At 39.0% G+C, this 288,358-nt stretch overlaps 4 protein-coding genes and 5 pseudogenes across 10 annotated transcripts; 5 read left to right on the top strand and 4 right to left on the bottom strand.

Moving 5' to 3' along the window:
• Positions 1-13,373: 13,373 nt before the first annotated feature.
• Positions 13,374-14,341, top strand: LOC107507420 (annotated as a pseudogene).
• Positions 14,342-35,176: 20,835 nt separating this feature from the next.
• On the top strand, positions 35,177-35,295 carry LOC118607551 (annotated as a pseudogene).
• Positions 35,296-95,673: 60,378 nt separating this feature from the next.
• On the bottom strand, positions 95,674-128,614 carry LOC107507440 (CGRP receptor component). Of its 4 annotated transcripts, none has more exons than XM_016138534.2 (6): positions 128,501-128,614; positions 120,851-120,887; positions 119,224-119,322; positions 113,852-113,946; positions 102,360-102,417; positions 95,674-97,383 (listed from the first exon to the last, which is right to left on the bottom strand). In XM_016138534.2, exons 1-6 carry the CDS (start codon positions 128,506-128,508, stop codon positions 97,234-97,236), a joined length of 447 nt encoding a protein of 148 aa, XP_015994020.1. In that variant the 5' UTR covers positions 128,509-128,614; the 3' UTR covers positions 95,674-97,233. The 4 variants fall into 4 exon arrangements, with proteins under 4 accessions (XP_015994020.1, XP_015994022.1, XP_015994023.1 ...); XM_016138536.2 differs by lacking the exon at positions 128,501-128,614 and adding an exon at positions 128,280-128,494; XM_016138537.2 differs by lacking the exons at positions 113,852-113,946; positions 119,224-119,322; positions 120,851-120,887 and having other exon boundaries at positions 128,501-128,608.
• LOC107507441 lies at positions 111,355-111,744 on the top strand (annotated as a pseudogene).
• Positions 128,615-143,300: 14,686 nt separating the features above from the next.
• On the top strand, positions 143,301-152,650 carry ASL (argininosuccinate lyase). Of its 2 annotated transcripts, XM_016138539.2 has the most exons (17): positions 143,301-143,424; positions 143,607-143,661; positions 146,617-146,811; positions 147,203-147,286; positions 147,585-147,641; positions 147,786-147,883; positions 149,044-149,121; positions 149,194-149,271; positions 149,662-149,714; positions 150,032-150,094; positions 150,276-150,390; positions 150,517-150,601; positions 150,712-150,771; positions 151,030-151,113; positions 151,998-152,078; positions 152,235-152,341; positions 152,448-152,645. In XM_016138539.2, the coding sequence occupies exons 2-17, from the start codon at positions 143,650-143,652 to the stop codon at positions 152,590-152,592; spliced, it is 1,395 nt and encodes a 464-aa protein (XP_015994025.2). In that variant the 5' UTR covers positions 143,301-143,424; positions 143,607-143,649; the 3' UTR covers positions 152,593-152,645. The 2 variants fall into 2 exon arrangements, with proteins under 2 accessions (XP_015994025.2, XP_036081514.1); XM_036225621.1 differs by lacking the exon at positions 146,617-146,811 and having other exon boundaries at positions 152,448-152,650.
• Positions 152,651-161,008: 8,358 nt separating this feature from the next.
• Positions 161,009-162,881, bottom strand: LOC107507421 (annotated as a pseudogene).
• Positions 162,882-163,025: 144 nt separating this feature from the next.
• Positions 163,026-176,490, top strand: GUSB (glucuronidase beta). 3 transcript variants are annotated; one of them, XM_016138542.2, is made up of 12 exons: positions 163,026-163,328; positions 164,775-164,960; positions 165,283-165,464; positions 165,603-165,745; positions 166,207-166,394; positions 166,772-166,924; positions 167,146-167,324; positions 167,407-167,553; positions 169,719-169,803; positions 171,685-171,861; positions 174,371-174,506; positions 176,110-176,490. In XM_016138542.2, exons 1-12 carry the CDS (start codon positions 163,119-163,121, stop codon positions 176,277-176,279), a joined length of 1,956 nt encoding a protein of 651 aa, XP_015994028.1. In that variant the 5' UTR covers positions 163,026-163,118; the 3' UTR covers positions 176,280-176,490. The 3 variants fall into 3 exon arrangements, with proteins under 3 accessions (XP_015994028.1, XP_036081513.1, XP_015994030.1); XM_036225620.1 differs by lacking the exon at positions 163,026-163,328 and adding an exon at positions 163,471-163,662; XM_016138544.2 differs by lacking the exons at positions 163,026-163,328; positions 165,283-165,464; positions 165,603-165,745 and having other exon boundaries at positions 164,894-164,960.
• Positions 176,491-182,975: 6,485 nt separating this feature from the next.
• Positions 182,976-249,609, bottom strand: VKORC1L1 (vitamin K epoxide reductase complex subunit 1 like 1). Its single transcript, XM_016138545.2, has 3 exons — positions 249,333-249,609; positions 189,635-189,744; positions 182,976-186,720 (listed from the first exon to the last, which is right to left on the bottom strand). Exons 1-3 carry the CDS (start codon positions 249,524-249,526, stop codon positions 186,494-186,496), a joined length of 531 nt encoding a protein of 176 aa, XP_015994031.1. The 5' UTR covers positions 249,527-249,609; the 3' UTR covers positions 182,976-186,493.
• On the bottom strand, positions 192,676-195,663 carry LOC107507445 (annotated as a pseudogene).
• Positions 249,610-288,358: the final 38,749 nt, after the last annotated feature.

Here is a 288,358-nt window from a genome sequence, read left to right as displayed (position 1 = left end):
AGAAATTTTTTCCTTCCTCACAGAACTAATAAGGAAAAAGACTCAAAAATATACTCTTAAGTGAAGAAAACAAAGTTAAAAACAACATGCATAATAAGCTCATTGTGTTTTTAAGTACGCATACATGTACACACATGCTTGTGGTTTTCAGAGACTATCTCAAGAAAGATGCACAGTAAACTGACAACAGTGGTTGTTTCTGAGAGGGAAACTGAGGGACTTGGGCACAGGAGTAGAAAAGAGATTTATTTTTCACTGTATACTCTTTGGAACTTTATGCCATATGCTTGGATTACCTATTCAAAATGAAAAAATAAATAGATAAATTCATAACTTTTTAGAAAAGGAACTTTCTCCTGGAAAACTCACTGTTTAAGCCTGTATGGACGTCTAGTTCACATAACATTCCTATTTCTCTGTGTAATTTAATAAGCCTCAGATTGAGTACGTATATTCTGAACACTTCACATCTATTATTTCCTCTCAACCTTACCTTTTCTAGGTGATAGTTCAGACTCAGATAACCTTATCTGAGAGCATAGACAGCTTTGCCCCCTGACCAATATGAAATTCTAAAGGCTGTTTTTCAAACAGCCTGGACAAAACCAGCAGGCCCAAGAAGGGAAAGTGGACAATTGCTGACACCCTATTGAGAGCCCAGAAGTCGCTGCCCTCCAAGCCAGCCTTTGCACAGCTTCTGCCTCAGGGATTCATCTCCCAGGAAGAAGGCCCACCCAAAGGTAAATGAGGACCCCTTACCACGGTAATCTCGCCCCCTGGAAGTAAAATCTTTGTGCAACACACCTAGGAACATTCCGACTTTGAGGAGAATTGAAGAGGCAGCACAGCACTTTTATTTCTTGAGGGTAGGGGCAGGTGTGGCCTTTGATTTGGCTTATGGAAGGACAAAAGTTGCAGATCTTCCTTCATGGCATTTCCATTCTTGAATCTGGCATATAGAGAGGATAGTGCAGAGGTGGGAGATGGGATTGGGGCCCTCAGAAATGGAAAATTGGGGAAGAGAACAATGCAAGTTCATACTTTTTTATTCTCTACCCTAGCCCAAAAGAGTTGGAAATGAGGGTCAGGAATAAGGGTTTTGGACACAGAAAAAGGAGAGGACAGGCTACCTTTGCAATGCAAATGCAGAAGCCAAGATCTTTTAGAGAGCACAAACATGGCTGTGGGAGGAAGTGAGGACAAAGGTAGTTCTTAAGGGTAAAGGCAGAAATGGTGATGACAGAAGATGATTTGTCTGCCTCCCCTCCATCTTGTTCCAAGCACAGGTGCTAACTGAATGAATGGATGGGTGAATGAATGGATTAGTAAAAGCTGCAGCTATCAATGAAGGCCAACAGGGCAAAGCAGAGAGGGACACAGGGAAGAGAATAAGAGGGAATTCCAGAGCCAAAGTTCCTTCATGGGGAATTGAGGGTGAACTTTCATTTGACTTAAAGTGACCCAAAAGCCCTGGCTGACTTGAGATAAGATAAAACACTTACCTGCAAAAAGCAACAAAGAACCAATGAGCTGCAGGAGACAACTTCACAATTCTCTTGAAACTTGTGGGATAGTGGGATTTGAGACAAAAAGAAAATGGTGATACAACTTAAAGAAAAAGAAAAAAAAATGAGCATGCCTCCTCACTTTCCTCACCCCTAGATCCAGGAAAACTGGCTAGGTCAGGCCCTTAGCCACATCATCATTTTAAAATGAGAATCCAGCCCAGCCTATGAGCAGGCATTTTCCAAATGGCTACACAGAATTTCTTTACCTTCCAAAAATACCTCTTCATGCGACTCCTGCCAGGGAGGGAGGGCCACATGCCCAGACTGTTACCAACCAATTGGGCTTCCTGAGCCCAAGAGCTGCCACCCGCATGCTCTGCAGACCCCTGCTACAGGAAATGCCCACTGCTCCATGGGTAAAGCCAGCCAGACAGCTACTGGTACTGAGCCAAAGACGAGGAACAAAGCATGCTCTAGTTCCATGTATGACAAGAGATCAAATAACTTCCAGGAGTGTTTTCTAAACCTAGCTATGCCTATAAACCACCTGTACAGCTTTGTAAAATAAATGCCAGGCTTCTTGTTAGTTTTATGAAGCAGAAGCTCTGGGAAACAGGGATGGGAGTAGTGACTAGGAGGTAGCACAACAGGGACTTCAGAGAGGCTATTTCGTGATATTCTGTTTCCTGACCTGGGAATTACCTGATTTGTTCATTTTGTGAAAATTCATCACACTATTCACACTCTCTTATACAATGATCCAATGAAGAAAATTTAACATTGATAAACTACTATCTAATATAGTCTATATTCAAATTTCCCCAGTTGTACCAATTATGTCCTTTACAGCTATTTATTCCTTTGAATCTGTATGTTGCATTTAGTTGTTATATCATTTCACTTCAGTCTATTTTAATCTGGAATAGTTTCTCAATCTTTGTTTTTCTTTCTTGAGAGACACTAGTTATTTGTAAAATAACCTTCAACTTGAATTTGTCTTCTGTCTAAGGTAATACATTTGGAGGGCTGTAATGTCCCAGAAGTGATGTTGTGCCTTTCTCAGTATATCACAGCAGGAGGCACACAAAATCAGTTTGTCCCATTATTGATGATGTTAATTTTGATCATCTGCTTAAGGCAGTGTTCACCAGTTTTCTTCACTGTGAAGTGACCATTTTTCCATTTGTAAACTTATAAGTAATCTGTTGAAATTACTTATTATTTCAGAGACTGTGGCAATATCATATTCCCTTTCTGATAATGATTCTTGCCTGGCCCTGCTTTGCTTGCCAGTCATTTGAGGGAAGTAGAGCTGTCCTGCACCTAGAGGCTGAGGTGCTAGAGATCACAGAGCCAGGTAGGGCAGAAAATGAAAAGCAACTGGCACAGAAAACTGTGCAGAGAGCAGGGAAGGCCACCTGAATGCTATGCAGGGAGCTCAACTCCCTGCATAGCATTCAAGCTGTAGCTCACTGAGTTGTGGGTGGTAGGTATCCAATGCCCCTTTCAGTGCCACCAGGCACCCCAGGGCTTGCCCTTCTCCCAATCAATCATGCTTTGGAGAAGGACCGTTTTTCAGGAAACAAGACTGTTCTTACCTCCCTATTTCCCTGCGGCCCCAGATGATCCAAGGGGGAGGGGAGTACCCCAGAGGCATTATTTCCAGAATATTTCCAGAGGTCTAGCAAATCTGAAAGGTTCTAAAACAGTGGGCCAGGACGGGCTCTCCTAGTCAGGCTTTCCCATACACCTCCTTCCTGGTTACTCTGCTCCTTGCAAATATTTGCTTTGCCGTTGGACACAACCCTGGGCTGGCAGTCAAGGTGGAATGGAGAAGGTGCATACCCACAGGACACATACAGCCCTGGACAAATTGGCCATGAGCTCTTGAATGACTGACAAAGAGTATATTAGTTTCCTGTGGCTGCCATAAAAAATTACCACAAACCAGGTAGCTTAACCCAACAGGAATTTATTCTCTTATTGTTCTGTAGGTCAGAAATCAGAAATTGAAGTGTCAGCAGAGCAATGCTCCTCCTGCAGTTTCAAGAAAGGGAAAATTCTTTCTTGCCTCTACCATCTTCTTCTGGCATTTCTTGGTTTCCTTGGCTGCATTCTCCAATTTCTGCCTCTGGGGTCGTATTGCCTCCTCCTCTCTCTTGTAAGGAAATCTGTCGTTGAATTTCTAGCAGGATCCTGGGAACATCAAGATAATCCAGAATGATCTCACAGTGAGATCCTTAACTTAATCACATCTTCGAAGACCCTTTTTCCAAATAAGGTTACATTTATAGGTTCTGGAGGTTAGCAGATATTTTGGGGGAATCACCATTCAACCCACTACAGAAAGTATCCATGTGCTGTCTTCCCTTCTGTACAAATCTTAATTTTCCACATGTTTCTCTAAATGAATCCTATATTGGTAGTTAGAAGTCATTAAAGTAGTCCCTGATAGTTGTTTTGGCCTTAACCAAATATTTTTGTCTTCCCCACCATACACACACAAAATATAACTACACACAGGGATTTACACATTGTATACAGGCACTTGTACAGATAATATGCATGTATGCAGTATGCATTCATTCAACACATTTATTGAATGCCTACCATGGGCCAGGCCCTGTGTAGTCACTGGAAACACAACAGTACTGCCTGTCATCCTGACTGTTTTGTAACTACTAATTTGTACTTAATACCTTCACCTTTTTCACCCAGCATCCCCAACCTCTTCCCATCTGGCAATCACCTCTATTTATTAGACAGAAGTTTAATCATGAAACACTGGTCATGAAATAACATTATTTGATTTTTAAAAAGCAATTTTTAAATATGATGAGGATCTGGAGTTGTAAGATAATTTTGTGCAAATATTTCCAAATGTTGAAAAAAACTGACCTTTTATTAGTTTGGAGAATGTGAGTAACATATTTAAATATTTTTCTGTAACTCTTTCATCATATTTAAACATAGCAGTGTACAGGGATGCTATAACACCAGGATACTGAAAATCATTGCTGAACTCACCAATGTGATATTGTAATATAATACGAAATACATGTATTTAGACTTTGTTCTAGGATCCTGGCACAGAACTCCTAAACTGCTTGTCTTGTCCTGAAGGATAAGGGTAAGAGGAGCATCTTTTGTTATTCATAATAAGCTGCTTTCGACCACACAAGTTTAAGTTAATGAGCACTTAGCTTTGGATTGGAAGTTGGTTGTCAAAAGAACCAACCACCTCATCAGAGAGTTGGAACTTTTAGCCCCATTTCTCAAACTCTGGACTGAGTGATCCTCAATTGCTAAGGGTTTAATCAATCGTATCTATGTAATAGAATCTCCATAAAACCTTAAATAAATGAATTTGGAGAGCTTCCAGATTAGTGAACACATTTCCGTGCCGGAAGGGTGACATACCCCAAACTACATGGGGACAGGAGCTTGGGATCCTTCCAGGCCTCCCATTTCACCTGGCTGTTTATTTTGTATACTTTTTAATGTCCTTTATAGGTAAAGTGTTTCTATGAGTTCTGTGGACCCCAGGAAGAAAGATTCATTTGATGTGAATTCCAAGAAGGAATTTATCTGCTGAGATGAACTTCCCGTGATCAACCAAGGCCCAAATTTTATAAATAATAAGTGCCTAGAAGCCGTTCGCTGACAGAGGCTTCTCACTTCAGACTGACCAATGGACTAAGACCTGCTCTGTTCAATCAGAACTGGTGCAGAATGACCAGTCAGGACACATAATGCTGATCAATCAGGACTGTGTAATTCAGACCAACCAGAACTGCACTAATCTGGATACCTATTTACATAAAATAGACCTAATTGGGAACCTAGGCAGGAACTTCCTCTATAAATTGTCTTGGCAGAGCACAATTTAGGTTGTTAGCTGCATCTGTATCTCCTGGGCTGCAGCTCTTTTTGCTCAACTAAATGCTTTTTTATTCTTTATTACAGTCTAAAATCAATTTTGGTTTATAGTTCTGTGATCTGCTTTAGCAAATTATCTAACCTGAGCAGGGAGTTGCAAGTATGGAAGGCCCAGACTTGCAAGTGGTATCTTAAATGGGAGTCAGTCTTGTGGGAGGGACTGAGCCCTTAATCTGCGGAGTCAGCATTAACTCCAGGCAGTTAGTGTCAGAACTGAATTAAATTACAGGATGTGCAATGGGTGTCTGCAGAGAATTGAAGAATGTTTGGTGTGGAAATCCCACACTTTTGGTGTCAGAAGTGTGGTAAGTAGAGAAATTGTTTTCATTTAGGTAGGGTAACACATAATATGTCTTTAACAAATGTTTCTTGAATAAATCCTTGATATTTTAGGCAATTACCCCATCTGCCTTAAAGCTAATGAGCAAGTTTCCTTGTTCTGCCAGTGAACTAATAGCTGCTATATTGCCAAACAGGCATTTCTTGACTAAAAACTGTGTAGCATTCTGCTAGTTTTTCTTTCATCTCATAGACCAGAGCTTCCAATATAGGCCAGTATTTTGGCTATTACTAGCCCTTTACATTTTCATATAAATTTAGAATCAGCTTGTCAAGATTGTTAAGAAACATTGAGATTTTGATAAGCATATGAATAATCTATAAATCAATGCGGGGAGAATTAATCTTTATAATATTGTTTTCCAATCCATGAACATGGTATATTTCTCCAGACTTATACGTAGATTAGTGAATAAAAAAGAAGGCATCATAATAGTAGGATTGTTGGTTCAGTGGACCGCCATAGGAATGACTGACTGTCACTACTCACCCTCTAGTTACTGCCCCTCTTTCTTATTTCCTGCTTTCAAGCTGCCAGGTTATCTCATGTGACTTTGTCCCCTGACCACATCTGATTGGTTGAAGGGAAGACCCCAGCTAATCTAATGAGAGCCTTGTCATGGATTTTTGGACCAGAGGCTGAAAAAGAATTGAAACAGGCTCTTTGGGTGTCAGAGGTTGTTAGAATGTAAAATTTAGGAGCTTTTCCGTAACCATGTCTCAGATCACATGAACTAAAGGGTTGGAAGCAAGCACAATGCTTAGAAAAAGGGGTAAAGCTCAGAGACGCTGTTGGTGTTTGAGTCTCTAGCTCCATATAATTTTTTTGAGTCCTAAGTGTATTCTTGCTCATGGATTTCAAAAGACCCATTATTTAAGAGATCCATGGGTTCCAAGAGTCTACTTTTCCTTATAATAAATCCAACTTTAGGCTTAAACTAGTTTGAATTGGGTTTCTATCGCAACCAAGAGTCCTAACTAATGCAGGTGAGTAGACTTAAACCAACATTCTCAAATATATGTCAGGTAAGCCGGCCTGGGCATATGACTGTAATAGGCTCATAGTTTGAATTGCACTCCATTGGTGTCCCTAGACAGAGCAGCTGGCAAACAACTTTTGTTCCCTTTCTCTGCAGGAATTTTAGCACCTTTGCTTGGGATAGATAATCTAAAGTGGTCTCCTTTAACCTCTTTTTTTTTTTTTTATGCAGGATTTATCTAATGTAATACTTGTCTAACTTTTATGTTTGGATTCCAAACTTTGAATTTAATTACCATATTTGTCATTAAGATTAACCAGATGATCACTCTAAGGCTGTTGTAGACATAACTGGCAAAAGCTGCATATGTCAAGAGCTCCCCAAAATAAGATGCAAACCCAAGATGAAACTTCGAGAGAAATACTAAAAATCTTCACTACTTCTGTCTCTCTTCATAATGACCCTATAAACATGAGGCATAGGGTGTTACAGTGATAGGAGGGTAAAATTCTGAATTTGGGGAAGATTGGGGGGAATACTGTGATGCAGGTAAAGGATTTTCCTATATAGATACAAACAGTCCTCAACTTTGCTAAATTCAAGTATCGAACAATCTATACTTTCATATATTTCACACACTATACACTGAAAAACCTAATGCACTTTTCGTGTGTTTGCATGTTTTTCAGTTTTTTTCTTGTAATTGATGTCTAGTTTCATACCGTTGTGATCCAGGGAGATTCTTGATATGATTTCAATCCTCTTAAAGATATTGAGACTTGTTTTGTGGCCTCATATGTGGTCTATCTTGGAAAATGTTTCATGTGCACTTGAAAAGAATGTACTGCTGCTTTGGGGTAAAATGTTCTAAAAATATCAATTAAATCTGTCTAGTCTAATATCTTATTTAAGGCCTCTGTTTCCTTGTAGATTTTCTGTCTGGATGATCTAGCCATTGATGTCAATGGGCTATTAAAGTCCCCAACTATACCTGTATTACTATAATCTCTCTCTTTATGTCAGTAAATATTTGCTTTATATATCTAGGTATTTACATATTTACAAGGGTTATATCCTCTCGTTGGATTGATCTCTTTATCTTTATGGAAGATAAAAGTGTCCCTTTTTGTCTCTTATGTTAAAGTCTATTTTGTCTGATATAAGTATTGCTATCTCAGCTTTTTTGTTTGTTTCTATTTGCATAACATATCTTTTTCTTTCCTTTACTTTCACAATGTACTTTTCAAAGGCCCAATTTAAACTTTTAACTCTCAGCCAACTCAGGATGATTTCAGACTAACTTAATGGAGGTGCTGTGTAGCTGCCAACAGTTCCACTTCGGTAATCATCAGTTGTCATCATTATCGGTATAGCAATTGATGTCATTACTTAAATATTTAGTTAAACAGAAAATATACAAATGAAGGTCATTATCAGTGATGAGAAACAAAGGTCTCATAAACTTAACCTAGTTGAGACAAAAGTGGAAATGATTAGCTAGGCCCAAATTGGTGAATCTTTAGCTTTAAGTTAGATGTTCATCACACTGAAACTAGTTAATTGTGCATTTCTGTACGGAGGGAAAAAAATCAACTTATGTAGGACAATAAAGGACCCTGTAGACTCTAAGAAAGTGCATTCTTTTGGACAGAGTCTGAAATGTTATATGCCTGCTCCCATGGCCCTGAGATCCTAATGAAGCCAGCCAAGTTTCCTGAGATTCTACATGGCAGGCTGCTCTTGGCCTTTTCTATGTTACCCTGACAACACCAAGAATGTCCTAGTCACTATACTTTAACAGGTTTTTAAAAGTTTTATTATGTTTCAAGCTTTCTAAATCAAGTTTATTTTACTCTGTAATATAGATATCTCTACAACTATCTATATCTAGATGATGATAGAGATGATGATGATAGGTGATAGATGATGATAGATAGATAGATAATAGATACATAGATATTCAGTAGGACTTATAAAACCCTCCAGTCAGTGGTGTCCGAGTCTGATTCTCCAAGGGAAAAAGGATCCAGACCTCAAGGTCTGAGAGTGGGAATTCTAGAATTTCTGAACTAATAAGTTAGAATAGCTTAGGAATGTGCTGTCTGTTGGGGACTAGCCACATAAGGACACATTTTAATCATTAATGCTGATACAGGCCAGATTGCTTTCCAAGAAACCCTACCCTGTCACTTTTTCCAGCCATTCTTGTTTGAGGACACAGAGGAAATTAAGCAAGCTTGTGTATTCTTGAAAGGAAAGCTCTCTGAGTTTTGTGGCCAGAGTTTCAGCAAGAATGTGTGCAATAACAGAAAGAACAGCTCCAGGCAAGAGAAAGGGATTTGGCCACTGGCCACTTCCAGTAAGCATACTCCTCCAGGTTTGGAAGCCACAGAATAGAAACCACCTCCAGAATCCAAATATGACCCCATTTCCCCTGTGCTCCTGAAATATGGCCAGGGCTCACTTCTTATCCAATTACTAGATCTCAAGAGATTTTGCAATTTGAATAATTGATCTGGTATGAGGCAGCTAAGTACCCAGTACTATTAGATCCAGAGTTTTTAAATTAAGTTACTTTAAGGTCAATAAACAAATATAATATTCATTTCCAAACAAAATAAGGAACCGAGATTCTCAGCTATTGCACTAGGATGATGAAGTTTGCCGCTTGCTTACTTGTAAGGAAAGGAAATGAGTTGGGAGCTCTCTGTCCTGCTTTCTCCTCCCAGTCTGGGTTAACATTCCAGGAACACAACTCACCTCTGAAGAACAAAACTATTCAGAGGCTTAACTTTTCTAGAGCTGAGATCTTTCCATTTTACTCAACAGTACAATACTCCATGGTGGAGATTGAGGTCTCTCATCCTCTATCATCAGATTTGGGTCAGGAAGACAGAAGGACTGCGGTATTTAAAGGAAGAGTTTAATACAGGAAATTAAGTGCTTATAAAACCACTGAACATGCTGGAGGAACAAGGGTCAAGGATGCCTCCTCCAGCTCTGAGGAACGCTACTAACTTTCAGAGATTCAGAAATTTGCTAGAACCACAAGAATTCATCACCAATGATCCCAACTGCCTGCAGCAAGATTAGTAATTCACAGGGGAACACATGAAAATCTCTGCAAAGCCTCACATCTACTGAAGGCCCTTCTGCTGAAGAAGTAGTTACATAGCCTTTGTCCCTCTTCTGCCTACAAAGCTCTCATGAGTGGTGGAATCTAAACTGGGACAGAGGTTTCTAGGAAAAAAAAGACTTCCAGGCTTATAGACCCTGAGATACAGGAAAGAGTGAAGAAGGGAGCCATGGTGCTAAGTTGTCAACAGAAATTCTGCACACAGTCTTTAGTCTTCTTTTATCGTAGCCCAGAATTTCTCTCTCATTCCTTCTTTCTTTTTGATTCCCACTTCAATTCACTCAAAGGAATTCCTAATCCTGATAGGGTACCAGACCAAGATTACTTTACAATTTAAATTACTCCTCACATTCTTTCTTTCTCCCCCAACCCCATCTCTTTCCCTCTCTCCCTCTCCCCATCTAGTTAGCTTCACTTTGTACTCCATAGGGTTCTGTAAATAGTAATATAAATGGAGCCACTTTAAAATGAAGCACACTTGCCATGCTAGAGGAACTGCCTTGCACATTTTATACCTCAAACCTTGGACTGTTAAAATAGGGAAAAATAAACTTTGAACTAGGCCTAAGCAACATTGTGTCCAAAAAGAAACTGGTTGCAAAGATAACAAAAAGCAGTAGTTATGACTACAAACTGAAAATTTAAAACATTGTTTAGAATTACCATCACTGTACTATGTTATCTGTACCAATAGACATGCCTTCCATCTATTGATGTAATTGTTCCCCTTCTCTTTCTCATAAATACTCATTGCTTTTATTTCTTAATTGAAACACTGTTTGGGCTTCTGCCTGAATCAGTGTGTCCTGAATAGGTATTCTTATTGATCCCAAATAAATGCTGTTTGCCTCTCACTTTTCAAAAAGACTTTTTATTTGGGGGTTATAGGTTGTAAGCACCATCCACTTTACCATTCCTTTGCCATCCTCTGCTGTCTATATAGTTGCTAACAGTCTGGGCTTTGGAGTCAGACCTGGATTCAAAGGACTCTGCTACTACCTGCTGTGTACATTTACATCACCTCTCTAGGCTTCAGTTTCTTCATCCATAAAATAATATGATAATAGCAACACTTCCTGGTAAGGTTTAATAAATTATGCCTGTAAAGTGCTTAGCACAGGCTCATGAAAAGCACTTAATATGTGGTAGTTATTCTTCATATATAAATTTAACACATGTTATTATGCCAAGAATTAGGGATCCAGTGTTAAACAAGATTCCTGCCATGGTGGAGTTTAAATTCTAATGCAAGATATAGAAAAATACACATCTAATTATTTAATTATTTAAATGTAATTTCCTTAAGTGAGACAATGGAGAAGCAGAGTGCTATAAGATCGTCTAAAGAGTGGGGAATGGAACCTGGTCGAGGGCCCAGCATCACAGCTGGTCAGAATTACATAGCTTCATGTTCAACTATGGAATAAGCTCAGGTCTCCAACTGCAACATCAAGAGATCTGGCTGCCCTTTCTCTCACCCCATCCTGCTTCACACCAAAGGATTCTCCTATGAGCACAGTTCCCCAGCCTTGAAGCTTGAATTGAAAGAGTCCATCCAAAGCTCTGGGGGAAGCCAAAGCCCTAGCACATAAGAGCTTTGAGCAAAAGTTTCTTCAAGGGGATGGACACTGAAGATAAGAACTGGACTAGATGCTATCTGCGGCCTTCTGCAGATCTAACAACCTGGGATGGGGGGCAGGGGAGGTAAGAAAAAGACCACTCAAATTTTATTGCACTTCCCAGCTTCACTCTTCTAGAAGATTCAGCCGCTGGAAAGCAACCAGACTTCCAGCTGTAAATCAGTTTCAGGAGTTCTTGCTTTCTTCCCTCTCTTCCTCCCTCTCTCGCTTCCTCCCTCCTTTCCTCCCTTCTAACTTTATTTTTTCCACTGATAAAAAAAATACATACTTATCACAAACAGTTCCTCTTGGCCTTATTAATGTAGTTTTAAAAAATCATAAATAAAAACATATTTGAGGTAGATTCTTGCTGTAAAGTCCTCTAGTTTGTTCATGCCTCTCTCTATCCAAGCTATTGTCTTATGTTCTCTCATACTGACTCTGGGCTTGGTCATCCTGACTTGTATTGACCAATGGAACATTAGTGAATGTGAGGCAAGCAGAGGCTTGAGAAGTGCTCGCCCCTTGATGCTTTTGTTTGCTGCTCTTTGGAACCACAAAACTACTATGAGAAGAAGCCTGGGCTAGCCTTTGGAAGATGAGAGATCACATGGAACAGGGATGAACTGTCCCAGACGAGGCTCCCTTACACCAATTAGCCTGGCAACAACCAGACGTGTGAGTGAGGCTATCTCAGACTATCCAGACCAAACCACAAAATATCTAGACACACGAAAAAGGAAAATAATAAGTGCTTATTGCTACCTGACTAAATTTGGAGTTGTTCACTATGTGTTAAAAGCTGACTCATACACTAATTTATATAAAACCCTGTGACCTATTTTTTGCAGTTGGTATTTTAATATAAGCACTTTATCATATGATTGTAAGTCCTCATGAACATCTGTTTTTAACAGCCACATAATAATCCCATGAGGAATATGTATATATTACAAAATTATGGCCCTGTTGTTTGACAGTTAGAATATTTTTTAACAATTTTGGCACTCATAATATTGATGGGATGGCTATCTTTATGCTTAAAGACTTTTCCTTTATTTTAGATTATTTTCTAAGAATGTGTCCTCTGGAGCAGAATCATAGAGTCAAAGTGAAAGGTCTTTTATTTTATTTATCTTCCAACTATGAAAATTTAAACAAATAAAACATTAAAGAGAAAAATGAAATGCATCCTATGTACCGGCAATCCGCTTCGACGATTATCATATTTTGCCATTCTTGTTTCATGTATCTGTTCCCCACCCCTATTTTTCCTGAAGTATTTTAATCTATTGTTTAATCTACACATTTTAAATATGTATTTCAACTAAAAACAAAACAAAACATAAGCACAATTCCATTATTACACCTAACAGCGTGAACAATAATACATTCATATCTGCCAAAATTTGATCCATATTAATTTTCCCTGATCGTCTAATTTGTTTAGATCAGGATGCAGAGAAATTTTGGGCTGGTGCATGTATTAACTTATTGCTCTTATAAATTTCCTGTAAATTGAATTGGGTTGATTGCACCCTTACAATTACATTTAACATTTCTCTAGCTTCCATGTTTCCTGACAGTCCAGACTATGCCTGATTAAATTAATGTGTGTGTGTGTGTGTGTGTGTGTGTGTGTGTGTGTGTGTGTGAGAGAGAGAGAGAGAGAGAGAGAGAGATTTTTTTTTTTTTTTGCCGGGAGAGGGGCAAGAATATTTCATTGGAGGTGATATGTTTCTTATTATGTCACATCAAAAGATTCAGACCATCCGTTAAAATAGCACCCTTTTCACCAGCAGTGCCCTTGGGGACATCCGGACCCCTCCGGACAGCATGCAGGTGACAGGTTATGGCAGGGCCTCCTGAGCACACTGGGCTCAGGGCGGGAAGGCTTGGGCTGGAAGCTCTGCAGGGGACACCGTGGGCAGACCCGGGTGAGGATGGCAACCCTGCCCAGAAGCCGCTTAACATCCTGCTGCAAAACCTGTGCTGCTGGTTCCTTAGCAAGAGCAAAATTGATACAGCCAAGCAGTTCTAGTATGCTGTGCGTGTTATTGGCAGCAGCTTTGATCCAACTGTTGACAGATGAATTTCTAGTAGCCGAAAAAAACAAGAAAGAACTTAATCAACAGAGAAGAAAAGAAGATATTGTATTGTTTACAGAACTCCACAGAAAACTTCATTCACAGGGAGTTTTGAAAATGAATGGTCAATTCTCTACCTCTTGCTAAGTCTTAGTGAAAATCCATGTAAGCAGTCAAACAAGGTCTCTAGCTAAGCCATGTCATTTGCTCAAGCATTACCAAGAGATGCTCACCCAGTTCTATGCTATTACGCCAGATCTCAGACTCTCCCATTACAACCAGGATCGCAGAACCCAGTCTGCACAGAGCTCTGGCAGTATGGAAAAGAGTGGCAACAACAGTTAAAGCATGTATGCTCTCAACGGCCCGATGCCTACACCACAATCTCTTTCTCTGGGACAGTCTCAACAAGTTCTAAGATTGGGAGACTATCTTCAACAGCAGTTGGGGGTCACAACTTACACAGACTTTAACTGAAAACCAGCCTTCTTTATAGACCACTACCTCAAAAGGTATTCCTAACACTGTTTCTCATAACAAGAAAAGGCCAAGAAGAGAAGGGGGTGCATGTAGTACTGTGGAAGTTAGTAGGGCAGCCCTTGTCAGAGACATTTTGTATGTATTCCAGGACATATTTGACAAAAACATCAAGAAGAGCAACACTGGAAACTGTTACAAAGTAAAGGGAAAGACAAATCTAAACAAACCTTTGAGGGATGCTGTAGCAGTTTGACCCTGCTTGGCCAACTCAAAGACTCTGGCTAACATCAGTTTTCTCATAGCTTGCCAACTGATCAACATTCTTCCTTATATCTGTAGCTATATAGGAATGATAAGACTGTATAAAAATGCCTGTTATGTTACAATCAGAGCTCAGCCTTTGGATAAGAATCCTCTGAGCTGGTGCTGGCATCAGTAAATGCTGTTTCCTGCTTATAGCCTCAGTGTCCTGTCTCTCAGTTCAAGAATGTCCCGACCCGCGGGACAGTCAACAGGGACCCTAAGACAGAACGGGGAGGGGAGGGAGACAAGACGACGCAAAGAATGGAGACAAGACAGGCTTTCTGATCAAGTCTCGTTTATTAAGGCTCGCTGCAGGCTTATATAGGGCGTGATTGGGTGATGTTGCGTTAGCGGGGCTGATTGGCCAGAGGCATTCAGGATATACTGTGTAACACAAAGGGGCCGGGCGAAAAGACCCGCGAAAAGTCCCTTCGGCGGCAAGCGAGGCAGATACATCCAGGAGGCTTACGTGGCCTTGGCGGGAAGCCCTGCTGAGCAGCCATTTTTGGCCTGGCAGCCATCTTAGTCAAAACAGCCCCCGACACAAGGATACTGCAATATTTCTAGGGGCTCGTACAGGATGCAGAGATGGCAGTTTTTAACCTCCCTTATCTTCGGGGTCTAGCCCTCAGGATGCTGGGAGAAGTGAACTTCACCTGATGTGCCAGCAGACTTATTGTCTGTGGTGGAGGACAACTCTTCCAGTGGACCAGGGTGGCTGCTCCAAGAGCACAATGGAACCCAAAGAGGCGCAGGAACCAGCCCTGGAGCACTGCCCAACTGAGTGGTAAGGACCTGGGTCTCAGGAACAGCCTGTCCTTTAGAGGACAGAGGGGAGTCTGATCAACTCCCAAGGTCACTCAATTACTCTACATTTGTTAGAGGAAACTGTGACCTCTCAAGTACATAGAGCAGAGAGTGGAGTGTGTTTACTATGTGATTGCGTGAGACTGAGATGTGACCTTGCTCCAAAGCAAGACTTGAACCCCTATCTATGAACCTCATACGGCTCAAGGTGGTGTCACTTGGTCTCTGTGAGGAGTCTACTCCAGTGATCCAAACGGGGGTTTATACCAACCCACCAATAGCTAAGAGGCGCCTGAAAGATCCCTGTGAGGGGAGCGGCCAGAGCTGGAGGTGGGTCAAGTGAATCTCTGAGTGCATGTGTGACACCGACCATGGGTGGAAGAATGGGTAGACAACAGAATAAACAAACACCTTTATATTGTATGCTTAATAATTTCAAAAAGGGTTATTCAAAAAATTATGGAATTAAACTCACCCCACAGAAACTCTGCACCCTTTGTGAGAGTGAGTGACTGGCCCTCTTTTGGCGTTGGGTGGCCAGCAGAGAGAGCACTTGATAAGGAAGTCATTGCAAAGGTTTCTCAAGTCATCACCGGTCAACCTGGCTGCCCAGACCAATTCCCTTATATCGATTTTTGGGAGGCAATACTTCGCACCCGAACCCCTTGGTTGAGAGTTTGCCTAGAAGAGAACTATACGGTCTTCCTAGCCCAAGCCTTGGAGCCCTCCCAAGGTCAATTGAAGAAAAAGAAGCCTATATTACCAGCACTAGGCCAGACTGAGCTCCATTCTTCTAGGCCACCAGGAGCCTATGGTCCAAATGATAGTCAGGGGACCGACATATTGACTTTATGGTTGACACTGGAGCTGAACACTCAGTTGTAACTTGGCCTGTGGGCCCGCTTTCTCAAAAACAATCTACCATTATGGGAGCAACCAGGAAACAAATCCGTTGCCCCTTCCTGCAGCTCCGTCGGTGCAACCTAAGAGGACAAGAAGTCTTCCTCAAATTCCTATATCTGCCTAACTGCCCCATGGCACTGATGGGATGAGAACTTTTAGGAAAACTACAGGCTCAAATTACCTTTGACACATGTGGCCAACCAGCCTTAACCTTGGGGAGGCCAGAAGCAAGGATCATGTCATTTGTGGTTCCACAAGAAGAAGAGTGGAGACACTGTAGTCTCATAGAAGGATTCCAGCAGAGACTCAAGCTCCCCTTCAAGGTGTCCAGAGTGTGGGCCAAAAACAACCCTTCAGGAATGGCCCAACACATTCCTTTAGTGGTGGTAGAGTTAAAACCAGGAGCTGAGTCAACTTGCCAAAAAGAGTATTTCATCCCCCTTTAGGCACAAATGAGGATCTGAAAACATTTAGAGAGACTTATGAAGTATGGAATTCTTCATCCCTGCCAATCACCCTGGAATATGTTTCTCCTGTCAGTTCAGAAGCCAGAGACCAATGAATACTGGCCGGTCCAAGATATATGAGCAGTCAATCAGGCAACTGTCACCTTGTACCCTGTCATCCCCAACCCATATACCCTTGTAGGCCTCATCTCCACTAAGGAAGCTTATTTCACCTGTCTAGACCTCAAGGATTCCTTCTTCTGCATTCACCTGGCTCCTCAGAGTCAACCAATCTTTGTTTTCCAATGGGAAAGCCCCGAAAGTAGAGACAAGGGCCAGTTAATATGGACACAGCTGCTTCAGGGGTTCAAGAACTCCCTGACCATCTTTGGGACAGTTCTAGCCTCAGATTTAAAGGCCTTCCCAGCAAATCAACACAGCTGTACATTACTCTAGTATGTAGATGACCACCTCTTAGCAGGAATGACATATGAGGAATGCATGGAAGGAACACATCTACTCAATCTCCTCTGGGAAGCAGGTTACAGGTCTCTAAAAGGAAGGCTCAAATCTGCCAAGATAGAGTCAAATACATCAGCTTCCACCTGTCGTAGAGACAATGCCAACTCGGCCCCAAAAGGAAACAAATGATCTGCTCAATTCCCATCACTACCACCTCATAACAAGTCCATGAATTCCTTGTAGCAGCTGGCTTCTGCAGAATCTGGATACCTAATTTCTCCATCCTGGCCAAACTCCTCAATGAAGCCATGAAATGGGGAGAACAGGAGTGCCTACTCTGGGAATCTACATAACAGAAGGTCTTTAAAGAAATCAAATGGGCACTCACTAATACCCCAAACTAGGACTCCCAGACTTAACCAAATGTGTCTTTCTGTACGTACATGGGTGTCACAGTAGCGGTCTTAACCCAACTGCTAGAACCCTGTGGCTTATATCTCCGGATAGTTTGACTCTGTCACCCAGGGCTGGACACCCTGCTTATGAGCATTCACAGCTATGGTCTTCCTTGTGGTCAGAGGCCAACAAACTTACTATAGGGAAAGAACTGACAGTTCGAGTACCACATTCAGTAATAACATTACTGGAGTACAAAGGACAATGTTTGCTAACTAATGCTTGGGTGGTCAGATCCCAAGGAATGTTATGCAAGAATCCACACATCCACCTAGAACCTTGTACCCTTCATACCTAGTCAAACCATGAACCCAGCCACTTTGCTATCCGTTGGACCTGGCCAGCCAGACCAAGATCGCATTGGAATCATGGATGAAGTGACCCGACTTGACAGACCAGCGCCTCAAGGCCCCTGATGTGGAATACTACACTGATGGTAGCAATTTTGTGAGCAGAAGAGAACACCTTGCAGGATATGCTGTGGTGACCCTACATTCCACCACTGAGGCAAAACCTCTGCCTAGGAGAACCTCAGCACAGAAGGCAGAGCTCATCACTTTGACTAGTGTCCTTCAGCTGGCAGCAGGAGTGTGTGCTAACATATACATTGACTCTAAGTATGCCTTTACCATCCTCCATATACTTGGAGACCTGTACAAAGAGAAGGGTCTAATCAATTCAGGGAGAAAAGACAAAATATGGAAAGGAAATTCTAGAACTCTTAGATGCCATGTGGGCCCCGAGAAAGTAGCAGTCATGCACAACAGAGGACATCCAAAAAGGGACACCTTAACAGCCTGAGGCAACCACAGGGCAGACCATGTCGCCAAAGTGTCAGCGGCCGAGGAAATGGCCAGCCCTACAGCTCTAACTGCTTCCTTGTTTCCCAGTCCCTTAGCCAAATGGGACCCCAAGTACTCGCCTCAAGAAGAAGCCTGGCTCAAGACTGAAGAGGGCAGCTTCCTCTCTGGTAGATAGTGGAAGTTCAAGGACAGGCAAATTGCAGTCCCTGGGACCCTAGCCCCAGCTTTTATCAAGCATTTTTACCAAAGTACTCACCTTGGTAGCACTGACCTAAAAACCACTCTGAGCTGGTACTGCTATGTCTCCTGGCTCTCTAGCATCTTCTGAGCAGTGTGTGAACAGTGCGAAGTCTGCGCCCGCAATAACCCCAGCCAAGGGCAGTGTGCCCCACTGAGGGTCCAAAATGTTGGTGGAACCCCTTTTGAGGAACTCAAAGTAGACTTCACTAAAATGCCTCGATCACGAAGCCTCAAGTATCTCTTGGTCCTTGTATGCACCTATTTTAGTTGGGTAGAGGCTTATCCCACCCAGACTGAAAATGCCCAAGACTTAGCCAGACTACTCCTCCAAGAAATTGTTCCTCGACTTGGCCTACTAATTATCATTGACTCGGATATCATTGACAGGCTAGCAGAAATAATAAAGTTACTAGCCAAGAATTTAAACATTAAATGGAAATTGCATGCCTCCTATCAACCACAGAGTTCAGAACAAGTGGAACGCATGAACAGGACCCTTAAGACTTTGTTGGAAAAACTATGTTAGGAGACACATCTACATAGGGACAAAGTCCTCCCCATAGCACTATTAAGAATCATGTCAACCTTGACCAAGAGGACTAGATTCTCCCCCTACGAGCTCCTGTATGACCGGCCCTCACCCCTCATCAAAAGGACTATGAGTAGACCTCAAGGAAATAAGTGAACTGACTCTAAGACAATAGCTTCAGACACTAGGGACCACCTTCCAGACTCTCAACCAATAGGTTAGGAAAAGGCTTCCTGTCAGTTTAACCACGGAAGTTCATTCCTTTAAGCCAGGAGACTCTGTCTGGGTAAAAGAGTAGAAAATTCAACCCCTATAACCCCTGTGGAGAAGCCTCTTTACTGTCATTTTTTCTACCCCCGCTGCAGTTAAGGTTGCTGAAATAATGCCCTGGGTACATCACAGACTTAAACATGCAGCTGCAGAGTGGGAATGTGTTCCAGACTCTTCTGAGCTCCTCAAGGCAACCCTCTAGAAGAAAACACTGACTGTGCAACAGACTAAGGGTAAGATGTCGGCCCTGCTTTGGTCACATTGGAAACTGACTAATCTATGTGTGGCAAAAGCCTGAGGGCAACATCTCATCAGGATGGCACCCCTAAAGACTCTTTCCTTCTCCTCCTACTCCACCACATGTGTGGCGCCAGTTTCTCTACTTCTTCTTTTCCTTGTACCCATTTCATAGAAGGGTACAGGATAGGGTCCAACATTGCCACTGGCTTCATTTCCATAACCAGCCTACCCAAAGGGTGTGCCCTAAATGCCACACTCGGCACTCATTGAGTATTCCAATATTGGATGGGGTACATAAAGGTTAAATCTGAGAGTGGCCAATCCAGCCAAGCCTGAAAAATTAGAGAAAACTTGGGCATGTTGGTGATGGACCTCAAGCAGGGGGAAAGGTACATAATCCTGTAGAGAGCCTAATAGTCTGAAAAATTATCCAATGGCTGCACAATTCAACCACACCTAATTCTACCCTGCCTCCTAGGCCCCAAAGCCCACAAATGTATGATCAGCTAAAGGCCACCTTGGGCCAAAACCCAGGGAAGAACGACTTTGTTGACCTAGCTGAGAGGATAGCTGATGAACTTGGTATCACTAAATGCTGGGTTTGTAGAGGAGTACACAAGTGAACATTGGCCCTGGAAGGGAACTAGCCTAGATGTCTTTTACTTCCTCCAGTGGAACCACATGGGGGCTTACCACAAAGAGGGTTGACCCCAGAACTGGATCCTCTCCTCAGAAGTGGTAGGGGAAGAATGTCTTGGCCAGCTGGGTCCAGGATACACTCAGTGGGTTGAGGAAACTCCATGTAAAAGAATGCTATTTTTAAATCACACAGACCTAGTGGCCCAAGGCTCCTTACTGGTATTGGGCCAATAATACTGCAGCTAACTCTTCCCTGTGCCACTCTCTCAACCAAAATTCAACTATCACAAACTATACTATAGAGAATGGCACAGTCCCTAACCTGTTCCTCACCATCCCAGCTACTGGCACAATCTGAGAAAACCTCAATTCCAAAAGCCCCCAAAGCTGGAAAGTGCCCAATAGGCTCTTCTGGATTTGTGGAAATGAGCTTATTATATTCAACTCCCGACAAACTGGAAAGGAAGTTGCACTGTTGGGAGCATTCAGCCTGGCTTCTTCCTTCTACCTGACCAAGGAGGAAATGAGCTAGGTGTTTTCCTATATCAAGATTTAAAGGCCAGAAATAAGAGATCACTTAAAATAAGGGGACAACAAACATAGGGGGAAGATAAGTGGCCACCCCACCATATTATCCAATACTATGGCTCCGCAACTTGGGCCCAAGATGGAAGCTGGTGTTACCGGACCCCTATATACATGCTTAACTGGATCATTAGATTACAAGCAGTTCTTGATATCATAACCAATGACACTGCAACTGCCTTAGAGCCTCTAGCCAGGCAATAATCCCAGATGTGGTCGACTATCTACCAAAACTGCCTAGCCTTAAATTATCTATTAGCAGAAGGAAGAATGTGTGGAATGTTGCCTCAAAATAGATGACAATAGCAAAGCTGTGACTGATAATATTAGGAAAATAGGTCATGTACCCATCCAAAGTTGGAAAGGATGGGACCCTAGTAACCTCTTTGCAGGCTGGTTCTCCACTGTTGGTGGTTTTAAGACCTTAGTTGGAATAGTACCCCTCCTCCTCTGGACCTGCTTCTTCCTCCTATGCCTTTTGCCTCTTGTTATCTGGTCCACCACCTCCCTCATAGAGAATAGAAAGAAAAACTTCAAGAAAAGTCCTCATGCTATGGAGGTACCAGCCTCTAAATAAAAAATTAGAAGAAGGAGATGATACTCTCTGACCCAGTCTTGGGTTCAAGCATCAAAGAGGGGTAATATTGGAAGCCTGATCCTGCCTGGCTATTTCTTGCTTGAACTTGTTTGTTCCTGACTGCCCCCCACCCCGGACCTCAAGGGCTCTGGCTAACATCAGTTTTCTCATAGCTTACCAACCAATCGACATTCTTCATTATATCTGTAGCTATATAGGAATGACAAGACTATATAAAACTGCCTGTTATGTTATAATCAGGGCTCAGCCTTTGGATAAGAATCTGCTGAGCTGGTGTCAGCATCAATAAATGCTGCTTCCTGCTTAATTTGAATGTCACACATATTTTGTACAGTGTTTTGAAAGCCAATTTTCTCATTGATCAGCAGAGCTGTATTTCGTTAGCAGAAAATTATCCCAATTTTAATAGTCTGAAATTTAGTAAAGTCGAATAACTTATCCAAATTTACTAGCAATAGCAAGTTGACAGCAAAGCTGGGACTAGGTCTCCTAAATCTTTGTCCAGTTTTCTTTGGAGAACAATATTACATGGTATGTTGATTTGCATGATTACTGTATAAACTAAACTTACTTTGATTAATTATGGCACTAACAATTTTAGTGGAATAAGTTATTTGTCTATGTACCTATTGAAATAGTTGTTAGTTTATCTATAATGCAACATGTGTTCCAAAAAAAAAAATCACTGTACTATGCAAAATCAGAGTCTAAATCACAAGACTTCTGACAAAAAGTAAAGTGAAAGGGGACCAGACTCAAAAACCTTGTAAGATTGACGTCAGAAACATGATGGAGTGACAGATGTCCCCAGATCTCACCCCTTGAAATAAAGATAAGCTAAACATTAAAACTCAACAAAAACACCTAAACTACACACCAGCATGTCTGCGTGTGGTATCTGCACTAAGAGCTACCACAAGTCAGAATACTGGGTGTCGGGTGGTGGACTGGGAGAAACAAAGGAGCTACCTCTCACAGCTGGAGCTCCCTGTAGGAGAAGGGGGAAGGGAGAAGGTACTGTGGGTTCCCTGGACAGTCCTGCCTGGGAGAGCTGTGAGCTTCATGCAGCCTGTGACAGTGCCCAGGGTTCAGGGCAGAAAGCAGGCAAGTGGGAACAACAGAGAAGGGGGGACAGCAGAAAAGCTACAGTTGATTTTTAGCAGTCTTGGTTGCAAAGCCGAGGCTGAGCCACAGCCCCCAACTCCCAACCCAGAAGGACCCACCCCCCTTATACACTCCAAGACCAAACACCACGGAGCCCCAGAAGAATCTGAGCAAATGCTACTGAAACTGTCACTAACACAGACAGGGACTGAGACTGAGAGTAGTGAGAGTGATTAAAAATCTACAAAAAAAATAAAGAGATTATTAAGGCTTTATATAAAGCAGGGATCCAAGAAACTTAGATGACACCTATGGGAAACTAAGAGAAAAATGCCTTCTTTGCAACAGGCTATAGATACCTTTATATAATAAATCTTCTTTCTAGGAAAAAAAAAAAAAGGAAAAATCTCTCCATTAATGTCCAAACAAAGAAATAGTCCATAAACACCATGAACCACCAAGGTGACAAGGCATCTCAGAAAGAAAGAGAAAAATCTACAGAAAATAACCTTACAGACATAGAAACATATGATTTAAATGACAGAGAATTCAAGATGATACTTCTGAAAAATATCAGCGAGATCCAAAACAAATCATATCGACAATTTCAGGAACTGAAGAACACCTAAATGAGCAGAATGAGTTTTTTCACAAGGAGAAGAACTGAATAGAACTCCTGGAGATAAAAACACACACTGCAAGAGTTGAAAAATGAAATAGCAAGCTTGGGAAATAGAGTCGACCAAGTGGAAGAAAGGATTGGTGATATCGGAAACAGAAATCTAGAAATAAATCAGAATGAAGAAGAGAGAAACCAAAGAATGAAATATAAAGAAAGAGAAATACAATAACCAGCTGATGCCAACAAGAGAGGAAACATAAGAATAATGGGCATTATCGAAGGGGGGGAGGGAAGCAGGGATTAGAAAGCATTTTCAGACAAATAATTGACGAGAATTTCCCAAATCTAAGGAATGAGCTGGAGCTTGGCATTCAAGTCAACAGAACATCCAATTATCTCAACTCAAAAGGCCTTCATCAAGATACATTATATTAAAATTATCAAAAATCAATGACAAAAAATTCTCAGGGCAGCCAGGGAAAAGAAGATGATAACATATAAAGGAAAACCCATTAGAATATTCTCAGACTTCTCAGGGCAAACCTTACAAGCCAGAAAGGAGTGGAATCAAATATTTAAACTATTAAGTAAAAGAAACTACCAGCCTAGAATAATGTATCCAGCAAAGCTCTCTCTTAGGTATGAAAGAGAAATTAAGACTCTTCCAGACATACAAAAATTGAGGGAATTTTCCACTATGAGGCCTGCATTACAAGATATACTGAAAGGGGTCAGCGCACCTAAAACAAATTGACAAAAACAAAAAACAAAAAACAAGACCTAATTACAAGTAAGGTGACTAGAAGACTGTTGAAGCAGAGGAGTGCAACCCTTACTAAGAACAGGACATTATAACTTAAATAATGAGAGAATTGCTATAGTAAGATAGTAATGAATGTTTAGCATACATAGGGACAAATTGAGACAACAATGACTGAAAGGGGAGGATTCGAAGATCCAGATTTACAGATGGGAATGGAGATAAGGTATGCACAAAATAAAATGGATGACTGTATATATGTAACTATCCTTTACATATTTGAAATGATAATCACACACAGAAGATCCAGAACTGAAGTATATAACATAAAACAAAAAGAACCAGAGGGAAAACCCACAAAAGCCAACCAAAATAAAGAAAACAGAAACACATAGACAAAGAAGCAATGGAGACACTGAGCTACCAGAAAACAAAAGATAAAATGGCTAAGAGAATACCTCATATTTCACTAATCAACCTAAATATAAACAGTCTAAACTCACCAATAAAAAGTTGCAAATGGATAGAAAAACAAAACTCAACTGTGTGCTGCCTCCAGAAGACACATCTCAGTTCCAAAGACAAATATAGACTCAGCGTGAAAGGGTGGAAAATGATATTTCAAGCAAAAGCAGGAGTAGTAGTACTAATATTGGATGAAATAATCTTCAAAAAAAAAAAGGTGAGGAAAGACACTTCATAATGATAAAGAGAATCATTCACCAAAAAGACATAACAATTATTAATATCTATGCTCCCAATCAGGGAGGACGAAATATATAAAGCAATTAATAAGAGAACTAAATGGAGGAAACAGACCAAAGCACTATTGTAGTATGGACTCTAAATACCCCACTGTTGGATATGGACAGATCATCCAAACGGAAAATCAATAAGGAAATAACATCCTTAATTGACACATTACACTAACGGGACATAATTGACATTTACAGAGTCTTTCATCCCAAAACAGCTGCTTATACATTCTTCTCTAGTGCACATGGAACATTCTCAAGAACATACTGGGCCACAGAGATAGCCTCAACAAATATAAGAGGGTTGAGATCATACCAACCATATTCTCTGATCATAATGCTTTGAAACTAGAGATTACCTGCAAAAAGAAATCAGGAAGAACCACAAATACATGGACATTAAACAACATGCTACTGAAGAAAAACTGGGTCAGAGAAGAAATAAAAAGAGAGATAAAGAGATACATAGAAATGAATGATAATGATAGTACAACATATCAAAACTTTTGGGACACGGCAAAAGTGGCCATAAGAGGAAAATTCATATCCTCCAAAAATAAGAATGAGCCCAAATAAACAACGTAACACTTCATCTTAAAAAAAAAACTAGAAAAGGAGAACAAATGAAGCCTGAAGTCGGCAGAAGGAAAGAAATCATCAAAATTAGAGCAGAAATGTATACAACGTAAAACAATAACAACAAAATGATAGAAAAAATAAATGCAACAAAGACCTGGTTCTTTGAGTAGATTAATAAAAATGACAAACACATGGCTAGACTCACTTAAAGAAAAAAGAGAAAGGACACAAATAAACAAAATCAAGGATAAAATAGAGGAAATTATGACAGACATTGCAAAAATACAAAGGATCATACAAAAATACTATGAAAAAGGAGGTAACACCAAATTGAATAACCTAGAAGAAATGGACCAGTACTTCGAAAAATACGATCTTCCTAGACTGAACCAAGAAGAACTAGAAAATCTAAGTAGACCGATCAGCAATATGGAAATTGAAACAATCATCAAAAACCTACCAAAAAGTAAAAATCCAGGACCAAATCGCTTCACCAGTGAATTCTACCAAACATTAAAGAAAGATTTAATACCTATTCTCCTTAATCTCTTCCAAAAAACCAAAGAGGAGGCAATACTTCCCAACTCATTTCATGAGGCCGATATTACCCTGATACCAAAACCTGGTAAGGATAACGCAGAAAAAGAAAACTGCAGATTAATATCTCTCATGAACACAGATGCAAAAATCTTAAATAAGATACTAGCGAACCAAATACAGCAACACATTAAAAAGATTATACACCACGATCAAGCGGGCTTCATCCCAGGGGCACAAGGATGGTTCAATATACACAAATCGATTAATGTGCATATAAGCAAATTAAAAAATAAGAATTATGTGATCATATCAATAGATGCAGAAAAAGCCTCCAACAAGATCCAGAATCCATGTATGATCAAAACACTTCACAAAATTGGTATAGAAGGAAAGTACCTTAACATAATAAAGGCCATCTATGACAAACCCTCAACCAACATTATACTTAATGGTGAAAAACTGAAAACCTTCCCTCTAAGATCAGGAACAAGGCAAGGCTGTCCACTATTGCCACTGTTATTCAATATGACGTTGGAGGTCCCGGCGAGTGCACTCAGGCAAGGGAAAGAAACAAAAAGCATCCAAATAGGAAATGACGAAGTCAAACTGTCACTATTTGTGGACGACATGATTCTCTCTATAGAAAACCCTAAAGAGTCCGTAAGAACACTACTAGAAACAATAAGCAAATACAGTAAAGTTTCTGGATACAAAATCAACGTTCAAAAATCCATAGTGTTCCCACACTCCAATAATGAAGGGTCAGAAAAAGAAGTGGAAAAAGGAATTCCTTTTGCAATTGCAACAAAAAGAATAAAATATCTAGGAATAAATCCAATGAAATATGTGAAGGACCTATATAATAAAAACTACAAGACTCTATCAAAAGGAAATCAAAGAAGTTACAATGAAATGGAAAAATATTCCGTGTTCTTGAATTGGAAGAGTTGACATAGTTAAAATGACCATATTACCTAAAGTTTTATACAGATTTAATGCAATCCCCATCAAAAGCCCTTAGGCATTTTTTAAAGAAATAGAACAAAAAAATCATCAGATTTGTATGGAAGCACAAAAGACCCTGAATTGCCAAAGCCATCCTGAGAAAAAAGAACGAGGCTGAAGGCATCCTTCTGCCTGACTTCAAATTATACTACAAAGTGACAGTTATCAAAAGGGCATGGTATTGGCAGCAAAACAGATACATGGACCAGAGGAACAAAATTGAGAGTCCAGAAGTAAACTTATATTTATATGGGCAAATAACTTTCAACAACAACAAAAAAAGCCAAAAATCATACAGTGGAGAAAGAAAAGCCTCTTCAATAAATGGTGTTGGGAAAACTGGAAAGCCACCAGCAAAAAAAAAAATGAAACTAGACTGTTGTCTATTACCACACACCAAAATTAACTCAAAATAGATTAAGGACCTGAATATAAGACCCAAAACAATAAAATGCATAGAAGAGAACATCGGAACTAAACTCAAGGACCTTGGACTTAAAGAGGATTTTATGAATTTGACCTCAAAGGCAAGGGAAGTAAAAGCAAAAGTAAATGAATGGGACTACATCAAACTAAAAGGCCTCTGCTCAGCAAAAGAAACCGTCAACAAGGTAAAGAGACAACCATCTGAATGGGGAAATATATTTGCAAGCAATGCCTCTGAGAAGGGCCTAATATCCGAAATATGTAAAGAACTCACACAACTCAATAACAACAAAAAAACAAATGACCCAATCAAAAAATGGGCAGGGAACCCAAACAGATACTTCTCCCTAGAGGGCATACAAATGGCCAACAAACATTTGAAAAGATACTCTACATCGCTAGCTATTAGGGAAATGCAAATCAAAACCACAATGAGATACTGCCTCACAGCTGTTAGAATAGCTATAATCAACAGGACAAGTAATAAAAAATCTTGGAGACAATGAGGAGAAAAAAGAATCCTCATACACTGCTGGTGGGACTGCAAATTGGTACAGCCACTGTGGAAAACAGTATGAAGGTTCCTCAAAAAACTAAGAATTGATCTACCATATGATCCAGCCATCCCTCTACTGGTTTTCTATACAGAATGAGTCTTGCCTTGGCCTTCACTCCAACAATGTCTCCCTGTAAGTCCCTGGTGCACCCTGCACTGAGCCAAAAGGGCACTGGTGCTCAGAATGAGCAGATCCGTCACCGCTCACGGACACTGCCCCTTTAAGAAGCATCCACCACTGCTGCAGCTTCTGTCTCACTAAGCCGCTTGAGACTGGGCAGCCCCTAGTCCTTGCCCAGTCCTACTTTCTGCCATTGCAGAGTGCTTTCTTGTATTTCTTCGTAGTTGTACAGTTTGTTCATCCCAGGCAATTTTTCCTTGCTACTGCTCCTTGTTTCCATCACAACTTTGATTTAGTTGTCAGAGGGATGAACAGAGCCTCTATCATCTATGCCATTTTTGTCCTTAATTTTCTTTTTCTAATTAATTAGTAATTTATGGGGACATGCTTTAAGATTATATAAATATCTTCTCATCAGACGTTCACTTACTAGTTTAAGCTTTTATTGATGATTCTCAAATCAATGGCTACTATTTTTGAGCACCAACCATGTTCTAGCTACTATGCAAGGTGCTTAACATATATTAACCCTATGTCACAGATTAGGAAACTGAAGCTGAAAAGCTAATACAATGGCACAAGGACTCACAGCTAGCAACAATGGAAATGGGAGTAGACTCCAGGACCATCTGCTCCAAATTCACATGCTAGAGCTTGGGAATCAAGTGTTAGCTGGACAATTTGGACTCTAAGTATCAGGTCTTTTGAGCATGGCTGTTTCTGATGTTCTTTCCTTGTGCTTCCCAAACACTCCCTGATCTGAAGAGGGAGTACAGCAGGCAGACTTCAGGGCTGTGGGCTGTGACATACTGGGTGTGTTCTGCAATCAGAAGGCAATTTCCCAAATAGAGTATCAGCTACTCAGACTGATCCCCTGTTTGCAGCATCATGCATCACTATGTATCTGCAATGCCCTGAAGATACGGCTGGGTCAATAGCTGGCTTCACAGAACCAAGAACCCTGAGCTGTCTTTTCACAGGGCAGGGGTGGAATGTCTTGGTAATCTGGCAAGTTCTGGGTTAAACATCCCTTCTTCCCTTTTGTGGGGCCTTAGCTGAGAGAACCAGAACATAGGCAGGGTGGGGTCCAAGGGAAGGGAGCCAGAGCCCTGAGTCATAGGGAAACCAAGGAGTCAGGGCCAGGACAAGGCACACGGAGCCAGAAAACCTGGAGGAAAGTTATGGTCTGAATGCTGGGAGGAGAGAGAAGTCACTAGATGCAGATGAGACCATATGAAGGAATCGCAGTCAGGACTGGAGCCAAGATCAAGCTTCAGCAGGTCAAGATTACATGGGGCTGTTATAGAAGATCCCAAACCTGTTCTGAAGATCTATAGAGCTGGAGGTTTGTTCTCCAGGGCTGATAGTGGCCTAAGCCTGGTAGATGTGCCCAGGCTGAGGATGCACAAAGCTAGGAGTGTCCATTAGTTGTGGGTGTCCTCCTGGATCAGGCTTCATGGTGGACATTCATCTTTTCAGTTACAATTGGACATCTCTAAGAGACCCCTCAGGCTTATACTCACTTCAGCTACATCGGGGTTCAGCCTCTGCATCCTACCAGCTGGAGTCACCTAACCCTGCTCCTCATCTGCTGTGATTACTTAGGCCTCAACCCTCTCTTTGGATGAAAACTATATACTTTAAGACTTTACTCTCAGAGACTTTCCATATAGTGGCTTTTTTTTTCTTTAAATATCTGGAAATAATTTCAAACTTACAAAAAGTTGCAAAAATAAAAGCAGTACAATATAAAAATACACACTTTTTCCTCTGAACTATCTTAAAGTGAGTTAAGCACTTCACTGTATAAGTATTGCTGCTTTTTTCTCCTTTGCAACTGATAAGCAGTATGGAACACCATGTAAATATTGTGTTCTTTCTCAAAATTGCCTCCCAAATTTAGCATCCTCTGATGATTCTTGCCTAAGCCAATCTTTACCATGATGGTTGTAAAATAGTGATTTACTAACTCCAGCTCTCCTTCTACATTTTCCATTCTGCTCTCAGTACTCTCCTGTGAACAAGAGACCTTCTTTTTTTCCCATTTATGTATTTATGGACTCATGGTATGGAATCATGAATTCCTATTTTTTTCTATGATTTCTAATTTAAAACTTAATTATTTTGGTGTTCAGATTGTCTCAGATTTGCTAGTAGGAACTCCTTTGACCTATCTTTTGTCCTTGTGACATAGTTTTTGTTTTGTTTTGTTTTGTTTTAACATTTTCTTACTTTCTGGTATAACAAGGGATTCCAAGGATATCTTATACCAGCCCTCAACCCAGTTATTCTAAGGAGGCTGATTCCTTTCAGTGGTGAAGGTATTAGAGATCAGGTTTGGATAATTGCTACCGAAGTGTCTTTGCTTCTTGGCTCTTTCAATGGACAGAAGCTAGAAAATATATGCATGAATACACACATGTACATGTGCATATACATTTTCATATTCATAATTATATATGTGTGACATATACATATTTTAGAAATCATGAATTTACACTGATACCGCCTCACAGGGAGGTATGAGTTCCATATTTGCATGCCCCTTCTTCCTCAGTGAGAATCCTGACTTCTAATTACATTAACACATTCGCTCAATTGTATATTACATCTAAAAGGGTTTATTATATCTAAAATGGTTTCTGAATTGCTTTGCTCACACCGTTACAAACAGCAGACCTACTAAAAAGAGTTCAGGTTTTGTCTGTGATGCTTCTCCCTTCTCACCACACTCTCTGCCCACAACAGAGGATATGTAGTTAGATACTGTGTTAAAATTATTCGAATTAGTTCTTTTTTTTTCTTTCAGTGCGGTTATGGTAATAATTTGAAATACATTTGGTTTCATTGTTTCAGTTTGCTTTCATTTTTCATTCTTATTGATTTAATTTTATTTTTGAATATGTGAAATATTGCCATGCTTTTAAAAATCAAACTATACAAAAAGATGTGCTCAGAGAAATATCACTTTGATGTGTTCCCCTCCACCCCCTGTAGGTAACTAACTTAATTTTCTGATTTATCCTTCTTGTGTTTTATTGTGATGTTTAGCAGTTATAATATGTACATTTCCTTGTTTCCCTTCTTTCTAATGCAAAAGTTAGCATACTATCCATGTATGGAATAATGAGAAATATATTTGATCTTTGTCCTTGGTTCCTGGCGCAGAGCCCCTAGAAACTCTTGAAATTTCCTGAGTGATAGAAGTGTCTTTAGTTACTCATAAGGAGCCCCTTTTCGAGCAAGTGATTAGAGAGTTGGAACTTTCAGCCCCACACACTGACCTCTTGAACAAAGAGATTTGATCAGCGTGCCAGTTAGTGAATGTATCCACATGCCAGAAGGGTGGTGCACTCCAGTCCATGGGAACAGACGTTCCTGTGCTTAGAACCCTCTGGACCTCTCTCTCATCTGGCTTTTCATCTGTATCCTTTATGGTATTCTTTATAATAAACTAGTAAACATAAATGTTTCTCTGAGTTCTATGAACTACTCTAGCAAATTAATCAAACCGGAGGACGGGATCATGGGAACCTCCAATTTATAACCAGTGGGTCAGAAATGATGGTAACAATCTGATTTTGTGATTAGTTTCTGAAGTGGGGGGCAGCATGTGGGACTAAGCCCTTAAAACCTGTGGGGTTTGATGCTATCTCTAGGTAGTTAGTGTCAGAATTGAGTTAAATTGTAGGACACCAAGCCAGTGTCACAGAATCATTTGATGTGGGAAAAAGTACCACATATTTGAACTGTAGAAGTATGTGGAGTTTTATGTTTAGTATAAAGAAAAACAATAGAGTTTTTCTTTACCAAACACTTCTGCAATTTAATTTTTTCACTAATCTTTTGGAAATCCATGTCAGTGCCATAGAAATCACCTTCATTCTTTTTACTCTATTACCTCCACTGTATATACCATAGTTTAGACACCCAGTCTCCTCTGCTTGGACATTTATGTAGTTTCCAGTGTTTTGCAGTTAAAAATACAATAAAAAATATTGCAATGAAGCACACCCAAGCTGCTTCCAGTGTTTTTTTTTTTTTTCCATACAAACAGCCTGTCTTGGCTCCTGCTGCAGATTTTCTGTAATCATTCAAACAGGCAGCCAAACAGGCAGCATCTGGCTTCAATGTGCCCCATACCTCTTGCTGAGAAGCCCCAAGCCTGACACGAGTGGCAGCTAGCCTCAGTTCACAGCTTGGCCTCTCCTAGAAACCTCCAAGTTCAGTAGAAGAGGCAACCATCTGCATATCACTTTGTATCTCATATCAAGTGGCCCCAGGCAGGGCATAGGCAGTGGCTTATAACAGAGCCATTCCTAAGAGGTCCTTGAACCAACACATCTGAAGGCTAGTTTCAGATCACACAAGAGTACCACCCAACCACCTACACAAAAGACACACCCAAAGGGCAGACTGGGCAGGCACCATAGCCCTGCTAAAGCAAATCCTGATTCATAGGGTCAGCCCCTTGCACAACAGATCCTCCACTGTAATCACCAACCAGTCCTCACAAACAATCCCTCTCACTGATGTGCAAAGAGCAACCAAGGCTCAACTACAACAGAAGAGGACACATAATCCACAAAAGAGACACTCTTATAGCATCCAGCTCAGGTGACCAGGGAGACTGCACCACTGAGACCAATAAGACACCTACTCATACTGTCACCCTACCAAAACTGGGAGATGTAGCAGATGTATGAAATACATAGAAACAAACACAGGGAGGCAGCCAAAATAGGGGACAAAGAAACATATCCCAAAAGAAAGAACAGGAGAAAACTCCAGGAAAAAATAACTAAACAAAATGGAGGTAAGCAATTTACCAGGTACAGAATTCAAAATATTAGTTTTAAGGATGCTTAATGAACTTAGAATAAATAAAACGAATAGGATGAAGAATAGTTCAAGTTGGCGAGAACTTCAACAAAGAGAGTAAACATAAAAAGGTATATAGAAACAACAAAAAAGTCAGAAATGAAAAATACTATAAGTGAATGAAAAATACACTAGAAGGAATCAATAATAGATTAGAAGCAGCAGAGGATCAAATCAGCAATTTGAAAGACAAGGTAGTAGATAACACCCAATCAGACAGCAAAATAAGTAAGTAAGTAAGTAAGTAAGTAAGTAAGTAAGTAAAATTTTAAAAAGGGAAGACAGAGACCTCTGGGACAACATCAAACATAACAATATTTGCATCAGAGAGTACCAGAAGGAGAAGACAGAAAGCACTATTGAAGATATAATGACAGAAAACTTCCCTAATCTGGTGAAGAAAATAGACATACAAGCCCAGGAGGTGCAGAAAGTCCCAAACAAGATGAAACCAAAGAGGTCCACACCAAGACACAACATTATTAAAATGTAAAAGTTAAATATAAAGAGAGAATATTAAAAGCAGCAAGAGAAAAGCAGTCAGTTACTGACAAAGGCACCCCCATAGGACTATCAGCTGATATCTCAAAAGAAACTTTGCAGGCCAGGAGAGATTGGCAGGAAGTTCATGAAAAGTTGATGAAAAGCAAGGACCTACAAAGTTGATGAAAAGCAAGGACCTATAACCAAGATTACACAGCAAAGCTATTATTTAGATTTGAAGGACAGATAAAGAACTTCCCAGTTAAGGAAAAGCTTAAATAGTTCATCACTACCAAATCAGTATTACGAGAAATGTTAAAAGGACTTTTTTAAGAAGAAAAAAATCAAAAATATGAATAATAAAATAGTAATAACTACATATCTAGCAACAATTAGTTTATATGTAAATGGATTAATGGCTTTGATCGAAAGACATAGGGTAGCTGAATGAATAAGAACTCTTACATGAATAAGAACAAAACTCTTACATATGCTGCCTACGAGAGACTCAGTTCAGACTGAAAGACACACAAAGACTAAAAGTAAAGGGATGAAAAACAGAAACAAAAAAGCTGGAATAGCAATATTTATATCAGACAAAATAGACTTTAAAACAAAGGCTATAACAAGAGACAAAGAAAGACTCAGTAACGTGACTTCTGGGTATTTATTTGAAGAAACCTAAAACACTACTTTGAAGGGACATGTGAATCCATATGTTTTTTGCATCATTATTTAAAAGAGCCAAGATATGGAGGCAACTTGGGTCTCCATCAGTGGATGAATTGACAAAGAAAAGGTGGTAGATATATACAATGGAATATTACTTAGTCATAAAAAAAGAATGAAATCTTGCCATCTGCAACTACATAGATGGACTTAGAGGGTATTATGCCGAGTTGAGTGAGTCAGACAGTGAAAGACAAATGTCATATGTGGAATCTAGAGAATAGGATAAACAAACAACGAAAACCAGCTCGTAGATACGGAGAGCATTTTGATGGTTGTCAGATTGGGGGAAGTATGGTTGAAGTGGGGAGGGGATTAAGAGGTACAAATTGGTAGTTGCAAAATAATCTTGGAGATGTAGAGTATAGCATGGGGAATACAGTCAGTAGTATTGTAGTAACTATGTATGGTGGCAGATGAGTACTGGATTTATCGGAGTGATTGCTTTGTAAGTTATAGAAATGTCTAATCACTATATTGTACATCTGAAATTAATACAATATTGTATGTCAACAGTAATTGAAAAAATAAAAATATATAAAAATATTTCAATGAATAACCTCTTGTCAAATGACAAAACAAAACAGTTTAGTAATGAGTTTGATGTCCTCTGTTCAAGGGAAAATAATCCATGGACTGGTGGTGTACTGAACCTCACAAAGGGTGCAGCATTGTTCCTGGAGGGATTTGGGTCAAAAGTAAGTTTTATAGAGTGTTTGAAGAGGCAACACAGAAAGAGTGCATGACTAGTTAGGAGATCAGGGATCTCCCTATCTATAAGGTCTGCATGTCTTATTTTCTAGAGCAAGGCAAACTAGCTAACACTTAAGTGAAGGGTTGTAATTGGTATATGTTAAGTTTCCTTGACAAATATTTCCTGTAAGTGCAACTTAGGTTTAGATTTGTGACATAAGCCTGGCTTCTGAAGTGGCCTCCATTTTGTTCATCCCGATGTACAAATTAACTTTATCATAATTATGCATATCTATTTTTTTATTATTGATGGTATATCTTCAGAACAAATTCTTAGAAGTGGGTCTACTGATACAAAGAGTGTACTTTTTTATTGCTGTGTAACAAGTTACCACAAACTTAGTTGCTTAAAATAACAAACATTCAGCAGCTCACAGTCTCATAAATAAGAAGTCTGGGTGGGCTTGACTGTGGTTCTTCACTCAAAATTTCACAAGTTCAAAATCAAGATGTTGGCTGAACTCTTACCTGAAGGCTCTAGAAAGAAATGATTTTCAATGGCCATGCTACCCTGAACAAGCCTGATCCATTCTGATCTCGGAAGCTAAGCAGGATTGGGCCTGGTTAGTACTTGGATGGGAGATTGCCTAGGAAGACCAGGTGCTGTAGGCATAAAAAAATTAAAAAATAAGAGATTGTAAACTGACAAGGTCCTTGCAACCTGTGAGGTCAACCAAGTGTTGCCTCATCTATAATAATAATAATAATAATAATAATAATAATAATAAATATATATATAATGAAATGCAGTGTTAGAATTCAATTTCAAGGACTGAGGTCCCCATTTTGTTGTGGGCTCTCAGCTTCCACTGGCTGTTACCGTTCCTTGTCACATGGCCCCCTTCTGTCTTCAAACCAGCCACAATGTGTTAAATCATTCTCTCTTAGAATCTCTCTGACTTCTGTAAAAGATCAAACAAAGATGGACACTAGTTAAAGTGGTAAGGACAGATTTTAATCAGTAACAGCTATTGCAGTAGGAAAAAGAGTCCAATGTGAACTGAAATCAACTTAGGTTTGAACAGAGATGACTGGATGTTTTAAAGGGAGAATAAGGTGGAGTGATAGGAAGGGAGGTGGATAAACAGGGGTTCAAGTAGAGTCATGTAAGTGAAAAATTGCAAAAGGTCAGTTTGTGTAAATGCCATTTGGCCAGCTGTGTTTGCTAGCTGGCAATTATTGAGGTTATTAGGACTCTTCTTCCAGAGAGACTGGGAGACAGAGTCCCAAATCTCGGGTATTGGCTGGAAGAAAGAGTAATTTCTTTTGGTGGCCATGAACTTTCTCAGGCAGGTACTTTAAATAGGGCTAAGCTCAGATGGGAAAAATGATGTGTGACAGAGGCTTTTATCTCTTTTGGGACCACATCAAGGTTGTGACAAAAAAAGTCTCCTGGGATCCAGATGAACAGAAACACTACAACTAGGGAGAGAAATAATTAATCAAACTGCAATGGTAGAAGATAGGAAGGGGTAAAGATGCAAGGCTGCCAGATCCAGAGTGGCTGAGTGGGACAGAGGCTGTGACACTGGCAGCTGCAGATACCTCTTAAAGGGATACCTGAAGGAAAACAAGAAGTTGAAGAGCTATTTGAAGAAATAATGATGGAAAACTTCCCTACTCTTGTGAAGGAAATAGAAATACAACCCCAGGAAGCTCAGAGAGTCCCAAGAAAGAGGAACCTAAAGCGGCCCACACCAAGACACATCATAATTAAAATGTCAAAGGTTAAATGCAAAGAGAGAATCTTAAAAGAAGCAAGAGAAGAGCAGTTAGTTACCTACAAGGGAACACCCATAAGACTGGTGGCTGATTTCCCAAAAGAAACTATGCAGGACAGACAGGCTTGGCACAAAATATTCAACATGATAAAAATGCAAGATCTACAACCAAGAATACTTTATCCAGCAAAGCTATCATTTAAAGTTGAGGGACAAATAAAGAAATTCCCAGACAAAAATAAGTTTAATTTATCAACACCAAGCCAGTATTATAGGAAATGTTGAAGGGACTTCTTTAAAAAGAAAAAAACCATGTATCAAAAACAGGAATAAAGAATGGTAATAACTACATATCTATCAACAAGTATCTCAAAAGGAAAAGAATTAAGTGCTCCAATCAAAAGATAAAATGGCTGAATGGATGAGAAAAAAAGACCCCTGCATATGCTTCTTATGAGAAACTCATTTCAGATTAAAAGAAACACACAGACTAAAAGGAAGAGGATGGAAAAAGATATTGCCTTGATGTACCTGAAGGGTATTGTGTTGAATGAAATGGGTCAGGTAGAGAAAGGCAAATGTTTCATGATTTCACGTACATGAGGAATCTAAAGAACAAAATCAACAACAACAGCAACAACAACAAAAAGCTGAAATAAACTCGTAGATACAGAAAATATTTAGAGAAATGGGAAGGGGGTTGGAAGAACAAAAAAAAGGCAAAGGGATTAAGAGGTACAAATGGATAGCTGTAGAATAGAAGTGGAGATATAGGGTGTAGCATGGGGAAGATGGTTAATAATGTTGTAATAAATATGTAAGGGGCAAGAAGGGTACTAGATTTAGTGGGGTGATCACTTTTGGAGTTATGTGGCTCTCTGATCACTATGCTATACAAATGAAACTGGTATATTATTGTATGCCAACTATAATTGAAAAAAATCTCATTGACTTGTACAGTGCAAATATGAGAACCTACTTGTCTATTATATTTCAATAAATCCAGAAAAGAAAAGACAGGGTACTCTAGGCTTAAACAATAAGAAGAGAATTGCTGTTGCAAGATAGTAATGAATGTTCAGCATACAAAGGGACAAATTGAGACAATAAATACAAGCAACTAATTGTCTATTATATTTCAATAAAGCCAGGAAAAAAAAGATAAATAGGAAAAGGGGACTAAGTGCATTCTATGGATGTGGCCCTGAGCTCTGAGAAATTATGTTAGTATTTGTTCAAGTCTTTATAGGCCAAAATTAATTCCTAGTTGAGAAAAGGCTTAGGGTAGTGTGGCTAGTGTTTGGCCAAGGAGAGAATTTTTTCACTTCTTTTATTGAACAAAGAAACTCTGCTTTTAAATGACTTATGTGATTAGGTTAGGCCCACATTGATAATGTCCCTTTTGCCATATAACATAACATAATCATGGGAGTAACATCAGGGGGCTAAGGTTATAAGTTAAAATTCCCAGCACTCTTAGCAACTGTCCTGACCAGCCCGGGATAAGAGGTCTGAACTGTTTGAAGATCTCAGCAATGACAAGGCTAACTCGGCCTCTTAGTTACCATGAGTGGGAAGAGGTTTAGTGTCCAACTGGAACTTTCTTGGCGTTTGCAGCATGGGAACAATAATGGAGGCTACACACAATGTCTTAGAGAATGAGGGTTAAGGGTATCCCCATGAGTTATCTTGAGTAAAGGACAACTGCAGTAGGGCTAGTTCGTGTGGCTGAGAATTAAGTGCTCCAATCTGAATTCTGTCTATACTTGTGTGCAAGAAACATACACCTACCTTACATGCCCTTTAATACTTGCTGTGGTTTCAACCTCCTTTGAGTGACTTGGCCCTTGCTTTGGAAAGACATGCCAGTGTGAGCGGCTGGTAGGAACACAAGCTCCGGGTCAGATTAATCCAGCCTCTGCCATTTTGTAGCCGTGGAACCTTGAAACTACTTAACTTCTTTGTGCCTTGATTTATTTCTTTATCAACAAAATGTGAATAATAATAGTAGTTACCTCCAGGGATAGCTGGGGGTATCAAATAAAATCATGTTTATAGAGTGCTAATGAATTCCTGGCACATAGTAAGAGCTCAACAAATGTGAGCTGTCTGAGTTTATCACTATGTCTTGCTCATTTCTGGCTCTGTACTCCAAGTTATTGGCTTTCCTATGGTCCCTAGTGTTAGTCTCTGAATTCTCTCAGCATAATGGTTCTTGGTTCCCAAGTATCCTGTGCTGGGGCTTGCCCTACTCTCACATCTGCTAAGGGTAGAAGCCTAAAAAGAAAGTATCTTGTATATCAGACATCTGCTTCAAGATACCCAAATAAGAAGCAACATTTTACCCTTTAGGAGCCTTGCAGGACACTGTCTTTATGTTGTTGATCTCAGTTCTAAATGTAGATCTCAAGAAAAGGGATCTCTTCTAGTTATTTGTTATTATATAACGAGGTACTTCAAAACTTGGTGGCTTAAAATAACCATTTTATTTTGATCAGTCAGGAGAGAGCTTGGTTGGGTGGCCCATTTCCAATCCATGCTGGGGCAGCTGGGGCTAGAGGATCAACCTGCAAGATAGCATCTTCATTCTTGTGTGGAGTAGCTTCATATGCTCTCATCCTCCAGGGCTTTTAGGATGCTTGGGCTTCTCACAGCATGGCTGTCAGACTTCTCGCATGGCAACCAGCTTACTCCAAAGTAAGCATTCCAAAAGGCCCAGGTGGAAGCTGCAAGGCCTCTTATGAACTACACTCAAAGTTTGAGAATATTATTTCTGCTTCATTCTTTTAGACAAATGAGTCTACAAAGCCAGATCTGAGTCTAAGGGAGGAGAATTAGATTCTACTTTTTAAGGACAGGAGTAGCCAAGAATGTGTGCAATCTTTAATCAACCATAGCATCCGATGGGTGGAAGCTAAATCCCACCTGGAACCCTGCTGCAGTGAGATCTGGGAAATACAGTTTTAAGATTTCCACAGCAATGGGGCACTGGAAGGAAGGTGAGCCAATCAATCTGCTGTATCTATGACAGGCTCTCAGCATTGTCAAGTTCTATGATGAAATTCTATAACCAGCTTCCCTTTGTCCTTGGTGCCAGCATCCTTGAATCAAAATGGAAATTGGGAGCAGCCAGTCCCTCAATCTAGACTATCCTCTAGGTCAAGGCTTTAAAAAAATTTTTTGACTGAAGCTCACAATAAAAAATACAACATATATCAGCATATGGACATATATATGTAATTGAAATAAAAGTTTCATGAAACAATCCTAATCTTTACCATATGTTATATTCTTTTATAATTTTCTCTTCTATTGAATTCTATTGTATTGTATTCTATTTTTTTTAACAAAAATGCTGATTGTGTGTTCACTAAGTTAATTTCATAACTCACCAAATGAGTTATTATTCATAGTTTGAAAAGCACTGCTGGAGACTTGTGTCTCTATATTTAAATAGGGAATTAAAAATTGAAGAGAAAAAGTGAGTCAATAAGAAAAAAATTATATAAGAACAAAAAAATAAAATGTTTCCTCAAAGTAAATTTACTTAATTCCACAAAAGTATAGTAAAGAATATCATTGTTTTACAATTACTTGTTTTCTTTCCTATAAAGTGGTTATACATGCCATCACTGCTAAATCTTCCTTTGTGAGGCTTGGCCATGTGACTTCTTTGGCCTTTGGCATGTGAGCAAGCGTGGCTCATATCATTTCCAAGCAGAAACTTTAAATGAAATTGCATGGTTTGGCTTGATCTCTGGTAATTCTGCCCTCCGCTATGAGAACAGTATGTTCAGATAGGTCTGTTCTTTGGCCTGAGTCCCAGAGTGAGAAAATACACAGTGCCGAAGTGCAGCCTATCCTCAGCTCTTACGTAACACAAGAAATAAATATTTGTTATTATAAGCCGCTGAGATGTAGGGTTGTTTGTTACTGCAGCAAAGCTGACTAATGTAGAAGCAGCACTTGAAAAGCAAACAAACAAAAAACCAAAGCACTTCTTTGAACATTTAAAGAGTACAGAAATATATAAGGCAAAACACAATGTTCCACTTCACCAACTCCCTGCTCCTCTGGGAGTTATCATTTATAACATTTTGGTGCATATCCTTTCAGAGAAGAAAATTTTTTAAATGACTATTTTATAACTTTAATGCTATAAAATTAGTACATATTTTTTCATAAATAAAGCTTTTTAAAACACAACCAACCAAGTCTATTGTTTACATATTGCTTATTCCTGCTGTCACATTAACAGCAGAGTTGAGTTTTGTTACAGGGACTATAATGCCTAACATATTTACTATCTGGCTCTTCACAGAAAATGTTTGCTAACTCTTGATCTAGGTCTACTAAATGTTAACATTTGGTATTTTGCCACTTTTGTTTTATTTCCCTCTCTTTTACATATGGATTTAAAAATAAACTTCTTAAAATAAAAATATCATGGCACTTTATATATATTTCAACATGTATCTCTGAAGAATAAACCACATTATAAGTATCAAACCCAGAGCATTTAACGATAATACAATTCTATTAGCTAATAATCAGATGACCCCAAAATTGTCCTGAAAATGTCCTCCATAGCCTTTTCCATCTCAATTCAGCAAGTAATTGAAAATTTTACAATGCATTTAGTTATCATGTCTTTTTAGTTGCCTTTAATCTAGAAAGGTTTCTTGTCTTTTTGGACTCTCATAATATGAAACATATTTTTGAAATATCCAAAGTAGCTGTTCTGCAGATGTCCTCTCAATTTGGATTTATTTGTGTTTTGCCCCTCAGAGTTAGATTCAAATTAATCATTTTTGGCAAAAATTCTACATAGGTGGTATTGTGTTCTGTATTAGGAGGCTCATGATATCACTTTGCCCAATTATTTGTGATATTTTGTCATTTGTTTATGTGATATCTGCCGAATTCTTTGCTGGAAAGGTCATTTTCCCCTTTGTACTTAATAAGTGATCTATGGAGAAATTCTTTGAGCTATATGAATAACATATTCTCCAACAATCTTTGCCCTGTGGTTTTAGGCTCCACCGATGATTCTTTTCTGGATCAGTTGTTGTTATGCAGGATGTAAGCGGACATTAATATTTTTTAAATGGTTCCTAAGTGATATCAAAGTACAGCCAGGGTTAGGAATCAGTAGACCAGTGCTTCTCAATTAGTGTTTACAAAACCCCTGCGGACCTTGTTAAAATGCAAATTTGGATTCTGCAGGATTGAGATGAAGCTGAGATTGAGCATTTCTAAAAAGTTCCCAGGTAATGCAGGTGCTACTGGTCTGCATAGACCACACTTTAAGTATCAAGGGTCAGCCTAGACTCCAGACAACACCTATGGTTCATTCTACATATAATACCTTTCTTCCTTAATTTAGTTTTACCTAGTGTATCAATCAAGATGCTCAGTTACAAACATCAGAACATACTCTAGCTAGTCTGCACAGAAAAGGAATTAATCAAATGGGCATTGGGAAATGCTCAGAACCCCTTGCAGCTGAGCTTCCAAGACAGTGCCCAGACCACATTGCAGAACTGATCTAAGGAGGGAACCAGTCTTCACACTGCCAGGCACTGAGTCCGTCTGCACTGATGCCAAGGATGCAAACCAACTGTGCCCACTGCTGCGATCAGTACTAATGCCACATGTGTGCCTGCAACTCAAACGCACAGCTATTGCCAGCCTCCAAACCTGGATGTCTGTTGTTACCCTCACCAGCAAACGGACTCCACATAGAGTCCACTATCTCACTCTGTATATTTCTAAACTAAAATTTTTCACAAGTATGTTGGATTGCTGGAGCCTCAGTCACATGCCTATTCCTTAGCTGCAAGAAAATTTGGGAAATCATATTTTCCAGCTTCTCTCTTCAGGGATGGGGAAGGGGCAGGATTTATAAGGCAGAAAATGTTCCAAAAATAAAACAACACAACTCCAAAGCCTGACGAATGTCTAATACACAATTCTTTGAAAGAATAAATGTAATAACTGCTGAAAAATCTATGAAGAATAAGAGTAATAATAGAGAACATCCCTCTTATATGGAAAATATATATATAATTTTGGGGAAAAAAGGACCCAAGCCTCACACTTTACATAAAAATTAAGAACAAATAGATTAAAGAGTTAAATTGATTTTTTTAACCTATTAAAATTCTAGAATACAATAGAGAAAAAATAGTTATCAAATTTTATGGTAGAAAGAAATATTCTAAATTTAATAATATTGGAATAACTCACAAATAAAAAAATAAATAGCTTCACTTTTATAAAACATAGAACTTATATACTTAAATAAAATCAAACAATCAACAGGGGAAAATGTACAATAAATGCAACAGGCACAAGAGTAATACTTTATTATATAAACATTTACACAAATTAATTTGAGAAACTGATGAGAACCAATAGGTAAATAAGTAAAGGATATTACTAGACAATTAACCAGCAGGCAAATACAAATCACTAATGACATATCGAAATATTCAATCACATTAGGAATGAGAGGAAAAAAGCAATTCAGCACACGGATATCATGTTTAAAAAATCTATTGATAGAAATAAAAACAAATCCATAGATATAGGGAACAAACTGATGGTGGCCAGGAGAGAGGGGGATGAAGGTTGAGTGGAAAAAGAGAAAGGGATTAGGAAATACAGACTTCCAGTTATAAGTCACAGGAATGTAATGTACAGCATAGGGAATAGAGTCAATAATATCATAATAACTATGTACAATGACATATGCTTACTAGACATTGTGATGATCACTCTGTAAGGTATATAAATTTTGAATCACTAAGATGTACACCTGAAACTAATATAATAGTCTAGTCAGCTAAGATTAAAAAAAAGATTCAAAACAAAGAAATCTATTGGTAGATTGATATGAAATTTTAACAAGAATATCCAGTGTTGAGAAGAAGGAAGTAAATGGATAGTTTCACATATTGCTTATATGAAGTAACCTTATCAGGGGCAAAAGAGGACACAATTTGGGAATTCAAATTATAAGGAGTGCAATAGAATGAAACATATCAAGAACATAGTAATCTAAGCATTCATAGTACTGTAATACAAAAAAAAAAGGTCATCTTTTGAAGTTTTTCTAGTATGCTAAATCATACTGAAGATTGGTAAAGGAAGGAAAGAATTAAGTGTTTATCCCTGCTTTCCTTATCAACTATATTTTAGGATCCTCAAATGGTCAATGAAAGTTCTCCTTTTAAAAGAATGACAGCAAAAAGAATTGTAGAATAGAAAAATTACTATTTGCAATCCCCTAATAAAATAATAAATTTAGTCAGTGATCATTTATGGCTGTTGAAAGCATTAGATGAACTGTTGATGGGAACTTTATAATGAATAAAGCAGGCCAACAGCTTCTAAACCCACTGATCAATCTTAACATCATGCAAGGAACGAACAGATGGTCTGAGCCCTACTTTTGTAAAAAATGTTTATTTTAATAATGTTCATAAGGTTTAAAACTACAAAGAACATGATCCACATCAATAATAGAGTTGCTAAATAAAATATTCACACAGTGAAATAATATGCAATAATAAAGTACAACTATAATACTGTCATGGAAGGAGCTACAAGACATTAACTTGCACAATACATATGCACACATAGAATGCCATTTATATGTTTCAAAAGCACCCACAAAGCAATACCATATATAATTGGTTCTGCTATCATGCTTGTTTTTTTTTTAAGATTTTTATTAAAATATAGCTAACATCCAATATTGTATAAGTTTCAGGTGTAGTCATGCTTGTTTTTAAAACAACCTGTTATGGCACATCTCATAATTAGGAAAACAATTTGAGCATAACACAAATTTAATGATTGCATAAGTACAATTTCAACCATGAAAAACGAGGTGAAAACAGCAACCAAGCCATATGAGATTCCACAACTTGCATACACAGACACAGCTCAAACCCACCAGCTACGTTAATCCATTCTGTGTGTCAGCAGCCACAACCTTCTGTTCCATTTTAGACAAGTCTCCTTTGATCCATGTTCACAAGCCAATTAATTTTTTTATGGTGACATTGGTTAACAAAATCCAATAAGTTTCAGCTGTACATTTTAAAAGTAGGACATATATATAATTGCACTGTGTGTTTGCCTCCCATATTTAGGTTTCTTTCTGTCACCACATATTTGACCCCCTTTAGCCTGTGTACCACCTCCCTCTCCCCCACCCCCCACCCTCAGGTAACCACTAGTCTATTGTCCATATCCATGAGTCTCTGTTTGTTTCATTGTTCATTTGTTGCTTTTAGATTTATATCTCACATATAAGTGATATCATGTGATTTTCAACTTTTTCTGTCTGGCTTATTTCGCTTAGCATGATCATCTCAAGATCCATCCAAGTTGTTGCAAACGGCAGTATTTCATCTCTTCTTACAGCTGAGTAATATTCCATTGTATATATGTACCACAGCTTCTTTATCAAATCATCTATTGTAGGACACTTCAGTTGCTTCCATGTCCTGTCCACCATGAATATTGCGGCTATGAACATGAGTGTGCAAATATCTTTATAGATATGAGTTTTCAAGTCTTTAGGGTAAATACTCAGTAGAAGGATTCCGGATAATATGGTAGATCAATTCTTAGTTTTTTGAGGAACCTTCATACTGTTTTCCACAGTGGCTGTACCAATTTGCAGTCCCACCAGCAGTGTATGAGGATTCTTTTTTCTCCTCATTGTCTCCAAGATTTTTTATTACTTGTCCTGTTGATTATAGCTATTCTAACAGCTGTGAGGCAGTATCTCATTGTGGTTTTGATTTGCATTTCCCTAATAGCTAGCGATGTAGAGTATCTTTTCAAATGTTTGTTGGCCATTTGTATGCCCTCTAGGGAGAAGTATCTGTTTGGGTTCCCTGCCCATTTTTTGATTGGGTCATTTGTTTTTTTGTTGTTATTGAGTTGTGTGAGTTCTTTACATATTTCGGATATTAGGCCCTTCTCAGAGGCATTGCTTGCAAATATATTTCCCCATTCAGATGGTTGTCTCTTTACCTTGTTGACGGTTTCTTTTGCTGAGCAGAGGCCTTTTAGTTTGATGTAGTCCCATTCATTTACTTTTGCTTTTACTTCCCTTGCCTTTGAGGTCAAATTCATAAAATCCTCTTTAAGTCCAAGGTCCTTGAGTTTAGTTCCGATGTTCTCTTCTATGCATTTTATTGTTTTGGGTCTTATATTCAGGTCCTTAATCTATTTTGAGTTAATTTTGGTGTGTGGTGATAGACAACAGTCTAGTTTCATTTTTTTTTTTTTTTGCTGGTGGCTTTCCAGTTTTCCCAACACCATTTATTGAAGAGGCTTTTCTTTCTCCACTGTATGTTTTTTGGCTTTTTTTGTTGTTGTTGAAAGTTATTTGCCCAAATAAATACAAGTTTACTTCTGGACTCTCAATTTTGTTCCTCTGGTCCATGTATCTGTTTTGCTGCCAATACCATGCCCTTTTGATAACTGTCACTTTGTAGTATAATTTGAAGTCAGGCAGAAGGATGCCTTCAGCCTCGTTCTTTTTTCTCAGGATGGCTTTGGCAATTCAGGGTCTTTTGTGCTTCCATACAAATCTGATGATTTTTTTGTTCTATTTCTTTAAAAAATGCCTAAGGGCTTTTGATGGGGATTGCATTAAATCTGTATAAAACTTTAGGTAATATGGTCATTTTAACTATGTCAACTCTTCCAATTCAAGAACACGGAATATTTTTCCATTTCATTGTAACTTCTTTGATTTCCTTTTGATAGAGTCTTGTAGTTTTTATTATATAGGTCCTTCACATATTTCATTGGATTTATTCCTAGATATTTTATTCTTTTTGTTGCAATTGCAAAAGGAATTCCTTTTTCCACTTCTTTTTCTGACCCTTCATTATTGGAGTGTGGGAACACTATGGATTTTTGAACGTTGATTTTGTATCCAGAAACTTTACTGTATTTGCTTATTGTTTCTAGTAGTGTTCTTACGGACTCTTTAGGGTTTTCTATAGAGAGAATCATGTCGTCCACAAATAGTGACAGTTTGACTTCGTCATTTCCTATTTGGATGCTTTTTGTTTCTTTCCCTTGCCTGAGTGCACTCGCCGGGACCTCCAACGTCATATTGAATAACAGTGGCAATAGTGGACAGCCTTGCCTTGTTCCTGATCTTAGAGGGAAGATTTTTCGTTTTTCACCATTAAGTATAATGTTGGTTGAGGGTTTGTCATAGATGGCCTTTATTATGTTAAGGTACTTTCCTTCTATACCAATTTTGTGAAGTGTTTTGATCATAAATGGATTCTGGATCTTGTTGGAGGCTTTTTCTGCATCTATTGATATGATCACATAATTCTTATTTTTTAATTTGCTTATATGCACATTAATCGATTTGTGTATATTGAACCATCCTTGTGCCCCTGGGATGAAGCCCGCTTGATCGTGGTGTATAATCTTTTTAATGTGTTGCTGTATTTGGTTCGCTAGTATCTTATTTAAGATTTTTGCATCTGTGTTCATGAGAGATATTAATCTGCAGTTTTCTTTTTCTGCGTTATCCTTACCAGGTTTTGGTATCAGGGTAATATCGGCCTCATGAAATGAGTTGGGAAGTATTGCCTCCTCTTTGGTTTTTTGGAAGAGATTAAGGAGAATAGGTATTAAATCTTTCTTTAATGTTTGGTAGAATTCACTGGTGAAGCGATTTGGTCCTGGATTTTTACTTTTTGGTAGGTTTTTGATGATTGTTTCAATTTCCATATTGCTGATCGGTCTACTTAGATTTTCTAGTTCTTCTTGGTTCAGTCTAGGAAGATCGTATTTTTCGAAGTACTGGTCCATTTCTTCTAGGTTATTCAATTTGGTGTTACCTCCTTTTTCATAGTATTTTTGTATGATCCTTTGTATTTTTGCAATGTCTGTCATAATTTCCTCTATTTTATCCTTGATTTTGTTTATTTGTGTCCTTTCTCTTTTTTCTTTAAGTGAGTCTAGCCATGTGTTTGTCATTTTTATTAATCTACTCAAAGAACCAGGTCTTTGTTGCATTTATTTTTTCTATCATTTTGTTGTTATTGTTTTACGTTGTATACATTTCTGCTCTAATTTTGATGATTTCTTTCCTTCTGCCGACTTCAGGCTTCATTTGTTCTCCTTTTCTAGTTTTTTTTTTAAGATGAAGTGTTACGTTGTTTATTTGGGCTCATTCTTATTTTTGGAGGATATGAATTTTCCTCTTATGGCCACTTTTGCCGTGTCCCAAAAGTTTTGATATGTTGTACTATCATTATCATTCATTTCTATGTATCTCTTTATCTCTCTTTTTATTTCTTCTCTGACCCAGTTTTTCTTCAGTAGCATGTTGTTTAATGTCCATGTATTTGTGGTTCTTCCTGATTTCTTTTTGCAGGTAATCTCTAGTTTCAAAGCATTATGATCAGAGAATATGGTTGGTATGATCTCAACCCTCTTATATTTGTTGAGGCTATCTCTGTGGCCCAGTATGTTCTTGAGAATGTTCCATGTGCACTAGAGAAGAATGTATAAGCAGCTGTTTTGGGATGAAAGACTCTGTAAATGTCAATTATGTCCCGTTAGTGTAATGTGTCAATTAAGGATGTTATTTCCTTATTGATTTTCCGTTTGGATGATCTGTCCATATCCAACAGTGGGGTATTTAGAGTCCATACTACAATAGTGCTTTGGTCTGTTTCCTCCATTTAGTTCTCTTATTAATTGCTTTATATATTTCGTCCTCCCTGATTGGGAGCATAGATATTAATAATTGTTATGTCTTTTTGGTGAATGATTCTCTTTATCATTATGAAGTGTCTTTCCTCACCTTTTTTTTTTTTGAAGATTATTTCATCCAATATTAGTACTACTACTCCTGCTTTTGCTTGAAATATCATTTTCCACCCTTTCACGCTGAGTCTATATTTGTCTTTGGAACTGAGATGTGTCTTCTGGAGGCAGCACACAGTTGAGTTTTGTCTTTCTGGTGCATGATTCTTCTTAACATTATGTGTGTCCCTCAGTATCTTTCTTTACCATTTTTATTTTGAAGTCTATTTCATCTAATATTAGTACTGCTACTCTCGCTTTTCTCTGAATGCCATTTGCTCTGATTTTGTTTATTTGGGCTCATTCTTTTTTGGAGGAGATAGGCCTGTAATGATATGAAATTTCCCCTTATGACTGCTTTCACTGTGTCTCAATGTTTTGTTATGTTGTGCTATCATTTGATTTGTTTCGATATATCGCTTGATCTCTGTTTTTATTTCTTCTCTGACCCAGTTATTCTTCAGTAGCATGTTGTTTAATCTCCATGTATTTGTGGTTCTCCCTGCTTTCTTTTTACAGATGATCTCCAGCTTCAAAGCTTTATGATCAGAGAATATGTTTGATATAATTTCAACCCTTTTATATTTGTTGAAGTTATCTCTGTGTCCCAGTATGTGGTCAATTCTTGAGAATATTCCATGTACACAAGAGAAGAATGTATAAGCAGCTGTTTGGGGATGAAAGGCTCTGTAAATGTCAATTATGTCCAGTTGGTCTAATGTATCATTTAACAATGTTATTTCCTTATTGATTTTCTGTTTGGATGACCTGTTCATATTTGACATTGAGATATTTAGGTCCCCTGCCATGACAGTGTTTGGTCTGTTTCTCCCTTTAGTTCTGTTAGAAATTGCTTAATATATTTCGGGACTCCCTGATTAGGAGCATAGATATTAATAAGTGTTATGTCTTCTTGGTGTACAATTCCCTTTACCATTATGAAATGTCCCTCATTATCTTTCTTTACCCTTTTTATTTTGAAGTCTATTTCATTTGATATTAGTACCACTACTCCTGCTTTTCTCTGAATGTCATTTGCTTGAAATATCATTTTCCACCCTTTCACTTTAACTCTATATTTGTCTTTGGAATGATATGTGTCCTGGAGGGAGCATATGGTTGAGCTTTGATTTTTGATCCATTCTACAGCTCTGTGCTTTTTTATTGGTGAGTTCAGTCCATTTACATTGAGGTCTTCTTATAGTCATTTTATCTTTTGCTCTCTGGTAGCTCAGTGTTTCCATTGCTTCCTTATCCATGTGTTTCTGTTTTCTTTATTTTGGTTGGCTTTTGTGGGTTTTGCCTCTGGTTCTTTTTTTTCATCATATGTATTTCAGTTCTGTATCTTTGGTGTGTGGTTACCATTATGAATATGTTAAGGATAGTTATATATATACAGTTGTCTATTTAATTCTGCATGCACCTTTCTCCATTCCTATTTGTGAATTTGGATCTTTGAATCCTCCCCTTTTCAGTCATTGTTGTCTCAATTTGTCCCTATGTATGCTGAACGTTCATTACTATCTTTATAACAATTCGCTTCTTATTATTTAAGCTATAATGCCCTGCTCTTAATAAGGGTTGCACTCCTTCTATTTGCCTGATAGTCACTTTACTCCTAATTATGCATTCTTGTTGTTGCTGTTATTTTGTTTTAGGTGAGTTGACCCCTTTTAGTATTTCCTATAGTGCAGGCCTTGTAGTGAAGAATTCCCTTACTTTTTCTACATCTGGAAAGGTCTTGATTTCTCCTTCATATCTAAAGGAGAGCTTAGCTGGGTACATTATTTATGGCTGGTAGTTCCTTTCACTTAATAGTTTGAATATTTGGTTCTATTCCTTTCTGGCTTGTAAGGTCTGTCCTGAGAATTCTGATGATAATCTAATGTGTTTCCTTCATACGTTACTATTTTCCTCTCCCTGGTTTCCTTGAGAATTCTTTCTTTGTCATTGATTTTTGATAACTTTAATACAACGTGTCTTGGTGAAGGTCTTTTTGGGTTGAGATAACTGAGCATTCTGTTGACTTCTTGAATTTCGAGCTCCAGCTCATTCCTTAGATTTGGGAAATTCTTATTCACTATTTGTCTGAAAATGCTTTCTAGTCCTTGTTCCTTTTCCTAGCCTTCAGTAATGCTCATTATTCTTATGTTTCCTCTCTTGATGGTATCAGCTAGTTCTTGTATTTCTCTTTCATTATTTTCATTCTTTGGTTTCTCTCTTCTTCATTCTGATTTATTTCTAGATTTCAGTCTTTGATGTCACTAATCCTTTCCTCTATTTGGTGGACTCTATTTCCCTTGCTTACTATTTCATTTTTCAATTCTCGTAGTGTGTTCTTCTTCTCCAGAATATCTATTCTGTTCTTCTTGAGGGTTTCGATCTTCTTACTCTGGTCATCTAGTTCTTTTTTTTTAATTCCTGAAATTTTTGATATGATTTGTTTTTGATCTCATTGAGTTTTTCAGAAGTACCATCCTGAATTCTCTGTCATTGAAGTTGCATATTTCTATGTCTGTAAGCTTATTTACTGGAGATTTTTCTCTTTCTTTCTAAGATGCCTTGTCACCTTGGATGTTCATGGTGTTTAATGGACTATTTCTCCGCCTTGGCATTAATGGAAGTGTATTCTGTTGTTTTTCCAGAAAGAAGATTTATTAAATAAAGGTCTCTCTTTAGCCTGCTGCAAAGAAGGTGCTCTTCTTTTGGCTTCCAGTAGGTGGCAGCTAAGCCTCCTGGATCCCTAGCAGGTTCAGTAGAGTTTACTCGGATTCCCCTGGGGCTCTGTGGTGATCTGTTGGAGGGTATGGGGGGAAGGGTCCTCTGGTTTGAGGGTTGGGGACTGCTGCTCAGCCTCAGTTTTACAACCACAGCTGGCAAAAATCAGCTGTTGTTCCTCCATGGTCTGCCCTGCTGCTCTACTTTCTGCCCTGATTACTGGGCTCTCTGGTCAGCTGGGTACAAGCCTCAGCACTTCCAGGCAGGGTTGTTCAGGAAAGTCCCTGCGCCTTCACCCACCCCTTCCTCCTACAGGTAGCTGCGAGAGGCAGCGCTTTTATTATTCCCAGTCCAATGCCTGACACCCGGGGTTTTGACCTGTAGTAGCTCTTATGCGCAGATCCCATGCTCAGAGGTGCCTGTGTGAAGTTTGTTTTTGTTGCTGTTGTTGGTCAGCTTTAGATGTTCAGCTTTAGATGTTCAGCTTATTGTTGTTTCAAGGGGAGAGATCTAGGGATGTCTTTTGTCTGCCATGTTTCCTCCAAATCTGCTCAATGAACTTTTGAGAAGTGTAGAGAACTCCAACAAAAAGATTAAAAACAAAAATGGAATTGGAAATTATAAAAGGAGACCAGTCTGAAATGGAGAACACATGATCTGAAATGAGAAGTATATTAAATGGAATAAACAGAGAAACAAACAAAGTGAATAAAGAAGAAGATCAAATGACCTATCTAGATGATGGAAAAGCCAATCAGGACACTCAATCAGAATGGCAAGACAAGAGATGCCAAGAATATAAAAATAATTTAAGGAGCATATGGGACACTATTAAGGCTCCAAATATTCATCTGATCGGCATAACTGAAGAAAATCAAGATGTTGAACAGCTGTTTAAAGAAATAATGATGGAAAACATCTGTAAATTGGTGAAGGAAATGGACATAAAACCTCAGGAAGCTCAGAGAATTTCAAAAATCAGGGATCTAAAGAGACCCACACCAAGACACATCATAAGTAAAATGCCAAAGGTTAAATACAAAGAAAGAATATTAAAAGCAGCAAGAGAAAAGCAGATAGTTACCTACAAGGGAGAACCCATAAGACTGGCAGCTGATTTCTCAAAAAGAAATGATGCAGGACAGAAGGCCTTGGCACAAAATATTCAACGTGATGAAAACCCAGGATCTACAACCAAGAATTCTTTATCCAGCAAAGCTATCATTTAGAGTTGAAGGACAAGTAAAGAGCTTCCCAGACAAACATGAGCTAAAGGAATTTATCAACACCAAGCCAGTATTACAGGAAATGTTGGAGGAACTTCTTTAAGAAGAAATAACATGTATTAAAAAACAGGAATAAAGAATGGTAACAGCTACGTTCCTATCAATAAGTATCTCACATGGAAAAGAAGTAAGTGCTCCAACCAAAAGATAGAGTGGCTGAAAGGATCGGAAAACAAGACCTCTACATAAGAAAAGAAAGGCAATGGAAAGATATTGCTTTGATGGACCTAGAAGGTATTTATGTCAGACAGAGAAAGATAAATGCAAATGATTTCACATATATGCAGAACCTAAGGAAGAAAAAGAACAAACTAATCAAAAAAAAGACTCACAAATATGGAGGACAATTTGGTGTCGGACAGGAGGGAGGTGAGTTTGAGGGGCTATGAGAATGGGGTGAAGCGTTAAAAAAGTACAAATTAGTAGCTGATGGATGGTCAGGGAGATGTGGAGCACGGCATAGGGAATGCAGTTAGTATTAATATATTGGCTAGGTGGAGGGTCAGGGGAGGGAGAGAGCAATTGAGGGGATCATTTTATGAACTATATAGATGTCTAACCAATGTACTGTATACTTGAAACTAGTTAAAATAAATAAATTTTTTAAAAATCTAAGAATTAATCTACCATGTGATCCAGCAGTCCCTCCAAAGACTTGGAAACATATATCCAAAAGATATTTACACATTGATGTTCATAGCAGCATTATTCACGGTGGCCAAGACATGGAAGCAACTGAAGTGTCCTCCGATAGATAATTGGATAAGGAAGCTTTGTTACATATATAAAATGGAATATTACTCAGCCAGAAGAAGAGATGAAATACTGACATTTGCGACAAAATAGATGGGCCTTGAGACCTTGAGATAATCATGCTAAGTGAAATAAGCCAGACTGAAAAAGTTGAAAACCACATGATAGTGCTTATATGTGGGATGTAAATCTAAGAGTAGCAAACCACATGACAAACAAACAGACTCATGGACATGGACAGTAGACTAGTGGTTATCAGGTGATGGGGAGGTAGGAGGGAGGTAGATAAGGTAAAAGAGGTCAGATATGTGGTAATGGAAAGAACACTATGGGCGGTGAACATATAATGCAATATATATGTGAGTTACTGTTGAATTGTACATTTGAAACTTATTGGATTTAGTTAACCAATGACACCATAATAAAAAAAAAGTAATAAAAACTTACTATAAACTACAATAATTAAAACAGTGTGTTACTGGAGGCAGGGGGAGAGTGAAGTGAGTAAAGGGGATATGATAGCTGAAGGAAACTGGACTTTGGGTGCTAAACACACAATAGAATATGGAGATCTCAACTGATAATGTACACCTGAAAATTATATAATTGTATCAACCAATGTTACCCCAATAAACGTAATAAAAAATAGACACAAATATAAAAAAAATAAAATAGTATGTTATTGGCATAAAGACATATATTCTTTCCAATAGGATAGAATAGAAAGTCCAGAAATAAACCCTTACATATGTGATCCAGTCATTTTTGACAAGGGTGCCATGATATTCAATGGGGAAAGACAGTCTAAAACAAATACAGCTGGAAAAACTGGATATCCACATGCAAAAGACAGAATGTGGACCCTTTCCTTACACCAAATACAAAATTAACTCAAAATGGAATAAAGACCTAATTGTAAGAGCTAAAATAGTAAAACATAGGGGGAAAACTGCATGACATTGAATTGGGTAATGATTTCTTGGATATGCATATGTAATGAAAGGAAAAAATAGATAAATTTGCCATCATCAAAATTTAAAACTTTCATGCACCAAAAGACACTATCGAAAGAATGAAAAGACAACCTACAGTATGGGAGAAAATATTTGCAAATTATACATTAATTGCTTATTGTACATTAATAAGCAATTAATATCCAGAATGTATAAACAGCTTTTACATCTCAACAAGAAAAAAACTACCTAATGAAAAAATGGACAAAGGATTTTGAATAGACATTTATCCAAAGAATGTAAATGTTCCATAAGCTTGGGAAAAGATGCTGAATATCACTAGTCATTAGGGAAATGCAAATCAAAACCACTATGAGATCCATACACATTAGGGCAGCTGTTATAAAATGAAACAGAAAGTAACAAGTGTTAGGATGTGGAGAAGTTAGAATCCTTGTACATTGCTTGTGGGAAAATAAACTGATACATTCCCTGCGGAAAATAATAAGGTAGGTCTTCGAAGGTTTAAACATAGAGTTATCATATGATCCAGCAATTCCACTTCCAGGTATATACCCCACATAATAGAAATGAAGATCTCAGGTATTTGTATACCCATGTTCAGAGCAGTATAATTTGCAATAACCAGAAAAGTAGAAACAAACAATCCAAATGTTTATCAACAGATGGTGTGTGTGTGTGTGTGTGTGTGTGTGTACACATACATGCAATAGAATATTACTCATTCTTAAAAAGAATGATATTCTGACAGATGCTACATTATTGAAACTTGAATGATGATAAGTGAAATACTTATATAAGATACTTAGAACAGTCAAATTCATAGAGGCAGAAATTAGAATGGTGGGTGCCAGATGCTAGGCAGAGAAAGAAATGGGGAGTTACTACTTCATGGGTACAGAATTTCAGTTTGGGAAGATGAGAAATGAAGATGATGGTGGTGATGGTTATACAACAGTGTGAATGTACTTACTACCACTGAACTATACACTTAAAAATGGTTAAAATGGTAAATTATGTTATGTATATTTTATTCCCCCGCCACCACCAAATTTAGAAAACCAGGGTGTAGAACGCAGAAGTAGTAGATACATTAACAGGAATACTGATGTAGTTAAAATTAAACATCATTCTGGCTCTGAGTCTCCTGGAACTGAGAAAAAAGTTACTCATCACAGTGCCAAGAACATGTTGATTAGTTCTAATAGGGTAGTGGAAATTATTGCATTGGTTTAAATTGTGGCAACTGAAATTCTGAACTTTATATCTACATAATTAGATCATTACAGTAGAAAGTTAAATATTGAATAAAAAATATATAACTAAAATTCAGAGATTGTGATTTTTTGTTGTTAATAAAGGAAACAAGGACTTATAGCCTCTAGAACTGTGAGACAATATATTTCTGTTGTTTAATTTAAATAATAATAATAATAATAATGAAAATAGAAGCATTTAACCCTAGTACTCTAGATCATTCACAATTTGGCTTCCAGTACAATCTCCAACTTTAATTAGTCTCATGCACAACCCTCCATTCCAGCCAAATGGGTTCACTCACTCATTCATTTGAATTCATTCAAATTTTTATTGAGTGTCTACTATGTAAGATGTAGGGCCAGGCAATGGGGATATGATGTGACTCTGTCATCCAGTGTCCCTGCCTTCAGAAGATCTATGTTCTAGGGGGAGAGATGCTAAATGACCAATTTCACAGTTCGTTATTTAATTACAACTTTAGTTAGAAATGGGAACGAGCTAAGAGAGCATATGACAAAGGAACTGACCTAGTCTGGGAAAATCAGGAAAGGTTCTCTGAGAAAGTAATGAATAAAATAATGTTAGTAAATAGAATAATATTCCTTTAAGATATTTTCATGTTTTCCCATCTCTATGTTTTTGTGTATATTGTGCCATCTTCTTGTACTATACATCCCTTCTTTGGGTATCCAAATTCTAACTAAAGATTTGGCTCATATCCTCCCTTCTCCAAAAAGCCTTTCTTGATCATCTCCTGCTGAAGATCTCTCCTCACTATCAATAAACTAGACAAGTTTGTTGGTTATTAGCTACAAGCTGTGCATAGCCTTGTGATGTTTTTACAATTCTCATCTTGCCCTGTTCCATAAATCTAGAAGTCACCCTTGATTTCAGCCTCCATTCAATTCATTAACAAATCACTTTGGTTTAGTTCTATGCAGAATTTTCTGACAGAGCAATGATTGGAGGACTTGGTTTAAATAATCTGAACACTTTTTATTTTAAAATAAAACATGGATACAAAAATCTCTCACATAAAACAAATTACAGGAGATGGATTATAAAGAGAATTTATACTATGATTCGTAGCTTAATGAATTATGTGGAGAATATCCTTATAACCACCACTCATGTCAAGAAATAGAACTACCCAGCAATACAACTTTTGAATATTTATCCAAAAAAAAAACCCCACTAATTGGAAAAGGTATATACACCCCTATATTCACTGTAGTGTTATTTACCATAGCCAAGATATGGAAGCAAGCTAGGTGTCCATTGACAGATGAATGAATAAAGAATATGTGTACAAATATATACATATATATAAAGGAATATTACTCAACAATAAAAAGGAATGAAATCTTGCTATTTATGACAACATGGAATCTAGAGGGTATCATGCTGAGTGAAATAAGTCAGACAGAGAAAGACTAATTCTGTATGATTTTACTTATACATGGAATCTAAAAATAAAATAAAATAAATGAACAAACAAAACAAAAACAGACCCAGAAATAGAGAACAAATTGATAGTTGCCAAAGAGGAGGGAAGTGGGTAAAAAGGGGGAAAAAGTCAAGTAGGAAAGAAAAAATAAAGAAAATAATAACATGCTCCAAGGCAGGAGTATTAAGTCACAAATTTATATTTCTAACACTTTAAAAAGCTGTAAGATTTTTATTAGATCATAGTTTGAAAACTTGTCAGCTGGAAATCATTATTGAGTTTTCAGTACTGTATTCTAATACAGAAATGTTCTCTAGGTAAGATAGATCTAGGCTGACTTCATACCTATTAAATCCTAGTACATGATAGTTTATTAAAATGAGAGTGCGTAGTTAGCCTTTGTCATGTCATTAACTAATTAATTATTATGAAAAAAATTTAGAATTTTATAGCACAGTATAAATACTGTTCCTAAAGAGAAAGAAAAATAAAACTTTGCCAGCCACTCTAGAAACTCTGTTTTTGCCCTGTTCCACTTGTAGTCACCCATAATCCTGACTTTTATGGTAACCATTTCTTTTGGTTTCTTTTTACTTTTATTACTTAAGTGTGTATCCCTTACCATAATAGTTCACCTTTCAAGGAGCTGGCTCTTAGGCCTTCAAGAAAGACATTCCTGGCATGAAAAACTGGCAAGAAGTCCATTTAACTTTTAAAGAGATTTACACGCATCTCAGAGGAGAAAGTATTCGTTATTTTAAATTTTCTAAAGGAAAGCCTGGTCAGAAGGAAGGACAGGGAAAAGTTCTCTTTTCCTTTAAACACCAAGGAAATTAAAAAAAAATTTTTTTTTCAATTTTTATTCACTCTTATATCCAGGAATAAAGTTCATGAAGGGCAGGCAAAATAAACATTTGATTCTTTCTCTTTATTTACCTACTTTCAAGATAATGAATTGACTCCTAATCATCCTCCAAAGGTGACCAATAAGTTTTGTTTGTTTAAGTACCATTATTAATTCATACACTTAACCCATTACTGATTAGTTTCAATCTATGCAATTAAATCCTTAGTGCAGTTCAAATTGTCCTCTGGCCAGTGGGAGCATCTTCAAAGTTAGCTCCTGTGTCCTTTCAACATAATTGTAGGAGTCTTTGAGAGCTACTTTGCGATCTGGTATGAGGAGAGTTCCAGGTCATTTTGTACCCTTCTTACCCTGAAATCATCCATTTCTTCAAAAAGCCTGATTTCAAGACCACATCTGTATTGCTACTGATTGATCATGGTTTCTAGGCCTTTTCAATCAACAGAGCTAGATTATATATGTACACACAAATGCATACATATATAAATATACATGTATACGTATGTGTACATTTTTAAAGATAAAGGTACAGCTTGAATTCTTTTTGATGCTACTTCCACTTAAACTCTTCTCCATGATAGAATTAAACTATCTCATATTTTTTTGCTTTATCCCACATTACCTATACGAAAGTCTCAGAATAGTAATTAGTAAAACATACAACCATTACTCTTCCTCTTTTAATCTTTATTTAGTCTTACTTCTACAACTGACTCTCTGTCTCTCTCTCTCTGTCTCTCTCTCTGTCTCTCTCTCTGTCTCTCTCTCTGTCTCTCTCTCTGTCTCTCTCTCTCTCTCTCTCTCTCTCTCTCTCTCTCTCTCTCTCTCTCTCTCTCTCTCTCTCTCTCTCTATATATATATATATATATATATATATATAAAATGCTCCTTACTATACCTTATATTCATATCTCTCTAGTTTGGGTTCTGTTATGTTCCTATCTCACATTTTGGTTTTATGAAGCTTGTTCTTGAGTAGATTTTTCAGTAGGAGCTCATGGAAACAATATTTCCTGAGCTCTTGCATATTAATAATAGTATATGCTCTTTATATTTGAAAGTCAGTTTTGCTGGATATAAAGTCCTTGGGTCACAATATCTTTTCCTTGAATATCTTAAATATATTACTCTATTTTCTTCTGGCATCAAGCATTGATGTTAAAAAGTGACAATATCCTTGTTTTGTTTCTCTTATAAGCCACTTGCTTTTTTGGCCTAGATGCCCAAAGGACACTTTTTCTCCTAGAAATCTAGTAAACTTACTAGACTATGTCTTAGCAGTGGTTGTATGGCTCAAGTATTCTTGGGCACATGGTATGTTATAGTTTCAAATATTTTTTTTTCTTAAACTTAGGAACATTTTCTTGATTTTTTTATTTTACATATTTTCTTGATTTTATACAATTTTATATTGATATATATCTTGATTTTTAATATATTTCCTTTTTTCTTTCTTTCTTTTTTTAAACACCTACAGCACTGGGTGTTCCTAGATGGTCTCCCATCCAAATACTAAGCAGGCTGGACCCTGCTTAGCTTCCGAGATCTGACAAAATTGGGCGTGTTCAGGTTGGCATGGCCATAGACTAATATATTTTATTGATTTTTAAAAATATTCTTTTTACTTGCTTCAGTTCTCCAGAGATTTCTATATTCTGTATTGGCTCTTCTTTGCCTATCTTTTGTATTTGTCATTTTCATTGAAATCATTTTTGTCTCTTCTATGAATTCTTTACCATTAAATTTCTCCTTCCCTATTTCCCTAAAGACATTTTTATTGTGTTTATTTGCTCTTGTGTTTCTTCTAATTTAGTCTTTGTGTTTTTTTTCTTTTATTACTAATTCTTTACTCATTTCTGAGTTTTTCTAATTTCATTTACTGTTGTTCTTTAATGTTTTGAATGATTTTTTAGCTGATTTTAAAATAGGTTATATAATTTGATCTGTTTTGTGGGCATATATTTCTGGTGTGCTATGATTATCTTATAGAATTATTACTCTGCTTTTTTTTCTAATAATAACTGTATATGAGATTGACCTCGACAATTTTCTGCCATTTATTTTTATGTGAAATTAGTTTTCTGGAATTTTTAGAAGAAATTGTGTGGTTCAGGGTGATTTTTTTTTAACTTCACAGAGCTCCCTCTTTTGCTCTTTTCATATAATGTTCAAAAATATGGTAGCTTACAGACTCTGTTCCCTTCCACATTTTATTTAATTAAGGATTGGCCAAGTTTGCTTGTTTTTGTAAATAAAGTTTTAATGGGAAACAGCATAGACTATTCATTTACAGATTATTCATGGCTACTCTCAGGTCAAATCAGCAAAGCTGAGGAACTGCAATTATTCCATAGCTTACAAACCAAAAATATTTACTGCCTAACCCTGTAAGACCCCTGATTTGGACCTTTTTTTTCTTTGTCTCTATTGTCTCTGTTCTGCTCAATTTTGATTTTACTCCCAGAAGCATCTTCTCAGTGTGGGGCACTGTTGTAGAAGCAAGCTCCTACGGTCAGTTTGGAGAGTTCACAGGAAACCATACAGTTTCAGACCTTAGCATCTCTTGCTCACGTTTTAAAAATTGTAGTAAAATATACATAACATAAAATTTGTATTTTTGCCGGAGCCCGCTGGCAGAGATCGAACGGCATCTAAAGGAGGAGGGTGAAGCCTCAGAAAAAAGAAGATAGGAAAGCGCTTCGGGAGGGCATACAGTCACTACTGTAGCCTCGAGTTTATTTAGCGCAGCCTTTATATAAGTTTTTGGATACAATAGCAAAGCACAGAGTACAATAGCAAAGCACAATGTACATTACCATAGGAATGCTGATATTTACATAAGTTCCTATATATCCTTCCCTCAGGATACAAACATCCTTTTCTGGGCTGTAAAACATTCCACTATCTTAAGAGGATTTCTTTAGGAGGCAAACCTCTCCTCCAGGGTCAGTAACGTTTTAACTCCACACCCTGCTTCCTAGAACCATTGTTTAAGCAGTCTCAGCAGTTGCTTCATGGCTATCAGCTACGTGACTTCTTCAGTGTCTCATAATGTCTCCCGACATATTTTAATCATTTTAAGATTAACAATTCAGTGGCATTATGTGTATTCATGATGATATGCAACCATCATTACTATATATTTCCAGAACATTTTTATGATTTCAAACTGGAATTCGTACCCATTAAACAATTATTCCCCCTTTCCTCCCACCCCTTATCTCCTTGATAACCTCTACTCTACTTTCTGTCTCTATGAATTTACCTCTTTGAGGTACCTCATGTAAGTAGAATCATTCAATATTTGTTTTTCAGTGTCTGCCTTATTACACTAACCACAATGCTTTCAAGATAGTCCAAATTATAGCATTATCAGAATTTCATTTTATTTTTATGGCTAAATAATATTCTATTGTATGTATATACTACATTTTGTTGATCTATTCAACTGTTGATGGACATTTGGGTTGTTTCCATGTTTTGGCTACTGTGAACATTGTACTACGAACATTGGTATACAAAAAGCTGTTCGAGTACCTGCTTTCAATTATTTTGAGTATATATCTGGGAGTGGAATTGCTGGATTATATGTTAATTCTATTTTTAACTTTTTGAGGAACTGCCACAGTGGCTTTTCCATTTTTCCACAGTGGTTACATCATTTTGTATTCCTACCAGTAATGCATGTGGGTTCCAATTTCTCTACATCTTCGTCAACATTTGATTTTTGTTGTTTTGTTTTGTTTTTGTTTTAATAATAGTGTTGTGAGAAACGCCTGCAGTCCTAGTGGGATCTCTGGTGCTTGGAGCAACACGGTCATCAGAAGCAGATGTGGACTTGCAGACAAGGATGCATTGCAGGGAGGGCGCACACGCCTGACCTATTCTGGGACTTCTTGCTTTAGGGACAAGAATTACACAGTGACAGGAACTAGAAAAGATATTTAAGAGGAGATAGCTGAGAACACAGAGGTGGCTTTGAGGCTGAATCTGGGAGTTAGCTGTAGCTTGTATCCAGCTAGTATCCGTTGACCTTAGAGTAACAATTACTTAACTACAAAGGCAGCATTATTGTGGAGCTTAACAAAAAGCCATGGAGACAGGGATGGGGGATGCTAGCGTTGCCATTCATCCCCTCTCCCTTATCCATGTTAGTAAAAGCATTTCCACACTCCGACGCTTTTTCCTAACCATCTCCTCAACATAATAGCCATTCTAATGAGTGTGAGGTAGTATCTCCTTGTGATTTTGATTTACATGTTCCTAATGATTAATGATGAGCATCTTTTCATGTGCTTATTGAGCATTTGTACCTTCTTTAGAGAAATGTCTATTCGATTCCTTTGAACTGCATTTTGTTGTTGTTCAGTTACAAGAATTCATTTCCTTCTATATCAGACATATGACTTGCAAGTATTTATTACCATTTGTGTGTTGTCTTTTCACTCTATTGTCTCTAATTCTTTTTATTTTTTCTTTTTTTATTTTTTAAATTTTAACTAGTTTCAAGTATACAGTACATTGGTTAGACATCTATATAGTTCATAAAATGATCCCCTCAATTGCTCTCTCCCTCCCCTGACCCTCCACCTAGCCAATATATTAATACTAACTGCATTCCCTATGCCGTGCTCCACATCTCCCTGACCATCCATCAGCTACTAATTTGTACTTTTTTAACGCTTCACCCCATTCTCATAGCCCCTCAAACTCACCTCCCTCCTGTCCGACACCAAATTGTCCTCCATATTTGTGAGTCTTTTTTTTGATTAGTTTGTTCTTTTTCTTCCTTAGGTTCTGCATATATGTGAAATCATTTGCATTTATCTTTCTCTGTCTGACATAAATACCTTCTAGGTCCATCAAAGCAATATCTTTCCATTGCCTTTCTTTTCTTATGTAGAGGTCTTGTTTTCCGATCCTTTCAGCCACTCTATCTTTTGGTTGGAGCACTTACTTCTTTTCCATGTGAGATACTTATTGATAGGAACGTAGCTGTTACCATTCTTTATTCCTGTTTTTTAATACATGTTATTTCTTCTTAAAGAAGTTCCTCCAACATTTCCTGTAATACTGGCTTGGTGTTGATAAATTCCTTTAGCTCATGTTTGTCTGGGAAGCTCTTTACTTGTCCTTCAACTCTAAATGATAGCTTTGCTGGATAAAGAATTCTTGGTTGTAGATCCTGGGTTTTCATCACGTTGAATATTTTGTGCCAAGGCCTTCTGTCCTGCATCATTTCTTTTTGAGAAATCAGCTGCCAGTCTTATGGGTTCTCCCTTGTAGGTAACTATCTGCTTTTCTCTTGCTGCTTCAGCTCATGTATTTGCCTTTACTAGAGATCTTTATATCTTCCTATGACTTTGAGTTATTATTTAGAGTCCTTTCATTTCAACCTGAAGAGCTTCCTTTAGTATTTCTGGTATGGCAAGACTTGGGTAATGAACTCCCTCAGCTTGTTTATCTAGGAAAGTCTTAATTTCTCTTCCATTAAAAATATTTTTAATTATGGAAAAAATATAAAATTTATCTTAACCATTTTTAAATTCACTAGTGTTAAATATATCCACGCTGTTGTGAAACCAATCTCCAGAACTCTTTCCTCTTGAAAAACTAAAATTCGATACCCATTAAAAAACACCAACCTATTATCACCTCCCCCAGTCCCAGGCAAAACCATTCTATTTTTGTCTTTATTAACTTGACTATAGTCTAGGTATCTTATGTAATTAGGACCACATTTATTTGTCCTTTTGTGACTAATTTCAGTTAACATATCAAGTTTCATCTATGTTGTAGCATGTGTCAGATTTTCCTTCCTTTTTAAGGCCGAATAATATTCCTATGTATGTATAGACCACATTTTCTTTGTCCATTTATCTGTGATGGACGCTTGGGTTGCTTCTACCTTTTGGGTTTGTAACTAATGGTGTTATGAACATGGGTGCACAAATATGTCTCTGAGACCCTGCTTTCAATTCTTTGGGTATATACAAGAAATGAAAGTGCTAGATAATGTAGTAATTCTGTTTACTTTTTCAAGGATCTATCCTGTTTTCCATATGCTGTACTATTTTACATTTCCATCAACAGTGCACAAGCGTTCAAATTTCTCCACATCTTCACTAATATTTATTTTGTTTTTCTACATTAGTTTGTTTTATTTTATAGTAGTCATCCAAACAGGTTGACTAAAAGTGAAGTGGTTCTCTCACTTTTGAAGGAAAGTTTTGCCAGGTATAGAATTCTCAGTTGATAGTTTTTTTTGTTTGTTTGTTTTTTATGCACTTTAAATACATCATCTCATTCCCTTTTGGCCTCTAAGGTTTCTATTGAGAAATTCACTTATAATCTTATTGAGGATCCCTTGTATGTGACAAGTCATCTTTCTCTTGATGCTTTCAAGATTCCATCTTGACTTTCTATAGTTTGATTATAAAGTGTCTTGGTATGGGTGTTTTTGTTTTGTGGAGTCTACTTTTTAGTCTTGGTGTAGGTATATATTTGTACACATTTGGGGTTTTTGGAGTTTAAACTTCTTTTATCTGTAGATTCATGTATTTCTTCAGATTTAGATGGTTTTTACCATTATTTCTTCAAACAATCTCTTCCTCTTTCTCTCTCCTCTGGCGCTCCCATATGCACATATTGGTATGTCATAAGTCCCTTAGGATGTTTGTTATTCATTAGTTTTTTGTGTTGCACTTCTAACAAGGTAATTTCAAATGTATCACCTTAAAGTTTGCCCATTCTTTCTTCCGCCTAATTGAATCTGTTGTTAAACCCCCATAGTGAAATTCTGAATTCAGTTATTTTCTTTTTCAGCTCCAGAATTTCGGTTTCAGTCTTTTTTATAATTTCTGTTATTCTTCTCTCATCTTATTCATATATCTCTTTCCTGGTTTCCTTTAGTTCTTTGTCAATTTTCCTTCAACTGAGTATATTTCAGACAGTTGTTTTAAAGTCTTTATCTAGTAAATCTGATGCTTATGTTTCTTCAGGGAATGTTCCTGCCACTATATTTTCTTCCTTTGAATGAGTCAGGTTTTCCTGCTCTCTGTGACATTTTGTTGAAAATTGGGCAGTTGAAAAAACAGCTACCTCTCCCAGTCTTTACAGACTGGGCTGTGACAGTGAAGTGTTTACTAATTAATAGGACATGTTCTGAGCCTTGTGATCAGCTGAAGGAGAAAGCCAGTTCTTAGGTGTTTTCTTAGCATATTATCTCTCATCTAGATCTGTGTACCTTTTTTGATTCTCCTCTATATGTGCTGCTTTTATGTTTTAATTTTCCAGAGTCTCATGCCAGTTTCTCATTAGGGCCTTAGATAGTCGATTGTATGTCTCCATTCATAATGTCTTGCCCCAGGTATATGTGGATCTTAGTCTCTCTATAGATTTTATGAGTAGTTTCTGTCACTTTCTCATTTTCCCCTGCAGAGCTCCAATTAGGGCAAACAGAAACTAGTCCTTCAGGTAGCCCCCAGACAAGTTAGAACATTGATAATAAGGTTTGCTTTGCTCCCACCAGTTTGAAGGAGGAAACTGAGAAATGGACTGCTGCCTCCTCCAGATCAAGATTACATAGAGGTGGGGGAACAAAAGTGAACAAAAATTTTATTAAATTTCACTTGGTTACTGTATAACTCTTTTCCAGTGCTCCCACAAACTTATTGCCACAAACCTTCCAAAAAATAAACAACAACACAAAAACAAGCTTTTGGTTGTTTTCAATGTCTCTGTGGGGTAACAAGAACATGGAACTTCTTGGCCCTCCATTTTTCTGATGTCACTATAGAATTTTTATTCTTGATAGCCTAGGAAGATTTTCACATTCTGAGCTGAGGATATGATGTAAAGAAGAAGTATTTTAGGGATATTAAATACAGGCAGGGTATACAATGGGTCAAAGAGAAAACAGTGGAGGCATTAATTAACCTATCTTACACACCATATAAAACTTGAGGTTTGACTTTACAGCTCAAGTATCCGCATTAAATCTGGCATATATATACCCAACAAACCTTTGTTGAACAAGACACCCAAAATTATAATAGTCGTGATTAAACACAGAGTCCTCAAGGCATCCCCACACTCCCTCCATGAGAGTTCTGCATTATACTACTAAGTAGGATCTTCACCTGGATTGGGTATGGCACATCTCGAAGCATTCATGGAAAGAGCCCAGATGTCCTGAAAGTAAGCCACACTGAGAACCTTATGAGGAATGTTATTGGTGGATAGTAAACCCTCTTCTTCCTGTTCTAGAACCATCTAAACAAGGGGTCGGCAACTTACAGCCTAACGCCTGAGTTTTATTTTTACTGGAACATTCACACTCATCTATTTATATATTTTCCATGGCTGCTTTTATGCTGGAACAACAGAATTATATAGTTGTTGCAGTAATTTATGACCTGCAAAACCTAAAATATTATCTGGTCCTTGAGAGAAAGTTTGCTGACCCCTCTTCTAAACAATACAGTGAGGTCCGAAGGGGCTAGAGGCAGCAATGGATTTAACATAATATTTAATAAGGGTCTAAGATGACAGATAACTCAGCAGTCCACAAAACCTGACTGATGAAACTTAGTCACTTCTTTTTCATGGACAGAATATTTGGGGCAAAATAGATTTCAACAAATGGTGCTAGGACAAATGTATATCCACATGCAAAAGAATAAATGTGGACCCCTTCCTTCCACCATATACAAAATTAACTCAAAGTGTACTGAAGACTTAAATGTCTAAAATGCTTAGGAGTTACCTATAAGTAAAAACAATCTTGGCTTAGGCAATAGATTCTGTGATATGATACCCAAAATAGAATCAACCAAAAACGAAAAACAAGAAAAAAAGATATGCTGGTCTTCATCAGAACTAAAAACTTATGTGCTTCAAGAAGGTGAAAAGACAATCCCAAAAATGAGAGAAAAATAATTGTATATCGTTTATTTGCTAAGGGTCTACTATCCAGAGTATATAAAGAAATCTTACAATTCAACAGTAAAGACAAACGACCCAATTAAAAATGGGCAGAGGGTGGTCCAAGATGCAGCAAACAGTGAGCTCACCTTCTCCCATGAGCATACATACATAGGGAGAATTATTCCTGCGAGACAAATAAGGGCTGAATGAACAGCTTCTGAACAACTAACGAGAAAAAAAATCAATAGAAAATCTTGGGAAACTGCAGGAGCTCTTTAGGAGCTGTGGGAACTCTCTGGGCTGAAGGAGCCCGTGAGTACCATTGTTTACATTTCCCTCCACTCAGGTAAGGTAGGAGGTAGCTCTATCTGGCAACTTTGGAGTACCTGCAAGACCACTGCAGTGTGTTCCTAGCTACACTGTCTGAAGCCTTCGCCTCTGAACAAAGAGAGCAAGCAGGAATGACAGTGCATCACCACAAGTGCCTGGCTTCTTTGACAGGGAGCCTCTCCAGTTCCAAGAGCCATTTCCTTAGACACCATAAGCACCTGCCCAGCTCAAGCCAGCTTCTCAAAATTACCCAGCACATAAAGCCTACAGAGAGGATGCTTCTTCACAAAATCACTTTCTCTACAATAAACAAGAGAAAGTTGGGGAGCCACAGGAGCACTCTGGGGACTCTTAGATTTCTCCAGGATGGAAATGGCCAGGGAGTGCCATTTTTTACATCCCCCTTGTAACACAGGAGCCCTAGTTCTGGAACTTAGACCTGGGTTTGGATATTCTGGGAAAACTGCCAGGAGGACCAGAGGAGTGAGAAATGCCATTTACTACTCACGAGCAGGGAAGCTTCAGCAGGTTGAAGCCGCAGAAAGAAAAACTGCTGCTGACCAATTGCAAAGAGAATTTTTTATGCCCACAAGCAGAGGGAGGGGTTATCTCATTGGGGGAGCAGCTGTCTTCTCAAACAGATAGAAGCAAGATGTGCTGCTTGGCTGCAGGAGTGGGTAACATCCATGGGAGCAGCAGAAAACGTTCTTGGGAGCAGGCACTGCTGAAAGCTCTTTCTGTACTGCCTTGCGTGGCTGCTGGCCAGGCAGCTGTCAGTCTTCTGAGTATGTGAAGGGGTTATGTATGCTCTGAGTTAACCCAACTATTGAGTTAACTCCACCCCAACATAGTTGCACCACCTCACGTTCTTTGTGTCAGTTTTTCTGGACAGGGAGTCCCTGGGTGGTTAGAGCATTTGCATATTGCATCCACATATCACAAATACAATAAAGACTACACCCAACTTTAACAGTATACATAAGCCAAGCAGTCCTGTTACCAGGTAATGGCCCTAAGAGTCCAAGGAGGGCCACCAAGTGGTTAAGGAGTTTGCTCCAAGTGCTGCAACATGTGAGGCTACAATTCCTTTTACAAATCCCCCAGTCTCTTGATCATTCCTCAATCATGAGTGAAGAGAGGTGGCAACCTAAAAAGGGGCAGAGTTTGGGGATTAGAGAAATGAAACTGTCCTACATTCAATTGAATGTATTGTTGGTTTTTGATTTAATATGAATACAAAGTAGCCTTCTGCATGATTCTATTTATTTGGGTCTCAGCTTCCTACAGGTGTTACTGTAGGTTTAGTTTAGCAGGTTGTATTAGCTATTGTGTAGATGCCTCCCATGTCTACAAAACCAAGAGAAAAATAAAGGTTAATAATCAGAGGAAATTATAATCTAGCTTCTGAGTTTTAAGGCTATCAGTAAAGATTTCTAGATATAAGGCTGGAAGCACCTCCCACAACTTGAAATGTCCCTGATGATCTCCTCAGACACCAAGGCAAACTCTTTGCATGGCCAACATAACACCAGTCACCGAGACTGTTCAAACATGAGCCATTGTGGCAATCTCTCAAGTTTTATACCAAGTTGTCCATCTTTAGCTTGCATGGCTTGGAAAAAGCTGTTATATAGTTTTCAATAATTCCTAGTTAAAAGATGGGAGAAAAATTACAAACCGAAACATGTTCAAAGAGCCACGGACAGATGTTGGAAGAAACTAGAAGAATTCAGGACCCATTTCAAATTTACAAATAGAAAATAAAAACCTAAAAGACAATGAATTGCATAAGAATCTAACATTTACGTAGGTATATTCCAATTTTTATCAAAATGTTTTTTGTTCCCTCTACAACTACCCCTATTTTTACCAAAGATCACCAAATTAAGACTGAGTCATTTGTGAAGTAAGTTGTTTCAATAAATTTGGCCAGTCCAGCCAGAATATTAATTAACCAGACAGGCACATTTAATTCTCTTTGCTAGAATTTTACAAAGAATCTTCAACTTAAAAGGCCTCACAAGGTCAGAAATGCCAAGGCAAGGACTTGCCCTCAGAGGATGCCTGCAATACCTATAAGTTTCAGGTGAGTTCCTCTCTTCTTGAAATCTCCAAAATACCTTGAGGTTCCTGCACCTGCCAAGAAATGACATTCTTTATTCACATGGGAAGGCTGCTGGGAACCATGAGAGCAAAGTACCAGCCACTATTTCCAAAGGTTTTTACTGGCTTCCATAAGTCAATCTTAATTCCTTAACCTGTTTGGTTATAACCTAGTCTGCATTTCTCTCAAATATAACATTCTGGTCAAAGGCTTGGTAATAAAAACCAGTTTCCAATCATGTCCCATTATAAAGAGAATAGATTCTTATTGAACTTATGCAAATAATCGCATTGCCATGAAAGTGTTTGGATTCTGGAGGGGTGAGTAGGGAGGGAAAAAAACACAGTCCAATTCTGCATAATTATTAGCAAAACTTAGTTCTTACTACTATGGAGATTCAATTTCCTTAAGAAGCCAACGGCTGATTAAGACTATATAAAATGCAAAAAAAATATTCTGATAAAACATTGAATCTTTGTTTTCTTCATGCAGAAACTTCTTCCATAATATCAGCAGACCAATAGTCCCAGAAACTGTATTATTTAGCAGAGGGAGAAATCACAACTCTGATTTTGTATTCGCTTGCTTTTGACATTTAAATTTATTTCCAGTCTTGTTTAGCTTAACCATATATAAAGTTTCCTCTTTCAAGATTTCTCTTCATGGACATTCTGCAACTTTCTTTATCCCTTTAGTTTGCCATTTCTTACTCATCTAGAAATAATCAACTTTAGGACATACTACTTTCTTTCAATCTACTTTAAGATAAATCTCTGTACCTTATACCTTCTGTTAAACATATAGACTTCCCTTTCAATCATAATATGAACTCTTGACTCTCAGAGACCTCGATTTCTAATGGCAGTTAGAAAGTAAGCAACATCCTTTAGATTGGCAAATTTATGAATAAATTTTGCAACCTCTAGAAGTATTTCATTTTCCCTTTATAGTTCTACAGAGGCTGGGAAAAGGCAGTGGCAGCATAAGTGAGGTTAGCATTCCATCATCAGTATAATGATACAATTGTATGGTGGAAGGTTTAGCCCAGACAGGCAAATCCTTAGCCACAAAACCATGGGGCTATGGAGATACCTCATCAGTAGGACAGTGAAGGTCAATGGTGTTGTCCTTCCCAAGTAAAGATGAATCGATCATCACTGTCTGGGTGAATATTTTGGACATGTCCTGGTCCCGCAAAAAGTCATCCAGGCAAGGAGTGAAAGGTGTCCTTCACTTGAGGTCCATTCCAAGGTGTGGACAATTGCTCGCTTGCTGAGCAAGGGTTGGAATTTCTGCTCTGGTTTAAGCTGCTGCCACAGGGTTACCAGTACTGTATTGGATGCTTATCGGTCTTTCTTGGGTAAAACCTGGCCCTTATCAGATCCATCCATAGTTGCCTTGGGGTCACTTTTACCAGGCCATCCTTACCTTCTACCTACACACTCACAATTGATTCTCCCCTGGACTCATCAGGCTCCCTGTTTCTGCCTGGCTAGTTCAATGTCCCCCAAATGAGCAACAGCCTGTGCTGCTGCCTGAATTGTCCTCCCCACTAGGCTGGACAAGACAGGCACTGAAGTATCATAATAGGCCAGCAGGGCTGTCTGGATGATCCAGTCCCACATACTTGAGTAAATAGCACCACGTCAGGGCCCTCAAATGGTTCGATGTAAAATAGCATGTAGCATTCTCATCTCCCTAAGTAACTGCAGTTCCAACATGGACATCCAACGTAGCTGGACCATCGGAAAATCACCTTCATTTGGCCAAACCACACAGCAACCCGCCATGAGCCAATTCAGCAATGACGTATTTTCTGCCTATTTGATTGCCTCATGTATGTGTGGCACAAAGAAGGGTGTTTGACAGAGGCCATCCAGGTCAATCATCCCCAGTTAGTATTATGCCATCTGCACTGGTGTTCTAGAGGCAAAGTAGTCACCCTGTGATGGACTCCAATCCTTTTTGGCAGAATTTGGCAGCCAGCTCTACTAATTCCGCTGATGTATATGGCCAGGTAGAGGTATGCAGATGTTTAAGGGGAAGAGGCAGGTTCCTTGGATTTTGCCCCTTAGGGTGTTCTAAAAGACTTGTCACCTCAAACGACATGGACCCAGAGGCCCACCCCTGGTATTCCTCTCAGCAGACCTCCACCAGGCATGTTCTCCCCCTCACTAGAGTCTTTAATTTCTTAACTATTACTGGGCAGGCCCGAGACACACATGTGGCTTCCTCTGGGAGGGATAACTCTATTTCCTCATCTGACTCAGATCACTTTCTACTGTGGGATCCCACTTACTGGGATTCCGTTCAGACTGTGCAATTACTACCTGTATGTGAGCTCACGTTAGCTCTCACCCCAAACTTTTATAAAATAGCAGACTACATCCTGCAGTTGTTCACTAGTCTGTTCTGTCATCCCAGAATGTCCTTGCTATTGGCCTGCATGACTCTCAGGTCTCTGCCTAGCCTTACTTCCTCTTTGACTTTCTTCACCCTTTCCTCAGCCTGCAACCTGTTAAGGCAGTAGCCTCACGCAGCGCCTAAAGGAGGGGCCAGCCGACTGTGGCTGCAATAGCCTACAGCTCCTTCTTTTTTAAAGAACACAATTCCATTTTCAGTAAAACTTGTAAGAGGCCCATAGACATGTCGGGGTGTCCTGCCATTCCCTTGGTGGGCCCACCAAATCTAAAAGGCTTGCTAACTCAAACAACATGGACCCAGAGACCCACACAGGGATTCCTCCCAGCAACCTCCATCATGCACATTCTCCCCCTCACTCAAGATTGACTCAACCAGGGTACTTTCTTGGAATATCTTGCTGACTGCACCAATTTTAACACAGGAACACCAGGTCTGGAATGTGCACGTGGGTTTGGAAAAACCACCAGGAGGACTAGAGGGGTGAAAAATGCAATTTATTACTCATGAGGCAGGGAAGCTTCAGCAGCGACAAGTCAGAACTACAGAAACTAAAACTGCTGCTGACCAAGTGCAAGCCAGTTTTTGTGTGTGTGTGTGCTCACAAGCATAGGGAGGGGTTATCTCATTGGGGGAGCAGCTGCCTTCTCAGATGGATGGGAGCGAGTTGTGCTGCTTGGTTAGAGGAGCAGATAACATCCATGGGAGCAGGCACTGCTGAAAGCTCTTTGTGCACTGCCTTCCCTGGCTGCTGTTCTGAGTTAACCCTATGCCCCTACACCTGCACTGGGTGGAAAGGGGCCCTATCCAGCTGCTGCAGCCTACCTGCAAGGTTGCTACTGTGCTTTCCCAAACATACCATCTGAGCCCATTTGGCCCTGAACAAAGGATCGATAGGGTATAACTATACATACTTGGCTTCCCCACCTGCAGCCACTCTGGCTTCACAGGCTAGTGTGTGGAACACCCTAGGCACCTGCTGAGTTCCAACAGCCCACCAAAAACACCTGGCAAACATAACTTACCCAGAAGCTACTTCTACATAAGGCAATGTTTTCAAGACTGGAAGACAAAGCAATTTTGTCTAATTGATATAAGCAAGCACAGAAAGCCAAACAAAATGAAAAGATAGAAGAATAACTCTCAAAAGGAACAAAAATCTCGGGAGGTGGGGTGGGAAACACCTTAAGGAAATGATGATAAATAATCGGCCTGTAAAGAATTAAAAGAAACAGTCATGAGGATGGTCACCAAACTTGAGACTAGTATAGAGAAACTTAGGAAGAAATTAATCAAACAGTTAGAAAGTACAACAGAGAAACAATCAGACCTGAAGAATATAGTAACTAAAATGAAAAACATGTTAGAAAAATCAACATCAAATCAGCTAATACAGAAGAACAATAAGTGACCTGGAAGACAGACTAGTAGATAACAACAATTCAGAACAATAAAAAAAAGAGAGAATTTTAAAAAACAAGGATAGTTTAAGGGATCTCTGGGATAAAAGCAAACACTAAAACATTTGCATTATAGAGATTCCAGAAGACAGAGAAACAGAAACTTAATTTAAATAATGGCTAAAAACTTTTCTAACCTGGGAGAGGAAACACACATCCAGGTCCAGAAAACACAAAGAATTCCAAAGAAGATAATCCAAAGAAACTCACACCAACAGGTACTGTATTTGAAATGGCAAAAGATCTTGAAAGACACATGGTGAAAACAACAAAATACATACAAAGGAAACCTAATAAGGCTATCAGCTATCAATAGCAAAGAAGAGAGCGTTGGGAAATCTCTAAAGTGCTAAAAAAAAAAAAAAAAGCTAAAATCTATCATAATTTACTCACCAAGGTTATCATTAAGAATTGAAGGAGAGATAAATAGTCTTCCAGACCAGGAAAAACTAAAGGAATTCATCACCATTAAGATAGCTTTATAAGAAATGTTAAGGGGTCTTCCTTAAGCAGCAAAGGAAATGCCTGAACCAGAAATAAGAATATAAGAAAGGAAAAAATCTCATGGGTAAAGACAAATATTTAATATAGCAAATCAGAAATTTAAAAACTAGGGATTTGGAGAAACACAGAGTGAGAGACATCCCCAAATCTCTACCCTTGAAACAACAATAAGCTGAACATCTAAACTTCAACAAAAAACACCCAAACTGCACACCAGCAAATCTGAGTATGAGATCTGCACATATGAGCTACCTCAATTCAGAACACTAGGTGTCAGGTAGTAGACTGGGACAAACAAAGAAGTTGCCTCTTGCAGCTAGAGCTCCCTGAAAGAAGAGGCAGGGAGGGGAGAAGGTGCAGCAATTTCCCCAAACAGCCCTGTCTGGGAGAGCTGTGGGCTCCACGTGGCCAGCGGCAGGGCCCGATCATCATGGCAGAAAGCAGAGAAATGGGGACGGCAGAAAAACAAAAGCTTATTTTTACCAGCCGCAGTTGCATAATTGCAGGTGAGCTGCATCCTCCATCCCCCAATGCAGAGGGCCCCTCCCCATATATCCTCCAACACAGAAAACCTAAGAGCCCCAGGGGACCTGAAAACGCTGCCAAAACTGTCACTAACACTGACAGGAACTGAGACTGATTGTAGCGAGAATGATTACACATATACAAGAAAAAAAAAGACATTAGTAATGCTTTATATAATGCAAGGATCCAACATGCTTAGAGCCCATCTACTGGAAACCCTTATATAATAAATCATCTTTCTGAGAAAAAAGCAGATTATATTTCCATTAATCCCCAGGCAGAGAAATAGTCCATTAAACACCATGAAAAATCAAAGTGACAAGGCATCTCAGAAAGAAAGAGAAAAATCTCCAGAAAATAAGCTTAAAGACATAGAAATATGCAACTTCAATGACAGAGAATTCAGGATAGTACTTCTGAAAAAATTCAGAAATGAATCATATCAATAATTTTAAGAATGGAAAAAAACAACTAGATAAGCAGAATGAGTTTTTTAGCAAGGAGATTGAAGCCCTCATAAAGAAAAAACTAAAACTCCTGGAGATAAAAAACAACAACAACAACAACAACAACAAAAACACTGCAAGAGTTGAAAAATGAAATAGCAAGCTTGGGAAATAGAGTTTACCAAATGGAGAAAAGGATTAGTGATATTGAAGACTGAAATCTAGAAATAAATAAGAAGGAAGAAGAGAGAAACTGAAGAATAAAAAAATAATAAAAGAAATACAAGAGCTACCTGATACCATCGGGAGAGGAAACATAAGAATAATGGGCATTCTCGAAGGGGAGGAAAAGGAGACGGAACTAGAAAGCATTTTCAGACAAATAGTGGACGAAAATGTCCCAAATGTAAGGAATGGAGCTTAGAATTCAAAAAGTCCACAGAACAACCAATTATCTCAACCCAAAAAGGCCTTCACCAAGACACATTATATTAAAGATATCAAAAATCGACAACAAAGAAAGAATTCTCAGGGCAGCCAGGGAAATGAACACAGTAACCTATAAAAGAAAACCCATTAGATTATTGTCAGACTTCTCAGCACAAACCTTACAAGCAAGAAAGGAGTGGAATCAAATGTTCAAACTATTAATAAAAAAAAACTACCAGCCAAGAATAATGTATCCAGCAAAGCTCTCCTTTAGATATGAAGGAGAAATAAAGACCTTTCTAGACATACAAAAAATGAGGGAATTCTCCACTACGAGGCATGCATTACAGGAAATACTGAAAGGGGTCAGTACACTTACCTAAAAAAAATGACAAAAAAAAAATTAGGAGTAAGGTAACTAGCAAGCAGATGGAAGCAGAGGAGTGCAACCCTTAGTAAGAACAAGTCCTTGAAAGCTTAAACAATATGAAAAGATTTGCTATAACAAAATATTAATGAATGTTCAGCATACATAGGGACAGATTGAGACAACAATGAATGAAAAGAGAATTTAAAGATCCAAATTCGCAAAGGGGAATGGAGATAAGGTATACAATAAAATAAACAACTGTTCATATATACACACACATACATATATACATGTATACATACGTATATATATGTATAAATATCCTTTATATATTTGTAATGGTAACCACAAGCTAAAGATTCAGAACTGAAGTATATAACATAAAACAAGAAAAACCAGGGGCACAACCCACAAAAGCCAACCAAAATAAAACACATAGACAAAGAAGCAATGGAAACACCAAGCTAACAGAAGGCAAAAGATAAAATGGCTATAAGAAGACCTCATATTTCAATAATCACCCTAAATGTAAATGGACTGAACTCACAAATAAAAAGTGGTGGAGTTGCAGAATGGATCAAAAAACAAAACTCAACCATATGCTGCCTCCAGGAGACACATCTCAGTTCCAAAAACAAATTTAGAGTCAAAGTGAAAGGGTGGAATATGATATCTCAAGCAAATGGCATTCAGAGAAAAGCAGGAGTAGTGTGGTACTAATATCGGATGAAATAGATTTCAAAACAAAAAAAGGAAAGAAAGATACTGAGAGACACTTCATAATGATAAAGGGAATCATGCACCAAGAAGACATAACACTTATTAATTCTATGCTCCCAATCAGGGAGCCTCGAAACATGCAAAGCAATTACTTAGAGAACTAAAGGGAGAAAGAGACCAAAAGACCATCATAGCAGGGGACCTATATACACCACTGTTGAATATGGACAGATCACCCAAACGGAAAATCAATAAGGAAATAACAACTTTAACTGACACATTAGACCAAATGGACATAATTGACATTTACAGAGCCTTTCATTGCAAAACAGCTGCTTACATTCTTCTCTAGTGCACATGGAACATTTGCAAGAAAGGACCACATACTGGGGCACAGAGATAGCTTCGACAAATCTAAGAGGGCTGAAATAGTACCAGCCATATTCTCTGATCATAATGCTTAGAAACTAGAGATCAACTGTGAAAAGAAAGCAAGAAGAACCACAAATACATGGACATTAAACAACATGCTACTGAAGAATAACTAGGTCAGGGAAGATATAAAAAGAGAGATAAAGAGATACATAGAAATGAATGATAATGATAGTAAAACATATCAAAACTTTTGGGACACGGCAAAAGTGGCCATAAGAGGAAAATTCATATCCTCCAAAAATAAGAACGAGCCCAAATAAACAACGTAACACTTCATCTTTAAAAAACTAGAAAAGGAAGAACAAATACAGCCTAAAGTCAGCAGAAGGAAAGAAATCATCAAAATTAGAGCAGAAATAAATGAATTGAAAACAAAATAAAACAGCAAACAATAGAAAAATGAAACAAAGACCTGGTTCTTGAGGTTACTCAAATTAACAAACCCCTGCTAGACTCACTAAAGAAAAAAGAAAGAACACAAACAAAATGAATCAGGGATGAAAGAAGAAAAATTACAAAGGACACCTCAGAAATACAGAGTAACATGTAAGAATACTATGAAAAAAAGTATATATAACACCAAATTGAATAACCTAGAAGAAAGAGACCAAACCGAATAACCTTCCTAGACTGAATCAAGAACTGGAAAATCTAAATAGACCGATCAGGAGTATGGAAATTGAAACAATTACCAAAAACCTACCAAAAAGTAAAAGTCCAGGACCAAATGGCTTCACCAATGAATTCTACCGAACATTCAAGGAAGATTTAATACCTATTTTCCTCAAACTCTTTCAAAAAAATGAAGAGGTGGCAATATTTCCCAACTCATATTATGAGACCAATATTACCCTGATACCAAAACTTGGTAAAGATAACACACAAAAAAGAAAACTACAGACCGATATCTCTCAGTTCATGAGATAATTCTCATGAACACAGATGTGAAAATCCTAAATAAGACACTAGCGAACTGAATACAGCAACATATTACAAAGATTATATACCATGATCGAGTGGGCTTCATCCCAGGGACACAGAGATGGTTCAACATATGCAAATCGATTAATGAGATACACTACATAAACAAATGAAAAAATAAGAATTATTCCATATCAATAGATGCAGAAAAAGCCTTTGACAAAATACAGCATCCATTTGTGATCCAAATACTTCATAAAATCAGTATAGAAGGAAAGCATCTTAACATGCTAAAGACCATATATGACAAACCCTCAGCCAACATTATACTTAATGATAAAAACTAAAAATCTTTTCTCTAAGATCAGGAACAAGGCAAGGCTGTCCACTATCACCACTGTTATTCAGTATAACACTGGAGGTCCTAGCGAGGCAAGAAAAATAAATAAAAGGCATCTAAATAAGAAACAAAGAAGTCAAATTGTTACTATTTTGTGGATGACAGAAAACCCTAAAGACTCCACAAGAACACTACTAGAAACAATAAGCAAATACAGTAAAGATTCTGGATACAAAATCAACATTCAAAAAGCCATAGTGTTTCTATACTCTAACAATGATATGTCAGAAAAAGAAGTTAAAAAAATAATTCCTTTTGCAATTGCAACAAAAATAATAAAACACCTAGGAATAAATTTAACAAAACATGTGAAGGACGTATGTAATAAAAACTGCAAGACTTATTAAAAGAAATGGAAAGATATTCTGTGTTCTTGGACTGGAAGAATCAACATAGTTAAAATGACCATATTACCTAAAGCTTTATACAGATTTAATGCAATCCCCATCAAAATCCCTTAGGTATTTTTTTAAAGAAATAAAACAAAAAATCATCAGATTTGTATGGAAGCACAAAAGACCTCAATTTGCCAAAGCCATCCTGAGAAAAAAGAATGAGGCTGGAGGCATCACTCTGCCCCACACTACAAAACAACAGTAATCAAAATGGCATGATATTGGCAGCAAAATATGGACCGGTGGAATAGAACTGAGAGTCTAGAAGTAAACCCATTATTATACGGGCAAATAATTTTTGACAAAAAGCCAAAAACATACAGTGGAGAAAGAAAAGCCTCTTCAATAAATGGTGCTGGGAAAACTGGAAAGCCACCACCAAAATTTACTCAAAATGAATTAAGGACCTGCATATAAGACCTGAAACAATAAAACGTATAGAAGAAAACACAGGGACTAAACTCAAGGACATTGTGCTTAAAGAGGATTTTATAAATTTGACCTCAAAGGCAAAGGAAGTAAAAGCTAAAATCAATTAATGGGGCTACATCAAACTAAAAAGCTTTTCTTCAGCTAAAGAAACGGTCTACAAGGTAAAGAGACAACCATCCGAATCAGAAAATGTATTTGTAAGCAATGCCTCCACTAAGGGCCTAATATCCAAAATATATAAAGAACTCATACAACTTAATAAAAAGAAAGCAAAAAATCCAGTCAAAAAATGGGCAAAGGACCTGAACAGTTCTCCAAGAAGTCATACAAATAGCCGCCAAACATATGGAAAGATCTTCAACATTGCTAATAATCAGGGAAATGCAAATCAAAACCACAATGAGATACCATCTCACACCTGTTAGAATGGCTATAATCAACAGGACAAATAATAACAAATGTTGGAGAGGATACAGAGAGAAAGGAACCCTTATACACTGCTGGTGGGACTGAAAATTGGTACAGCCGCTATGGAAAACAGCATGGAGGTTCCTCAAAAAACTAAGAATTGATCTACCGTATGATCCAGCAATCCCTATACTGGGTATTTACCCCAAAGACTTGAAAACTCATATCCAAAAAGATATTTGCACATTGATGTTCATAGCAGCATTATTCACAGTGGCCAGGACATGGAAGTGACCGAAGTGCCCTAAGATAGATGATTGGCTAAAGAAGCTGTGGTACATATGTACAATGGAATATTACTCAGCCATAAGAAGAAATGAAATACTGCCATTTGCGACAACATGGAATGACCTTGTGAGATAATCATGCTAAGCGAAATAAGCCAGACAGAAAAAGTTGAAAACCACGTGATATCACTTATATGTGGGATATAAACCTAAATGTAACAAATGAACAGGACAAACAGAGACTCATGGATATGGACAACAGACTAGTAGTTACCAGAGAGTAGGAGGTAAGGGGGAGGGGGAAAGTAGATAGGGTAAAAGGGATAAAGTATGTGGTCACAAAAAGAGATCTAACTATGGGAGGTGAACACACAATATGAAAATATATATGCCTTACTGTTAAAGGGTACAAATGAAACTTATTGGATTTAATTAACCAATGTCACCATAAAAAAATAAATTTAAAAAATTTCATTAAAATTTAAAAAAAACTATCTGTGAAGGTCGAAAGAAAAAGTATCAAATGCAACAGAAACTACTTTAAATACGTAGGAGATATATAACAAAAAAAAATCTAAAACATGACATCGATAAAATAAATCATAGAAGGGGAAGTAAAAATGTAGTCTTTATAGACTATATTTGAACCTAAATGAATATCAGCTTAAAATAGACTGCTACAATTTACAAACCTCATGGTAAGCACAAACCGAAAACCTGTGAAAGATATACAAAGAACAGAGAAAGGAACACAAATAAAATACTAAAGAAAACCAGGAAACCACAAGGGAAAGTTTAAGAGAAAAAGGAATAGAACTATAAAAGCAACCAAAAAACAATTAACAAAATGGCAATAAACATATAGTTATCAATAATTACTTTAAATGTAAATGGATTAAATGCTCAAATCAAAAGACACGGGGTGGATAAATGGATTAAAAAACATGACCCATCCATATGCTGTTTACAAGAGATTCACTTCAAATATAAAGACACATACAGACTGAAAGTTAAGTTATGGAAAAAACTATTCTAGACAAATAAAAACAAAAATAAAGATGGGTTAGCCATACTTGTTTCAGACAAAACAGACTTTAAAACAAACAAACAAACAAAAAGGATACTACCTAATTATAAAGGGGTAAATCCAAGAAGAAGATGTCAATGTAAGAACGTCCACACTTGTAGAGAATTTATTTGAACCAAACTGAGGATACACCTGGAAGCTAGATTTCAACAGCATGAGATAAATACTTCAGAGATTAACAGTTTGCAGTTTTATGCATTTGAGATTACACATATATATATATATATCTCATATATGATATACATATATATATTGTATTGTGGAACACATATTTTTTTCAAGTGCACATAGAACATTCTCCAGAATTGATCAAGCAATAGGGCACAAAACAAGCCTCAATAAGTTCAAGACTGAAATCCTATCAATTATCCTTTCCCTCTACAATGGTCTGAAACTAGAAATCAACTACAGAAGGGAGAAAACTGGAAAAACCATAAATATGTGTAGACTAAACAACATGCTACTAAACGATCAAACAAGAAATCAAAAAACTATTTTGAAACAAATGAAAACAAGTTTTGAAAATTTATGAGATGCAGCAAAAGCACTTCTATTCTAAAAGGAACGTTCAGAGTTATACAGGACTATATCAAAAAAACAAGAAAAATCCCAAATACGATCTAATTCTATATCTAATGGAACTAGAAAAACAAGAACAAAACCCAAAGTAAACAGAAGAAATAGTTAAGAACGGAGTGAAAATAAACAAAATAGATATTTAAAAAATAGGAAAAAAATCAATAAAACTAAGAGGTATTGCTTTGAAAGGAAAAAAATTGACAAAACTTTAGTCAAACTCACCAAAAAAAAAAAAAAAGTTCAAAGAAATAATGTTGTAGCTGCCAGCCCCCGAAAGACACACAGATCACCGGAACTCAGTCAATTATAGGAACCACTCTTTATTCAGCCAGCTGGGGCTGCCAGGGGTACGCAGACCCCAAATTAAGCAGCCCCAAAATGTAGAGGTACAGGGTTTTTAAGCTCAAAATCTCATTCTTCATTCTGTCTAAACACAAAGGTCTATCTTTCTTCTATTCACTACCTGTAAACTCACAGGTCTGGTGTGTAAGCGGGGGTACAGAAGCAGAAAGCTTGTTTAGAATGTTATGTTCCTATAACAAAGACCTACGTGCCCATAGCAATAGTCAAACAGTAATTTCCAGTAAGAGTCAATTTTTCAGCCACCACATTCTCCAGAATATGCTTATAGCCTCTATTCTGTAATAGTAAAAGACTTATAGAATTAACTCTTTTTCTTATATATGTAAACAAGAAATTAAGGAAACATGGGCCAAAAGTTAACAAGAGGAGGAGGATGATTAAGGATCCAGCTACAGCAGATAAAAAGAGTTGTTAGCCACGGTGACCAATTGAACATCCTATGAAACCAGTTATTTGATTCCTGTCTCTGTCTTTTTCTGGCATCTAAAGTTTTCTGTACTAGTTGTAAGCTTTCTCTAATTACTCTAGAGTTATTGGCATAGAAACAATAGGTTTTACCTAGAGCCATACATAATCCATCTTGTTCTAAGAATAATAAATTTAAACCTCTTTTATTCTGAAGGACTACTTCTGCTAGTGAATTGATTTGAAATTCTAGCCTGCTGATGGTCAGTTAAGTTTAGGGGAGTTCCTACCCCGACATAGTAAGGGGGTTTTGGGTTTAGGCACAACCAGCAATCTTGTCCTATGTCTGGTTCTGGTTGTGGTTAGTCTAATGCCTAGGCTAAAGAGGAAAAGAGGAAGAAACAGAGGGTTATATTTACGTACGTTTGAGTCTTAGTCCTAAGGGCCCATCTTCCTGAGCTGTCCATTCTCATGCTGCCTTCACATGGGAGTGATGAATCTATGATGGGATGCTGTCTACTTTAACTGCAGTGGGAGTCATCAGGTAGACAGTGAAGGGTCCTTTCCATTTGGGTTCTAGTCCTTTGGAAGTGAACTTCCCGATCCACACAGAGTTCCCAGGCTGAAACTGATGGGGAAGTCCATCCACCGGAGCTGAGTGGACAGCACGAAACCAGGACCAAATCTCCTTTGTTACACTTTGAAAGGCCTGTAAAGACTCAAGTAAGACAAGGTTACACAGTTCTCCCTTTTTTTCTTTTTTTCCATCTTTTATTCTAAGTACTAAAGGTGGGGGTCTTCCAAAGAAAATTTTAAACGGGGTGAATCTATTAATATACAGAGTACACCTGGCTCAGAAAAGAGCAAAGGGGAGAAGTTTTACCCAGGTCCTTCCAGTTTCTAATCTTAACTTGACTAATGTCTCTTTTAGGGTCTGATTCATTTACTCTACTTGGCCCAAACTTTGGGGCTGGTAGGCGCAGTGGAGTTTCCATCGCAAATTTAGGTAGCTAGCCAATTGCTGTGATACCTTTTGCTACGATGGCTGCCCCGTCATCTGACCCTAAAGTTCTGGGGAGACCAAATCAAGGGAGGATTTCTTGTAGTAGTTTCTTAGTAACTACTAAGGCAGTCTCTTTCCTGGTAGGGAAGGCCTCTACCCATCCTGAAAAGGTGTAAAAACAAGTAAATATTTGTAGCCCCCCTCAGTCGGGGTTACCTCAGTGAAATCAACTTCCCAGTGGTCCCCCAGATAAGTTCCTCTTTCTCTATGCCTAGGTTCTTCTATCTTCCTCTTCTTTGAATTAACTTGGGCACAAGCCGGGCATCGTGAGGCAATCCCCTCTGTGGTTCTTCTCCCTTCTGGAGCATCTTAGTCTGCCCTAGGTGTGTGGTCTAGTGTAGCTGGTGGAGGAGAATCCTTTCAAGGGCCTGTGAGAGCTCGATTTTTCCATCTGGGGTCAGCCACCAACCCTGTTGGTTCCTAGTGGCTCCCTTATCTTGAAACAGAGACAGTTCTGGACAAGGGACAACAGTCAGTAGATGTGGTGGGGGCCCCACTGGCCTTGTGGCCACTGCTCTTGCCTTTGCATCTGTTCGTTGGTTTCCCTCAGCCTCAGGACTATTTCCTTTTTTGATGCCCTTTACAAAGAACAATAGCCAGAGCCTTAGGCATCCAAATGGCTTCAAGTCAGGCTAAGATCTCTTCCTTGTTCTTAATGTCCTTTCTAGCTGAAGTCAGAAGCTCTCTTTCCTTGTAGATGGCTCCATGTGCACGTGCAGTGGCAAAGGTGTATCGGCTGTCAATGTATATTGTGACTGTCTTATCCTTTCCCCATCTTAGTGCCTCAGTGAAGGCGATGAGTTCTGCCTTTTGAGCAGAAGTCCTATGGGGAAAAGCTTGTGACCAGATAGTGCCAGTTAGAGTTACGATCCCTGCCCCAATATACCTCCTTCCTTCTTGTATGAAGCTGCTCCCGTCCGTGAACAGAACTTCTTCGGCCTCAGACAGAGGGGAGTCTTTGAGGTCTGGCCACAAGGAATACACAGCATCTGTGAAATCTGTGCAGTCATAAATGGGGGTCTCAGGGTCTGAGTCTGGCAACAGATTAACTGGGTTGATGAGAATAGCTCTGAATTTTAGCCATACGTTTGGGGTTATCTGGTGCCTCCCTGTTGTTGAACACCTTCTGGGCTATCTCGACAAGTTGAGAAAGGTTCATCCTTGCAAAACCTTCTAATTTTTCGGATATTAGGGGCTGCCTGAGTAGCAAAGGCTATATTAATTTCCTGCTGGTTCTCAGGGGCCTCAGGATTAATGGGGGTGTATACCCAGTATGCCTCATTCAAGAGACACTCCAAGGGATTCCTGAGGTTCCTCCCTGTATAACTTCAGTTACCTTAGAAAGGTTAGTTGGCTGGAGAGCAGCCATCCTAATTCCCCCAATTAGAATCTGGTGGTACCGATCTAATGACACTCTCACTGCCTGAGAATTGTGTCCCCAGTCTGGGTGGGTGGAAGGAAATTCCTCCTCAATCTGTTCCCCTGCTTCCTTAACTCTCCTCCCTCCCACAGCTATCTTTTGTGTTTCAATCCAAATGCGTCTGGTTTGCGTTCTTCTGAGGGGTCAAGGGGGTAATTAAAAGCTGTTGGCAATTGTTCCAGGTGGGGCAGTGAGTCTGAAAGACACTCTCTAAGAGTTCCATTAATGCCTGAGGTTTCTCAGAGAAAGGTGTATTCTGTGCCTTCCAGTTGTACAGGGCACTAGTCGAGAAAGGCACATTAAACCATAAAGGGCCTGTTTGTGTGATGCCCCTGGGATGGTGCTTCTCACAAGGGGAGAACAGCTGGGGTGATGGTGTTGGCTGGTGCCCTGCCCGGAGCGGGAGCAGGAGGCCCATAGGGGTTACCTGTCTGCGTTTGAGGAGGAGAGGCAGTACTATTTGGCCTCAGTTGTCCTGAATTATAGGGGAAAGGTCTCTGTCCTCGGGTGGAGATTGGAGGACTGAGGGACTGGGATGTCTTTGAGATTCAGTTGCTGCATATTTCGGGGTGCCCACAACTAAAACCTGCACCCCTAGAGAAAGGACACACCAGTAGAGCCAAGGAGGGGGGTTCTGAACAAGGTTTAACCACTGATCAATGTAGGGAAACTGGTCAGGATGTCCCAGGTCTCCCATGACAACCTTCCAAACATTCCTCACCAAACCCTTGTCAAAACAGCCCTCCGGAGGCCAGTTTACATCAAATGATAGCCACTCGACTTTACAAAATGTCCTTAGTCTGCCTGGAGTAAACTTTGTCATAGTCAGCTCCCTCTACAAAACCCTTCTTTGAAATATCGCAGGAGACACCCCAAGGGTGTCTTCTGTGAACTCAGGCTTCCCACCATCGCTTGCGCAGAAAACACAAAACACACACTTAGACAAGAACAATCACTGAGGTGTAGACAGACCCAGAGAAGTCCGCCACCTACAACCTAGACAGGACCAGACACGATAAACAGAACCCGACAACAGGGCACAGGAGGCGGCGTCCCGTGGCCTGGTCACGGTCTGGGAGATATGACTGCGTCCAGTCTCTCCATGGACCCCCAATGACCAGTCAACAGAACCAGGAAGGTACCTTTTATCCAGACGCCGAGGCCTCAGAGATTCCAGATTCCTGTCGGGACCAGGAATAAAGAGTGTGTCCTAAAAGTTGCGTCCTTGACGATTGTGTTAACCCCATCACAGCATTCAAGGGCCCTGGAATGTCTCAGGTTGGCCACCCCTTTGAAGCCGTAACAGAGACAGCAACTGCTTCGGAGGCCGGTCTGGTCTTAGATCCCATGGCCACTCCCCAAGATCTCACTGGGACCTCCAAATGTTGTAGCTGCCAGCCCTCGAAAGACACACGGACCACCAGAACTCAATGAGTTATAGGAAACACTCTTTATTCAGCCAGCTGGGACTCCCAGGGGTACGCAGACCCCAAATTAAGCAGCCCCAAAATGTAGAGGTACAGGGTTTTTAAGCGCAAAATCTCATTCTTCATTCTGTCTAAACACAAAGGTCTTTCTTCTTATTCACTACCTGTCAACTCACAGGTCAGGTGTGTAAGCGGGGGTACAGAAGCAGAAAGCTTATTTAGAATGTTATGTTCCTATAATCAAAGGCCTACGTGCCCATAGCAATAGTCAAACAGTAATTTCCAGTAAGAGTCAATTTTTCAGCCACCACAATAAGACCATAAATGAAAGAAGTTACAAGCAACATCACAGAAATACCTAGGAATAAATTTAACCATGGAGCTGAAAGATCTGTACTCTGAATATTGTAAGATACTGAAGAAAGAAAATGAAGAGGACACGAATAAATGAAAGGGTATATTGAGCACCCACCTGAGCAATGAAGATGCCAACAACCTTCAACTCACCTGCACTTCATTATACCATCATTATAATATGATGAATATGCCCAGAAGTTCATTAATATCATTATAACAGACTGAATTCAGGGAACAAACATGTGCAGAAAGTAAAATGATGAATCACTGAGTCCTTTCAATCTTAGTTGTCAATTAAGGAAGCCCACTCAAAGTAACTACCCACAGGAAAAAGGGATTAAAAACCCTTAGGTCTGTGTTGTTAGGCCTTTTGAGCCAAGCATCTCTTGCTCAGGCCTGCATCCACTCCTGGAAGTGTATTTCCTTTCTAGTAAAACTTTTCTTCTGTATTTTGGTGTCTTGCTCAATTCTTTGTTCGAGACATCAAGAACCTGGACAACACGTTGGGAGAGGATCCCTACTCTCCAGTAACAGAACCACAACAAATAATCCTAAAATTTATATGGAACTACAAAAGGCCATGAATGGCCAAAGCAATTCTGAGGGGAAAAATTGGAATTATCACACTACATGACATCAAACTATACTACAAAGCTATATGACTCAAAATGACATAAAAACAGACACACAGATTAATGGAACAGAATAAAGAGCCCAGAAATAAACCTACACTTATATGGTTATTTAATCTATGACAAAGGAGCAAGAATATACAATGGGGTAAAGGCAGTCTACCCAATAAATGGTACTGGGAAAACTGAAAAGATACATGTGAAAAAACGAAACTGGACCACCTATATACAAGAATAAAATCAAAATGGCTTAAAGACTTAAATGTAAGACCTGAAACCATAAAATTCCTAGAAAAAAACAAAGGCAGTAAACATTTTATCACTCTTAGTAGTATCTTTTTTGGATAAAGTCTTCCTGGGTAAGGGAAATAAAAGAAAAAAATAAGTAAATGAGATGACATAAAACAAAAGAGATTTTGCACAGTGAAAGAAGCCATCAACAAAATGAAAGGATAACCTACTGAATGGGAGAAGATATTCACCAATGATAAATCTGATGAGGGGTTAAATATGAAATACTTAACCAAAATATGAAAGGAACACATATAACTTAACATCGTAAAAAACAAGCAATTCAATATGGGCAGAGGACCTAAATAGACATTTTTCCAAGAGGACATACAGATCGCCAACAGCCATGTTAAAAGATGCTCAATGTCACACTAATCAGCAGGGAAATGCAAATTAAAACCACAATGAGATATCACATCTGTCAACAGCTATCATCAATAAATCAACAAATAACAAGTGCTGGTAAGGATGTAGAGAAAAGGGAACCCTGGTACACTGTCGGTGGGATTATAAATTAGTATAGCAACTATGTAAAACAGTATGGAGATTCCTCCAAAAATTAAAAACAGAGCTGCCATACATTCCAGCAATTCCACTTCTGTGTATTTATCTGAAGAAATCAAAAACATTAATTTGAAAAGAGATATGCATTCCTAGGTTTATTGCAGCATTACTAGTAATAGCCAAGATATGGAAGCAACTTAGATATCTATTGATAGATGAATGAATAAAGAATATGTTGTATAATGGAACATTATATAGCAATAAGAATGAAATCTTGCTATTTGTGACAACACGGATGGACAGGGGGTTATGCTAAGTAAAATAAGTCAGAGAAAAGCAAGTACATGATTCACTTATAGGTGGAATCTAAACAAATAAACAAAACGAAATAGGAACAGACACATAGATATGTAGAGGCAGCTGATGATTGCCAAGAAAAGCAGGGTGGGTGGGTGGCTGTGTTTGGGTGTGTGTGTGTGTGTGTGTGTGTGTGAGAGAGAGAGAGAGAGACATAAACTTTAAAAAAATGGGAGAGGGATAAAAAATAATACACTGACATCAAGAGAAAAAAGTGAATTGCAAAGAAACAAACAAAACTTCAGATTCCTGAAAGGCTGAATGTATAATAATCAAAAAATACATTTTAAAAGATATTTTAAAAATAAAAATTTCTATTAAAAAGTATCTCTGGATTCTAAGAATACCAAAGGAAAAAAATGCAAAAAATAGAACTAAGCAGGAGGACTGATAGTACATGACTTCGAGATCATACAAAAGCTACAATAATCAAGAGTATGACATTAGTAGATTGACAAAGGCAAAAGCAACTGAATGGAGGAAGGAGTCTTTTTCAATGAATGGTGCTGGAGGAACTGGATAGTCACATGCAAAAAAAAAAAAAAAAAAAAACCAAAAACATGAATGTAGACACAGACCTTGTACCTTTTGCAAAAATTAACTCAAAATGATCTAAATGTAAAATGCAAAACTATAAAACTCCAAAAGATAACATGGGAGAAAATCTAGGTGACCCTGGGCTTCATGATGAATTTTTAGATATAACATCAAAAGCATGATCCGTGAAAAAAAAATATAGATTAGACTTTATGAAAATTAAAAACTCTGTTGTGCAAAAGACACTATTAAGAGAATGAAAAGATAAGCCACAGACTGGGAGAAAATATTTGCAAAACACATTATCTGACAAAAGACTTGTATCTAAAACATATTTCTTAAAGCTCTTAAATCTCTAATAAAATATTACTCAACTATAAAAATAACTCTTAAATCTCAACAAAAAGAAAAAAACTAATTTAAAAATGGGCAAAAGACCTGGACACTTCATCAAAAAAGATATAAGATGGTATATAAGCATACGAAAAGATGTTGAACATCATATGTCTTTAGGGAAGTGCAAAATCAAACAGCAATGTGATACTACTATACACCTATTAGAATGACCAAAATTCAAAACTCTTAAACCAACCAAATTCTGGTGACCATATGGAACAAAGGAACTCTCACTCATTGCTGGTGGGGATGCAAAATGGTACATACACTTTGTAAGACAATTTGGCATTTCTTAGAAAAACAAACATACTCTTCTCAAGTGCACATGGAACATTTTCAAGGACAGACCACATGTTAGGACACAGATCAAGTCTCAATAAATTTAAGACTGATATCATATCAACTGTCTTCTCTGGTCACAATGGTATGAAACTAGATATCAACTGAAGGAAAAAAACTGGAAAAAACACAAACACATGGAGGTTAAATAATATGCTACTAAACAATGAATGGGTTATTAATGAGGTCAGGGAAAAAATCAAAAGATACCTAGAGACAAATAAAAAGTGAAAACAACTCAAAATTTATGGGACACAGCAAAAGCAGTCCTAAGAAGCTTGCCTCAAGAAACAAGAAAAAGCTCAAATAAACAATCTAACCTTACAATTAAAAGAACTAGAAAAAGAACAGCAAACAAAGCCCGAAGTGAATAGAAGGAAATAATAAAGAAATAATAGACATCGGAGCAGAAATAAATAAGAGTCTAGAAAAATAATACAAAAGATTAATGAAACCAAGAGCTGTTTCTTTGAAAGGAGAAACAAAATTGGCAAACCCTTAGCAAGACTCAAAGAAAAAAGAGAGAGGGCTCAAATAAATAAATAAAATGAGAAATGAAAGAGGAAAATAGTCACAGACTCCACAGAAATACAATAGATCATAAGAAAATACAATAAGCTATTATATGCCAACAAATTGGACAATCTGGAAGAATGGACACATTCCTAGAAACATACAATCTCTTAAGACTGAGTGAAGAAGAAACAGAAAATCTGAACTATCACCAATGAAATAAAATCAGTAATCAAAAACTTCCCAAAAAACAAAAGTCCTGGACCAGATGGCTTCATAGGCAAATTTTACCAAACGTTCAAAAAAAATTATCATCTATTCTTCTCAAACTATTCAAAAATATTCAAAACAATGAAGGTTCCCTAACTCCTTTATTGAGGCCACCATCACCTTGACTCCAAAACCAGATAGAAGACATTATAAAAATAGAAAACTATAGGCTGATATCTCTTATGAACACTGATGGTAAAATCCTTAATAAAATGTTAGCAAACCGAGCTTAGCATACACCATGATCAAATTGGATTTATTCCTGAGATGCAAGTTTGGTACAATATCCACAAATCAATTAATGTGACACGCCACATTAATGAAAAGATAAAAATCATATGATCATATCAATAGATGCAGAAAAAGCAATAGACAAAATCCAGCATCCATTTATGATAAAAACTCTCAGCAAAGTGGGAATAGAAGGAAGATACCTCAACATAATAAAAGCCATATATGACAAACATACAGCTAACATCATACTCAATGGGGAAGGCTAAAAGCATTTTCCTTAAGATCAGAAACAAGACAAAGGTACCTACTTTCACCACTCCTCTTCAACATTGTACTGGAAGTTTTTGCCACAGCAATAACATAAGAAATAAATAAAAGGCATCAGAATTGGAAAGGAAGAAGTAAAACTCTCATTATTTGCCAATGACATACATGATACTATATACAGAGAACCCTAAAGATTCCATCAAAAAACTTAGAACTGATTGATGAATTCAGTAAAGTAGCAGGTTTCAAAATAAATATTCAGAAGTCAGTGGCATTTTTATACATCATTGATGAATTTTCAGAAAGGGAAATTAAGAAAACAGTCCCATTTAAAATTGCATCGAAAACTATAAAATACCTGGGAATCAAATTAACCAAGAAGGTAAATGACCTGTTTTCATAAAATTATAAGTCATTGAAAAAAGAAATTGAAGAAGATACAAATAAATGGAAGCATATACTGGGTTCATGGGTAAGAAGAATCAAAATCGTTAAAATGGCCATACTACCCAAAGAAATCTATAGATTCAATGCAAAACCTATCAAAATACCAATTGCATTTTTCAGAGAGAAAGAACAGATAATCCTAAAATATATATGGAGCCATAAAAAAAAAAACAACGAATAGTCATGGCAATTTTGAGAAAGAAAAACAAAGTTAGAGGTATCACACTACCTTATATCAAACTATACTACAAGGCTACAGTAATCAAAACAGCATGGTACTGGCATAAAAACAGATACACTGATCAATGGAATAGAATAGAGAGCCCAGAAATAAATCCATGCCTATATGCTCAGTTAATATATGACAAAGGAGGTAAGAATATACAATGGGGTAAGGACAGTCTCTTCAATAATTGGTGTTGGGAAAATTGGACAGAAACATGCAAAAATAAGAAGGTGGACTACCTTCTTACAACACATACAAGAATAGACTCAAAATATATTAAAGACTTAAATGTGAGACCTGAAACCATAAAACTTCTAGAAGAAAATATAGGCAGTAAACTCTGACACTACTAACAGGAATTTCTTTTTCAGATATACGTCCTCAGTAAGGGAAACAAAAGAAAAAACAAACAAATGGGACTACATCAAACTAAAAAGTTTTTGTATAGCAAAGGAAACCGCCAAAAAAATGAAAGATAAACGAATGTTTGGGAGAAGATATTCGCTAATGATAAATCTGATAAGGGGTTAATATCCAAAATATATAAAGAACTTATACAACTCAACAACAAAAAAAACAAACAATCCAATTAAAAAATGGGCAGAAGACCTGAACAGATACTTCTTCAAAGAGGAAATACAAATGACTAACAGACATATAAAAAGATGCTCAAGGTCACTAACCATCAAAGTAATGCAGATTAAAACCACAATGAGATATCACTTTGCACCTGTCAGAATGGCTACCATCAATAAATCAAAAAACGACAAGTGTTGACAAGGATGCAGAGAAAAGGGAATGCAAATTGGTACAGCTGCTATGGAAAACAGTATGGAGGTTTCTCAAAAAATTAAAAATGGATATATCTTTTGACCCAGCAATTCCACCTCTGGGTATTTATCCAAAGAAAACCAAAACAATAATTCGTAAAGATCTATGCACCCCAATATTCATGGCAGCACAATTTACAATAGCTAAGATATGGAAGCAACCTAAATGACCATCAACAGACAATTTGATTAAGAAATTATGGTTCATATATATAATGGAATATTACTCAGCCATTAAAAAAAATGAAATCCTACCATTTGCAATGACATGGATGGACCTACAGGTTATTAAGCTGAGTGAAATAAGTCAGACAGAGAAAGATAAATACCATATGATTTCATGTATATGTAGAATCCAAGAAACAAAAAGAACTAATCAAAAACAGACTCACAAAAATAGTGGACAATTTGGTGATGGACAGAGGGGATGGGGGCTGGGAAAATGGGGTGAAGGGTACAGAACTACAAATTAGTAGTTGATAGTTGGTCATGGGGATGGGGAGCACGCAAGAGAGCATGCAGTTAGCATTAATATGATGGCTAGGTAGAGAGCCATGGTAGGGAGGGAGCAATTGGGGGGGATCATTTTATGAATTATATAGATGTCTAACCAATGTACTGTATACTTGAAACTAATTTAAATAAATAAATTTTTTTAAAAACCATACTCTTACTATATGATCCAGCTATCACACTCCTTGGCATTTACCCAAGAATTGAAAACTTCTGCCTACACAAAAGCCTTTACACAAATGTTTATAGCAGCTATTTTTTGATAACTGTCAAAACTTGGCAGCAACCAAATGTCCTTCAATAGGTGAATATATAAACAGACTGATGACACAGCCAGACAAAAATTATTATTCAATACCTTAAAAAAAAGAGGTACCATGAAATGAAATATCACGGAGTAAACTTAAACATATATTGCTAAGTGAAAAATCCAAACATACTATATGATTCCAACAACATGATATTCTGAAAATGGCAAAACTGTGGGTACAAACAAAAAATGAGTGGTTGCTAGGAATTCAAAGGACAAGAGGCATGAGTAGGTGGAGCACAAGGTAGTTTTAGGACATTAAAAATATTTTAATGATAATGTAGTGGTAGATACATATATTTGTCAAAACCCATTCTATGTCTTTCTGTGCTTCTAATGTACAACAACAAAGAATGAATCTTAATGTAAACTATGGACTTTTAGTAATAAAGTATCGATATTGGCTCATCAATTTTAACAAATGCACCACACTAATGCGAGATGTTAATAATGGAAGAAACTGTTGGGAAGGATAAAGGAAGCCTAATTTCTGCTTAATTTCTCTGTAAACATAAAACTCCTTAAGAAAAATAAAGTCTATTAATTTTTTAATGCACAATGGATTTCAATAGACATTTCTCCCAAGATATGCAAATGGCCAATAAATATATGAAAAGATGCTTAACATCGGTAGCCATTAGGGAAATACAAATCAAAACCAGAATGATAGCATTTCACAATTACTTGGACGGCTATAATCAAAAAGAGGGACAATAACAACAGATTGGATTTCATCATGCATTGCTTGTGGAAACATGAAATGGTTCAGGTGCTATAGAAAACCTTGGTACTGCATCAAAAAGTTAAACATAGCCTTACCATACCGACCCAACAATTCAATTCCTAGGTATATAAGAGAAAGAAAAATACACCACCGCAAAAACTTTGTACACAATGTTCACAGTAACATATTCAAAAAAAAGTAGGAATAATTCAAATATTTACCAACTGATGAATGTACAAAATGTGGTATGTCTGAATGAATATACAAAATGTAGTATGTCTATTCAATGAATTATTCATCCACAAAAATGGCATAACATATTTAAACCTTGAAAATATTATGCTGTGAAAAAATACAGATACGAAAAGCCACATGTTATATGATTCCATTTATATAAAATGTCCAGAATGGCAAATATATAGACAGAAAGTAGAAAATAGAAAGTAGTGGTTGCCAGGCTCTCCATTTGGGGGGTGACTGAAAACATTCTGGAATTAGGTAATGGTGATGGCTGTACAACCTTGTGATTATACTCGAAACCACTGAATGGTACATTTTAAAAGGGTCAATTTTATGATATATGAATTATACCTTAATTTTAAAAATACGTAAAAGGACCACTACATAGTTTTGCTTACTTTTTTCCCCTTCATTCATTATGTGATTAAATATGGTTGATGATGATTTTCAGGGTACACGGTCTATTTTATAGTTCACTGAGAAATGATTGCTGTATACAAATGGTATTAAATTGGTTTCAGGGGAAAAATGACTTAGCAAAAAATATACTGGAGCGTTAATTTATTCACCTCTGATTAGGGTATAAGCTCTAGAGAGTTGGTATTGTTTGGTTACACAATGACTGATTAGGGAAATGGTACCCATTTTATGAATGGGCCCTGAATAAATGGGAAGTCCTCTGAGGTGGCAGTGGATCATACTGTAACTTAAGCAAAAAGAGTGAAGTTAAATATTTGGGTAAACGTTTAAGTGAGAGTCAACTTATTTGTTTAAGAGCTTATTAGTACTTTCTTGACAGATAACTAAAAAAACTCTCCAAGTTAAAAACCAGAACTTAGTCCTAAAAACAGATGAAAAAACTGAGAGCCTACAGAAGTAAATAACAAAGGCCAGTAGACCTAAAAAAAATCTATCTAGCTATAATCTCAAAACTTTGCCTTCCTCATATGCTTGTTAAACAATAATCTTTAAGGCTAAAAGTTTTTCTGAAAGGGTTTACTGAGCCATATGCTAGCAAGAAAAAGCACCAGGTCCCAGAGAATGCAGTCTAAACCACCACCAGCACGGCTAAATCAAGACAAAAATGACCACTATCCTGGGGCTGAAGGAACTCTTTTATACAATAACTTTGGGAAAGAATTTACATTGGCTATAGATAAGCAGCAGAGAAAGTTCTGGGATAGGTGCACAGCTGGTAAGAAGTATCTGCTGCTTCTGGATTAGTTGTGGACAACAGTCCCGAAAGTTCATGGATAAACAAGATGTGGTGGCCTCTTGTACCAGCTAAGAGCTGAAAGAGCAGACTGGAAGTTGATTCAAAGTTTCAACACACATTCCGGAATATGAGCAGTCTTTTGTTGGTTTCAGCTCTGTTATCTAATTAACTTCCCTCTCTCCCTTTCTCTGGCCAGCTATATTTAGGACATCTCCGAATTTTTCCCTTGTCATGATGCAAAACCTGTCCCAGCTCCTCTCAGTACTGCCTCTCCTCCAATGACTGAACTGGGCATCAGCCTCCATGTTTGGGACATAATTTAACTATCAACTACCCATTCAGTCATCTTCACAGAGGCCAAGAACAACATGGAAATGGACATCTTTTCTTTTGAAAGAACAGTCACATGGTCAAAAACTAAAATCATATAGAAGGATGTAAAATGTAAAGCAAGTCTCCCAGACTCCCCAATTCCTTTCCAAGATGTGATCCTGGTTAAATTTCTTTAGTAATTATGACTTATTTCTAAAATGTTTATTATTAATGTGAAAGGAATATTACATAGAATATGTTTCTGATAAAGGTTAAGTATTCCAGATCCTGTCTAGTTTAATCAAAAAATTAGGCTACATTCAGGTCCCATAGAAACAGAAAATCTTCCTGAAATCCAATATGGAATTTCTTTCTCATTTTTTTTTAGATTTCTTTCCCCACCCCCCTCTTTAATTCCTCCTCTCCCCCCACTTCCACCCCTGACCTATGGATGTCGCTGTTTCCCCTTAAGAACTAGATCTCTGAAGGCAGGGCATTTCCTCCCACACGCTCACAGCGTGCACTGGAGGCCTAGTGCACGGAGGGCCTGGCAAACCCAGGGCGTGGCACCCCTGGTGCAGGGTCTGTGGCTCCACCTGTGGTGGGAACCCAGGACCTTCTGCATGTAAAGCAGATGTGCTAACCACTACACTATGGAGCCACCCCAACATGGAATTTAAATCCAAGTAGATTCGATTAAAAAAAAAAAAAATCACACATTTAAAACTAAGTCGTATTTCACTTTATTTCTTTCTATCCATGGCAAAACAAACTCTTCAAAGATTTATAAAAATATCACAAGTGAGCAGTAACCTGTAAACAATTTATTATTAAACAGATTAAGTCAGAAATCTATCAAGCAAAGTATCTAACACAAGGTTAAGATGAAATAATAGCTCCAGGTAGAATTCCCAATACTCAAGAGATTAAAAAATAAATGGCCTGTTAATTTCAATGTTGCCAATAAGCAGATCTCCCTTGATCCTCAAAGACTGACATAATTATAATTGGGGGCGGGGGGGACAAGGTGGAGAGGATGAAAACCTGGGAATCATAAAGGAGGGGGAAGCAATCCAATTAACAGCAGCATTGAAAATGCTTTAGCATTTGTAACAAAAAAATTGTAATAAATTGTAAAAATTTGTAACTCATTATAACAAAATGAGTACCAATTTGGAAAATTAATGTCTATGAGCGTTTTCTTCCCCAAACAGGAGCAGAGTGAATGTAAGAAATTAAGATTTTTAGTAATATTCCTAGGACCAAAGGCAACCACATATCTGGAGCTACTAAAGTCTCTAGTGCTTGAATATTAACAAGCTCTTCACATGATAATTATCACAATATTTTAAATTAAAAAAAAAAAAACTGAAACAACTTTGTAACAGCCAACAAATTCATATTCTTGTTAATCAACTACTAGATCTTATACATTCTGTCTATGAAGAGAGGTACATAATCATTCCCTTTTTAAAGATGCAAATAATTTGCCCATTGTGCAAATGAAGTGCACCTGGTCTCAACAAGCAGCACCTGCCCAGGGTTCCTGTCCTAGGGCAAAAAACTGAGGGTAGTAAGAACCAGCACTATTTCTGTTGCCAGTTTGAAGTGCCTCTTTTCTACTGTAATGAGCTGTGCTCTAACATTTAAGACTAAATAATGAGCTAGTAAACAAAGCCCATGCCAGCAGAGGAAAGAGGCCTTTAGACCTAATGAAGGGTTGGCCAGACCTATTCTTTTCTTATTTCAGCTGTTCTCAAGGAAGATTCATCTAAGGTGAACCAAGTTCAGTGGCTCATTTTAACCAGATGCTGCTCTGGAAGTGTGTAGCCATCTAACCGGCATCCCGTGACTCAGTTTTCATCCTAACAACATTCTGTGCCTCTGCTTGAGAAGTTCCTTGGGAAGCAGAAGAAACTAATTAGAATACAGTCCATCAAAGTCAATGTAAGTATTTTACCAGGTGTGAATAGAGACTTTCCCACAACTGTGACAAAGGCCATAGAAGAAATTTTTTTACCACAGGATTCCACACTCTGCCCTCTTTTCTTTAGCTCTCTGCACTGACAACCTCAGCCTGTTTTCACCATGTTTCTTCTTCTGGAAGCAAAGTGGGTTTTTTTTTTCAGCTTATTTTTGAGAAAGGCTTATTTTTGTGACTTACCCAACTAACCATGAAATCTGATTTGTTGGGGTAGAGGCTAAAACCAAACAATTCTCCATGCCTGAAAAATGGTTGTTGGGCCTTTCAACTTTAAGAGATGTTTGAGCCAGCTGTGCTCTTCTATGCTGGGTCTTCTTCATCCATCGTCACATCACAGTTGGTATTCTTCTGCTGCTCAGCCTCTGGCCCTGCAGGCAGAATGCTTGTAACAGTGTGGAGGAGTGCTTCGATCTGCTCCTCTGTGAGCCGTTCTTCACTCTCTTCTACCATCTACAGAAGGAAAGAAACCCCTCCAAGGGTTACAAATGAGCATCATAAGCTAGGCCACCCCATGTTGTTCCCAGTCCCAGCCCCAACCTCTTGGCACAGAGTTCAGGACCTGGCTCCTGAGCACCTCAGGAACACCACTGGAGGAAGAAGCCAGCTCAAATTTCAGGGTAGCCCAGTGTAACTGCTCAGTGAAAAAAAGAGTTCCAGGTTACCATTTTTCTTTAAAGAAAAAGAAAGCCCTAATGGTTCTATATCCATATACACATGTGAATATGTTGTATGTGTAAAGAAAACTCACCTCTGGAGAGTCAAACAGTGCTTTATATACTTTTGTATTTCATAACAAGCACATCTCTAACTTATAAACTGAATCAACAATTTATCTAATGACTCCCCACTATATGCCAAATGGTTTATATATTTTTTCCTAATTCTCACTAGCCCCTACCACTCACAGCAGCTCTTTAGGGAGTTTATGTGCCTGGCGTTGCACCTGGTACTTCACATCCACTGTTTCTTTTAACCCTCACAACAATCCTGGCAAGGGGCATTAGTAGAATTCCAAGCCAGGCCTTCCTGACTCTAATCCCTACAATCTAACACATACCACTTGGTCTCAGTCACCTCCTGGCAATGCAGGACAGGAGTCTGATGAGTGAGAGCTGGGAAACAATCCCACACTGCCCATTAAAGGTCTACTTAAAGCCTGGTTTCTGACATTATTCTGGATATCTGAACACACATATGATACAATCATGAGTCAGTTTCCTTAGCCTCGCATCTAATTTTCAATATGTTAATGAATATAAACATAACATAGCCAACTACTTTTTAAAAGCAGTATGCAGGTACTGTTGAATTATACACCTGAAACTTACTGGATTTTGTTAACCAAAGTCACCCTAATAAAAATAAATTAAAAAATAAATAAATTTAATAAAAGCAGCTTGCAGTCTAGTTGTTTAACCACATTCACTTGGTGGCATTAGCCATCTATCACAAACAGCTTTCTTCACTAAAGGTGTCCAGGGTCCTATTCTATGGCATTTTCCACAGCAATCTCTGACATCTGGCAACTAAGACCAAAAGGAATTCTAGAAAGAAATCCCGGCAGACTTAAAAAGCTTACAAGCCTGAAATCAGTCTGATGGCCTGACTTTACAGATAATAGCACAGAAGCTAAAGAAGCCAAGTGACACATCCAAGATCATACTGCAAACTCTTGATAAAACACTGGTCTTTTCATCTCACTCCAAAAATGTTTCCACAACTGGAGAATAATCCTGGGTGTTCTCAGGTGAGAAAGATCCTGAGTGAACCAATGGAGCTACTACTTCCCAAGATTCAAAGTCTCAGTGAAGTGTAACCTCTACTGAACAAGAAACAATTCTCAAAAGCCCATTTTTAAAATCAGACATACAAAATAAGGATGTACAAAAGGCAGTAATCTAACAGATTGCTTCTAAAGATTGAGGGAGTTGGAAGAAGGGATATATCCAATTTGGTTTAATCCATTTGAGAGAAAAATGTCTCCAAATTTATGAATAATTGGCATATGCAGTTGATTAGGAACTGCTTCCTGCCTCAGGGAAGAGAGTGAGATCTGAATTATTGTTAGAACAGTGTCAATCTCCCACCAATATCTGTGCCACAGTTTATGTGGGGCTTTCCAGAATCACTGCCACCAGAGCTTCTCAAGAACATTACACATAAAGCCAGGAAAATTTATAGATAAGTTGAGGCTCAGAGTTTAAGGAAAACTTGATCTGGGTCACATGAGACAAGGTCTTTTGACTTAGAATCCCAGCTCCTTCTAGAATACCATGTCCTTCAGTAGGAAGTTTCTATCATTTGATCTCTCAGAGATGCTGTACAGCAGACTAGCATCCACTGTTTAAAAGAGTTGAATTATATGACCTCTGAGAGGCCTTCCTTTTTAGAAAACAAACAGAGAACTTCAACAGGCCACTTTCTTGCATCCCAATCATTGGGTTTGGCAGATGCAACACTAAGATTATGTGTGGCTAATCTTAGGTGTGTTCTTGGCAATAGGACTGATGAGCTTTCTATGTTGACAAATTCACCAAGAGCAGAAGCTCTGATTGGCACACAACCTTCAAGGATAATTATAGTCAGGAACTTTTCTTTTCAACCCATGACTTTCAGTTACAGGAAGAAAACCTAAGCCACATTAAGCAAAATAAAATATATACAAAAAGAAACTTTCAGAATCCAAAAACTTCTTAACCCATCTTAGATCACTACTAGGGTAAATAATAATTACTATATTATTCTTCACCTTTTCTTCAACCACGTAATAAACTGAGCCCAAATAAGGAAGTGTAAAACACCATTTCAACATTCTCACATACCAAAGGTTTCAAGTTGTTCAGAATATAAAGGTAAATGAAAATTTAAAATCCAAAGTATTTGCAGATGGGTCAACATAAATGATAAATTTTTAATCATATACAAAGATTACATTAATTCCCAGGGACTGTCAAACTGAGCTGGTATACTCCAATAACGGTTTTCTCATTCTAAGGTGTCAAGCCTAACTTCCAACTTTCTTCAAAACATCTCAAAATCTAATAGCCACTAACACTTTTAGCTATTTGACCCATGACAGTATACTTAACCTCTATAAATTTCGATTTTCTCTAATATAAAATGAAAATAATGCCTATAGTAAGGACTAAATAAAAACATACATTATAGTGTTTTGTAAGCCATAAAACTCTGTATAATACAAGACATTTTATAATCACTAAATCATAATACACATAGATGGTAGTGCTATTCAGGATAGTGGCCTGTGAGGTCATGGGGTTCACTGTTCTGTCTTCAGATCAGAGGGCTTACAAACTGTCTAAATGAAAATATAACAAGGGATGGCAGAAGTCACAGAAGCTGGGTGGCTTCCTCACTTCTTTACAGACAGCAGTCACCTATGCATCTGGGGATCACAACAAATTATGGCTGAAAAAGAAAAGCTTCAGCCTCAAAAACTGAATAATTACAATGTTAGATGCTGGGACTATTTCTGAACCCAGGGAGAATAAAAGGTTATAAGGTTAACATAGGGAAATTCTCATGTCCTTCACACTTTCCATTCTTTTTGAAAACCTAATTTCTGATCCTGCTTTGGTGAGAAGTACTGCTACAAGCCTTAGTAAAAGATTTGCTATCTTTAATAGCCAAATCCCAGGCTGGGAAAAAGCTGGCTATAAAATGATCCAATTACTGAGAAACAATATATAGAATTTTTACCACAAAAAAAGAGAACAGTCACATCTTTCTTCTCGCCATGCAAAAACGCATGGCTTGGAGGGACACAGCAAGACTTCTGAATCAGAGAGACCTGAATCAACCACTCATTAGCCAAGACTATGGTGAGGGCATTAAAGGTGACATATACAAAGCCCTTAGTGCCACATCTGGCATATAGTAGGCACTCTTAATAGTAGCTAATTTTAACAAGTAATGATACAGCTTTCCACAGCCTCTGGGAAGAGATCGAGCTGGTCCTCCTCATCTCTTTTCTCTGTCATTAAGCCATGAATAACATATGTTGCTCATTAAAGTTAGAAGAGACACGACATGTGATCTTTAACCCAGAGAAACAGGGATTAGTTTCTTGCTGTTTTGCTTTTTCTCTTTTCTAAGCTGAATCTCCAACACAGTCAAAAGCATCAGAATAACGAGGGTACAAAAAGGAATCTCTATATAGCCTAAAGGCCAGTTTCCCTAGAAAGGCAGCCTTTGTGAAAGGAACTTTTCTAATTTAATTTTGAGCGCATTTTGAAGAGCAGAAATATCATTTCAAAGACAGCATTTTAGTAAAAATTAAATACCCCATGACTCTGTAAAGAACGGGTTTTTCGTTTGTTTTTAAGTAACTCAAGATCATAGGTATTTCTGGCCATTATATTCCATACTTTTCTGAAGGAAATTTGACCAAGAGCTGAATACATCTAAAATTAACTTTGGAAACAATTTTATTCTCATTTTTATAATTCTCCAGCCAATGTTTTTTACTGGCAGTTAAATGGCCTGCCAAATATTTGTAGCTCAATGATGCTCTTTCCTCTGCACAAAAAAGGAAAACTGCTACAGTATGCCAATATAGCAACCACTCAGTTTGTATCACTGGACCTCATTTTCACATTCTCCTTATACCATCTCAGCTTTCTATTCCAGCAGCCTTCCACAATTCTGAAGCTTTAGGCTGTGACTGCAATTTAGACTTTCCAAGTGATGAGGTTTCACTGAAAGAAGATGATCGAATGTGTGGTTTTAGAAAGTGAACTATGATAGTGGTGTAGAAGACAGACTTGAGGGGGATGGCTTGGAGGCAGAAAGAATGGTGAGAGGATAACTACAAGAGCTGAGTTGAGAAAAAGTAATGAGGTATAGTAGGGAGAGAAGAAAAAATAAGAGGAGACAGAAGCAATAAGACCTGGGGACTAACTGAATATGAGATAAAAGGAAGATAGTAAGTTCCAAGTTTGGGAGACTGGGCCAGGAAGCAGAGACACAAAAAGAACATGTGTAGGAAAGTACACAGATGATTCATTAAGAAAAAAAGAAACTCAGGGTCAAAGGGTAGGAGTAGGTAAAGATGAATTCCACCAGACTCATGTTGAGTCTAATGTTTTTATGCAACATCTGGGTTGGCAATACCCTATAGGGAAGCAATGCCAGAATGATGTAGTACATGAGGGGGGACAAACTGCTACCAAGTCATAGGCCCAAACCCTGCAAAATGAATTAAATTACCTCCAGTCTTCCACTTTCCCTAAGTCAACTGGGATCAAACTGCTGAGGTTTCCCTTTCATTTATAAAACGGGGTGGTCCAACAGTCTTTTCAAGAAATGTCAGTTCCTGGATTGTCTGTTCTCAGACTTTATCATTCTTTCTACATCTCATACCCAAAAACCAACACCCCTGCCAAGTGCAGACCTCCTTCACTCACCAGCTGGATCTCAACAGCAGTCATAGGCCTGTGATTCAGCAGTTGAAGTTTTTCAGCTCTGTCAAAAGAAAAGTACAAAGCACTTAAAACTCTCATACTCCCAAGGATCTTGAGTCTTGACCAAGTTGTTTAGAGAACACTTTGTCAGGTAACAAATGGGGGAATTACTTGAAACGTGGCCCTCAGTTTCTTCAACTATAACATGCAAGAGCGAGAACAGGAATAGGAGTCCTATGTCAGTGACTCTTACTCAAGAGTACAAATTTGTATTAGAATCCTATAGGGTCTAGAAATTTGAATTATAAGAAATATAGTAAATCATAGAGATTCAGGTTTAACAAGTATTATCTGGAAAATGTAAAGAAGAAAATGTTTTAATTCAAGTTATAGAAAATAAAGATAACAAAATCAATTTGGTCTTTCCCTGCTTAGAAATGGCTGAGAATTTCTTTTTGTGATTAAATGTTACTCAGGGCTGACCTGTTATCATAGTAAACAAAAACGACTCTAAGGGGTCAGGAGTTAATATACTGTAGGATACGTACAGTCTTCTGCCCACAAAGAACTTACATCCAGTTGAGAAAAGAATTTTAAAAAAGCATATTTTACAAAAGTTTAAGTAACAGTTGAAGATAATAATTGCCATTTTATTCGTTCTCCCTAAAGTTCAGACACTAAAGCCTAGGACATTTTTAAGAATTAATTAAAACCTGAATATATAGGCACAATTATTAAGTGGCTGTGCATATAGGGGAAGGGGCACGCTCAGAAAAGACCCGAGAGGAACCTGAGTTTATACCTCAGTCAGATCCTTGGCACAAAGACAGCTTACAAACAATTAAAAAAAAAAAAACAATAAACAATAAACAAAACAATAACAAAAAACAGCAAGCCCTGAGGAAGGAGGAGAATCTGATTTTCAGAGTTACCACATTGTTAGACCAAATGTCCAGTTTTTAACAAAGAAATAGGAAAGTATGGCCCATTCAAAGGAAAAAAATAAATCAACAATGTCCCTAAAAAAAGATGTGATGGCAGATCTACTAGACAACGACTTTAAAACAATTGTCTTTAAGATGCTGAAAGAACTAAAGGAATATATGGAGAAAATCAAGAAAATATATGAGAAAATGAAACTATCAATAAAGAGATAGAAACAAAAAGAAAAGGAAATTCTGAAGTTAAAAATTTCAGTAACTGAAATGAAAACCTCAGTTGAGGGATTCAAAGGAAGATTTGAGCATGCTGAATGAATCAGCAAAATAAATCAGTAACTTAAAGGGCTATGGACATTACTAATCTGGAAAAAAAAATTGAGGAAAAGTGAACAGGGCCAAGGGAATCTGTGGAACATAATACAACAGACCAGATGTGTATTTTGGAAGTTCTGGGGGGAAAAAGACAGGGAAAAGAGGCAGAAAGAATATGTAAGAAATAATAGCTGAAAACTTACCAAGCTTGATGAAATACGCAAATATAAACATGCAAGAAGCTCAACAAATTCTGAGTAAGATGAACTCAAAGCAACACACACAGACACATTATGATTAAACTTTTGAAAGACAAAGAGAATTTAAAAGCAGCAAGAGAGAAATGACTTGTCATATACAAGGGATCCTCGTTAAGATTATCAGTAGTTTATCATCAGAAATTTTAAAGGCCAGAAGGCAGTGGGCCAATAGAGGTATACCCCCACCTCCTGAAAGTTCACGTTACGTACTTTGCTTTTACAAATGACCTACATTAGTATTGTTTTGCTAACCAACAAAGGATTTCTACTTGTACCAAAAATGCAGTATTAATGTAGGTTTCTCATAAATGTGAAGTGGCATAACATGAACTTTTACTTTTGGAAAGTGGGGACTATTCTTCACTTTATACCATTTGGCTTACAAAAAGTTTCATGGGAACACACTACTTTTGGATAATGGGGGGAACTTGTATATTCAAAGTGCTAAAAGAAAAAACTCTCAAGCAAGAACCATATCCAGCAAAACTGTCCTTCAAAAGTGAGGTAGAAATTAAGACATTTCCAGACAAACAAAAGCTGAAAGAGTTTGTTATCAGTAGACCTTCCCTAGAAGAAATGCTCGACAGAGTCCTAAAGTATGAAATGAAATGAAAGAATACTAGACAGTATCTCGAAGCTGTATGAAAAACTATTTTTATAAAGGTAAACACACAGGAAATCATAAAAGCTACTATTATTATAACAATGGTTTATAAACTATACTGTTTTCTACATAATTTAAGATAATTTAAAATAATTATTAGTTTATGTTTTGGGGCATACAATGTATAAAGATAGGATTTTGTCTTATCAACAAATGAAAGGGATGGGAATGAAGTTGTAAAGGAGTGGAATTTTTGTATGTTATTAAAGCTACACAAGTATATGTTCTAATTATGAGTGTTATAACTAGGAGGCTAAACCAGGAGCTGGGGGGAAGGGGAGAATGGAGAGCTATTGTTTAATGGGTATAGTGTTTTGCAAGATGAAAAGAGTTATGAAGTAGATTCCAGTCAAGATGGCATAGAAGGTAGACGCTGTGCTTGTTTCCTCTCACAACCACATTAAAATTACAACAAAACTACAGAACAACCATAACTGAGGGTCGCCTGAAGTCTAGTTGAACAGAAGTCCTACAATTGGGGCCATACATAAGAGGTCACCTTGATAATGATGGGGGGTGGGGGTGGAGATGCGAAACAGCTCAGTCCAACAACCATATGTGGTAGTCAAGAATCAAGAAAGATATCTTGGCTGCAAAGCCTCCACCACCACCCAAAGGAACGAGGGGTCCCGGCCACACACTGGGCTCCCCAGCCCAGAGTTCTGTGTTCTGTGTTGGGAAAAGAAGTCCCCGCAACCTCTGGCTTAAAGGGACCATGTGTAGAAGTAGTAACAAACTCACTTGCTCTGTGCTCCAATGCTAAGGCAGCAGCTTAAAATGCAGGGACACATAGTGAGGAACTGAACTGTCTGGCTTCAGGATGAGGGCTGGAGGGCAGAATCCATTGTTCCTTTGTTGAGCCTTCCACTCCCAGCATACCCATGCAGGCAGTCCCTATATCTGAGTCTTCGTCAACCTGATTAACATAGGTTGCTCCACCTCGGTGATTCCCTGAGATTCTGCCTCTCCTAACTTGTGGTCCAAGTTACTTCCAGTGGCTTTTCCATACAAATAGCCTGTCTTCGCTCAAGCTGTGGACTTGCCTGAAATCTTTCAAAGGTTCGCAAAATTCAAACAAGCAGCATCTGGCCTTGGCATGCCCCATACTTCTTGCTGAGCAGTCCCAAGCCTGGCACTTGCAGGTGCCAACCTTGGTTTATGGCTTAGCCTCTCAAGGCACTTCCAAGACCAGTGTAGGTGGCAGTCATCTGCAGATTGCTTGGTGTCTCATGCCAGGTGGCCCTGGGCAGGGTACAGGCTACAGCTGAACTTAGGCTGTGATTAGGTCCCTCTCAGCAAGCTCCAGCTTGTATGCCCAGTAGCTGGCTTCAATCTGAGCCAGAGTATCACCCAGGGTCACATCTAAGGATGACACACCCAAAGGGCAGACAGGGAAGGCACCAGAGCTCTGCTAAAGCAAATCTTGCTCTCTAGGGTCAGCCCATGCACAACAGCTACTCCACCTGTCATGGCCAGTCATCTCCACCAATCAGCCCTAGGGTCAATCCCTCTCATTGACGTGCAAACAGTAACCAAGGCTCAACTACAACAGGAGGGTACACACAACCCATACAAGGGACATACCTGGAGCACCCAGCTCAAGAGACCAAGGAAGACTGTGCCACTGGGACTCGCAGCACACCTACTATAAAAGGCTACTCTGAGACCAGGAAACATAGAAGCTTTACCCTAATACCCAGAAACGAACAAAAGTAGGCAGCCAAAATGGGAAAACAAAAAAGCATATCCCAAATAAAAGAACAGAACAAAGCTCCAGAAAAAGAATAAACAAAATGGATGGAGACAACCAACCTACCAGATACAGAGTTCAAAACAATGGTTTATAATGGTATTCAATGAACTCAGGGGAAGAGCAGATGAACTTAGTGAGAACCTTAACAAAGAGATAGAAAACATAAAACAGAAGATAAAAAAAAATTTAAAAAGAACTAGTCAGAAATGAAGAATACAATCACTGAAATAAAGACTACCTTAGGAAGTATCAACAGATTAGATGAAGTGGAGAATCAAATCAGCAATTTAGAAGATAAGGTAGCAGAAAACACCCAATCAGAGCAGCAACAAGAAAAAACATGAGGATAGTTTAAGGAGCCTATGAGATAACATCGAGTATACCAACATTTGCATTGTAGGGTTAGAAGAAGAGGGAGAGCAAGAAATTGAAAGCCTATTTGAAGAAATAATGACGAAAAACTTCCCTAACCTGGTGAAGGAAATAGACATACAAGCCCAGGAAGTGCAGAATCCCAAACAAGATGAACTCCAAAAGGCCCACACCAAAATACATCTTAATTAAAATGCCAAAGGTTAAAGACAAAGAGAGGCTCTTAAAAGCAGCAAGAAAAAAGCAGTTGATTATCTACAAGGGAGTTCCCATAAGACCATCAGCTGATTTTTCGACAGAAACTTTGCAAGCCAGAAGGGATTGGCACAAATATTCAAAGTTGATAAAAAGCAAGGACCTACAACCAATACTTTATCTAGCAAAATTGTCATTTAAAATCAAAGAACAGATAAAGAGCTCACCAGACAAGAAAAAGTTAAAGAAGTTCATTGCCAAGCCAAAACTATAGAAAATGTAGTATTTTCTTCTTCCTTTAAGAAGAAAATATGTACCAAAAAAAATTGAATAATAAAATGGGAATAACTGCATATAAACAATTACTTCAAATAAAAATGGATTAAATGTGCCAATCAAAACATAGGGTGGCTGAATGGATAAAAAAAACAAGACCCTTACATATGCCACCTACAAGAGACACACTTCAGATCAAAAGACACATATAGATGAAAGTAAAGTGATGGAAAAAGATACTTCACGAAAGTAAAAATGAAAAAAAAAAAAAGAAAGAAAGAAAAAAGAAATCTGGGGTAGCAATACTTGTACCAGACAAAAAAGACTTTGAATAAATAAAAAAGAGGTGGTACATATATACAATAGAATATTAATCAGTCATAAAAAATAAATAAATGAACGAATGAATAGATGAATGAAATCTTTACATCTGCAACAACATCCACAGACCTAGAGGGTATTGTGCTGAGTGGAGTAGGTCAGACAAAGAAAGAAAAATGCCATATGATTTCACTTAAATGTGGAATCTAAAGAACAAAATAAAAAAATATAACAGAAACAAACTCACAGATACAGAGACTATTTTGAGGGTTACTGGATGGGAAGGGAGTACGGGGTAGGGTGGGTGAAACAGGGGGAAGGGATTAAGAAGTACAAATTGGTAGTTACAAAACAGTCATAGAGATGTAAAGGATAACATAAGGAATATAGTCAGTAATATTGTAAATAACTATGTATAGTGTCAGATGGGTACTAGATTTATTGGGGTGATCATTTTGTAAGTTATATAAATGTCTAATCACAATGTTGTACACCTAAACTAATGTAATGTTGCATGCCAACTATAATTGAAAAATTAAAAATATTAAAAAGGAAGTTATAAAGATGGATGGTTGTGATGGTTGCACATTTTGAATGTATTTAGTACCACTGAACTGTACACTTATAAATGGTGATGATAGTCAATTTTGTTACATATACTTTACAACAAGAAAAAATTTTTTAAATAAAAAAAATAATCCACTTTCTCCATGCTATTTCTCAGACTATTGCTAAATGGGTATGGGTAGCATTGTAAAAGACAAAGGAAATAAAAAATTATATACCATGTAAATATTGTCAAGAGTACACACTAAAATAAGTTTAACTAATGAAATTTAAATAAAATAACACAACAAAGTAATTATGCCACCTAAAATTATCTCACACACCATGGCATTACCTGTACCATTAAGAAAACACTGGGTTTCATGATTTCTAAAGGTCCTTGGTTCAAACTCTCAGACTCTCACATCTCAATGAGAATCGAGCCAATGGACTCAATCAGGTAGAATGACTGCTCTGATCTGACAGATATTTCCAGGAATCTAGCTAACTAGATACTTTGTTCCAGGGTTTTAAAGACAAGGCCTGATGATGCAAGAACTAAAATGCTGCTGAAAGTGCTCTCAGCTTCCATAGTAGGGTGAAGAGTACAAAAGTGGCCATACAGGAGATATCAGATTTAAGGATGGCCTTTTCACTTTTCCTTCAGGAAAAGGTCAGTATGTCGAACTTTAGAATCTTTCAGCAAAGGACTTGTAAAGGCCACCTGAATTTTAGATATTGCTGTGAGATGAAGTCAGTCAAAAGGAGGTACTGTAAAATGGCACATCCAACATGCCAGCAACTGACTACATATAGCTATTAATACTTAAGTTTAATTAAGTAAAACTAAAAATGCAGTTCCTCTGTTGCACTAGCCATGTTTCAAATGATCCACACTTGCATGTGGTTAGAAGTTACCATATAGGATGGAGCAGAGACATATTCCCATCATTGCAAAAAGGGGATAAGAAAAAAAAGCAATTAAAAGTTGAATAAAAATATTTTTAAAAAATTATATAAAAAGGCAAAGAAACTAAAAAAAGGCAAAACAATTTGAAAAAGAAGAACAAAGTTGAAGAACTCTATTATTTGATCTCAACACTTACTATAATGCTACAGTGATCAAGACAGTGTAGTAATGGCAAAAGACACATAGATCAGTGTAACAGAATATGGAATGAAGAAATACATTAAACAGGTTTCTTACAAAACTACAAAGATAATTCAATGGAAAAAGGATGGTCTTCTCAACAAATGGTACTGAAACAGTATGATACCTAAACAGACACCAAAAATGAATCTCGGTGAATCCCATCTTACACCATACCCCCTCAAAATTAACTTAAAATGAATCACTTCTAGAAGAAAACATAAGAGAAAATCTTTATGACCGTGGGTATGGCAGAGTTTTTACATATAACAATAAAAGTGGCATACATAAGAGAAAATAGACAAGATAGATATGTCTTCATCAAAATTAAACCTTTCTGCTCAGAGAAAGACAGTGTTAAAAGAATGAAAAGACAATCAGATTGGAGAAAATATTTACAAATTACATACTGAAAAAAAGATACTAGAATATACAAAGAACTCTCAAAACTATAAAAAATTAAAATAAAATAAAGGGCAAAATATTTGTATGGACACCTTACCTAAGCTTGTAAGTGTATAATACGAACAAAATGTTCAACATTATTATTAATGAAATGCAAATTAAAACCACAATGAAATACTATGCCAAACAGCTAAATATAAAAAATATTAAAAATACCAAGTATTGGTAAGGATATGAAGTAAGTGGAACTCCTTATATTGCTAGGGCAAATGTAAAATGGTGCAGTCATTTCAGGAAAGAGTTCGGCAGTTTCTTATGAAGTTAAACTTTTTCTTACTATACGACTCAGCAATCTTGCTGCTGGTTATTTACCCAAGAGAATGAAACTTATGTTCACTCAAAAACCTTTATGAGATGTTTTTAGTAGCTTTATTCATAATTGCCAAAAATTAGAAACATCTCAAATATCTTTCAGCTGGTGAGTGAATAAACTGCAGTACATTCATACAATGGAACACTACTCAGCAACAAAAAGGAAGCGACTAAGGATACATACAATGACATAAATAAATGCATTATGCTAAGTGTAAAAAGCCATTCTCAAAAGGCTACATACTGTATGATTCCATTTACATGACTTTCTAGAAATGGCAAAACTATAGCAACTAAAACTACTAAAAACATCTCATAAAAGTTTTTGAGTAGCTCTATTCTTTTCCCCAGAAGAAAAAGCTCCTGCTCAATGCCCAGGCAAAGACACAAATAAATGGAAAGACACCCCATGTTCATGGACTGGAAGATCTAATATTGTTAAGGTGTCAATACTGTCCAGAGCAATATACAGATTCAGTGCAATCCCTATTAAAATCTCCCTCCATAGCGTTTTTTGCAAAAATAGAAAAATCCATCCTAAAATTCATGTAGAATCTCCAGGGATCATAAAGATCCAAGCAAAGAGTAAAGTTGAATATCTTACATTTCCTCATTTAAAAACTTAGTACAAAGCTACAATAATCAAAACGATGTAGTACTGGTATAAAGATAAGCATATAAACCAATGGGATAAAGAGCCCAGAAATAAACCCTTGCGTGTATGGTCAATGATTTCCACAAAGGTGTCAAGACCATTCAGTGTGTAAGGACAATCTTTTCAACAAATGGTGCTGGGAAAAATGGATATCCACATGCAAAAGAATGAAGGTAGATCCTTATCTTACACTACAAATATTAATTCAAAATAAATCTAACACCTAAATATGAGTTAAAAATATAAAACTCTCAGAAGAAAACATGAGAAATCTTTATAATATTGGATTAGACAATGATTTATTGGCTATGACACCAAAGGCACAGGAAACAAAGGAAAAATAGACAAACTGGACTCCAAAATTAGAAATATTTATGCATAAAAGGACACTAGCAACAGAGTTAAAAGGCAACCCACAGAATGGGAGAAAATATTTGCAAATTACATATCTGATAAGGGATTAAGGCCAGGGACATATAGAAGACTCCTAAAACTCAACAAGAAAAAAGAAACCACCCAAATCAAACATGGGCAAATGACTATGAATGAACATTTCTTCAAATAAGATTATGAGTGGCCACATAAAAAGATGCTTGACATATGAAAAGGTACTTGACATTACCAAGCATTAAGGAAATGCACATCAAAACCACAGGGAAATACCACTTCATACCCATTTAGATGGCTATTATCATTAAAAAACAAAACAAAACAAAACCAGAAGCGGGGTCATGTGTCAGAACAGCGGAGCCAGGAGGTAACCAAAACCACCTGAAATGTCAATATTGCATGCATCTGTCCATACCAAGTGGATCGTGAGGAAGGTGATTAGGAGAGCAATGCAAAAAACTGCTAAAGTGAGAGTAATCAGGCTTGCTCTGGATCCCTATTTATTAAAGTATTTTAATAAACAAAAAAACCTATTTTGCTCACAATGCTCTTCAGCAGTGTACAGTAAGAGATATTGTGCTTCTTAAACTTTACCTGTTCTACAAAGGAAGCATGTGAAACATGAGCTGGCTGAGATCTTTTTCAAAGTTGAAGAAGTCATAGATCCAGTGACTGGAAAACCCTGTGTAGGAGCTACCTACCTGGAGAGTCCAGTTAGTTTGGAAGCCATCCACCTAACCAAAAATCTGGAAGAACTCAATATTGCTTCAGAATAGTGAAGAAGGATTAGAAAAAGAAGCCAAAGGGAAAAATTTTAAAGCCTGCTTTATTAAAAAAGAAATTTTTCTAAGTTTCATCACAAACTGGCCAATCTCCTGATATTTATTAAATAGCTAAAAGTAAATGAATAGTTTGTTGTAATTTTCCATAAAGGTTTATGGTCATGTTTCAAATATTCTTTTCAGTGGACATTCTTTCCTGTCTTTTAAGTATGTCTAACAATGTGCTGCATTATTTTTAAGCTCATTGTTTTAGATGTTTTTTTTTTTTTCATTCAAAAGAATCTTAAATTTATCTCAGAACCTTTATTTTGGAAGAAGAAACCATTTTGATATCATAAACAAGTAAGATGCCATTAAATGAATATTTCTGATGGTGTATATTCAAAATATATTCAAAATTTAAATTTTTTCTTTGGTTTAACCAATTCCAAACAGAAATAATCTACACGATTGGGGTTAGACTATTTCAGATTAAAGTCTGTATTAATAAGAATGTTGACACGTAGAAAATAAACCTATGGTACAACCACTATGAAAAGCAGTATGACAGTTCCTCAAAAAATTAATAATAGAATTATTGTATGACCCAACAAATTTGACTTCTGGGTATATACTTAAAAGACCTGAATGCTAGATCTCAAAGAGATATTGTACACTCATGTTCACAGCAGCATCATTATTTACAGGCCAAAAGATGAAAGCAACCCAAGTATACATCAATGAATAAATAAACAAAATATAAAAACATAAAATGGAATACTGTGCAATATTCAAAAGAAAAGGATATCTGACACATGCTACAACATGGATGAAACTTGAAGATATTATGCTAAATGAAATAAACCAGTCACAAAAGGACAAATACTATATGAGTCCCTCATAGGAGGTGATTATAGTCAAATTCATGAGACAGAAAGCAGACTGGTGGTTGCCAAGGGTTAGAGGGTGGGGAGGGGAGTATGGGAAGTCACTGTTCAAATTACTCTGTTGGATGGATGGCAGTGATGGTTGTACAATGTGAATGTACCTAACGCCACTGAATTGCACACTTTAAAATGGTCAAAATACATACACATATATATTAAACAATATTTGGATATTTCTTAAAATACAAATACTGTATGATTCCATTTACATGAGGTACCTAGAGTAGCCCAGTTCACAGAAACAGGAAATAGAATGGTAGTTGTCAGGGGCTAGGCGAGGGGCAAAGGAGAGTTGTCTAATTGGTACAGAGTTTTAGTTTTGCAAGTATAAAAAGTTCTGGCTATTGGTTGTACAACAATGTAGATATATTTAAAACTAATAAACTGTATACTTAAAAAATATTAAAATGATCAATTTTATGTTCCATATATTTTATCACAATTAAAAGTAAAACAAACCACACACACGCACATGTATACACATTTGAAAGATGTTTGTCTTCGGGGTTCATTTGGAGAAGAGAGGCAAGGAGAGAGTGCACTTCCTTTACTGATAGGGTACCAACTGTGTGTCTGAAAAATAACACCAAATGGTTCTTCCAAAAGAAAATTATTGATTATCCTAAATGAAATGACAAAAGTTTTGGGGATTTGTCAACTTTAAAAGACTAGAGGTAGTTTTCTTCTCATGTAAACTTCTGATCTAATTTTTAATCATGTTCTTAATTCCTACAATCATACATTATACAAGAAAAATCACCAAGAAAAATAATTAGGCACTAGAACAGCAGAAAGAACATTATCAAGTCATTTTTGCCCTAAGTAAACACAAATTAATCAACTTTAAAAAAGGAGTTTAATTTGTGAACCCCATTTTTCAATCATTTTGTTCTGAATGCTGGGAGGGGGTGATGGGACAGGTCACAGAACTAGGACTCAAGAGGATTTTGAAATTAAAAAATCCCACTGGGTTCTGTTCCTGGCTCTAGAATGATCTCTATATCTAAGTTTCAGTTGTTTCATCTATGATAGTAGAATACTACCTTAAAAGAGCATACTGAGTGTTAATTAAAATTAAAAACTCAACTAAATATAAATACAAAGTTGCTAGGATGGCTTTTTAAAGTTATTTTCATTATGTATCACTCTTCGTACTTAAAATAATTTTTACTTACTTGGTCAACTTGTGGCTTTTCATTGCTGTGAGAAATTCTTTGATAATCTCAGGACTCTGGTGCCTGCATGGTGTTTTCGATATGTATTTTAATGTCTAAAAAAAGGATGAAGCAAGCATAAGACCAAGAACCCTGAATGAGGAAACTGGAAGGCAGTGGCTGTAATTCAGTATTCTAAAATTTTGTTTCAAAAATTTTCTATGAGACAAATGCCTTCAGGAGAGTCAATCTTCATAAAATAGGAATTCCTCAAAAACAAAACCAGTGGGGGGAAAAGTGACATAAATGATAAAGGCTCTGTTCATCTCTCTGGAGACCAAGTCAAGGTTGTGACAGAAAAAAGGAGCAAACAGCAAGAAAAAATCACCCACAATCTAGATGAATAAGCCATACAACTAACGAGAAATCTAAGAAATCATCCTGCAACAGCAGAAAGTAGGAGAGGGCAAGGACGACAGGCTGCCCGGTCCTGAGCAGCTGAATGGGACAGAGGCTGCAGCAGATACACAAGTGGACTTTCGTAGTGAAGAGAATCTGCTCATTCTAAACACCATGCCAGTTCGGCTACAGGGCGGGGCACCAGGGACTTACAAGGGGACACTGAGTTGTCAGAGTCAGGACCAAGGCGAGAGTTGCTCGGTACAGAAGTGTGGGTGGTATCTACTGTTCCCTGTTGAGCCCTCCTCGCTCCCAGTGCACAGACTCAGCACCACCATAGCGAAGACAACATCTAACTAGATAACATAGGCCGCTCGGCCCACAGGATTCCCTGAAACTCTGCCTCTCATAACTCAAGGCCCTGCCCAAACCACAGCCAGGTGTAGCCTCACCTAGACTCACATTGGTGGCAGCTGGCCTTGGTTTCTGGTGTGGCCTTTTGAGGCAACTATAAGCACAGCATCTGAGGATTGCTTGCTGAATCTTAACAGGTAGCCCCGGAGGGGCACAGGCTGGGGCTAAATTTCACCTGCAGCTGAACCCCTCTCAGGACTGTGTCACTGGACACCCACTACACAAATCCACGCTAGTAAGACCGGGAGACTTAGGAGCTTTGCTTAGTACATAGAAACGGACACAGAAGGTTAGCCAAAATGGGAAGACAAAGAAGCAGAAACCATATGAGAGAACAGAACAGAGATACAGATATAATGGAGTCAAGTAATCTAACAGATGCAGAGTTCAAAACATTGATTATAAAGATGCTCAATGAACTTAAGAGAAGTGCAGATGAATTCAGTGAGAATTTCAACAAAGAGATAAAAAATATTAAAATGGAAATGGCAATTATAAAAGAGAACCAGTCAGAAATGAAGAAAACATTATCTGAGATGAGAATTATATTAAATGGAATAACCAGAGTGAATAAAGATGAGGATCAAATGATCTATACATAGGATAGAAAAGCCAAGGACACTCAACCAGAATGGCAAGAAGAAGCCAAGACTATAATAATTTAAGGAGCCTACAGGATGCTATTAAAGGTAAAACTATCCACATCGTAGGGGTACCTGAAGGAAAATAAGATGCTGAAGAGCTATTTGAAGAAATAATGATGGAAAACTTCCCTGGTGAAAGAAATGAACATAAAACCCCAGGAAGCTCAGAGAAGTCCCAAAAACTAGGAACCCAAAGAGGCCCACACTAAGACACATCATAATTAAAATGCCAAAGGTTAAATATAAAGAGAAAATCTTAAAAGCAGCAATAGAAAAAAATAATAATAAAAATAATAAAAGCAGCAAGAGAAAAGCAGTTAGTTACCTACAAGGGTGCACCCATAAGACTGGTGGCTGATTTCTCAAAAGAAACAATGCAGGACAGAAGGCCTTGGAACAAAATATTCAACATGATGAAAACCCAGGATCTACAACCAGGAATACTTTATTCAGCAAAGCTATCATGTAGAGTCGAAGGAAAGATAAAGTGCTTCCCAAAAATAGGATAAAAGAATTTATTACCAAGCCAATATTACAGGAAATGTTAAAGGAACTTCTTTAAGAAGAAAAAACATGTCTCAAAAGCAGGAATAAAGAATGGTAATCACTACATATCTATCAATAAGTACCTCAAGTGGAAAAGAATTAAGTGCACCAACCAAAAGACAGAGTGGCTGAATGGATTAGAAAACAAGACCTGTACATATGATACCTACGAGAGACTCATTTCAGATTAAAAGACACACAGACTAAAAGAAAGGGGATGGAAAAAGACACTGTCTTGATGGACCTAGAGGGTATTGAGCTGAACGAAATGGGTTGGATAAAGAAAGACAAATATTGTATGATTTCATGTACATGTGGAATCTAAAGAACAAAATCACCAACAAAAGCAGATATAAACATAGAGACAGAGAATATTTTGAGGGATACTAGATGGGAGAAGGGTTGCAGGGACAAAAAAAGAGGCAAAGAGATTAAGAGGTACAAATGGATAGTTGCAGAATAAACATGGAGATGGAGAATAGCATGAGGAAGATGGTTAATAATGTTGAATAAATCTGTAAGGGGGGAAAAGGGGTACTAGATTTAGTTGGGTTATGTGGATCCCTGATCATTATGCTATACAACTGAAACTGGTATATTATTGTATGCCAATTATAATGGAAAAAAAAACTCGAATTGTACAATAAATACAAGCAACTAATTGTCTATTATATTTCAATAAAGATAAAAAAAACAGTAGCTAGAACAGGAAGAATTAAATTTTAGAAGAAAATTTCTGATCCTAAAAAAAAAGGAGATAAAACTTAATCTTACAGCAACATTGTCATATTTCAGACAATTTTTTAAATACAGAGAACCCAAGAATAGCCATGAAATCATATGACTATAAATGATTGAATAAATGAATAAGAAATAATAATTCTTACAGAAGAATTCTAATTATTAAATACAGAAAATATGACAGAAAAATCACCATTAGGCAGTCCCACCATAGTAATAATTAGTGCAGGAAAAGACCCACCAATGAATGCTAGAATTAATGGGCAAAAGCTTAAGGAGAAGTGGGATATTTCCACAGCCTCAAAGCCTTTTCCCCTAAATACTTATTACTGTGGTAGTTTTAACATATGTCCTCAAATTCTTTGATATCCCTCCAAGAGGTGAAGCCTAATCTTTCCCTTGACTACGGGCTGGATTTGGTGACTCCTTTCTAATAGAATATGGAAATAGAAAAACAGCAACTTTATAGTGGAGAAACCTGGCAGAAAGCACCTTAACCAAGTAATGAAAGTTAACAGAATCAGTAATTAGACACTGATATCATGTACCCTGTAGCATGCAATGAGAAGAGCACATCGCTTCTGTTGCATCATTCCCCAAAGGCCACAACATCAGTCTAGTCATGAGAAAACATCAGATATACCAAAATTAAAGGACATTCTAAAAAAATGCCTGACCACTCTCCAGAAGTGTCAAGCTCATAGAAGATAAGGAAGGACTAAGTAAGGATCTGTTACAGACTGGAAGATATTTAGGAAACATGTTAACTAAATACAAAATGGTGCCCTGGATTGAATCCTTGAACAAAACCAAAAAAAAAGGGCATTGGTGAAAAAATTGGGAAATTTCAAATAAAATCTTTAGTCTAATAATATGTACCAATGTCAACTTCTTATTTTAATAACTGTACCATGGTAATGTAATATTTATACAGCAAAAACAAGAAGAAAAGTACTTGGGAACTCTCAGCACTATCTTTATAATTCTTCTGTAAGAATAAAATTTTTCGAAACAAAAGTTTTCATTTTTTTAGGGGAAAGGGAGAGGATTCAAAAGCCCACAGATGGTATTTATCAAGACTTTTTGAAACACAATAGAAGTTTCAACCAGCTTTTTCTGACCAAAGAAAACTAAAGCTATGTCATGTTTTGTTTTGTTTTGTTTTGTTTTGTTTTGTTTTGTTTTAAAGAGGGAACCCCACCTAGACATAATTTGAGAGGAATTTTAAACATAAGGAAAAAAACAGTAACCTCAGCATCTAAGTAAAGAGTCTCTCAAAAGTGCAAACATCAGGTTGGTCTCACACTCCTCTATAACAATAAATACTAATAGACCAAGTAATAGGTACAGAATAAAAGTTGAACCCAAGAATTCTATATTCAGATGAATAGTCATTCACACTAAGAACACCAGAAATATAGTCTTAGGTATAGAAAGTCTCAAAACATTTAGTGCCACAATAACTTTCGTTAGGCACCATGAATTAAAAACAAGTATTTAAGGAGTGGCTACATCTCGACAGCAACAAAAAACAAACAATCCAATTAAAAAATGGGCAGAAGACCTGAAGAGATGCTTCTCCAAAGAGGAAATACAAATGACTAATAGATATATGAAAAGACGTTCAAGGTCACTAACCATCAGAGAAATGCAAATTAAAACCACAACGCAGTATCACCTGTCAGAATGACTATCATCAATAAATCAAAACACAAGTGTTGACGAGGATACGGAGAAAAGGGAACCCTTATACATTATTGATGGGATTGCAAATTGGTACAGCCGCTTTGGAAAACAGTATGGAGGTTTCTCAAAAAATTAAAAACTGATCTTACTTTTGACCCAAAATTTCACTTCTAGGCATTTATCCAAAGAAAACCAAAACAATAATTCGTAAAGATCTATGTACCCCAATATTCATGGCAGCACAATTTACAACAGCCAAGATATGGAAGCAACCTAAACCTAAAAGCCCATCAACAGACGATTCAATAAAGAAATTATGGTTCATATACACAATGGAATATTATTCAGTCGTTAACAACAATGGAATGACATGGATGGACCTAGAGGTTATTATGCTGAGTGAAATAAGTCAGACAGAGAAAGATAAATACCATATGATTTCACTTATATGCAGAATCTAAGGAACAAAAAGAACAAACTAATCAAAAGCAGACTCACAAATATAGTGGACAATTTGGTGATGGACAGAGGCAAGGGGAGGTTGGGGGTCTGAGAGAATGGGTGAAGGGTTAAAGAAGTACAAATGAGTACTTAATAGATGGTCCCTGGAAGCACAGCACAGGGAATACAGTTACCATTAATATGATAGCTAGGCGGAGGGCCAGGGGAGGGAAGGAGCAACTGGGGGGATCATTTTGTGATCTATATAGACGTCTAACCAATGTACTGTATACTTGAAACTAAGTTACAGACAATTCCCCCTAATTTTGTAGCTGGCTAACCCTTGCAGATAGCCAAACTCTTTCCACTTTTATAAACAGAATAAAAACGAGGTTATAGTAAAACTACTCAAATCAAGTAATAGGCAATCTTGATTTGGTGACCAGTCATCTATAGAAGAACCCTCCCCTCCACACACACACAATGGCAGTACAGATAGACCCTCCAGAAGCCTAGGCTTACTTCATAGGTGATAGTATTCAAGTTCTGTTGCCCAGAACTGTGTTTATTCTTTCCACTTTCTTTACGCTGCTCTTTCAGATCCATTAGTAACTGGAACACCTAGGAAGAATATATAAAAAATTTTTTATAAAGAATTTGAGAATATAGCTATTCCAAGGTCAATGATTTTGAAGAATAAGACAGTACCTCTTTTCTTCCCACAAACCCTCCCCAAATATAAATATAAATCCAAGAAGTATGTTGCATTTTTTAAATGCTCTTTTAAGTCAAATAACTCAAATTCATTAGATTACTTAAAATATTTCAAATGTTTCCTACCAACATACACTATCTCTGATTTCTTCTGATTGCAAATATTATGAATATTTTTAAATAACTTTTTTAAAAAATGGATTTTACTTAATATAAAAATCTAGTATAATTTATTTTCGGGAAAGAGAAACTATGAGATAAGTGCTAAAATAAAGTCTACCAAAAAATAAAAAAAGGAAGCGAGGAAAAAATGCTATAGAAATTTAGAGGTATACTTTTCCCACGAGGGAGAAATATGTGCGTATTAAGTCTTAAGGAGGGTATAGGGAGTAGATCTCTTTCCTGTTTTACGATTATAACAGAGAACTGTGGGAAGTATAGGTTCATAGACCATTTCTAGATATTAGGCAACCCTTTCCTGGCCATCATATTCGGAAATAGCAGCATAAGAAACAATTAATGCAATCAATGTTTCCTCAATGTATAAAACACCCCAACACCAGCAACACCTAGCAGAGTCCAAATTGGCCAAGGAAGTTCCTAAAAACCAATGGTTTGACCAACAACCAATTCTTTCTGTTATGAGCAGCAACCACTTAAGATCAACCTTTAGAAAGAGTGAAATATGGCCAACCGTGCTAATTCTACTACATTATGTCACACAGTGGTGACTCAAATCTCCTAAGAGTCGATAAGTTTAGACTCTGGAATGTGAAAAATTGGCAAAGAATGTATGTTTTTTCCTACCCAGAATAAAGCTATTCAATGGTTTTGCTAGTATCAAACAAGATCCAGGCAAAATAGAAAGTAGGCAAAAATAAAGTTATATCTCCCCTTTTACCAACCTCTTTCTTCCCTTTCCCCAGGAACCAAACCCTGAAGCCCAAAAATTCCAAATCTGTTAGTTCCTACTAAATTACTCATAATGGCGAGTCAGCTGAGCTCTCACTTTCAAAATGAAGGTTTTAATATTTAGATTATTATGAGAATCAAAATGTTATATAAAAGCATTTTATCGATAAAGAGTGGTAATTATGAAAAGGCACACATAGTTTAACAGAAATTTTTACAAAGAGAAATAGTTCCAAAATAGATGCTTCCATCCCATGAAGGCATCCCAAATGAAGATCTAAAATTTCTGGATTTGGGGGAGGGTTGCCTATTGTATACTAAAGTCTTCCCAGCTTCCCTGAATTACTGTGTATAATTTACTAAGCTTAGACTATTCTAAGGTCCCCGAGATGGTGCCATCTGTCCTATTTTAAAGTGGAAAATTCAAATGAATTCAGTCATTTCTAACAACTAATTCAATAACCAGAAGCAAAAAGCAAACTATTAGAGAGGAAAATACAAAGTCCACTTCAAAGCTATTTACCTCATAGTTACTGAGCAGTGCAGAATTGGCATCCTTCCTGCAAAAGAAAAGTAAATCATCATAGTCCGGGCTCATATCCCTTTGTGTAAATTAACATCTGTAAAATCATTCCTCTGTCAAATTTCAATAGTCCAGTTCAGGAATTTAGAGACTACAACCTTTAAGAGAAATGTCCTAAGTCCTACTGGTTTAGCTGGTTATGGACAATTTCAGAGCATACTTTCCTTTTTACAGCCATAGTATATCATATAACCATCACCACATAAGTGATTGAAATACTCTACTTATCCCTAGTCTATGCAGGCAGAAGAGAAGTCAGGCATCTGAAAGAAGTTAATTACAGGAAGAATATCAGAGCCGGGAGGCGGGGGCGGGGTGGGGGACAGGAAGAGAGGATCAATAAACAGCATATGGGTACTAGAATTAACTGGAGAAACAAAGTACTGTCTCATCTCAAAGCCATGACCTTTCCCCAGTACCATCTGCCTTCCCTACCAGCTACTGATATCTAGGGCAGCCAAGTCCTGCTGAATCACCAGAAATGGATCCTTAACACTAACATCAACCCTGGAAATTCCAGTAATGTCAGAAATCCTTCCAGATATCCACAAAACTACTGATCTTCATCTTCTGTATCAGTTCAACAGATACAGTTCATGTGTCAAGCAGTGGTCTAAAGCCTGGCACCCTCGTGTAACATGTGATCAAAGCAAAATATCATCTTTCATTAAAGCCTGGCACCCTCGTGTAACATGTGATCAAAGCAAAATATCATCTTTCATTAATAAATGAGCACAACAATTTGACTTTCATTATAATTGATCCATTCTACAATATCATATCAGAAAGTACTGTTTTTAATAGTCTGAAAGCAGTACAGTATAATAATGAACGGTTTTGAAATTTAACAAACCTAGGTTCATATTCCAGTTCTGCTACTTATAAGGTTCATGAGTTTTAGTGAGTGAATTAGCCCCTCTAAACTTCCCAATTTAAAACAAAGAATGGGGATAAACTAGTACCCTGAAGTATACCCTGGATGCTAAACCCAGCTCCACCGTACAATTAGCTATGTGAATTTGGGCAAGTTATTTAAACTCTCTATGCTTAAATTTCCTCATCTATAAAATAGCAGTTATAGTGCCAACCATCTAAGACGGTTTACAGAATTAAATTGAAGTACCTGTAACACAGTACGTACCCAATAAATGCCACCTGTTACCACTATCTGTGCTATTACCACCACAACTTCTTCCTACCTTATACAGCCAATATAAGGATGAAAAGAGACAACAAATTTTAAAGTGTAGCATAGTTCTTGGTACTTATTAAGATGTCTCTAAATGCAGGCTATTGTTTTTAAAAGATATTGAGAGGGGCGGGGAGAGGTAGAGAGAGGTAAAGGGGGTCAAATATATGGCAATGAAAGGAAATTTCACTTTGGTGAATATACAATGCAATATACATATGATGTATTATTGAACTGTACACTTGAAACCTATGATTTTATTAATTAATGTCACCCTAATAAATTTAATTTAAAAAAGATATCACCTCACTTAATTCCCATTAAAAACCCTGTAAGGTAGGACCTATTATGATTTCATTATTGATAATGAAACAGGCTCAAAGATTTAAAAACTTTCTTAAGGTCATACAGTAAGTAGCCTAACTGACATGAAAGAAAACTATGGAACTGTGAAAAATAAGACTGGAGTGGACAAATGGAAATTCGTAACGCTGAATCCTAAAAATTCAGGAAGGAGTTTGCACTTGACATATGTACAATAAAGACTACTATATTTTCTTAAACCAGGAGTAAAGCTTTATGATGAAGATGATACAAAATTTCAAAAATATGGGTCAAATAGATGGGTGATTTCCCCCAGTCAACAAATAAAGAAAACCAGGAGGTGGTAAACACAAAGATATGACCTAGGCCTTAGGTCATCATCATCACAGTGATGTCAGCACTGTAATGAAATCAGCGTGTGAAGCTTACTAGGCATTCAACAAATAGCTGGGTTTTCACAAAGGTGCTGCTTTGCCCAAATGACAACTGTACTCAAGTCACAAAGAATATCACATTTAAAAGGAACCTACCACAGGAAGGACAATGTGTAATTAGTTTATGTAACATGGTTAATTGAAAATTGAAAATGACAAAGCACATGTCATCTTTGCCTACTTAATCAGGAAGTCAGCACACAAGGCTTCCTCCTACCTTTGCTTGAAATTGAGTTACAACTCCCAGTGTGCCCTACAATACAAAGCAACTAAGACATCCTTGCCTGGAACAGACTGGGGGGAAAAATACAAATGTCATTTTTCCTCAAGGCTAATGGATCCAACCCAGGTGCCACTGTTACAACTTCATTTCCAAAGATTGGCCTTTCCAGTCATGCAGAATATTCCATGCCCTGGGAAATCTGCCCCTGGCTCTTCCAAGTTATTGCCTCATTGCCCAAGTCAATATTGCTAAAGCAAGAGTCCAAATGACATCATCTGCCTTTTCTAGAGCCAATATCCAAAGAAGGGAAACTCTCCTGTTTATTTTAATAAACCTCTGTTTTGGAGCACAATGAATGTTTAAACGGGCGCTGTAATCAGCCAAAGCTGACTTATTCACTGATTCTTTTATTAGGAATATAATTATTTTTTTACCCAGCTAAATACTAACAGAGTAAATGCCAATATGTGGTATGCCTTTATTCAATAAAATGTCAGTAAGTGCATAGTATCTACCTTTTATTTAGACCTAAATGAACTGCGTGTACTGGGAAATTGGGGGGGGGTGATTTTTTTAAGGCAGTTTTTATCCCCAAGAAGTTATCGTAACCACCACTAAGTGGCATGTTGGTAGGAACAGGATATGGTGAGATTTGACAAACATCAATCGACATAATCAAATTATCCTATTTAACAGCACCAATGATGATGATGAAATGCAATGAGAAAGATACATCTCTTATAGCAATCTTGTAAAAAAAAAATGTTTAATTTGAATCTAGCCATGAAGACATAATCAAACCCAAACTTCAAAACGACTGGCCTAAATTCTTCTAAATTAATGTCTTTAGTCACAATGGTAATGTCATACACAACACACAACAGCTAGGAAACTTTTTAGAGTAAAGGAGATTAAAGAAACATAACTAAATACAATGTGTCATTCTTGACTGGCTCCTAAATTGGTAAAAAAAAAAAAAAAAAAATCCAGTTAAATGACATTGGGACAACTGGATAAATGTGAATATAGGTTGTATTTGAATATCAGTGTTAAATTCCCCAGGTATGGTAATGGTATTGTAGTTACATAAGAGAATGCCTCTATATGACTGGGTAAAATGACATATCTACAACTCTCAAATGGTTGACTGTGTGTGTGTGTGTGTGTAGAAAGAGAAAGCATGCACGTGTGAGACAAGGTACGTAAGTTAAAATGTTAACAAATGCAGATTCTAGGTAAAGGGTATAAAGGTAGTTGTGGTGCTCCTTTTGTAGCTATTCTATGGGTTTGAAATTTTTCAAACTAACATGTTGAGAAAAGTAGAAATAAAACTAAAGCGTTCCATAAGGTTAAAAAAAAATAGTATAATCTACAATTGACATAAAATGCATTTTCCTCTTACACTTTCTAAGGTAACTAGAATCTGTCAACTGACACATCCGTCAATTGTATTTACAAGTTGTTGATTCCTACTGAGCAGGGATTGTCTGCTCTGTAGCTAATGCTTCGGTATTATGTGATATATTTAGAAGCACTGAGACTTCTAGAAACTGCCAACCTACACAAAATTTCATATACTCTTATAAGACTCAGAATATTACTAATTTTATTTACAGGTGTTTAAAGTAAATATTCCAAGTGAATTTTAAAGATTGTCTAAATCTATACTTATAGGCAGGCAATCACTTAATTTTCTCAAATAATTTACTGACTGAAATTGACTTGCTGTTTGAAATTTAACCTGTAAAATTTGCTTAACTTGCTAGGTCAATTTAACAGATGCCACCAACTACTTTGTAAAGCCTAATTCTGAAAAATAGAACAAAATGATCTATTGGCAGACTTTCCAGAGAAACACACACATACACAAAAGGCCCATGTGAACGGTGCCTATTAACTGTCACAGTCAATTCTTATGAAAGCAGTGATGAATGGAATTGCTCAAATTCTATGTTCAACCTATGTTATCGATTCAAATCATGTTATAAAAAAACTAAACTGTGGTGCAAGAAAACTGGGCAACTATCCAAGTCAGCAAACAATTAAACTGTAGCATTCTCTTGGGAGATAACAAACAAGTATCCTCTTTCTGATTCTGTTACTGAATTGTTATAAGACCTATAAGCTAACTTCGTTAAACCTCACCATTTCCACCTATAAAATGAAGGAAATTCTGAAACTATCTCAAAAAGATAGTATAGAAGGTAAGTAGAATCCATTTCCTAACTATGTATACTAAATTCTAGAATAAAAGAGTGAATACAAAGCTTTCCAGGTATATAAATAATCCCAAGGCCTTAGACAAAGTTAGACAAAGAGCAATATATAAATACTTAATTTTGCTTTGAAAATTTTGTATCCTTTCATCTGAGGAAGTTTCCAAATGATAGCTAAAAAAAATTTTTTTAATTGTATTCAACCAAATAAAGCATAAATATTCCTCACCTTGAAAAAATTCAACTGTATGTCTATTATGTATTATTTACTCAGCAGGTATTTAGCCAGTGACCGAACAAAAAAATAATAATTCAAGGCAGTTTTCCATTCATGCCTTCCCACTTCAGGTCCTAGGAGTACCTGACAGTAGTACACTGTGTTTGCCCCCTCAGAGACTCAGGGTTCAACAGAAGATTCTTAAGAGCACACTGCTAGAGGTTATGCCTCATGTTAGAGGCCAGGCAGGAACTAAAAATTAGGCCTCCAGACCTTCCCATTTCAAGGACCCCTTCCATTCCCAAATCACATACATCTATTATTATAAAACTCTTTAAGGGAAAAGTAAACCAAAGTGCTACGAAAGACAAACATGAAAATTACTTTGGATTGAATTAAAAGGAAAAGCAGCATTGAAAAAGGACACTCAACCTGACCTATCGAAAGGACAAGAGAGAAGTACAAGGGAAAAAAATATACCAAAGAAAACAGCAATGCAAAGGTCCTGAGGTAGAAAAGGGCTTGGAGGGTTACAAAAACTATTTGATTGCCAGTGGAAAGCGTGTGTTTGGGGGGTGACGGCAAGAGATATGGTTGGTGAGTAGGTGAGGTTATAACAGGATCTTATAGGTCCTAATAAGGAATGTGGATTTCCTCTAAGTACAACAGAAAGGCAAGTAAGGATTTTACACAAGGGTGAGGGGAGACCACTAACTGATCCAATTAACATTTTAAGATCATTCTTGCAGCTATGTAGAGAATGGGGCGAGGGGACAGAAGTGAAAGCTAAAAGCTATTCCTTAATCCAGACCAGAGATGGTGTAGTAGAAAATTAGCAGTGAAGATGGTGAAAAGTAACTGCATTCAAAATATATTCTGAAAGCGGAGAAGACAGGACTGGCTGATAGACTGGACTTAGAGGTGAGGAAAAGAGGGCTAGATTTTTCATCTAAGCAACTGGACAAATGGGAAAAAAAGTCTAGAAATATACTTTTGGGACCCATCAGCATATAGATAGGCAAAATGACTATGGAAGAGAGTGTGGAGAAAAAGAGTCCCTGTACTGAGCCCTAAGATACCTCAACATTTAGAAGCCAAGAAAGGGAAAAAGGGCGAGCCAGGAGACTGAGTTCTTGTACGAAGAAATTCAGAAGAGCATGTCACAAAGTCAAAGAAGTTTCTAGAGTTTCTGGATCAATTGCTGCTAAGAGACCAAGAAAGGCCGGAAAATCAATCTTTGGATGTGACAGGATGGAGGGCTCAGATAATCTTCACAGACTCATTTCCATAGACTGGTGAGGATGAAAGCCTAATTGAATGACTGAGAAAATGAGGGGATAAACAATACTTTTGTTTTGTTGTGACAGGAAACAGAAATGCAGCAGTAAGTGGACATGAATGTGGGGACAAAGACATTTCTAATATGGATAAATTAAAACAGGTTTATATGATAACAGGAAATGCTCTAGTAAAGAGGTGGGAAATGATAATGATGACTTGAGCTAGAGTAAAATGAATATATTTCAAGTTGCAGATTAAACCCCATTAATTTAGTGGATAATGATTCATTTTTAACAACTGAGAAGAGACTGAAAAGAGAGAAAAATAGGGAAAATGTAAAAAGGAGTCATTTTAACCAAGCTGCTAAATTACTAACATTATAAATATTGAAGCATGAGGAAACAATTATTTTTCTTGTCTTAACTAGCCTGGGAACATAAAACTTTGGAACTTTCCAGTCCTGCATCAATACCTGGATATACAGCAGCTAGTTGAGTGTTAATGCCCAGATATCCATCAAACCTGCAGATAACCCTCTAACTACGCTCTACAGGACTCAGGACCAGGCCCCCTGGTACCCATCCTCCAGGACACCTGACATCTGATAGCTGTCCTGACCCAATCCAGGGCCCTACCTAGAATGCAGGACTGATTATTTTCAAGAATATGACTTTCACTCAACTTTTCTTTCTTCTTCAGAACACTTCCTGAGTTTTGCCTGTGTTTCCAGTTAGAAAACTCTAAAACCCTTGAATAAATCTTTTTATTTAAATATTTTTATTCATTTATTTCTAGCCAAAGCCTTCTGACTCTTTTTGAGTCGGTTTGACAAGACAAAATCAGGGTGTACAGCATACAATAAGTATTGTTTCATGAAGTTTTCACTTTGGGTACATATGCATATTGCGGGTTTTTTTTAAGCCTTTTTTTAGTAAGTATAATCATTACACAGGTGGCAAAATAACGTAAAGAAAAATGTATTAGATAATTAAATAATCAGTGCCAAAGATAACACAATACAGATATGCCTACGAGTTAATGTCAACCATGTAAAAACGCACGGGCAGAGTAGATGAAAAACACTTCCACTGGAATGCAGTACAATGGACAAACATGGAAAAGACCAGGTGAAGTTAGTTGAACGGCTATTACTCCCTAGACACACACACACACACACACACACACACACGTGTTGTTTTGGTGGTCACAATCCAGGCACAAACACCTTCTTTCCAGAAAACCCGCCTCTGTCTTCACAGGGCTAACTGCTCCACATCAACTCGGATAGCACCTCTTCCGAGTTAGGGTTCCCCACGAGCCCACTGCCAGGCAAAGTTTATCCATCTCTCCTCCAGGTACTTCCAGGGCGGACTCAAGGCTTTATATCTTCTAAGTCCCTGCTTGGATACCGGGCACGGCTCCCCATAGAAATCTAGGAAATGCTCGTAAATGAATGAAGAAGGAACCAGACACAATGAAACATACTCAGCCCCAATCCCAGGCCCCTGGTGGGAGTGCGGGTGGAGGTTCAGTGGGGCAGAGCGAGAGTCTTTCTTCCCCGTGTTCCTCCCCTCGCGCCTAGTCGCAAAGGACTCCTTTGCGACTAGGGGTCGCCCAGTGCCCGCGCGCTTCTCGGGTCCCAAGACCTAGCCGTCCTCAGCTGTGAATCTCTGCCCAAAGATGGGGACACGCCTTGCGCGGCTTACACTTCCATGCCGAACCCTCTTCGTCGTCTCCAGCCGCCAACACAAACACACACACAAACAAGCCACGCCGCCTCTGCCGCGACTCCTGGCCGAGCGCTGGGTCACCGACTCCGGCGCCGCAGTGCACGCCGGGATTGCCGTGCTGCACGTCGGGAGCCTGGCGGACCCCGCGAGACTACAGTGGAAATGGCTGCCCACATTGTTAGGCATGCCTGCTGTTCACCCAGTCGGACTTTAGCTTTTTAAGCGTTTGCAGATAGACCTTAGCTCATGTTTTCGTGGTCTAGGTTATACCAAAGTATTAATAAACTAAGGTTTCAAAGACATCACCGTGTTAGTAGTCCTTTGCGAGGTTAAAATCCCACCCCTTGGAGAGTAGCGATGGTGAGGGGGTGAGGTGGATCTGGGCTTCCGGAAATATTCTATTGCGTGATCTGGGTGTTGGAGACGTGGTGTGTTTCCGAAAATTCAGTGAGCTGTACATTTATGCCCACTTTCCTATATGTATGTTATAATTCAATAAAACGTATTAAAAAGAAGAAAAGTCTCAGACTCCCTTCTCCCTGTTTTCATTCTGCCTTGAGAGCTACTTGGCCAAAAAAGTACGCATTAAAGAGCTTTAACATCAGGCACAGTCCTTTGTAGAAATTTATCGAAGGAGAAGTATCAGGTGCTTTAAAAAGATAGGTGTTGTGATGTTTTTGTTTCAGTCATACAATATGATATGCAGCCGTGAGAAGTCATGTGGCATATTTGGTATATTGGGGAAATGCTCTCGATACAGATGTGTGACCCTAATCTAAGGAAAAATAATGCATAGGGAAAAAATACCTAAAGGTTTGGGAAGTAAAGCCACCTAATCTACATTTTATGTCTTTCAAAAAAATTGGAGTGGGAGATTGATATTTATCATCTTCTGGATTTTTGGATATGTCTGAAGTATTTCCTAAAGACTGGAAGGAAATGTACCAAAATATTGATAGTGACAGGTGTCTTTAGATGATGAGTCAATTGCTATTTTTTTTCAGCTTTTTTATAGTTCAGTTATTTACTAAACGTATTCTCTTTGCAAGGCCCTTACTAAGGGCTTTGTTATTCCATGATATTAACAGTTAATGGTGCACACTTTATAGTCAGACAGCCTGTGATTCTGTAACAGGGTGAAATGCTTCTCTCTTTGATTTTACCTTAATTCCAGCCAGTATTTCTGTAGACATTCTAATTGACTAGAAACATACCTCCTGAGATTTAAGTAACTTCTGGTCTTACCCATGGGATTGCTAGCGACCCATTTCCCCACACTGACGGGAAAACAAGAAAACAGAGTCTTTAAATGGTGCCCTACACAAAATAAAATTATTCATTCCCTATGGCTAAAACCACGGGGAACCTATGGATCAAAGGCCGAGAATTGCCATTAGGCCTTTCAAGCTACATATTCTTATCCTTTAATACTATATGTTCATACTATCAAAGGAAAAATGAGTAAACAAAGTATTTAAACTGCAATTTACAGAAACTAAAAATGATATATAAACTGAATTCCCCGAATACTCAGTGTCCCTTCTCAGTGTCTCTCTCTCAGTCTTTCTCTCCCTGTCTGTTCTGTCACGGTCTCTGTCGCTGTCCCTCTGAGTCTTTCTCTCAGGCTGTCTGTCTATGGAGTGTTATCCCTTTTCTAACAAACTTTCCTATCGAGTAACTAGGGCTTTTGAATTCTTTCATCCACTCAGAAAGAATTTTTTCAGTGCAGGACTTGAGTTCCCCCTGCTTGGAGAGATTTGTTCTGGCCTGCATCAGCTTCATATTCCTACGAATATACTAAAAAACACTGAATTGTATACTTTAAATGGAAGAATTGTATGGTATCTGAATTATATATCAATAAAGCTGTTAAAAATTTTTTTACCGGTGTTTGCCTGTGGGTACTAGATTGGCAGAGAATTGGAGGAAATTTTGAACATTTAACTTTACATATTCAAAAATTTTATAAATGTTTTTCAATACACATGTTATTTTTAAATTATAAAAATATTATTTTAAGAACAATTAATTTACTTTAAAATTTTTAAAAATAAAATGCCACCCCAGGCCCCACTGGCTTGATTCATATGGAGAGAGTACCCTGTGCTCTCTTGAGGAGAGTGAGCCCCACAAAGACAATGCTCATGTGTTATAGTGATGGCCCATTTGGTGGTAATGATATAAATGTGAATAATATACACTCCTTGCCTAACAAGCTGACAGCCTAGTTGGGGAACCAGCTGTGGACATCAATAACCACAATATACTGTGCTTAGATGCTATGGAGCAGAGGAGGAAATGACTAATGAGGCAGAGAGGCAGCACAAACCCAGGGGTGTTTGAGCTGGGTGTGGGGAGGAGCACACAAGAACAAAGCTTCAGGGATGAGCTTCCATGGAAGATAGGCTAGTGCCTTGGAGGGCCGCATGATAAAATGGCTGAGCTCCAGGTTCTCTAAGGGAGGCCACCTTAAGCCGTTGGGGGCTGTATGCAGTCACCCAACTTATCCTCTAGGGGAAACTGAGTAGTCAGGAGTGAGGCCCTCTCCCAGGAGAAGACTGCCCAGAAGGATCATGCAGGACAAGATAATCGAGCCAACAAAGCTGGGCCAGTCAAGGACTGAAACTCTTACCTGGCCTGGCCCAAGTCTCTAACTCAACTCCCCCGCAGCTTTCCTAACTTGAGATTGACACACAAAGCACACAGACCTAATAAATGGCTTTTTCTTTCTTTCTTAATAGCTTGTTTTTTAGGCAGAGGTATCAAATATACGCAAATCTTGTATGTCTTCCAAGTGGAAAGTCCTGTTGAACACCGAAGGTATTAAGTCCAGAGCTCAGAAAAAAATCAGCAGACAGAGCTTTTGAAGTAGAAATGAAACCTTTAAAGTTAAGTCACCCGGGGAGAGTCTAGAAGAGTAAGACTTACCTGGTCCTTACCAGTTGCCAAAGAGTTGATGTAAGCTCTTCACATGTTTGTACCCATTTAATCCTCACAAAGTCCCCATGAGAATGTATGCCAACACTGTATTAGCATGATCTCATATACTTCTCTCAAGAGTTCAAGGAGTTAAGCACTATGATTAGCCCATTTCACAGAGAGGAAAGTGAAGCTCAGAGAGGAGTTAGGCAGTGTAAGAGCCAGGGCTCTCACTTCTGACCAACTTCAACACTCATGAGTGCCAGCACAACCCCAACTCTACCCCTCTTAGTTTTAGGGCCTGCTAACTTTAGGGGTGCCCTCCATGTTCTGCACTAAACCCTTCCTCAGTTATTTTGATGCACCAAGGTGAAAATTTCAAGGGAGAGAGGTCAGGCAAAGTTTGCACTCTTTGAGGCAAATAAATCCTGTATAGCACTCAGCCCTCAGCTGAGAGTAGGCATCTTCTATTGTCTGAACAGCTCTAGATCCTCATGCTAGCAATGAGGTTGGACACAGAAAGTTTGCTTATGTTCAAGGCCCTGAAGGAAACACCAGCAAAGTAGAATCAGTTTGTGATCTGTTTTTTATCACCCCAAGAGTAGGAATTGTAAACTCTTGGAGACCTTCGCTCGTGGATTATTTTCCTGACATGGGTTGAGTTAGAGGCTTTCGGTTAGTAAGAAAATGTACTATCTGGAAGTGCAGGGTGGGAATGAGTGGTCATCCCTATTCAGGGTTATTTTCCTGGAGTCTCTTCATATGGTAGGCAGAACAATGGTTTCCCAAAGGTGTCCACATCCTAGTTCTCCAGAACCTTTGGATATGTTACCATACATGGCCAAAGGGATTTTACAGATGTGATTAAGATTATAGACTTCAAGATTATCCTGGATCATTTGGTCAGGTCCCATCTAATCGCATGGGTCCTTAAAAGAGGAGAATCTTCCCCTGTTGATGTCAGAGCCAGGCATGATTATGGAATAATGGTCAGAGAAGTGCAATATTGCAGGCTTTGAAGAAAGAGGAAGGGATCCATGAGCCAAGGGGTGTAGGTGGGCTCTAAACTCTAGAAAAGGCACTGGAGCTTCCAAAGGACTGCAGCCCTGCCATCACCTTAATTTTAGCCCAGTAAGACCCATGTAGGACTTCTAACGTATATAGTCGTGAGATAATAAATTTGTGGGTTTTTGTGTGGTAATTTGTTACAGTAACAGAAAATGAATACACTCCCATGCAAATCCTTTGTTTCATGCAGACCATCCTCCTGTTTATTCACTGTCCACAATTACAAAAATCTGCTTCTCCAGGTCTGCCCCTTTTCTGCAGGAAGCTGAATAACTCAAATGGCTTCTTTGAAAATCCAGGTTGTCTCAAGGTCTCCTGTGCACACGCATGCATGAGCACACCCAGAGCTCTATGTCTCTCTGTGGTGGCTGCCACTGACCTCTCTGCAGTTGATGCAGGACGGGGTAAATTTCCCTAAGTTGGTGGGGAGAGACCAAGCCCTGCACCAAGAGAGAAGAGAGTCCTTTGGCAGAGAGTGTAGAAAGAATTCAACACACGCACCAAAGTTAGAGTCAAAAGGAAAGTTTATTAGACAAGGGATAACACTCCGCAGACAGTGTGTGGTCTCCTCTCAGAGGCAGAGTGAGAGGGACAGAGAGACAGAGGAAAAGCACTAAGAGGGACCCTGAGTGTTTAGGAAACTCAGTTTATATTTCATCCTTTGGTTCCCATTTCCTTTGATATGTGAGGAAGGGGAAGAGTATGTAGCATGAAAAGGTAAGATATAGAGAAAAAGGCCTGCTGGCAGTTTCCAGACTTTAATCCATAGGTTCCCCAAGATTTTAGCCTTAGGGAATGATTCTTGGTTCCTGTTTCCCCTTCTCAAGTGTGGAGAATGGGTTGTTAGTAATCCAGCAGAAATCTTCATTTGTTCTGAAGGTGTCCTTCTGGTCTGGCTGCAGAGCTGCTCAGCATACTGTAGTCTCTGAATGTGGCTTAATTAACATATTTAAATTTTTTGACTCCTTCGTACATTACAGTGATGGCTGCTATATTGCTAAAGTAGGGTAGGCTGCTGCCATTCCTAGGTCGTAGAGGTTCTTTGGTCCTTGGTGGGACTGCTCCCCAACTCCCAGTCCAGTCAGCCCAGGCCTTACTCCTGGGGCCTCTACCATGTGCTTCTCCCACTTAACTCACATAATTCCTTAAAAAGTGCTTTGAGCAGTGCCTGGCACATAGTGAGCTCCATATAAAAGGGATTATAAACAAATGTCCTACATATCTTATTCTCTTTGTTTAGCATAAATTTTATAGCATCGAGATTAAGAATGCAATTTCTGGGGCCAGACTGCTAGCCTTTGTTTGGATCCTGTCTCCACTATCTACTGATTTTATAACCTCAGGCAAGTCAGTTAATCTTCTAAGCGTCTAATCTTCTAAATTTCTTTATCTGTAAAATAGTGATAATTGTGTCTACCTCTTAAGAATATTAAACATGGTAATAAACATTCAGTGGTTTTAAAACACGTCTGCCACACAGACCAGTGGAACAGAATTGAGAGTCCAGAAGTAAACCCATGTATACATGGGCAAATAATTTTCGACAAAAGATCCAAAAACATGCAGTGGAGAAAGGAAAGCCTCTTCAATAAATGGTGCTGGGGAAACTGAAAATCCATCTGCAAAAGAATGAAACTAGTCTACAGCCAGGTCACCCTGAATGCGCAGGATCTCATCTGATCTCAGAAGCTAAGCAGGGTCAGGCTTTGGATGGGAGACCACCTTGGAATACAAGTTGCTATAGGCGTTAAAAAAAAAAAAAGGAATGAAAATAGACTGTTGCCTATCACCACACACCAAAATTAACTCAAAATGGATTAAGGACCGGAATATAAGACCTGAAACAATAAAATGCATAGAAGAAAACATAGGAACTAAACTCAAGGATCTTGGACTTAAAGAGGATTTTATAAATTTGACTTTAAAGGCAAGGGAAGTAAAAGCTAAAATAAGTGAATGAGAATACATCAAACTAAAAAGTTTCTTTCACCAAAAGAAATCGTCAACAAGGTAAAGAGACAACTATCTGATTGGGAAAATATATTTGCAAGCAATGCCTCTGATAAGGGCCTAATACCCAAAATATACAAAGAACTCATACAACTCAATAACAACAACAACAACAACAACAAACAAACGATCCAATCAAAAAAATGGGCAGAGGACCTGAACAGACACTTCTCCCTAGAGGACAAACAAATATTTGAAAAGATGCTCTATATCGCTAGCTCTTAGGGAAATGCAAATCAAAACCACAATGAAATACCATCTCACACCTGTCAGAATAGCTATAATCAACAGGACAAGTAATAACAAATATTGGAGAGAATGCAGAGAAAAAGGAACCCTCATACACTGCTGGTGGGACTGCAAATTGGTACAGCCACTGTGGAAAATAGTATGGAGGTTCCTCAAAAAACTAAGAATTGATCTACCATATGATCCAGCAATCCCTCTACTGGGTATTTACCCCAAAGACTTGAAAACTCATATCTATAAAGAGATTTGCACACCCATGTTCATAGCAGTATTATTCACAGTGACCAGGACATGGAAGCAGCTGAAGTGCCCTATGATAGATAATTGGCTAAAGAAGCTATGGGACATATATACAATGGAATATTACTCAGTCATAAGAAGAGATGAAATACTACCATTTACAACAACATGGATGAACCTTGGAATCATCATATTAAGCAAAATAAGCCAGACAGAAAAGGTTGAAAAATCACATGATATCACATATGTGGGAAATAAACCTAAAAGCAACAAATGAACAGGACAAACGAACAGAGACCCATGGACATGGACAATGGACAAGTGGTTACCAGAGGGAGGGGGGAGGGGGAAAATAAAAAAATAAAATGTTTTTAAAAATTATGTCGATATAGTATTAAGAAAAGCTGGGATTTAAAAAAATTAAAAAGTAAAAAAATAAAAAATAAAAAAAAGAAGAGATGAAATACTGCCATTTGTGACAACATGGATTAACCTTGAGATAATCATGCTAAGCGAAATAACTGAGGCCGAAAATGTTGAAAATCACATGATATCACTTATGTGTAAGATATAAACCTAAAAGCAACAAAGGGACAGGATAAACGAACAGAGACTTATGGACATGGACTATAGACTAGTAATTACCAGGATAGGGTGTTGGGGGAAGATGGAAGTAGATGGGGTCAAATATGTGGTCACAGAAAGAAATCTAACTATGGGAGGTGAACCCACAGTGTAAATATATATATGCCTTACTGTTAAAGTGTACAGATGAAACTTACTGGATTTCATTAACCATTGTCACCATAAATAAACAAACAAGTAAATAAATAAATATTTTTAAATAGGGGGAAATAAAATTTAAATAAATAAATGAGAAATAGAATAAAACACACGTGCAAATTCTTTGACACTCTTCCCTCGAAGGGGAAGCTAATATCCCACTCTTTGAAGATGGCTGTCTTTAGTGATTTAGTGACTTCTAATGAACAGAAGGTGGGGGGAAGTGACACTTCATTACTACTGAGTCTCGGGCAGAAAAGGCAATACAGTTACCAACTAATGTAATCTTTCTCTCTGTGTATATGTCTCTTTTTTTCTCTTTCTCCGTTTTGACGTAGGTCTTTGAAGCCCTGAGGTATCCTGTACAAAGTCTAGCTACCTTCAAACTATCATGCTAGAAGATCCACAAACAGCAGCCACACAGTTATACAGACTGTTGCAGCTCCCACCCCCCTAGTTGAGTCTTTCCAGCCCAGGCATCAGACATGTAAATGAGGAAGCCTTTGAAATGACCCAGCCCTAGCCAGTGCCTGACAGCAACTGCATGAGAAACCCTAAGCCAGAACCTCATAGCTGAACACATTCAACCTCCAGAATGATCAAAGGTAACAATAAATACAGCAGCTGTTTTACAATTTTGGATATTTTGTTCTGCAGCAATAAATAACTGATTATACACATAAAACACTTTGTACATAAAAGCACTGAATAAATAGTAGTCCTAAGTATTATTTCAAACAAGCATCATCCTGGTCCACTAAGGCTTTATTTTTTAATAATAGTAACTACCATTTATTGACTACTTAATATAAATCAGATATAGGACATACACAATTTCGTTCTCCCTCAATGTCCAATGCATGGGTATCATTATCTTTTTTTTTTTTTAAACTGAATTTCCAAAGGATTGTGTCCCTTACCTGCAATCACACCAAAAAAATAAGCCTAAGGTTCAACCCCTGGATCTTCTGATTCTCAGAGTGTGCACGAAGCATACTCAGTATAGCTACTGCTGCTTGAACCCTTCTAAAGTGCTGCCAGTGGTAAGGCCTCTGTCCAGGCTGGGTCACCAACAAGTTTCTTTATTCATAACTAATAGAATTGGGTCTCTTGGCAGCCCATGCAATATTCTTTCCAGCTAACTTCTGCACTCAGGCCTATGTATGGTCAATCTTAATTCAGCATATGAGAATACAGCAACTCCCAGGCCTCAAGACTCCTTGTCCAACTTTTGTTTTTAACACATGGATTAAAAAAAAAGACAATTGATTGTCATGTGACATTTGGTAATGTTCTTATTAGCCACTTGTTCTTAGCTTGCTCCCTGATAACGTAAATCCCAGTCTGAATCCAAAATCCTGAGAACCTAGAGTGCTAAGAGAAGACGAATGTCTCACCTCAAGCAAAGAGAGAGCAAATTCAGCCTTCCTCCAACTTTTTGTCCCATTTAGGCACTCAACAGATTGAATGATACCCATCCACATTGGGAGGGCCATCTGCTTTACTCATTTAATTCACCAATTCAAATGCTCATTTATTCTGGAAATATCCTCACAGATACACCCAGAAATGATGTTTTACCAGTTATCTGGGCATCCCTTAGCTCAGACCAGCTGACACATAAAATTAATTATTATAATGGAATCATGTGCAGCCTTAAAAAGAAAGGAAGTCCTGGCACATCATACAATATGAATGAACCTTGAGGACATTATGCTAAATGAAATAAGCCAGTCACCAAAGGAAAAATAATGTATGATTTCACTTTTACGCAATATATAAAATAGTCAGATTCATGTATATAAAAAGTAGACTGGTAATTACTTGTGGCTGGGGGCAGTGGGCAAAAGGGAGTTATTGTTTAATGGACATTGTTTAGGGTCTTTGCATTGTGCTCAAGTTAAAATTAGGTCATACTGAATAAGGGTGGGTCCTAAATCCAATGACTGATACCTTTATAAGAGAAATCAGAAAGATAATCCACAGACTGGGTGAAAATGTTTGCAAAGCATATATCTGAATGAAAGACACATTCAGAACATAGAAAGAACTCTGAAAACACAAAAATAAGCAAACAACCTAATTTTAAAAGGGCAAGCAATTGGAACAGACACCTCATCAAAGAAGATACATGGATGGCAAATAACCACATGAAAAGATACTCAGCATTAGTCATTAGGGGAATGCAAATTAAAACAATAATAAGATACAATTATGTACCTATAAGAGTGAATAAGTTAAAAAGACTGACCATTCTAAATGTTGACAAGGATGTACAGAACTGGAACTCTTCTATACTTCTGGTGGGAAAAGTAAAATTGTACCACTTTGGAATACTATTTAGTAACTTCCTAAAAAGTCAAACACATTTCCAATATGATCCGGCCATTCTACTCCCAGTATTTACCCAAGGGAAATGAAAGCATATGTCCATAGAAAGACTTGTAGATGCATGCTTTATTTGTAATAGCCAAAAATTGGAAGCAACTCAAATATCCATCAATAGGCAGTGGGATTAAAAAATGTGGAACATCCACACAATGGAATACTACCTGTTGATAAAAAGGAATAAACTATTGAGATGTAATAAAAAAAAAAAGGACAAATCTCAAAATAATTATGCTGAGTGAGAAAAGCCAGACAAATGTATATGTATGTATAAATATATATACTATAACTATATCTATATAGATAGAAATAAATGCAACACAAACTAATCTATGGTTATAAAGAAGCATTTTAGTGCTTCCTTGGGGATGGATGGAGAGAAGCAGGAGGAAGGAATTATGAAGAAGCACAAGGATTCTTTTGGGTATGATAGATACATTCACTATTTTGATTATGCTGTGGTTTCATTATGCTGTGGATATGTCAAAATATATCAAATGGTACACTTTAAATAATTGTATATTATTGTATTTCAATTATACCTCAATGAAGCTAATACATACATCATCCACACACACACAGGCGCGCACACACACATCCACACATATCCAGGTTCATTAGGGTTTTAACAGTGGAACTGTGAACATTTTGAAACACTTGGATAGATTCAGACATATCCACTTTGACAGCTATTGATATTTTACAAATCTATCGTATCCACTTCACTCCTTTTCATTGTTGTCTTTGTGGCATTTTAAATTAACCCCAGTTGTAAGGAATAACACACAGACATCCCTTTTTCCTCTACCCAGTTTCCTCCAGTGGTAACATTTTGGAAAGCTATAGTATGATATCACAATCAGGATACGGACATTGATACAATTGACTGATCTTATTCAGATTTCCTCATTTTACTTGTTCTCTTTTTATGTGTGTCTAGGTACACATGAAGTTCTATGTAATTTAATCACCTGTGCAGGTTTATGTGTCTACCATCATGGTCAAGATGCTGAACAGTTCCAACACCATATAATGTCCTTTTATAAAAGCCTCCCCTACTACTATTCCATCCTTCATTTTTAAAATTTTGTCATTTCCAAAATGTTGTATTAGTAGAATCAATACTCATTGATTCTTTTTGGATTGGCTATTTTTCCCCACTAAGCACAATATTTTGTAGCTATTCAGCCAAGTTTTACACGTATCAGTACTTCATTTCTTTTTATCACTGAGTTATGTTCCATGGCATATATTCGTACTGTAAAATATTTTTATGGGTCACTTTTAAATACAAAAATTATCATTATCTGCTGCTCGCAAAGGGGACCAATCATTTATTTTGCTGTTTTGGGTTGCATTTTTATAGAATTTATTGAATATCAATTAAGTCAATTTGGAGAATGATCTTGTTTAGATCTTCCATATCTTTCCTGACTTTTTCTGTACTGGTTCTGTCATTACAGAAATATGATGTTAAAATTGTCAATTGTAATTTTGGATTATTTATTTACCCTTTAGTTCTGTTATATCTTTGCTTCATATATTTTGAAACTGTGTCATTAGGAACATACTCATTTGGGATTGTCAGCACTTAATGATTACTTGACCCTTTTATCATTATACAATGATCCTCTTTATCTCTGGTAATATTTCTTGCCTTAAAGGTTACGTCGTCTGATATGTTTGTCCATTGCAAATTTCTTATAATTAGTGTTTACATGTTATATCTTTTCTACCCCTTTACTTTTAACTTATCTTTGTATATTAAGTAGATTTTTTTGTAGACAGCATAGAGTTGGACCCTACTTTTTTAATGCATTCTGACAATCTCTGCCTTTAATTGGAGTGTTTAATCCATTTACATTTAGTGTAATTATTGATATACAGTTGACCCTTTTAGCAACACTGGTTTGAACTGTGTGGGTCTACTTATATGCAGATTTTTTCAATAAATACATATAGTTCTGTAAATGTGTTTTTTCTTTTTAATGATTTTCTTAATAACATTTCCTTTTCTCTAGCTTACCTTATCGTAAGATTACAATATACAACATACAAAATATGTGTTTATTGACTGTTTATGCTATCAGTAATGCTTCCGGTCAACAGTAAACTATTAGTAGTTAAGTTTTTGGGGAGTCGAAAATTGTACATGGATTTTCAACTGTGTGAGGGTCAACTCTCCTATCCCCTGTATCGTTTAAGGGTCAACTGTAGTCGTTTGTCTATCATCTTGGTATTTTTTTTATCAGTACTTGTGACCTTTATTCCTGACTTCTTTCGGATTGAGAATATTTTTAAATTTTGTTTTATGTTCTCCATTAGGTTTTTAGATGTACTTTTTTTTGGTGGTTGCTCTAAAAATTACAATATGAATCCTTAACTTATCCCAGTTTTCCCTTAATTAATATTATACCTCTCCATGTATAGTCTAAGAACCTTACAACAGTATAATTCCATCAGTAGCCTCCTCCACTTGTTATAAAACTAAACAATATATTGTTGTCAGTTTTAGTTTATCTTCCCCCGCCCCAGCAGAAAAGAATAGCTTTATTAAATGGGAAAGTACACTTCCAGATGTGGAAACGGACCTGAGCAAGAGAAGCGTGGCTCAAAAGGCCAGTTTTAGTTTTAATAGTTATTTGTCTGTAAAGAAGTTAAGAGAGAAAAAATTCTAAACATAGTTACCTTTTCTGGTGCCCTTTATTCCTTCCTATAGACCCAAGCTTCCACCTGATGCCATTTCCCTTCAGTTTGAAGAACTTCCTTAGCATTTCTTATAGTCTGGGTCTCCTAATAATGAATTTGGGCACCTGTCATTTAATAAGGCTTGAGAATTTGATACAATCCCAGCTATCATTCCTCCTGCATTATAGGATTCAGACAACCCTAGCAATTGCTTGGCAATAGACTCACACCATCCCCAAACCCCAACAGCCCCATCCTTGCAGTGTAAACAGGAACTGGGTCTGATGGTGATCAAAGAAGTCCCTGAGAATGCGGCATCTGCAACTGCTGGCCCAAAGCTCAGTCTTCCTTCCAGTCGCACTCCCACAAAACATAGGATCTACCTAAATCTCCACTTGCAGCAGGAACAGCTAAACTGTTGTATGAGCTGAGTATTGCTTCTTGAAGGCCTGAGATAGTCACCCTTCAAAGCCTTTTTTCTGACCTCTCTATGGACTACTGAGAGCAGAGAGTGGCCTCCTGGTGGTTAGTAATGACTCATTCCTCCTGCCCATCTTCCCTGCACTGGTAACAGACTGGCCACTGGCACGCACACTTCTCCAAGCCTCTCTTAGCCTCCTGAAGGTTTTGCTCAAGGGTTTCAGCTTTTGCAGAGCGACCTTGGCTACTCAGCTACCATGAGTCATTAATGCTAAAGACGTTTCCTCAGTATCAATGGTTATGTCCACTTTAGTGTCTATTTTCAGGGCCTTAGCTGCACACTCCTTTGATTTGTCTGGATAGTTTTCTTCACAAGCCTTTCCACTGCCTCCTTGTCTTCCTCCTGCTCCAAGTCCCCTCTCCCAACCTTGCAGTGGCCTCCACTCAGGTCAAGCTTGCTATTTGCAACAAGCAAACCTGGGGTAACAGTCTCTCTTCTGTCATGTATGCCCATGGGCACATCCTACAACCCCTACCCCTTGCAGCTTAAGTTTCTTCATCTGTAAACAGGATTGTTGCGAAGATGAAATGAGATTAGTCATGTGAAGTCTTTAGTGCAGATCCTGGAACCTGATGAGTTACCCACATTAGGTATTGTAGTTATACCCCTGCCCTCAAATATCTTCCCTAACTCCTTTTCAAGTCTCAATTCATTTGCCAAAGGGTTTGGCTCCTGTTTGTTGCTGGGTATTCAGGAATGTGACTTCCTTTTGCAGACTATCAGTGGCTTTCACACTTGGCTTCCCAGGAACAGATGTTAGGCTTCAGACACTAACAGTGTCTGCCACGTGCTCTCTCAGTTTTCAAGACCAGATGGCTCATAGCTGATCTCATGGGTTTTCCTGACCACCTAGTGGCCTGCTGGGAGGCACAAAGGTAAAATGGATAAAGTCTTGCTTCCAAGGAGCTCACATTTCAGTGGGGGAGAAGACCCAGAAGCCATAACTATAGAGCTCTCAATTCAGGGAAAGACTGCTAGATTCTCCTATGGTCAGGATCCCTCAGGAGCACCTGGATCCAAGATCCACCAGGATCAGCTGAGGGTTTTCCTGATACTGATGATGCTTGGCTAGAATACTGTTGGAGAAGACAGACAGAGAGGGAAGGACATTGCAGGCATAGGGAAGAGCATTTAAGAAGTCTTGATCCATTCTAGGAACTCCACTCCTGAGTGAAGGCTAAAACCTTCAACCCACAAAGCTTCCCAGTCATTGGTCTCTCTGACCTACAGGTCGCACACCAAATTCTCTCTCTTGACATTCAAAGCCCTTCATAATCTTGCCCCACCTCTTCTCCCCACCCCCATCTTCAAGCCCTGACCCTTTGTTATAGCCACTCAGATGGTTTCCTGTTTTCCAAGCAGGCTATTTACATTCTGGCCTCCAGGCCCTCGCCCAGGCTACTCTCTCTGCTGAGAAGGTTGTCATATTTACTGAGCTCTCTCATTTTCCAAGATCCAACTCAAGGAGCATCACTAAAAGCCCTTCCAGGGCAGGAGTTACAGGCTGTACCCCCAGTGCCTAGAACCCAGACTGTTATTTTTGTTGAATAATCAGTTAATCATGTCAAGGAAATCTTCCCTGAGTAACCAAGATAGACACCCGCTCTGCTCTGCACTTCCCTCTGTGACTTCTTGTCCCCTCCTTCCCCCGCGCACACCTTGTCCATGCTTTGTCCATGCTCCTTGAGGTGGCGTCATTTCTTATGCTGAGTTCCTTTTCTTCATTATCTAACTGTACCTAGCGCATAACTCTGTACGATTGGCATGCCATTTCACATTATGTATCTGGTGGGCACCTCCAGGCCCGCCCGGCGTCTTCGCCTCTACCCCTAGCCCGCATCTCCAAGGGCCTAAAATATTTCCTGGAGTTGCTTTGCCCAAAACTGGGCTCGTGACGACCCCGCCCACAGCCGGGATTGAAGGGCGGAAGCAAAATCCACCTCGCCCGGCCTTCTGGGATTGGTGCCGCCGTGGCCAGGAGGCGGGGACCGGTCACGGCAAACGCCGACGCACTCCTGGACAGAAAAGGCCTGCGGGGTGGCAGGCCGAAGGCAAACCGAGCGGCCAGGCGGAGGTGAGTACGCGGTGGCCGAATGTGGGGGACGGGCAGGAGCGGAGGACACCAAGGACCGAGGCGCTGCCCACGTCCACCTCGCCACCTCCTGCACTCTGCTAAGGGTGGAGCCCGAAGCTGGCCCCGCCCCAGGGACTGCGCTTGGGGGCCGAGGAGGTCATCAGCCGGGTCTTGTCTTCCAGATCCCGAGGCTCGAAGCTCCTGGACCACGAGGAACCACCCAACATGGCATCGGAGGTAAGTGGGGCATCAGGGACCCCGGTCCTGCGAGCCTTCAAAGCAGGGGAAGGGGCGCCCTGAGAGTCAGCTACGGCCGGGACCATGGGGATGCTTTGGTGCCAGACTTGTCTCCGGCAGCCCTCCTGATAATTGTCCTTCCAGTCTCCAGGCGGTGGGCACTCCCTGGGGCACCTGCCAGAACCCGGGAGAGACCTTTGTCCCTCTCCCACCACTCCTCGGGCCGGGCCGTCAGTGTAGCAAAGCACCCAAAACGCACCGCTGGCAAGGTGGTCCTGCCCAGACCTCCTGCTGTAGCAATTGTCCCTGTGTAGCAGAGTCCACATGACTCTGGCAGGTAAAAAGAGCCAGGAGGTAGAGGGCAGCCCCAGCGGCCCCAGTGCCAGAAGTTTCCTGTCTCACTGGTCTCTCTTCATTAGAGTTAGGGGCGGGGGAGGGGGGGGCGGGGGCGGGACTCCTGGGTTCTCTTCCTGACCACTGAGTGTTAGGAGTCTGAGGCACAGGTTCCTTTCCTTGGGCCTCATTTGATTTTTCTGGCAAATGGGGGTAATAATAGCTGTCTGCCTCCCTCTGGCAGGTACTGGATCATGAGGTCACTGCTTTGAATCCTTTGGGTAAAAGGGGCTGTTCACTTGATCTCAGTTGAGGGGCCTGAAAAGCAGGAGGTCTTGGTTCCAGTGTGTTAGTGCCCTCATTAGCTGGCAATTCACTTCCTCCTGGGCCTCGTTTTGTTCATCTGAGTAACTGGGATAATAGTGTCTGTGCTGCTGGCTTCTGGGTCGTGGTGGTGGGCTGGGGGCAGGGCCTGGACTTTGGAGCCAAACGGACTTGGTTTCTGAAGCAGTCACTCGATCTCCCTGAACCTCCCATTTGTAAAATAGGGGTGACAGTGCCTGCCTTGTAGGAGGGTGTAACCCCACATATAGAATGCCTAGCACAGGGCCAAGCAATATGTTCAACAAATGGTGGTTAATGATACTAACAGTAACAACATAGGTATTTCCCTTGTGCATGCTCATATTGACTGTTCATTCATCGTAGCCCAACCCAGTGCCCCTGGCCTTTGCCCCAAAGGAATCATTCTGGCCCAGTTGTGCCCTGGTTTGGACCAGTGCTCTCTCCCACCACATTGGACCTCCCCTTCTCCTCAGTGCCCACCCAGGTGGTGGCATCTCACTCTGACATCTGTCTGGGGTCCTTTGAAGCCTGCCAGTGGGGCAGAAGCTTGGCCCCAACACAGAATGGGCTGCTTTCAGGAGACTAGGGCACCAGGTGACCCCTGTTTGCCCCAGGCCATCTGTGCGCTGGCACTAATTAGTTTAGCTGCAGCTTCTCTTGTTAAGTAGTTGTTATTACTAACGACCCAGGCAGGGAATCCAGGGGCCTGCCAGAGGCAGTGCCAGACCTCTGATTGAGGGGCAGGCTGGCTCTCCATCCTTGCTGGCTGGCCCTGGCCCTCTGGCCCCAGTAGTCAGAACTGGGGCCTCAAGTAGTGCTTTGCTGGAGATCTAGGCTTGCTGGGGCAGCAGAGAAGTAAGGGGGCAGTCCCAGATCAAAAGGCTGAGGGGAGCGGGGACTGTTTCTGCAGGCAGAGTCCTCTGTTGGCCAAGGCAACTGAGGGCTCAGCTCAGAGCTTGGGGCCAGAGCATGGTAGAGGCCCCATGGTGGACATAGAAGCCCAGCTAAGGCACACCCTGGGCTCAGCAGTCTTCAGCCTTTTCCTTAGTAATACCTAGAATTTACTGAGTCCTTACTGAGTGCCAGGCACTGTGCTATGTATGCACTTGGCAAATATCAAAATTTATCAATCCCGAGGCTTAGAGAGATTATATAACATGCCCACGGTCAGGTGACTAACAGAAGTCCAAGACATTACAGGGGAACTGAAGAGGACATATCCCCTGTGGCCACTTAAACCCCACTCCACAGAAAAGATGCCAGTGAAGTATGCCCACCTCCATCCCGGCACACTGTCCTCCGATCCTTGGCACTCTGGGCCTTCGGACTGATTTTCAAGAGTTCTGTATCACCCCCATCTGCCCTATGCCCTGGCCTATGCCCTCTTTCAAAGCAGACATTTCTCTATCCCATTCCTCTACTCTTGGCTCCTGGAGGACAGAGGGTCAGCAAGTGACCTCCTGGAAGGCCAGCGATAATGGATGTGTCAGAGGTGCTTTTCAAAAATGTGGTGGGTGTTGAAACCTTAGGCCCTGCCCCAAGTATGGGGAGATGCAGGTAACTGGAGCCTGATTGGGCCCCTCAGGTGCCTCCTTGCCTGCCTCTACAGCAAAAGTTCAGATCAGGAGAGCTAGCAGAGGTGTCCTGACAGAATGTGGGGTTCAGACCATGGGCTGTGATTCAGACTACTGGGCTGCAGACCTGGCTCTATCCCCCCACCCCCGACCCCTAGTGAGGGCAAGCCTCATAACTGCTCTGTGCCTCGGTTTCCCCTTCTCTGTAGCAGAATGGTATTGGTACCCACTTCAGAAGGTTGCTGTCAGTGCATGGCAAGCAATTAGAATGGTGCCTGGCAAATAGAATTCAGCATGTGTTGTGCCAGTATTACTATTGTTATCATTGGTACATCAGAGCTGGATTCAAACTCTGGATTCCAGAGTGACTTCTCACCTTGGTCAGTGGCAGGAAAGGCCCCAGAAGTTTTGCTGTGGTCTCAGGAGTGTCTTGTACCCTGCCACCATTTCCCTGGAGCAGTTTCATGTGGTGAGAAAGAGCCCTAACTTCAGTGCACAGCCACGTTCCCACAGTTACTCTCTGAGTGACTTTGGCCAAGTTCCTGACTCTTTCTGAGCCTCAGTTTCCTTATTGTCCAGTGAGAATAATCTTGCCTGCTGGCTCCCACCTCCATCACACTTGATAACTCTCCTGAAGGCCCTTTTAAGAGGCACTGTTCTCGATGGGCAAAAGGATACTAATGGCTCCTGCTCTCCTGGCCAGAGTGGGAAGCTGTGGGGTGGCCGGTTTGTGGGTGCAGTGGACCCCATCATGGAGAAGTTCAACTCGTCTATCACCTACGACCGACACCTGTGGGAAGTGGATGTGCAGGGCAGCAAGGCCTATAGCCGAGGCCTGGAGAAAGCAGGGATCCTCACCAAGGTTGAGATGGACCAGATACTCCATGGCCTGGACAAGGTACTCTCCATGCCCCAAGGCCCACCCAAGAGCCCCTCCCTATGGCCCGAGCTCCCACCAAATCTCTGAGCGCAGATTGCAGTATCATCCCAAGCTCCTCAGTTTTTGTGGTTATACACCTAGCAAGATGCCCTTTACCCAGGTGCTGTGCTCACTGTCTCTTGTCAACCTTTGACACCCCATGGCCTCATGGCTCATAGACAAAGGTGCATTGGGCCTGAGATGCTCCCTTGGGGGTGGGAGCACACAGACCCTTCCTGTGGATCACTCCCAGGACTCAGCTCCAATACAGGAACAGTCAGTGTTCAGGGTGAGAGTGCGAACAGTGCTGGGCCTTCTTGGCCAATGATGCCCACCCGCCTGACCCCCGAGTCGCTGCCATGTGCTATAGGTAGCTGAGGAGTGGGCCCAGGGCACCTTCAAACTGAACCCCAATGATGAGGACATCCATACGGCCAATGAGCGGCGTCTGAAGGTACAACTATCTCCCACCCCTCTGGCCTCCTCTTTCTGCCTTTCCCTGGGCTACTTTGAGCATAAGCACCAATCATTCTGTTCCCTTTGTCATTGGAAGAGGTACAGATGGGAATTCAGGACAGGAGGCCTCAGCAGAGATGGCAGAGACTTGGGCGGGACCAAGACCAAGGCCCTGGGACATGAAAGGGGGAGGAGGTGTGGAATATAGGGTGGGAAGGAAGCACATTCACCTGGGCAGGCCCCACTAGACCATGAGTAAGCAGCAGACCTTGACCCACACATCCCTCCACCTCTAGGAGCTCATTGGTGAAACAGCAGGGAAACTGCACACAGGACGAAGTCGGAATGACCAGGTGCCACCAGCTCCTCCACCCCTCTACCCTGTGCTTCCCAACCTTGGGGAGCTCAGACAGCTGAGTTAGAGTTCTGCAGAGGTCCCAGCTCCCCAGGGAAGCCACACATCTACCTCCCTGAATGCCACCTCCTCCCCCCTACAGGTGGTCACAGATCTCAGGCTGTGGATGCGGCAGAATTGCTCGACACTCTCTGCTCTCCTCTGGGAGCTCATCAGAACCATGGTGGATCGGGCAGAGGCGTGAGTCTCCTGGGGACACCCAGGTGGAAGAGACGGGCATGAGGGCAGCCAGGATCTCTTCTCTCCTGAGACAGTTTGAATAGCAGACCTAAGTGGCAGGGATGAAGAAGGTAAGGGAGCCAGGCCCTGGGGTCCACGGGTTCCCAGAACTGCGACTGAGTGAGTCAGAGCAGCCAGGAGCGGGGCATTTCTTTCAGTGTTTCCTACCCCCATGCGCAGCAGGCAAGCTCACCTTTTGAAGATTCATAAGCAAGAAACTAAGGCACTGGGCAGATGCCCTGAATCCTAAGGAAAAGGGCTGACGGTGCTGGGGCAGCCAGAGTCACTCTTTAGCCTGCCTTTGCCCCATGTTCATCATATGGGGGCTCCCTCCCCCCATCTTCACCTCAAGCTTTGACTTCTGTGCCCTGACTGCTGAGATGTCCGTATTTGGTATTAGAGATAGTGTTGTCCCCCTCCTCTTCCCCGATTCTGTTACCCCTGTTTTACAGGCCTCACCACTTGGGGGAAAACAAGGGCACAAGCAGCATCACCTTGTAGGGGCTGGGAGGAATGAAGAGGGACTGCTGCTGAGTACAGGGTTTCTTTTCTGGGGTAGTGGAATGTTCTAAAATTGATGTGGTGGTGGTTGTACATTAAAGTGTACACTTTAAATGGGTGAATTGTATGTCAGTCATATCTCAATAAAGCCTTTTACTAAAAGTACAAATTAGAACCCACTCACAGCACCTCTGCCCTACCTACTTTGAAGTGCCCCCAGGTCTTCTGGGGCCCTTGGGAGCTTCTCCCATGCTCACAAACATGGCTGCCACCGCCAGGTGGTACCCTGGCTGTACACCTCCTCCCCGGTGCTAGACCCTTCTGAGATTTTGCTTCGAGTTGTAGAGAACCAGGCTGAAGGTGTAATCTGTGCTTGGTCTTGGCCAAGCCTTGCTCTCAGGAGGCCCTACAGCTCTGGCCCACTTCTGACCAGAGCTGTGGGGACTCCTTACAACTCTTGTCCCCAGGAGATCACTCAGTCCCTCGTGCAGGCAGATCCTTTATAGGCTACCCTGCTTTTCCCTGGAAGGGCCCAGGCCTGCAGAGTCTGGGTATCACAGGAAGGCCTTGCCTGAGCCTCTTGAGCCCCTCAGGCCCCCACCCCTACTCTTCCTCCGCAGGGAAAGTGACATCCTCTTCCCAGGGTACACACACCTGCAGAGGGCTCAGCCCATCCGCTGGAGCCATTGGATCCTGAGGTGAGTTGGGACTGTGATGGAAGGGAGGGCCTCCAGGCTGCTCTGACTGTCCTGACCCACTGGCTCCCACAGCCATGCCGTGGCACTGACCAGAGACTCTGAGAGGCTGCTGGAGGTACAGAAGCGGATCAACGTCCTTCCCCTAGGGAGGTGAGTTAGGTCCCAGGACTCCAAGGGTGGAGGCAGAGAGGTTGCTGCCACATAGTTAGCATGGCCCTTGAGGGTTGACAGGAGAGGAGCCAGGAAGGACAGAGAGAAACAGAAAGCCAGGGACCCTGCATGGACTCCTATTTCTCTCTAAAATGTGGACAACCAAGCTAGCAAGTGTGTCAGCAAGGGCAGGGCTCTCCAGAGCAGCTCCAGAGAGCCAGCCAGTTGCCCACAGCCTGCCATTTCCCCTTCATGGGAATAAGTGTCAGACACCAAGCTGACTGAGCTATAGCCCTGGCAAGCAGAGCTCAACTCTGGGTGTGCATGTGTGCATGTGCCAGGGCCTGTTTGCCAGGAGCCCTGGTCACTCAGAATCCCCTGTCCCTGCAGTGGGGCCATTGCAGGCAATCCTCTGGGTGTGGACCGAAAGCTGCTCCAAGCAGGTGAGTCCCCGCTCCCTGGGAGATCACTATCAGCTCCCACCGGGTCTTGCAGAGAGGGCAAGGGTCTGGGTGACACCTTCATTTCTTACCTATGGACACTGAAGTTAGAGAGACAAGGGAAGGCCTGTGGTGGGGGTGCATGGCCCTGGGTAGACTCAGGGTTCCCGCCTCCCTCCTGGGTCCTGTACAAGAGATCTTCCCTCCTCTCTGAAATGGGTCCCAGGGGAGGTGGGTGGCCAACCTCATTCCTGGTCGAGGAGGCCGCTCCTTCCCCTCCAGCCCAGCCCTATTGCCTTCCACTTTTCCCCTTCGTCCAGAACTGAACTTCGGGGCCATCACTGTCAACAGCATGGATGCCACCAGTGAGCGAGACTTTGTGGGTGAGTCCTAGGGGCCAACCCACCTATTCTCTGGACAGTTTCCCACTGTTGTTTGCTAGCCCTGGCTTCTCTCCAGTCTCCTCCCACCCCCCATATGGTCTGCCTGGAGATTCTCTAGGATGGGTTAGGAACAAGAGAGGCCTGGTGACCAGAGAGCCTGCTCTCCCTTTCCTCCCACAAGCTGAGTTCCTGTTCTGGGCTTCGCTGTGCATGACCCATCTCAGCAGGATGGCTGAAGATCTCATCCTCTATGGCACCAAGGAATTCAGCTTTGTGCAGCTCTCAGATGCCTACAGGTAAAGCTGCACTTTGCCTTGTCCCAGCTCTGCTCCCCCCAGCATGACTTTCCTCCTCTTCACCCTAGTTATCAGACCAGACAAGGGGTAGGAGAGCCCCTTGAGCCCCAGCATCTCTGTCCCCAGCACTGGAAGCAGTCTGATGCCCCAGAAGAAAAACCCAGACAGCCTGGAGCTGATCCGGAGCAAGGCGGGGCGAGTGTTTGGACGGGTGAGGAGGCCAGGGAGTGGGGCAGGGCCTCTGGCCGACCTGGAGGGTCCTGAGGGAACTTCCAGGATGGGCAACGAGGTCCAGCCTCCTGATCCTCACTCCTCTCTCAGTGTGCTGGGCTTTTGATGACGCTCAAGGGACTTCCAAGCACCTACAACAAGGACTTACAGGTGCAAATATGGGGCAGGGGGGACCCAACAGCATATGTACCACATGCTAGTTCTCAGGGCCCTGGTACTTATAAGCAGGGGTCCTACAGAATTTCTGCCTTTCGTCCTATGTACTTAGCCCTTGACTACCCTGAGAGCTCTCTCTCCTCCCTCGGTGAGGGGTGTGCAGGGTGCCGAGTGTTCCCAGTGGAAGGGAGTGAGGGTGCCCGGTGGGGGATGGGGCTGCTGGGCCCTCACGTCTTCCCATGCGCCTACCAGGAGGACAAGGAAGCTGTGTTTGAAGTGTCAGATACCATGAGCGCTGTCCTCCAGGTGGCCACTGGCGTCATCTCTACGCTGCAGGCAAGATATGCCTCTTCTCCTCAAGGTCCCTAAACTCAGGCGGGCATGCCAAGAGGGTAATCTTGAGAGGAGGTGAGGGCAGGTGGTCCAGAAGACCTGGGGCAGGGAGAGGGCTATGTGCTTGTTCCTTCCCTTAAGGAACAGTGAAGGGACAAAATTTAGGGTACTGCAATAGAATGGAAATGGATTAGAATCAAGGAGTCTGATCATATGGCCTGACTAGATTTCTTTTTTAATCCTTTATTATGGGAAATTTCAGTATACAGCAGTCGAGCGAATGTATAACAAATCCCTACATACCGACACCCAGCTTTGACAATAGTCACTTCATGGTCGTTCTTGCCTCAGCAGCTATCTTTACCCATTATCACCCCTCACACCGCCCCCCGCCCTTTTTGAAAGAAATCCCCATCTTCATATCGTTACATCTCTAAATAGTTCAGGGGGTGTCTATAAAGCAGTGGTCCTCAAAGAGTGGTTCTGGGACCAGCAGCATCAGCATCATCTAAGAACTTCATAGAAGTAGTCAGTCCTAGGCCTCGCTCTAGACCTATTGTATCAGAGATTCCAGGGGTAGGACGCAGCGATTTGTATTTCTGGTAAATCCTCCAGGTGATTCTGATGCATGCTAAAGGTAAGGACTCTGAAAAGTTAAAGGCAACCCCAGTAGCACACCTAAAAATTATCAACAATTTTGAAAAGATAGCTAGAGCAGAGAGAGGAGAACAGAGTGGGAGAGAGTGGATCTTTCTGAGGCAGGGGACATCCTGAAGGTGTCAGCCCCAGGCCTGTACTCTCAACAAGGATGAGGGTATAGGCCCGGGGCTGGCACCTTCAGGCCCCAGGGTCCCCAGGACTTATTATTCCTACGCCCATGCCCCCAGATTCACCCTGAGAACATGGCGCGGGCTCTTAGTCCTGACATGCTGGCCACTGACCTCGCCTACTATCTGGTCCGCAAAGGGGTATGTGTGGGGCTCCTGGGGTGGGTGGGTGATGGAAGGGCGATGCTGCCCCCACCACCCTTCACCAGGGGTGGTCAAGGAGGGCGTGGGCACCCAGAGCAGACCAGGCAGCAGAGGCAGCCTGTGTCAGCACTGCCTTCCACCTGGCACCCATAGATGCCATTCCGCCAAGCCCACGAGGCCTCTGGGAAAGCTGTGTTCATGGCTGAGACTAAAGGGGTCACCCTCAACCAGCTGTCACTGCAGGAGCTACAGACCATCAGGTGCAGCCCCTCTTCTTCTCCCTCTCCTGCCTCCCAGGGGACAAGGCTGGGTCCCCTGAGGCCAGAGTGGCTGGGCTGCCCTAGCCCATCTCCTTTTTCTTTCCAGCCCCCTGTTCTCTGATGATGTGAGCCATGTGTGGGACTATGGGCACAGTGTGGAGCAGTATGCTGCTCTGGGTGGCACTGCCCGCTCCAGTGTCGACTGGCAGATCGGCCAGGTGCGAGCACTGCTGCGGGCACAACAGGCCTAGACTCCTCCCCATCCCGCTCCCAAATAAAGTGGGCCCGAGAGGAGGCTGCTGCATTTCCTGCCTAGCCTGTTTCTCTGAGCGGTGGGCTTTTGGGGGTCTGTTGAGGGGCAGTGGAGGTCATCAATGAAGTGGAGAGACGGCAAGGATGGCAACTCCCCGGTGCGTAAGGGAGAAGAAAACAGCCATCTCATCAGAGCCTCTGCTCTGGTCAGCCACACCCCCCCCCCCACCCCCTTCATTCCACGGCATCACAGTGACCTGCCTTGGGTGTCATGAGAGGAGTGGCTTCCCTGGAGCCCTGGTGGGACCTGATGGGTTTGGTTAACCCAGTCAGTCCCTGTCCATCTTCCTTCCAAGTGTCCTCTAGGCTCCTCTGCTCCCATTCTGCCCTCGCTTAAACCACCCACTCTTGGACCATCCGGCACAACTACAGCATTGCCCTCCTGAGGGGAATGAGATATTTGGTGTGTGATGTCTGGCCCTAAGTGAGCTTCATACACAGGTTAAGAAGATGCCTTCTCCACCCTAGAGAGTGATATGCAGATAAATTCCCAGGCCTGGCACACAGTAAGTGTTAATAACAGTGAGTCCCCAGAGTCAGTGGAGGTGCAGAGACCTCTTCTACAGGAATCTCACCAAAGTCCTGATAAGAAATATCTGAAATTTACACTTTATTAACAACAAAGATAAACAAGCTAAACTCAAGAATGATAACCCCTCCCAAGTGATTCTGGGAGCAGTGAAAAGACTAAAGAAGCAAAACTTCAACAGTGGGGACACAACACTGAAATCCATAAAGGGTTAGAGCTACAGGTCACAGATAAAATCAAGAGCAGCAGTCCCCAACCTTTTTGATGCCAGGGAGCTGTGCTCCTATGAGCACCTATTGCCTAATGATCTGAGCTGGAGCTGGGGCGGTGATGCTAGCCGTTAACCTACCTCCTGCTGTGCAACCCAGTTCCTAAGAGGTCACGAACCGGTACCAGTCTGCGACCCAGGGGTTAGGGACCCCTGTTCTAGAGTAATGGTTCTCAAAATTTGGTTCCTGACACTTAATACCTGGAATAAGTGTCATGAATTGTTATAAATGGAAACTTGCAGGCTCCACTGAGACATTCTAAATCAGGTTGTGGGTAGGGCCTAGGGAACTGGTTTAACAAATTCTTCAGGTGTTGCTGATGTGTGCTCTAGTCTGATAATCACTGGCTTCTAGAACTTTGTTAAACTCGCTGCAGATCAGCAACATCAGCCTCCCCTGGGTCTCACCCTGCCCTGATTCAGAATCTGCATTTTAACAAACTTCACTGGTGCTTCTTGTGCATATTAACGTCAGAATCACTGATCCAGAGAATGCTTAAGATCTAGTCTCAGAAATGAAGGAGGGACTTAATGTCCATTGGACAGCTGATAGGATTAAGACAGTAATTGTCATACACATGACACAGGGAACAGAGCCTGATCTTACCAGGCACACTCCTATCTAACTGGGAACTCTATTTTCAGACAATCCTATGAAAAGTGCCCCATTAACCTAAACTAGAATCAGCCTCCCAGTGCTTCCCACCAGTGATCCTGGCCACATGTGGTCTGACCTGAACAGAAGGAATCAGCCTCTCATAGCTCAAGGAGAGCAAGAGTTTGTGTAGCTTTTCTCCAGACTCTGCCCTTGTCTGTTTCTATGCTGCTACCAACTGGCTTAATCTTTTCCTCTTGTCTACTTAAAAATTTTTTACACCAAAGCTCCGTATAACCTTGTATTGGTTTCCTATTGTTGCCGGAACAAATTACCACACACTTGATGTCTTAATATAACATAATTCTTGAGGTCAGAAGTCTGAAATGGATTTGACTGGGACAAAACAAGTGTCAGCAGGAAATGCTTCTTCCAGTGGCTCTGGAGGAGAGTGTGTTTCCTTGCCTTTTCCAGTTTCTAGAGGCACCTGTATTCTTGTCTTACAGCCCCTTCGATCTTCAAGGCCGGCAGTGTAACATCTTCAAATCTCTCAGACTCTGACCCTGGGCTTTCATTGTCACATCTTCTGACTGATTAGGTATTTTTCTGCCTCTTGTAAGGACTCTTCTAGTTACTTTCAATGCACCTGTATAAACTAAGATAATCTCTCGAGATCCTTAACTGAGTCACATCTGCAAAGTTCCATTTACTATGTTAGATAACATTCACAAGTTTGGAGGTTATTCAGTCTATTACATTCTGCTGTTTGGCTCTCAAAGATGAACATCCATCCCATATGCAAAATACATTCACTCCATCCCAAGTTCCCCCAAAGTCTCAAGCCATCACAGCATTCACTCATGTTCTAAATTTCATCAAAATCTCATCAGTTCAAACGCCCCGTATTTCATCACCTAAATTAGCTATGATAGAGTGAGACTGGGAACAATTCATCCTGGGGCAAAATTCTCCAGGAACCTATGAAACTCATGATTGTGGTAAGTTCACACATAATAAACTCAAGAAACAAATTACTCCCCAAATACAATGATAGGTTAGGCATAGGATAATAGTTACAGACATTTCAATTTAAAAAGGAAGAAAATGGAAAGACAAAATGAGTCACTGGTTCCAAGCAATTTTGAAATCCAATGTGAAAAACTCTAAGAGGTTTCAATGCCTGGGAATAATCCTTATGGCTCTTGGCTCTGCCCCCTGGGCCTGCACCACTTCCCCAGTTTCTTCTTCCTAAAGTATGGTACATGCTTACAGTTGAATGACATATCGGTCTGTTTTCTGCCTGTAGAATTCTGAAGGAACTTTGAAAACCTTTATTTTTCTCCTCTCTATTCCTTTTAGTTGAGGCTGGTAGTGATTTCGCTGGTATAACATTCTCAAGAACTTTGTGAGTTTCCTGTGTTTGTCACAGGAGTTCACTTCATTAGACAGTAGGTTCCTCCAAAGATCTTTACTGGATAATTCCATCTCTATTTCTGGCTTCTGCTGAGATATCTCGGGGGATCCATGAGTCATGTGCCAACCCTTTTTAAAGAGCACACTTGACAGAATATTCTGACCTTTTGATCCTTTCCAGGCATTAGCAAAAGGTTGTCCAACCATACCCTAGGCTTTCTAAAGCATGCTTTCCTGACAGCGAATCTCCTAATTTTAGGATTTTTGCAAAGCTGAAAATTTCCCAAATCATCAAGTTCTGGTTTCTGTTTTCTTAACAGTTTTTATCCCAATCTCTCTCTCTTTCTCTGTCTCTCTCTTTATTTTTTTCTTGCATCTTATACTCTTGGCTGCAAGGGATGCTGAAAAGCAAGTGCCAGGCAAAATGAATGAGGTTGTCTTATTAGCTCTTATTCTAAACTTTAGTTATCCATTGTGTATTGGGGCAGGACCCACTTCACTGAGCCTGTTGTCTTCTGAACAAATCGGGATCTATAACTAAGGAAGACAGGAAAGGAGCAATGGCTGTTAGTTTAGTAGCTTATGGTATCCAAAAAGATGAGTAGTGCCCTATTGAAGCACTGAGATTGCACTACAAGTTTTGCAGTCACAAAGTTGGTAGGCTTCAAGTCAACAAAACTCCAGAGGCATATTCTACATGAGTACTGTGGAACTATGTCTCATAGTTTTTTGAAAAAGTACAAATTAAAATTTTCCTTTGTGTAATTCATGCAGTTAAAGTTGGTTTGGTTCTCTCACTTCTGAAAATTTGTCCAGGATTTCATCTATTTTTCTCATATGAAATCACTAATAAAAATAATGATGAGAGAAAGGCTGTGGCCAAAGGCTGATGACATATACTACGAGACCTCTTCTAGCTTACTTTTCATTGGTATTTGGGGGACATGTTTACTCGACCAATTAGGATTATACTTAGTAATGCTGTCATCCATTCTACATTCTTTTTTTTTTTTCAAAAATGAATCATAAAAGACTTTTTCAAATATCTTGCTAAAATCCAAATAGTCTCTTATCCAGGTCCAAAAGAAATCAAGGATGTTATCAAAGGTTTCCAAAAAGTGCTGAAGTTAGTTTTATAGAATTCGTATTTAAGTGAAACTATATGGGGTCCAAGTACCTACCAATGTATTTTCTAAATGCACATTATCCATTCCTTTTACTCATTGTTTCATTTTTTAATAACAATGAGATATAATAAACATGCCATAAAGCACAAATTTTTAAGGCGTTCGGTTTAATAGTTTTTAGTATGTTCAGAGTTGTACAATCATGACCACAATCAATTCTAGAACATCTCATTACCCAAAAAGAAAACTCACAAGAAATTTTGTGCTTCACAGGAAATGAAAGGACATCCACAGAATGGGAAAAACATGTTTGTAAATCATACATCCGGTAAGGGTTTCGTATACAGAATGTGAAATAAACTTTTATAATGTCACCATGAAAAGACAGCCCGATTAAAAATGGTCAGAGTATTCTCCAAATGTACAAATGACCAATAAGTACATGAAAAGATGTTCGACGTCTGTAGTTGTTAGGAAAAATGCAAATCAAAACCAAAACTACATATTGCTTCTTGCTCACTAGGTCTGAGTTAATTTTTGTATATGGTGTAAGGAAAGGATCCAACTACATTCTTTGCCATGTGGAAATCCCTTTGTTTTAGTACCATTTGTTGAAAAGACTCTTCGTACCCAATTGAATTGTCCTTGTATGGTATGTGAATTACACTTCAATAAAGCTGATATAAAAAATACTATTATTTTTAACAAGTACATCTACATGTGCCATACACTGTACTGAATGCACATTAGTTTGCTTAGAATTTATGGGACTCACTTTCTTCCTTTTCTTGAAAGTTTACTGCCTCTTCCAGCCTACCCTGGCTCAGCAGCAGCCATCACATTGCCTACAGTAATTCTGCAAACTCATCAACTTGCTCTAAATCTCAAATTCTTCCTAACTCCTGCAGCCATCTGAATGCTCAAGGTTCAGTCTATAAGCTCAGCCAAACATTCAGTCTTTCACTTATTGCTCATTTTTCCCTCCCCTCTCTATAACATCTAAACCCAAACTTTCACACCTTCAAGCTACCAACCTGATCTTCCTCAAAACCCCTGGAAACCACAAATCTTTCTGATTCTATGGACTTATCTATTTGACATTTCATGTAAATGGGCACATATAATATGTGGCTTTTTGTTCTTGGCTTCTTCTACTTAGCATAATGTTTTCAAGGTTCATTCACCTTGTAGCATGTATCAGAACTTCATTTCTTTTCAAAGGCTGAATAATACTTCATTGAGTGGAAATACCACCTTTTGTTTAACCGTTAATCAGTTGATGGAAGTGAGTAGAGCTGCTAAGAACATTCATGTACTAGTTTAACAAAAACCTCTTCATAACTAACTCCCCTTCATAAGAGGATCATACACCATGAACAAGGGGGATTTTCCTCTAAAATGCAAGATGATTTGACATACAAAAATCAATATAATAAACCCCATTAAGAAGAGGAAAAGAAAAACATGAGAAAAGGAAAAACACATGATCGTTTTCATGCAGAAAAAGCACTTAAAAATTTAACACTCATGATATAAACAACAAACTAGGACTAGAAGCACACTAACTAAATGTAATGAAAAGCCATATATGAATAACCCACAGCGAATAGCATACTCAGTGGTGAAAGATGGAAGCTTTAGGGCCCATCTTAATCCAGATGACTTCATCTTAACTAATTACATCTGCAAGGACCCTATTTTTGATAAGTTTACTATTATGAGTTAAATCATATGACCCAAAAATGACATTTGAAGAGGAAAAAAACTCAATGAAACAAAAAGTTCGTTCTTTGAAAAGATCAACAATATTGACCAACTATTACCTAGACTGTCTTAGTCCATCGAGAATGGTATACCAAAAATACTACACACTGGGTAGCTTCTATACAACGGAAATCTATTTTACACAGTTCTAAAGGTTGGAAGTCCAAGATCAGGGTGATAGCATGGTTGGGTGAGGGCCCTTTTCTGGATCGAAGACTTCTCATTATATCATCACATGACCTCGTGTTTCCCCTTGCACCTGTACCTTCTCTCAATTCACAACAGGTAAGAGTCTTAGTAATTATAATGCTGCAACACCCCAGGAGCTATCACTCTACGTATTAGAGCAACAATCCAGTCTTTGCTTAATGGCCAGAAGGTTGTCTGGTTCCAGAATCCCATCCTGAGGAGTGGCTTTCTAGAGCTACTTCTGGTTGGATTCTTTTGAAAGAAGATCCTAAGACAAAGATCAATTAGATGCGGGCATTTACTTGGGAAGTCATTTTAGGAGTATGGTGGTAGCAGGAAGAGTGAGACAGAGAAAAAGGAAAAACCAATACTAAAGTGCACTATCAAGGTCACCCCTTGACTGTATATGTCTCCCAAAGTTGCCTTCCTAGAGATGGAAAGGCTGAAACATTCCTCTGATGTTTCCTGTGTCCCTATGGATGAGGTGTCTCCAGATTAATACCCATTTCATCCCCACTTCTCAACTCTGTTGCAGAAGCAGAATTTTGCAATTTAGAGCCTGCTTGGGGTAGGATGATGTTGGCAAGGAGTGAGGCTAAGCTTTCAGGGCATTGGTCATTGGTAATTGAACTTTCAGGGAATTCAGCTCTGGCAGAAATCAGAGGCTGTTGAGGGGACAGGACATGGGGCACCAGAGATATCTGCTGTACCACGTGAGCAGTTGTTAGCATCCTTCTTAGGAACAATTGTTAGCACCCCTCTTAGGGTCTGTAGAAGGAGCTCTGGCAAGTGAGGGGCCCTAGAGCTTAAAGTTTTAGCTTCAAGGTTAATCCACCTCTGTAGGGAACTCACATTTGTCCTGAAAGGAATGATTAAGCAGGGATGTTTTTACTCAAGTCAGCTCTCCACACAAGGGTTTGTTCTTTTCCCTGGTCCCCCATCACTCTGGAGTCTCGGGGTCTCTCTCAGGCACACCCTGCCTGATCCTCTGTCTGGCCCTCCTGAATCCCATGGTTCAGGTGAAGGGCAGTCAGGAAGCGTCAGTGTTGTCATGGGCTGTATTGGGATGTTGCTGAGTTTTAAGGACGAGTTCATGTATCTATTGCCTTTTCCAGATAAACTAGAATGAAGATGAAAAAGGTTGGATTTAGCAATTTCGGTGAGGAGGAAATGCCCTGGGGGGCTTATTTCAGGCCAGGGAGGAATTAGTCCCTCAAGGCCACTTTAGATTTTCAAACTGTTCACTAGAAGTCAAGGGGACACATCATTTGCCGGCTATGAGGCAAATCGTCTGACAGATATTTGAGAAAAGACTCAAAATGAAGGCAGGAACTGTCTATGAGAGTTAGAAATCGGTAACTTCCCATGTTTGTTACCTTGGTTTCTCTTTCTTCTTCTGCAGAGTTACTGCCAGGTGAGTCAGAATAGAGAGAGTTTGTGCGGCCATATTTCAGAGCAAGAAAGAGGGAGCTGGTCTCATTGGGAGGGGAGGGGTCTGGGGAAGAGAAGATCCCCCAAGGTGGGTGCTGCCAGCAAGTGAGAAAGATAACAGGGGAGGCAGGTGTGAAGACGTTCCAAAAGAAAAGCTACGGAGTGGTGATTGACTGCAGGGAGACACAAGGTGTTGGTGAAGATTCTTCAGAGGACTTTGAAGAAAAGCCAGGAGAGGACAGCTTCATTCAGAAAAAACTGGAGAGCTCTAGTCTGATAAAGATGTAAGTGTAGAGTAAATGGGGATGTGAAACTAGGAGCCCGCGGGCTGGGAAAAATCTCAGAAGTAGTGGAGTTTTGGAAAATAAAATAATCTACAGTGTAGTCTATAAAATGAGCATCCATGGGAAAAAGTCAAGGAGGTCACAGAACTAAGGTCACTCACAGGAACATGAGTGGGATGGAGAAGGGGCCTGAGCCAAGGGCCAAATTCCTTGGTGAATTCAGAGTGTGTGGGGGTGGGAGTGGGGGATGACTTGGGGGCCAAGGAATATAAAGATGAAGATGTCTGAACTGAATGTCGAATGAGAATGATGAGGAAGAGTTAAGTAGTCAAGGAGGCAGGGCTGCTAGGCAGAGGAAAAAGTGTAAGCTGAGCACAGAGGCATGAGGGAACATGGGAGCCAGGGATGGGTCAGATCATGACAAAGCATGCTAAGGAGTTTGGATTTATCCTCAAGGAGACAGGGGCCTGCTCATTCCTCCTCTTCATCTCCTGTACTCATAATGTTTGGGGCGGGGTCTCAGGGATTATCTTTTGATCCATTTTCTACCTGCCTTTATTCCTGTGCCGACTTCATCCATTCTCAGTGCTGACAACTCCCAGATTTATACTTCCAGATTCATATATTTACATAAGGCTGCCAACTAAGGTAGGGGAAGAAAACTGGCTAATGGGCTTTACCCACCAGGATCTGTTTTTCAGGTTCAGAAGTTCAGAAACTGTTTTATCAGTTCTCTACTCTCCTTCTCCCCCTTCCCATTAGATGGTAGTGTCAAACAAACTCAAAAAGAGTCTGGAGGCTTTGGCTAAAAAGAAATTATAAAGATTTATCAAGGGCCTTAAAATTTGCAAACCAGAACTACTACTAGGCAATAGCCAGAGTGTTTCAAGGAAGAAAGAAACGCTAAGAGTTCTTAAAATAAAAAGCACATCGTTCAGCAGAATCAGCCCTCCATTCTTAGCCTTTGGATTGGCCTGAGATGGTAGTCTTCTACATGTTAGTCTGGATATGTGAATATTCTTTCCTAGTCCTTTAGGAGGCAATCAAAGGGTTATCTGGATTTTTGATGTCTATTCAAGTATTGGCTCAGAACTGGAAAGTACAAACGTTTAAGATCTCAGGCTAGTTAAAAAAGAATACAATTGTTTTCTCATACCTTAAGCTACTTGATTTTAGTCATTCATCAGCTTGTTTATAATGAATCCATTCTATTTCTTCACTCTATCCCTCAGGGAAAATCAGCTTGTACTAACTAATTAAAGACTTGTGAGTAATAGAAAAATCAATCTATTGTTTGTTTTTATTTTTATTCGATTTTTAAGTGTATAAACTATTTATTATCAGACAAAGCCTACAGATTTATTTCTTCTTGGACACACCCACAGTGCAGCCTCAGTGGCCAGTGATCTTGGTATGCTGGCCTCGAACACGAAGTCCCCAGAAATGGCGCAATTTTCTTTAGTCGCTTCCTGTCTTCACAAAGTTTGTTGTCCAGACGATTGGCTAGAAACAGGCTGTATTTCCCATCCTTCACATCCTTCCACCTCGAATCTTGTACTGGTGTGGATTTTGCATAACGGTGATTACACGTTCCACCTCATCCTTAGTGAGCTCTCCTGCCTTCTTGGTGAGGTCGATGTCTGCTTTCCTCAACACCACATGAGCACATCTTCATCTCACACCCTTCATTGCAGTGTTGGCAAAGGCTATTGTTCCCTGCCAATCTATATTGGTGTTCAGTACCCGCAAAATGTGCTACTACTTCTCAGGGATCACTAGACATGGCCGTAGTCCAAGCGGTGGGATGTAGGCCTCCTGTGGAAAACAAGGATTGTTTGCTGTTTTTAAAAAACACCTGTTGGTTTGATTCTGATTATAAAAATAATGCTGTACGTCATAGATTTTTTAAAAAAATCAGAAAAGTATGAGGAACAAAATGAGAATAATCTATAACACCAACATTAACATCTCACTTATTTCTATTTGTGTGGGTATAACCTTAACAATATTAGGATCGTAGTGTATATACTTTTGCATCCTTTCTTGTTTTCATATTGTAAGCATTTAGACCTTGTCAGTTCCTAGAATATTTTATTTTTACTGTCCCGGGGACTCCGTTCCCAGTATCAAGGTCCACTACAAGAAACTTGCTTAGATAAGCATGAAATTAGAGTAAAAGTGAAAAATAGTAATTAAAAAAGTCAGGTAATTGCAAGAAGAGTTGTATCCAGGCTAGGTTACTGGGGCCATAAGCCCCACTCCTTGCACCTTTATGTGCCTGCAGTGCCAAGAGGGAGCCCAGGGTCCCAAGCAGGGGTTTGGGTCCCAGGTGATCTCAAGGTCAACGCTATGGTGCAGTCCCTGGCATAGGCGTCCCTATGGGAAGGTTGCCACTAGGCAGGATAAAGACTTCGCCTGGGCTCACTGATGGCCGGCAGACATTAGCATGTAAAGGTGTCTCAGGCCGGCATCGTTGAAGAAACGGAGGGCGGCCATGGGGTGGGGATGGAACCCAGCCATTTCCCGGAATCTCGCTCTGGCCTGCGCCCTCGACCGGCCTCCCTGAGTTGGGAAAACAGTCAGGAAAGTGAGGGCAGGGCGGGCGCAGAGCCGGAAACCTAGGCCCATCGTGGCTACTGTCGGAGGCTCGGGGATCCCTTTTCCGCAAAGTTCTAACCTCGAGCTTCCCCCCGCCCCCTCCCCGCCCCCTTTCCCCGCCCCCGCCCCGCCCCGCCCCCACTCCCCCACGCCCTGCCCCTGACCGCCCCCTACCCCTCCCCGTCCTGACCCCAGATACAATGCCGGGTCCTCTTCCCGCAGTATTCTTAGCCGGGCGAGCAGAGTGACTGGAGGCCGGCGCGAACCATGGTCCGGGTAACGGCGAGCGCTTGGGCCGTGCTCGGCCCGTTTCTTTGGGGCTGCGGGCTGGCGCTGCAGGGCGGCATGTTGTACCCCCAAGAGAGCGCGTCGCGGGAGCGCAAGGAGCTGGACGGCCTTTGGAGCTTCCGCGCCGACTTCTCCGACAACCGGCGCCAGGGCTTCGAGCAGCAGTGGTACCGCACGCCGCTGCGAGAGGTTGGGGCTCCAGGGGCGGGGGCGGGGAGGGGGGCCGGGGCTCCTGAAGCTAGGCTTGGGCGCGCTTCCCCTTGAGCTCGGAGCTGCGGTCCAGATAGTTAAAGATGAACAACCTTGGAGGCGTGGGAGAGGGTGTCTGACGATTCTGAAGGAGGACATGGACAGAACGTGTGTGGGGTGGGCGCCCGCTGCCCCTCCAGTCTCCAGTAGGGGAGGAGGAGCCAGAGCAAGATCCGCGGCATCCAGCAGGGCGGGCAGCCGGAGGAGCGGGGACTTTTCTACATCTTGGGACCAGTTCCGCCCTGGCAGGCAGGACCTTGGGTTCCAGGTGCAGGTAGAGCACGGGCCTTGGCATCCAGGCAGCCTCGGGTCTCCCCGCTGACTTTGGGTTGGGTCAGTGGAGAAGTGGGGCTAGGGCAGGCCTGTGCGCCCATATGGCGCTCGCTTTTTCGACATGCTCCTTTTTAGGGCTTTGCCGCCCAGCCTTCATCAAGGGACGAAAACGTGGTTGGGCGCCACTCACAGTTTGCTCAGCAGAAGCAGCCCATGCACCGCCGGCCTTCGTCCTTCGTCCGTGGGGCTGTCACTTGATCATCTTCCTCTTAGGGTCTGGTGTCTGCACATCCTTTTTGCTTCATTCAGACCGCACTGCAGCCCTGGGCTCACCGCTGTTTGTGGAGAGCTTGGTGCTGGCTGCCTTCAGAAAGAACTGGCCTCACTAGCCTTGGGACACGAGGCGTCCTAGCAGTTGATCTCTCGCGAGCAAGTTATCCATCCATTTAGTCAGTATTTGTTGCGTTCCTACTATGTGGCAGCGCTTCTGTCATGGTGGGGATACAGCTGTGAAGGACAGAGGAAATGAAATACTCCCCTTCTTAGAGGTCACACATGCCAAATAGCAGATGTCTGTGGGAAAGCCAGGCTGCTGCCAGGCTTACTGAGCCACCTGTCCTGGTCTTGTCTTGCCTTCTACCTGAGGTGTTCAAGGGATTTTCTGTTCGGCTGGGGTTCACTTAATTCTGCCAGGTGGTCCTGAGGCAGTATTTCGTGGGTGCCGGCACCAAAGGGCCTTCTCTGACTCCTAAGGTAGTCCCCTGCCGCTCTGCACACTTCTCACAGAGCTGATCACCCGACAGCAGAGACCTGTTTTATTCCTGGCACCTAGAACAGCACTGTAGGTGTTCACTGTACACTGTCCATTGAATGAGTGAATGCCTGATGTCTACTGTATGGAATTGTGAAAATTAGATGAGCTCCATAAAAGACATAGTTCACTCGATGGTTAAGAATAACAGTGCATGGTGTGGCCTGGAATGCCCGGGTCTGGGAGAAGCCTTCTTAAAGGCAGGGTTGCTGGGGGATCTGGCCTCTGGGTAAGGGGGTGCCTGGGCCCTGGTCTTAGATTCCTAGGTGTTCTGGACCTGATCCCTACCTTTCTTTCTCCAGTCAGGCCCCACTTTGGACATGCCGGTTCCCTCTAGCTTCAACGACGTGGGCCAGGATTGGCAACTGCGTGGCTTTGTTGGCTGGGTGTGGTATGAACGGGAGGCATCCCTGCCCCAGCGATGGACTCAGGACCTGGGCACAAGAGTGGTCCTGAGGATTGGCAGCGCACACTACTACGCCATTGTGGTCAGTGCAACAAGCAGCAGGCAGGGTGACTGGGCAGGTGCAGCTGCTGAGCACTCTTGGGGCTGGCCTGGGGTGTCTGGCTCCTAGCTGTTCCGTAACAGCCTGCCTCCTGGGGGGAATTACTCATTTCCCACACTGGGGTCTGTGCCTTGGGTTGGGGAGGGTTGCCTAATGTCTATTGGAGCTCCATTCCTAGTATCAGGCTGATGAGGTAGGTGGCAGCTGGCAAGACACCTCTCTGTGAGGTAGTGTCTCAGATGGCAGCACCCCTTCCTCATGCTCTGGCCTGCTGTCCCCTCCCCATATCTCCCTGTGTCTGCAGTGGGTGAATGGGGTCCATGTAGCACAGCATGAGGGGGGCCATCTTCCCTTCGAGGCTGACATCACCAAGCTGGTCCAGAGTGGGCCCCTGTCTTCCTGCCGCATTACCATCGCCATCAACAATACACTCACCCCCAATACTTTGCCACCAGGGACCATTGTCTCCAAGATAGATACCTCCAGGTGAGCAGCACCCTGCCCCCACATCCCAACCCCCACCCTGCCCAGTGGTCTTCCCACTAGTGCCAGAGTAGCCTTAGCAGATATGTGGTTGATGTCCTCAGGGTGAGACCCCAGTTGGCCATTGTCCTCCCACCCTAGGTACCCCAAAGGTTACTTTGTCCAGAACACAAACTTTGACTTCTTCAACTACGCGGGACTGCACCGGCCTGTGCTCCTCTACACCACACCCACTACCTACATTGATGATATCACTATCGGCACCAGCGTGGACCAAAACACCGGTAAGGGCTCCTGGCAGGATCTGCCCTCAGCCAGGCCTACAGTGGTCTATTCTCTGTTTGGAAAGATGCCCCAGGAGAAAGGCTCTCCCAGCATCTCCTAACCCTCACAGGTTCCCATTTGCGTGAGAAGCTAGAATCCAGCCTGTCAAAGCTGGCAAGGGCTTCAGAAATACCCATCTGGTCTGACCTCATTTTGTGAGGAAATAAATAAAGCCCAATGAAAAGTGGAGCGCGCCTAAAATCACATTGCTCAGGATACGTGGGGATCCCATGTCCTGTCTCCACTCTGCTGCCCTCGCTCAAGCCCTCCTCACCACAGATCAAGCTCAAGAAATAAACAGTTGTTGCCCGGGGTCTTGGGGCCTAAGTGCACTCCTAAAGTGGTGGTTGTAGGGTACTCTCATCTGTACAACCCGGGTCATGTACCACCTTTTTCGTTTGATCTCCCTTGTCTTTCACAGGGCTGGTGAATTACCAGATTTTTGTCCAGGGCAGTGAACACTTCCAGCTGGAAGTGTGTCTTCTGGATGAGGAAGGCAAAGTCGTGGCCCAGGGGATGGGGGGCCAGGGCCAGCTGCAAGTGCCCAGTGCTCATCTCTGGTGGCCATACCTGATGCATGAGCACCCTGCCTACCTGTACTCGTTGGAGGTAATGGTGGTTAGCGCCGAGGCTATGGGAGGCCTTTTGCCCCCATCCAGCAGCCTTACCTGGCTTCAGCAGGGGTGCAAAACAGGTGGGCAGGCAGGCATGGTCCTCTGAGCTTCCTAGTCATTTGTATTGAAGTGTTCCCAACCTGATTTTTTCAACTTTTGATGTGGTGGCCCAGGTTTGAAGAGCAGGCTCCAGGGGGAGGGTGGGTGAAGGGTCCTCCTTGCTAATGCTAGAAGCCTGTAATTTCTGCATCTCTCTGCTTGTGGCGCCAGAGGTGGGCCGTCGTGGTTTACAAGGGGCCTTCCTGCTGATGGGTAGGCTATGCGGGGCTCAGGCCATCGAGAATGCCTCATGCCAGTGCTTGGCTTTTCTAGGTAAAGCTGACTGCAGAGACGGCATCTGGGCCTGTGTCTGACTTCTACACTCTCCCTGTGGGGATTCGCACTGTGGCTGTGACAGAGAGCCAGTTCCTCATTAACGGGAAACCTTTCTATTTCCATGGGGTCAACAAGCATGAGGATGCAGATGTGAGTTGGGGTCCCCAGGTCCCTGTGGGGAACATTTCTCATCTTCCTCGTACTCCCTGAAGCGGTTGAGGGCAGCTAAGAGTAGTTAAGCCAGCTGCTCCAAACCACTACCTAATGGGGCCTGTGGTTGGGCTGGATAGAGGGCTCTTGAGGGTCTAGCTCTAGAAGGAAGTGCATCTGGGGTAAGGACAGGGGCAGGGGTCTACTCTGCTGTCTCTTAGATCCGAGGAAAGGGCTTTGACTGGCCACTGATGATGAAGGACTTCAACTTGCTTCGCTGGCTTGGTGCCAACGCTTTCCGTACCAGTCACTACCCTTACGCAGAGGAGGTGATGCAGCTGTGTGACCGCTATGGGATCGTGGTCATTGATGAGAGCCCTGGCGTGGGCATCGTGCTGAAGTGAGTTCCCAGAGACCACTCTGCTCAGCCTGACTAGCTTGTTTAGGTGATGACATTCTGCCTTTCTTCATTCTGCCCCCAGTCAGAGCTACAGCAGTTCATCTCTGCAGCACCACCTGGAGGTGATGGATGAGCTGGTGCGCAGGGATAAGAATCATCCAGCTGTTGTGATGTGGTCTGTGGCCAATGAGCCCACTTCGTTTCTGAAGCCTGCTGGTTACTACTTCAAGTGAGTGCCCCCTCCTGCCCCAGGCTGAGTCATAGAAGAGACCTCCCCTTTGGCCCAGTTCAGTCGTGGCTGGTGGCCATTGGGGAGCTGAGGTCACCCTGAGGTGGGCATGGGCTATTCGAGAGTCAACATCTGCTCCCAGCCCACACTTGAGAGAGTGTATCCATACCTGGTCAGTTCAGGGGAGAAGATCCCTGCCTACCCACGTTGTGATTTCAACCCAGTGATACCCAGTGTCCCCTTTTCACACCTGAAATGAAATCCGGAGTTAACCTAGCCTACTTATACACATAACTTCAAATGAAAAACAAACTAGTGGCATGGCCTAACTAACTGTGATATAAATGAGAGTTATTTATAGAATAACACATGAATGCATGGCCCTGGCTCCCCAGAGGCCCACCGAAGGGGTCAGATGCTTGCATCTACATGTGGAATCTCCTGAAGGCATAGCTACAAAAGCTGATGGCAGTAGTGCTGTGTTGCTACTGGTACCATGAGCAGTGTTCCCTTCAGTGCTGCACATTTCCAAATTGGCCGACCACTCTAGGTAAACTTCCAAACAAAACCAAGGATACTCTCCCCTTACTTTTAATGGCATCTCCACTCCTGAGAAATGGAGTGTGCATCAAAACTTCAAAAAAACAGTGCGATGCTTTGGGTTTATGTGTAAAGTGGAGTTAGGCTTTATCAAACCAGCTTATCTATACAAACCAGTTTTTCAGTGACGTGTATTCCACCAACTATTCTAAAGTTACATTGTTGGACAGGACCAAGCCAAGTGGATGGTCCCATTCACTAAAGGTCACATTGCAAAGAAAACAAGCACCCTGTGTTCCTGAAGTAGGAGGCCTGGCCCTAGGGGTGTTCCTTGGTTCCTGCTCTTTCTTATGGTTGGCCTGGAGAGGGGAGTTATTTCACTTGCTTCAGAGGCAGCAAAGGTTATCACAATACTCCCTGAGGCAGACATTGCATCCCAGTTTCAGGGAGTGCTTTGGGCTGAGCCAAATCTGTCAAAGGCTCCGATGAGTGACCTACCTGAGCAAAGGACAACTCTGAACATGCAGTTCCAGAGTGCACTGGGCCACCCCTGGTGGTTCAGTTTTTATTGTGAGGGTGAAAGTGTATGTAGGCTCCCAGGAGTGAGTGCTTGAGGGTTCCAGGTGGGCCTTTTTGGGAGGCGGAGAGAAGGAGATGCATGTTGTTCAGAGCCGCAGGAACAGGGCGGGACGTGGCTAGAGCTACCTGGGCTGGAGGAGCTCAGCTAGTCTTCGAAGCTTCCCAGGTGACAAACAGGCCGTTTCAGAGTGTTGTTTTGGGACTTGAGAGTAGGGGTGCTGTGCTGGCCTGTGGAAAGTACTGCCTTCAGATGAGAAGAGCAATTATGGGGAAAGGATGTAAAGGAAAGAAAAGTAGCTGTGAAGAAAGAGAAGAGAAAAATAGGCTTTAACAGTCAGTGATTAAAGGTGACCTGCGTAGGGAAAGCCGTGGACAGTTTGCTCTGTCAGGAAGTCTCTTCTTCTTTTTAGGGAGTCTCTTCTTGTCACCCCTCCTTGGTTAGTGTGATTCAGCATAAATGCCATTTCTTCAGAGAGGCTGTCACTGACTATTATGTCAGTTATGTACCCGTTACTGTCTCATAGAACCCTCTTTCCTGCTACCACTTGAAATGGCAATTTGTAACATTTCTGCAAGTATCCTACTTCCCAGTGCTCCATGAAGCTGTAGATGTAGCTGTTAAAGTCTCTGGTGAGTGCCCGGCACACAGCACATAGCCCATAGCTGGCTTCCTAGCACACACTCCCTAATCGTTCATTAATATCTATCCTAATCTACACCCCATCCATTTCTATTTTCAAGAGCTTTTTCAGAGATTCAGAACTTAGTTTTTGGCGGCACCCAGCCCAAGGACCCAGCCCAAGGACCTCAGCACAGTGGCCCCCTCTGTGGGCGTGGGTAGGATTTGGGAGGGAGAAAGAATGATGTCGGGGAACGTGATCTAAAATGGGAGGAACATGTTCATTTACCTCAAATACTCTTAGAGATAGAGAGGAGAGCAGTGTTCTTTTGTTTGCTTTGGGAAAATGGGAGGGAGAGGATGAGAGGTGGATATCTGAGAACTCTTCCTAGACTGATGCAGTCTGTCTTCTGTGCTCTGTGGACAGGACGCTGATTGCCCATACCAAAGCCTTGGACCCCTCCCGGCCGGTGACCTTTGTGACCAACACTAACTATGACGTCGACCGGGCGGTGAGTCTGGGGGTTCCCACATGGTTCTCTCCTTCGCCCTCTCTAGTCCTTCCCTACTGCTTGCACCAATGAACACTATGTCTGGTATAAACCTTCTGATGCAGGGCCCCGGGTTGTTAGGGCACACAGTATGGGGCCCTGCGTTAATAGGGGAACACACTGTATGCTGTGAGCCTTATGACTGCTGGACCTGCTGTATTTGGGGAACACATTGCACAGCATGAGCCTCCTGATGCAGGGTGGGGCCTCACGGGAGGAGGGGAACTCTGGGGCTTGCCGGTCCAGTATATTCATAAATGGTCTTTGGGTTAAAGATAACTAAATACCTGCTTATTCACAAGGCAGCGTGGCTTCCTAAATCCAAGGAGATTTAATTTATTCTCAGTTCAGACTCAATATTTTATACGCCTCAGTTTAATTTTATGCACGTCAGTTTATTATAAATAATAAAATGGCAAAGTTTAAGGGAGCTTAAAGTCATCACTGTCCAGTGTTTTTCAAACCTGGCTGATTGTCAGAACAACTAAGGAAAGCATTTTGAGAGTCCAGATCTCTGGATTCTGAGAGTCTGATTTAGTCAGTCCAGGGTGGAAATCTGAGTTAGTAGAAAGCTCTTTAGTGATTCTAATCATCGACCAGCTTTGTGAACCACTGACTAGATCCAGATTGAGAGTTGGAGAAGGAGGCTCACACAGCTGTCTGGACCACATGACCTCACTCACCATCTCTGGGCACAGCAGTCCCTCAGAAACAATGTGTTCAGTTGCACTAGAACTGTAAAACGGGACCAAGAAAATGTTCCTTTATTAGGAAGCTGAAGGCCAGTACTTAGGAAGAATGTGCTACAGAAAGAAAGTGGATGAGAAAACACTGTATACAAATACAAATTGTGAACACTGTCATTTTAACATGCATGGAAAAAGATTTGTAGCCCCGGTGCTCCTTTGCCATCTTTTGAGAATACCCCCTTCAAAGAAGCATCACGACTGGTAAAACACATGCAGCCCTGCGTGTTCTTGGGGCCCGAGTGGCATCTCCCCCCATTCTAGTCTTTCATGTGGACTGGGAAGCCTGCGCCTAGGCACCCTATTCCTGGCCTCCTCAGAAAGTTGCCAGACTCATCTGGTGGGATGTGTGATCCATGCGCATCTGTCCACCCAAAGGTACCTCCCCCAGCTTTCTCTTTCTGTCTGCATTTTTCTACCACTGCAGTTTGGAAAGAGGCCACAATCTCTTTGGAAAGACGGACCACATCAGTCCCAGTGCAAGCTCTGGAGATAAGCTTGTGTTCAGGTGATGTTAGAGACTCGACATTGGGCTGTCGAGTCTTTGCCGCTCAGTCCTAATTACTGCATTGTGCTTGTTCAGACCCGCGGCAGTTCTGCCTCATCATTTTGGCTACTCTGGTGGTAGGGAATTTACGACCCACTAGATGGCCCACAGCACTAGCTCCAGAATGGTATGGCCAATTGATATTCTTTGTCAGGTCAAAAAGCATCTACCCCTCAGCGGGGAACATTTCTGCAGGGCTAGGTAAGGGAAGACCAGTGACAGGAACACTACCTGGAGAGGAACAGAATCCAGTTGGGATGGGCCCTGGGCTTCCACTGAGGCCAGCTCAGCTCATCAGGTGCCTGCTCTGCCTCTCATAGCCCTCACAAGAGCCCAGCTGCAAGCCAGGTCAGGAGCGTAAGTCCAGAATTATAGACTTGCTCCATTTAGGTCACTTCTTGACTTATTTCCTGCACGTGTAAGCGTCTGAATTCTTTTCGACCTCCCCTTCTTACCTCCTCTGCCGGAAGAGCCCCCAGGTATGAGAGTCCTAACACTATATTATGCGGTCTTCTGCTTCATGAACAAACCTTAATGCTCTTGTCCTAGGCACCATATGTGGACGTCATCTGTGTGAATAGTTACTACTCTTGGTATCATGACCCGGGGCATCTGGAGGTAATTCAGCTTCAGCTGGCAACTGAGTTGGAGAACTGGTATGGGAAGTATCAGAAGCCAATTATCCAGAGCGAATATGGAGCAGATGCCATTGTAGGGCTTCACCATGTAAGTAGTGTAGAATGTTCTGTTTATTTTTTTCACACTCTTAAGCAGTGATGTCACTCATTGCCCCAGGCTAGAAATGTCCTTCCTTCCCCATCCCTTACTTGTCCTGATGCTCTCCCTGCAGTTCTTCAGACTTACCTCGGCCAGCCCCTCTGCACTCATGGCTGCTGGGGCCAAGGCCTTTGGTTGACATCTTGAGGTAGCCTCCTTACTGGCTTTCTTTCCCTGTTTCCCTTGGCTTTCCAAATAGTCTTTTGAACAAGTCCAAACCTTGGAAATCTGGTCATTGGCTTCCCCTGGCCCACAAGACAAAGCCCTAATCCCTGGTCAGGACAGTCAACGTCTTTTGTTCTCTGCCCTCTCCTGGGACTTCATCCTCCTCCATGTTCACTCCTTGACACCGTCTGTTTTCACTGTGCCCGATGGTGCCTGCTCTGGCTTTGGCTGTTCCTTCTGCCTAGAATGCCCTGGTTAGTACCACAATTGCCAAGTAATGGATTCTAATTTTGTGTTCAAGTCTCAGCTTAGATGCTTCCTCTTTGGTGAGGTTTACCCCACCCGCCCTAGCCAGAGAAATCTGTTCCTTCTGCTGGGTCTCTGTCTCAGTGTTTCTCATTGTGTACTGACATCATTTCTTTGGCTCTCTTCTCGAGCATACTGTGGGCTCCAGGAGGGAGAATGCATCTTATTTATTGTTGCTTTTTTTTAAAAAAAAAATTATTCTAAGTTGTCAGTAGTGGTCAGCATGCTGCGGGTGCTAAACAGTACTTGTTAAGGGAATGGGTGAAATCTTGGAGCAAGTTTTTGTGACTAGCTTTTTTCTCATTGTTTTGTCCATTTCCTCACCAAAGATATGCTGATTTGACTTGTGAGGATATTTTCATGTGGATTCTTGAACCACAACCAGGCACTCCTCTCCTCCCCAGTCAACTCACACTGGCCTGTCACAACTACTGGGATTCTTTGTTAACACATATTTCTTAATATGCTTGTCCTTGGTATGTTGAACAGCTACCTACTCGGACTGTATTATTCTGTTCATACCCTTAAATTCATCTTGCTTACACAGAATGCCACTTGTACAAACCGGTAAAGGGGTAAAACAGCTTATGAATACAGTGTATATATGCACATTTGTTCTCCCTCTTTGGAAAGGCGGAGCCAACTCTGAATTTTTAAGAAACTCTGAAAGAGTCTAGGTTAGCACCGTCTGACAGAATTTTTTGCACTGATGGAAATGTTCTGTATTTCTGCTGTCCAAAAGTGTACCCACTAGCCACATGTAGCTATTGAGGACTCTAATTGTGAATGTGACTAGTTTGACTGAATGATTTAGTTTAATTTAGTTTTAAATTTATATAGCCATTTGTGACGAGTATTAGACAATGCAAGGTCGTTTCCATTAAAACCAAGTAAGAAAATTTACATTTTGCCCTGTCCTCAAAATCAGCTTTGGAACCGGAACAAAACATGGCTTGATTGTAGAGTTGTATTTTCAGTGCATCTTATACAGCATTTTAATCCCTCTCATTGAAAAAGAAAACCAAGAGGGTTTTGTTCTCTCACAGATAGTCAGAATGCTGCATCCTTTAGCATCTAAGGCTTGAGCTTTCCCCCAAATTCCCTTGAGATGGAAACTCGGACCCAAGAACAAGAACTCAGATGCAGGAACATATGAAAGATTACTATATCCTAGCACAGGCTGCTTAGGAACTTTTCACCAGATATTGGATGAGTCCATAGATGTGGCCTTCTGCTTTTGCTTTGGATAGCCTTCTCCTCACTTGGCAGGCCTTACCTTAAATAATTCCTCAGGAAAGCTTCCTGTGGCTCCTTGTCTCAGTTAACTCCTCCTGCTAAACATACCCCTGGCTCCTGCTTTGCACTCTTTTTATTTACTCTCCTTACACTTAAAAATTGTTTCTTTCTTGCCAGATTATAAAGCCTGAGAGCAGGGAAACTCCTTTCTTGTTTATCACTTTCTCTCTAATGCCTGCCATGTTAGCAGGTACGAAATAATTATTTGTTGAATGAATGAATGTGCTAAATAGCAGCTACTTACCCAGACCAGATACAGATGAATCTGAGGTGAGTTAAATCTGAGTCGTACTAGTTCTCAAATTATACACTTGGGGCTACTTAAAACTTGAGCTTTAAATTTATAATTCAAAGACATTTTGAGTTATTTGCTAAGACATAATTACTTCCAGCATAGTTCAGCTTTCAAACTGCACTGGTGAATAGAGATAGAAAAGTAAGATGAAGCAAGTATCAAATTATATTTATAAATAGTGACTAATTAAGGTCGTTTAGAACCCTTTCTTTCTCCGGGCTACATCCTACCTTGGCTATGTCTCTACACCAGCACCACTGAGTCCTGCAATCAGTCACTACAGCCCACCTTGAGGACAGATATTTTGGTCATCATCACATGGATCTTTATTTTTATTTGAGATTTATAATTCTGCCAGTTCTGACTCTTAAATTCTCTCTTTGCCTTGAATTCCAGGATCCACCTCTGATGTTCAGTGAAGAGTACCAGAAAAGTCTGCTAGAGCAGTATCACGTGGTTCTGGATCAAAAACGCAAGGAATATGTGGTTGGAGAGCTCATCTGGAATTTTGCTGATTTTATGACTGACCAGTGTAAGTGGCGATTTGGTGAGGGGAATGTACCATTTCTAATTTTTTCACATTGGCCTTTCAGTTCAGGACAGTTGGTTGTAAGAGCACTGGAAACGAGACAGGGAAAGCTGATTTAGTCATCGTAAATTACATAGAGAATTTCCTAGGAAAAGTAAGTTGCATTTAGCAAACGGCATCACTTGCCTCCTTCCCAACTCATTTTGTGGTAAAAAAAAAAAAAATTAAAAAATAAGCAAACGGGAGAGACTACCATTTTGAGGCAAAATGGCTAACTTGCCTTGTCTGTTTCACAATAGTAAGGAAAAAGTTGACTTCATGTTGGGTTTACTTGTGGGATACGCTCATTATTCCAGAGTAGGGTACAAAGCCTGAGAAATGTAAGACAGTTCAGTCTGGTTTATATTATTCACTTGTACAAGGCAGGTTCACCGAATACAGGGATGTGTCAGAGTGTTTTGAATGTGGGAATGTTTAAAAGTCTTCAAAGGGAATACCATCTGTAGTCTTTCTCAAGTGGGGATAGGTGAGAGCTACTTCAGTTAAGTTCCAGATGAATGTTTCTCATTTCTTTTTACATCTGTAGATTACTAGTTTCTTTATACGTGATAAACTTAGGATAGATAGCATTGGTGGTGGGTGTGGGGAGGGTTTGGCAGTAGTGGGAATTCCAATACGTTACTTATAGGGAAAGACAGGTTTTTGGAAGGTTCAAGTTTAATTGAGAATTAGAATGGAGAGGTAAACAGAAGAAAGAATGAGAACATGAGCCTCTATTCTGCTTGGCAAATAAGATTAATGGCTTTCGGAGATATCTTGGATGGTGATCTAGTTTCATGAGTGGGTGCACCAGCTTTGCGTAGTGAGAAATTAGCTTCGTGACCTTGGACAAGTTACCTAACCTTTTCATAAACGTGTAAAGCGGGGATAATGCCTACAACCTTGCAGGTTGATGTAGGGATGCTGTTTGATGAAGTGCTTGGCAGAGCGCCTGGCATCTGCTTATCATGGAGGAAATTATTATCTTGAACTTATTGGTGGGAAAGACCTCCTTTCCATTTCATAGAAGCTGTGGCTTCACTAGGAGGTGGAGAGAAGGTGTTACTCCCTTCCCGGCTTCAATCAACTCTGGCAGACCAACTCTCAGAAGTGGGAACTTGGCTGGATATCTGCCTGGGAGGACTTTGAAATCTAGTAGGAAATCCTACCTAGGCACCTTTGACTGGTCGGAAGGCTAGCTTCCACTAGGAGAGTTGTCTTTCCAAGGGTAACTTTTTGTCTCAGTTCCTTTCCAGTCTCCAGGCAGCTGGCTGCCCATAATATTTTTAAACCTAGCTTTGCAAGTAAGAGATAAACAATTTTGGACCTGTTCCTGTAACAGATGAGACATTAACACACCAGGGAGCTGAGGTGTTTTGGGGGAGCAGTAGTAGTTAAAACTTTAACCCATTAAGTGGCCACATCAGATACCACTTCAGACCAAGCAACCATAAACTATAAGAGGATATTTCTGTTTAGTGCCCAGCTTGGCTCCAGCTTGGCTCCAATTTTGCCCATCAGAAGTTACCTGAAACAACTTTCGCGTTTTTTTTTTTTTTTTTTTTAGTACCAGTGAGAGTAATGGGGAACAAAAAGGGAATCTTTACTCGTCAGAGACAACCAAAAGGTGCAGCATTCCTCTTGAGACAGAGATACTGGAAACTTGCAAATGAAACCAGGTACCATTGGTCAGCTCCGGAGTCACAGTGTGTGGGGAAGAGCCCATTAACTCTGTAAAGCAAGAATCCTTTCTGACACCAGCTCTGTCAGCCCCTTCTCTCCAAGTAAGGGGTGACTTTCCCAGCAAACAGAGAAAGTGCTTCCCTGGACCGTGTGGCAGACCAGAGTTTCCTGTCTGGAGTTTGTAGTAATTTGCTAGAGTTTGTGAAAATAAAGGCTTTTATGGTATGGGAATAAAGAGTTGGCTCAGAAGTGACCATAAATTGAATGATCTGTACTGTTGAAAAGCCTCTGAAATTATGTGTCAAGCTGTTTTCATAGCCTTAACTGTGTGTGTGGACTCCTGAGAAACCTCTGCTTCAACACTCACACCGCATGCAGAGTTGCAGGTTACAGACAGTGCTTGCACAGGAATTACCCTGCAGCCTTAGGGCCACCTGTGCTCATGTACCAAACCAGGCCAGCCTTGACTGAGTGAGAGAGAGTGAAACACAATGGCTATAAAACTCCACAGATGGGCTGAAGTCCCAATAAATTTACAGAAAGCGATATGCTGCAATAATGAACAAAGTCGATATACTAGTTTCCAAATAGCTAAGTTGACATATAAGCATAAGAGAGAGATAGAATTGAGGAATGTCTGAATCAGAAGGGAGCTCAGAGGTTACCAGTTCTTCTAGGACGTTGTTCCAACCTCAGCCATATAGTCCTGTTTTGACAGAAATGGACGGTTGGGCATAAGAGCCCACTGGCCTCATCATAACCGACTCCACTGAACATGAGACCTCTTTAAACAGGCTGGAGCTGTAGACAAGTACAGTTGACCCTGAACAACATGGGTTGGAACTGGTGGGTACATTTTATATGTGATTTTCCCCCCATTACTATGTAGTTCAAACCCGCGTTGTTCAAGGGTCAACTCCACAAGTAGGCTTGCATATGTGGGGGGCCTAGCGATACGCAGATTTTCAACTGTGCAGGAGGTTGGCACCCTAACACCTAACATTCAAGGGTCAGCTGGACTCCAGGCCTTTGTACCTCTGGGTGACAATATCTGCCCTGCTCCCAGAAGGTAGTCTTTCCTTTAATTGGTGTCCAATTAAATTGAAGACCATGAACCAGTACAGTTCTTAATACATAACTTGATTCACTTCCCTTTTGGTTGCTCCCACATGTCTCAACACATGCCCCCTTTTAGCCTCCCTTTCCAAACTCCATGAAAGAAACTAAAGGTAATATGACCTCGTTTTAGTGGCCATCCTTAGATCACTTTTAAGAAACGAGAGTGTAGTCAGTTCCAATAAAAGTTAGGAATTCCAAGGGTTCCTTCCTGCCTGCCTGCCTGCCTGCCTTCCTTCCTCCCTCCCTCCCTCCCGCCCTCTCTTCCTTTCCTTACTACCCCACGTAAGTACCTTGCAGGAATCAAATTTTGTGTTCTGGTTTAATGTCAAGAAATAATACAAAAAAACATAACAGACACACTTAAATGTTTCATAAATTAGGGGTAAGACCCATTTCTTTTTTTCCCTTCTTCTCTCTCTTTTTTTAATCTGAGAGTGGAGGAGTTCATAGCTTCATTGGACATTGACTTGTTTCCTCTCAGCCAGAGAAAAAGACCCAAACAAAAGTCTACATTTTCTTGTAATACTTAACATATATCATTACTACATATTTACACTTCAATAAAGTACAATTAAATAAGTACAATAAAGCACATTACTTAGAATGTTATCAGAAAATCTACATACAAGCCCATTCTGCCTTAATTCACCAGCTGGCCTTGTATTTATTACTGCTTGACAGACTCATACAGATCTCACCTTCCATTTTTTAAATTTGATCCAAGCACCAGATGCAACCAAAATCTCTGGAACTATGAAATATTTTTAATCACATGGGTCATTTTCCATACAATGATGCCTACTATATAAAAGCCATTTCTCATATTCTATATTTAAACTTTGAGTTTTGCACAGAACAGTAGAACCACAGTGCTTAGGAATCTCAGCCAGTAAGTATATAATTCTATTACGACGATGTATTACTTACACATTTTTAAAAATGTGTTAAGACATAAAATAGTTTGGTCAATTCCGATAATTAATAAACGTTGTTAATAACATTTATCTTTTAAATAGAACATTCAACTTAATATGTAAGTACAACCTCAGTGCTGCTAGAGATTGATTAGTTTTCTTAAAAGACCCACAAACCTCCAAACTGATAGAGAGGATCTTGGATTCACCTCAAGAATGCTGGAGAGATGGATAGATAACTCTTTGAGCTAAGTCTTCCTTTCCCCTAAATGTAACACTCTGGTAAGAGAACTATGGCTCTGGGAATTTCAGAGGACACCTCCCCAAGGACTGCTTAGACAGGGGCAAGATGCTAACTCACATGAGACAGCTTTGTACCAACCCCCACCCTCCCCCCCAACCCCCCCAATAATTTACAGTGGAAGAAATACCTGGTTACTTATGGTAGAATTACAGTGCTTAGCACAGTCCCTTGTTGGTAGATGTTTAACAAATGGCTGCTTTGTTAGCCTGGTGTTCTACCCTTTTGTACCAAAGAAATAAACCAGAAACCTAATATTTCTTGCTCACCTGTCAGGGATTTTTCTGTCCTTTACAAAAATAAAGGCATCATAATAATGAATTAGACCTTCGAATCTTTTTTTTTGTTTTCTAAAAGCCATTCATTACCCCTTTACATTTGCCCTTTAACACTGTCATTTACTGCAGAATTTCCCCTAGTGTTGAACTTTCTCCTTCATAGTTTACAATTGTTTATTGTTTTAAACTGTTCACTTTCTAATGAAACCTGGGGGAACACTATTTTCATGAGTGGGATCCCTCAAAGTACAGACAGGATGTACTGTTTCTGAGTTTTCCTATAGGCAGATAATTACATTTAGATAAATTTTAAAATATTTTTAAGTTGTTCGGTTATAGTTGGCATACAATAATCTATTTGTTTCCAGTGTACAACATAGTGATTTAGACATTTGTACAACTTATGATAAACCTAGTACCGGTCTGACTAGTACCATACAGTTATTTACAACATTATTGACTATATTCCCTATGCTATACTTAACTTCCGTGATGATTTTGTAACTCGTACTTCTTAATCCCTTCCCCACTTTCACCCATCTCCCCGAGACTCACTCCCATCTGGCACCCCTCAGTGTTCTCTGTATCTACGAGTTCTTTTATTTTGCTCATAGATTCCACGTGTAAATGAAATCATATGGTACTTGTCTTCCTCTGTCTGACTTACTGCACTCAGCACAGTACCCTCTAGGTCCATCCATGTTATTATAGGTGGCAAGATTTCATTTTTTTGTGTGTGTGGCTAATAGTCTGGTGTGTGTGTGTATACACACACGCACCATCCCTTCTTTATTCATCTATTGAGGAACACCCAGGTTGCCTCCATATCTCGATGAACACATGGATACACATCTCTTCAAAGTAGTATTTTGGATTTCTTTGGATAAATACCGAGTGGAACTACTGGGCCCTTTGTCTCTTGTTATAGACTTTATTTTAAAGTCTGTTTTGTCTGGTGTAAGTATTGCTGCCCCAGGTTTTCTTTTTTCATTTCTATTTTCATGAATTATCTTTTTCCATCCCTTTCCTTTCAGTCCGTGTGTGTCTTTATCTGAAGTGAGTCTCTTGTAGGCAGCATCTGTCAAGGTCTTGTTTTCTTATCCATTTAGCCACCCTATGTTTTGATTGGAGCATTTAATCCTTTTACATTTGAAGTAATTGTTGATATGGACTTGTTGACATTATTCATTTTATATGTAAGTAAATATAATATATAACATTATTTAACTATATTAATTATATAATATATATTAATATGTAAACAAACATATATATTTAAGAAGCCCCTCCAACATGTCCTGTAATACTGGCTTGGTGGTGATGAACTCCTTTAGCTTTTTCTTGTCTGGGAAGCTCTTTAACTGTCCTTTGATTCTAAATGAGCTTTGTTGGGTGATCTTGGTTGTAGGTCCTTTGTTTTCCTCACTTTTAATATTTCATGCCCGTCCCTTCTGGCATGCAAAGTTTCTTTTGCAACATCAGCTGACAGTCCTATGGGAACGCCCCTGCAGGTTACTAACTGCTTTTCTCTTGCTGCTGGTAAGATCCTCTTTATCCTTTGCCATTTTAATTATGATGTGTCTTGGCGTGGGCCTCTTTGGGTTCATCTCATTTGGGATTCTGCGTTTCCTGGGGCTTGCCTGTTAATTTCCTTCACCAGGTTAGGGAAGTTTCCATTATTATTTCTTCAAACATCATTATTTCTTCAATTCCTTGCTCTCTCTTCTTCTTATGATATCCCCGTGATGCGAATGTTCTTACGCTTGATGTTGTCCCAGAGGCCTCTTAAGCTAGCTTCATTTTTTGGAATTCTTTTTTATTGTTGCTGTTCTGAATTGGTGTTTTCTGCTACCTTGTCTTCTAAATCACTGATTCGACCCTCTGCTTCATCTAATCTGTTGATTCGCTCTGACGTAGTCTTCATTTCTGACTTGTTCTTTTGTACAATTTCTACCTCCATTTTTACATTTTCTATATTTCCCAGTCTTCAGAGAGTGGCTTTATGTAGTAGGTGTTCTGTGAGGCCCAGTGGCAGTCTTCCCTGGTCACCTGAGCTGGGTGCCCAAGGTGTGTCTGTGTGCCCTCTCACTGTAATTGAGCCTTGGTTGCTGTTCACACATCAGTGGGAGGGACTGACCCTCAGGCCGATTGGTTGTGAGTATTGGCTGGTGAGGGGGCTAATCCTGTGGAACAGGATTCACTGTAGCAAGATTCTGGTACCTGGCCCATCTGCCCTTTGAGTGTATCCGCCTCAGATGCAGCCCCGGCTAGTGCTCTGGCTTTATCAAAGCCGGTCACTGGGTGTGCAGGCCCAAGTGCCTCCTGGGAGGCACCCAGCTACAGGCCAAGTTCAGCTGTAGCTTGTGCCCTTCCCAGGGCCACCTGGCAAGAACCAACAGGCAATCCATAGATAGCCACCACCTGTGCTGGGCTGAGGTGCCTTGGAATGCCAAGCTGGGAACTGAGACTGCCTGCTGCTAATGCTGGGCTAGGTGCTGCTCAGCAAGAAGCCCAGGGCACCCTGAAGCCAGATACTGCTTGTTTGGGTTTTGTGAACCTTTTGAGAAATTTTAGGAAAGTCTACAGCATAAGCCAAGATGGTCCATATGTATGGAAAAAACTATTGTAGGTGGCTTGGATGGGGTGGCAAGATGGAAGGGACGGAATCTCAGGGAATCACATGGGCAGGGTGACCTGTGTTATTCTGGTTTATGGAGCTCAGAGGTGGCGGCCGTCCGCCTTCGCACACCAGAAGTGGGGAGAGCTTAGCAAAGGAACAGTGGATACTGTCAGCACTTCTGTTTAAGACAAAGCTACCCCTCAGTCCTCGCACCTAAGTCAGACAATCCAGTTCCTCCCTGTATGTCCCTGGTGCTACTCGAACAGCTGCCCTAGCACTTGAGCTCACAGTAAGAGCCCGTCACCAAGCAAGTCTGTGTGCGGGCCCTCTAAAAGGAATGTCTGTGACTCCCACAGTCCTCCATTTCTCTCATCCATGACCTCTGATGGTCTTCACAGCCAGAGGTTGTGGGGACCTCTTTCCCTGGCATGGGAACCCTGAGCTGGGGTCCCAACGTGAGGCTGGGACCACTCAGTTCTCCAGGGGAAACCTCTGAAGCCAAGATATCCCTCCTGATTCTCAACTGCCACACATGGGTGTGGGACCTAACCATTTCGGATCTCCACCAGTCTGGAGGTGGCCTCCTTTGTATGTCCCCAGTTGTAGGACTTCTGTTCAGCCAGACCTTAAGTAATTCCCAGTGAAGATTATTTTTTAGTTAAGTTGCAATTCTGATGTGGTCGTGAGAGGCAAACAGTGTCTACCCACTACGCCATCTTGACACAGTACGCCATCCTGCCTGGAAGTCTCAGATAAACTGATACTCAATTCTTGGATCAGAGCATTTTTATATCTTTCCCAATCTAGGTGTCTCATTCACTTTTGATGTCTTATCACCATCAGAGTTAATCTGAGTTTTAAGGCTCATTTTACTTTTAGGCTTTTAGTCATTCTTTATCTTCTATTTTCTGCAAATCGTATCCAAACTGGGTAAAAGGAAACAGAAGGGTAGATTTTGAAAAGATGGTTTCTGGTTTTCAGACCTCATAATTCCTATGTTGCCTTTTAATATAGAAGGGAATGTATCCTTGCAAAGAGTATTTCAACTATCAAGAAACAATGTATTTGTAAGGTGTATTTCTTAGGTCCTCAGGTTCTAGCATAGAACACATTTATTCAATAAAATATCACTAAACTGTATTTCGAATGGATTCACCTTTCTTGCAGAGGTTATCTTTTTAGAAAAACTGTAAGCTGGAGTATTCAAGGTGAGCTACAGTGAAGCAGTAGAAAAACGGCTGATTAATACATTGTGTATGCTTACAGAACTGAAAACAGTAACACCTTTTTCATTAATTCTTAACAACTACATACCTCATAAATCTACAGAATTCCAAGAACTGGAATCTCTAAGAATTTAGCTTGTGTCTTGGATAAGTTACATATAATTTAAGAGAAGGAGAGTCAACTCAGTATACCTGTAGAAATGAGGTTATTTTAAGAAGTTTATGAGTGAATTCATTTCTGCTTCTTTTTTGAAGTGTTAATACTTCAGTATAAGAACAATGGCAGCACAACTTCCACAGGTAACGTCTACATTTATTTTATACCAAAAAAGTTATGTGCAACAAATAAACATTCTTACATATTTACATTTGTTTTTTACCAGTTAGCAAAACTGTCCTAATCTCTGATAAAGAACATTCCCATCTGTATTAAAGAGGAAATCTGCCTAGTGAACTCCATTTTAAACGAATGTTTACTCTGGAGTTTAAAGCACTAGTAATAAATATTTTTGATGGAACATACTATACAGATCATATACCTCATACTTAGGCCATGCTTAATACAGTTTTACAAGAAAACATTACACCTCTTCTGAGTCAATTTGTCAAAAACACGTTTAACTAAGTAGCCTGGACTCCGTTTCGAAGGGTAGTTCTCACAAATTAGGAATCATACGTGCTGCCTAACATGTTTGAATAGAGATGTTTTGCCAGTGCTTGCATGTTGGGGGAAAATACATGAGGACAAAGGTTGCATATTAGGTACTGCTTCCCAAATAGGTCACCAAAAATGATAGTGGGTTTCTTGTTGGCATCTGTTTAATACTGATTTTCATGATCTGTCAGCATTCATGGGTGTCAAGCAGTGGTACCAATCTAAGCTATGAAGTAATTGCTGAAGATAACTCTGCACGTTGCTGAGTGTCTTAAAAATAAATATAAATGAAAGATAAGCAAAGTAAGGCAACAGAGTGTTAATCTCACTGTAGCCTTGGTCCTGTATCCTACCTAGCAGATCCAAAGATCTCTTGTACCAAATGACAGATCTTTGTCTCTTCATATAAAAATAGTCCATGCTTTCACCATCAAGTAAAAGTAATTCCTGGCACACAGCTAGTTAAACCTGAGTTATTTCTCCAGAAGATTACCCTCACTGATTGCAACTAGCTGCAATAAAAAACAAACAAACAAACAAATTCTCTAAACTGCCTAGATTCCCTAGAACTGATCATCTAACCACAACCTCTCTTGTTTATTCAAATGATGTGACTATCAAGTAAATAAGAGGCTTCACTTGTTACAAATTATTTCAAAAACCAAGAAGCATGGAATTTCTGCCCCAAACAGAAATTCAGTTTTTTCCCCTAACCTGCTCTTCAATGTTGGTGGCTAATAATTTTGCAATGTTTAACTATTCAGTCTAACAGTCATAACAATCCTCAAATTTTATAACGTGGTATTTTCCCCCTCTTCTGGTGTGGCATAGAGGATGTAGAGGGGTACCAGGGCAAAAATACCAAATAACACACACCAGCGTTCTTTCTGTTGCTTACCGATATACTGGCGTTACAATGCTGTTGTTTCAGGCAGAACATGTTCACTACTCAGTGAGAAAAAGGATATTAATTCTGGGCCATAGGAATGTGGCACATTTTTTTATACGACTTAAACAGTGGTGTTTTCCCCCAGCTTAGGAAAGCAAAGGAAAACGTGAAGGGTCTGGCTGAACATTTTACATTTTCTCATCGAGCTTAAGACATTTGCAAGAATGCAACATCAAGACAAGCTTTAACTATACTCTGCTGACTGATACAAAATATGAAAAACCATATTAAACTGGGACGGGAGGAACCTATTTAGCACAACCAGTGCTATACACACCTCAGAAGTCTTAACCGTCAAGCCATTTCCACTCTAGCTTAGAAATGAGAACCAGTAAATAGTATGGTAGAACTGGAAGCACTGCTACAACATGACCTCATGGCACAGTTCAACTTCAACATTAGGACTTGTTTCTCCATAAACACGAGACTTCTAATCAATGTTTTCACAGTTCTTTAACTAATTTTAGAATTAAGAACAAAACAGGCATCGAAATATTCACATTCATGGGAAAGACATCAGCCTGGATGAAATCTGAATTAAACGATCTTTTATAAAACTGGTTTAAACTCAATAGTTCATTACAATTCAGATTTTATACCTGCTGTGGGCCAGGAGAATACATTGCATCAATTATGACAGTTGGAAACAGCTGCTGACTTTAAACATATGTTACAGAGTAGAACCTGTCCTCTCCCTTCAAAAAGAAGGCAAATAAAGCACTCAAATTACTGGTCTACTTTTAACACGATGCTTAATTGAATTGGAAGCAAAAACATTGCCACCACTTCTCAATCTAAGAAATAGAATGATCATACAGAAACTTTCTATAGAATGCAAATCATCTACATCATGCTAAGAAAGGAGGACATTTCTGCCCAAGTTCAACACACAATATTTGGTTTGAGATTTAAGACAGAAGGCACTTTTAACATTTTGATATCAGATGTTAACCATAGAAACAGTGTCACAATTTCATTTGGGTTTACTGAAATCACTTTTAAAAATTCTGCATTTGTGTAGTTATTAGAAAGAGTAGTGACAACATTACTGTATTTTACCTTCAGATATTTCTACCTGTAGTGCTCCTCCTGATTAAGCAAACTGAGCAGTGTGTTAGCCCTAAAGTTTACAAATCCAAGTTTAAAATTTGACTCTGAAACAACTAACCTAGCCATCCAATTAGTGCAGAAAGAAAAAGAAAACACTACAGGGCTACCCAAGAGCTGTACTACTCTGGAGTGAGTGGGCTTATACTTGTTATTTCAGGGCCATAATACTGTCTGTTTGACTGGCACCACTGTTAAGACAAAATATCTGCATGAAAATTCAACTGCTGTAAGAGACTTTACCTTAAAATGCCATATTAATATTTCCAGCTATCCTCCAAAGAAATCTAAAATCTACCCATTTCCCCATCTCTAGTGTCCTCAAGGCCTTGGACTTGATGATTTGGTAACATGACTCATTCTGTAAGGTTATAATTGATCCAGTTTTATGACTAGACATGTTTGACTTGAGTGTCCAAATAGTTTCTTCCTTTCAGAGGAAGGAGAGGAAAAGGAACTACTCCATTATTTTTGATGTCAACGCTGGACCCACAGCTGTCAGTCCTTACCACCCACAAGACCTACTATTTTCACTAGTTCTTGAGTCAATGTTGAGCTGACAATTCTTCATTGCTACTCTTCAACTAAACTGTACAGTAAGTTCTGCAGGGCTGGATCCAATATCTCTACCTTTATTTACAAGTATAACATAAACGGATTCTAGTTGAATCTACATGTTTAAATCCATCAGCTAAAAACATATTACATATTGTAAACATGGCAATATTTAATACAATATCTATTCTAAAATATTTTCATGTCATGATCACATTTGTTATACCTGAAATTGAATTTATACACATCGGAGAATTACTAGCACTGGTTGCTCACTTTACAATTAAAGGAAGGGGGCTAGGGCTATATTTAATTATTTTAGAAACATCTTCAAAGTAAAGTTAAAGCTTGTCTTTGATTGGCTCGGACTTTTTTTTTTTGTATCCATATTTAAAATGAAGATTGACACAGAAAATACCCTTCTAATTTACAAGATTTTAAAAAATCAGTTTAAGATTCTTAGGGAAAGTGTCTGTTTGAATAAAAAAAAAAAAAAATGCTGCAAATAAACAATGGAAAGGGGTCTTCAGACTGCCAGAGTTCGTCAGTCCTGCTTGGGCTGCAGTTGCCGTTTCCAGGCCTCGTTCAAGTAAACTAGTCGTTTGTAGTTGATAATAAGAAGAATGAAGTTCAGCACGTATGTGAAGACGCAGATGATGCAAAACTCCTTTAGCACAAAGTACAGAATGTAGGCTAGGTACAAAGAACCTACTACAGACACGATGGAGGATGTCATGAGGATTAAAGCTGCAACTGCACTTGCTGTCATGCCTGCAAGAGAAAGAGACATTTGGCTCAATCAGACCTAGACACTGCAGAGAAAGTTTCTGAGTCAAAATGGTAACACTTTGTGAATTGCTAGTTAGAATACTGATCTTATTGCAAATACTATGAAATTTGAAAACAAAAACTACTGACCTATTTTGTTAAGATTTTGCAGGTTGACTGCATATATTTTGACTTGTCAATATTCTAGAAAAAAAATATTACTTATTTCATAAACTGGCCTAACTTAAGGCACACAAAGAAATATGCTGTCTTGCAATTACATTATACAATGAAGCTGATTTGTAAAACTGACAGCCCCACCTTTCTTAATGAATAAAGGAACATGAGGACCACAACCTTCTCTTCCAAGCAGGACACATTTTTCCTGGCCTTTTCACTACAGGCTCCCCATCTGTGGAAAATAAAATTTGCTTTCCCATACTTAGATCAAATTTATCAAAAATCCATAATGGGAGATTACACCAACATGCTGCTGAAAAAGGAAAAAAATTCAGAACAGGCTCACCCTGGACGACAAGGGAAACCACATTTGGCCACTTGGCCACATGTGGGTCATACCAGATCAAGAACAAAGGCAGTTGGGTGTGTTAAGCTGGGCCCTCATGACAAAAACTTGCCAGAATTCTTGATGCTATCTGACATCTTTAAACGTATTGTTTTGTACTGAGAACATGCACTTATTTTCAGAGAGAGGAGACAGAAGAGCATATTAAAATACCCAACAACTAATGGATGAGAATAACAGGAATAGAAAAAAATAATAGTTGATAGTAGGTTTGAAGAGGTTATGGTTAAGGAGCTGAAATCCCTGCTGCCTGTTAATGGGAAGTTGCCTATGGGCTGCAGCCTAGCCACAGGAGCCTGACTTGCCCATGACATCAGTCAGTACTACAAGTATGATGAATTAATCAGGTTCTTTGTGATGATGCTCTTGGATTACCTATGCCAGGAACTGGCAAATGAGACTGGCCACCTGCTTTTCTAAAGATTTAATGGAAAACAGCCATGCTCACTGATTTATGCAGTGTCTGTGGCTGCCTTCACAATTGAATGGCTGAGTAGTTGCAACAGCCACCAAAGCCTAAATTATTTTCTATCTGGTTCTTTACTAAAAAAAAATTGTTTACTTCACCTAGGCTAAACATCTAAAACTTCAAAAAATTATGCTATCACCTTAATTTTAACCTATGAAAGTTAGCTTCAAAACGATATGGACAAGTTGTTAACTGTAAAATTGGGATAATAATCATGACTATCTCCCCTAAGACTACCGTGCAGATTAAAAGAGCTAAGAGTTACACTTGAAACACTCCATAAATACTATTAGTTAAATACTTGTACCAAACTTGTCCTAATGTAATGTAACTGGTGGCTCAGGATAAAATTCCCAATGGAATTAAAAGGTGCTATAACTCTAAATGAATGGAGTATTTTGCAGCTATAAGAAAGAATGAGGACACTTAATGTATTGCTGTGGAAAGATCACCACGATACATCAGTCAAGCAAAAAAAAAAAAAAAGTATGCAGAATGGTGTGTATACCATCTGCCTTTTGTGTTTAAAAAAAAAAAAAAGGAAGGAAAATTAAGATTGTATATTTACATTTTCTGGTATATGCCTAAAGAAACTCTAATGATGACAACAACAAGCTACCAGTCAGGCATCAGAAGCAGTAGAAAGAGGACAGAGGGTAGCAAGGGTAGGACAGAGTTTTTACTGTAAAGCATTTTTTCTTTCTCTCTCTCTCTCTTTTTTTTTTTTTTTATTTTTGAACCAGGTGAATGTAATACCTATGGAAGTTTAAAGTGAAAATGCTGTATCTCTAACAACTTAGAGGGGAGTAAAGATGATGCACTCTGGAAACTGACGAGTTCCAATGTGCCTCCAATGGTAAAGACATTAAAAATGCACATGAATACATAAATATGAATAGGAATATTAACCATTGACATGCAAGAGCAAAAAAATGGATATAACTGTAAAAGTATAAAAACTTATACAATCAAAATTCACAAAATTAACATAAAAGAAGGGTAAAGATAGGTTAAATGTTTGTAACAAATATGAAAACAGGCTATTATGAGAATCCATTAACAAATTGGCAATAAAAGGAAATTAAAATATAGTAAAATTAAAGCAATAGCTATTAATATGTAACTATTCAATTAGGTATTTTACAGAACACACTTTTCAAAAATGAAGGTAGATAAAGCTTTGGGAAACCTGACAAAGGAAAAGCAAGTTTGCTAATACCTATTAAGATCCATTTAAAAATCTGACTTTTGTCTCATTCTTCCCATGTTTGGAAATTTATTCTGTAGAAATAATTCAAAGAGGGAAGGGTGTGTGAGAAGGGGATTTTAAACAAAGTCGATCACCATCGTGTTACTTAGAACATAAAAAAATTTGAAACCCTGATGTCAACAACAACAAAACATTTAAGAGGACAGACAATATAGAGTTTGTATGAAATTAAGTGAAAACAAGCAGAGGACAATGGAAATAGTGGATATGCAAAAGTGATGGAGTTATGGATATCATTTACCATTGTTTTCTTAGTGCATTTATTTAAAAATAGCTACAGAGTATATAAAATAGTAAGATAAAAGGTTTCGAGGGAAGACTGTTTGGAGTAGTAATTTCCTTGAATGGGACAGGCTTTTCTAATCATCACGAGATGCCACTATCCCTGATTAAACACCAACAGATACCAAAGTCAGCTTTAGCATCATCAAAATCTTAGCGAACCAAGTTTCATAACATAAAAGTGTGTAAGAAACTACTGGGTCTATCATACAGATTTATTTAATAAAGACACACTTCAGAGCAAAGATACAAACTTCTACATGGAAGGTAATAAAAAAACTCATTTTTGTATTACTGTATACATACTTACCAAGTAATAACTGTAGTATATAAAATATAAGTCCAAAGACACTGTTTGGCTGATTTAATACACCATCCTTTCCAAAAATGGAACCCAAAAGACCAAATCCTCGACCCCATCTGTAAAATAAGGAAAACCAGTAACCCTATATTTGAGTTTTCCTATTTTGAAAAATGTAAAATTATCTGAGAATGTCATACAAATATTCCCATCTAAATCTCTAAGTTGCCAATTTCTAAAGTCTTTTTTTCCCAAAAGATAAGACAAAGTATTCTTTTACTGATGTCATCAGAACGGCTAATTTGCAGGAGGCTCTTTCAATTTCAGCTAGGGTCTCTTAACAGCAGCACCACTGACAGTTTATGCTCATTGTTTGTATAAGGGTTAGTTCAGTGTATCACAGCATGTTTAGTAGTAACCTTGGCCCCTACCCACTAGATGCTAGTACTACTCTGCCAGTCGTGGCAACCAAAAATGTCTCCTGGGGGCAAAATCACCCTCAGTTGAAAGTCATTGATTTAAGTTGTCCTATTCATTCAAAGCATGTAGACTGACAAAAGCCCAAGAACACATCTAACGTACACCTATATTTAGAGCAATTCCTCCTGGGAGACAACTGAAGGCCAACTGAACAGCTTCTGCACAACAAACAATAGAGAGAGATGGCATAGATAAGGTTGGGGGACCGTGAGAACACTCCAGAACCAGAGGAACCGCTGGCTGAGCACTACCGTTTGTTTCCCCTGCACTTGGACAGCAGGTGAAACTCTATCCAGGTTCTCTGGACAACCTGCAGGGCTGCTGCAGCATGTACCCAGCCAACCCTCCCGGAGCTAGCTCTAGCACGAGTGAGGGCACCACCGCATGTGTACAAGAGGTCCCTCCACCTGGAGATTGATCCGGCAGGTATGGCAGGGCGCAGGACAAAGTGCAGAGCTAGCAAAATGCTGAGGTATCCACTTGTAGGGGTGCCCTGTCCAAAGAAACTGCAGAGATAGTAGAACACTGCTGTGCATGCGTGTGGGGCTGCCCCAGTGAGAGAAGGTACAGAACTGGCAAAGCATCACAGTACACACAGGCAGGGCTGCTCTGTGCAGAGTGAGCGGGGCACTGCTACCCACATACGTAGGGTTGCCCCAACCAGAGAGGGTGCAAACTAGCAATGGCAGTGGTGCACACTCTTTGGGCTGCCCCATCTAGAGAAAGTGTGGAGCCAGCAGGGTTTTACGACACCTTCACTCAGAGCAGCCCCACCCTGAACCCATTCCTTCCTGCCAGGCTTCACACACCTGCTCCAACTACAAGCTGCTCGCCAAAACCATCCCACACAGAAGCTACTTTTTCAAGACTGGGAGAGCATGTCAAAGAGTTAGAAAATGTAACAAAGAACCAATCAGAGATGAAGAATACAATAACTAAGAAGAAGAATAAATTAGAGGGAATCAACATCAAATCAGTTAATACAGAACAGATTAGTGACCTGGAAGACAGAATGGTGGAGATCATCCCAGAAAAATCAAAAGCGAATTCTAAAAAATGAAGAGTGCGCTAACATTCACATTATAGGAATTCCAGAAGGAGAAGAGACAGAGAAAGTGACACAAAATATATTTGAAGAAATAATGGCTGAAAACTTTCCTAAGGGGAAGGAAACAGATCTCCAAGTCCAGCAAGCACAGAGAATTAGTTCCTAACAAGACAACCCCAAAGAGGCCCACACCAAGACACACTGTAATTAAAATGGCAAAAGTTAAGTATAAAGCGTCAATTTTAAAGGCAGCAGAAGTGAAAAAATAAGTCACATACAAGGGACACTCCATAAGGCTATCAGCTGATTTCTCAGTAGCAACTCTACAGGTCAGAAGGAAGAGGCAGGAAAGAAAAGTGCTGAAAGAAAGAAACCTACAACCTAGAATACTACATCCAACAAAGTTATCATTCAAATTGAAGGAGAAAGAGTTTCCCGGACAAACAAAAAGTATTTGAGTTCACCAACACTAAACTGGCTTTACCAGAAATGTTAAAGGGTCATCTTTATGCAGAAAAGAAAAAGTCATAACCAGAAGTAAGAAAATACAAGAAAGAAAGAAAAAATCTCAATGGTAAAGGCAAATACATAATACACACAGTGAATCAATCACTTAACCCATTTCCCATTTGCCCCAAGAATACTCGCCAGTGATATTCGATGCTGCAGCATTTACCCCAAGATAACGTGGATGATGATACTAACCTTACCCACAAAGTCTGCCATAATAATTATTATTATTTTCATATTGCTCTATTGATAGTCTTGAGAAACAAATGGCATCATTCTATTTATAGCGTTCCGTTTTTAGTAGTACTATTTCCATTTACAAAATACAGTAATTCTTGATCATTAAAATTGTCAAATCCTAGAAAACAGCATTCCTATTCGTGATGGTAAATGAACGCTGGCAGTGAGCGGCACTTTTTTTCCCCTAAACAAGAAAAGGGTTAAAAAGCTAATGTGAAGGTTAAAAGACAAAAGTAGCAAAATTAACTATAAATACAATAAACAGGGGATACACAAAACAAAAAGACATAAAACATGGTGTCAAAAACATGGAATGGAGGAGAAAGTAAAAATACAGTTCTTTCAGAATATGTTTGAATTTAAATGCCTATCAGCTGAAAATAAAATACTATAGATATAGATGGATATATATGAAACTCATGATAACCATAATCTACAAACCTACAAAAAGTAAAGAGAAAGAAATTCAATTAAAATGCTAGAGGAAACCAGTAAATCAAAAGGAAAGAGATCAAGAGAAGAAATAGAGAAGAATCAAAAACAACCAAAAAACAATTAACAAAATGTTGTGATAAGCACATACCTATCAATAATTACTTTATTTATTTATTTTTTAGGTGAGGCAACCCTTGGTTGACCTCACAGATTGCAAGGATCTTGTCAGCTTACAATCCCTTATTTTTTATCTTTTACGCCTACAGCACCTGGTCTTCCTAGGTGGTCTCCCATCCAAGTACACCAGGCCAGACTCTGCTTAGCTTCTGAGGTCAGATAGGACTGGACTTGTTCAGGGTGCCATGGCTGTAGACTCAGTAATTACTTTAAATGTAAACAGACTAACTGATATGATCAAAAGATGTGAAGCGGGAGAAAGGATTACACAAAAAATAAGACCCATCTACAAACTGCCCACCCGCTTTACCTTCATCTGGTCACACACATTTTAAAAAACATGCACCCACTTGTAAAATACCCCAATATCAGGAATTAGAAGGGCTTAAAACAAGCAGCTTACAGGCTTGGAAGAATATCTTAGGCTTCAGAACAAAACAAAACCAATTAAATACTGAAATTTTCTTTGCTCGAAACACAAAGATATTTTATGTTTACTGGAAGGTTTTGTTTGTCTGTCTGTCTGTCTGTCTGTTTGTTTGAAAGGAACACTTTAGGGATAAAAACCAAGCTTCTTGTGTTGCCTGAGGCAGGCAGGGCCTGGCTTCTCTTCCTTGAAGGCCTTTCACAAAATACAGATGCCAGCATTCACCAGCCTCGATGTTCACCCCTCCCCGAACCCTATCCCACACGTGCCTGCCGTCTGTAAGTGCAGCACCCTGGGCCCACTCTGAGGACAACTGTCAGGGGCTACAGTGCATCCAGGATGTGGCTGACCCTGGAGATCAGCTCCTGTCACTTTCCAGAGATAAGTTTCTCATTCCCAATGTCCACGTATTTAATTCTTAAGCTTGCCAGCCACTACCCACCCTGCTTTCACTACTGACTTCAGTACCAGCTCCTTGACCTGTGCCTCCAGTTTGCATTTTATTCACTTTGTTGCACAGGTCAGAGCCTTCTATCTTCAGCCTGGACTGCAGCAGCACAGTCTCACTGGTCAAGGCCTTGTGCTCCGTTTCCAGTCTCTTCTTGCCACTGTTGAGGGTGGACACATCTTGGGACTGCTTATACCCATTGACATTCTCATCAAAGTGATGGCAGGGACCTACTCTCTTATTGCCCAGGGTCAAGACCTGCTCTGTGATGCAGGCCATCTTCATCCTGGCTTCTGCGGACAGATTCTTTGTGATGGAAAAGTCCAGCCTGATGTAGATGATGACCATGAAGAACAAAATATAGAAAGCAGTCACCAGCATGGGCTTCTGCAGCATGGGTACCTTGCAGCGATTTCCTGATTGTGCTGTTCTACCAGATTTTTCTTGTAGGCAACAATCATAGGGTGGCCAAACGTGTCCAGGTAGGCGTAGTGCAGCTCATCTGGGGCGTGACTAATTTCATAGGGACTGTCGAGTTGGATGTTCTTGGCCCCTTTGGGCAAGATGATCTTCATAGCCAGAGAATCTATCATTTGCTCATCAAACATGTGGTCCACAACCCTCATCTTCAGCAAATGAATACTGGTCACTCAGATTATAGCAGTACTCATAGTTTAGGAGATTGTAGCCAACAATGTAATGGGTCTTCCACCCTCCATAAAGAGGGAAGTGAGACTGGATTTCCATCTCTATGGATTGATCCAAAATAAAGAGGTCACTGGTGGAAACACTGCTAATCTCATCCCACTAATGAACATCACAGAGAGCGTCAGGGAGGATAGTCTTAAAAGAACGATAGAGGGTATACCACTACTTGGGTGTCTCTGGTAATTGTAGTGTGAAAAACGCCTCTTAAGCACAGTCCCTGTTTGCTTCAAGTTCACATTTCTTCCACAGCAATATTATCCCAGTGAGAGACCTCGATGACTCAGGTCATGCTGATGATAGTCAGGAACGGGCTGTTGTTCTCATAATGTACTTTAAAAGTATCCTGACTATAAGCAGGGATGTTTCTGAAAGGTCCATAATCCAAGAGGTCCTCAGACCATGTGAGGTTCTCCAACTTGGTGCAGCCCTCCACATTTCGAGAGGCAAGCTTCAGACACATGGTTTGTATCTTTGTTGGACAAGGAGAATAGAAATAATGGTTGCCCTCAAACACCACACTGTATCTCTGACTGAGTGATTTGCATTAGATATGGTAGAAGCACATGGGTATAGCCTATTTCCACAACGACTGGATCTTGGACCAAAAGCAAATGAAAGCTTGACCTTGAAGAATATCCCATTTTTACCCTTAATTTTAATTTCTTGTACTTCCAGACTGTTCTTTTCCTTGTCTGCTTCTTTCACCTGCACACTGAAGTGTGCCAGCTGAGCCTTGAGCTGACTCCACGACCAGAAGGAAAGAGATGGCGTGGGCGTTGGAGGGGTGTTGATGCCAGGACCTTGGCCAGGTGCCTCCTAAGTAAGGGCCACTGTGTGCTTCATGTCTTCGCTGACCAGCAGTGGTGCGTCGGGGTGCTGCTGGAGCTGGGGCCCAGGCCCCGAGTGGCAGGAACAGAAGCAGGCAGGCAGCAGGGACTGCCACCCCGCCTCCAGTCACTGTACAGCTGCGCATTGGGCACAGGCTCAGAAGAAACTTACTTTGGATGGAAAGTCACACAGAGACTGAAAGTGAAGGGATGGAAAGGATATTCCATGCAAACAAATTAGAAGAACACTGGTGGGGGAGAGGGGATGGTAAGGGGAAGACATGTAGCAATATTCAGACAAAACAGACTTTAAGACAAAAAGAGACAAAGAAAAACATTACATAATGATAAAGTGGTCAATCTAAGAAGAGTAGCCAAGTATATAAGCCAAACATTAATGGAGATAAAGGCAGAAATTAACAGTAATACAATGATAGTTAGGATTTTAGTACTCCACTTACTTCAATAAATAGATCACCTAGATAGAAAATTAGTAAGAAAATAATGGTTTTAAATGCCGTATTAGACTAGATTGACTTAACTGGTAATCATAGAATATTTCATCCCCAAAATGCAGATTACACATTTGTCTCAAATGCACAAGGAACACATAGACCGCATATCGGGCCACAAAACAGACCTCAATAAATTTTAAAAGGTTGAAATTAAATCACGTATATTTTCTGACCACAATGGCATGAAACTAGAAATCAACTGTGGAAGAAAAATGGAAAAAACACAAACACAAATACATGGCAATTAAACAACATGTTACTAAGCATCCAATGGATCAAAGAAGAAATCAAACAAGAAATAAAAAAAATTACTTTGAGATGAATGGAAACACAACTTTACAAATTTTGTGGGATGCAGCAAAAGCACTATTAAGGGGCAAGTTCATAGCTATGCAGGCCTACCTCAAGAAGCAAGAAAATTCCCAAATAAACAATCTAACTTTACATCTCATAGAAAAAGAAGAACAATCAAAACCCAAAGTAAGTATAAAGAAGGAAATAATAAAATCAGAGTGGAAATAAATAAAACAAAAACTAAAATATAATAGAAAATATCAATGAAACTAAGAGCTGACTCTCTAAAAGGATAAAAAAAAAATGGATAAACCTCTTGCAAGACTCATCGAGCAAAAGAGAGCACAAATAAATAACATCAGATATTAAAGACATTACAACTAATACCACAGAAATATGAAGGCGCATTTAAGAATACCATGAACAAGTACATGCCAACGAATTGGACAACCTGGAATAAATAAAATTCTAGAAATATACAGCCTTCAAAGATCAGACCAGGAATAAACAGAATCTGGACAGACCAAATTAAGAGCAATGAAAATGAAGCAATAATAATTTAAAAATTCCCAACAAACAAAAGCCCTAGACCAGATGGCTTCAAAGGTGAATTCTACCAAATATTTATAGAATTAATACCTATAGTCAAACTATTCCAAACTCATTCTATGAGGCCAGCATTACTCTGACACCAAAACAGACAAAGAAACTGCAGTAAAGGGAGAATTACAGGCCAATATCCCTGATGAACATAGAGGCAAAAATTCTCAACAAAATACTAGCAACTGAATTGAACAGTACATTAAAAGGATGATATACCATGATCAAGTGAGATTTATACCAGGGATGCAAAGGTGGTTCAACATCCACAAAACAATATAATTCATCACATCAGCAAAACCAAGGATAAGAATCATATGATCATCTCAATACAGGCAGAAAAAACTTTTGACGAAATTCAACATCCATGTATAAAATCTCCCAACAAAGTGGTATACAAAGAACTTATCTCAGCCTGACGAGCCCACAGCTAACATAATGCTCGATGGTGAAAAGCTGAGAGGAACAGATCGGGAACAAAACAAGGATGCCCACATGCACCACTGTTATTCAAGATAGTATTGGAAGTCCTTGTCACAGCAATTAGAGAAGAAAAATAAAAACCATTCAAATTGTAAAGGAGTAAAGAAGTAAAGAATCCACCAAAAATTAATAGAGTCAATAAATTCAGTAAAGTCACAGGACACAAAATGAACATATGGAAATCCATTACATTTCTACGCATTAATATTGAATGACTAGAAGGAGAAATTAAGAAAACAATCCCATTTATAAGTGCATGAAAAAGAATAAAATATCTAGGAATAAATTTAACCAAACAAGTGAAAGACCTGTACTCCGAAACTATAAGACATGAAAAAAAGAAATTGAGAACATAAATGGAAGGATATACCCTACTCACGGATCAGAAGGATCAGCATTGTTATAATGACCATACTACCCAAAGCAATCTATAGATCCAGTACAATCCCTGTCAAAATACTGATGGCATGCATCTCAGAACTAAAACAAAACAAATGCTCCTAAAATTTATATGGAATCACAAAAAAAACACAAAGAGCCAAAAGAATTTTGAGAAAAAAGTACAAAGTTGACGGTACCATGCTTCCTGATTTCAAAATATACCCCAAAGCTATAATCATCAAAACAGTATGGCACTGGCACAAAAAAACCGACACATAGATCGAGAGAACAGAATAGCGCAGAAATAAACCCTTGCTTATATGATCAGCTAATCTATCACAAAAGGGGCCAGAATATACAATGGAGAAATGCCAGTTTCTTCAATAAGTGGTGCTGAGAAAACTGGACAGTTACATGGAAATAAATGAAACTGGACCACCTTCTTATACCATATATAATAATAAACTCAAAATAGATTCAGTGCTTACATGTAAAACCTGAAACCATGAAACTCCTAGAAGAAGGCATAGGTAATCAGTCTGAGTAATACCTTTGTGGATATGTCCCCACAAGGAAGGGAAACAAAAGCAAAAACAAATGAGACTTTGTCAAACTAAAAAGCTTCTGAAAAATGAAGGCAACCGTCAACAAAATGAAAATAACAACTTACTAAGTGGGAGAAGCTATCCACCAATGATACATCTGAGAAGGGATTAATATTCAAAATATATAAAGAACTCATAAAGCACCAAAAAATTTAAAAATCACATTAAAAAATGGGCAGAGGACCTGAAAAGACATTTCTTCAAAGAGGACATACAGATGGCCAACAGACATAGGAAAAGCTGCTCAACATCATTGATCATCAGGGAAATGCAAATTAAAACCACAATGAGATATCACCTCACACCTGTCAGAAAGGCTATCATCAATAAATCAATAAGCAAGTGTTGGTGAGCATGTGGAGAAAAGAAAATCCTTGTGCACTGTTGATGGGACTACAAACTGGTACAGCTACTACAGAAAACAGTAGGGAGGTTCCTTAAAAAACTAAAAAAAGAGGGAAAAGAAATGGTGTAGATAGAGGCTCTGTTCATCCCTCTGGCGAACAAATCAAAGTTGTGACAGAAACAAGGAGCAGCAGCAAGAAAACATAGCACGGGATCTAGAAGAACAAGCCATGCAAATAGAGAGAAATCCAAGAAAGCACCCTACAACGACAGAAGGTAGGACGGGGCAAGGACACAGTGCCGCCTGGTCTCGAGTGGCTGAGATGGAGGCAACGGCAGCAGCAGAAGCCTCTTAAAGGGGCCACGTCCACGAGTAGATTTTTGAGGTGATGGACCCGCCCGCTCTGAGCACCAGTGCCAATTCGGCTTTGTGCAGGGGGCACCAGGGACTTACAGGGAAACACTGTTGAAGTGAGGGCCAAAGCGAGACTCGCCGTGTACAGAAGTGCCAGCAGGATCCATTGTTCCTTGTTGAGCCCTCCCCCATTCCAGAGCATGGACACAGCACCGCCATAGCCATGACGTCATCAAACTGGACAACAGAAGTCGCTCTGCCAGAGGATTCCCTGAAACCCTGCCTCCTCCAACTCACAGCCCCGTTCATGCCACATCCTGGTGTAGCCTCAGCAAGTCTGGTGCTCCTTGCTAAGCAGTGCCTAGACTCACACTGGAGGCAGCTGGTCTCGGTTTCCGGTGTGGCCTTTTGAGGCAACTATAAGCACAACATCTGTGGATTGCTTGCTGAATCTTAATAGGTGGCCCTGGAGGGGCAGAGACTTGGACTAAATTTGGCCTGCAGCTGAACCCCTTTCAGGACTATGCCACTGGACACCTACTTCACAAATCCACACTAATAAGAATGGGAGAATTAGGAGCTTTGCTTAGTATGTAGAAACAGACATGGAAGGGCAGCCAAAATGAGAAGACAAAGAAGCAGAAACCACATGAGAAAACAGAACAGAGATCCAGATGTAATGGAGCCAAGTAATCTAACAGATACAGCTTTTGAAACACTGGTTATAAAGATGCTTGATGAACTCAGGGGAAGTGTAGATACATTCGGTGGGAACTTTAACAAAGGGATAAAAAACATAAAAACGGAAACGGAAATCATAAAAAGGAACCAGTCTGAAATGAACACATTATCTGAGATGAGAAGTATATTAAATGGAATAAACAAAGGAATAAACAAAGTGAATAAAGTATCACATTCCCTATCTAGAGGACAGAAAAGCCAAGGACACACAAACAGAATGGCAAGAGATAAGATGTCAAGACTATAAAAATAATTTAAGGAGCATACATATGGGACACTACTATAGGACCAAATATCTGTCTGATCGGTGTCACTGAAGAAAATGAAGATGTTGAACAGCTATTTGAAGAAATAATGATGGAAAACTTCCCTAACTAACTTGGTGAAGGAAATGGACATACAACCCCAGGAAGCTCAGAGAATTCCAAAAATCAGGGATCCCAAGAGGCCCACATCAAGACACATCATAAGTAAAATGTCAAAGGTTAAATACAAAGAAAGAACATTAAAAGCAGCAAGAGAAAAACAGTAAGTATAAGGGAAAACCCATAAGACTGGTAGCTGATTTCTCAAAAGAAACTATGCAGGACAGAGGGCTTGGCACAAAATATTCGAAGTGATGAAGACCGAGGATCTACAACCAAGAATTTTTTATCTAGCAAAGCTATCATTCAGAGTTGAAGGACAGATAAAGAGCTTCCTGGACAAAAGTGAGCTAAAGGAATTTATCAGCATCAAGCCAGTATTACAGGAAATGTTGGAGGGACTTCTTTAAGAAGAAAAAACATGTATCAAAAACAGGAATAAAGAATGGTAACAATTACATTCTATCAATGAGTACCTCAAATGGAAAAGAATTAAGTGCTCTGTCAAAAGATAGAATGGCTGAAAGAATAAGAAAACAAGATCCCTACATATGAAAAGAAAGGGGATAGAAAAAGATGTTGCTTTGATGGACCCAGAAGGTATTTAAGTCAGACAGAGAAAGATAAACACTATATGATTTCACTTATATGCGGAATCTAAGGAATAAACAGAACAAACTAATCAAAAACAGACTCGCAAATATAGTAGACTGTTTAGTGTTGGATAGAGGAGAGAGAATTTGGGGGGCTGGGAGAATGGGGCAAAAGATTAAAGAAGTACAAATTAGTAGCTGATGGATGGTCACAGGGATGGGGAGCACGGCATAGGGAATGCAGTTAGCATTCATATGTTAGCTAGATGGAGGGTCAGGGGAGGGAGGGAGCAATTGAGAGAACCATTTTATGAACTATATAGATGTCGAACCAATGTACTGTCTACTTGAAACTAATTAAAATAAATAAATTTAGAAAAAAAATACTAAAAAGAGATCTACCATACAATTCAGCAGTTCGACTTCTGGGTATTTATCCGAAGAAAATAAAACACTAATTCGAAAAGATACATGCACCGTTATGTTCACTGAAGCATTATTTACAACAGCCAAGATGTGGAAGCAATCTAAATCTCCACTGATAGACAAATAAATACAGAAGATATTATAATATCTATGAACATGTGTGTCTATATTTATATACATAAATAAAATGGATTATTATTCAGCCATAATAAAGTGAAACCTTGCCATGTGCTACAATATGGATGGACCTAGAGAGTTTTATACTCAGTGAAATAAGTCAAAAGTTAAATGCCATATGATTTCACTTATATGTGGAATCTGAACACCAAACAAACAAAACAGAAACAAACTCACAGATACAGAGAACAAATTGATGGTTGCCACATGGGAGCGGCTTGGGGGGTTGGGTGAAAAAGGTGAAGGGATTAAGAAGTACAAATTGCCAGTTAAAAAAGCAGCCACAGGGATATAAAGTACAGCATAGGGAATATAGTCGATAACACTGTGATGATGTCAGATGGATACCGGACTTATCGAGGTGATCACTTAGTAAGTTACACATATGTGTAATCACTATGCTGTACACCTGACACTAAAACAATATTGTATGTGAACTGAATTTGAAAAAAAATTTTTAAATGTGTTTTGGAATAAAAAACATCTGATGCCATTCTGATCTTTGAATATGAACTACTTTTGTCTTTCATGAAGCTTTAAGAAACTTCTTTTTAATTTTAATGATTTAAAGTTTGACAAAGAATGTGGTTTGGTATAGGTCTTCAGTCATTCGTTGTGAAGGGCCTTTCGATGTAGAAATTCATGTTCTTCAATACCAGTAATTTTTCACATATTATGATAGCTAGGCCTCTTAAACTGAACCTCTAATATTCTTTACCTTTCTCTTCTAGAGCCCACCTTTTTTCCTTTCTCCATTTCTACATTAACATTATGTACTCTTCCAAGTCTTCTATTAAATTTATTAAAAAAAACTTATTGCTACCATATATTTTGTTCTCTGATTGTTTCTTTTAACACAAGTAGCATCTTGCTTTATTTAAGGATAAATTTTTTTCTTAGATCTAAGGAGATAAAACCCCTTATCTTTATTTTAAGTTTACTTCTGGCAGACTAATTTGTTTCCTCTGAGTTCCTGGATATGTGTCTATACATGTCTCTCTCATATTGGAGACTTTTCTCAAATACCTGCGGACCTTTATCTGTCAATCCATTTGTAAAGCCACGGCATTAAAAATATGAATGCCAATTCCAGTGCTAGCCAAAATGCATATGCCCACTATAGCCTCTCTCTCCCACTGATTAAAACTAAAAATTGGAGAGAATACAAAAGCAACTCCCTGGGGGACTCTAAAAAAGTAAAAATAGGGGAGAGAAGTAAAAACTTGAAGAAGCACCAGCACAGTGGAGTTTTCTGGGTTTCCCCCTCCCCTCCCTTATGTTCTGTCATTGAACCAAGGGTGGCCCAAGTTACAGAATTGTCCAGGGGGAACAGACAGCAAAAAAGCCCCTCTCTCTGGTCATGTGGGCTGGAAAGTATGGAAGTAACCACAGTTTGTTTTCATATTTGTTTTTGCTCTCCTGACCTTGTCTAAAGGTGAGCAAGAATTCTAGAAGGGCATCTCAGGGATGGTACTCCAGGCACCTCAAACCCTAAAAGAAAACCTATCTCTGCCTGAAAGAAATGAGAAAAGGAACCCCTATGTCTTCATAAGCATATACATGGGGGAAATCCTCTTACTTTTTTCTCTCACTTTACCCTGAGGTTGAAGTTAATCATGTGGAACTGATGACAGTGAGGAGGGCTAAAACTCTCTGTCTTTATAGCAAGAGGAACTGAGAACACGGCCACTGGGGGCCATAGATTGGGAAAATCCCAGCAAGAAGTGGGCCTAAGAAGGGATCCCCTAATTCTTGGTAGGAACTAACACAAGCCCCAGGTTCACCCCTGAGCTGCACATACCTGGAACAGACCTAAAAAAGCACAGCAGTCTTTGAGAACTGAACTACGATTTGAACCACCACTCAAGCTGCAGACTAACTACTGAGTGAGTGGGGCAAGTGAGAGAACATTCAAACAGGATGACAAAGCTCTGAAAATGAAAATTACACTGAAACCATCACCCAGAGAGGGAGAGATAGAACCAGTAGTCTTAATATAACTGGGCTGATTAACAAAACAAAGATCAACAGTCTCCAGAGATTTTAACAAGACCCAACTCTAACAGTGTAAGATTAAAAAACATTGAAGACATGCTCCAAAATTACATGACAAAGAACCAAAAAAAAGTGACCATTTTCAAGAGAAAAAATCAACTAACAGATGTCAATCCTAAAATGACACAGATGTTGGAATTATCAGAATAAGACTGAAAACAGTCATGTCTATGTTCTACAAGGTGAAGGTAACAAGAAATGACTGGAAAGATCAAAGTTCTCAGCAGAGAAAGAGTATAAAAAAGGAACCAAATGGAAATTATAGAACTAAGCAATACATTATCTGAAATTAAAAATCTACTAGATGAAGTCCATAGCAGAATAGTGATAGCAAAGAGAAGATTCAGTGAGCTTTAAGATTAATAGAAATTCGCCAATCTGGAAAATACGGTGGTGGGGGGGGGGAGTGGGTGGGTGGCAAGGAATAGTTAAAAAAACAATGAAAGGAGACTTAGGAACTTACAGGACAATATTAAATGGTCTAACATTCACGCCACGGGAGTCCCAAAGGGGATATAAAAAGAGACTGAGGCACAAAAAAAAGTGAAGAAATAATGGCTAAAAATTTCGTGAGTTTAGCCAAATATTTATAGATTTGAAAAACGGGAAACATGATTAGAGTTGATAAACTCAAAGAACGTAAACTGCTATAAATCAAAGATAGAGGGGGAAAAAACTCTTGAAAGCATCCAGAGAAAAATGACACATTATCTATAAGGGGACAATAATTCATGTTTCCTGATTTCTCATCAGAAACCACAAAGGCCAGAAGACACCAAACACTTTAAAGTGCTGAAACAAAAAGAACTGTCAACTAAGAATTCTAAATTCAGCAAGAATATTTTTCAGGGAATCAAGGAAAAAGACATTTCAGAAGCAGGAAAACTAAAAGAACTTACTACCTGCAGACTTACACTAAGAGTAATGCTAAAAGAGTTCTTTACACTGAAGAAGATTATGCCATGGATTATTATTCTCCCCTTGAGTTCTTTAAAATATGTAAGACTGTTGACAGTAAATGTTATAACATTCAGTGGGGTTTTCAATGTATGCAGATATGACACATATGACAACTCCAACATAAGGGGGAAGGATAAAGGGACCGTTACAGTTATAAGATTTCTGTATTCTCCTTGAAGTTGTTAAATACTAAATCTAAACGGAATATGAAGGTTATGTATGTATACAGTCATCTCTAGAATAACTACTATAATTCAAGGAGATATAAACAGAATGTCTATAGATTAAAATAAAACACACACAAAAATCCAAACATCCAAAAGAAGGTATGAAATGGGAATGGATGAGCAAAAAGGATACAAACAGAAATCAAAGAATGAAAAGGTAGACCTAAGTCTGTCAAACTTACATGAAAAGTAAACTTCCGAATACATCAAGTAAAAGACAGATCATCATGTTATACACCTGAAACTAATATAATGTTGTATGTCAATTATAGCAATAAAAAAACTTATCCCCCTTCCAAAACTTAAGAGACACTGTCAAAGTGAACTTAAAAACAAAAACAAAAAAACTAAGTATGTTGCCTATGAGAAAGCATGGCAACATGAGTTAAAGCATAGAACATGGGTTATAACTAGAAAGATAAAAAAGATACACTATGCCAACGCTAATCAAAAGAAAGCTAGAAAATGGTTAAAATGGTAAATTTGTTATGGAAATTTCCCCACGAGGAAAACAAACACACACACAAATACACACAAACAAACAAATAAGGGAACTTACCAGAAAATAAAAGGAGACATTATATAATGATAAAAGGGTCAATTAACCAAGAAGACAAAACAATCCTAAATGTATATGCCTCTAAGAAGAGAATTCTAAAACTAATGAAGTAAACAGTTGTAGAACTGAAAGGAGAAGTAAATGAATTCATGATTATACTTAGAGACTTCAACAAATCTCTCTCAGTTACTGATGGAACAAATAAACAGAAAATCAGAAAGTATATAGACTTGAACAGAACAATCCAGCAGCCTGATCTACCATTTACAAAACATTCCACCCAACAACAGAAGAATACATATTCTTTTCGAGTACACATTCACGCATTCGCCTAGACCATACTGTAAGCAAAACATAAACATATTGTAAACAAACCTTAACAAATTTAAACTAATTAAAACTCCACAAAGTATATCCTCAGACCATAATGAGAATTAAATTAGAAATCAGTAACAGCAAGATATCTGAAGAATGCTCTCAACTACTTGGAAATTGAACAACACACTTCTAAAATGAATCCATAGATCAAAGATGAAGTCTCAAGGAAATTAGAATATATTGTGAACTGAATAAAAATATATCAAAAGCGGTGGTATGCAGCTAAAGTAGCGCTTAGAGGGAAATTTAAAGGATTAAAAGAAGAAAAAATAACTAAGATTAGAGCAGGAACCAATGGAATCGAAAATAAATACAACAGAAAAAGTAAATGCAATCCGAAGCTGGTTCTTGGAAATGATCAATAAAATTGATAAACCTTTAGCTGCAGGTGAAGGAAAAAACAGAGACTGAGAGAGACACAGAGATAGAGAAGAGATTTTCAATAAAATATTATAAATCGAATCCAGCAACGTATATAAAAGATAACACATAACGACCAAATGGGATTAATTCTGAGAATGCAAGACTTGTTCGATATTCAAAAATCTATCAGTGTGATCCATCATATTAACAAACTAAAGAAAAACCACATGGCGATCTCAATCGATGCAGGTAATGCATTTAACAAGATACAATACCCATTCATGATTTCAAAAATGCTCAGCAAACTAAAAAGAGAAGGGATTTTCTTTGATCTGCTAAAGGTCATCTACAAAAACCTGCAGTTAACAGTACATTCCATGGGGGAAAGACTAAATTCTTTCTCCCTAAGATCAGGAGCAAAAGAAAAGACGCCAGCTCTCACCACTCCTATTCAGTGTTGTACTGGAAGTCCTAGCCAGTTCAATAAAGGCAGAAAAATCAAAGACATACAGATTAGAAGAGAAATGCAAAATGTTATTTGCAGACCACATGATTGTCTACATAGAATATCCTAAGTGAGAGGCTGAATATACAAACAGACAATAGCCAGACCATATATAAAAACAGAACTCTAATCCATAACCTCTATAGCAACCAGTCCAGGAAGCCAAACCACAACCTCTATAGCAATCAAATTTAAACATTCAGGACTTGATCAATAACTGCTAGCTTCCCTAATTTTTGCCCCTACTTCCAATTTAGGACCAACCGGAGAAAGCCAAATATGCTCCCCTAACCAATCACATAAGATGTCCCACTTCTAGTTAGGCCTGCCTCCAGCTTCCCCCATGCTAACAACTTCCACTAGGACAACAGAAAACTCTCCTTTTCCTATAATAAAGTTTTCATACTTTCCCTTTAGATTTCCCTTTGAGTCTATGCTAAACGCAAGTAATGGTGGCTGATGCCCTACTTGTTCTCATTTGGGGGTTCTTCATTTATTTCCATACAAGGAATCTACAAAATCTCCTAAAATTAATAGATGAGTGAATTTATAAGGCCATACAACACTCGGTCAACATACAAAAATCGATACTCTTTCTATATACTAGCAATGAATTATTGGAAGTAACAAAGTTTTAAGTATCATTTACAACAACATACATACACACAAATAAAGAAAATATATAAGTATAAACCTAACAACATATGTGTAGTACCTGTATGCTGAAAACTATAAACACTGATAAAATAAAGACCCACATAGGAGTAGAAAAATACTGTGTTCATAGACTGGAGTAGCATATTAATTCTCCTCAGACTGATCTATACATTCACTGTAATTCTAATTAATATACCAGTGGCATTTTTTGTAGCGACAAAAATTAATACAGAAAGGTAAAGTAACTAGGGAAGACAAAACAGAACACACACTAATTTCAAGATATTCTAAAGCTACAATAATCAAGACAGTGTTGTATTGGTGAAAGGACAGACACACAGATCAAAAGAACATACCATGCTGGAAAGCCAAAAACAAACAGCAGCAAAAAAACACACTACTTCACAATGGAGATGATCAGCAAAGTGGACCTTATCAAAACTTAAAATAATTGCTTTGCAAAAGACACTGTAGAGAAAATGAAAATATAAGCTATAGACGGGGAGAAAATACCTGAAAGTTACATATCAGACAAAGGACTTTTATCAAGAATAATGATCTCAAGAACTTCAACCATAAGGAAAACACACCACCCAATTAAAAAAAAAAAGGAATCAGATTTAAATCAACATATCATCAAATATATGGTACATCAGCAAAAGGAAAGATGCTTAATATCTTCAGTCGTTAGAGAAATGCAAATAAAACTCCAGTGACATACTACTACACACCTACCAGAATGGTAAATAAACATAACTAAACATAAAATACACACATAAACGCTGGTGAGGACGGGAAGCAGCTGGAACTCTCATACATTGTTGGTGGTCATGCAAAATAGCACAGCTATTTTGGAAAACAAACTGGCAGTTTCTTATGAATGTAAACATACACTTATCATGTGACCAAGCAATCCCACTTCTTTACCCATGAGAAATGAAAAAATTATGCTCACTCATACAAAAATGCTTATAAATCTGTATAATAACTTGATTTATAATTGCCCAAAGTTGGAAAGAAACCAATGGTCCCTCAACAGGTAAATGGATGAACAAACTGGTACCTACCGGGGAATAACATGAAAGGACTACTGATATATGCAACAACTTGGATGAATCGTAAATACATTATGATTAGTTAACAAAGCCAGACTCAAAAACTAGATACTATAAAATTGCATTTAACTGATAGTCTAGAAAAGGCAAAACTATAAGAACAGAGAATAGAATGTTTGCCAAAGGTTAGGGATGGAGAAGGCTGACTACAAAGGTAAACTGTTCTATTGTTGATTGTACTGGTGGCCACAGGACTGTATGCATCTGTCAACTCAACAAACTGTAAACCACATAGTGAATTTCACTGTATGTGAGTATAGTTTTTTCATTAATTAAATTTTTCCATTATCTTTTATTTATTTTTTAAATATTTTATTTTTTTATTTCATTAATTAAATTTAAAAAGCAGAATGGAATTTGTATTATTGGGTGTGGTTCTGTCAACATTAGATGTTACCACAGGTAACATTAAGGGTCCCTAAAAGTCAGTATTTGTACTTTTTTTTTTTTTTTTAAGAAAAAAATGTTTCTCTTGGAACAAATTTCACCAGTCTCCTACTGGTAGAGATAGATGTGGATGAAAATACATGGCTGCTAGTGTTTTTAGAGCTGTGTCAACTTTCCTGTTCTGTTTGTTCTTTATGGAATTTCTCTCATTCCTTTATTCTCATTTCCTTGGGGTTTCCTAAGGGAGTAGGAGTAAATAAATGCATAGAATACATTACATTTAGAGTGCCATCAGAACCATGGTGGAGTGAGAGATGTCCCCAGATCTCTCCCCTTGAAACAAGCTGAATATGTAAAACTCAAGAAAAAACACGCAACCTGTACACAAACATGTCTAAGTGAAGGGTCTGTGAATAAAAGCTATCACAGGTCAAAAACACAGGAGTCAGGCGGTAGACTGGGAGAAACAAAGAAGCTGTCTCTCACAGCTGGAGCTCGCTGCAGGAAGAGAGGGAGGGGAGAATGTGCGGCAGGTCCCTTGAAGAGCCCTGCCTGAGAGAGCTGCGAGTTACACGAGGGCAGAAAGCAGAGAAGTGGGGACAACAGAGAAGCAACAGTTGATTATCACAAGCACCGGTTGCAATACATGAGACTGTCTGATCCCCCAACCCAGAGGGCACCTGTCCTCATATCCTCCAAGACCAAACACCATGGAGCCCCTGGGGAATCTGAGCAAACAATACCGAAACTCTCGCTAACAAAGACAGGGACTGAGACAGAGGGTAGCGAGCATAATTGAATGTGTACAAGTGGAAAGGAAAAAGGCATTATTAATTTTATATAAAGCAGGTGTCCAAGAGACTTAGACACCACCAACTGAAAACTAAAGGGAAAATGCCTTCTTTGCAACAGGCTAAAGAGAGGCCTTTATATAATAAATCTTCTTTCTGGAAAAACAGCAGAATACACTTCCATTAATGCCCAGGTGGAGGAATAGTCCATTAAGTGCCGTGAACAACCAAGGTGACAAGGCAACTCAGAAAGAGAGAAATCTCCAGAAAATAAACTCAAAGACATAGAAATATGCAACTTTAATGACAAAGAATTCAGGATGGTACTTCTGAAAAAACTCAATGAGATCCAAAATAACTCATATCAACAATGCCAGGATTTGAAAAAACAACTAGATCATCAGAATGAGCAGAATGAGTTTTTTAGCAAGGAGACTGAAACCTTTAAACAGAACCTAATACAACGCTGGAGAAGAAAAACACACTAAAAGAGATGAAGAATGAAATAGAGAGTTTGGGAAATACAGTGGACCAAATGGAGGAAAGGATCAGTGATATCAAAGACAGAAATCTAAAAATAAATCAGAAGGAAGAAGAGAAAAACCAAAAAATGAAAAAAATGAAAGAGAAATATAAGAACAAGCTGATATCAACAGGAAAAGAATAATGGGAATTCTCGAAGGGGAGGACAATTAGCAGGGATTAGAAAGCATTTTCAGACAAATAGTGGATGAAAATTTCCCAAATCTAAGGAACAAACTGGAGCTTGGAATTTAAGAAGTCAACAGAGCATCCAAAAACGTCTTCACCAAGACACGTTGTATTAAAGTTATCAAAAATCAACAACAAAGAAAGAATTCTCAGGACAGCCAGGGAGAAAAAAACAGTAATTTATAAGGTAAAACCCATTAGATTATCATTGGACTCATCAGCACAAACCTTACAAGCCAGAAGGGAATGGAATCAAATATATAAACTATTAAGTGAAAGGAAATACCAACCAAGATTAATGTATCCAGCTAAACTCTCCTTTAGATATGAAGGAGAAATAAAGACCTCTCCAGACATACAAAAATTGAGGGAATTCTCCACTATGAGGCCTGCACTACAGGAAATACTGAAAGGGGTCAGCTCACCTAAAACAAAATGACTAAACAACAACAACAACAATAACAAACACAAAATTAGGAGTAAAGTGACTATCAGGCAAATAGAAGAAGAGTGTGACCCTTATATTATAATCTTAAACAATAAGAAGAGATTTGCTATTGCAAGATAGTAATGAATGTTCAACAAACATAGGGACAAACTGAGACAACCATAAGAGAAAAAGGGAGGCTTCAAAGATCCAAATTCGCAAAGGGGAATGGAGATAAGGCATGCGCTGAAGAAGAAAAAATGGAGATACATATCTCCTTTACATATTCATAATGGTAACTACATACCGAAGATTCAGAACTGAAATATAAAACATAAAGCACCAGAGGAAGATTCCACAAAACCCAACCAAATTAAAAAGAAAAAGAAAAAGAAAAAAGAAATGCAAAGACAAGGAAGCAATGGAAATGCTGAGCTACCAGAAAGCAAAATATACAATAGCTATAAGAAGAGCTCATATTTCAATAATCGTCCTAAATGTAAAAGGACTGAACTCAACAATAAAGTTACAGAGTTGCAGATTAGATCAAAAAACAAAACCCAAACCTATGCTGCATCCAGAAGACACATCTCAGTTCCACAGACAAATATAGACTCAAAGTGAAAGGGTGGAAAATGATATTACAAGCAAATGGCATTCAGAGAAACACAGGAGTAGGGGTACTAATACTGGACAAAATAGACTTCAAAATAAAAAAGGTAAAGAAAGATACTGAGGGATGTTTCATAATGATAAAAGGAATCATGCACCAAGAAGACATAACACTTGTTATCTATGCTCCCATCAGGAAGCCCCAAATTATATAAAGCAATTACTAACAACTAAAGGGAGAAACAGAACAAAAACTGTACATAGTAGGGCACCTAAATACCCCACTGTCGGATATGAACATACCATCCAAATAGAAAATCAATAAGGAAATAACATCCTTGATTGACACATTAGACCAACTGACATAATTGACATTTATAGAGCCTTTAGTCCCCAAAAAGCTGCTCATACATTCTTCTCTAGTGCACATAAAACATTCTCAAGGATTGACCACATACTGGGACACACAGATAGCCTCAACAAATATAAAAGGGTTAAAAACACCAACCATATTTGCAGCTGAAAATCAACTATGTAAAGAAGGCAGGAAGAACTACAAACACATGGAGATTAAACAACATGCTTCTGAAGAAATAACTGGAAATAAAAAGAGAGATCAAGAAACACATAGAAACGAATGATAATGACAGTACAACATATCAAAACTTTTGGGGCATGGTAAAAGCAGAAATAAGAGGAAAGTTCAAACATATCATTACGGGCCTACCTCCAAAAACAAGAAAGAGTCCAAATAAACAATATAAAGCTTTTTGGTAAAACGAAAACAAAAAACAAAAACAAACAAAAAAAAACAAACTAGAACAGGAAGAACAAATGAAGGCTAAAACAGCGAAGGGGAAAAAAAAAAGTTAGAGCAAAATTAAATGAAATTGAAAGCAAACAAACAAACAAAAATAATGGTTCTTTGAGAAGGTTGATAAAATTGACAAACCCCTGGTTAGACTCACTAAAGATAAAAGAGAAAGGACACAAATAAACATAATCAGGGATGAAAAAGGAGAAATTACAACAGACATTGTAGAAATACAAAGGATCATACAAGAATACTATGAAAAAGTATATGACATCAAATTTAATAACCTGGAAGAAATGGACAAGTACTTAGAAAGTACAACCTTTCCAGACTGAATCAAGGAGAATGGGAAATTCTAACTAGATCTATCAATAGTATGGCAATTGAAACAATCATTCAAAACCTGCCAAAAAGTAAAAGTCCAAGACCAGATGGATTCACAAGTGAATTCTATCAAACGGCCAAAGAAGGTTTAATACTGATCCTGCTCAAACTCTTCCAAAAAAATTGAAGAGGAGGCAATACTTCCTAACTCATTTTATGAGGCCAGTATTACCCTGGTAACTAAACCTGGTAAAGATAACACAAAAAAGAAAACTACAGATCAGTATCTCTCATGAACACACATGTAAAAATCCTAAATAAGATACTTCTGAACCGAATACAGCAACATATTAAAAAAGATTATACACCACAATCAAGTGGGCTTCATCCCAGAGGCACAGGGATGGTTCAACATATGAAAATCGATTAATGTAATACACCACATGCACAAATTAAAAAATAAGAATCCTATGATCATATCGATAGATGCAGAAAGAGCCTTTGACAAGAGACACAGCATCCATTTATGGTCAAAACACTTCACAATATCAGTATAGAAGGAAAGAACCTTAACATAATAAAAGTCATATATGACAAACCCTCGGCCAACATTATATTTAATGGTGAGTAACTAAAAACTTTCCTTCTAAGATCAGAAACAAGGCAAAGCCATCCACTATCACTACTGTTATTCAATATAACATTGGAGGTCCCAGTGAGTGCAATCAGGCAAGAGAAAGATATAAAAGGCATCCAAACAGGAAAAGAAGTCGAACTGTTACTATTTGCAGATAACATGATTCTCTATGTAGAAAACCCTAAAGACTCCACAAGAACCCTACTAGAAACAATAAGCAAATACAGTAAAGTCTCTGGATACAAAATCAATGTTAAAAAATTATAGCATTCATATACTCTAATAAGTATCAGAAAAAAAGTGGAAAAAATATTTTTTTTTTTTTGCAATTGCAACAAGAAGAATACCTAGGAATAAATCTAACAAAACATGTGAGGGACTTATATAATAAAAACTATAAGACTCTATTAAAAGAAATCGAAGAAGGTACAAAGAAGTGGAAAGATATTTCATGTTCTTGGATTGAAAGAATCAACATAGTTAAAATGACCATATTACCTAAAGCATTATACAAATTTAATGCAATCCCCATCAAAATCCCATCAACATTTTTTAAAGCAATAGAACAAAAAAATCATCAGATTTTTGTATGGAAGCACAAAAGACCCCGATATGCCAAAGCCATCCTGAGAAAAAATAACAAGACTGGAGGCATCACTCTGCCCGACTTCAAATTATACTACAAAGTGACAGTAATCAAAATGGCATGGTATCGGCAAAAGACCAGACACATGACATGGACTAGTGGAACAGAATCAAGAGTTCAGAAGTAAACCTTTATTTATATGGGCAAATAATGTTCGATAAAGCCTCTTCAATAAATGGTGCTGAGAAAACTGGAAAGCCACCTGCAAAAAAAGTGAAATTAGACTGTTGTCTATCACCACACACCAAAATTAACTCAAAATGGATTAAGGACCTGAATCTGAGACCTGAAACAATAAAATGCATAGAAGTAAACAGAGGAACTAAACGCATGGACCTTGGACTTAAAGAGGATCTTATGAATTTGACCTCCAAGGCAAGGAAAGTTAAAGCTAAAATAAATGAATGGGACTACATCAAACTAAAAAGTTTCTGCACAGCAAAGGAAACAACCAAGAGAGCAAAGAGACAAGTATCCAAATGAGAAAATATATTTGAAAAAATGCCTCCTAAAGGCCTAATATCCAAAATGTACAAAGAACTCATACAACTCGGTAACAATAAAGCAAACAACCCAGTCAAAAAATGGGCAGAGGACCTGAAGAGACAGTTCTCCAAGAAATCATACAAGCAGCCACCAGATATACGGAAAGATCCTCAACAATGATAACTATCAGGGAAATGCAAATCAAAACCACAATGAGATACCATCTCACACCTGTCAGAATAGCTGTTATCAACAGGACAAGTAATAACAAATGTTGGAGAGGATGCGGAGAAAAAGGAACCCTTATACGCTGCTGGTGGAACTGAAAATTGTTACAGCCGCTATGGAAAACAGTATGGAGGTTCCTCAAAAAACTGAGAATTGATCTACCATATGATCCAGCAGTTCCTCCACCGGGTATTTACCCCAAAGACTTGAAAACATATATCTGAAAAGATATTTGCATACCGATGTTCATAGCAGCATTATTCACCATGGCCAGGAAATGAAAGCAACCGTAGAGTCCTATGCAGAGTCCTACAATAGAAAACTGGATAAAGACAATGTGGTACATATACCCAATGGAATATTACTCAGGTAGAAGAAGAGATGAAATCCTTATTTCATCGAGGTCCATCCATGCCATTTGTAACGGCATGGATGGATCTTGAGATATCATGCTAAGCAAAATAAGCCAGACAGAAAAAGTTGAAAACCACATGATACCACTTATAAGTGGGATATAAACCTAAAAGCAGAAAACAAACTGGACAAACAGACTCATGGACATGAACTCAGTAGACTAGTGTTTACCAGAGAGTAAGAGGGCAGGGGAGATGCAGTTGGGGTAAAAGGGGTCAAAGAAAGAAAGAAAGAAATCAACTATGGGAAATGAACATCCAATGCAATGTGTGTGTGTGTGTGTGTGTGTGTGTGTGTGTGTATGCCTCACTGTTGAATTGTACTCCTAAAACTTACTACATTTCGTTAACCAATGTTACCATAATAATATTTTTAAAGTAAATAAATAAATAAATGAAATACATTACATTCATCTGGAAATCTAAAATCCAAAAAGTCAAATTTTATCAAATACATTTATGTCAAGCAGTAGACTTTTGAAGCAGTAGGGGTTGTGAAGATGGACATATCAACACATGAATCATAGTCCCTACCCTCAAAAAGCTTAGCTTTAAAAGAATAGAAAGAAAAATCATATTCAGAAACATAGTAACAATACTATAAAGTACTTGTGTACCTAATCAAACAGGGCTTAATTCTGCCCAAGAGGGGTATCAAGTAGTTTTGGCATTGGTCTATAGCATAGATTGGTAACAGAGGTCAGGACTGGAAAGAATGAGACTGATTAAGATACTATGGGGACAATTTATGTGAAATATGCAGGTGTGAACTAGGACTAAGAACACAAAAGATGGATTCAAAAAATATTTAGAAAGTTAAGTTGACGGACTTCATAACTGACTGAATTGTGGAGGAAGGACAACGGACTCTCACGTTTCCAGGATGACCGGGTAGATGTTGAGGCTATTCACGAGACAAAGAACATAAGAGGAAGAACAGATGAGTGAGTTTCCTTTTGCCACATTGAGTTTTCACATATCTCTGAGCTTCACAGATAACTATGGTTAGCAAGCAGCCAAAAATAAAATCAGAATTGATAAATGGGTCTAAACTGTGAATTCAGAAGTGTGGTTCTGAAAACTACAGCCACGAATAAGAACTCAGGGTGAGTATTCAGAAAAAAAGACGATAGAGAAGGAATCCATGAATGTGACTGAAAATTGGCTAGAGCAGTAGGAAAACCAGGAGAATATAATAATAGAAATTCATGAAAGAGAGAATTTAAGGAAGAATATTCGATATCAAACCCCAAGGAAAAGATTAGTAAAATATACAGTACAAAGTACTTTCTAGATTCAACGATTACTCTAGTAAGTAACCATGACTTAAAAGAATGGGTAGGCACAGCTATCAATCACCACCCACCAAATTCATATAAGTAAACTTGAACATTCACATAAATAAATTTGAACATTTGTCTGTTACCACATTTGAAAAAATTGCTAGACAGATTTGCACAAAGTTTGAAGACCATGTGGCATACAAAAAAATTACTACAAAGTATACTGTCAAAGTTTGACAATGGTTCCAGTGAAAAATATACAGGAGGTTTTACTGGACTAGAGGCTGTATTTGACTAGAGGTTCTATTTGGCAACCCATGGGTCAAATTCAGCCCACTGTACACTTCTGTAAATACAGTTTAATTGGAACATGGCCACTCTCATTCATGTCGTCTCTGGCATAGTCGAGTTAGCTGGAACAGAGATCATGGGGTCCGCAAAACCTAAAATATTTGCTATCTGGCCCTTTAAAGAAAATGCCAGCCAACCCCTGTATCTGATCAGAATAATGTCACCAGTGATAGAGTATGTAGTTATAGGATGTAAAGACAAAATATCTGGATTCACAGAAGGTAAAGGCTAAGCCCCACCCTGCCCCCCAAATTGAGTGGGGTGCATTAGCCATGGTCCAGGCTCTAGCTTTGGGCTTTAAAATCTCAAAACCCTGAGAAGCCTTGAGAAGCTTCTATGTCCAGCATCAGTGAGCCACGTATGAAGATACTAGAGCATACTGAGTCCCTACAAGGAAGCCTGTCCTGGCTGGGCTACCCTATCCAACAGGCTCATAAGAACCAATACATTAAAGCTTTAGGAAGGTGCCACCCCATGCCCTCCTATAACTGAAAGGGAAGTCTTAGTAATCAGGTAGAAAATCTGATTGCCCATCTTTATCTCAGAAACTATCAGGACTGATCTCTTTATGCCTCACATCATCCCTTTTACTTGTCACTGCCAGAAGGTCAACCACCATCACACAAGTCTCACACTGCTCTGTACTTTCCATTAAAAGCGAATTTCTCATTTCTCTCCTCAACCCCCGAGGCTCTATTATGGCCTCTGAAATTCCTCCTCTTCATCAATAAGCGCTTAACTTTTAAAAAACTCTTTTCTGTCTTCCTTAGTTCTTCACTAACACAAATTCCCTTGCAGCCTGTTCAAACGGAGATACTCTCCTTCCTTCTCCTTTTTGCTTTCAGGGCTTTGCTTCTCTTTCCCTCTTGCAAAACTCCCTACTCCCTGCAGGTGTGTTTCAATATAACTATATGTGTCCTAGCCATTGCTCTCGCTGTTGCTACCTACCAATCTATCATCATATTTACAATCATACTCTTAACGCCCTTTCATTCAAGGAAGACTTTAGTTCATGGTTCATAGTCTTTCTCTCCTTCCCAAGTCCTACCACCTTTTTGATAGACCAACATCTCATAAATGAACCATCCAACCACTTTAATTACCCCCCTTTAATAACTCCAACTGTTATTCATTCCCATGATCAAACCCTCCACTTTGTTGTTACCGGCAACAAAATGGACAGAAGTAGTATTTGAAGAGATAGGTAATGATTAAGAATGTTCCCAAAATGAAGAAAGACACCAAGCCATAGATTCAACAAGTGCTGAACCCCAACCAAGCGGAACGTATATGCAGGGACATCCTACTAGGATTCCAGAAAACAAAAGAAAATTAGACATCTTAAAAAGTCACCAGAGAGCAAGGAAAAGGACACATTACTCTGAAAATCAGCAATAAGACTGACAGCAAACACTAACAGAAAGGAAAGCCAAAAGACAATGAACAGCCAGCCTCCAATTCTATATCTAAGTCTAAACGTGATTTGACAATGAAGGTGAAATACGTTTTCGGATGACTAAAAACTGAACTTGTTTAGACGATATACACGAAAAAGAGTTCTTTGGGCAAAAAAAAATATGACTCCAGACAGAGGCACTGCAAGCTGAAAGGAATGAAGATGAAAAGGAGAAACATGAAGGAGAGCTAAATGAATAATGACTAGATAAAACAATATGTCTTGTGGGTTAACAGATATGTAGAATTAAAATACATGGCAATAATGACTAAAAAAGGTGAGGAGTAGATGAAGCATAAGTATTCCAAGGTCCATGCACTGACAGAGAAGTGATAAAACTATTAGTTTATACTAGATTTCAATAATCCAAGAATGTACAGTGTAATTTGTAGGGCAGTGACTAAAAGAATATTAATGAATGTATATGAATAAGTGAATAAAATAATACAGTGGGTAAAAATGGAATCAGAAAAAATAATTTAAAAATGTAAAAAATATTTAAAAAGATAACTTTTTCTCTCACAGAACTGGTGGGAGAAATGGAAATTGTTAGATGTCATTTCAAAATCCAAATATATTGGTAATTAAACCTACCATGTTAAAGGTCTATTAGAATATCTACTAAAAATACTACCAACACTTGTGAGATGCAGCTAACACTGTTCAGAGGGAATTTATAACCATAAAAGCACGCATCAGTGATCTAAGTATCAATCTGAAGATGTTAGATAAACAGCAAATTAAACCTTCCCAAGTGGAAAAAAAAATAATAAATGTAAGATAAGTAGTTAAGGAAATAGGAAACAAAAGTATTATAGCACAAATCAAAGATTAATAAGAGAGAATATGCCTAGAAAGAACCATCTTTAATTAAAAAAAAAAAAAGAGAGAAATCAGTTATCAGGAATGAAAATGGGCACACCACTTACAAAAAAAGCTACTTCATCTTTCAGATCACAACCATTGACACTCAACCAGAAAACAGCCTCCCCGTGCCTCCTGTCAGCTTCTGAGGTTTTTTTCCTCACATACAACCAAACTCCTTTCCTTGAGAGCTGTTACCTCTGTATACATTTTTGCTAATTAATTACTATGTCTCCTGTACTAGTCTATGCTCCATGAAAGAGATCACTCACTATTAATTACCCAAGGCCTAGCACAATGTATAGCATGTAGTAGGGTATAAACTCAATAATCATTTACTCAATAAATACTGAGTGCCTACCATGTTCCTGGTACTGTTTAGGTGCTCAAAATAAACAAAATATACAAAATCCTATGTCCTCATGGAATTTACATTCTCATGAAAAGAGACAAGCAAATAAGAAATGTACTATGTCAGATAGGAATAAACAAATACAGCAGGCAAAAGTTAGTACACGGCTGAAAGAACTCCAATTTAAAGAGTACACTTAAAATTTAAAGTCAGGTGCTTAGGGAAGGTCTCGCTGAGGTAAGAAAGCAAACCATCCCTACCTGACAGGTCTGAAGGTCAGGAAGTATGGATGGAACACAGTTAGCAAATGTAAGGAGAGAATAACAGTAAACAAAGTCAAAAAAACAACAGGATGAGGGTAGCAGCAGATCATGTAGGATGGTTAGGCCATTATTATGACTTTGACTCTGACTCTAAATGAAGTAAGGAGCTAATTTGTGGATTTGGACACTGTTTTTAAAAAGATCACTCTGGCTGCAGTGTTGGAAACAGTCTATGAGGGAAAAGGGTGGAAATACGGAGTCTAGTCATGAGGCTACTGCAATAATCGCAGAAAGAGATTACGGTGGCCTCGACCAAATGATAGCAATGCAGAAATGGTTACAACCAGGATAACATCTTTAAGGTAGAGCCACCTGGCCCTGTTCACAGATTGAATGTGCAGTGTGAGACAAAGAAAACAGTTTAAGATAATACTAAGGCTTCAACATGAGCAGCTGGAAAGAAAAGTTGCTCTTTTCTCGGATGGGAAAGACAAGACTTTGGGGAAATGGTCAGAGAAAGAATGTATTTTGGACACATCAAGTTTGAATTGCCATTTATATGTCAAAGTGGAGATGTCATATAGGCAACTGGATATGAATTTGCACTTTAAGCTAGAGATAAAAAATTGGTATTTAAAGTCATGAGACATCATCAAGTTACTTTTGATAAATGAATCAGTTTATTATCTGATGACTAATAAACATGACTGTTAAGCCATTGGAGCTGCCAAGGATGAAGAAGTGGTGTAGAACTCTGGGGACATGAGCTTCTGTTGGAGTGAAATCACAACTACACTGTTTTGATTTTTAAAGAAAAATCTTCCTTTGTCTTCGGGTATTCTCAAATGCCGCCTTCAAGAAGAAAGAGAACGCGTAGCTAATATTAAAGGCAAGCTTTCTCTTAATTTGATCTCCAAATCTGCTAGATTTCCTCTTAACTGGTACCATGTTACCTTCATTCTATATATACCTTGAAATGGATACTATATGTGTCATCAGGTCCTGGCTGATATAAGTGACTACCCTTTCTGGAATGTTTAAAGATCATCCCAATCATTTATTTCTATGGGTTTTAATTTGAAATCAACCTGGACCATCAGTAATCTGTGCCCTTGGACGATACACTCTCTCTCCTGTGCTTGCACTGAGTTTTATATTGGCAATAATGTCTTGTCAATTTCTAAAGGAAACAGTCATATGAACTCCTTTACTTTGGTATAGGAATGTTGCTGAAAATATCATGTCCCTTATGTGAAACCCTACAAGAAATTTCTTTTATAATGAATGGGGAAAATTTTGTCTCCCCTGAAGATTTATAGGCAATCTTTCCCTTTTTTTAGGCAAAACTGCCAGGAAGTATATAATGTTTGATCCCATTTATATATTCTAGAGCAAAGCTATAGCAGAAAAAAAAAATCACAGCAATGGTTGCCTCTGAGAAGGTGGGGGTGTGGGGTGTGAGACTGATTGGCAAGAGGCATAATGAAACTTTCCATGGTTATAGTTATATGCTTTTTATCAAGATTTCTCAAAAGGGGCACTATTGACAAAGAATCATGACTGGACTATACCAACTAGATGTCATTACTACCACACCTTTACTCCACCTAGGGAGGACAACCAAAAATATCTCCAGAAATTGTCAAATATTTTGTGGGAAGTGAAATCACCCCTAATTGACTAACACTGCCCCATATTTTGACAAGAGTTAGAGAACATACACTTAAAATATGAGTATTGCATTGTATGTATTTTGGGCTCAACAGAAAACTAAGTAAATACTGAACTCTAGTTAATGATACTGCATGCTAAAATATTCAGGAGGAACTTTTTAGTGATGGTTGCATAGAGGGGTAGATATTTGTATAGGCATGTAATAATGTAAATACAGTAAATGGTAATGGTAGAATCTAAGCGGTGGGTATAAAGGCACTCTATAAAACTCTTTAAACTATATGATAATTTTCACAATAAAATGCTGGGTCATTCTCATTGATTCATTATATAAATCAGAAGACATCCAAGACACCCAATGGAGCCAGGTCAGAAACATAGGGATACATGCACATGAAAATTATCAGCTGTAAATACTGTGAGATCTTGGAAAGAGCCACAAGTTATACCACAAGAAACAATACTCTGTAGCTTCACCATCACTAATAGGCTAACATTTGTAAATGCACACCTCATAAACATTTAGGAACAGCTCACAACTACCTTAAATGTTCCACAATTTCGGTTAAAACAGGAGATGCTTCAAAATCCTTTCATGAATGCATTGTCGAAATTTGAAAACTAAAGTGCAATAATGGCTAAATATAAGTTACAGTATTTATTGTTTCTAATAAGATATTCTTTTACCTTGATATTATCTTATTATGGAATTATATCTCAATAGTGTGTAATGTGCTCTGCTATGTCATATAATAGAATAGGTATCAAAGAAATCCACTTAAAAGATGCACTGAAACTGGTTATTTCCTATAGATTTAAGTATTAGTGCATGTAGAGCCTATGATTTTATTGTGGGTGATACAATCCACTGTGGGTGATACAATCCACTGGGGTGATACAGACCACTGCCATACAAAGCATGGGTTACAAACCAGTGACAGCCTGTGAACTATCTGTTATGGATTCAATGATGAGATCTGTTCAGAAACTGAAAGCCCGCGCTAAGAAGCTTTTACAGAAGTTTGACATTGCCAGGACATCAATGCGCATGATTCTGTCTTGTAGATCAGAATATAGAGAAATCCTATTGTTTTCAAAGTCATGTGGTGAGTTGTATATGGCATGACATGTGCTAGTCAGGCATAGTAGAATCAGGTTATATGTGATATTTTAAGGTTATTTATTGGAGAAATAAATTTATGTTATTTTTATCCTCATTAACACGTGGACAAATAAGTGTCAGTGGATTTTTCAGCATTTTCTGTGGAATGCACTGAATTCGCCAGTAGCAGAAAACCAAATGGGGGTGAAGACAGTGCTTCTGAACAGATAAAGACCAAAAGAGACCTACTTTCACTTAGAAGTGTGATTCTTTGTATGCAATATACTTTTCAATGAGTTCAGTTTGGTAGCCATAATTGACAACAAGGAGCTAACATCACAGTGCATTAGATGAAAAGATAAATTAGTTAATGGAGCAACAAAACCCTCAAAATTTAAGGAGTATATACATGCAAAATGTACACAAAGTAAGCTCAAAACCAAAAGAATTGTTTGAAAGAAAGCACTGAATTTAAAAAAGCTAACAGAAACAGATATTCAGTCCTTCATCCATAAATGTTTGTTTCATAGGCTTCCTATCCTAGCACAGTCAAACTGCTAAGACTAAAACGGTACAACTGTTAAGAAACAAGGAAACAATTACATTAACGAGATTGCTTGAAAGTATTGGTTAAATCCGTACTTTCCAATGATAGTGCAGATCGCCACATTTAGAAACTAATGACAGGGAAGACTGATTTAAAAAACGATACTTGCACAGCATTTTTCATGGCATGTTGGCAAGTGCACAGATACTGCTAATGTGTTATTGGAACATGATGGTGATATGAAGGGCGAATTCTTGTTCTTAGTTTTATAGGTAACAAGCACAATTAGCTTTGAAATGGGGAAAATGATGAGAATTATACTGTCAACAAAAGTGGTCTACAGTTTTGTAGAGAATGTTCTGATGGCACAGTTGCAATGACAAGAAAACATTCTGGGGTAATTCCCCAGCTTAAGGAGGAGTACCAGAAAGTAAATCAACAAATTGCATCTTTCAATGACAAAATCTTGGTACCAAAAACTCAGTTGAACTAAACAGCATGTTTAGTGTCATAATAAAAATCACGACAGTATAAATGCTAAAGCATTAAATAAGAGATCGTTCTTTTTATAAAGAGGTATCTTATAAAAAACTGAATGAATTAATGTTAAAACAAAGTCAATATTTAAACAATGGTTATTGAGAGGAAGTTGGAATTAAGAACAAACTCAGTGTTTCTGCAAGATAAAAAACAAGTTTGTTTCCAACTTTTAAGAGATGTCAACTGGATAACCAATTTGTCTAATATCTTCTGTACTTTTAATGATCTTAAGACTTCCCTGTAAGGAAGAAATGCAATATGCTTTTCAATGGTTAGGTAACGTTAAAGGGAAAAACAAAAGTCGGAAGCTTGGAAGATCCGTTTCTACAGACTACCACCGTACCTGTTATAAATGTAACAGAACATTTTGAAATTTAATTTTCTAACCAAAGGAGAGCCACAGATAGGAAATGCAATAGAACCGAATCCATTTCTTTCATTTAAAGATAATTTAACTATTCACAGCAAAACTGTTAGAACTGGCTACTATTGAAAGATAAAGGGTACATTTCAGACTATAACATCAATTGTGTTTTGGATAAAATTCTAAATAGATATCCTGAGTTTGATGAAATTGCTTTTCAGATCTCTTCTTCCAATCCCAGTAACACTGGTTTCTCTATTTAAGAGTATAGTAAATCAAGACATAGCAACAGGTTAGCTATATGTTATCACCTGAAAGCAGTGCTGTCTTCAATCAAAATAGATTAAAAAGCAAGAGGCAAGCTCATTTGGTAAGAGTAAGTGTTCAAAGTACTCTATGTGAGGTGTTTTAAGAGATCCCCAAACCCCTGATTTGAGCAGCCCTCCAGCAAGCGGAGCTTCATCTGCATTTGCAGCCGCTCACCCAGTACTAGCAAGCATCACCACCTCAGCTCCACCTCACATCATCAGGCGTTAGATTCTCATAGGAGTACAGGTCCCTGGTGCCAAAAAGGTTGGGGACTGCTGGTTAAAAACACCCAATCGCTATTTCATAACTTTATTTAGTTACAACCGCAAAATAAATTGGCTATTCATGTAGTTTTTATAATTCTTCATACTCAATGTAATTTTGTCTGTTGAATAAACTACTTAAGTTTGTATTTAGCGTCTGCTGTTTTATTTTTAAATAATTCATTTCAAACATATTGGTCCACAATTGGAGAAATTTTAAACACTCATCCTTCACCACATTTTGAGAAACACTGGGCTAGCTTTAAGTAGCTCCTTGTAACTTGAGTTTGTCAACAGAGTAATCCCACATAAATCCTCAGGAACTCTCTATTAATTGAGATTTCGTGAACATTTGAAGTAAACGAATTTTTAAATATTTGGAAATTTGACAGATACAGGAAAATGTCTCAACTGATTGTTAGTATTCACATGCTGAGTAGTTGTGGCCACCACGCAGTAGAGAAGTTAATAGGTCTCACAGGTTGCTTGCTTGTTTTCACAGTAAATAATAAAAACCTGGACTAAAGCACATTTTCATTTTTCATGCAGTGTTTTGTCCATGGAAACTGCTGTCTCTGATAGAAAAAAAAAAAAAAACTGATGGAAGGAGCTTCTCTGTAAACCAGAAACTATCTAGCTTAGGTTAACAAACTGAACAAAGTTACCTTTGGAAATACCAAAATGTTCTGTTGATAACCTCAGACTCCCTGAACTTCAAGTAAATTTAAACTAGAAAAATAATTAAACACCTAGCTCAGAGATCTGTAGAGCATTAGCCTAACTAATATCAACAAAAATATTGGACTTGTCTTCCATAATTGAAAACAAAAACAAAAACAACAGCATTTACCGTGGCATATACTGCTAAATCCAAACCTAACTCTGGGAGGTTTATTGTGGGTTAGTCAGGAGTGTGAAAGCAAATCTAAGCCATTCTTTTTCAAGACAGTAATCGGTGTTGGGAAAGAGCATGCCTGAGGCCATCAGAAATATTACTACAATGACTACTTTACAGGTATGAGGGAAAAAATATTTAAACCTCCATTTTAAATTAAGGTTTTAACGATTAACTTCACATTAAATGTGAAAAGTAACGAGGATTCTAAGAATTATGTGCACAAATGCGGTTGCTAAGCACTTCATTGCTCAGTTCCATTTCCTTCAAATCAGTTTTCTTGAGTCAATACATTGGTTTCATTTCCCACCTCTATATAAGGACTCTTACTACTAGGAAAAAGCCCTTAAGCCAGCCTTTCATTCTTTCTTTCTTTTCTTTTCATTTCCTTCCCTCCCTTCCTTTCTTTCTTTTACTCATTCCCGGTTAAAGTCTATTACTCCAAAATGTAATCTCAAATCTTCATTCTGTATACACCTCACCTCTGCTGGTCTCTCAGTAGAAAACATAGACCACAAATTATGGATTTCTTTCACCTTCTAGTACACCACCACCACCACCACCACCACTATTTTGTTGTGATACTTACTTTGCTTATACCATCTGTATCTGGTATTAGACTGGACTCATTTCAGTCATCTTTGTGTCCCCAGGGCAAAATTCCAAGCTGTAGGTAATTAAAGAAAGGAAGAACTCCAATTCGTTCAAGTTCTGAATCTGTGGCCCTCTCAAAAATAGGTGGTTAATACGGTAGTCCCTCTTTATCTGTGGGGGATATGTTCTAAGACTCCAGTGGATGCCTAAAACCACAGATGATACTGAGCCCTACGTGTACTATGTTTTTTCCTATATATACACACATCTGTGATAAAGTTTAATATCTATATTCGACAAAGTAAGATATTAAAAACAATAATAGAACAATTATAATAATATACTGTGATAAAAAAGGTGACGTGAATGTGGTGTCTTCCCTCTTCCTCTCCCTCTCCCCATCTCTTGTCTGATAACCAAGAAGGCTACTAAGCAACTAACAGGTGGAAAGCAGATATGCTGGACAAAGGAATAATTTATGTCCTATGGCACAGAGCAGAATTACAAGATTTCATCAGGCTACTCAGAATGGTACATAATTTAAAATTTATGAATTGTTTATATCTAGAATTTCCCATTTAATAATTTCAGATCTTGGTTGACCATGGGTAACTGAAACCCCAGAAAGCGAAACCTCAGATAAGTACGAACTACCATAGTCAAATTTTGATTATTTGTTTCTTTGACCCAGTTCTCTACTTTTTGAGGTCTCAAAAATTAGCTCAAGAATCAACTGTTGTCTAGAATAGTCCCACGTGGCAATCTTTGCAAAGAGTCATACACTGTTTAATAATAGGTTTATGTTCTGAGAAATGTGTCATTAGTCTATTTCATTGTTGTGCAAACATCATAGCATGCACTTATACAAACCTAAATGGTACAGCCTACCACACACTGAAGCTATATGGTGCAGCCTATTGCTCCTAGGCTACAACCCTGTACAGTGTGTTGCTATACTGAATACTGTAGGCAATTGTAACACAATGGTATGTATTTGTGTATCTAAATATTGAAAAGTGTGTATTCCTGTGTGTGCTGGAGGGGCTGAGGGATGGCTGTGGAGGGAGGTACTGGAGGAGGGAGAGCAGATGTCAAGAGGAGGAAGGGAGGAAGGAAGAGAAGGAGTGAGAAAGGGAGAACAGAGATTGAAAGAGATTCAGAGAGAGAAAGCTTAAGAAAAGAAATAATAAGGAGAGAAAGAGAAGTGTTGGGGGAAATGGGACAGGAAGGAAAGCAAGATAAGTGGAGGGAAATGTCAATGCAATCCCTAACAAAACCCCGATGGCATTTTTCAGAGAGCTAAAACAAACAATCCTAAAATTTATGTGGAACCATAAAGGACCCCGAATAGCCATAGCAATCTTGAGAAAGAACAAAGTTGGAAGTATACCTGATATCAAACTATACTACAAGGCTACAGTAATCAAAACAGCATGGCACTGCCATTAAAACAGATACATTGATCAATGGAACATTGAATAGAGAGCCCGGAAATAAATCCATGCCTTTACGATCACTTAATATATGACAAAGGAGGTAATAATATACAATGGGGTAAAGACAGTCTCTTCAATAAATGGTGTTGGGAAACTGAACAAATACATGCAAAAAAAACCCCCAGGAACTGGACCACCTTCTCGCACCGTATACAAGAATAGACCCAAAATGGATTAAAGACTTAAATGTAAGACCCGAAACCATGAAACTTCTAGACCAAAACATAGGCAGTAAACTCTGATATTGCTAACAGTAATTTCTTTTCAGCTATATCTCCCCAGGAAGGGAAACAAAAGGAAAAATAACCAAATAAGACTACATCAAACTAAAAAGCTTTTGTACAGCAAAGGAAACCAATAACAAAACAAAAAGACAACCGACTAATTGGGAGAAGATATTCCCTAATGATACATCTGTTAAGAGGTTAATATCCAAAAATTATAAAGAACTCATACGACTCAACAATAAAAAACAATCCAATTAAAAAACGGGCAGAAGATCTGAACAGATATTTCTCCAAAGAGGAAATACGGATGGTTAATAGACATATGAAAAGATGCTCAAGGTCACTAGTCATCAGAGAAATGCAAACTAAAACCACAATGCGGTATCACCTGACACCTGTCAGAATGGCTATCATCAATGAATCAAAGAAGAACAATATTGGCGAGGATGTGGAGAAAAGGGAACCATCACACATTGTTGGAGGGATAGCAAATTTGTACAGCAGCTATGGAAAACAGTCTGGAGGTTTCCCAAAAAATTAAAAACTGATCTTCCTTTTGACCCCAAATTGCACTTCTGGGTGTTTGTCCAAAGAAAACCAAAACAGCAATTCATAAATATCTATGCACCTCAATATTCATGGCAGCACAATTTACAATAGCCAAGATATGGAAGCAACCTAAATGCCCATCAACAGACAATTGGATAAAGAAGTTGTGGTTCATATACACAATGGAATATTACTCAGCCATTAACAACAATGGAATCCTACCATTTGCAATGACATGGCTGGACCTAGAGGTTATTATGCTGAGTGAAATAAGTCAGACAGAGAAAGATAAATACCATATGATTTCACTTATATGCAGAGTCTAAAGGACAAAAAGAACAAACTAATCAAAAACAGACTCACAAATATAGAGGACAATTTGGTGACGGGCAAGAGGAAAGGAGGGTTAGGGAGCTGGGAGAATGGGGTGAAGGGTTAAAGAAGTACAAATTAGTAGTTGATAGATGGTCAGGGGGATGGGGAGCACAGCATGGGGAATGCAGTTAACATTAATACATTGGCTAGGTGGAAAACCAGAGGAGAGAAGGAACAATTAAGGGGATCGTTTTATAAACTATATAAATGCCAAACAACATACTGTATACTTGAAATAAAGTAAATAAATAAAAATAAATAAATTTAAAAACTACTAAACACACGCAAATAAAAATAAATGGAGGGAAGCGAGTTTGTGTACATGTGTGTGTGCGTGCACAGGCATGTGCAGGGATTAGCTTGGGTGGGCTCCTGAGATCCCTTCCTCCCCAGCCTACTCCTCTCTGCCCTCTCCAAGTCAAGCTCCAGCCCTTCGTGGGCACATGGCTGGCAGGTGTACAGCATACAGAGCCTCCTTGTCCATTTAAACCACCCAGGGCTAGAAGTAAATTTAACATTGTAGCTGGGTTCAGCCTTTCCTTTCAACATCACAAAATTTTGCTTATAATCCATTATAATCTTATGGGTCCACCATTATATATGTATACAGTCCATTGCTGACCAAATGTTATACAGTCCATGACTGTAGAAACTCTTAAGCCCCACTTTCCACTATTAAAAATCTTGTGAAACCACATTTTAGTTGTATGTCAAGGTGGTTCATGGCAAAACTAATAAACAAATGGACACAAATGGACAGCACATGTGTATACATATACATTTGTATGTACATATACAAATATATGCACGCATGTACACATGATATGTACACATATGTAGACAAAAAAATCAACTGGAAGTGCATAAAGATGTTAATGGCGGTGAAATTGGAGGAATTTTTACTTTGCAAAATTGTTTTTAAATCAAAATGAATTTTTCAAGACCATTTACATTTAATGCAATGAAAGCTCGATGTGGTTGTTTAAATGTACCACCTTGCTGTTTTCTATTTGTTGCATCTGTGCTTCATTCCTTTCCCCCTCATTTCTTGCCATCTTTTGGATTAATTTGAGTATTTTCTTAGGATTCCATTTGATCTCTACAATTACTTTATTACTTATACTTCTGTTTGATTTTTATAGTGGTTACTCTAGGCTTTACATTAGACATCCTTATCATTCTGCTTTCCTATAGTACAGCCCTTCATGTATAGTGTAAGAACTTCCATTTCTCTCCCTCCTATCCTTTGTGCTATTGTCATACATTTTACTTCTACATGTAGTAAACCCCACAATACATTATTATTGTTGTTTTAAACAACCAAGTATCCTTTTAAAGCTACTATTTAACTCACAAAGTTGTGCAACCATCACCACTATCTAATCACCCCAAAAAGAAACCCCATACCTATCAGCAGTCACTGTCAATTCAATTGTCTTCTAAAGGGCTTAAAAATAAGAATGCTTTTATATTTATCCCCACATTTACCATTTCAAGTACTTTTCAATCCCTTGTAAACATTCGAATTTCCATCTTAAATAATTTTCTTTCTGCCTGAATAACTTCCTCTAACATTTCTTGAGAAGGTCTTTGACAACGATGCTTTCGGCATTAGTTTGTTCAATTCCTTATTTCACTCTCTTATCTGAAAGGTATTTCCTAGGTAAAGAATACTGATAGTTTTTTTTTTTCTTTTTAAGCACTTTAAAGATGTCTCTCACTATCATTTGATTTGCTCAATTCCTGATGGAAAATCTGCTGACATTCTTGTTAGTCTGCACCAATTTTCCCTTTATCACTGGTTATCAGCAATTTGATTGCGACATGCCTTTACATTTATTCTCCTTGGGATTTGTTGAGCTTCTTGGATCTGTGAGTTTGTAGTTTTCATCAAATTAGGAAATTTTCAAGTTATTATTTTTAAAAATCATTTTTGTTCTCCCTTTTTTCTCCTTTTCTAGGGCTCCAATATATGTTAGATCGTTTTTGTTCCTGACTCCCTATTTTAGTCACCAGTGACCTACTAATTTCCCTCACACTTTCTACTCTGTCTCATTTTAGACAGATTCTATTGTTACATCTTCAAGTTCAGTGATTTGCTGCACCTCATCTGCTGTTAGTCACTCTGGTGTACATTTCATTCCATTTTCATCCCTGGAAGTTCTAGTAGGTCTTCTTTACAGCTTCCATTTCTCTCCCCATTATGCCAAACATTTCCTTTACCTGCCTGAACATATAAAACATAATTAATTATGACAGCTGCTTTAATGTCCTTGTTTAATTCCATTATCTGTCATTTCTGGGTCTATTTCTGTTGGTTGATTTTTCTGATTATAGGTCATATTTTCCTGGTTCTTTGCACAGCTGGTAACTTTATTGGATGCCAGACACTGTGAATTTTATACTTTGGGTGTGGGATTTTGCTCTAGTCCTTTATGCAGTGCTCGGCTTTGTTGTGGCATACAGTTAAGTTTTTTGGAATCGGCGGGTTTCTCCAAGATTTACTTTTTTATACTTTGTTAAGGCAGGTCCAGAGTAGCCTTTAATTTGGGGTTAATTTAGCCCTATCAACAGAGCAACTCCTTTTTGATGCCCTGTGTATACTCACGCTGAGAACACAGACTTTTCCTAACCCTTTGTGAGTCCCAGCCTACTGTTTCTCAGTAGGGTTCTTTCTCTGGCTTCTCATGTGCAGATCAGCGCTCAGCCGGACTCAAGGAGACACCTCTGCATATTTCTAGAGTCCTCAGTGCAACATCCTCCTCTCTGGCACTCTGCCCCACAAATTATAGCTGCCCTGGCCCCCTCAAACTTCTGTCTTCTACTTATTTGAAGTAGCCAGGTAAATTCAGTCCTTGTTATTCCATCATCGCTGGACACAATAAATTTTGTAAATCAACCAGTGATTTCACAATATCCTATCTCAAGTCCTTGTCTTAGTCTTTGCCCATCTCTACCTTTTAAAAATAGGTAACAATGCGAACTGGTTTTTTTTCTCTTGGAATTAGCTCCACTCTCAGGTTAGCACTATTTTAATTCTCCTACTTCTCTGATTATTTCTTATTCTTAAATCCTCAAATACAGGCAAGTTTCCAAAGTTCCACCTGTGCAGGGTCCCAATGTGTGTAATTTTAACAAACCCCACAATTTCATTGATGTCTTCTTTTGCTGCTGACTCTTAACACAATAGGCATCATAATACGTAACTGGCCTTCTTGGACTTCTTCATGAATATAACACAAAGAAAAAAGCAGAATACAAGATGTACAACCTCAACTGCATTTTAAAATGTGAGTTTATATATGTACATTTATATATGTGTAACCAGAAAAAAACAGTTCAATTAAAATGTTAAGAATGATTCTTTTATAATTATTTATACTTTTCTGTATTTTCTGCACACACATACACACACATGAAATTTATAATGTTATTTTTCAAACCCCCATTTCTAGCTCACAACTCCAGCTGTTTTGTAGGCCAGTGTCTCAAACCAAAATTTTCAAAACCCGTCACATATCTTCCACCTAGAGTCTGCCTGTCCCTTGCTGTTCTAGTTAATGGTACAAAGTTCTCCCATTAACTTCAATGCCATTTCAACTTGTTCCTGTCTCCACTTCCACTCAACAATCCTGATGCAAACAATGAGTTTCTATTCATGGGAAACAATATCACTGTACAAGGCTCTAGATTTGCTCTCAAGCAGCATCTAATAACTAGCAGAATAACACCCCCACCCTTTTTTCCACATTGGCGACAGAGGGGAAATCTATAAAAAAGAAGCAAAACACTTGGCACAGAATTAGATCATGCCTGGGGTAAAAAGGAAGAGTTTAAGAAGGGGGCCAAAGTTATACAATGATCCCAAGGGAAAAACTAAAGAGCAGACTGTGGGTCCTGAGGCTGGGGCTTGATGAACCTGCATTTTGGTTTGGCACCTACAGATGAAAAAAAGGGAAACATCTAGTGAAATAAGGCTTCAAATTGCACTTGTGCGTAAAGTTATTTTGCTGCCAAAACTGGCATTAAATGTTCGTTGAGCTAAATTAATAGACACTATCAACTTTTTACTATATAATTAACTAGTTCCGAATGATAAGGTCGTAACCTTTTCAATATTCTTTTAAAAACAGGCAATATTATAATAAATATGGTACAGAATTCGATGGTCACAAAATGTATGAATGAACCTTGAGAACAGTATGCTAAGTTAAATAAGCCATTCATGAAAAGACAGATACTTTTGATTCCACTTTTATGAGGTATTTAGAGTAGTGTAATTCATGGAAAACAGAAAGTAAAATGGTGGTTGCCAAGGGTCAGAGGGAGGAGGAAATGAGTTGTTCAATGGGAATGGAAAAATTCTGGAGATTGGTTATACAGCAATATGAATATGCTGAACAGTATTGAACTGTACACTTAAAATTATTAAGATGGTAAATTTATATGTATTTGGTCCCCCAGACACCCATGTCTCAGAGAAAGCCAGCATTAATATATTTTTCTATCCTTCTAGAGATATTTATATATGCTTGTATGTACATGCCTTGAAAAATATCCATGCAGAAATAGTAGCACATTACATATATTGTTCATTCACCTCATTCTTTTCATTTAATACATCTTAGAGACATGTCTAAATTATTTCACATAGGACTGCCTCTCTTTAAAAGCTGCTACTAATTCACCGTTTGACTATACCATTAGTTATTTTACCTGTTCCCTACTGATGTGTAATTAGATTTTGTCCCAAAAATGTGCTATTATAAACATACCAATGTCTCCATACAAGTTAATTCCCACATGTACAAGTGAGGATGTACATGTATGTGTTTATAAGCGTAGAAGGGAACTGCTAAAACAAAGGGTGTGCGCATTTTTTATGACTGTGTATTCGCACTATTTGTATATAAAAATTGTTACTAAAGTAACTTCAGTGTAAGATATACAATTATATTATAAGCACTAAAATGAGACATCACACTATAATGTAATGCTGCCTTATGACTGAGATTTATTTCATACATATTGGAATAGCTGTTTTAGACTTAAATACTGGTTTGTCTCTACATCACATATGAGTTGTGCTTATAACAAAAGAAAAATTAGTGAAATAAATTGGTTATGTACCTAAAAATTCTTTACCACTACCACCTGGCCAGAAGTGATGGAAAGATGCCATAAATTTAAAGGCATATCTCAATTTTAGAAAGGACAAAATGCAAAGGTATATCTAACAATATGAAATATGGCAGTTTAGAGGGGAAAAGGATGTCTTTCCAATGCGATAGTTACCCTATGCATGAAAAAAATTATGTTTCAGCATCTATTCAATTCTTATATGTCCCTTAGTAGTTTTACAATATATTTCAAAGATAGCCTTCTTTTTCTTGTTAAATTTATTTCTATGTAGACCTTTTGTTCTTCAACAATTCTGTTGGGAGATGTGCAAAACCCCTATTTAGAAATCTATAAAACAATACTGAGAGAAAAATGAAAGACCAAAAACAAATGAAGAAATAATGTTCATGAATTGGAAGACTCAACAGTATAAAGATTTATATTATCCCTAAACTTACTCAGTGCAATTCCAATCGAAATCCTACCAGGTATCCTTGTGGAACCTCACAAGCTGATTCTAAAATGTAGATGCAAATGCAAGGGGTCAAAAATAACCAAGATTCCTAAAACTGGAGGAGTAATTCTCGAACTTTTGTTTTGAGTAATTCTCCAACTCCTACAAATTACCAAGACTCAAGAGCTTTAATTTATGTGAATTTATCTATTATATTTATCACATTCCAAAGTAAAACAGAAATTTTTGAAAAATTTATTTATTCATTTAAAAATAACAAGAAGCTCATTACATGCTAACAAAAAAACATTTATTATAAAAAAGTGACTACCTTTCAAACAAAAAAGGTTAGTGAAAAGAATGGCACTGTTCTACACTTTTGTAAATCTCTAACATCTGGCTTAACAGGAGACAGCTGGATTCTCATATCCGCTTCTGTATTCAATCTGCTTCAATATCTGAAAAAGTTACTGCACACTCACGAAAGAATGAGTGAATAAAGCAAATGACATCTTATTATTACTATGAAAATAGTTTTGACCTCAAAGACGCAATAAAAGGTTCTCAAGTGAAATAGAGTACTTCAAACTGTGGTATGATGGCACAAGGACAAATAAAAGAATGAACAGGGCAGCCTGGACAAATCCCTGTATATATACAATCAGCTGATACACAACAAAAGTGACTCTAGGGAGAACGGAAGAATAGTGTTTTCCATAAGTGCTGGGCCCACGACAGATAGTAACACAACAAATTATACTGACCCCTGTCTCACACCATTAAAAATTCCACATAGGTTGATCTCAATGACAAAAGCAAAACAAAAAATAATATCGGATATAAAATGTTCTAATTATGAAAAGGTCAACATACCTAACTTCATTAAAATTAAGAATTTCTGTTAACCAAAAGATAGCCTTATGAAAGGCAAGGCAATTAGGGGGTGGGGATGGCGTAGGTAATAGATGTTTTGTTCATCCCTCTTGTGACCAAATCACAGTTGTGATAGAAACATGGAGCAAATAGCAAGCAGAGTCACCTGGGGTCTAGATGAACTGAAGTACTACAACTAAGGAGAGAAATAAGAAATCATCCTGCCACAGTAGAAGGTAGGAAGGAGTGAAGACCCGAGGCTCGGTCCCCAGTGGCTGAGGGGTCCAAAGGTTGCAGCAGTGGCAGCCGGCAGCTGCAGACGGCTCTTAGAGGGGCTGTGTCAGTGAGCGAACTTTCACAGTGATGGACCTGCTTGCTCTGAGCACCAACATCAGGTTGGCTTATCAGAGGGTACCAGGGACTTACAGGGCAACACTGAGCTGCTGAAGCGAGCACTGGACGCGAGGCTCTCACTCAGGCAGAAGTGCTGCTGGTATCCATTGTTCCTCTGTTGAGCCCTCTCCGACTCCAGTGTATGGATTCAGCACTGCTGGTCATAGCTAAGATGGCATCAAACTGGATAACAGATGTAGCTCTGCCCAGAGGATTCCCTGAACTCTGCCTCCCCCAAATCCCCGACCCACCCAAGCCACATCCAGTTGTATGCTCAGAGTCTAATGCTCCTTGCCGAGGCGACTTAAGGACTCACACTGGGCCTTGGTTTCTGGTGTGGCTTTTTGAGTCAACTATAAGCACAACATCTATGGATTGCTTGCTGAATCTTAACAGGTGATCCCAGAGGGGCACAGGCTAGGGCTAAATTAGGCCTGCAGCTGAACCCTTCTCAGGGCTGTGCCACTGGATACCTACTACACAAATCCACACTAAGACCGGGAGAATTAGGACATTTGCTTAGGACACACAAACAGACACAGAAAGGTAGCCAAAATGAGAAGACATCATATGAGAGAACAGAAGAGAGATCCAGAAATAATGGAGTCAATCAATCTAACAGATGCAGAGTTCAAAACGCTGGTTATAAAGATGCTCAATTAACTTAGGAGAAGTGTAGATAAATTCGGTGAGATCTTCAATGAAGAGATAAAGACATAAAAATGGAAATTACAAAGGGGAACCAGTCAGAAATGAAGAACACATTAAATGAGATGAGAATTATATTAAATGATATAAACAAAGTGAATAAAGAAGAGAAGCAAATGACCTATACAGAGGATGGAAAAGCCAAAGACACTCAATCAGAATGGCAAGGAAAAAGAAGCCAAAGCTGTAATAATAATTTAAGGAGCCTACGGGACACTATTAAAGGTAAAAATATCCATGTCATAGGAGTACCTGAAGGAAAACAAGAAGTTGAAGAGCTATTTGAAGTAATAATGATAGAAAATTTCCCTAACCTGGTGAAAGAAATAGACATAAAACCCCAGGAAGCTCAGAGAGTCTCCAAAATCAGGAATCCAAAGAGGCCCACGCCAAGACACGTCATAATTAAAATGCCAAAGGTTAAATACAAAGAGAGAATCTTAAAAGCAACAAGAGAAAAGCAGTTAGTTACCAACAAGGGAGCACCCATATCTGGCAGCTGATTTCTCAAAAGAAACTATGCAGGACAGAACGGCTTGGCATAAAATATTCCAAGTAATGAAAACCCAGGATCTAAAACCAAGAATACTTTATCCAACAAAGCTATCTATGGAGAATTGAAGAACAGATAAAGAGCTTCCCAGACAAAAAAAAAGCTAAAGGAATTTATCAATATCAAGCCAGTATCACAGGCAATGCTGAAGGGATTTCTTTAAGGAAAAAAAAATGTATCAAAAACAGGAATAAAGAATGGTAATAACTACATTCCTATAAACAAGTATCTCAAATGGAAAAGAATTAAGTACTCCAACCAAAAGACAGAATGGCTGAATGGATAAGAAAACAAGACCCCTGCATATGCTGCCTACAAGAGACTCACTTCAGATTAAAAGACGCACAGAGACTAAAAGGAAGGAGATGGGAAAAGATATTGCCTTGATGAACCTAGAGGGTATTGTGCTGAATGAAGTTGGTAGAGAAAGATAAATACCACATGATTTCATATACAAGTGGAATCTAAGAAACAAAAATCATCAACAACAAAAACGAAAACAAACTCATAGATACAGAGAATATTCTGAGGGTTACAAATGGGAGAGGGGTTGGGGGGCTCCATGAAAAAGGGCAAAGGGATTAAGAAGTACAAATGGACAGTTATAAAAAAGACATGGAGATATAAAGTGTAGCATAAGAAAAATAATTAACAATGTTGTAATAAATTGTAAGGGGCAGAGAGGTTCTAGATTTAGTGGGATGATCACTCTGTGAGTTATGTAGCTCTTTAATCACTATGCTGTATAACTGAAATTAATATATTATTGTATGCCAACAACTGAAAAAAAACTCATTGAATTGTACAATGAAAATATGAGGAACTAATTGTCTATTATATTACAATATAGCGGAAAGAAAAAAAGGAAATGTAAGGCAAGCCTGAGTGGAAGAGGATATCTGTAATGCAAATAAAAGACAGAACTCTAAATAGAAAAACTGGCAAAAGACTTTATTGAACTTTTCAAAGAGAAGATATCCAAAGGCCAATAAACATAAAAGGCTGTTCAACCTCATTAGCAAACAGGGAACTGCAAATTAAAACCAGATAGGAGTGTTAAATAGTATGGGATATTCTGTAGGTTGTAATAAAATTAAACACCTATCCTACGACCCAAAACTCCACTCCTCCATATATACCCAAGAGAAATGAGTCTCTGTGTATGTATAAAGATTTGCATAAGACTGTTCATAGCAGCTTAGTTAACAATAACTAAAGCCTACAAACAATAAGAACAGGACAATTACACAATGGAACTAAGCAACAAAAAAAGAAAAACTGATAAAACCGACAACAACAAAGATTATGTCAGGCAAAAGAAGCCAGACAGAAAAGAGCACATAGTGTTATGAGCCCATTTACACAAAGTTTGAGAATAGGCAAAACAAATCATAGTGGTAGAAGTCAAAACACTTACGTCAGAATAACAGCTTCTATCGGGAAAAAGAGCATGAGAGAACCTTCAGGGGTGGTGGAAATGGGTAGCAGTACATGGATAGGTAAAAAAAAGCCCAACATTTAAGATCTTTGCATTTTGTTGTATATGAAAAATACCTCAATTACACATAAAAACCATTACATATATATCAAAATGGTTAATAAAATTTAACAGATGGGCAATTCTAAGGCTTAGCTAAGAGGAAGAGAATGGGAATTCTTACACATTGTTGGCTGACATCTAAACTAGTGCAACCACTTTGGAAACAGTCTGGTATTACCAACTAAAATTGAAGATACACAAAAATGTTCAGAGTAGCAGTATTCGTAACTGTTGCAAAGTGCAAATTTAAATGTCCATTCAAAAAAAGAGTAAACAAGCCGATTGTGATACATTCATATTTTAGAATATTCAGCAATGACAAACCATAGCTCCATAAAACATACATGAATTTCACAAAATAACAGCAAGTGAAAGCAGAATAAAGAATACAAACTAAATGATTCCGTTTATATAAAGTTGAAAATGCAAGCAAAACTAAAATACCAAGTTTGGATGCAACCTTAGGTAGAAAAGCAGGAAAGGGATTATCATAAAATTCAGGACAAGTTACTCTTGAGAAAGAGGAGGGTCATCTATTTGATGACCTGAACGTTGTTTACAAAGATTATGCTTGGTAATTATTACATCAAAAAACAATGCACAGCTCAATGACTTTTCTGTATGTTACAAATCAGAACAACAAAAAAAAAGATTTTAAAAATCAACTGGACCTGGGGACTGACTGGATTTGGTGGGGAGGGTGGAGAAACAACCAAGGACAACAACTCCCAGGTTTCTGACATGCACAACAGCTCTTGAGTGGTTATACCTTTCACTGAGTTAGAAAACAGCATTTTTCAAGGAAGGATATGAATTAAATCTTGGACATGTTAAATTTATAGTACTTCTGAGACATCCAAGTAGAGATGTCCAGCAGGCAATCAGATATGCAGATCTAGAGTTCAAATGTTCTAGAGATCAAGATGTTTAGGCTTGAGTATAAAATTTGGATTCATCCATAAGTAAAGACATAGACATGGATGTGACTGTTTAGAGAAAGAAGACAGATAAGAGTATGCAGGACTGATCCCGGGTATATCAACATTTAATGGGCAGGTATACAAGAATAAGCCAGTTAAGAAAACCAAAAAGGAACCAAGTGGCAGGAGGAAAATGAAGAATGTGTCATGAACCATTAAGCAAGGGAAGAGCATGTCTAATGAGTAATAAGTCCCTCACTGCAGGTAGATGCATAGTTAAGAAAGGATAGGGGTTATGTGCAATACTCAGCAAACCAGTTTTTACTCCACCTCTTTCTGGTTGATTTGAGACAAGCAACAGCCCAAGAGAAAACCAGTGCTTCTGAGAATGGCTGAAAGTTTTTGTGTTATCTTTAAAAGTGAGGAATCAAAGCCCCCTCACTCTTTCTCCTTCACTCTCACTCAGATGAAAGGTGACAGATTTGAAACTAATTGGGTCTATGTGCTACTGGGTAAAATCACCATTAAAAGGTCAGCACACAGATCTGGGCTCACTCTTCTGCTTCTTCTCTATGACTTAAATGGTATCAGAAGTCTTCAAGGGACGGCTTTCCCTTCTCCAAGGGAGAGTCAGAGTTAAACGTACTACTTGGGCAGAAAAGTCCAGAGGTAAGTGGCCAACACCAGATCAGCAGTCAGCCAGGGCAAATGGGTTCTCTCTGGTTACATAGTCCTCAGCACTGATAGGAATGAATTAGAGCAGGCTGTGCTCACATCACAAGGATAAATTTAGCTGCGTGTGAGAATTGGGGAGGTAGAAGGGGTCCATCTCATGGCCTATTTCAGTTTGAAACAAATTAAAGTTAACGAAATTGAAAAAAAGCGTCTCCACACAAACCAACTGGGCTCATCTCAGTTTTTGTATTAAAGAGTTTGGTACCCAACACCTAGTTAAGAATAAAATGCAAAGTATTTTGGTCTTGCATTTGCCAGGACAAACATTTAATACAAATCTTTCCTCCAGAGAGCCTATAGGATTGAAAATAGTGGCTGCTAACTGAAGAGGATTCTAATATTCCTAGGATCCCTGAGTGGAACACCATCATAAAATTTCTCAAATTTTAGCACCACATAAATCGCATACAAAACAAAACCACAATGGTCATCTAGGTTAAAATGATATCAGATTAGCAACTCCAGAATAAACAAAAAGACACAATAATTTTGCATCTTGATGGGAAGATTTGAGTGAAGACTGCCTCCTCCCCAAATTTATCTATAAATTCAGTACAATTCTAATCAAAATCTCAATGGGATTTAAGAGCTCATCAAAATAAATTTTATTATTCACCTGAAACAGGAAATGCATGAGAATAGACCCTCCCTCTCCTCCCCCCAAAAAAAGAGAGGAAAAAAAAGAAAACAAGCATAGTTGCTCTGTCAGATATAAAACTGACTATATAAAGCCACAGGGGAGAGGGAAATTGTGGTAATGGAATTGTGTAGAATACAAACATATCAGTAGAACATAACTGAGACTCCTAAAAGAAAAGCCCTATAAAGAAAATTCTTGTGGCATTTCAAATATAGACGTCAATAAGTGGAGATAGGCAAAAGCTATCAAATTACAAAAAGATAAGTTAGATCCCCACCTCACACTAGACACAAAAATAAATTCCACACAAATTAAAAGAGCTAAATATGAAAAAATGTTTTCAAACAATATATATCAGGGTTAAAAAAAAAACTTGGAATGGTCGAGATTTTGCAAAACAAAGTTAAAGGGGGAAAAAAACCCAAAAGTTACAAAGAAGTCAAAGCTGACCCCACAAAAAAAGTTTAAACCTCTATATAAAGATACCATAAACAAAATTAGAACACAAGTGTGGAACTAGGAGAAAATGTGTAACACATACAACAAAGGATTAACTAATGTATCTAAAGAACTCCTGCTCTCCGATAAGGAAAAAAGACAAACAACTCAAAAAGGAAAATGGTAAAGGTATAAACAGATAATATCTATAAGAAATACAAATGTTCATCAAACAGGTCTACAAAAATTAGTTTACAAATTCATCTAACACCTGATAAGCTACATTCTAGAGAATTAAGGAACCTTCTTCAAAACTAAAATAAATTATAAATTATAAATGCACATTCACCTGAAATCAGAATGAGAAATGCTCCTGTAAATTTAAACCTATGGGAAAAAATTTCAAAGAAAAATTAAAATTTTCATATAGTTAAAAAAACCTATGCACTATAAAAAGTAATGCAACAACTAAAATGGCAAAAATATCTAAGATCTATACAAGCAACACTCAAAAAGAAATGCCAACAGTTAATAAAAATATGAAAACCATTAAACCTTGCTCATGTTTGGGGAAAAAATGCAAATCAAAACCATGAGCTGACAGTTTTACACAGCAAATTGATAAAGGTATAAAAAATGAGAATGCCCAATACTGGCAAGGACAGAGGGCATCCGACATTCTTTTTTATTATTGGTGGAATTATGACATGAGAAAATAATTGACATGTTAAATGAGAAAAAATATATAAAATATATACAGTGTGCTCTCAACCATGTTTTAAAATAATAGATAAATTTTATGAGCACTTACTCTTGCGCCAGGCACTGTGCTAAAACTGTTTACAGGTACTGGTGCAATGATGTACCCCATAATCAGAGTAATCCTAAATCAGACACTATTATTACCCTCATTTTACGGAGAAGGAAAGAGACAAGAGAGATCAACTTATGGAGCCAAAATTTCAACCCAGGTACTCTTGCTCTAGAGTCCATGATCTTAACTATTAGCACAATGCACAGGAGGAAATAAATAAAATTCTTAAAAACAGTGTGGAGTTGAGTATATTTAACTTCTACTCCTCTTTTGTCATGGGTCTTCCACTATTTTACTTCTCAAATGACTCTCTTTTAAAAGGTCTATAATCATAGAATGGCAACCACAGTGTCCTTGAAATTCCTTTAAGTTTTAGATGGTAATAACAAAAGAAAGTTTATAGATCATAAAACAATAGCTTAAAAATCATTTTTTAGCCAAAGAACTTTTTCTAAATGAAATTTTGTATCTGCAATATGAGAAACAGATTAAAGCAGTATTTTATTCTATCACTGTATTTTAAAAGCTCAAATTTATAACATTTACAATAAAGCTCTTCTGGAAGAACACAAACTTTAAATCATAAATGACAGGGGCGGTCCAATTTGTTTTATTTTGTTTGCATAATTATCAAGAAAAACCTGATTCACAAAGATCAGCAGTTGCAAATAAGAGCTTTTTGTTTTTTTTAAAAAAATAGCACATTAATGGTACCTAAGGATTTTATTACACCTGTCCAGAAGCCTAAGAAGTAGAAAGAACATCTCTAAATTAAATCTCTAATAATATTAAGGAATAAGAAGACTTGGTAATCACAAATATTTTGGTAAAAAAAAAAAATCTTTAAACGTACACTAATCGTGATACCAGGATATTATGCATAAAGCAGTCACTCATGCATTATTGCATACTGCAATAAGAGTTCTATAGTAGTGAAATTGCTTATATAATTTTAAACTGACAAGCACTGGCCTGAATTTTTAAATACCGATATAAAGCTACGATCTTTCTAAAAGAATTTTTTTTTTAATTCAAGTATATACACAAAGAAATCAAAAACTCTACTACAAGGATTGTTATACTGGGTGTTGACATTATGGACAATTTTAACTTTTTTCCTTTTGCTTGGTTAGTCTAAATATATTGTCTTCCTCCCTCCCTCTCTCCCTCTCTCCCTCCTCCCTACTACTACTTACTACTCCCAGGCCTCCCGGAAAGAAATGCCTTCTTACATGAGAAAGTCTACGGGCCTCCTTCCGAAGGAAATAAGTAGGCCTTAGCCTTGACGTTCTTCCTTCTTCCTTCCTTCCTTCTTCCCCTGTTCCTTCCCCCTCCCCCCTCCCTTCCTCCTCCTCCTCCTCCTCCTCTTCCTCCTCCTCCTTTGTCTTCTCTCTCTCTCTCTCTCTCTCTCTCTCTCTCTCTCTCTCTCTCAGAGGGGGCCTTTGTACTTTTTATTTTAAAATTATGAATCATAGGAGTTTGTAAAAAATACTCAGGTCCCAAGCGCTCTTCACCTAACCTCCCCAATGGTAACACCTTGCAAAATTTTAGTCCAATATCATAACTAGGAAATTGAACCTGTACAATCCACAGGGTTTATTCAGATTTCATCAGTTTTACATGCATGCGTGTGCGTATGTGTGTGTGTGTGTGTGTGGTTCTACATAGGTTTATGACATTTGTATCTTCAAGTAACCTCAACTGAGATACAGAACTCCCCACAAGGAGCCCTCACTATCTCTATATATCACGCCATCCCTTCCCCCATACCTACCTTCTGGTGACCACTAATCTGTTCTCCATCTCTATAATTTTATTTTGATGTTACATAAATGCAATCATATAGCATGTAACCTTTAAAGACTGGCTTTTTTCACCTAGCATGACTCTTTGAGATAACCTGGTAGTACAAATCTGTGGTCTCTAATGTGTTAAAATTTAGCATAATATGCATTCTAGTGTATATAAATACAGTGCTTTAAAGTTTAAAATGTTAAAATGTAAATCAAATGCTTCTGAAATCCCTGTAGTACCACAATAGAACCAGGATTCTGGGGAACAAATTTTGAAAACTGACAACCTAGAACAAGTGGATTTCTTCGCTATCTAGTAAAAATAACATATAAAAGAGAAACCCAAGGCCCATTGTTTATGTCTTATCTGTGTTTACAACATGTGCCTGATTCTGCATTTTTCTTGGCAAGCTCTTTCCCAACTCAGATGGGTCGATGCTACATTTAAATATGACCACTTGCTACTCCCCCAAATGGCCACGATTTTCTGCTTTTCCTCATGCTGTTCCCTAGAGTTCTTCTGAATCATCACGGAAATGAATACCTCTTGAATTCCTAGTTCACATGGTGATTTAACCAGCACTACACCCCTATCCCGAATCTCTGGTCTTCCTGCAGTAGGTCTATATGACTCAACACCTCTCAGAAAAGGCTACCACACCCCAGTACAAATTTAAACTAACTTTTCTCCCTCCCCTCTCTACTCATTTTGCCTAGATCTATTTTATATTTTTTCCCTGGGGTATTCTGTTGTCTTCCTGATAACTCAACCCACTATATATCTGTTCACTAACTAGGTGTGACAACCACCATATCTTCATAAGTTTAGGCTTAGAAGGTAATTTCTTCAGGAACTTTTTCTTCTTGAGCACCATGCCTTCATGTGATGTCCTTACATTTCCAAAAAGATTGCTCTAAACATGTAAAAGCTGTAATACAAACTACAAGTTTTGGTATACAGATGTAAAAGAAAAAATGGCACCAACGTTTGCATACTTTTAAAAATGTGGCTATATCAATATTAGATCTAAACGCAATTTAAAATAGTGGTAAAGAGCCTGGACTATTGAGCCAGACTGCCTGAGTTAGAATCAGGCCTCTGCAACTGTATTATGAAAATCAAGTTTCATTCACATTCTGGGTGACTCAGTTTTCTCATCTATAAAATGGTGACAGAAGTCGCTCACGGGACTGTAATGAGAATTAAATAATATATGTAAAGCATCTGGAATACTGCCTAGCACACAGTAAGCATTATGTAAGTATTAACAGTTATCTTTAATGCATGGCTGTCCAGATTCACCTCTCTGTGGTACCTCTCTACTCCTCCTGAACTCTGAGTTCATACTGTTCCTGAAATTTCCATATCAAGAAACAATGATAAGGATCTATATTTTGTGCATGAATTTCATCTAAAATGCCGACGGTTAAACACAAAGAGAGAATCTTAAAAGAGGAAGAGAAAAGCAGTTAGTTACCTACAAGGGAGCACCCATATGTCTGGCAGCTGATTCCTTAAAAAGAAACTATGCAGGACAGAACGGCTTGGCATAAAATATTCCAAGTGATGAAAACCCAGGATCTAAAACCAAGAATATTTTATCCAACGAAGCTATCTATGAAGAATCAAAGGACAGATAAAGAGCTTCCCAGACAAAAATAAGCTAAAGGAATTTGTCAACACTAAGCCAGTATTACAGGAAATGTTGGAGGGACTTCTTTAAGAAAAAACATGTGTTAAAAACAAGAATAAAGAATGGCAATAACTACATTCCTATCAACAAGTCAAGTACCTCATATGGGAATGAATTAAGTGCTCCAACCAAAAGTCAGAGTGGCTAACTGAATAAAACAACAACAACAAGACCCCCTACATATGCTGCCTACAAGAGACTCACTTCAGATTAAAAGGTGCACACAAACTAAAAGGGGATGGGAAAAGATATTGCCTAATGGACCCAGAAAGTATTATGCTGAATGACACGGGACAGATAGAGAAAGATAAATATCGCGTGATTTCACATACATGTGGAATCTACAGAACAAGATCAACAACGAAGACAAAGTGGAAATAAACTCATAGAAAATATTTGAGGTCTACTAGATGGGAGGCGAGTTGGGGGAACAGCAAAAAGGGACAAATGGATTAAGAAGTACAAATGGATAATTAGGAAATAGACATGGAGATACAATGTGTAGCATAAGAAAAATAGTTAATAATGGAGATACAATGTGTAGCATAAGAAAAATAGTTAATAATGTTTTAATAAATATATAAGGGGGATTTAGATTTAGTGGGGTGATCTGTGGATCTCTGATCACTATGCTATACAACTGAAACTGGTATATTATTGTATGATGACTATAATTTTTTAAAAAACTCAATGAATGGTACAATGTAAATATGAGCAACTAATTGTCTATTATATTTCAATAAAGTTGGAAAAAATTAAAAAATAAATTCACCTTAGTCCAAACTACTAGAAAACTCTCTGATGTCACTCTTAATGATATTTTTGTGATATTAAAGTAAATAACACTCTTAATGATATGTCTCCTTGGGCAAGGGACACCAAGGAAAAAAATTAACAAATAGGATGACATCGAACTAAAAGTGTTTGCATAGCAAAGAAAATCATCAACAAAATGAAAAGGCAACCTACTGGATGAAAGAATATATCACTAATGATACATCCAATAAGGAGTTAACGTCCAAAATATATAAGAAACTCATACAAAAAATAATAATCCAATTAAAAAAAGGGCTAAGGACCTGAAGAGACATTTGTCCAAAGATCACAAAGATGGGCAACAGACATATGAAAAGGTGCTCAACATCACTAATCTTCAGGGAAATGTAAATTCAAATCACAATGAGATAGCACCTCACACCTGTGAGAATGGCTATCATCAATAAAATCAACAAACCGAGTGTTGGTGAGAATGTGGCCCTCCCTGCACTGTGGGTGGGATTGCAAATTGGTGCAGCCACTATAGAAAACAATGTGGAAGTTCCTCAAAAATTAAAAATAGAGCTACTTTATGACCCACCAATCTACTTCTGGTATTTATCTGAAGAAATTCAAATCACTAATCTGAAAAGACATATGCATCCCTGTGTTCATTGCAACATTATTTACAATAGCCAAGATACTGCAGGAACCTAAGTGTCCATCAACAGATGATTAAAAAGGTGGTACATATATACAATGAACTATTGCTCAGCCATAAAAATAAAAAGTGAAATCTTGCCATTTGTGACAAGGATATACCCAGAGAATTACGCTAAGTGAAACAAGTCAGACAGAGTCAGACAAATACTATTTGATTTTATTCATATCTGGAATCTAAAACAAAACAGAAACAAGCCCATAGATACAGAGAACAAATTGATGGCTGCCGGATGGGAAAAATAGGGAAGAGATTAAGATGTACAAATTGCAGTTATCAAAAAGGGGACGTAAAGTACGCCACAGGGGACAGAGTCGATAATATTGTAATAACTATGTATGGTGTCAGACAGGTATAGTCTTATTGGGGTAATCACTTCATAAGTTATAGAAATGTCTAATAACTAAGTTGTACACCTGAAACAAATACAATATTGTATGTCAACTGTAACTGAAAAAAGTTTTAAACAATTAACTACTAAAACAAAGTTTCCTGTACATACTAGCAGTTATTAACACTCTACCGAATATGAATGTAAGCACTTAAAGTGTGGTGGTGATGGAAAAGAATGCTAGCAAAAGCAAAGTTCAGATCAGAATATACGATAATTTTGTTTAAAAAATGGAGAGAATATAATCACATTTTTGCTTGTACATGCATCAAATGGCTCTAGAAAGTTTAACGGCAACTTATGGAGAACAAGAACTGCATGTTTGAGGTAAGGGGTATGAAGGAGACTGTTCACTGTATATGCTTTAGTATCTTTTGAATTTGAAGCAACGACTGTAATATCCACACAAGAATGGAACTGAAAAAGTCAGGCTTCTAGTCCCAATCTGCCACCGTGTTACCTTGGATAACTGGAGAAAGCGAGAAGCAGAAAAGATTTCCAGGTTCTATTCTAATTCTAAATCTATATGATCTCAATGGGGTGGGGAGTAGTATATATACGGTACCCATTTTTTTAAAGACACGTTGAGAGATACTAGTTAAAAATTTTGCAAAATAAGGCAACTTTTTAAGAACTTGATGGTTTTTAAATATTATTTTTACAGTTGTAAGAACTGTAGAATTGTCAAGCCTATTAATCTTTCAAGATCATTTGTACTATTTTTACGGAAAATCTTTTCTTGGAAGGGGTCTAATGTAACTTACTATGCCATAGAGTGAGCAATAAAAGACACTAATTTACATTTAAAATACATAAATGACTATACCTAAAACAGGAAACTTTTAAGTGTTTATTAACAGACCCTGTAAGAAAAAAAAGTAAATAACACTGTCAATCAATGATAACAGCTGTAACTAATTGAGTGTACACTTTATTCCAGGTGTGGATTCCATGTATCATCTTTAATCCTACCATTCCTCTGGAAAAGCAAGTTTTAGTATCCCTATTTAACATAAAAAAACGATGAAACCTTCCAGTCTAACAAATGACAGAGCTAGAAGCCCACTCTGAGCCTTCGGATCTGAGCTCAGTGCACCAGACAGGGGTTACTTAATGTTGGCTGGCACACTGGTGCAGGTTTACCACAGTGTTTTAACTAATTTATATACAAATTAGGGAAATTGAGGAGAAAAAGTAAACTTTTAATAAAGCTAAATGATTCCATTTAAAGGGCTTTTATTCTGAGATTCTGTTCTTTCAAACTGAGTTAAAATATATATATATATATATATATATATTTTTTTAGTGAAATGATAGTGGTGTGGGTTTATTGTTGCTGTTTTTATTGGATATACCTGACAGAAGAAAAAACTGGCGACTCTATTACAACCTCCCAATTTGGAGGGTAAATGTTTCTTTTGAATCCAAGTCTGGGAACTACTTCCCTTAGTGATGTCTTCCAAAATACTAGAGGACTTGACGCTCTCAAGGGTGCGCGCGCGCGCGCGCGCACACACACCCTCAAGATTCTTTCATTAATCTCTATTCTGCTGAGATAGCGAATGAGAATAAAGTGAGTTTCGGCAATCCAAAGTCACATGAATTCATGCTGGATTCAGGTAGAGGACTTCCTTCCGGATTCTTTTCCTCGGGTTAACTTTTCTCATCTTTTTTTCTCACTTCTACACGAACCTCTGCTCGAACTTTCTTTTTCAAAAGTACTCACATTTTTTAACATCACTGTTAAATGACAATACTTAAGTCAAATAAAAAGAACTGTTTGAGGTCTCTAAAAATGTTTTTAAAACCTTTTTCGCTTTGACATAATAAAAACTTTTAATGTTTATTCTACTACTTCCAAAAGAAAACTGGTCTATAAATCAGACTCAAGCCACTTTAATTTCCAAATTTATGTATCTTCATTAAAAGAATGAAGTCTATAAATTGTTACAAGACAAACTCCAATGCTAGCTTGTTCGTGTAATCACCAATATGTAGATCAAAATAAAACTAGTAAACTTTAACGTTACTGTTTACCCAGCAATTTACAGACAACAGAAGAGGAAGAAACTGTTCAAAAGTGACTAATGTTAACAAATTCAAAGTATTAGGCATAGTATGTCTTTATTAAAACTGTAACCTGTCAATTTTGAAATCATTTCCATTGCTTTTGCTACTTGTTAAAATGAACCGTCCTAAATAAAAGAAAACAAAACAGCAGCCACTTTTAAAATATAAATTTCTTTCTAAATTTGCTTAGGCAAATCTTAATACAGAAAATAAAATGTAACGATAAATTAACTACCACATTAAAAAAAACTAATTTCAGCAAAACAAACCAATCCCTCCAGTTTAGCAATGCGTGTACTTCTAATTTTCTGTGGATTCCATTATACTAACCAACAATGTTTCAGTCACTCTAATGCCACTACAGAGGGCATGCTCATATTTTACTCAAAGGTTAAAGTAAACCCAAACTCAGGCCATTTCTCCGATGCAGGCGCACTGATACACGAGAGGAGAATCCAAAAAATCAAGTATGTTAAGTGCTGGTATCTTCTTCCAGAGTAGGATCAAATTAGTCTCTGCCCACAAATGTCATCGTCTCAAGAAGTCTGCAAATTCTCGTTAGCGCTAGGGTACAAAAAGGTCTAACCATGGAAACACCTGTCCTAGCACCGGGAAGACAGTGGAAAATGCAACCCCTGAGCCCACGCCGGCCGCAAAGCCTCGGGCTGCAGCGATCCCAGACAAGGAGTGGACACTAAGCTCACGGCTCCCTCTGGCACAGTCCTACACCCATGACTCGCCTCCCCCGGCGAGAACCAAGAAATCTGTCAAGCCGGCCGAGCCCCACCATCCACAAGCTCCTCTTGCTCCTTCCCAACCCGGCCTGCTTAACTGCTCCCAGTCCGCTCCAGCCTCCCGACTGCACTGTGCCACCTCATCTCTCCACAGAAGTCTCTCAGCCCCACAACCTCCGGCGGCCTGGTCTCGGGCCGAAACCCCTAGCCGCGGCAGCCGCTGCCCTAACCTCCAGCCCTCCTCGCAGCGCCGTGGGTCCTTCCGCGGCCGGATCCTCACCGACCCCCAGGCCCGAGCTCCCGCCGCGCGCTCCCCACCCCCAGCCTCCGCCCTCGCTCCGCTTGGCCGTTCCTGGCCCGCTCCCCGCCAGTCGGGATACCTGGAGGTAAGAGAGGCAGAGCACTTCACCCAGGGCCCCAGGTCACAGAGGGCCCGGTGTTCGGGGTCCCGCTCCTTCTCCCGTTCCACGTGGTAGGCGTAGATGGAGAGTAGGATCCCGGCGGCGCACACCGCATACCGGGCCACGCGCTCCCACCGCGGCACCGACACTCTAAGAAGGACGGGCGCCGCCATCTTTCCCCCTCCGCCGCCACCGCCTCCTTCGCCGCCGCCGCCTCCCTCCGCCTCCACCTCAGCCGCCGCCGCCCGTCGGGGCCCGACCCAGCCACCGCCGTTACCGCCGCCGCCTCCGCTGCCGCCGCCACCACCGCCGCCGCCGCCTCGCCCCATTGGCTCGACCGCCTCCTCCGGGCCCCGCCCCGACAGGCGCGCGGGCCAACCGCCCCGAACCTAGAGCCCAGCGAGGCGGAGACGGCGCGCGCGGGCGAGGAGGGAGGAGGTGGAGCGCGCAACCACCGGGAAGGCTTGCCTGACACGCGGAGACATTAGGCGTTGCAGCGCACGCATGGGGCGGGGCCTAGGAGAGAGGCGGGGCCAGAGTAAGGGAAGAGCAGTGCTCTAGGAGGGGAGGGGAGCGGGGAAGGGGGCGGGGAGGGGAGCGGGGAAGGGGGCGGGGAGGGGAGCGGGGAAGGGGGCGGGGAGGGGAGGGGTAGCGAGGAGGGAATGGGTGGCGGGGAGGGCCTTAGAGAACCGGGTGCAATGAATAAATTTCAAAGATACTACCATGTATGACTTGGTGAGCCTTTGGTCCCGCCACCATGGGGGTGGTGATCAACTGCCATCCTTTTTTTTAATCACTTGATATTTTCTGACCCAATCCAAATTAATCTTGGCGAAATGTCTAGACCCCTGAGCTACGCTTGCATTACCTGATCTCCACCACCACTTTAAGGCACAGCATGTTCAACAGGTTCAAACTTAACTATTTTTTAAAAAAGTATTTCTGAATGCTTTGCGTCTCTGTAAGCTGAACTTGAGATGGCTTAACATAATTCATGTAATATAGAAAAATATAAAAATGAACTGAAAAATCAAGATAAAAATGTTAAAAGGAAAGAACGGAAGTAGGAACACATAAGCAGGCCATAGGATCTTGTACAATTATTACAACTGAGCCACAAGTTTGGCTCTGAGCTTTCTATTGGCCAAAACTAAAAGGAAACACACACACCTGTTATTCTTAGTGTCTCTAAGAAGAAAGAAACATACCCTTCTTGGCGATTGTTAGCTTTTTCCTTGTTGCAGCTCTCAGATTTTATATAGTGAAATCTGATTTTATGTAGTGATTTTGAGTAATCAACGTCCTTTTATTATCTTTTGTCAGGTAACAAATTACTCCAAACTTAGCAGCTTAAAACAAAACTCCTCATTTTCTCACAGTTTCTGTGGGTCAGGAATTTAAGTACTGTTTAGCTGGGTCCTCTGGTTCAGGGAATCCTACAAGGCTGTAATCAAGGAGTTGACCAGGCTGCAGGCATCTCAATGCTGGTGACTCTTCTTTTAAGCTCACTCGATGGCCTTTTTCAGGCCAAGTTCCACTATGTGTTTGTCTTTTTTTCCTTAGAATACTTTATCTGGTATTTCTATATTTGTATTTCTGTATTTTCTGTGTTGGCTTAATCTACCATGCCAGAAATATATCCAAAAAGATTTCTGTATGCCCGTTTATTACCCCAGACTTGCTTTGCTAGATTAGAATGCTGTACTCTACATTTTTAACCAAAGTTTGGGAAAAGATTACAACAAGATACAGCAGGATCCTTGAGGTGTGGCAGTAGCTGGCCAGAAATCTTTCTGTAGCAGAGTCTGTATGTAGATAGAGCCCTTCATGAAAACACCACTCAAAGTGAATGTCTTACAGGGAGGGGATAGATGTTTCATTTTCTCATTCAAGGGGTACTGGATTCTGATAATATTGTCAGTATAGAGGAAATGCTCATTTTTAAAGTACTGGATGAGGAGTGGACCAGTAAACCATCCCATGTACACAAATGACCTGCTGACTCACAAGGTGAAGAGGTGGTCTACTGAGCACATGTCTACGTGCTAGGCACTGTGTCAGCCTCTCGATATTTTATATTTAAAATTCATAAGATCTGTACAAGGTAGATATCATTATCCTCAGTTTTCATGGGAGAAAAGTGAGTCTCCGAGGGTTAAGTAATTTGCCCAATTTCTGTAAGTGGTAGTTACTACCCAGGCCTGTCTGATTCAAGTGCTACCCCTCTTTCCATCAAAGCATGTGGCTTCTCCCTGAGAAACTACTTGTCAATTTGACATAGATGCTCTGTTTGTCACCAGAATGTAATGAATGGGTTATTCACCAACCCTCCCCTTTCATTCTACTCTGTCAGAGTAATTGAGTTCCAAGGTCTTTCCTTGTTCTTGCCTCAAGGTGAAAACAGGTATTTCCCTGTGGTCTTCAGTAGGCTGGGCCCAGGGTTAAATTCTGCTGAGATCCTATCTGCACACTGCCATCTTACACATACCTCCAGGGCAGCCTGAGGCCCCTAAAATGTGTCTCCACTCAGGACCTTTCCTCCCAAAATCCATGAACCCCAGCATGGATACACTGACCACAAGCCTAAGCTTGGTTCCAGAGCTCCAGGAGGAAGTCTGAAGCCCATGACTTCTACCACCAGGCCTCATATCCCTATCATCTTGTTCTAAGTTCTTTACCTGCATCAACTCATTTAATCCTGACAACAAATCTATGTTTTACAGATAAGGAAACTGAGGCTTAAAGAGCCTAAGTAATGTGCTAAAAATCACATACCTAATAAGTTGTAGAACTAAGACTCAAGCTCTAGCACTCTGGCTTGCAGATCCATGCTCTTAACTCCTGTGCTATGAACTAATATGCATATAGATTTTTGGATCCCCCTCCCTGCATTTATCACCATATAATAATATGTATTCTATTTTTTTAAAAAAAATCTCTTTCATTTCGTCTCTCCCACTAGAATATAAGCCCAAAAGGGCAGAGATTTTTGTCTGCTTTGTGAACTGCTGTATCAGCATCTAGAACAGGACCTGATCACAGTAGGTGCCCAGTAAGTACAGTTTGAATGAGCCCTGAAAAAAATGTTAGTATATTTGCATAAACAATGGCCCATAGCAAATATCTTTTCCCAAACAAAAGAGAAGTCTTCCCTAACAGAGATTACTTTTCTCATCATCCCAAAACAAAAGGCAAAAACCCAGAAAGTATTTACAGTAGTGTTTGCCCTCTCTGCCTTCACCACACTTTTTCTCAGGTTCTCTACTTTCCTGAAGATATCAGTGTCCATGAGGATGGCCATGCAATTTCCCTGACTCATCGTCCCATATCTTCCTCAACTCTGATGATCTTTGCTTCCATTCCACTTAAGCTGCCCTTGTCATCCTTTTGAAGGGCCAGATTTTTGAAATCTTACACTCCAATTTTCTGCTCTTTGTACTTAAACTCCATGGAGGATTGCATTTTCGAAGATGGCTGCAACAATATCTTCCATCCCACATTATCTTCTTCTTCATTGTGTATTATAAAAGGTGATATCGCTTCTCTGTGCCCTTCTTGATATGCTTGCTCTTTGAACCCAGCTGCCATGCTGTGAGGAAGCCCATGCTACACAGAGAGGCTGCAATGAGATTTTCCAGCCAACTGCACCAGGTCTCAGCTGACAGCCAACATCAGTCACCAGAAATGGGACTGAAGAAGCCTTCAAGGTTACTTTAGTTCCAGCATTGGCAACAGCATGAGAGACCTGAGTGAAAACTGCCTAGCTAAATCCAGTCAATTCCCAGAACCATAAAAAAAAAAAATTGTTGTTTTAAGCCTCTAAAGTTTTAAGGTATATATTACAGAGCAAGAATAACTGAAACACCCTCCTTCTAGCTTTCTGGTTCACCAAACCTAGTCTCTCTGGAAACTAGCTGTGCCCTAATCACTGTTTTCTCTGTAGTGCCAGCAGGGGATGGGTTGGGGCATCTTTCTGCTCTTCATGGTTATTTCCAGACCATTTTTCATCCTGCTTGGCTAACCTAAATATCTCCTGCATTCTTTCACCTTGAATACTCAGTTTATGTGACTGCAGCAAGCCCTGACTTTATGGAGTTCCCTCTCTAAGGATTTCTGAGATTCTCTGAGGAGACTCATTTGCCACCCATAACAAAATGAGTTAATTTTCCCATAGTTTACACTCTAGCCAGCAGTGAAGCTAAATACCAGCTATGCCTGGCTTTTCCCTGTATGCCACATGTTCCTTTCTTGCATAGATTTTCTTTACTGCATGAGGACAAGAACACTTTTGAGCTAATCAATGTCCATGCTTCTTTTTAAAGTAAAATATATAATAAATAACCCTCTGTCAAGATGCTGAATTCTCAGTAGGATTCTGTATTGAAACAGTTGTCTTCAAATATAACGCCTATGAATGTTTATCATTTTGTTTATTTTAAAATGTCCTAATTAGGGACTTCTCAAAACATTCTGTGAACTCCTCAACAATTCACAGGAAGACCAAGAATAAATTATTAAAATGTAATTAACAAAGGCTTTACTTTTCTTTGTAATTTAGTGGTAATCTTTTCTTGTGCTGACACAGAAAGTATTTTTTAGAAGAGGACTCTGTGTGTTAGGAACATGGCCTCTTCTAGCAATTTTTTAGCCATGAGTTTCACATAGCATAAAGTAAACCTGTTCTTTTATATAAGAAATGCATTTCACAAAAGCATATTGCATGAAGGCACATTTTGAGCATCAAAAAAAAAAAACGATCTGGAATAAAGGCAGAGAGGAGGTACTGTGTTGGTTTAGAACAGAAGTTGGAATTGCAGTTCTACCTCTATACTAGCTGCATTTGCCTGGAGAAGTACTTAACCACCCTCTGCTTCAGGATCTTCTTTTATAAAACAGGGATGGCAATAGTACATGCCTCAGAGAGTTTAGGGTTAAATATGACACCTGGCACATAGTAAGGGCTCAATAAATACTAACAATTGTTATCTTAACCTTTGTTCCCACGGGTAAAGAAAAATGCAGTATTTAATGAAATTCTTCCAGAAGAAATGGCTATTTGAAAATTAAAATGATCAGAGTTGGTAAATGGTATCCAAAATTTAATATTGGATCTATATTCCAATAACTCCATGAAACATGTCAATTTGCATAGTTACTTAGAAGAACATTTAACAACAAATTTGAAATGCAGATTCAATGAAGGTGGGGAAACATGGTGGAGTGAGAGATGTCCTTAGATCTCTCTCCCTGAAACAACAATAAGCTGAACATCTAAAACTAACCAAAAAAAAAAAAAAAAAAAAAAAAAAAAACACCCAAACTGCAAGCCAGCACGTCTCAACATAGGATCTGTGCATAAGAACTACCAAAGGTCAGAGCCCTGAGTGTCAGGTGGTGGACTGTGAGAGATAAAAAAGCTGCCTCCAACCGCCGCCACCAGAGCTCCTTGAGGGGAAGGGGAGAAGGTGCAGTGACTTCCCTGATAAGCCTGCCTAGAAGTGTTGGAACTTATTTGCAGTCGGCAACAGGATTCAGTCATCAGGGCAGAAAGCAGAGAAGCAAGACTGGACAGAAGAGAAACAACAGTTGATTTTTAGTGGCCTCAGTTGCAAAACCAAGGCTGAGCTGCAGCCTCCAACCCCCAACCCAGAGGGCCCCTCCCCGCATATCCTCTGAAACTTAACACTGCGGAGCCCCAGGGAAATCTGAGCAAATGCTACCGAAACTGTTGCTAACATTGACAAGGACTGAAACTGAGAGAAGCAAGTGTGATTAAATATCTACAAGAAAATAAAAAAGACATTTAGGCTTTATATAAATCAGGGATCCAAGAAGCTTAGACACTACCTACTGAAAACCAAAAGAAGAGCGCCTTCTTTGCAGCAGGCTAATGAGAGACCATTATTTAATAAATCTTTCTGGAAAAATAACATAATACACTTCCATTAATGCCCAGGTAGAGAAATAGTCCATTAAACATCATGAACAACCAAGGTGACAAGGCATCTCAGAAAGAAAGAGGTCAAATCTCCAGAAAATAAGCTTACAGACGTAGGAATATATGACTTAAATGACAGAGAATTCAGGATGGTACTTCTTAAATACTCAATAAGATCCAAAACAACTCAAATCAACAATTTTAAAAATTGAAAAAACAGCTAGACGAGCAGAGCAAGAAGATCAGAACCCTCGAAAGGAACCAAATAGAACTTCTGGAAATGAAGAACACACAGCAAGAATTGAAAAATGAAATAGCAAGCTTGGGAGATAGAGTTGACCAAATGGAGAAAAGGATCAGTGTTATTGAAGATAGAAATCTAGAAATAAATCATAAGAAAAGAGAGACCAAAGAATGAAAACTAATGAAAGAGAAATACAAGAAATAGCTGATACCATCACGAGACAAAACATAAGAATAATAGGCATTATTGAAGGCGAGGAAAAGGAGCAGGGACTAGAAAGCATTTTCAGACAAACGATGGATGAGAATTTCTCAAATCTAAGGAATGAGCTGGAGTTTGGAATTCAGGAAGTCAACAGAACACCCAATTATCTACACCCATAAAGGTCCTCACTAAGACACATTGTATTAAAATTATCAAAAATCAACAACAAAGACAATTATCAGGGCAGCCAGGGAAAAGAAGACAGTAACCTATAAAGGAAAACCGATTAGATTATTATTGGACTTCTCAGCACAAACCTTATAAGCCAGAAAGGAATAGAATCAAATATTTAAACTATTTAGTGAAAGGAACTACCAGGCTACAATAATGAATCCAGCTAAGCTCTCCTTTAGATATGAAGGAGAAATTAAGGCATACAAAAATTGAGGGAATTCTCCAATATGAGGTCTGTACTACAGGAAATACTGAAAGAGGTCAGTTCACCTAAAACAAAATAACAACAAAAACAACAAATGCATAGTTAGGAGTAAAGTGACTTTCAGGCAAATGGAAGCAGTGGAGCGCATTATAAGTTTAAATTATAAGAAGAGAATTTCTAAAGCAAGAAAATAATGAACATTCAGCATACATAGGAACAAATTTAGATAACAATGACTGAAAAAGGGAGGATTCAAAGATCCAAATACCCAAAGGGGAAAAGAGATAAGGCACATGCAGAAGAAAATGGACAACTGTATATATATAACTTTCCTTTTCATATTTGTAATGGAAACCACACACCAAAGATTCAGAATGGAAGTATATAATATAACACAAGAAGAACCAGAGACAAAACCCACAAAACCCAACCAAAATAAAGAAAACAGAAACACAAGACAAGCAATGGAAACACCGAGCTACCAGAAAGCAAAAAATACAATGGCTAAGAGAAGACCTCATATTCAATAATCACCCTAAATGTAAAAGGACTGAATTCACCAATAAAAAGGCACAGAATTGCAGAATGCCTCAAAAAACAAAAGCCAACCATATACTGCCTCCAGGACACACATCTCGGCTCCAAAAACAAATCCAGATTCAAAGAGAAAGGGTGGAAAATGATATTACAAGCAAATAGCATTCAGAGAAAAACAGGAGTAGCAGTTAATATCGAACGAAATAGTCTTCAAAATAAAAAATGTAAGGAAAAATACTGAGGGGCACTTCATAATGATAAAGGGAATCATACACCAAGAAGAAATAACACTTACTAATATCTATGCTCCCAATCAGGAAACCCAAAAATATGTAAAGCAATTACTAACAGAACTAAAGAGAGAAACAGGCCAAAACATCATCATAGTAGAGGACCTAAATACCCCACTGTTGGAAATGGGCAGATCATCCAAACAGAAAATCAATAAGGAAATAACATCCTTAAATCACACATTAGTCCAACTGGACATAATTGACATTTATAGAGCCTTCTATCCCAAAACAGCTGCTTATACATTCTTCTCTAGTACACATGGAACGTTCTCAAGAATTGACCACATGCTAGGACACAGAAACAGCCTGAACAAATATAAGAGGGTTGAAATCATACCAATCATATTCTATGATCATAATGATTTGAAACTAGAAATCAACTGCAAAAAGAATTTAGGAGGAACCACAAATACATAGAGATTAAACAACATGCTACTGAAGAATATCTGGGTCAGAGAAGAAATAAAAAGAGAAATCAAGAGATACATAGAAACAAATGATGAAAATAGTACAATGTATCAAAACCTTTGGGACATGGCAAAAGCAGTCATAAAAGGAAAGTTCATATCATTACAAGCCTATCTCCAAAAACAAGAATGAGCCCAAACAACCTAATGCTTCATCTTTAAAAAATAGAAAATGAAGACCAAATAAGGTCTAAAGTCAGCAGAATGAATGACACCGTCAAAATTAGAGCGGAAATAAATGAAATTGAAAAGAAACAATAGAAAAATATAAATACAACAAGGAGCTAGTTCTTTGAGAAGATTAATAAAATTGACAAACTCCTGGCTAGACTTACTTAAAGAAAAAAAGAGAAAGGACACAAATAAAAACAGAATGAAAGAGGGGGAAATTACAACTGACATCACAGAAATACAAAGGATCATGCAAGAATACTATGAAAAAGTATATAACAACAAATTTAATAACCTAGAAGAAATGGACTAGTACTTACGAAAATATAATCTTCCTAGAATGAAACAAGAAGAACTGGAAAATCTAAATGGACTGATTGGCAGTATGGAAATTGAAACAGTCATCAAAAACCTACCAAAAAGTAAAAGTCCAGGACCAGATGGCTTCAACAGTGAATTCTACCAAGCATTCAAAGAAGATTTAATACCTATTCTCCCCTAACTATTCCAAAAAATTGAAGAGAAGGCAATACTTCCCAACTCATTTAATGAAGCCAATATTACATTGATACCAAAACCTGGTAAAAATAACACACACGAAAAAACTACAGACCAGTATCTCTCATGAACACCGATGCAAAAATCCTAAATAAGATAATAGCAAACCGAATACAGCAACATATGAAAAAGATTATACACCACGATCAACTTGGCTTCATCCCAGAGGTACAGGGATGGTTCAACATATGCAAATCAATCAATGTGATACACCACATAAGCAAATTAAAAAATAAGAATCATATGATATCAATAGATGCATAAAAAGCCTTAACAAGATACAGCATCCATTTATGATCAAAACACTTCACGAAATTGGTATAGAAGGAAAATACCTTAGCATAATAAGAACCATCTATGACAAACCCTCAGCCAACATTATACTTAATGGTGGAAAGCTAAAATCCTTCCCTGTAAGATCCTATAAGGCAAAGCTGTACCCTATTGCCACTGTTATTCAATATAACATTGGAGGACCTAGCAAGTGCAATTAGACAAGAGAAATATATAAAAGGCATCTAAATAGGAAACAAAAGTCTAACTGTCACTATTTGCAGAAGACATGATTCTCTGTATAGAAAACTATAAAGACTCCACAAGAACACTACTAGAAACAATAAGCAAATACAGTAAAGTCTCTGGATACATAATCAACATTAAAAAATCATAGCATTCGTATACTCTAATAATGAAGTATCAGAAAAAGAAGTGGAAAAAAGAATTCCTTCTACAATAGCAACAAAAAGAATAAAATACCTAGGAATAAATCTGAAGAAACATGTGAAGGACCTATATAATGAAAACTACAAGACCTTATTAAAAGAAGTCAAAGAAGATACAAAGAAATGGAAAGATATTTTGTGTTCATAGATTGGAAGAATCAACACAGTTAAAATGACCCTATTACCTCAAGCATTACACAGATTCAATGCAATCCCCATCAAAATCCCATCAGCATTTTTTTAAAGAAAGAGAATAAAAATTTCATCAGATTTGTATGGAAGCACAAAAGACCCTGATTTGCCAAAGCCATCCTGAGAAAAAAGAACGAGGCTGGAGGCATCACTCTGCCTGACTTCAAATTATACTACTAAGTGACAGTAATCAAAACGGCATGGTATCAGCAACAAAACAGACATACGGAACAAAATCGAGAGTCTGGAAGTAAACCCATATTTATATGGGCAGATAATCTTCAACAAAAAAAGTCAAAAACATACAGTGGAGAAAGGAAAGCCTCTTCAATAAATGGTGCTGGGAAAATTGGAAGGCCACCTGCAAAAGAATGAAACTAAACTGTTGTCCATCACCAAAAACAAAACTAACTCAAAATGGATTAAGGACCTGAATATAAGACCAAAATCAATAAAATGTATAGAATTAAGTATAGGAACTAAGCTCAAGGACCTTAGACTTAAAGAGGATTTTATGAATTTGACCGCAAAGGCAAGGGAAGTAAAAGCTAAAATAAATGAATGGGACCACATCAAACTAAAAAGCTTCTACTCTGCAAAAGAAGCCATCAACAAGATAAAGAGACAGCCATCCGAATAGGAAAATATATTTGCAAGCAGCCTCTCTGATAAGGGCCTAATATCCAAAATATACAAAGAACTCATATGACTCAATAACAAAGAAACAAATGATCCAATCAAAAAATGGGTAGAGGACATGAACAGACATTAGAGGACATACAAATGGCCAACAAACATATGAAAAGATGCTCAACATTGTTAGCTATTAGGGAAATGAAAATCGAAACCACAATAAGATACCATCTCACACCTGTTAGAATAGCTATAACCAACAGGACAAGTAATAACAGATGTTGGAGAGGATGTTGAGAAAAAGGAATCTTCATACACTGCTAGTGGGACTGAAAATTGGTACAGCCACTATAGAAAACAGTATGGAGGTTCCTCAAAAAACTGAGAATTGATCTACCATATGATCCTGCAATCCCTCTACTGGGTATTTACCCCAAAGACCTGAAAACTCATATCCAAAAAGATATTTGCACTCCGATGTTCATAACAGCATTATTCACAGTGGCCAGGACATGGAAGCAACCAAAGTGTCCTATGATAGATGATTGGCTAAGAAAGCTATGATACATATATACAATGGAATATTACTCATCCATGAGATGAAATACTGCCATTTGTGACAACATGGATGGACCTCAAGATAATCATTCTAAGTGAAATAAGCCAGACTGAAAAGTTGAAAATCACATGACATCACTTATATGTTGGATATAAATCTAAAGCAACAAATGAACAGGACCAGCAGAAACTCAAGGACATGGACAATGGTCTAGTGGTTACCAGAGGGTAGGGCGTGGGGGAGGAAGAAAGAGGTAGACAGGGTAAAGAGTGTCAAATATAGTGGGATAGGGGGAGAGTGAAGTGGGTAAAGGGGAGCAAATATATGGTAGCTGAAAGAAACTGGATGGTAAAAAATATAGTTTAATACTAAAAAAAAGAAAGAAAAGAAAAAAAAGAAATGCTGATGTCCATCAGAGAGGCTTAGGAATGTATATTTTTGTCAAGCCCTTTAGATGATCTTTATGCTCAGGCATATTCAGGTAGCAACATTGATTGAAGGGTTAGTGAGTGCATGATTTTCCTGGGGAGGGTAATTTGTAAGCCTTACCTTAAATATTCTCCAGATTAAATGATGTTGTCCATAGAGCAGCTGTTTTCAAATTCTAGCATGCTTAAGAATAACTTGGGAAGTTGTTAAAATTTCAGATTCCTTGTCCTACCTCCAAGAGGGTGGCACTCGGGAATCTGCATTTTCTAACCAGCCCCTCCCTTCCAGGATTAGTCTTTGAGAAGCACTTTTGACTCTTGTCATTCACATGTAGAGAGAAGCCAGACATATTTTTTAAAAGAAAAAGTCTGACTTTGCTGTGTAATTTGACTATCCCAGACCTTAACAACTTTTAGGTGCAAACAAGTTCACATTAAATTTATAACTGAATCTTGTGAATTATAAACAACAGATTATTATGCAAGAATCAGTTCCCCTCCCCAAGTATATTTGGAGACCTCAAAAAAAAAGTGTCTTCATGTGTTCACATATTGTCTTTTGGTTAACCACTGATTGTTCAAATCTCAGCTCTACCTCCTATATGCTATGGGCAAGTTACCAGTTACTTATCTATTGCTGCATTACGAATTATCCCAAAACTTAGTGTCATAAGACAGCAACAATCATTTTATTATTTCTCACAATTTCTGTTAGTTGAGCATTTAGGAAGAGCTTGGTTAGCTAAGTGTTTCTGATGTGATTGAAATCAAATAGTGATTGGAACTGGAGCAGCAGGTGGATGGAGCAGCTGGGCTGGCTGAGCATCTCTTTCTCCCTCCTCATGTAGTTTCGGTACCTCTCTGTGCAGTCACTCCATATAGTTTAGTTTGAGCTTCCTCACAGCATGGTAGCTTCAGAGCAGTCAGAGTTCTTTCATGGCAGCTCTTGGCTCCAGAATAAGTATTCCAGTATATAGGATAAGTATTGCAGTAAGCAAGGTGAAGTGTATACTCCCTTTCTGACCTAGACTTGGGAGTCACATTACCTCATTTCTGCTGCATTCTATAGGTTACAAGAGAGTCAGAACCCTACCCAGATTCAAGTGGAGGGGAATAGACCCCATTTCTCAATGGTAAGAGAATCAAGGTCACACTGCAGAATAACATGTTGATTAGGAGATATTAGGAAATAATCATCTTTGGAAAATGCAATCTGCCACATAACAACATAACCATGCCTAAGTTTCTCATCTGTAAAAGGAGGATAATAATATCTACCTAATAGGTTGTAGTGAGGACTAAGTGAACAAATACATGGAAAACACTTATAATACTATCTGGCATGCTACATAAATGCTATTATTATCATAATTATCATCATCAACAATCTTTTCACTGCTCACTGAACCAGTACTGTTCAGTCATGGCCCCCACTGGTCCTCAGAAGTGCTGTTGGAGCCCAAGTACACCACTTGCCTGTTGCCTCTATTTCCCTGAATCACTGTCACTGTCTGTAAATCTTCCACTGTTGCTAGTGTCCCTGCTGGCTGAGCCAAGACTCTGTAGCTGCTGGTCCCCACAGCTTCTCAGAGATGCCAGTGAGTATATACTAGACTGACTGGCTGCAGTCTACTGCCGCCACTACCTCAGCATAATTACTGCCACTAACTCCAAAAGCTGGCAGGCAAACCAACATTTCCAAAGAGGAGCCATGTCACCAGTGAGCTGACCTGCCTCCATATCCTGCTGTTACCTCAACCTTGAGGGCAAATGCCTGCTGATTTCCTCAGCCATGAATGTCTATAAAAAGCAAGTAAAATAATCAAACAAACAAATAAACCACTTCCTCCCGCCCTCCCTCATTATTATGCTCAGTTGTGGAGGCTGTTGTTTGGGGCCAAAATGATGAATTATAGTAAAACCATTTTCTCAATTACTTCTCCTCTCCCTGTAGCAGACACTCCCAGGGTGGGTTCTAACATCAGACCCAGTGTTGTTCCCTCTGTACTCCTTCTCTTCCCTCCTTACTCTGGCCCTGTTTAAACATCTGACTAGCATAGCAGGTGCCATTAGGAATATGGTAGATTCCACAGTCTGCTTCTGCTAGGTCCCAGCAAGTCCTTTCTACATATTCATATAGTCCTAAATAGTGGACAGAATTGAAGTTAGTTTTTCCCCAGAGTCCTATATATAAGTCAATAGGTGCAGATGGGTACTTAAGATGAAGGGAGCCTCTTAGGCCCAGACATTGAACACATTTAAGTCCCAGCTCCTGCCTGCCAGGATACCCTGCCACATCTACCAGAACACTCTCAATCACTTCCCTGTTCAAGAGTTGGCCATGAGAGAGTTTTCATGATTTCCTTGGCTTCTGATGTGGTGAAAGAATTGCTGCCCTAGACAGATGAGATAGCCCCACCAGAAACAGATTTCAGTAGGTGTTTTAAAGGGGGTGAGGAGGGTCATGAAGAGCTAGCTCACTCAGAGTAAGATTTAGACTTGGGGAAATTGGGACCCCAGTTGGAGGCTGGAGGAGTAGTTCTCACAAGTGATTCTGTCAGCACTGGAGCCCATACCATGCACTTTGGTGCACAAATGTCAGTGTGGTTCAGAGGGGCTGGAGGACTCAGAGTATCAAGAGCATCAGGGGCTCTAGCCCAACTGCAGTGGACATCTGGTTCTCTTCTAGGTAGGTACCCAGTATCTAAACCTCTCATACATTTGGGGAATCTCCACTTAAGGAGGCAGAGCCCACCTCCCACTGAAAACTGAGGACACCAGACACTTGCTTTTTCAGCACTTCTGTAGGTAGGATGTGGGGAGACCCACAGGCTTTGTGTCAGGGAGTGTAGATGCAGTGACTTCAGAATCTGTGCCTAGTTTCTGGAAGTGACAGTGACAGGGTTCTGGTGCCAGTGGGAGCAGACCTGGTGTCCAGCCAGGGCATCAGGGAGGGGTATCTTCACTAGAGCAGCTCCCAGATGGGATCTGGCCTCTGTTGCTCTTGTTAGAGCTTCCTATCATGTTTTCCCTGACCATCCAGGAATTTTATCCAATATCCTTTTAATATTTTCTTTTCTTCTTAAATTAGCCACAGTCGATTGTGATGCTTGTCCATAGGGCCTTTACTAATATTGACACTTAAAGCATTTTTTAACTCTAAAAGCTTCAGAGCACAGTGCCCTAAGCAGGGACACCAGGATCAAAACAGATGCTGCTGGCCTTGCAGAGGTAAGGCCTGCCAAAGGACTGTGGACATTAACCAAAGAGGCCAGAGCAGGAAGAACGTGGCAGATACCCTGGGGGTAGCAAACCTGCTACTTCTCAGGAATACCAGTTACACACCTTAGAAGACTCTCTTCAAGGTGGAAAATCCTATAATAGTGGATGAGGGCGAGGCTCAGAGACATTTGGGATCTTCATGACTATTGACATGACCTTCCATTTACTCACAGGCTGATGCAGCCCCAGGAAGCCTGTTGCTCCACAACCTTCACTGTACACCAGAGTGAAGACTAGGCCCTGGGCACGGACTGTATGTAACCTCAAAATGAGGGCCATCGGGGCTTGTTAGAATGCCTGGAGCTGAAAGAGAAAGAATTCTGGAATTTTTGGTTTGTTTAAATTTTTAATGAGCACTATCAATTTTTTTAAGCTCTTTTAATACCTGTAGCAGGTGATATAAGAAGGTAGCATGAAGAGAAGGGAAAAGGGAGAAAATAGGGAAAATAGAGAAAGAAAGAAAGATGGAAAATAGTTTAAAGCTGACAGTATCACTTTCATACAACTCTAGAGAATTTCACCAGTAGCATTAAAGTGTTCAAGTTGGGTGATTCAGGGTGTGCTGGTAGCATCATCACCATTTTAAGGGAGGCCTAAAATTCAGGCCTAAAGGTACTTCCAGGTTAGGGAAACCTTGACATACAGAAGGAAAAGTCCAGAGTCTGGGCAGGAGCAGGCCACTTAACCTGTCTGCCTAAATGTCCTTGAAGAAAGAATAAAATTTATTTACCATAAATTCAAATGTTCTTGAAAAATAAACAAAAGAGAAATTCCAAAAGTATCTTTAATAATGCTATGTGACAGGAACCACAATAAGCATAAATGTTAAATATTTTGAGTCAGAGCTCACCAGACTGGGAGAGGGGTGGCTGACAGTGAGGACCCTGAGCATCTACAGTGGGTAGAGGTATAGAAGAGCTTGTAAGAGTTATGGCTGCACATTCTGCCCCTGAATCTGCTCATGCCAGCAGCCCTCTGTACAGCCATCCAGTCAATTTTGTGCCAGCAACTACAGTCAGTTAAGCCTTCTTATCTCAAGAGGATGAAAAAGTGATTGATTGTTTTTTGGAGCAAAGAATTTGACTGAAATTTATAGCTGAAGGGAACTTTCAAGATAATCGAGTCTAACCTCTTTTATAGAAAATTTCAGTACAATTAAATCTGGAAGAAAAACACCTGATACACTGAAAGGAGTTTTGGCAGAAAATAATGTTAACAGAGTAAGGGTTCTTGACAATCTTGAATGATGCATTGGTTATTTATTGTTGCATAACAAATTATCCCAAACCTTAAAACCTTTAGGCTTAAAACAATAATTATTGTTTCATAGTTTCTCTCAATTAGGAATCCAGACTCCCAGGAATCCATAACTTAGCTGTGTCTCAGGATTTCTTACAAGCCTGCATCAAAGTGTCAGCCAAGGCTGTAGTCTTATCTGAAAGTTCAACTGCGGAAGGATCTATTTCAAAGCTTCTTCGTGTGGTTTTGGCAGGATTTTCTTCCTCACTGGTTGTTGGACTGAGGAAATCATTTTCTTGATGGAGCTAAAAAATTCTTATCATCCACTGACATTGTAGACATCATAACATCACAGCATAATCCATTACTCACATGTTTGTGGTGATGCTGGCATAAACAAACCTACTATGCTGCCAGTCCTTTAAAAACATAGCATGTACAATTATATACAGTACATAATAACTATGTTACTAGTTGATCTATATATTATACGTTTTATCATTATTTTAAAGTATACTCTTTCTACTTATCAAAAAAAGGTTTACTGTAAACAGTATGCCAGCAGCAGCTTCTTACATCTCATGTTTACCATGTCTCTTGATTGCATCTTGTTCTCTTGTGTTTGATTTAATCCTGTGTTGTTTTGTACAGTAAAATGCTATAGAGTAGCCTAGGAGAAATAGGCTGTACCATATAATCTAGGTGTGTGGTAGGTTATATCATATAGTTTTGTATAAGTACATCCCATAATGTTCACACAATGACAAAATCACCAAAGAACATATCCCTGTTGTTAAGTGGCACATGATTGCATTCCAGTCATTAAAAGCAAGTCACTAGGTTCAACCCACACTTAAGAGGAGGGTATCATACAAGTGTGTAAATACCAGGAGGTGGGATGATTGGGAGCCACTTCAGAAGCTGCTTACCATAGATGGTGTACAGAAGGTAGGGAATGGGTCAGAATCACAGAATTTCTGAATTTTCTGGCTGAAAAGAAAAGGCCCTGTAAATCCAGCCACCCACATGATGCCTGAATTCCTGAAATAGCTCCTATCAGGTGGCTTTTCATTCTATATCTATACAACAGCATGGTTAGAAATGTTCTTCTAGTTATATTGGGCTAGAAAATATCAGCCTGTAACATCCACTCATGCCCATTCAGGCACCTTATAAGCTGTGAAAATGGTGGAAAAGTCAGAAGATTCTATTCTCTTTAAATAATGGTTAACTGTTTTGATGAAAACTAAAAGTAAATTGTAAATGAAGATTTGATCTAATTTTTAAAGTAGCCTGGATTAAGTAGAATGTTTCTGCAATTATTAGTCCACATATTTTGACATACAAAACACTAAAGATCTCTCTAAAGGGCTGAATAAATCAACAGATTTTAAAGAAAAAAGTAGTGGGAGTGTATAGTATAACCAAAACCAGACATCAAAGTCAGCAGTTAAAAATTACAATTAAAAATGGATTAAAAGAAAGGGAAGGCCCTAATGCTTTACTCCTTTAACATTCAGGATATTTTTCATATGCAATTAAGAATTTGGCAAGAAGTGTGAACTGTGGCCCAGTGACTGGTGGACAGCATTTCAGTCCACAGCACATTCTCTGGGAAACTGTTGTAGCCAAAGTTGTGGCAGCATGCTTGACCACTCACTCATTCACAAGACCTGGCTCAAATGGCTGTTTATAAAAGTCAACTCTAGCATCAACAGGTAAAAGATTGTGGAAGGTAATTTAGGCTATAAAAAAGCAATGAAGTTAGGAAAGAAGGAAGGGAAGGAGGGAAGACGGGAAGGCAGGGGGAGGGAGGCCCTCTTCCTCAAGTATTCTCTCCTCATTTTGGGTGATTACAAGATTATAGGAATATATGTAAGGCCTACATTGAGGACTACAGTACTATTTTGGGTGTGCACTTATTGAAAAATAAATCTTATAAACTCATAGAACAGCCAAGATGAAAGGATCTTCTTAAAGAACATGTGTTCTCACCCCTAATTTTAAAGGTGATGAAATTGGGTTCCAAAGAAGCTAAGTAATTCACCAAATAGAGAAGAGCAACTCTTAGGTCAGCTATGCCCACAAGGGATTCAATCTGGAACAGCTAAAGCCAACAGTAATGTTTCTACCTCAGGGAACAATTGGTTCTCCTTTGCTTGTCACACACCCTTCAGCAAGCAGTATTTCTCAACTTTGTGCAAACTCTTAAGGAGTGCAAACTCCTGAACTAAGAGACACTCCACTCTGTTTGCAATCTAGGGCAAAAGCTGGGGGTTTCGTCTACACTCCAAACTCCTTCCCCAGATGCCTGAGGTGACAGAAAAACACATCTTTTTTTCCTAGTTAAGGGAGTAGAGACCAGGCTCATCAAGTAGGAGTAAAAGTTACTTTACTCTTGAACTAAAAGAACAGATTTCAAACCTGAGGACAGTGTTGACTGATTACCATTCTGTATAAGACTTCACAACTGGCCAAATGGCAGGGAACACATAGGAAAGGGGATAAACCCCCAAATATATTTGATGTTAATGCTAGTAGAAATAATTTGTTTTTCAATATCTTTTCCTTCAGTCCAGATGAAACTTAACTTTTAGTTCCAGATATAAAACAAAAAAGATGGAAATGCAAGACAGCACTTTGAAATACCAAAAAATGAAGGGAAGTAAGAGAGGTTCTATGAAATTTAATAGTAAGAGATAAAGAAAGGAGAAAATGGAAGGTAAAGAGAGAGACAGTTTGAGAGTTGAGCAGGTATTTTTTTTTTTTATCAGAAATGGTGTTTATTGGACTCTTCTTCATTAAAATATTGTATCTGGAAACAAGATTAATATTTATTCCCTTTGGTTCCCAAAATACCAGAAACAAAAACAAACACACAAACAAACAAAAAACAAAAACAAAAAAGGAAGGGAAGAGAAGGGCAATGGGAGGAGAGAGAAAGAGAAGGACGACTTGAGTAAAAACTGGGAAAATCCCCAAGAAAGTTGAGGGCAGGTTCAAGCTCTTGCTTCACTACTTTCCCATCCAATTCTATATTTTGAACAGGAAAGGATTCCAAGCCCTATTTAAGCTTATTCCTCATATTCCTAAATCCATTTCTGTTCCTCCAGCATTTAGTTAGGGAGGAAAGCCACGAGCTAGTACAATTTGCTCTCCCATCACTTCTGGAATTTTCCCCATGGAAATAGGACACAATAAAGTTAGACAATGCAAGCATTCACTACAGGGCAGCCAGGGATGCCTTTGTTCTGGGGAACCAGAATGAAACTTAACTAAATATGCCAGGGAGCAACTTAAGCAGAGTAGAAATGGAAACTGATTTTCCACTTCCTGATGTAGTAAAATGCATTAGCAATAGCTTTTGGGTCTAAGAAAATCCACTAAGTTACAAAGGATCATTTTCATTAAGATCTAATGAGATCATGTTTGCAGTAAATTAAAATGATTAATGTTAATGAAAAAGATGCTTACATATTTTGTTTTTTTAAAAGTTGTGTCCTCCCACCACTTTATTAAGGTATGATTGACATATGAAAATCTGTACATATTTAATGTACAATGAGTTTGGGGTAAAATTTTGTCCTTTTTCGGATTATATGGTAATTAGAATGCCCCCACATTTTAGGCATACAGGAATGCTACCTGGATCATTTAAAAGGTAGTACATGATAATACTAGTAAATGTCTAAATGTAGTTGTTTTGTAGAGAGCTCTCTTTCATTAAAAGAAGGAGTTTAAAAGATTCTAACTAGGAGCTATTACAGTGTTCTAGGCCAGAAATCATCATGGCTAGATTGAAAATGATGATGGGAATGAAGGGGAGGAAGAGGCAAAAAGGAGAGTTAGAACCAAATAAGACTTGGAAAGCGAGTAGATCTGGTGGCAGGACAAAAGGAGAACCAAAGAAGGCTTCCAGGTCCTCAAGTTAGATGGCCAAGTATGGTGCATGGTGGTGCTAGTCACTGAGCTGGCAGATGGAGGAGGAGGAATGCATGCCACCACACAGCCAGTCAATATCCTCTCACCAAGTGCCAGCAGAGGGCTGTGTGTTTCCAGCTTGCTGCCTGATTGTGGACATCTCACCCACCCTGACTGCCTGTCTTCATCATTACAAAATGAAGTTGTTTGAAGGATCCAATAACATTTTTGTATTTAACAGTTGGTATAGATATTCAGAAGTCCTCAGACAATGCACATTTAATGAATTGTGTGAGTAAACAAATTAGATAAAAGTAAGTGACCTCAATGAAGCAAAGATTTATGCCTTTTGGATATTTCATTCGGTGATCTCTCCTTCTATACATTATGCCACTTACCAAGAATGTAGTGTTGGGAGAGCAGTCCTGGGGGAGTTGGGGACTGAGGAGGTGGGCAAGTTGCAGAGGGACACAGCCATGGTGATACCCTCTCCTGCCTTGCCACCAGTCTTGTCCATTCCTTTCTATAATCCAGTCATTTCAAATGGTTTCCCAAGTATAAAATACTTGCTTTATTTAATGACAGAACAGACACTCAGTGTTTGAATTTACTGGGAAGAAAACCATTTGAATACCATTTGAGAACTTAAAACACTTAATTCAAGGAAACTGAAAAAAAACATAGTCAGAGGTAGTAGTGGAAGTAAAACCTATTTTAAGGGACTTAGTGTTTTTACAGGCAAGCCTGGTTAGATTTTTTAGCCTTCTCTCATCCCATTTCTTTCTCCCCCTCAAAATGTGGTTTTCACTTTCAAACTTGGGAAAAGAGGTGTATGGGAAACTTCCATTATTTACAAGACCACTGCTACTAAAGTGCTGTTTTGAGTCATAACTAAGACACATCAACTGGGAACTTATGACAATGATTTCTGTTTGTGTGACTGCTTGAACAACACACACTCCACTCTTTTTGCAACTATGTGGAGCAGACATATGAGGAGAGACAATCTATTGTCTCCAACATCAAAGAAATTAATCAAGATGTAGATTTTGAGAGGCCAACAATTTCCTAAGAAGCCTCCACAGCCTGACCCCACTTAGCCTCCAAAGGCACTAAATGCAAGAATGAAAAGACCTGGGGCTGGGCCACATTTTTTCAGAGTCATGCCCCAAACTTGGTCTGATATGATCAAAGGAAGTTGATGTGGTAGCTCTTCACCAGTTTTCCTCTTCCCTCTCTTACCCCTTCTTGTCTAGTTTCTTGATAAGCGGCTGGAATTCTCTTCAAAACAAAGATCAGGTACTCTTTAGTTCTCAACCCTCCAGCAGCCTCCCATAGTTCTTAGAATAAAGACTAAATACCTTTCTAGAATCACAAAAACCCGTATGACAGGCCCCCGTGACCCTTCTGACATCATTTTCTGCCTCTCCCTCTTTCTCTAGCCATACTGACCTCCCTGATACTTCCCAAACACACCAGGAATACTCCTTTCTCAGGGGCTTTGCACTTGATGATCTCTCTAGAGTCTTCTCTGCTAGAAGACTCTCAGATCTTCATGTGGCTCTCTCATTTCATTCAGGTCTTTGCTCAAGTCACCTCCTTGGAGAAGTCTTTTCTGACCATTTCATATCGAACAGTCTCCTATTGCTCTTTATCCCCTTTCCTTGCTTTATTTTACTTCATAGATATATGACATCCTAGCATTACATTATATCTTTAATGCTTATTGTTTACCCTACCTTCTGGAAGAAAAAACTTGTACTTTATGAATGAATGAATGAATGAAGAGTTATGACAGCCAACAAAAGTTATTCTCTTTTCATTAGTTCAAATTCAATAATAGGAAATGCTATCAAATGAAACATTTCAATGTTAGGTAGGATTTCCATATAAAGGTGGCAAATCACAAAATCTTTCTCCTTGATACTCATTATAAAGATATTTATTGTGTGCTTACTGTGTGCCAACTACTGTACTAGGTTCTGAAAATGAACAAGATGAGACTGCTATCATATGGAACATATGCTTTAAATTAGAGAGAAGAACATACAATTTTTAAAAATAAATAACAAACTAATTTTTGAGTGTGTTATCTTCTCTGGGGAACTAAGCAGGGTGATGTGATAGGAAGGAGGATAACTTCTTCCTTTAGACAGAATGAGAATGTAATCCTCCACAGAGGGGATTCTTGAGCTCATACCTGAAAGATGAGAAAAATCCAGTCATGGCAAGAGGTATGGGAAGTCCATTTCATGTAGGGAAGAGCATAGGCAAAGGTCCTGAGAAGAGAAAATACTTGGTGTTTGCAAGAGCAAAAAAAAAAAGAGGTCCATGTGGCTGGAGCATAATGAACAAGAAGGAAGAGTTAGAAGATAGCAGCAAGGCCAGATCATGCTAGGATTTTGTTTTTGTTTTATTTTAAACTCGATTCTAAATCATTAACTATTGTCAGTTTGAAAATACTCTGTGTCTCAATTTTCTACTTCTGTGTAACAAACCACCCTAATTCAGTGGTATAAAATAACAGCACTCATTATTCTTATATAATCTGGAGGCTGACTGGACTCAATTAGGTGGTTCTCACTCACAGTCTTTAAACCACTGCATTTAAACAGTGACTGGAGCTGAAATCATCTTAAGGTTTTCTCACTCAAATATCTGGTAGTTAATGTGGGCTGTTGGCTGGGACCTCAGCTGGGGCTGTCAGGTGGAACACTTACATGTTGTCTCTCCATGTGATGTGGTCTCTTAAGAAATGGCAAATGGGTTCCAAGAGCAACCATCCCAGGAAAAAGAACCAGGTGGAAACCAATCATCTTTTATAACCTAACCTTGAAAGTCAAGGGCATTCTATTCTAGGAAGCATGTACTAAATCCATATTCAAGGGAAGGAGAACTAGATTCTGCCTCTTGATGACTGAAGTGTTGCAGACATGTTTCAAAACATCATATCCTGGTTCCTGAATGGAGAATAAATTATAGGGAAACAATAGTGGAAGAAGGGAGGCCAGCCAGGAGTCAGTGCAGTTTCCAGATAAGAAACAATAGTGATGTGGAGATGAAAGACTTGCAGAATGCTAAGACACATTTGGAAGGTAGAAATAACAGGACTTAGTAGCAGATTGTATTTAGGGCACGAGGAGAAAGATGATTCTGAGGCTTTTGACTTGAGCAACAGGATGAGTATTTGTGCCATTTACTCTGATGGAAAAGACTGAGGGAAGAACAAGTGATTGGGAGGTGGGAAATGAAAACCAAGAGTTTCATATAGGGCATTTGGATTTTGAGATGCATTATTATACATACAAGGGGAAATATCAAGGAATCAGATGAAATTTGATTTCAAGAGATAGGTGCGGGCTAAAGATATGAAGATGCCAGCTGTCAGTATATACATGGCATTCAAAGTCAAAGGATAGCAGAGATCACCTAACCAGAGGCTGTAGACAGAAGAGGACTAATTTTAGAGATGCTAAAACATTTAGAAACCTAAATGTTAGAAAACATAGCCCAAATTAGAAGAAAACACCCATACAAGTGCTTTGTACTATAGATGAATCAGGAAAAAAGAACTCAAGGGCAAGAAAATGACACTGCAGAATGAGATGAAAAGGGATATTATAGAAGCATAAAAGCACAGAGAAGAAGAAAAAAAATGGCATAGATGATAGAGGCTCTGTTTATTCCTCTGGCGACCAAATCAAATTTGTGATGATAATAAGGAGCAGCAGTAAGGGAAAAACACCTGGAATTTGGATGAACATGCCCTACAGCTAGGGAGAAGTCCAGGAAATCACCCTACAATGGCAGAAGGTAGGACGGGGCAGAAACATGGGGCTGCCCGGTCTCCAGCAGCTGAGTGAGACGGAGGCTGAGGCAGCGTCAACAGCAGAAGCCTCTTAAAGGGAACGTGTCCCCAAGCAGATTTTCACAGTGACGAACCTGCTCCTCTAAGCACCAGTGACAATTCGGCTGCATGCAGGGGGCACCAAGGACTTACAGGGAGATATTGTTGGAGTGAGGGCCGAAGAGAGACTCGCGGTATCCCTTTTTCCCTGTTGAGCCCTCCTCGCTCCCAGTGTGCGAAGACAGCACTGCCATAGCTGTGACATCATCAAACTGGATAACAGCGGTCTCTCTACCCAGAGGATTCCCTGAAACCCTGCCCCCCTCCTCCAACTCACAGCTCCACCCAAGCCACATCCTAGTATATCCTCAGCGAGTCAGGTGCTCCTTGCTGAGCAGCACCTAAATTCACACTGGAGGCAGCTGGCCTCGGTTTCTGGTGTGGCCTTTTGAGGTAACTATAAGCACAGCATCTGTGGATTGCTCGCTGAATCTTAATAGGTGGCCCTGGAGGGGCAGAGGCTTGGGCTAAATTTGGCCTGCAGCTGAATCCCAATCAGGACTGTGCCACTAGACACCTACTTCACAAATCTACACTAATAAGACCAAGAGATTTAGAAGCTTTGCTTAGTACATAAAAAAAGACATGGAAAGGCAGCCAAAATGGGAAGACAAAGAAGCATAAATGGAGTCAAATAACAGATGCAGAGTTCAAAACACTGGTTATAAAGATGCTCAATGATCTTTTGGGAAATGTAGATAACTTCAGTAAGAACTTCAACAAAGAGATTTAAAAAAACATGAAAATGGAAATTGAAATTATAAAAGGGACCAGTCTGAAATGAAGTACACATTATCTGAGATGAGAAGTATATTAAATGGAATAAACAAAAGAATAAACAAAGGATCAAATGCCCTATCTAGAGGATGGGAAAGCCAAGGACACTCAATCAGAATGGCAAGAAAAAACATGCCAAGACTATAAAAATTATTTAAGAAGCTTATGGGACACTATTAAGGCTTCAAATACTCGTCTGATTGGAGTAACTGAAGAAAATCAAGATGTTGAATAGCTGTTTGAAGAATCAATGATGGAAAACTTCCCTAACTTGATGAAGGAAATAGACATGAAAAACCAGGTAGCTCAGAGAATTCCAAAAATCAGGGATCCCAAGAGGCCCACATCAAGACACATCATACTTAAAATGCGAAAGGTTAAATACAAAGAAGGAATATTAAAAGCAGCAAAAGTAAAATAGATAGTTACTTATAAGGGAAAACCCATAAGGCTGGCAGCTGATTTCTCAAAAGAAACTATGCAGGACAGAAGGGCTTGGCAAAAAATATTTGACAGGGTGAAGCCCCAAGATCTACAACCAAGAATAATTTTTCCAGCAAAGCTGTCATTTAGAGTTGAAGGATAGATAAAGAGCATCTCAGACAAAAATAAGCTGAAGGAATTCATCAACATCAAGCCAGTATTACAGGAAATGTTGAAGGAACTACTTTAAGAAGAAAAAACATGTATCAAAAACAGGAATAAAGAATGCTAACAACTACATTCCTATCAATGAGTACCTTGCATTGAAAAGAAATAAGCACTCCAACCAAAAGATAGAGTGGCTGAAAGGATAAGAAAACAAGACTCTTGCATATGAAAAGGAAGGAGATGAAAAAAGACATTGCTTTGATGGACCTAGAAGGTATTTAAGTCAGACAGAAAAAGATAAACACTATATGATTTCACTTATGTGCGGAATCTAAGGAATAAAAAGAACAAACTAATCAAAAACAGACTCACAAATATAGTGGACAATTTGGTGTCGGACAGAGGGGAGGGAAATTTGGGGGACTGGGAGAATGGGTGAGGGGCTAAAGAAACACAAATTAGTAGTTAATGGATGGTCACGGGGATGGGAAGCTTGGCATAGGGAATGCAGTTAGCATTAATATGTTGGCTATGTGGAGGCTCAGGGGAAGGAGGGTGCAATTGGGGGGATCGTTTTATGAACTATATAGCTGTCTAACCAATGTACTTTATACTTGAAACTAAGTAAAATACACACACACACACGCACACGCATACACACACACACATATATATACACACTATATATATGTATATATATATGTATATATATGTATATATATGTGTGTGTGTGTATGCGTGTGCGTGTGTGTGTGTGTGTATGTATGAAGAAAGCACAGAGAGGACCAAAACACCACCTTTAAAATCTAATCAATTAGAAACAAAGAAGAGACTCAACATCATCAAAATAGAAATTATTAACAGAAGAAATGCTTCAGACGAGCATAGTGGATTCAGAGGATAAAAGAAATAGATGAATACACTTGAAGGATAATTAATAATTACAGAAATTAGAAAGAGTGGTCTGACTCTAGTTTGTCAATTGATGACTCTGAGGCAGAGAACCTAAGAAATGAAACAGAAGTATGCAGAGATATAGAAGAATGTAATCAGCAGTCATAAAGCATACAATATATCTGGGGAAATTAATATAGAATAACTGGCTCAGAGCCAATCCTGCCTAAGCTATCAAACTTCAAGCATAAAGAAAGATATTCCACAGTCATTTGGGCAAGAAAATAGGACCTACACATGAGAAGAGCCTTCAGCCAGTCTCAGAACTTTCTATAGCCACCAGTGCCAGATAATACTAGTCATAGCTAGAAGGAAGAACTGAAGAAAAAGAAAGTGAGTCAAGAATATTTCATCGAGAGAGATGTCATCCAAGTATGAAAGCATTAAGCAGAACCTCGAATGTGTACTAGTTCAGGAAATAAACACATGTGAGCTAAAATGCAACCTGCAGATTAAAAAGAATCATTGTATTTTCTATTTTCCTTTTTCTAACCTTAATGAATCTTGAAGAAGCAAATATTACTGTACATAAGCATTTATCTGAAGTTCAGAAAAATTTTCAGCTTACTGTAGTTTCATTAGCTTCTGTTATATCAAGCAAAATTAAAATAAAATATGTAGTTATTAAATGAAAGCAAAAATAAATTAATGGGACTACATCAAACTAAAAAGCTTCTGCTCTGCAAAAGAACTATCAATAAGGTAAGGAGACAATCATCCAAATGAGAAAATATATTTGCAAGCAACATCCCCCAATAAGGGCCTAATATCCAAACTATACAACGAATTCACACAGCTCAATAACAACAAAAAAGCAAACGATCCAATCAAAAAATAGGTAGAGAACCTGAACAGACACTTCTCCCTAGAGGACATACAAATGGCCAACAAATATTTGAAAAGATGTTCAACATCGCTAGCTATTAGGGAAATGAAAATCGAAACCACAATGAGATATCATCTCACATCTGTTCGAATAGCTACAATCAGCAGGACAAGTAATAACAAATGTTGGAGAGGATGCAGGGAAAAGGAACCTTCATACACTGCTGGTGGGACTGAAGATTGGTACAGCCTCTATAGAAAACAGTATGGAGGTTCCTCAAAAAACTGAGAATTGATCTACCATATGATCCTGCAATCCCTCTACTGGGTATTTACCCCAAAGACCTGAAAACTCATATCCAAAAAGATGTTTGCACACTGATGTTCATAGCAGCATTATTCATAGTGGCCAGGACATGGAAGCAACCGAAGTGTCCTATGATAGATGATTGGTTAAGGAAGCTGTGGTACATATATACAATGGAATATTACTCATCCATAAGAAGAGATGAAATACTGCCATTTGTGACAACATGGATGGACCTCAAGATAATCATTCTAAGTGAAATAAGCCAGACTGAAAAGTTGAAAATCACATGACATCACTTAAATGTTGGATATAAATCTAAAGCAACAAATGAACAGGACAAGCAGAAACTCGAGGACATGGACAATGGTCTAGTGGTTACCAGAGGGTAAGGAAGAGGAGGAGGAAGGTAGACAGAGTAAGGGGGATCAAATATGTGGTGACAGAAAGAAATCTAACTATGAGAGGTGAACATACAGCGTAAATATATAAATGCCTTACTGTTAAAATGTACAGATGAAACTTATTGGATTTTGTTAACCAATGTCACCATAAAAAAATAAAAAGAATAAATTTTAAAAATATGGAGTTATTTTTAATCCATTTATCTATGCTTGCACAGAAACAGGTATTAATGTTTATCACCTAAATGTTAAAAACAGTTGTAACTTGAAATCCGGAAATTTCATGATTTGTTAGTTTTTTCTTTGTACTTTTATATGACTAGATTTTATATAATTACAAATTATTTTTACGAAAACAATATTCATTCTAACATTTTTAAAATTAAGCAGTCCTTAAAATAAGCTACAAAAATAATATTTATTCAGAATCTATTATGTACTAGATATTTTGCAAATATTGGATTGTCTAATGCATATAAGAATTATAAACTTAATTTTCCTGAAGAGGAGGCTTAGGACCATGGTATTTGTTAACTTTCTAGAGTCACACAGCTAATAAAGGCAGGATCAGAATTTTGCCTGATGCCAAAGCCAACATCTCTCCTATCAGCCTGCCTCCTGCTGGTTTTATGAAGTTTAACCCTTACCCCCATTTGTGTGCACATGAGTGTACACACCCACAGATTTCTGCAATACTCCATCTGCCTAGGCCAGAAACTTGTTATGATAAGCCAAAAGTAATACCCATTTCCTTACAAAACTGTTACTCAATATCTCTATGAGTTGGGAAATAGCTGCTGATTTCACCCCAACAAGGGTCATACGCAGATCTTAAGAGAGGCAATAATTTTTGAGCCTTGTGATCTATGTGAAGGGTTGGATGTTCAGATATATTCAGCCCTTTGAGATGCTCTGCTGGAAGGTGGTTGAGTGCAAAGTACCACTGACTCATGGTCATCTTCATCTACTTTCATTAATAATGATACTTTGTACTACATTAGTGTTTGTTCTAAGGGTGATTTCAAAAACCTGAGAAAGCTTATCTATTTCTAGATAATGTTTCTCTTTCACAATGAATGTTTACACGCACGCACGCATACGCACGCGCGCGCGCGCACACACACACACACACACACTTTAAGACTCAAAAAGTAAATTCTTCATGATAGATGAAAAGCAAATAGCAATTAAGTTGTGACTCATGTTTTCTTTTCTTTTTATTTATTTTTTATTAAGTTTATTGAGATAACATTGGTTAATACAATTATATAATTTTCAGATGTACATTATCATTTGACATCTGTATATTCTATTGTGTGTTTACCACCCAAAGTCCAATTTCCTTCAGCTACCATATATTTGATCTCCTTTACCTACTTCGCCCTCCCCCTACTCCCCTATATTTAACCCCCTAAGACCCAAGTTTTCTAGGTCATGCTAAAACCAGCCTGGAGGTGAAAAATAAATCCATCATCATAGTCATAAGAGAATGCCATTGATATTTCTCCTAACCCATCTTTACTCTAGGAATTTCATCTCTTATAAAATCCTAAGCTGCCCAAGGTGTGTGTCACATGTATTTTTGGCTACCTTGTTGGACCCTCCTCTGATGTGACATGTCTCCTGACATTATTGGACAGTGTAGCGATGACTGCCAAGGCCATGGTCCACCTGGGGCCCCATTGTGATCACAGAACTCACAGAAAACTAAGCCTACTTCCACTTTCCTTCTACAACTTAGTTTCAACAAGACAGCCAGAGTGGTGTATGTAAAATATGAATTGGACCATATAATTCCCTGTCTCCAAACCCTGCAGTGGCATCCTACCACACATCTTGAATGGCTCACTAAGGCCTGAAAGGCCCTGGCTGCCTCTTTGACATCTAACTTGACTGAGGGCTGGAGGATGATGAGAGAAACAGACTGAGTAGGGCTCTCAGAATCACATTTCTCTTGACCCTGGTGAACCAGACATGTGTGCCTTGATGCTCTTTCCTCTGATGAGGCCCCTAATAGCATCCCCTGACATCCCTGCACCTATATCTCAGATTTTCCAAGAAGTGAGTGCTGGAGGGCTTCGATATCCTCATATCTTCAACATTGCCCACTAAAGTCACACCAAGCAGAAGCTCTACAATCTAAATAAAAATGATGTGTTTGCAAACAGATTCAAGAAAGTCAGGTAGCTGCAACCCCCTCCAAACCCAACTACCTCAACTCAATTTCTGACTCTAAGTCTTCTGAGGTGGAGATTCTGGAGCTGCCACTAATGAAAACTGCTATGGAAAAAAAGATGAAAAAAAGACTACAGGATCTTGGACAGAACTCTCTGACTTCAACTGGAAAAGTAAGAGAAGGTAGCACAGGTGAAATAGTTTTTAAGCCAATTTTTAATGTCAAGTAGGAGTCATCAGGAGCTTTGTATGAATATTGCTAGTTTTGTCCAACTAATTAGTGATATCCAAAGTAGGCAAATTCTCCTCAGGAGATTCCAGAAATAACTATTGAGATATAGAAAGAATATACTAGAACTTCTATTACTATTTATTTTTACCTTGCCTATTTTCATTACTCTTTTTGAACACATTATATTATATTCATAATTTTAGGTAAACAAGTACATATATTGTGGTTGTATGCTCAAAAACATGTTAGTGATGGGGTTCAGGAACAAAGTTTGGAGACCACTGTTATAAACAGTGGGAACCCAATTGAAGAATTTAAGCTCAAGAACAGGATCAGATTTTATTTTAGTAAAATCACTCTGTCTAAAGTGTGGAGAATGAATTGAGGCGAAAATACAGGCAGAGGTTATAGAATAAGAGTTATCTGAAATCTCCAAACAAGGCTTGAACTGAAGCAATAGAACTGGAAATGTAGGGGTTCGAAAAGGACAAAAGGAAGCAGGGAGGATGAGAAATGTTCAGCAGACAGAATTGACTTAGCCTAGTGATCAGTACATGGGACAGCAGAGAGAACAGAAGTCTCAGATGACTCCCAAGTTTCTAACCAATGTGATTGAATGGAACCAGCATTCAGGATAAGGAAATATCTATGAATCAGGAATTGGGGACTGGAAAAGCTGCCTGTGTCATAGGAGTCTGCACACAGGAGCAAAACAAGCAGGAAGGAAAACCTTTTTTCTTGTGAAATGTCTCCCCAGTAACCTTCTACTCAGAAAGGTAGACATCGTATGAGCTGGCAAGGAAAACATATTTAAAGGACTCATCTTTATTTTTTCAGAGCAGGCAATGAAGGATGGATTTGGAGCTGAGAGGCAATAAATTAATAATTGGTATAATCGGTATAATAATCAGTATAATCCACCCTTTTGGTTTCCCAGCTTCCATGAGAGATTGTCAGTTTCATCTGAGTCCAAACACATGTTACAAGTTTTTGGATCCCATTCTTTACCAGTTAATGCCCTAACTTTCACTTGAGAAACAGTGAAACTGTGAATTCAACTCTTGGAATTCAACAACCCACATACTTGAATCTGAGTTCAATTTTTAAATTTATTATGCTGACTATTCTAACAACTATTCTAACAGGTGTAAGATGGTATCTTGTTGTGATTTTGACTTGCATTTCCCTAATAGCTAGTGATACTGAGCCTCTTTTCATATGTTTGTTGGCTATTTGTATGTCTTCTTGGGAGAAGTGTCTGTTCAGATCCACTGCCCATTTTTTAATTGGATCATTTGGTTTTTGGTTGTGATTTAATTGTATGAATTCTTCGTATATTTTGGATATTAGGCCCTTATCGGAGGCATTGTTTGCAAATATATTTTCCCATTCAGATGGTTCTCTCTTTACCTTGTTGATTTATTTTGCTGAGCAGGAGCTTTTTACTTTGATGTCGTACCGTTCATTTATTTTTGCTTTACTTCCCTTGCCTTGGAGGTCAAATTCATAAAATATTCTTTAAATCTAAGATCTGAGTTTAGTTCCTATGTTTTCTTCTATGCATTTTATTTCAGGTCTTATATTCAGGTCCTAAATCCATTTTCAGTTAATTTTGGTGTGTAGTGATAGAAAACTGTCTAGTTTCATTCTTTTGCAGGTGGCTCTCCAGTTTTTACAGCACTATTTATTGAAAAGGGTTTCCTTTCTCCACAGCATGTTTTTGGCTTTTTTGTTAAAAATTATTTGCATGTATAAATATGGGTTTACTTCTGAACTCTCAATTCTGTTCCATTGGTCTGTGTGTTTGTTTTTCATCTGATATTAGTACCGTTACTTCCGCTTTTCTCTGAATGCCATTTGCTTGAAATCTCATTTTCCACCCTTTCACTTTGAGTCTATATTTGTCTTTGTATCTGAGATGTGTCTCCTGGAGGCAGCATATGGTTGAGTTTTGTTTTTGATCCATTCTGCAACTCTGTGCCTTTGTATTAGTGAGTTCAGTCCATTTACATTTAAGGTGATTATTGAAATATGAGGTCTTCTTTTAGCCATTTTATCTTTTGCTTTCTGGTAGCTCAGTGTTTCCATTGCTTCCTTGTCCTTGTGTTTCTGTTTTCTTTATTTTGTTTGGCTTTTGTGGGATTTGCCTCTAGTTCTTCCTGTTTTATGTTATATACGTCAGTTCTGATCTTTGATGTGAGGTTACCATTACGGATAGTCACACACACACACACACACACACACACACACACACACACACACAGTCATCCATTTTCTTCTGCACCTGCCCTATATCCATTCCTCTTTCTGAATTTGGATCTTTGAATCCTCCCCTTTCGATCGTCATTGTCATAATTCGTCCTTATGTATCCTGAACATTCATTACTATCTTGCTATAGCAAATCTCTTCCTATCGTTTAAGCTTATAATGCCCTGTTTCTAGTACAGTTTGCACTTTTCTGCTTCTATCAACCTGATAGTCACCTTACTCTTAATTATGTATTTTTTAAATCATTTTCTTTTAAGTAAGCTGAACCCTTTCTGCATTTTCTGTAATGCAGGCCTTGTAATGGAGAATTCCCTCAATTTTTGTATGTCTGGAAAGGTATTTATTTCTCCTTCATATCTAAAGGAGAGCTTAGCTGGATGTATTATTCTTGGCTGGTAGTTCCTTTCATTTAATAATTTGAATATTTGATTCCACTCCTTTCTGGCTTGTAAGGTCTGTGCTGAGAATTACGGATATAATCTAATGGGTTTTCCTTCTTTTCCCTGGCTACCCTGAGAATTCTGTCTTTGTCACTGATTTTTGATAATTTCAATATAATGTGTCTTGGTTAGGGCCTTTATGAGTTAAGATAATTGGGCGTTCTGTTGACTTATTGAATTCCAAGCTCCAGCTCATTCCTTAGATTTGGGAAATTCTTGTCAACTATTTGTTCGAAAATGCTTTCTAATCTCTGCTCCCTTTCCTCCCCTTTAAGAATGCCCATTATACTTGTGTTTCCTTTCCTGATGGTATCAGCTAGTTCTTTCATTATTTTTCATTCTTTGGTTTCTTTCTTCTTCTTTCTGATTTATTTCTAGATTTCTGTCTTTGATAACACTGATCCTTTTCTCCATTTGGTCGACTCTATTTCCCAAGCTTGCTATTTCATTTTTCAACTCTTGCAGTCTGTTTGTCTTTTTAAACTCCAGAAGTTCTCTTGTGCTTTTTGAGGGTTTCAGTCTCCTTGCTGAAGAACTCATTCTGCTCATCTCATTTTTTTTTTAAATCTTGAAATTGTTAATGTGACTCATTTCAGAACTCACTGAGTCTTTTTAGAAGTACTTTGCTGAATCCTCTGTCATTCAAATCTCTTATTTCTACATCTGTAAGCTTATTTTCTGGAGATTTTCCTCTTTCTCTCTGAGATGCCTTGTCACCTTGGTTGTTCATGGCATTTAATGGACTATTTCTCCACCTGGGCATTAATGGAAGTGTATTCTGTTTTTGTTTTTGTTTTGTTTTTCCCAGAAAGAAGATTATATAAAGGTCTCTCTAGCCTGTTGCAAAGAATGCATTTTTCTTTTTGCTTCCAGTAGGTGGTGTCTGAGCCTCTTGGGTTCCTGCTTCATTTAAAGCCTTAATAATACCTTTTTTTCGTATAGATGTTTAATCACGCTCGCTACCCTCAGTCTCAGTCCCTGTCAGAGTTAGCAACAGTTTCAATAATGTTTGCTCAGATTCCCCTGGGGCTCCGCAGTGTTAGGTCTCAGAGGTTATGAGGAGAGGGGCCCTCTGGGTTAGGGATGGAGGCTGTGGCTCAGCCTTTGTTTTGCAACCCTGGCTGGTAAAAATCAACTGCTGTTTCACTGCTTTCCCATTTTCTCTGCAGTCTTCACTTCTCTGCTTTATGCCCTGATGCCTGGGCACTGTCTCTGGCCACTTGGAGGTCACAGCTCTCCCAAGCAGGGCTGATCAGGGAACAGGCTGCATCTTCTCCCCTCCCTGCTTTCCCTCAAGGAGCACTGGCTGTGAGAGGCAGCTTCTTTATTTCTCTCAGTTCACCGCCTGACCCTCAGGGTTCTGACCTGTGGTAGCTCTTATGTGCTGATCCCACATTCAGACGTGCTGGTGTGCAGTTTGGGTGTTTTTTGTTGTTGTTGAATTTTAGATGTTCAGCTTATCGTTGTTTCAAGGGAAGAGATCTAGGGATGTCTCTCACTCTGCCATGTTTCTGGCATCCTGTATATTTTGGATATTAGCCTCTTATTAAAGGTATTGTTTGCAAATATCTTCTCCCTTTCAGTTGGTTGCCTCTTTATTTTGTTAATGGTTTCTTTTGCTGCGTAGAAGGTTTTTAGTTGATATAGTCCCATTCGTTTATTTTTTAATTTACTTCATTGCCTTTGGCATCAAATTCATAAAATCCTCTTTAAAACCAATGTCCATAAGTTTAGTCCCTGTTTTTTTTTCATATATTTTATTGTTTCAGGTCTTATATTTCATCTTTGATCCATTCTGAGTTAATTTTGATGTATAGTGACAAATAACAGTCCAGTATCATTTGTTTGCATTGTTTTTCCAATATTTCCAGCGCCATTTATTGAAGAAGCTTTTGTTCCTCTATTGCATGTTTTTGACTCTCTTGTCAAAAATTTATTTGCTCATATATATGTGGGGTTTTTTTCTGGGCTTTCAATTCTGTTCCACTGGTCTGCATGTCTGTTTTTCTGCCAATGCCATGCTGTTTTGATTATTGTTGCTTTTTAGTATAATTTGAAACCAGGCAATGAGATACCTCTAGCTGTTGCTTTTTTCTCAAGATTTCTTTGGGTATTTGGGATCTTTGTGCTTCTGTACAAATCTGATGCTTTTTTTTGGTTGTATTTCTTTTTTAAAAAAAAATGCCACTTGGATTTTGATGAGGATTGCATTAAATCTGTATATTGCATTTGGTAACATAGCAATTTTAACAATGTTGATTCTTCCAATTCATGAACATGGAATGTCTTTCCATTTCATATGTCTTCTTCAATTTCTTTTGGTAACATCCTATAGTTTACAGTGAATAGGCCCTTCATGTCCTTTGTTAAGTTTATTCCTAGGTATTTTATTCTTTTGTCATAATTGCAAATGAAATTTTTTGCATTTATTTTTAACTTTTATTGTTATTATATAAAAACATAATGAATTTTTGTACACTGATTTTTATCCTGCAACTTTACTGTATTTGTTTATTGTTTCTAATAGTTTTTGGTGGAGTCCATAGGATTTTCTATATTAAAAATTATGCCATGTTCAAGAAGTGACAATTTGATTTCTTCATCCCCAATTTCAATGTTTTTAATTTTTTCTCTTGTCTGATTGTTCTGGCTAGGACTTTTGGTATTATGTCGAATAATAGTGATAAGAGTGGGTATCCTTGTCTTGTTCCTCATCTTAGAGGAAGAGCTTTCAGCTTCTCACCATTGAGTATGATATTAGCTGAGGGTTTGTCATAGATGGCTTTTATTATGTTGAGATACTTTCTTTCTATACCCATTTTATTGAATGTTTAATAATAAATGAATATTGTATCTTGTCAAATGCTTTTTTCTACCTCTATTTATATGATCACATGATTTTTATCCTTTATTTTATTACAGTTGTGTATTACATTGACAATTTGCATATATTGAATCGTCCTTGATTCTCTTGAATGAACCTCACTTTATTATGATGAATCATCTTTTAAATGTATTATTGTATTTGGTCTGCTTGTATTTTATTTAAAATCTTTGCATATTTTATTTATCAGAGATATTAGTCTGTAATTTTCTCTTTTTGTGTTGTCCTTGGCTGGTTTTGGTATCAGGGTAATGTTGGCTTCATAAAATGAGGTAGGAAATATTGCCTCTTCAATTTTTTGGAAGAATTTGAAAAGGATAGGGATTAACTCTTCTTTGAATGTTTGGTAGCTTTGGTAGAATTCACTAGTGAAGCCATCTGGTCCTGGGTTTTTAGTTCTTAGGAGGTTTTAAATAACTATTTCAGTTTCTTTACTGTTGATTGCTCTACTTATATTTTCCATTTCTTTATGATTCAGTCTTGGAAGGTTATTTATTTCTAAGGTTATCAAATTTGTTAGTGTATAATGTTTCATAGTATTCTTGTATAGTCTTTAATATTTCTGTGGTCTCCTCTTTTATTTCAGACTTTGTTTATTTGATTCTTTACTCTTTTTTTCCTTACTGAATCTGACCAGAGATTTTTTTGGTTTTATTACTTTCTTCAAAGAACCAGCTCTTTGTTGCATTAATTTTTTTCTATGTCATTTTATTTTCTCATTAATTCTGCTGCAATTTTTATTATTTGTTTCCTCTACTGACTTTGGTCTTCATTTGTTCTTCTTTTTCTACTTCTTAAAGATGCAATGTTCAGTTGAAATTTTTCTCGTTTCTTGAGGTAGGTTCGTAATGATATGCACTTCTCTCTACTGCTTTTGCTGTATCCCAAAAATTTTGCTATGTCATACTACATTCTCATTTGTGTCTACACATCTTTTAAGCTCATCCTTTATTTCTTCTTTAATCCACTCATTGAATAGTAGCATATTGTTTAATCTCCATATATGCGTATCTTTTCCCACTTTCTTTTCACAGTTGATTTCCAATTTCAAAGCATTGTGGTTAGATAATATGCTTGATATTATTTCTATCTTCTTACATTTTTGAGACTACTTTTATGTCTCAACATATGCTCTGTTTTTGAGATTGTTCCATGTGCAGTAGAGAAGAAGGTATAATCTGCTGTTCTCGGAATGAAAAACTCTGTGAATATTAATTATGTCTATTTGGCATAATGTGTCATTTAAGGCTATTTTCTTGTTGAGATTCTGTTTGATGATCTATCAGTTGCTGTCATGGGGGTATTCAGGTCCCACACTATTATTGTGATTTTCTCAGTTTCTCCCTTTAGTCCTGTTAGCACTTGCTTTATATTTTTTGGTGCTCCAAGATTGGGTGAATATATAATAATGTGTGTTATTTCTTCTTGGTATATTATTGTTCCCTTTGTCATTATAAAATGTCCATTTTTGGTTTTGTTTTTACCTTTTTTATCTCAAAGTCTATTTTTTCAGATATAAGTATGCTACACTCACTTTTCTGTGGCTATTATTTGCTTGAAGTATTATTTTTCCACCTCTTCAATTTGAGTCTATGTTTGTCCTTGCAGCTGAGGTGCGTCTCCTAAAGAAAGCATATTGTCGAGATTTGTTTTCCTATCACACTTGCTACAGTTTGCCTTTTTATTAGTGAGTTTTGTTCATTTATATTTAGGGTGACTTGATACATGAAGATTTATTATAGCCATTTCATCTTTATTTTCTGGTAGTTTGGTGTCTCCATTGTCTTATTTCCCTTGTGTTTTTGTCTGTTAGTTTAGTTTGGTGGTACTCTGTGATTTTTCTTGTTTCCTCTTTTTTTAATGTTATATTTCTCCATTCTAGATTTTTGTGTGTGTGATTACCATTACGTTTATGTAAAAAAAAATGTTTCATATGTGCAGTAGTCCTTTTTCTTCTGATTGCATCTTATCTCCATTCCCCTTTGAAAATTCAGACCTTTACCTCCTCCCCTTTTATGTTTTTGTTGTCACAAATGCTGTGAGTTCATTTTCAAATTGCAAAAGCGATTTTCTTCTCCTTCTTCTCCTTCTCCTTCCAATTTCAAGCATCATGGTTAGAGAATATGCTTGATATTATTTCTGTTTTCTTATATTTTTGAGGCTAATTTTGTGTCTCAACATACGGTCTGTTTTTGAGAATGTTCCACGTGCAATAGATAAGAATGTATAATTTGGTGTTCTGAGAATGAAAAACTCTGTAAATATTAATTATTCTTCTTGAATGTTTTCTTTCCTCTTTAAACTTTTCATAATATTTAAGTGTGTATTACCCTATTATGAACAAGAGTTGCAACTTCCTGCTTCTGTCTGTCTTGTTACTCATCTTACTCACAGTTTCGTGTCCTTTTGTCTTTTAGTTTAAGGGTCTCAGGTAGAAGAACACACTTCAGTATATCCTCTATGCAGGTCTTGTGGTAAATTCCCTCAGCTTCTTCGTATCTGAAATTTTCCTATCCAAAAATTATTTTACTGGATACATTATTCTTAGCTGGTGATTTCTCTCATTCAATAATTCAAATATTTGATTCCACTCGTTCCTAGCTTGTAGAGTTTCTGCTGAAAAATCCAATGATAATCTAGTGGGATTTCCTTTATAGGTTACCGTCTTTTTTTTTTTTCTTGGCTGCCTTGAGAATCCTTTCTTTGTTGTTAATTATGACATTTTAAATATAATGTTCCTTAGAGAAGGCCTTTCGAATTGAGATAATTAGGCATTCTGTAAGCTTGTTGGATTGTAGAACTCAGTTCTTTCTATAGGCTTAGAAAGGTCTTGTCTATTATTTGTTTGAATAGGCTCTCCATTTCTTTCTCCCTCTCTTCTCCTTCTGGTATACCTATTATTCTTAGATTGCTCTTTCTGATGGAATTAGACAGTTCTCGTGGAGTTCTTTCATTTTTTTATTACTCTTAAATCTCTCTTTTCTTCCATATATGTCATTTCTAAATTTTTATCATTGCCATCACGAATTCTTTCCTCCATCTAGTCAGCTCTATTTCCTAATCTTTCTAGTACATTCTTCATATCTTTCATTGAGTTCTTCAGCTCCAGAATTTGTTTGGTTCTTTTTATAGTTTCAATCTCTTTGGTAAAATACTCCTTTCATTCATTGATTTAATTCTGAGTTCATTAAACTGCCTTTCTGAATTTTCTTGTATCTCACTGAGTTTTTTCAGAACTGCAATCTTGAATTCGATGTCATTAAAATCACATACGTCCATGTCTTCAAGTTTATTTTCTGGAGATTGTTTACTTTCTTTCCGAGCTACCTGTTACCTTAGTTACTCGTGGTATTTGATGCATTATTTCTCTGCCTAGGCATTTATGAGAATGAAATCTGTTTTTTTAAAGAGTG

The sequence above is a fragment of the Rousettus aegyptiacus genome, unplaced genomic scaffold (genome assembly GCF_014176215.1).
Source record: "Rousettus aegyptiacus isolate mRouAeg1 unplaced genomic scaffold, mRouAeg1.p scaffold_m13_p_8, whole genome shotgun sequence".
NCBI classification, from domain to species: domain Eukaryota; kingdom Metazoa; phylum Chordata; class Mammalia; order Chiroptera; family Pteropodidae; genus Rousettus; species Rousettus aegyptiacus.
The sequence above is the reverse complement of the archived record's forward strand: the minus strand, read 5'-3'. Positions and strand labels throughout refer to the sequence as shown.

Excerpts from the sequence above, each read along its gene's own strand:
- GUSB (XM_016138542.2), top strand. The coding sequence starts at position 163,119 with ATGGTCCGGGTAACGGCGAGCGCTTGGGCCGTGCTCGGCCCGTTTCTT. Across the intron at positions 165,746-166,206 it reads CAGCGTGGACCAAAACACCG|GGCTGGTGAATTACCAGATT; the intron begins GTAAGGGCTCCT and ends TGTCTTTCACAG. Across the intron at positions 167,554-169,718 it reads CCTGCTGGTTACTACTTCAA|GACGCTGATTGCCCATACCA; the intron begins GTGAGTGCCCCC and ends CTCTGTGGACAG.
- VKORC1L1 (XM_016138545.2), bottom strand. The coding sequence starts at position 249,526 with ATGGCGGCGCCCGTCCTTCTTAGAGTGTCGGTGCCGCGGTGGGAGCGC. Across the intron at positions 189,745-249,332 it reads TCTGCCTCTCTTACCTCCAG|ATGGGGTCGAGGATTTGGTC; the intron begins GTATCCCGACTG and ends CTTATTTTACAG. Across the intron at positions 186,721-189,634 it reads TATACTACAGTTATTACTTG|GCATGACAGCAAGTGCAGTT; the intron begins GTAAGTATGTAT and ends TTTCTCTTGCAG.
- LOC107507440 (XM_016138534.2), bottom strand. Across the intron at positions 119,323-120,850 it reads CACTGCTCAGTAACTATGAG|GTGTTCCAGTTACTAATGGA; the intron begins GTAAATAGCTTT and ends TATTCTTCCTAG. Across the intron at positions 97,384-102,359 it reads CTGCTGTTGAGATCCAGCTG|ATGGTAGAAGAGAGTGAAGA; the intron begins GTGAGTGAAGGA and ends TTCCTTCTGTAG.
- ASL (XM_016138539.2), top strand. Across the intron at positions 150,391-150,516 it reads CAGCTCTCAGATGCCTACAG|CACTGGAAGCAGTCTGATGC; the intron begins GTAAAGCTGCAC and ends CTCTGTCCCCAG. Across the intron at positions 152,342-152,447 it reads CAGGAGCTACAGACCATCAG|CCCCCTGTTCTCTGATGATG; the intron begins GTGCAGCCCCTC and ends TTTTCTTTCCAG.